Source organism: Scyliorhinus canicula, chromosome 1, assembly GCF_902713615.1.
Source record: "Scyliorhinus canicula chromosome 1, sScyCan1.1, whole genome shotgun sequence".
NCBI lineage: Eukaryota > Metazoa > Chordata > Chondrichthyes > Carcharhiniformes > Scyliorhinidae > Scyliorhinus > Scyliorhinus canicula.
In genome coordinates, this window is record NC_052146.1 from 125,030,878 (window position 1) to 125,319,235 (window position 288,358).

General features: G+C 48.6%; 2 protein-coding genes across 4 annotated transcripts; one reads left to right on the forward strand and one right to left on the reverse strand.

Moving 5' to 3' along the window:
• The first annotated feature begins 8,875 nt into the window (after nt 1-8,875).
• On the forward strand, nt 8,876-167,858 carry fndc5a (fibronectin type III domain containing 5a). Of its 3 annotated transcripts, XM_038799404.1 has the most exons (6): nt 8,876-9,383; nt 95,066-95,181; nt 99,583-99,775; nt 133,204-133,296; nt 141,039-141,172; nt 166,259-167,858. In XM_038799404.1, the coding sequence occupies exons 1-6, from the start codon at nt 9,305-9,307 to the stop codon at nt 166,298-166,300; spliced, it is 657 nt and encodes a 218-aa protein (XP_038655332.1). In that variant the 5' UTR covers nt 8,876-9,304; the 3' UTR covers nt 166,301-167,858. The 3 variants fall into 3 exon arrangements, with proteins under 3 accessions (XP_038655332.1, XP_038655343.1, XP_038655351.1); XM_038799415.1 differs by lacking the exon at nt 166,259-167,858 and having other exon boundaries at nt 141,039-141,181; XM_038799423.1 differs by lacking the exons at nt 133,204-133,296; nt 141,039-141,172; nt 166,259-167,858 and adding an exon at nt 101,193-102,057.
• Nucleotides 167,859-199,942: 32,084 nt separating this feature from the next.
• On the reverse strand, nt 199,943-228,776 carry LOC119967195 (S100P-binding protein-like). The gene is made up of 5 exons (XM_038799391.1): nt 228,033-228,776; nt 219,295-219,455; nt 218,605-218,699; nt 204,120-204,219; nt 199,943-202,336 (listed from the first exon to the last, which is right to left on the reverse strand). The coding sequence occupies exons 1-5, from the start codon at nt 228,774-228,776 to the stop codon at nt 202,210-202,212; spliced, it is 1,227 nt and encodes a 408-aa protein (XP_038655319.1). The 3' UTR covers nt 199,943-202,209.
• Between the last annotated feature and the right edge of the window lie 59,582 nt (nt 228,777-288,358).

The following is a 288,358-nucleotide window of genomic DNA, read 5'->3' on the forward strand; positions in this document are numbered from 1 at the left end:
CGTATACTTTGCATATTGAACCTTTGTGAAACAGTTTTCATACGTGTCAACATTGCTCTCCTATTGGAAAGAAACATTACAGATGCTGTATCAAAAACAGGAAAATCTTGAAAACATGACGCAAATTGGTGAGCGCCCTCGGAGAGACAGGCAGACCGATGTTTCAGATGTGGACCCTTTATCTCCAGAATCAAGACGAACAATATATATTTTTTTAAATCAGGTAGAAACGACCCTCTGAAAGCTGTCTCTTGATGCCAGCAGATAGCTGTTATAAGTGAGAACAAGTGATGGACAGTCTCTCTTACAACAGAGGAAGAGCTATAATGAACTGAATGCAAGAAAGGCTTTTGAGGAGAGTTTTGAATACAAATTTAGATGGAAAACCATTGAACCAGCATACACTGTGAACGATTGTTGCTAAAATAAAAAGGCAGCAGCAATTCTCTTACCTTTGCCAAGTCATTGACCTTGTAGTGTTTATACTATTTTTACTCCTTAGAGAATCAGAGGTGAAGTTAACCAAGATTTCAAAGCTTTTAAACCAATTTGTTTAACATCAAAATACTAGTTTTAGAGCTGGGCATGTATACAACTTGAAACTCAGAATGGCCAACTCTTTGCATGGCAGATTGAGAGGTTAATAATCCATTGATTCTGCTTGATCTTGTGAACTATCTCCTCTTTCATTTCAGAGCAGCCAACATTAAGGGCATTTAAATGGTCATTGGATAAACATATGGATGATAAGGGAATAGTGTAGATGGGCTTTAGAGTGGTTTCACAGGTCGGCGCAACATCAAGGGCCGAAGGGCCTGTACTGCGCTGTAATGTTCTATGTTCTATGTTCTTATCCCATTCGTATGTAGCACGGTAGCATTGTGGATAGCACAATTGCTTCACAGCTCCAGGGTCCCAGGTTCGATTCCGGCTTGATCACTGTCTGTGCGGAGTCTGCACATCCTCCCCATGTGTGAGTGGGTTTACTCCGGTTTCCTCCCACAGTCCAAAGATGTGCAGGTTAGGTGGATTGGCCATGCTAAATTGCCCTTAGTGTCCAAAATTGCCCTTAGTGTTGGGTAGGGTTACTGGGTTGTGGGGATAGGGTGGAGGTGTTGACCTTGGGTAGGATGCTCTTTCCAAGAGCCGGTGCAGACTCGATGGGCCGAATGGCCTCCTTCTGCACTGTAAATTCTATGTATTTTCTATGTACTGAGGGAAAGAAGGTTTTCGCTATCTTCCCATTCCCTTTTCCCCACGGTTACATAGACTAGTGTGACCAAACAACACAAGTGCTCACAGCTCTCTCACAGTCTCTCAAGACTTGCTTATCTGCAGCTTATCCCACATGGTTTGCATAACACGTTTCAAATCTGGTCAATGTTACCAGCGTGTCTTTGTGAACTGTCAGTTTAATTATCTCTTTAACCAAACTTGGCTCCTTTCACAAGTAATTAATCCAAAGTTCCCATCATATCCTGTAGTTTTCTTAAAACTAGTGCTGAAAAGTCCAGAAATTTCAAACCTTTTTTTTCCGCTGCTGATCTTCTATCCTTGGAATGTCATCTATTTCCACATGCTCTGTCAATCATTTTATTTCACTGATTTGCACCTATATGATCCTCGCAACCTTTCTTTGCACATTCTTATTTCTTCAAGGTCAGCATTAGAAAAATGATGACCTTTGACTTTTCCCGTCCCAGGGAACATACTCTTGACATTGCTTCCTGAGCTGGTGAGGGTATTGTGGATGAACTGGACTATTGGAAAACTTTTTAACTGCTCTGAAAATATTCTTGAAGGAGCACCCAAAATACAGGGGTTCGATAGGGAATCATTTAAGCACTGACCCTCCAAGGTGCTGCTATCTTAATTGGCCATGGATTTCCCCAAACAGCCAGATTTATCCCTCCCCCAACCCCCCACCTCCCCAACCCCCAAACTCAGCATTTTAAATAGAAATTTAATTCCTTGTCTACTATCAAGCATGTTGATGAGTTGAGTTATGGAAGATTCACAAAAAGGTCAAAGCCTCACCTATTAATGTTCTAAACACTTCACAGCATATTAGGAAATTCAGGGCCATTTTTAAAACCCAAAAACCAGCCTGGTGGAAACTTAAAACTTTAAAAATTAGAAGCAAGACTCCAAACCAGCTTGAACACACCTACAGAATGAGGGATGATGACCAATCCACTCTAATGAGATGAGCCAGTCATTGTAACCTATTCAGGCCTTCATATTAACAATTTCCTATCTTAGCCACGGTGGGTTTGGTATTCCAGACTTTAGGAAACTCAGCAGCAAAAAGGAAATAATAAGGCTAGATCATTCGAGTAAGTTTATTTACCTACTTGTGCTTTACCTCTTGTGGGCCACGAGTGGAAGGAGTGTTTCCTCCAGATCCAATTGTCTAACCTGCAAATCTCCCACCACCTCCACCATTTCTCCCTGAATGCTTGCATCATTAACCACCAATCTCCATCTCACCCCTTGGGCTGGTTTAGCTCAGTGGGCTAGACAGCTGGTTTGTAATGCAGACAAGGCCAGCAGCGCGGGTTCAATTCCCGTACCAGCTTACCCGAACAGGCGCCGGAATGTGGCGACTAGGGGCTTTTCACAACAACTTAACACTTGTGACAATAAAAGATTATTATTATTATTCTGCTATCATCCCAATCACCAGCCCCCCTTCTGATCTCTTCCTGATTTGTCACAATCACGCTCAACCGTTCCAACAGAGATTCCTCCCCCCCTACCTTTACCCTTCATCTGCAGCTTCAACAATCACAAAACTCACCCACTCTTGAGCCACAACCTTATGCTGCAGGATTTTGGTGTTTGGTTGAGGGTAAATTCTGCTAATCGGGTAGGCTTCCCTGGGGAGTGGAGGGAGGAGAATCTGTTTCAAAACAAGACATGGTGCTCAGGGTAAACCGGGTGTTCGGGTTCCCTGAATATAACTCTTCTTCCTCCCAGGCCCAATCCAAAACCCATCCCAGTAAATATTAATCACTGGATGAGGATCAAGCTCATAAATGCTTAATTTAACAGACCCCTTTCGTGTCATGAAACAAACATTTGAGCAGCTATGCATCGCTCCGATTACTTGTATTCTTAAGTTGTCGGTCCAGAACCGATTAATAGTTGTGAACACTTTCGCATTTTATGGTAGGTTTCTCCTTATGAAATATTAATACACCAATGTTCATCTTTGTCTATGTGTCTGTTCAGGTTGAATTAGTGGAACAAATAATGAAACATAATTTCAAGCAGGTACAGCAAAAGATCACAAATATCCAAATAAGCACAGATAGACGAGGCAAAACAGTGCTGAGCATTGTTCAATTCTGAATAAATTTAGAATCTATTTGCCAAGAGCCTTTTAAAATTTATTTCTCACCTTTGAATGCATTGACAGCTTAAGGATAAAGAACACCATGATTTATACTGCAGTGACCCAGGAAGATGGGAAATGTCATTAAACTGTGATATTCATGATTAAATATCCAATGGTAACTCACCAGCTCCAAGGTATTTGTGAAAAAGATCAATTACTTGCTTTCCATTTTTATTTGCAGAGCAGATTTCCTTCAGACTATTATGGTTGCATTTTAGACAGTGAAGGTAGCTCATTGAATTGACGATTCATTGGAATAGAGCATTTATCATGAGTAGTGAACAACTGTGCTAACAAATATATCTACATAGATATATTGATTTAAAACAATCAACAATTTTTCCATTTATCTCCAAGCAATCCACACTATGGGAATTTGTTTAATTCATTCATGGGATCCGAGCATCATTGCTTAGGTCAGCATTGATTGCCCATCCCTAGTTGCCCTTGAGAAGGTGGTGGTGAGCTGCCTTCTTGAACCACTGCAGTGCATGAGGTTTAGGTACAGATACAGTGCAATTAAGGAGGGAGTTCCAGGGTTATGACCCAATGACTGCAAAGCGACGGTGATATAGATCCAAGTCAGGATGGTGTGTGACTTTGAGGGGAATTTGCAGGTGGTGGTGTTCCCAAGAATCTTCTGCCTTCATTCTTTGAGATGACCATAAGACCATAAGACATAGGAGCAGCATGTGGCCACTCGGCCCATCGAGTCTGCTCTGACATTCAATCATGGCTGATATTTTTCTCATCCCCATTCTCCTGCCTTTTCCCCATAACCCCTTATCCCCTTATTAATCAAAAACCTATCTATCTCTGTCTTAAAGACACTCTGTAATTTGGCCTCCACAGCCTTCTGCGGCACCTCCTTCCCCTAAATACCTCACTCACCAAACTCTCAGCTGCTCATTCAGTCGCACTGAGAGCCCTGTAGTTATACTATCAAAACTTAGCTTGCTCAGCTCTGTTAAGAAACCAGATTAAATTAACTACCTAATTAACAAAACAGCAAACATGTCCTTTGTTAATTGTTAGTTAGAATATATATATTATTGGGTAGTATGGTGGTGCAGTGATTAGCATTGCTGCCTATGACGCTCAGGAGCCAGGTTCGATCCCGGCCCTGGGTCACTGTCCGTGTGGAGTTTGCAAATTCTCCGTGTCTGCGTGGGTTTCGCCCCCACAGCCCAAAGATGTGCATGGTAGGTGGGTTGGCCATGCTAAATTGCCCTTAATTGGCAAAAATAATTGGGTATTCTTAATTTATTTAAAAAAAGAATATATCTATTATTGTTCACTTTTCTTTAATGTGGTCTTATTTGGGACCCAAATAATTGGATGGTAGGATGGATTTTATATTTATTGTCACAGTTACTGATACAGGTTGCTACAAGTCATCCCGATCAGGGTCAACATATTCAAAGAACATGTTCAATATTCCTTGCGGCAAAATGTGACAGTAAATAGATTTCTGTGAAATAAATCATGAATGGTTTAGCCTGAAGGCTGGACCATGAAATCAAACAGGTTTCACCCTAACACAAGAAATATAGCTACTACATTCAACTAAATCAGCTAGCAGCAGCACTCTGAGCATAAAGGCTGTGGGTTCATGTTCAACATTAGGAGCCAACACATAATTGAGTTTCTGGGAGAACTGCATTGTTAGAGGTACATTCCTTCAGACAAGATAGTGAACAGAAGTTCCACCTGGCCATAAATATTTAAGACCGAGAGCACTATTCAAACAATGCCAAGTTTCTTGGGCAACATGCCTTCCTCAAGCAACATTTCTCGAAAGAAATTAATTGACCATCCATCTCATTGTGGTCTTTAGGAATCTTAACATCTCAATGACAAATCTTGCAACTGTGTTTGCTCATGTAACAACAATCAATGTTTTTCAAAGTAATTCATTTGGGGTAAATTTGATCATCTGAAAGGAGCTTGGGTCAGCTGCCTGCTTACAACCGGCCATTGTGGAAAGGAAAATCCTGCAGGGTGTATAATGTAGATGATTCAGTGCCCCACTGTGTTTGAAGCACTGAGACATGTTTGAGAAATGTAACAGGGTAGGATAGAATCTTTTTATATTTCTTTAACTGAGTTCCATTTCTTATTCCAGTATGGAATATACTCAGTTATACACTCCATCCTCACTGAAAATACCTTCTTACAAACGAGCTACCGTAAACACTCAGTGATCTATATTACTATACAATATAATCCAGGTATTCCTGTATCAGTATCAAACCTGAATGATTCTACACTGTAGCCCCACAGAAAAGTATGTAATCTCTCATATAATTGCACTCAGCAATCCTTCCCCTATTCTGGCACATAGTCTGCTTAATACTATCAACCTCATCAAGAAAGTTATGTTTCACTGTGCTCAGCTACTTTCTCACTTCAATTATGTTTTGCTGACTGGAATTTTGCCAGCCCTCTGGTACCAGGATGGGAGGTGGGAAGGTTGTTTAAAATGGTGGCAGAAGGCATTGGGAGGGGAGCCCAACAAAGCCCTTCCTGCCACCATGGGATATTCCCACAGGTTGGGAACAGCAGTGACTCAGCTTCCTGTCAACTGAAGAACAGTCATATTGGACTTGAAATATTAACTCTCTTTCTCTCTCTCCATCGATGCTGACAGATTTGCAGAGTGTTTTTCAGAATTTTCTCTTTTAATTCCATATCGCTAGTATTTTGCTATTATTTAACTGGAGATGGGAAGTCAATTAATTGAAGTAACAAGCCAATTGATTCCCATTTTACAAACCTGCTGGCATTTTACCAGTGCTGATGCCTCCCACCCCTTCACCCCCCCCCCCCCTCCCCCTTTTTGGTGATTCCATCTCCCAGGGAGAGGCCCACCAGGTCCGCTGGCCATCCCCATGGCCCCAATGCCACTGCTGCTGAATTTACTCCATCCATGGGCAGAGCTTACCTGCCTTGCCTTTTGCACAGAAGTAAAAGTTCCTACTTACTTACGATGGCACCTCAGGATGGAGAAGCTTTCTCTTTCCCTTTCCAGCCACAACGGAGACCACCTCTATCAGTGTCGCTGAGGAGCTGCGAACCCTCTGGTTGTAATGGCAACACCGAGATGGAGATGGTAGTCCCAGTGGCAGCCTCTTAACTTGACATCACTGATAAAATAAACTCTGCAGTCCAGTTACCCAGAAGTGCAGGCACAGGACATGTATTTGGTCACTGCATCAGAACCTACAGCGTGCTGGCAAAATTCCAGCTCCTGACTCAGCTGAGTCTATAAACCACATGCTTTAGATTAATTCATCAACAATTTTATTTCAGTTGCCTATTAAATCGATTCCCAATTTGATTCCAATTCAACATCAACATCCTGTGGCAGCACGGTGGCGCAGTGGTTAGCACTGCTGCCTCATGGCGCCGAGGACCGGGGTTCGATCCTGGCCCCAGATGACTCTCTGTGTGGAGTTTGCATATTCGTCCGTGTCTGTGTGGGTCTCACCCCCACAACACAAAAAGATATGTAGTGTAGATGGATTGGCCACGCTAAATTGCCCCTTAATTGGAAAAAAAATAATTGGGTACTCTAAATTTTTAAAAAAACATCAGCATCCTAGTCTGATGCTTGCAGAATTATAATATAAAGATTCAGTTGAGGGCCATATAAAGTTCAATACTTGGATTTTATATATAATGGCCCATTATATATAATGGTCTCGCAGCACGCACATTACCGGGCCCCATCAGCCATTGACAGCGTCTGTGAACAAGTTAGTTTTCATAAGATTTTTCAAAAGTTTTTTAATTAATCACAAAAATGACTAAATGTAATAATAGGTCATGAGTACAATAATCCCATCCAGTTCAGTAAGAAGTCTTACAACACCAGGTTAAAGTCCAACAGGTTTGTTTCAAACATGAACTTTTGGAGCACTGCTCCTTCCTCAGGTGAATGATCCAGTTGAACATCCAGTGGTAGGTGGCTTTTCAAATGTACTAATGTGTTATAACAAGACCAGAAAATGCTGGGAAAACTCAGCACATCTGGCAGCGAGGAATAGTTCATGTTTTGAGCCCAATGTGACATTAGAGACATCTTAGAATCATAGAATTCCTACAGTGCAGAATGAGACCATTTGACCCACCGAGTCTGCACTGACCCTAGGCCCAACCTTACCTAGGCTTAGGCTAAGGCACTGGCCACCTAACCCACACATCTGTGGACACTAAGGGAAAATTTTACATGGACAATCCACCTAACCTGCACATGTTTGGACTGTGGGAAGAAACCAGAGCACCCGGAGGAAACCCACGCAGAGAAAATGCAAATTTGACACAATCACCCAAGGGTTGACGAACCTGGGTCACTGATGCTGTGAGGTAGCAGTGCTAACCACTGTGCCACCCTTAGACTTAGCTCTTAAACTTCAAGCAGTAACTCTATTACTCTCTATCCACAGATCCTGCCAGACTTGCTGAGCTCTTCCAGCGTGTTCTGGTTTTATTTCAGATTTCCAGTGTCCACAGTATTTGTTTATTTTTGTCCTAGTGTGCCAGTTGGTAATAAAGCTGATGGCCCATTTTGAGGTCATTTTTCTTTATACCATCCATTGTGTCTCTCGCCCCCTGGTTGATAGTCCGCTCCACAGTACAATGCATAACAAAAAAGTGAAAATTAAGCTGATTTTTAGGGCTTTTAATACATTGTTTAAACAGCGACTTGTTAGATTATTATTAGTGACACAGCCCTGCAGTTGTGATTTCAGGCTCCAGCGCTCTCTTCTTCCACAAAGACAGAATGATGGATCCGCTCTATTCTTGACGGGCTTGCAAAGGGCAGCATTTCATGATAGATTTCCTGAAACATTCTGCAGCAGGTAGAATACTTCTCCCTGGCCATAGGGTCAGTTTACCGTGCTCAGAATATGACCTCTTTTAATTGAAGCAGGAGGGAGCTCAGAAACTCCCTGCAATGGTTGGCTGCCAAAGTTGGTGAACTGAATTTCTCCTCTGCAGACTCGATCTTTGCAACACCTTTTCAAGGTGATTTACAGTAATTAAGGCTGGACAGTAAGAACTTGGGGGGGGGGGGGCGGTGAGGGGAGAGATTTGTTGAATGAAATCGGGGCCAATGCAACCGAAGGTGCACTTTGAGTACAAGCAGTCCCATTCACAGGAAGACTGAAAATGTTCGCCCTGAACGTTCAACCTGCTGAGCATTTCCAGCATTTTAGTTTTTTTTGTTTCAGGGTTTCAGCATCCGTGATGTTTTGCTATTTTTTGTTACAATAGCGTCTTGATTTTAAGAGGGGGGGGGGGGCACACATGGTTGTGTCGAATGTTTGACTTGTGAGTAGATGCTAACCCCCCCCCCCCCCCCCGTCTGTGAAGGCATTGGTAAAGTTAGAAGCATCGATGAATCAGGGAGGCAGCTGGAAGGCTGCGTAAGTCTCGCTGTTATTTCCTGCATGCCTCGGTAGCTGGCACTCTCCGCTCTCCGTCAATAAAGACTGGAACGCAGCAACACAGCGGAGGATCCGCTGGGGACGGGAGTCTGGACGCTTCTGGGGGGTGAGGAGGGAAGAGCCTGCACCGGCTTTGGGCGATACAATTGGTGCATTTGTCCCGAGGGCTCGCCCACCCCCCTCCAGGGCAAGGAGGAAAAAAACTTTTGTTCGCCAATCCGTCATCTGGAATCAGTACTGGGAGAGGGAGGGAGGGCTGGGTGGGATTATGTGTGGAGCTGTCCAAGGTGCTGAAATGCAGCCTGGCTCCCCGGGGCTGTTTGAAGGTGGATACTATGGGACTCGCTGCTGAGAAGTTGCACCGCCGATCTTAGCGCAATGGGACGTGAAGATTTTCACTTCTAATGTCGAGGGGGCTTTGCTCCAAGTATGCGTGGTGGGATTTGACGGAATGGGCCGTTTCCTGGTATACCTAAGATCAACTGTACTACTGTTTTTCACCTATTTTAACATCTGCCTGATCACAGCAGGTAAGTCAAAACCGGGGGGGGGGGGGTTCTGGTGCTGCTCCTCCGCCCCCGCAGTGACTTTGTCCAGAAATGTTCTGATTCGCCCCTCTTGCCTGGGGGATGCTGTCAATAGATACAATAAGGACAGTCGGTATTGCAATGTTCAGCCTGCATCAGGCATTTGGGGGTCAGCAATCGATGATGCTCAAGTCGCAGAATAAAAGAGCTATTAATCCTATTTCCTAAACCCAGCCATAACCAAGGTATTTTTTGTTGTTACTTGCAAGGAGGGGGCCTAGAAAAGAGTTGGTCCATCCAATGAGCCCTTTTGTATCATATTGTAGATCTTTCGCCAGATTGACGTTTTTTTAAAACCCTCCGAATCTTTGTGAAAATGTCACCCATACCTCGCCAGTTGGATGTGTGGATGTGTACATGTTTCTCTTTAGGAAAGCTGGGGATCTACCTGATCTGGATGTATTTTAACCCTACACGGATTACATCTTCCGATGTTGCACCAAACCAAAAACAAATACTTGATTTAATTTTAAGGCGAGTAGCAGGAACAAACTATGCTTCCTCGTGCTTATGTAAATCGGGTTTATAGCAGCGCAGCGTGGTTCAAACCTACATAACGTTTGTTTAAAATGACAATTTTGAAAGCAGCAAATGATAACCAGGACCGAACGGGTTTATCGACTTGATGCTTATAACTTAAGCACATGTGCACTACGGTCAGCCCTGCACAATTCACTGATGCTTTCAGATAGAAATGCATATCAGACAGCCCAGGCTTTCCGAAATAAGCCGTACTTGCAAAATTAAATTATTTTCTATTGCAAAACCGCCGAACTGTATGCTGTAGGTGAACTGTCTGTTGTATTTTCACATCTAAAATGTGAAGTGCAGCACTGGTGCATTCTGACAACATAATGAAGGGAGCAGTATAACAAGATTAGCCCATTATTGCCAATTGCAGCATGTTGCATAGTTTCAGAGCAACCGAAGGTGCAGCTTGGTGGCAATGACTGGTGGTGGAGGTTGTTGCATTATAATGAAGGATAAATCAATAGAGCAACACCTTCTTCTTATTTCTAGTGCATTGCTGGAGGTTAAGTAGCAAACAGCATGGCTAGTAATTAAAGAAGATCAATTAACATGGGTGGAAATGCAAGTAAAGGGGTTGGGATTAATTTCAAGTACTTATTGTTTTGTCTTATACATATTATAAGAATCCAGTCATTCAATTTGTAACTTCTTTATCATGAAATATAAAGCTTAAATAGTCAAGACATGTGTGGATATTATTATTGCAACAATGCTTGTGTTTTAAGTTACAAGAGGTGCAACGGCATTTATCCCTGAAGTAGTGATATATCCTGATGTTCATAGGCTTATCAGCTCACATCTCTGAGAAGAATATTTAATGGATCAAACAGTTATCACACCACTTTTAATTGGAAACCAAGTATCATATCCCAAAATGGAATGATTATTTACTCTGGCAAATGAAGGCTCATAAATAAAAATAAATTGTTCATAAAAAGTGTACTTTTTAGGACACTACGGGCAATTTAGTATGGCCAATCCACCTAACCCACACATCTTTGGACTGTGGGAGGAAACCGGAGCACCCGGAGGAAACCCACGCACACACGGGGAGGACGTGCAGACTCCGCACAGACAGTGACCCAGCCAGGAATCGAACCTGGGACCCTGGAGCTGTGAAGCATTGTGCTAACCACCATGCTACCGTGCTACATGTTTATCATTGGTTGCAATCTTCATGGCTATATTAGATTATAATTCAATAGTTAAATTCTCTACATCAAAGTTAAGATGCCTTAGATTTAACCTGTAAATATTACTGGTACAGGGCTGATCCAGATGCTTATTTGACAAGCAGCAATAGTGGCCGGGTATGAATACTGATTTGTTACAGGAGGATATACATTACATTTAAAAGGATCAATAAATTGTTAAATGTACCGAGCACTACTAAAATGTCAATCATTTAATATATTTCTTTTATCTGTAAATCTCACAGACTTTCATTATTCAGGGTCTGCATTGCAGCACCAGCATATTTTCAAAATCACCATTTCAGTTTCCAGAATGCACACTTGAATTCCATAACATTTGCAAATTCAGTTTTTCTCAACGGCATTGAAAAATATATCGACTAAATAAACCTTTTTATGACACTTACAACTCCCCAAACTTGATATTGAAAAATAATTTCCACACCAGTTACATGGATTACGATAAACTCCTAACCAAAAACAGATGTGGTGCGTTATCAGTTTTCAGTGATAAACAGTAGGTACAGGATACAATGGTTATATTAATTTGTAAAATTCATGGTCCGGGTTCTCCATTGGCTGACGGCGGCATCGCAAAACGTGATTGGGTAGAGAATAGGCTCTGACAGAAAAATCGCAGCGGGCAGATTCCTGACATGTAGTTCACCTGTGCTTTTAAAAATCATGAAACCAGTGTCATGGCTGCTGAGGGAGAGAGAGGGGGAACGGAAAGTGCCCAACATCGCCATAGTTTGCTGACAGTTGTGCCGTTGGCTGGGGAGCTTCTGCCAGGGCCAGAGGAAGTTATGGGGGATGATCAGGAGGTGGGCTGTGGGGTCGTGGTGGGCGGACATGGAACATCATTGCCACAACCAGCAAGGCAGCTAGACAGTTGCACACACCGCTAACAGCTCACTGTGAACATGGGTGGTATATGTGTGTCCCCAGGCCACCCCCCAAGTGCCCTCTGGCCCCAGCTGACCCATCAGCTTTATGGGCGTGCTCCAACACAACCTGTGCCATCTTGTTGACCGGGGTGTGCGTGTGTGGGGATTGTTTTATATATATATATGCAGTTGCAGCTGGTCAGCCCCCCCCCCCCCCCCCCCCCCCGAGTGTCAATCAAGGACCTGGAGAAACCTGCACCATTTTTCATTGGAATTGATTGTGTTCCATCTGGCGCCTTAACAGTTGCTGAATTGATCCAGATTCAACGCCAATTTTTCTGTCGTGACGAATTTTGAGTTGGTGTCAACACTTAGGGTGGATTCTCCGACCCCCCCGACGGGCCAGAGAATCGGCGGGTGGCGATGCGAATCCCGCCGCACCGCCCCGATGATGGCTGCCAGATTCTCCGTCGCTGGTTTTTCGGCGGGGTCGGGAACCACGCCGCGCCAGTCGGAGGTCGTTTGCAGTGGCCCCTCCGGCGATTATCCACTTCGCGATGGGTTGAGTGGTCGCCCGTTTTCGGCCAGCCCCGCCAGCATAAATCAAACAAGGTCCTTACCGGCGGGACGTGGCTCTGTGGGCGGCCTGCCAAGTGTTCGGGAGGGGCGTAGGGGGATTTGGCCTCGGCGGTGGCCCACACAGTGGCTGGACCCTCGATCGGGGCCCACCGATCTGCGGGCGGGCATGTGCCGTGGGGGCACTCTTTCTTTCCGCGCCGGCCACTGTAAAGGTCCACCATGGCCGACGGAGAAGTACCCCCTGCACATCCGCTGGGATCATGGCAGAACGTGCTGCTGCTCCTGCACATGCGCCAACTCGCGCCAGCCAGTGGAGGCCCTTCGGCGCAGGTTGGCGTGGCGCCAAGCCCTTTCGCGCCGGCTGGCACGGCCCCAACCCCTGCCGGCGCCGGCCTCCACACCTTCCGGGCGGCCCACGCCGGAGTGGTTCACACCACTCCTCGGCGCCGGTACGGCCCGCCCCGCCCGGTAGCGGAGAATCCCGGCCTTAGTCTCAGAAACGGAGAATCCCGCCACATATATTTATTTCTGTTTGGGGAAAATAAAAATATTATACAGGCCAACTTGAGCACTTATCATTGATATGAATGAACTTTGATAATACTTCTCTGAGAGCACATTTATTTGTAAATTATTAATCTGCTATGATATCTTTGATGCCACATGACCTCAGCACACTAGTGGCCTCCTTCTACACTGTAGGAATTCTCTGGTTCTATAATCAAGGAGGTCAACACGAGTTTACAGCACAAGTCAACATATCTATCCAGAATTTGTATTTCCATTTGACAGAAAATAAGTTAACAACTTTAAGTTATTAAAATTCCCCAAGTAGCATCAAAGCTATTAATAAAATGTCAATATTAAATTGAAGCGATTGGTATTCTATTCCTCCTTTATGTCATCTTATTTTATTTCTGTTTCAAGTGTAAATACTTCGAGCGTGATTTTCATAAGGTTAAAACATTACACTCATTTAGAATTTCACTGGTGTGCTTTACCACTGATGTAGGAGGCTGCCATGATGGACAGAAGCAGAAATGCTCCTTCTTTACTGCTGACATGGTAGGGGCAGCACAGTAACATAGTGGTTAGCACAATGGCTTCACAGCACGAGGGTCCCAGGTTCAATTCCCGGCTTGGGTCACTGACTGTGTGGAGTCTGCACGTTCTCCCTGTGTCTCTGTGGGTTTCCTCCGGGTGCTCCAGTTTCCTCCCACAGTCCAAAGATGTGCAGGGGTAGTTGGATTGGCTATGCTAAATTGCCATTAGTGTCCAAAAAAGGTAAGGTAAGGTGGAGTTACGGGGATAGGGTGGAAGTGTGGGGATAGGATGGAGGTGTGGGCTTACGTAGGGTGCTCTGTTCAAGGGCTGGCGCAGACTCGATGAGCCGAGCGGCCTCCTTTTGCACTGTAAATTCTGTGACACATTTTTAGACTAGAGTAAATCAGTATGTAATAGCAGTGGAATATTGCTCAAAAGGATTCTGTAAATGTTATGATTGTTATTATGCAGCATTATTCCATCCAAACAACATTGTATGCATCAAATATCACCATTTTATTTGTGAATGGTTAAGACATTTTCAATTTATTGTTTTAATTGTCTAAAAGTACTCCCCATGCTCAGACAATAAGATTATAACAACAACAGCTACATAGTTTAACTTGCAACATAAATAATTCAGCAGCAAAATTGGTCAAGTTCATTTGAGTCATTTTATTGCAGTTGTTGGCTATTGTACAGTTTTTATGCTCGTGTATTTGCCAAATACATAATCAAGAAGGCAGAACTTTTTTAAATAAGCTGTTATGGAAAAGAGTTTACATTCACTCAACAGTAATGCTGAAACCAGCATTTGAATCCTTACCCTGCTTCTGCTAAACAAATACAGTAGTTAATATGTGGATTTGAGTGGGGTGATCATTGCTCGGCACAACATTGAGGGCCGAAGGGCCTGTTCTGTGCTGTACTGTTCTATGTTCTATGTTCTATGACAAATGATGCAATTGGCAATTTAGCCTATACGGAGTTGAATAAATGGTAACTTCAAAATACTGGGACTAGTGTGTTAACCATTGCCCTGAAGAGTAAACAGGAGCTCCGTCAATGCATGCTTTTGTCTGCGAACTCATTTTATGGAAAAGGACAGTGAGAGTAGAGTTTAAAGGGTGAAGTAAATTCGTATTTCAGGCTGATTCTGAAGTGTGGCCTTTACCTAACCAAAGAGAGTAAAATGAAATATACACATCTTAACTTCAAAACGAGAATAAGTAAGATCAAGAAAGTCATAGGGTTTTAATAAAATAACTACTTCAACGCTGAAAGGGTGCATGGCTGGTTTGTGTAGAGTGTTTCTGAGTGGATTTTTATGGACTTAATTTGAAATTAATTCATTCAACAAAATGTTTAATGATGAATCTCGTTTATTTAACTGGGTGCTTTATGCATAACTTTCAGTTTGGCAATATTCTTTGCTCAATTTCTATTGGTGTGAGATATTAAGTGAATAAATTTAGCAGCTTATTTTCAAAATGTATTATATTGGTGTGATTGTTACAATTTACTCATCTTTGCCTGATGTTTGGTGGAGCCTTTACATGTTTAAAATGTTTATTCTCTATAATACATTGATTTGGTTAGTGGTGTGGAACATGGGGCGAGATTCTCCCAAACCGGGAGAAATCGTGAGGCTAGCGTCAAAAACGGGCGGGTTTGACGCCAGCCTCCGCCCCCCACCGACCGGGAACCGATTCTGGTCCCCAGTCGGGGCTAGCATGCCGCGGCCGTGAACTCCGGCATCGCGGGCTTAACGAATTTCGTTAAGCCCGCTTGCCAGAGTTTGCGACGGCTGACGCGTCACATGACGTCAGCCGCGCATGCGCGGATTGGAAGACTCCAACCCGCGCATGCGCGGATGATGTCTCCGCGAATGGATACAGCGGGGCGGCGGAAGGATAAAGAGTGCGCGGGGTAAGTACCCGCTGCCGTGGTACTGCCGTGGTACTGCCGTGCCAATCGGTGCCATGGTTCCCCAGATCGCGACTTTACGGGCGTTTTTATGAACGGTCAGACCAGGTGTGTTTGACGTTCCTAAAAACGGTCGTAAAGGGCTTGGACTTCGGCCCATCGGCCAGCCGAGAATCGCTGCTCGCCATAAAAAAACGGCGGGCAGCGATTCGTGTCGGGAGGCAGGCGTGGGGGGGGGAGAATAGCGGGAGGGCGTCAGACCAGCGTGGCCGTAAAGATTTACGACCCCCGCTATTCTCCGCACCGTCGTGAGTGCAGAAAATCGCCCCCATAGTTCTTTCCTCTTACTGAACATGCAAATCCATCTTGGACAGATGGGGTGAAAATCCCAACTCTCTGATGATAGTTAGTGATATTGCCCATCCACCTTTTATGGATTGTCAATGCTCAGACCAGAAAGTTTACTTATCGAATAACTATTTAATTAGTGTAATTGACTGCTGTTTGAAATATAATAGGGAATCTGACTACAATGGTGGCACGGTGGCACAGTGGTTAGCGCTGCTGCCTCATAGCATCAGGGACCCAGGTTCAATTACGGCCTTGGGTGACTGTCTGCCGTGTCTGCGTGGGTTTCCTCTGGGTGCTCCAGTTTCCTCCCACAGTCCAAAGATTTGGAGGTTAGGTAAATTGGCTGTGATCAATTGCCCCTTAGAGTCCAAAGATGGGGCTGGGGATATTGCGAGGATAGGTTGGGGACTGGGCCTAGGCAGGGTGCTTTTTCGAAGAGTCAGTGCAGATCAATGGGTCTAATGGCCTCCATGGCTCCATCAGTACTCGAGGGATTCTATGAAATGATCTTGTCAATGTCAGAATGCTGTGGATGAAATGTCATTGAGCCTGATGGAGCGGGCATGAAGGCAGGGGGCTGGAAGAATTGGGCATCAGATTCCTGGCATTGGGAAAACTGTTATAAATTAAGTTGGGGGTGGGAAAGGTCTGATGCTAGAATCCCATCCCCCAGTAATAAGATGTTAGTTATGTTCATTAACAAGCCAACTGACACCAGTTATCTCTGAATCCACCGCAATTTAGTGACTGCTGAGAGTCACACAGCTCTCCTGTGCACATGAACATACTGGTTAGGAGTAGGATTTACATCACTCAGTCCTTTGACCAGCTCCGCTGCCATTCAGTAAGATCATGTCTGACCGAACTGTAACTTCCTGCTACCCCTGATTACCTTTGAGCCCGGTGTTTATGCAGCTGGGGTTTACTGCTGCAGTTGTGATTGATGCCACCTATCTGAAGGCCACAGATGACACGGAGACAACAACCCCCATGCCGTGACCAGGCGCATGATCGCGCGGTGCTTCGGCTTCCTGAAAATGTGGTTCAGGGGCCTGGACCACACTGGATGGGCCCTTCAGTATGACGCTGAGAGGGTCGCCTGCATCGTAGCGGCTTTTTACATCCTCCACAACATTGCACAGCAGAAGGGCGATGTGCTGGAGGAGAAGGATGAATGCCTGGCCTCCTCTGCGATGAGCTCTAATGCTCCGCATCGTATGACAACGTCTGACCCCTGCCCACAGTAGCACCTTCCACCGTCCACCTGGGTGATCCCTGCATTAGAGCTGCTCATTCCATCACACAGTGCCCTGGGGTGGCAGTGGTGGGGACTGTTGTGGAGGAGGGTGGGTAGCTGAGCCCACCCACAACATCCACCCAATTCCCCTCCCGCTGCATCCCCACCCTGGCCAGCCCACCCCTCACACCATCTGACAGAGCACCAACACAGGTTGTAACAGTATTAACAGGTGCTTAATGTGCATCAATATTTACAAATACATGCCCTAGCCCCGAGAACTAAATTTCCCATGCTAACCTAACTGGCGTCTAACGTTCTGGCCTTACGGGCCCTAACTCTACGTCTTGGTGGATCCCCAGAAGGTACATCAAGAGCGGAGGCGGCCTGCTGTGATTCCTGCCCTGCGACCTGCGTCCTCATTGGTGGACGTCTTCTGGGCGACCGGGCCTGGATGGACCTGGCTGCTGCCCGGGTGTCCCAGGTTGCGTGGTGCTGCCCTGTCCTGCCCGCTGCCCAGCAGATGCACCATGGAGAGGAGGGGGGGGGGGGGGGGGGGGGGGGGAGTCCGAGCTGTTGGGGTGTTCTGACACCTCCCCTGCGGGAGTTACCGGCACAGGCTCCATCACCTCCTCCACCCTCGGGGTGCACGATGGCCCCCTGGGCTACTCCATGGGATGGGGGTGCAAGCGGAGTGCATCTGATGGTGAGGCCCCCTGCAACCTGGTGCTCCTGTCCTGGAGGCTCTGGATCAAGGTTCGAATGCTCGCGGCCGTGGATTACAGGGAGTGGACCATCTCCGTCTGGGACTGCACCACATCACGCTGCGACTGTGCCATCACCTGCTGGGGTTGTGTCATATCAGCCAGTGACTGTGCCATCACACTCTGGGACTGGGCCACCTCCCTCTGTGTCTGCGCCATGTTGGCCAGCGCCTGGGCAATGCCACCGACGTTCTCAGCCATGGCCTGCTGTGACTGGGCCATGCTCAGGAGCGCCACTGCGATTTCCAGGTGGCTCTGGCACATGGCTGCCTGTGAGGCGGCAACCCTGTCCTGCGCCTCAGCCAGCGCTTGTACAGAATGACCCAGGCCTTGAACATGCTAATCCATAGCCAATGCCTCCACCACGGATGCCCCCTGTGCAGTGTTGGCCTGGGTAGCACGCATTGTCAGCACCACCTCCTGCTCCTGCACGTGGTTGGACTCCTACAACTGCTCTTGCAGGTGCTGGATGCTCGCCAACAACCCCTCATTTAGTCCCTAGCTCTGTGACTGCATCTCCACAATCGATGGGACTGTCCGTTCCAGAAGCCCGAAACCCATTTGGACGGCAGCTAGACCCTGGGGTCAGCCCCCTTGGGTGCTCCTACCTCTGCCTGATGTACCGGATCAGCTGTGTGGTGCGTACTAGAGGGTGTCCCAGGAGCCTCTTCACTAAAGTGCCCAACCGAGGTGAGTGTCTCTGGGATGGTGGAGGATGGTAGAGACAGCTGTGAGACGGGTAATCTGTGTCATCCCCGGACTTGGGCTCCAGGTGTCTTGGATCTGTCGACGAGGGCAACCATCCGTGCTGCTATCATCATCACTTAGCACATGGGGGGAGGCCTTAGGCTCCGGCTGTGGCACTGGCTGGGGGCGGGGGATACCAGATAGACCTGCCCCATCACCAGCAGGGCACAAGACACAAGACAAGATGCATGATCATACTGCAGGCCGGGGGGGGTGGGAGTGGGTATGGTGGGGGTGAAGGTGGTGTGGGGATGACGGTGAGGGTGAGGGTGGGGATGACGATGGCATAAGAGTGAGGGCAAGGGTGGTGGGGATGGTGTTGGGGGGGTTGAAACATGTGGCATGTGGAACGGCAACTCAGTATGGTCTCACCTCCTCGCCCATAGTCGATCCCACCCCGACAACTTCACTTCCTTTGGGCCACCGCCCATGTCCAGGGCCTCTGCTCTGCATGGTCAGGGCCGCAGGTCAGGCTGTGCCCCTCCAGTTTTCCCCGGCTCGGGTGGTTATGGGCGGGGGGGGAGGAAACAGAAAATGACAGTGTAGACAGTCCGACGCATGCAGCCCAGAGGTTGGCTAGTTGGTGGTCTCAGTGGCCAGGGCACCCGGCCATGGTGGCCGGTATGGGTACTGGCATGTGGTGCAGGTTGGGGGTTCGGTGCTCTGCAGGTGGGTGGGGGCTTGGGGGGGGGGGGGGTGGCATTAGTGCCAGGGGCACAGTGCTGCCTTCTCACCTTGGCCGCCCTGAGGAGGTTGTGCAGTTTCTTCCAGCACTGCAGGCCATTCCGGATGCTGTTGCTCACGGAGCTGACCGCCTCTGCCGCCTGCGCCCAGGCTGCAGCTGGCAGCCTCATTCCTGAGCCGAGGTACACGGTTGTCTGCCTCTCCACCACGACCAGGAAGGCCTCAAGCTCAGCATCAGTGAATCTTGGTGTCGCTCTCCTGGCTGGCATCTTGTTAACTGGGATGGTATGCGTGGGGAGTGAAGTGTGTATTTGCGGCTGCAGCTTGTCAGCTTCCTGAGTGTCAATCCCGAACCTTTTCTCATTGGGATCGATTGTGTTCCACATCATGCTGGTGCTCGCCCCTCAACATTCGCTCAATTCCAATTAAAAACCGTGCGGGATTCGCTGGGTCCGTGATTGAACCTCAGGAGGCTGACAAGCTACAGCCACACATACACATTACACTCTCTGCACACACTTATCCCACCAAAAAAGATGGCATTGGTTGTGCTGGAGCGCACCCATACAGCTGATGGGGTTTGGCTTGGGCCAAAGGGCACCCAGGGGGTTGCCTTGGGGTGACACCTATCCGGCTAATGGCACTAGGTTCAAAGTGGGCTGTTAGCGGTGTGCACAGCTGCACGGCTGCCTTGCCGGCTGCGGCAATGGTGTTTCGTGCCCGACCCCACAGCCCAACTCCTGGCCACCCCCCACTATTCCTCCAACCCTGGCAGAAGCTCCCGTAACCCTCCTCTCTACCTCATCAGCCACCAGGCTGGTTTCATGATTTTTAAAAGCACAAGTGAACCACGCCATTGGGAACTCGCCCATCAGAGGCGGAAAATCGCGGAGGCCCCGGAGAATACCGGGTCAGGCCTGCTGATGATATGAAAATGGTGTCTACCGTATGTGTGTTCCGGAACGCATTGACACTGCTGTCAAGGTGCTGGAACATTGCGATTTGGCGTCAAGTCGGCACCTATGCGATTTCGCCGTCGGAAAACAATTCTCCGCCCAATCACCTTTCCCGATTTTGGCGCGGGCTAACAGAGAATCCTGCCCAAAGTCTCAGGAGCGGAGAATACTGCCACTTATGTTTCAATTAAGTGGCCTCTTGCTCTTCTAAACTGCAACAACTACAAGCCTAGCCTACCAATCTGCCAATTCCAGGAATTAGTCGAGTAAACCTTCGCTGAACTGCTTCTGATGCATTCACATCCTTTCTTAAATGAAGTGACCAATACTGGACACAGAACTCCAGATGTGGTCTCACCAGTATCCTGTGCAACTGATTCATAACCTCCCCAGTTTTATACTTAATTCCCCTCGCAATAAACAATAATATTTTATTAGCTTTCCTAATTATTTGCTCTGTCTGCATACTAACCTTTTGAGATTCATGCACTAGGGCACCAGATCACACTGATTCTCTTTCCAAATGCTGCTCTGCAAATCCTGTTGGGTTTGCTGGTGGCCTACAGGGTGGGTGGGGGAGCTGGTGGAGGTCCCTCATTGTCAGGCACTCAGTATCTGATCAAGGGACCCTGCATCAGGAAGGAAGGCTGGTGAAAGCGACACCCCTGCCCTTGTCTCTGACCCAACCCCCCCTCTCTCCCATGCAACCCCCCCCCCCCCAAACCTTTGATATCCATCTTGCTCTCAATCACCTTTGACCTGGGACCCCTTATTGATACTGGGCTTCTGGTGGGGGCATTTATGACAGCTGCCACTGCTCCCAGTGACACTGGGGGAAACAAGGAGCTGCTGACCTCCAATTTGGCTGGTAGCTCTTTGTGGATGGGATTACCAGCCCCGTCCTCCACCCTGCCACCCCCTGTCTGGGTCCTCGTTCCTGAGGAACGCAAGGCAGCGACCAATTAAAGTGCCTGATAGGAACATCATTCTCTTGGACCTCCCACATGGACCTGACTGGGGCTCCTCACAAGTTTTGGAATCGGCCGGTGAAACCCTTGTCAGGCCATTAAATCTCACTCTCTAAATCAAATAAGTCAGCACTGGTGCGCAAGAGTTCAAATTCACTATAATTGTTATAAATCTGTCCTTTATTCTACTTCATAACCAACATAAATTACAGGTGGCAAGTTGTAACGGAAATGAAGTTAATGAATTTTGTTGATTCACACTTTTGAATTGGTGCTAGATTAAGCAGCATATAGTTTTCCTCCCTAATTAGCTCAGTCAAATAAAGTGGGGATGGGAAGTTCAGGTTAGTGTAAATTCAAAAGCAGGGAGAAAAATATCCAAGATCTAGAGCAGAGCAACAATTTAGGATAAAAGAAATAAGCCGAGTGGGTCAGGAGGGGACGGAGATCTTAACGATGGTAATATGACATTAGAGACTAAAATGTCAGGAACAATAGGAAAAAAAGTGAAAGTTAAGGGCACTATATCTAAGTGCATGAAACACTGACAACTAATAGCACAGATAGAAATAAATGGGTTTTAACTAATGGCCATGGTGGAGCCATGGTTGCCCAGTGTCCAAGGTTGGGAACTAATATTTCAGGGTACTTTGTCTTTTAGAAGAGAAAAAGAAAAATGTAAAAGGAAGAGGAGTACCTGATAATAAAGGATGGGATAAAGGCAATAGAAAAAGGAATCCTGGCTCAGAAACTCAAGAGGCAGTTTGGGTGAGGCTAAGAAACAACAAAAGGCAGAAAACATTGATGGTAATAGTTTATAGAACCTCTACATTGATTGTAGTATCAGGCAGTATAAAAATCAGGAAAGTAGTGGTGCATAGAACAAGTAATCATTGTACAGATAAGGCAAAGCAAATTTGCAGGAATAATATAGAGGATGAGTTCATGAATGCATTGAAAATGGTTTCCAAGATCACTTATCTTGAGGACCAAATTGGGGACTGCCTATTTTATTGTACCGTGAGAAATGATAAATTAATAACGTGTTGAAAAGTGATTATTAAATGATGCATTTTGGGCAGCACAGTGGGTTAGCCCTGCTGTCTCACGGCGCCGAGGTCCCAGGTTGGATCCCGGCTCTGGGTCACTATCTGTGTGGAGTTTGCACATTCTCCCAGTGTTTGCGCAGCTTTCACCCCCACAACCCAAAGATGTGCAGGGTAGATGGATTGGCCACGCTAAATTGCCCTTAATTGGATAAAATGAATTGGGTACTCTAAAATTTTAAAAAATAATAAATAAACGATAGATTTTATATTGAGCTTGAAGAGAAACTTACACCAAAATGATGGTCTTCGATCTGAACAAAGCAAACTATGTACGTATAGAGCACCTGGGCTTAGGTAGATTGAGGAACATGATGGTAGATAATGCAAGAGTCAGTTCTATTTTTTCCTTTGATCCTATTTCTTTTATGTTCATTTGTGGTTTTAGTCCATGGATCAGTAATTGGAAGACTCAAAACATAACACAAACTGTTTGCCAAGATACTGTGTTCTCAGGCTTTATGTCTGGTAGAAGGGGAAGCCAGACGCTTCGGCACCAAGTGGATGGGAGGAAATGGTTTTGGAGGGAATCAGTTTGATTGGTTGGCTGGCGACCAGTGGGTTGGTCAGAGACAGCGTTCTACCTGACAACAGTCAGTGATTGGTTTCTGCTCGGTGATGTTTCTGAGAGAACCTTCCAGAAGTGATCAGACCTCAGAAGTGAAGGGAGCTGTTTTCTCTCTCTGCTGCCTGCTGCCGTTGGTGGAAGCTGAAGATCATAGATCATTGAATCCCTACAGTGCAGAAGCAGGCCATTCAGCCCATTATGTCTGCACCAGTCCTTGTTCCAATAGAACACACAACTTTGGCCCAATCCCCCACTCCTTACCCCATAACCCCACTTAACTTTTTTGGGGCAATATTAGCATGGCTAATTCACCTAACCTGCGCATCTTTGGACTGTGTAGGAAACAAGAGAACCCTGGGCCCTGGCACTGTGAGGCAGCACTGCTGCCTCTTTTAAGTGTATCAAAACCAGCAGTTTGTTGCTGGTCAGGGGCTGTAGTAAAATAATGAATCTATTGCTTAGAAAACAGTGAGAGTCGAGCATATCCTTTGCTGTGAACCAGAAAGGATATTGAGTCTGCAGGGAAGCAGACAACCTTACCTGAGACAGCCTTATCATATCAAGCCTAGAAGAAAGGAAGTACTAAACCGGAAGCCAGAACTTCAGAAAGACATTGACTGGAAATCATTCCTGTGACTCAAAGATCCCTATCCTTTTATTTTATGAATATTTCTTTCCCTTTCCACCATCCTTTTCCCTCTATGTGATTTGTCCGTGCGTGTGTGTAAAGAATGGGGCGAGTTGGAAAAGGAGGGGGGCGGGAAATGGGTAGTAGATAGCCAACTTTTCTGTCTGTTTCATTAAAGATACTGTTCATAGTAAAAGGTTACTCATGTTTTAAAGTTACAAACATGGTGACTGTAGTTTTTTGGACTCAGTCAAAGACTGCGGGTAGCTAAATAAATTAACTTAATTGGTGTTGTAACTCCAGGGCTGGAATCGACCACGCGCTAACCCAGGGTGTCTTAACAAAATAAGAGATGGCATAGCCAGGCAATGGTAAACATTTAAACAATTAATTCACAATGATTATCCATTCCCTTGTTGAATAAAAAACCTACATGAAACGTGAAACATGACAGGCTGTGGCTAACAAGAGAAATTAAAGATAATATTAGATTAAAAGCAGGGGCCTAAAATGTTACCAAAGTGAGTAGCAAGCCTGAGGACTGAGGGGACTTTAAAATTCAGGAAAAGATAACCAAGGGATTGATAAAATAAAATGAGACTAAACTGGTGAGAGGCATGGGCCGGGATTCTCCCCTACCCAGCCGGGCGGTGGAGTGGCGAGAACCACTCCGGCGTCGGACCTCCCCAAAGGTGTGGAATTCTCCGCACCTTTAGGGGCTAGGCCCGCACCGGAGTGGCTCCCGTTCCGTCGACTGGTGCCAATGGCCTTTGGCGCCCCGCCGACCGGCGCCGGGGCTGACCGAAAGGCCTTCGCCGTCGGCTTGAGTCCGTGCATGTGCCAGAGCATCAGCGGCCGCTGACGTCACCACTGGCACATGCGCGGTGGAGGGGGTCTCTTCCGCCTCCGCCATGGTGGAGGCCGTGGCGGCAGCGGAAGAAAAAATGTGCCCCCATGGCACAGGCCCGCCCGCCGATCGGTGGGCCCTGATCGCTGGCCAGGCCACCGTGGGGGCACCCCCCGGGGTCAGATCGCCCCACGCCCCCCCCAGGACCCCGGGGCCCGCTCGTGCCGCCTGCTCCAGCCAGCACCAGAGGTGGTTTAAACCACGTCGGCGGGAGAGGCCTGACAGCAGCGGGACTTCGGCCCATTGTGGGCCAGAAAATCGCCACGGGGGGCCCGCCGACTGGCGGGACGCGATTCCTGCCCCCGCCGATTCCCAGGTGGCGGAGAATTCTGGCCACGGCAGGGGCAGGATTTACGAAGGTCCCGGGCGATTCCCCGACACTGCGGGGGGTCGGAAAATTCCGTCCATGAAACGGATTCTAAGAGAAAGGAAGAGATTACCTTTAGAGGCAGAGACAAGGGGCTGGATTCTCCGTTGGCCTTCGTAACGCGGGTTGCCTGCGAAAAAAATCGGTGCGCATGACTCCGGCGTCCGGGCCTTCTTTTAAGCTGGCAATCTCCGGTCCCGGAAGGGCCAGCAGCTGACTGACGAGATACGCGTCAGTTTCACCAGCTGCGGAAGTGGTGAGACCCGGCGTTTTTTGGAGGAGGAGGAGGAGAGAGACAGACCCGGCATTTTGGGGGGGGGGGGGGTGAGACCCGGCATTTTGGGGGGGGGTGAGACCCGTCATTTTGGGGGGGGGGGGGGTGAGACCCGGCATTTTGGGGGGGGGGGTGTGAGACCCGGCATTTTGGGGGGGGGGGGTGAGACCCGGCATTTTGGGGGGGGGGGGTGAGACCCGGCATTTTGGGGGGGGGGTGAGACCCGGCATTTTGGGGGGGGGGGGTGAGACCCGGCATTTTGGGGGGGGGGTGAGACCCGGCATTTTGGGGGGGGGGGTGAGACCCGGCATTTTGGGGGGGGTGTGAGACCCGGCATTTTGGGGGGGGGTGAGACCCGGCATTTTGGGGGGGGGGGGTGAGACCCGGCATTTGGGGGGGGGGGGTGTGAGACCCGGCATTTTGGGGGGGGGGGGTGTGAGACCCGGCATTTTGGGGCGGGGTGAGACCCGGCATTTTGGGGGGGTGAGACCCGGCATTTGGGGGGGGGGGGTGTGAGACCCGGCATTTGGGGGGGGGGGTGTGAGACCCGGCATTTTGGGGGGGGGGGTGTGAGACCGGCATTGGGGGGGTGTGTTCCGGCATTTGGGGGGGGGGGGGTGTGTTCCGGCATTAGGGGGGGGTGTGTTCCGGCATTGGGGGGGGGGGGTGTGTTCCGGCATTTGGGGGGGGGTGTGTTCCGGCATTTGGGGGGGGGGGTGTTCCGGCATTTGGGGGGGGGGTTTGGGGGCAGCGGCGGGCAGAGAGGGGGGGCGACGGATGCCCGGGGCCAACGCACCGTCGCCCCCCCCCTCTGTATGCCGCTGCCCCCTACCCCAACCCCCCCTCACCACCCCTACCTCAACCCCCCCCTCACCACCCCTACCTCAACCCCCCCCTCACCACCCCTACCTCAACCCCCCCCCTCACCACCCCTACCTCCCTCCCCACCACCCCTACCTCCCTCCCCACCACCCCTACCTCCCTCCCCACCACCCCTACCCCCCTCCAACGCCGCACCCCCCCCCACCCCCCCACCCCCCACTAACGCCGCACCCCCCCCCCCCCCACTAACGGAGGAAGGAAGGGGGGAGGAAGGAAGGGGGGGGACGGAGGAAGGAAGGGGGGGGACGGAGGAAGGAAGGGGGGGGACGGAGGAAGAAAGGGGGGGGACGGAGGATGGAAGGGGGGGGACGGAGGAAGGAAGGGGGGGAGGAGGAAGGAGGGGGGAGGAGGAGGAGAGAGGGGGGGTGTGGGTACCGGCCTTCAGAGGGAGGGGGACGGGGTGTGGGTACCGGCGTTGAGGGGGGGGACCCGGCGTTGAGGGGGGGGACCCGGCGTTGAGGGGGGGGGGACCCGGCGTTGAGGGGGGGGGACCCGGCGTTAAGGGGGGGGGGACCCGGCGTTAAGGGGGGGGGTTGCGGCGTTGCGAGAGATGGGGGGCGGCGTTGGAGGGGGGTAGGGGTGGTGGGGAGGGGGGTAGGGGCGTTGGAGGGAGGTAGGGATGGTGAGGGGGGGGGTTGGGGTAGGGGGCAGCGGCGTACAGAGGGGGGGGGCGACGGTGCGTTGGCCCCGGGCATCCGTCGCCCCCCCCCCTCTCTGCCCGCCGCTGCCCCCAAACCCCCCCCGATGCCGCAACCCACTCCCCCGATGCCGCAACCCACTCCCCCGATGCCGCAACCCACTCCCCCGATGCCGCAACCCACTCCCCCGATGTCCGCAACCCCCCGATGGCCGCAACCCACCCCCCCCCGATGCCCCCCCATGCCGCAACCCACTCCCCCGATGCCCCCCCGATGGCCGCAACCCACTCCCCCGATGCCGCAACCCACTCCCCCGATGCCGCAACCCACTCCCCCGATGCCGCAACCCACTCCCCCGATGTCCGCAACCCCCCGATGGCCGCAACCCACCCCCCCCATGCCGCAACCCACTCCCCCGATGTCCCCCCGATGGCCGCAACCCCCCGCCCCGATGCCGCAACCCCCCGATGCCGCAACCCCCCCCCGATGCCGCAACCCCCCCCGATGCCGCAACCCCCCCCGATGCCGTAACCCCCCCCCAATGCCGCAACCCCCCCCGATGCCGCAACCCCCCCCGATGCCGCAACCCCCCCCATGCCGCAACCCCCCCCCGATGCCGCAACCCCCCCCGATGCCGCAACCCCCCCCGATGCCGCAACCCCCCCCCGATGCCGCAACCCCCCCCATGCCGCAACCCCCCCCCCCCGATGCCGCAACCCCCCCCCCCATGCCGCAACCACCCCCCCATGCCCCCAATGGTTGACGCCGTTTTAAATCAACTGTGATTTTCGCCGACGTGACCCGTGGCCACGTCGGCGGGACTTCGGCCCATCCGGGCCGGAGATTTAAGGTCAGTGCAAAAAAAATGAAATCCCGCCGGCGCCAGCTGTTTTCACAGGCTGCCGGCGGGATTTGCACAACGCCGGTTTTTTACCGGCGGGAGAATTCGAAAACCTGCAGGAGCGGAAATAACGCCGCTTCCCGCCAATTCTCCGACCCTGCGTGGGGTCGGAGAATTTCGCCCCAGAGAAGAGGTAGAGGAGAATCAGGTCATGAATTTGTATATGTCTTCACAATTAAAAAACAGAAAAACCTCCCTGATAAAGTGGACAAACAACGGTGTACTGAGATTCAGGAACTTAGTGAAATTAATATTAGAAAGAAATAGTGCTGGAGAAAATAATGGAACTAAAAGCTGACAAATCCCTTGGACCTGCTGGCCTATATGCGAGTATTTTAAAATAGGTAGCGACAGAGATAGTGAAGCATTGATTTCCATCTTCCACAACTCTGTGGCTTCTGGAATTGTTCCCCGGGATTGGAAGGTTGAAAACATAACTCTGCTGTTTGAGAGAGGAGAGAGAAAACAAACAACCTATCAGTTAGTCCGACTTTAAGATGTAGGGAAAATGCTTCACTCCATTATTAGGGTCATAACAGGGCACTTGGAAAATCGTATTAAAGTTGGGCATAGCCGGGATGGCACGGTGGCGCAGTGGTTAGCAATGCTGCCTCACGGCGCCGAGGACCCGGATTCAATCCCGGCCCCGGGTCTCTGCTCATGTGGAGCTTGCACATTATCCCCCTGTCTGCGGGTATCACACCCATGACCCAAAGATGTGTAGGGCAGGTCGGTTGACCACCCTAAATTGTGCCTTAATTGGGTGCTCTAAATTTCTGAAAAAAAAGATTGGGCAGAGCCAACGTGGATTTATGGAAAGGAAATTAATTTTGATAGATCCGTTATTTTTAAGGATTGGTTATTGAGCAATATGACAGAAAGTAGGAATAAACCAATCATTTTTAGGTTGGCATGCTAAATTGCAGCTTATAAATTGTAAATTGCTCCAAAGGCCAGCATGGTGGCACAGTGGTTAGCACTGCTGCCTCATGGTGACGAGGTCCCAGGTTCGATCCCGGCTCTGGGTCACTGCCTGTGTGGAGTTTGCACATTCTCCCCATGTCTGCATGGGTTTTACCCCACAACCCAAAGGTGTGCAGGGTAGGTGGATTGGCCACGCTGAATTGCCCTTTAATTGGAAAAAATGAATTGGGTATCTAAAATTATTTTTAAAATTAAAAAAATAAAAATCTAGGCCAATATGTGGAGAAATGTGAGGTTTTCCACTTTGATAGGATATATTGCAAAGCAGAACATTTTGAAATGGTGAGAAGGCGGCACGGTAGCACAGTGGTTCGCACAGTTGCTTCACAGCTTCAGGGTCCCAGGTTCGATTCCCGGCTTGGGTGACTGTCTGTGCGCAGTCTGCACGTTCTCCCTGTGTCTGCGTGGGTTTCCCCTGTGTGCTCTGGTTTCCTCCCACAGTCCAAAAATGTACAGATTAGATGGATTGGCCATGCTAAATTGCCCTTAGGCTAGGTGGGGTTACTGGGTTACGGGGATGGGGTGGGGGTGTGGGCTTAAGTGGGGGCTCTTTCCAACAGCTGGTCCAGACTTGATGGGCCGAATGGCCTCCTTCTGCACTGTAAATTCTATGAGCCTGGAAAATGCCGGTATTCAGAAGGACCCTTGTACATGAATCATAGAAAGGTAATATGCAGATACAGCAAGCAATTAGGTGAGCAAATGGTATTTTAGCCTTTATATCAAAGAGCCTAATTTTAAGGGCAGCGCGGTGGCGCAGTGGATAGCACTGGGACTGCAGCGCTGAGGACCTGGGTTCAAATCCCGGCCCTGGGTCACCCCCACAACCCAAAGATGTGCAGGATAGGTGGATTGGCCACACTAAATTGCCCCTTAATTGGAAAAAAATAATTGGGTGCTCTAAATTCATTAAAAAAGGGCCATAATTTTAATTCTATGTGAGTGAGTGTTGAGTAGGTCAAAATCTCCCTCCAGGAGTAAAGAAGTCTTAATTAGATAGGGTTTTGGTTCAAACATCCATGTGTACAGTTTTGGTCCCGTTACTGAAGGAAGGACATACTTGCCTGAGAGGAAGTGCAACAGGTTTACTAAACTGATTCCTGGGATGGAAGGATTATCCTATGAGGTAAGATCAAGTAGACTAGGCCCATATTCCTTGGAGTTTAGGTGATCTGGCTGAAATCGGATGCTGGGATGATGTTTCTCCCTGTCTGGAATTAGGGATTAGAAGTAGGACTCACCCATTTAGAACTGCGACGGGGAGAGATTTCTTCATTCAAAAGATTGCGAATGATCAAAACTTCCTACTGTAGATGTTCAGTTATTCAGTATATTCATGGCAGTGATTGATGGATTTTGGGATCGGTATATTGCTGGATGGTGGAGTTGATAAGGGCTGGTTTAGCACAGTGGGCTAAACAGCTGGCTTATAATGCAGAACAAGGCCAGCAGCGTGGATTCAATTCCCGGACCGGCCTCCCTGAACAGGCACCAGAATGTGGTGACTAGGAGCTTTTCACAGTAACTTCATTGAAGCCTACTTGTGACAATAAGCGATATTGTTGTTATTATTATTGAGATTGAAGATCATCCATGATTTTAGTGAGTGGCAGAGTACTTTCAAAAGGTCATCGGCCCATCATGTTCCTATTTCTTGGGCAGGATTCTCCGGTTCCCCAGCTGCGTGTTTCTCAATGGCGTGCCGTTCGCTGGCGGCAGGATTCTATTCTCCCAGCGCTTGTCAATGGGATTTCCCATTGCACCCAACCCGCACCAGTGCAATACTCGCTGGCAGGGTTGCGATGCCAGCAGGAAAAGTGAATCCCGACAACTGGAGAATTCTGCCCCTTATGTCTCTATTATGTTCTTACACAAGATATCTTTTGTTTTTAATCCATTGCAAAATTTCTAAACCACAGCTTGCATTTATAATAACAACAGTTTGCATTTGTATAGCATCTTAAACATCATAAATCTGTCTGAGCTGGATTTAAATATTCTCAGAAGGAAGAAAAATGCTTTACACCACTAACCAAATCACTGTATTATGCAGAATAAATACTTTCAACATACAAAGGCTTCACCAAACGTCACAGCAAAGATGAGCAAATGATTCAAAATTTTCAGTAGAATTTTGGTTGAGCTCATGTTTCTGGAGGGCGGAGGATGGGACGCTGGCGAGGAAAGTGTTGGAAGTCTGGAGGTAAGAAAGACGTGGGCGAGAGCTTCATCAGGGGTTGATAAACTGAGGCAGGAGTGGCATCAGGAGGTGAAAGTAGGTGGTCTTGGTGAAGGAAAGGGAAATGTGGGCAGAAGCTCAGCTCATTATTAGACATGATCAAAGGTGACATTATAAATCAAAGACAAGATTGTAACTGAATGGTCTAACTTTCATTTCACTCAGTGACAGTTACCTCAGCTAAATAATGAATCATCCAAGCTTTGTTTTCTAAATGCTAATCTGGAACACCATTGTGCCAGCATTCTTGGATATCCTGACATAACTTGGAGAGGGTTTTGCTTTGATCCTGATACGGTAAACACAATGCCTGGAACTGATAGCCTGCTCCTCTCGCATTCAGCCGAGAACAATATTTAATATTGATCACTGAACAGCTAAGAGGGAGACAGAGCTATCACCCTTCCACAAAGGCCTTCCCAGCTTGTCAACACTTGCCAACTGTGGCACATGATGCATGAGTAATCTTCACCCAAAACTTTATGCACTGGCACATGCTGAGGTAAAACGAAACTTACCAAAGAGACCTTGTTATTTTCAGAGTCAAAAAGTGGATTTAAAATACAGCTTAAAAGTAAAAATATGGTCTTAAAAGATTGTTATTTTACCCTGTTTCTAAACTCTGGGAGTTTACCACGTAAAAGCATCGGCTGGATTCTCCGTTTGACGACGCCAAAATCGGAAAATGCGATTGGGCGGAAAATAGCTTCCAACACCAAAATCGCGGTGGACGCCGGTTTAACGCCAAATCGGAATTCTCCGGCCCCCAAAAACAACGTAAACGCGGCGCTCGCCATGCAGCCTGAAAGTACAGTAGGCATTGTGGTAAACCACTGTTGCACCTGTATTAGGTGATGTAAGGTAGGACCTGTATTACAGGTTCGCCCGTTGCCCCTGCCTGCTGGCTCCGCCCAGGAACAGGAGTATAAATATGCGTGTCCTCTATTCAACTGCCATTTCGCCAGCTGCTGTAGGAGGCCACGCATCTTACTGCAATAAAGCCACAGTTGTACCCAATCTAAGTCTTTGTACAATTGATCGTGCATCAATTTATTGCAGTAAGATTTTCTACAAGATGGACCTCCAAATCAAACCAGATCGCCTGCAGCTGGATCCGCAATCAGCCGACGCCAGAAGAGACTTTAATCACTGGCTAGCTTGCTTCGAGGCTTACATAAACTCAGCGACCAAGACACCGACGGAGGCTCAGAAGATACAGATCCTGTACTCAAGATTGAGCTCCAGCGTGTTTCCGCTGATTCAGGACTCCCTGACTTACGCGGACGCAATGGCGCTCCTCAAAGAGAACTACGTGCAGAAAGCGAACTCACTCTTCGGCAGGCACGTACTTGCCACTCGCTCTCAACTCCCTGGTGAGTCCATTGAAGACTTCTGGCGGGCCCTATTCCCACTCGTCCGGGACTGTGACTGTCAGGCCGTCACGGCCACCGAACATTCTAATCTCCTCATGCGCGATGCTTTTGTAATGGGGATTGGGTCGGACCTCATCCGCCAAAGACTGCTCGAAGCGGCCACGCTAGACCTAGCGGAGACTAAAAAGCTAGCGTTCTCCATGACGGTCGCCTCACGTAACGCTCAGGCCTACCCCTCCAGTCATGCGACCCACCCCTCCTATCCCTCATGGACCCCGCAAACGGCCGCCCCAGCCAGGGCCTTACCCAGCCAATACACCTGCGCCACACGCCAATCTGTGCACCCCAGGCGTCCCCGATGTTACTTCTGCGGCCAGCAGAAGCACCTTCACCAACGCTGCCCGGCTCGCACCGCCATTTGCAAGGCTTGCAGCAAAAAGGGGCACTTCGCTGCAGTGTGCCAGGCCCGCGCAGTCGCCGCGATCGCCCCCTCACCCCTGACACACACACAATGGGCGCCACCATCTTCGTCTGGGACCATGCGCGGCCAGTGGGTGCCGCCATCTTCACCACCCCCGGACGAATCGCGGCCAGTGGGCGCCACCATCTTCACCCCCCGGGGCCACGACCGGTCAGTGGGTGCCGCCATCTTCCCCCCCTCTGTCCACGTGCGGCCCATGGGCTCCGCCATCTTGTTCAGCTCCAGCAAAGTGCAGCCCATGGGTGCCGCCATTTTGTCCCCCGCAGGATCTTCAGTCGCCGCCATCTTGTCGTCCCCACGGGGCATGGACGCCGATGACATTCCACGACCGGGGCCCCCCCACGCTCTCCGTCTTCTGACACCATGTGATGATCAACCGCAGCTCGCCTCGAGGACGCTCGACCAGTCCCGGCCTCACAGCCTGGCCACCGCTTCGACTACGGTGAAAATCAACGGCTGCGTGACCTCTTGCCTGCTGGACTCCGGGAGCACCGAAAGCTTCACCCACCTGGATAAGGTAAGGCGCTGCTCCCTCACGGTCCACCCCGCCAACCAAAGAATCTCCCTGGCCTCCGGATCCCATTCCGTCCCGATCCAGGGGTTCTGCATGGTCACTCTCACGGTCCAGGGCATAGAATTCAGCGGCTTCCGTCTCTATGTCCTTCCTAATCTCTACGCTGCACTATTACTAGGCCTGAATTTCCAGTGCGACCTCCAGAGCCTCACCCTCCAATTCGGCAGGCCCCTACCACCCCTCACTGTGTGCAGCCTTGCGACCCTAAAGTTCGACCCCCCCTCTTTCTCTTTGCCAATCTAACTTCGGATTGCACACCGTTGCCACCAGGAGCAGACGGTACAGCACCCAGGACAAGACCTTTATCAGGTCCGAGGTCCAGCGGCTGCTTCGGGAGGGTATCATCGAGGCCAGCAACAGCCCCTGGAGAGCCCAAGTGGTAGTCTTTAAAACTGGGGAGAAGCATAGAATGGTCGTGGACTACAGCCAGACCATCAATCGGTACACGCAGCTCAACGCATACCCCCTCCCACGCATTTCTGATATGGTCAATCAGATTGCGCAGTACTGGGTCTTCTCGACGATTGACCTAACATCCGCCTACCACCAGCTCCCCATTCGTAAATCGGACCGTCCATACACTGCCTTCGAGGCGGACGGTCATCTCTATCACTTCCTCAGGGTTCCCTTCAGCGTCACTAATGGGGTCTCGGTCTTCCAAAGGGAGGTGGACCAAATGGTCAACCGGTACAGTTTGCGGGCCACTTTTCTGTACCTAGACAACGTCACCATCTGTGGCCATGATCAGCAGGACCATGATGCCAACCTTGCTAAATTCCTCCGCACCGCCACTCTCCTCAACCTCACCTACAATAAGGAGAAGTGTATGTTCAGCACGTCACGCTTAGCCATCCTCATCTATTTGGTCCAGAACGGAGTTCTGGGGCCCGATCCCGACCGCATGGCCCCCTCATGGAGTTTCCACTCTCCCACTGCCCCAAGGCCCTCAAACGCTGCCTGGGGTTCTTTTCGTACTCCGCTCAGTGGGTCCCAAACTACACAGACAAGGCCCGCCCACTCATTCAGTCCACCCATTTTCCCCTTACGGCCGAGGCACAACGGGCCTTCGCCCGTATTCGCTCAGACATAGCCAAGGCCGGGATGCATGCAGGAGACGAGACACTGCCCTTCCAAATAGAAAGAACATCAGACGTCGCACTTGCCGCCACCCTCAATCAGGCAGGCAGACCCGTGGCATTCTTTTCCCGCACCCTTCATGCCTCAGAAATTCGGCACTCGTCTGTTGAAAAGGAGGCCCAAGCTATCGTTGAAGCTGTGCGGCAGTGGAGGCGTTACCTGGCCGGCAGGAGATTCACCCTCCTCACTGACCAATGGTTGGTAGCCTTCATGTTCAACAACACGCAGCGGGGCAAGATCAAGAATGATAAAATCTTGCAGTGGAGGATCGAGCTCTCCACCTATAATTAAGAGATTCTGTATCGCCCCGCCAAACTCAACGAGGCCCCTGACGCCCTATCCCGATGTACATGTGACAGTGCACAAGTAGACCGACTCCGGGCCCTACACGACAGCCTTTGTCACCCGGGAGTCACACGGTTGTACCATCTTGTCAAGGCTCGCAATCTGCCCTACTCCGTCGAGGAAGTACGGACAATCACCAGGTCTGCCAGGTCTGTGCGGAGTGCAAACCGCACTTTTACCAGCCGGACCGTGCGCGCCTGGTGAAGGCCTCCCGCCTCTTTGAACACCTCAGCATGGATTTCAAAGGGCTCCTCCCCTCCACCGACCGAAACACGTATATTCTCAGTGTGGTCGATGAATTCTCTAGATTCCCCTTCGCCATCCCATGCCCCGATATGACGTCTGCCACCGTCATCAAGGCCCTCAACACAATCTTCGCTCTGTTCGGTTCCCCGCCTACATCCACAATGACAGGGGATCCTCTTTCATGAGCGATGAGCTGCGTCAGTTCCTGCTCAGCAGGGGTATCGCCTCCAGCAGGACGACCAGCTACAACCCCCGGGGAAACAGGCAGGTAGAGTGGAAGAACGGGATGGTTTGGAGGGCTGTCCAGCTGGCCCTATGGTCAAGGAACCTCCCAGCCTCTCGCTGGCAGGAGGTCCTCCCTGGTGCACTCCACTCCATCCGGTCACTACTGTGCACCGCTACGAATAACACACTCCATGAACGTCTTTCTGCCTTTACCAGGAAGTCCACATCCGGGGAGTCGCTCCCGACTTGGCTCACAGCTCCAGGACCGGTCCTGCTCCGTAGGCACGTCCAACTCCACAAGGCGGACCCGGTGGTGGACATGGTACACTTGCTCCATGCCAACCCCCAGTATGCCTATGTGGCGTACCCCGATGGCCGCCAAGATACTGTCTCCCTCAGGGACCTGGCACCAGCAGGTTCCACCCATCCACACTTCCCCGGCCAGGCGCCATCCTCCCCTTCCCCGGCGCTTCCAACATTAACCCCACCAGGACCACCCCTACTTCCCCTGCCCACGCAAGAGGATGAAGAGGATTTCGGCATGCTCCCGGAGTCACCCGACATCAGGCCGGCACCGACGTCGCCAGCATCGACATCGCCGCCACCGTTACGTCGCTCCCAGCGGAACGTCAAGGCACCAGACCGGTTGCATCTCTAACTGGCACCAGACTTTCAAAAGACATTTTTTTTCTCTCCCTCTTTTTTTTTTCTAATAAAACACTGCACATAATTTTCACTACTGTATATAGTTCTACACCATCCCTGCCAGACTACTGTTGCACCAGTATTAGGTGATGTAAGGTAGGACCTGTATTAAAGGTTTGCCGGTAGCCCCTGCCTGCTGGCTCTGCCTACTTGGAGCTGTATAAATATGCGTGTCCTCTATTCAACTGCCATTTCGCCAGCTGCTGTAGGAGGCCACACATCTTACTGCAATAAAGCCACAGTTGTACCCAATCTGAGTCTTTGTACAATTGATCGTGCATCAGGCATATCATTAGTGGGCCTGATGCCCGATGTTCCGGAGCCTCCGCGATTCAGCGCCTCCGATGTGCCGAGAGCCCGAGGGCGTGTTTCTCTTGTGGTTTTAAAAGTCGTGAACCTGGCGTCCTGGTTTCTGAGCGAGAGAGAGGAGGTAGGGAATGGCGTGGCGTGACAGAGGGCTGCCGGCTTGGACACCGGCCGTGCTGGACGTGGCGAGGGGGGGTGAGGGTCCTGCCAGGGCCGGGTGAGGGGAGGGGAGGCAGGCCAAGAAGCCGGGGTGCCCCTCCACAGGACAGGGGCGGTGCCCCCAGGCATCGACCGCAATTACGGTGGCCATCTTGCTGACCACCCACCCCGGCGCCTGGTTCTACACGGCCGTACGGATCCAGCCCCCCTCCCCGCCTGAACATGCCACCCAACCGGCAGCTACCCACCGAGGGGATCACCCAAGGCCACACCGACGGCAGCCCCAGTGAGGGCAGTGCCAGCCAACAATACCCATTGGCAGCAGAGACAGCTGCCAGGCACAGGGGCACCGATGGGGCCAGGGTTCGGGGATGTGGGGGACATGCGTGGGTGGGGCCACCATGTAGCCCATGGCACCTGGTTGGGCATGGGAGTATGCGACATGCTAACATATGTGCCTTTCACCTCCTGCAGACAATAATGGGTTTTGGACATCAACCTGCGATGCTGGCCGCCGTGGCGATAGCCCCAGCTCTGCATGTTGTCCTCTGGGGCAGCATGAGCCGGGGCCATTCACAGAGGAGGCGGAGGCTGCAGCAGAGGAGCGGGCTGCAGAAGTGCAGGTGGCAGCCGCTCAAGCTGGAGGGCCGCCCGCCCAACCGGCCGAGGAGGCGGTGCCAAGGAGGCACCGGATGAGGCCCCGCATGTACCGCATCCTCATGTCATTTGAGGACCTTCGGGAACGGGCTTGCAGACAGAGAATGCAGATGAGCAGAGAGAAAGTACGACATATCTGTCACATGATGATACACCTGGCACCGCCGGTGTATGGGGGAGGACACCCGGTCCTGGTGACTGTCAAAGTGACGGTCGCCCTCAACATATACGCGACCTGGTTGTTCCAGTCACCGAATGGGGACCTATCTGGGATTTCACAGGCATCGGTGCATCCACGCTGTCACTGACGCCCTGTATGCCCAGGTAGAGCAGTACATCCAGTACCTTGTGGACCACAGCCACCAGGATGCTCGGGCAGTGGGGTTCGCTGCCTTAGCCAGGATGCCCCGGGCCCAGAGGGTAATCGATGGGGTGCATGTCGCCGTACGGCCACTGTTCACGAACAGGAAGGGGTACCACTCTTGAACATTCATCTGATCTGTGACCATCAGATGCACATTATACACGTCTGCGACCGATATCCAGGCAGTGTGCACGACTAATTCATCTTGACACACTTGGTGACCCCGACATGTTCGAGGGGCACCCCCCCACCCCCGGCTGTGGGGATTGTTGCTGGGCGACAGGGGTTACCTGTTGCAGCCATGGCTGATGACGCCTATCCAGAGGTCACAGACCGATGCGAAGAGCCACTACAATGACGATCTTACAGCGACCCAGGGTGTGGTCGAGAGGTGCTTCGGGGTCCTGAAGATGCGCTTCAGGTGCCTGGACTGCTCTGGAGGTATCCTCCAGTACGAGGCTAGGAGGGTTGCCCGCATCATGGTGGCCTGCTGCGTCCTCCACGATATAACCCAGCAGAGGGGCGATGTGCTGGAGGAGGATGAGGAGGAAGGGCAGGCCTCGTGCGGCAAGGAGGATGCGGGGGAGGGGGACAATGAGCGGGACATGGGGCCCGGGTAGGCATGAGATGAAGCACAACGGCATCACCTGGGCAGGTGCACAAGGGACGCACCCGTCGCAACACGCTTCACCGACTTGGGGGGAGGGGGGGTCGCTGGCCAGGGGCACGGACACTACAATCCCAGACCCGCACCTCCTCACCTCCCACACCACCAAACCCTGTCACCTCCCACACCATCAAACCACCCGCATGCACACCCTCTCCGTTATCCATACCTGCGGTGCTACGAGCTGGGGGCACTGGGTTGCCAGCGACAGTGAGCCTGGTCCACGGGATGCATGATGTTGACAGCCTGCTCTGCAATGAGCTCCGTGTTCCACATCGTTAGACAATGTCTGACTCATGCCGACAGTAGCACCTTCCACCTGGGTGATTCCTGCATGCGACCTGGCCAGTCCATCACATGGTCCTGTCGAATCACTGGGGTCGGGGTGCTGGGGACGAACGCGGCACGGTGGGGGAGCATGGTCCACCCACGGGGCCTTCACTCGTCCCCCACCCCCACTCTCAGTGGCCAGCATTGACCGGCCCACCCCCACTCCCATCAGGCAGAGCACAGAGGCAGGTTTCAACGCTGTGAACATGTGTTTATTGTGAACAAATATATACAGTCTGTGCCCTAGCCCCTATAACTAAACTGTGCCCTCCACCCGTGCCAACTTAACTGGTGTCTAACTTTCTGGCCTTACTAGCCCTAATGCTACGCCAAGGTGGCTCCCCAGACGGTACAACAGGAGTGGAGGCAGACAGCTGTGACTCCTCCCCGTTGGCACACGTTTCCTGGGGCGACCCGGCCTGGATGGGCCCGGCTGCTCTTTGGGTGTCCTGGGCGACGTGGTGCCGCCCTGTTCTGCCCGCTGCCCACCAGATGCACCAGGGGCAGGAGGGGTGCTGCGCTGTTCGGTGTTCCGGAACCTCCTCTGTGGGGGTCACCGGCACGGGCCCCAGCTCCTCCTGCTCCCTCTGGGTGCCTGATGGCCCCCGGGCTACTCCATGGAACGGGGGTGTGAGCGGCGCCATCCCCTGCCCCCCCCCCGCCCCCCCCCCCCCCCACCACCCCCACCCCCACCACCTGGTGCTGCCAGTCCTGGAAGCCCACTCGGTCTCGACAAGGATCTGCACGTTCGCGGCCATGGAGCACCGGGAGTGGCCCATCTCCACCTGGGACTGCAGCACATCAACGCTGCGACTGTGCCACCACCCCAAGGGTCTGTGCCACATCAGCCAGTGAGTGGGCCACGTCCCTTTGTGTATGTGGGCCAGCTCCTTCTGAGTGTGTGCCACGCCGGCCAGCGCCTGGGCAATGCCACTGACGCTTTCAGCCTTGGTCTGCTGTGACTGGGCCATGCTGAGGAGCACCACTGCGATGCCCAGGTGGCTCTGGCACATGGCTGTCTGTGAGAGGGCAGCCCTGTCCTGGGCATCGGCCCTCACCTCCACAGAATGCCCCAGGCCTTGCACACTCTGACCCATATTCAAAACCGTCGCCCCCGTTGCCTCCACCGCAGATGCCAACCGTGCGGTTTCGGCCTGGGTGGCACACGTGACCGCCACCGCGCTGCTCCTGCACATGGATGGACTTCTCCACCTGCGCCCGTATCCAGCCGTAATCCCCTCCCGTATTCCCTGGGTCTCTGCCTGCATCTGTACTGTGGGTGGGACAGGATGTTCAAGGAGCCCGGGACTCGCCTGGGTGGCAGCTGGTTCCTGGGGCCAGCCTGCCCTCCAACCGTTCGGCCCCTCGGCTGCTCCTACCTTCACCTGCTGTCCCAGGTGTGATGTGTGGTGTGCACCAGATAGTGTCGCAGGAGCCTCCTCACTCGTGTGTTCAACCAAGGTGATAGTCTCTGAGATGATGGAGGGTGTTGGAGACAGCTGTGACGGAAGGTCCGTATCCTCCCCTGACCCGAATTCCGGGGTCTCCTGAGTCTTGGATGGGGAGCTGGTGTTCAGGACGCTCTCCCAATCAGTGCTCGGCCATCTGGGGGGCACTGGCTCTGGCACTGGCTGGGGGCGGGGGCCCCCGGATGGACCGGGCCCCTTTCTGGCAGGTCCTGTAAGACACAAGACGGCATGTATGGTTAGACAGCCGGACCAGGGTGGAGGGTGAGGGGGGGAGTGTGAGGGGTGTGGGGAGGTGAGGGATGAGGTGGGGTGTGGGGAGGTGAGGGTGAGGAGGCACACATGTGACGTGAGGAGCCGCAACTAGGCAGGGGTGTCTCACTTCCTCATCCGCTGCCGACTTCTGCGTCGGCAACTTCCCTCCTCCGGGCCGCCGACCACGTCCAGTGCCTTCTGCCGGGCAAGATGAGGGGCCTCAGGTCTGGTGGTCCCCCTCCAGTCTTCTCCCGCACTCCCAGCAGTTGTGTGTGGCTTTCTCCTGGGGGGGGGGGGCACACAGTCAATGACACGGGGGGGGGGGGGGGGGGGGAGGTGGTCACACAAACAATGACACTGTTAGACAGTCTGTGCATACAGCCCAGGGGTTGAGTAGATGATGGCATCAGTGGCCAAGTCAACTGGCCATTGCGGTTGGCATGGGTGGAGGCATGAGGGGCAGGGTGGGGTTCAGCCATTCCCCGGGCGGGGTGGTGGGGGTCCACATTACTTGTATTTAGGGGGTAGGTGCCAGGGGCACAGCGCTGCCTAATCACCCTGGCCGCCCTGAGGAGATTGTGCAGTTTCTTCCTGCCCTGGATGCCAGTCCGGACGACTTCGCCAACACGCTGACTGCCTCTGCCACCTGCGCCCAGGCACAGCGAGCGGCGGCGCCTGACCACCTTCCTTCCAGGCCGGGGTCCACCTCTCCTCCACGGTACCCAGGAGGGTCTCCAGCTCATCGCCCCGAAACCGTGGTGCTGCTCTCTTTCCAGCCACGTTGACTGCAACGATGTGTGTGGGGGGATGTGCAGCAATCACGGACCCAGCTTACCCGGAGCTGCTTCGTTTGCAAACGGTTGTGTTTCACATGATGACCATGCTAACCCCTTTAGAGTTGCTGAATCGTTGCACCTGTTGCATCGTTTTTACCGTCGTAAAAGTCCACACTTTTCATACCGGCGTCAGCACTTAGTCTCAAAATCGGAGAATCCAACCGCATATTCTTATAGAAAAACACCATTTGGAATTAATGTAAGGAATGTTTCATGTAAGGAGCATACAGGCAAATAAATTCAACAAGAATGATCCCAAGTGTAACAGGACCAGGTTCTGTAGAAATATTAGAGATATCAGGCTCTACAGAATATAATAAAGATTGTATAAGTAAAGCTCAATTGGCTGGCCAGCTGATGTGTGATGCTCATGCCAAAAACATGAGTTCAATTCCCATACCGATTGAGGTTATTCATGAAGGCCCCGCCTTCTCAACCTCGCCCCTCACCTGAGGTGTGATGATCCTGAGGTTAAATCACCACCAATCAGCTCTCCCCCTCAAAGGGCAAAGCAGCCTATACTCATCCGGAACTATGGTGACTCCACCTTTACCTATTTACTGATAAAAAGTGAAGCTATATAAAATATTTATTACAAAGTACTATGGTTAGTCGGACCATGAGACATGTATTTAAATTTGAGAAACATAAATTGAAATCATATATTCAAAAGATTTTTTTATTCATATGGTGTTAAATGTTGAGAACATTTTAATAGGCAGAGGCAGAGAAACAAGGCCAAATGTAAGGCCAGGAGGGCTAGACTGCTGGTTTGTAATGCAGAACAAGGCCAGCAGCGTGGGTTCAATTCCCGTACCGGCTTACCCGAACAGGCGCCGGAATGTGGCGACTAGGGGCTTTTCACAGTGACTTCATACTTGTGACCATCAAAGATTATTTTTTTCTCTCTAGGGAATCCAGCTTTAATGCGATAGATGACCCTTTCTTGTCCTTGACTGCATTTTTCTTTTTTTATCCATTGTGGAATTCAGCCATTGGGAATTATAGCGTTGAGATAATGATTTTCTGATGGTCTAGTAAAGGCCATCCCACAACCTCATTATGCATTTCAGATTCTAATTTGAATTCACACGTCTGCCTGTTCAGTTTTAAATCAATGGTGTGCTTTTAAACAATACTTTTTCACCAAAATAATACATATTCAACTGAGCTCAACCATGCACATAGTTCAGTTGAGGTGTTAATCTCTGTCACCAGCAGGAATAAATCAGCAACTATAGACAACTTTTCTTGACATACTCCTGCCAGATAATTCACACAAAAAAACCCCAAATCAATCCTACATTACTCTGAATTTCAAAACAACAGTGATCTTTTTTTGCTTACACTTTTTACAATTAATAAACACATGAAAGAGTGCCTCCTTACCAACGGTTGCCAATCTTGACCAACTTGAGCACATTTTCAAGGAAGAAAAATTGTTCTTGTGCGTTGAAGAGTAAATAAAATTGAGCAATTTAGCAGGGGAGTTCTCCCCAATATATTGCCTTCAATATATTGCCTTCAGTCAGCATCACAGAAACAGATGACTGCTAATGTTGCAATCTTGCCATTATGAAGTACATGCCCTGGTTGTAATTGACTGGGGAAAGATTAGGGCTTTATCCTTCAGTAGAAAAAGATCAGTTTCCTGTGCGCCTGCATAGGGGAGAGGGGAGGAAAAGGGAGTCTGCACCTCTGTTCTTCGGTTTATTGACAAAACCCAATTTTAAGGAAAAACTGGTTTAAGATGCTTCCTTTACTCAGTAAATAAGCAGTGCATTATAACAAGGACATGGTCATTATCACATTGCTGACTGGGAACATGCTGTGTGCAAATTAGCTGCTGCATTTTCTGAATTGTCATGTGTGGTCACCGTATTCATAGAAGAGTAGAATCCCTACAGTGCAGAAGGAAGCCATTTGGCCCATCAAATCTGCACCAACCCACTGAGAGAGCATCCTACTTAGACCAATTGCTCAGCCCTGTCTCCATAACCTCACCGAACCTACATATCCCAGGACACTATCGGGCAATTATAGCATGGCCAATCCACCAAACCTGTACATCTTTGGACTGCGGGAGGAAAACGGAGCACCCAGAGAAAACCCATGCAAAAAGTGCAAACTCCATACAGACAATCACCTAAGAATCATAGAATCATAGAATTTACAGTGCAGAAGGAAGCAATTCGTCCCATCGAGTCTGCACCAGCCCTTGGAAATAGCACTCCACCCAAGCCCACATCCCATCCCCGTAAAATAGTAACCCCACCCAACCTTCTTGGACACTAAGGGGAATTTAGCATGGCCAATCCACATAACCTGCACATCTTTGGACTGTGGGAAGAAACCAGAGCACCCGGAGGAAACCCACGCAGACACAGGGAGAACGTGCAGACTCCGCACAGACAGTGACCCAAGCCTGGAATCGAACCTGGGACCTGGGAGCTGTGAAGCAACTGTGCTAGTCACTGTGCTACCGGGATGTCCTATTGAGGCCGGATGTGAACCCTGATTACTGGCACTGTGAGGCAGCAGTGCTAACCACTGTGCCATGCTGTAAATCTTGCTGAGGCCATCGGTGTCCATGAAAAGCACAATATAAATACAAGTCTTTTTTTCTTTCAGTCTTAAATGAGTCTTAATATTTAACTGCAAAGCTGAGACAAATTGCCCAGGGAACATTTACTCACAGACCTATGTGTGACAATCAAAATATCTTAAGGTAGTGAAAATTTAAAAATCTGATAAAAATGGGCATATATACTTCAATTCTCACGTTAGATTGCAGATCCAAATGTGCTATTGATTTTTCCATAACTATTTCAACTGAATCAGCACTCATTGCATTGGGTGATGATGTGTTCCAGAAGTGTGAAAATGACCATTGATAAATATAGCTTATCTTATTTCCTGTGCATAATACTTCTTAATTTATACATGTCAGGTCACATCTTTGATCACTATTTTGGACTTGCATTCTTGTGCAATCTTCTTAATTTCAACCTGGGAGTTCGGGAAACAGGTTAAATTTGTGAAAGTAGAGAACACATTGAAACAATTGTTAATTTTCTTTTGGCGGGAACTCACGCTATTTTGCTGTCTTAGCTCCAGATATTTTGCTGCATCATGCAATATCGGCTTCTTGTATGAAGCAATGCTGAGGCTGCTTTGTTTTATTTAAATTGGTTTTCTACCTTTATAAACTGCTCATCATCCCCCAGCTGGGATAGCAAGATAGCATGAATACAGTAATTCTGGATCACTGCCAGCGCAGTCCAGGATTTGCTACAACGACAACCACAACCTGTATTTATGTAGCTCCTTTAAATATAATAAAACAGAGCTAAGCATTCCCACAAATCAGCACTGAAAGATTGGCAGCCCCACTGACATAACCTGCGATGTAGGTAGGCGAGAATGTGTGGCCTCAAGACCTTTAATAAATTAATACAATACAAAGAGGCCTGAGCTGCCAGCTGTCTTAATGTAGGGGCAACTCCTCCACTAGACAATCAGCAACTGTGGCCCTCTGGCTATGGCGGATGCAGGGCTCTGCGGCCAGGGCGACATGGTGGCACAGTGGTTAGCACTGCTGTCCCACAGCGCCAGGGACCATAGTTCGATTACAGCTTCGGGTGACTGTGTGGTCTTTGCACGTTCTCTCCATGTCTGCGTGGGTTTCCTCCGGGTGCTCCGGTTTGCTCCCACAGTCCAAAGATGTGTGGGTTTGGTATTGGCTATGCTAAATTACCCTTTAGTGCCCAGGGATGTGCAGGTTAGGTTACAGACATAGGACAGAGTGGATGGGGGAGTGGATCTGGATAGAGCGCACTTTCGAAGGGTCGGTGCAGACTCAAAGGGCTGAATGGCCTCCTTCTGCATTGTAGGATTCTATTGCGGATGGTAGAACAGTGGTTAGCACTGTTGCTTCACAGCGTCAAGGACCCAGTTTCAATTCCTGACTTTAGTTACTGTCTGTGCGGAGTTTGTACGTCCTTCCCGTGTCTACGTGTGTTTCCTCCAGGTGCTCAGGTTTCCTCCCACAAGTCCTGAAAGACATGTTTGTTAGGTGAATTGGACATTCTGAATTCTCTCTTAGTGTAACTGAACAGGCGTCAGGAGTGTAGCGAAAAGGGGCTTTTCACAGTAATTTCATTGTAGTGTTGGGCATTCTGTGCAGGCACTGGTCGAGGCCCAGGACAGGGTTGCCACCTCACAGGCAACCATGAGCGAGAGCCACTTGGAAATCACAGCAGCGCTTCTGAGCATGGCCCAGTCACAGCAGGCCATGGCTGGGAACATCGATGGCATTACTCAGATGCTGGCCGGCATGGTGCAGACACAGAAGGAGATGGCCTAGTCCCAGATGGAGATGGCGGTGTCACTGGCTGACGTGACACAGACCCAGCAGGTGATGGCATGTCAATGGGTGATGTGGTGCAGTCCCAGAACGAGATTGTCCACTCCCTATGTTCCATGGCCGCCGGCATGCAGATTCTGGTTGATGTATGCAACCCTCTCAGCAGCATGCTGGAGGGCCCCTCCAGAGTGGTCCAGCCACCTGAACTGCATCTTCAGGAGGCCAAAGCACCGCTCAATCACACTTCTGGTTACTGCATGGGCTTCATTGTAGCGGGTGACGGTGTCAGTCTGTGGCCTCTGGCAGGCATCATTAACCACACCGCAGTGGTTAACCCCTGTCACCCAGGAGCCAAACCCTCCCCCCAGCCAGAGGGGGCATCTCAAACATGTCAGGAATTGTTGGTGTTCCAGGATGAAGGTGTCATGCACACTACCTGGGTATCAGATGCAGATGTGCATGATGCGCAGCTGATGGTCACATATCAGCTGCATGTTCATCGAGCAGAACCCTTCTCGGTTTGTGTCAAGCAGTCTGTCTTTTGCAGGTGCTCGTAGGGGGACTTCATCCCGTCGATCACCCCCCTGGACCGGGGCATGTCAGTGATGGCAGTGAACCCCGCTGCCCAGGCATCCTGGTGGGCTCGGTTCACATTGAAATGAATGTGATGAGCCATCTGGGCATATAGGGCACTGTGACGGCGTGGATGCACCTGTGCACCGAGGCCTGTGAGATCCCGGACAGGTCCCCACTCGGCACCTGGAAGGATCCCTGGGCATAGACGTTCAGGGCAACTGTCACCTTGACGGCCACCGGGAAAGACTGTTCCCCCCACATACTCCCGTGATGTCAGATATGCCACGATCTGGCAGATATGTAGCACTGTCGCCCTGCTCATCCGGAGTATCCAATGGCATGCCCGGTCCAACAGGTCCTTGAATGGCAGGTGCTGCCGGTACACACAAGGCCTCATAAAGCGCCTCCTTGGCACGTCCTTCTATTCAGCCTGTTGGCTGGTGGCTCTCCACTGTGGGTGGCTGCCTACTGTTCCTCTGCAGCACGCTCTGCTGCTGCACAATCCACTGATACAGCTTCCTCCTCCTCCAACAGCTACAGCTCGTACAGACGCAGTGCATCCCCCAGGGCTGCGGCGACTAGCAGGAAGGCCACCATTGCTGATTGAATTCCAATATCCAATGTCTGCAGGGGGTGAATGGCTGACATGTCAGCATGGTGCGTACCCCCGTGCCTAACCAGGTCCAATGGGTTACATGGCACCCCGGCCCTGTCGGTGCCCAGCACTGTGGGAACCTCCGGCCCTGGCGCATGTCCCTGATGCCAGGGGTATTGTCAGCTGGCACTACCTTTGTCAGTGGTACACGCCACAGCACCCGCTCAGCGCCCCCGTAGGGCTACAGAGAGCGATGCCCTGAGTGGACCACCTGATGCCCCACCGGCGGGTGATGGCCAGGTGAGGATGGAGGCACTCCTACAGGGTGCAAGGTGGGTGGTCAGCGGAGTGTGCAGCAACATGGCTGTCTTTCAGGCTGCGGCAATGGCGGTCCATGCCTGGACACCACCCCAGTCCTGTGGGGGGATCACCCCAGCCACTCGGCCCGTTCCCTGTCCCTCCCCCAGCCCTGACAATGCCCCCCACCCCCCCCCCACCCCCACCCGCCCCAGCCAACCCGGTCAGTATCCGCCGTCGTGCCTCTCTGTGTCCTTCCTTCTCTCTCTCCCCCTCATCAGCCTCAAGCCGGTTTCACGATTTTTAAAAGCGCAAGTGAACCGCGCCATCAAAGACTATGCCCATCAGAGGTGGAGAGTCGCGGAGGCCCCGGAGAATACCATCAGGCCCCCTAATGATTTGCAAACGACGTTTACTGTACGTGCGATCTGGAACGCATTAACGTCACTCTCGAAGTTATATAGAATTGCGATTTGGCGCCCGCTGTGATATTGGCATCACAACCTATTCTCCACCCAATCGCATTTCCTGGTTTCAGCGCAGCCAATGGATGATCCGGCCCTATATTTTTCGTTTCCATCCCTCTATTAAGGAGCCCTGTGCTTTGTTTGTTTTTTTAAAAAATAGCCTTATTAACCTGCCGTTAATTTTAGTCATCGTGTTCTTTTTTTTTTATTTTAGAGTACCCAATTCGTTTTTTCCAATTAAGGGGCAATTTAGCATGGCTAATCAACCTACCCTGCACATCTTTGGGTTTTGGGGGCGAAACCCACGCAAACACGGGGAGAATGTGCAAACTCCACACGGACAGTGACCCAGAGCCGGGATCGAACCTGGGACCTCGGCGCCGTGAGGCAGCAGGGCTAACCCAATGCACCACCGTGCTGCCCGTAATCGTGTTCGTATTTTCCCAATGCCAGTGAAAGTCCAATTCTGGGTTCTTCAGTGATGTCTCATTGTATAGTTCCTCCTCAACATTTCTTTCCTTCTCCACCCACAACTATTGGCATTCTTCCAAGACACTGTAATTTGCTACTACATAAATTTCCATTTCTCTGAGGTGCAACATTTTTAGTTAATATTTTACTAATGAGCATTCAGTCCCTCCTCCCTAATTTCCTTACACAACATAACTCTCCTTTCAATATCACTCCTTGAGGGTGATTTTGCATTTAGCATCAGCGAGAACGGTGATGCGGGTGTAAAATATTGCAAGAATTGGGAGATGCGATCCTCGCCTAGAAAGGGCTCGGACCTCATTTAAATATATTTTATTAATAATAATCTTTAATAGTGTCACAAGCAGACTTACATTAAGACTGCATTGAAGTTACTATAAAGAGCCCCTAGTCTCCGCACTCGGGTGCCTGTTCGGGTACATTGAGAGAGAATTCAGAATGTCCAATTCATCTAACAGCACATCTTTTAATACACTTGCATCTGTTGAAAGGTCCTCCCCCGCATTAAACCCCTCCACTGAATATTGAGACCTCGTCGACTTGAGTTCACAACAGGTTTGCGAAAACGGAAACAGTAGAGGGGAGTTCCTCCGAGGCAAGTGTAGTCCCCAGTGGGAGAGGCACGTGCCCGCTGGCACAGGTTGGCAAATCCAGGTTGGCACTGCCAACCTGACAAATGTGCTAACCTGTGATGGAGGCAGTACCAGGAGTGGGCCCTCTGAGCATAAGACCATAAGACCATGAGACATAGTAGCAAAATTAGGCCACTCGACCCATCGAGTCTGCTCCGCCCTTCAATCATGGCTGATATTTTCTCATCCCCATTCTCCTGCCTTCTCCCCATAACCAGGATGCTGCCTGGTTTGCAGGATATGTCTTATGAGGAAAGGTTGAGGGAGCTGGGACTTTTCTCTTTGGAGCGGAGGAGGATGAGAGGCGACTTAATAGAGGTTTATAAGATGATGAGGGGGATAGATAGAGTGGACGTTCAGAGACTATTTCCTCGGGTGGATGTAGCTGTTACAAGGGGGCATAACTATAAGATTCAGGGTGGGAGATATAGGAGGGATTACCGAGGTAGGTTCTTTACTCAGAGTGTGGTTAGGGTGTGGAATGGAATGCCTGATGTGATCGTGGAGTCGGACACTTTAGGAACTTTCAAGCGGTTATTGGATAGGCACATGGAACACACCAGAAGGAAAGGGAGTGGGATAGCTTGATCTTGGTTTCGGACAATGCTCGGCACAACATTGAGGGCCGAAGGGCCTGTTCTGTGCTGTACTATTCTATGTTTTATGTTCTATAACCTCTGATCCCCTTATTAATCAAGAACCTATCTATCTGTCTTAAAGACATTCAGTGATTTGGCCTCCACAGCCTTCTGCGGCAAAGAGTTCCACAGATTTACCACCCTCTGGCAGAAGAAATTCCTCCTCATTTCTGTTTTAAAGGATCGTCCCTTGAGTCTGAGATAGTGTCCTCTGATTCTAGTTTTTCCTACAAGTAGAAACATCGTCTCCACGTCCACTCTATTCAGGCCTCGCAGTATCCTGTAAGTTTCAACAAGACCCCCTCTCATCCTTCTAAACTCCAATGAGTACAGATCCAGAGTCCTCAACCGTTCCTCATATGACAACTTCTTCATTCCAGGGATCATTCTTGTGAACCTCCTCTGGACCCTTTCCAAGGCCAGCGCATCTTTCCTCAGATACGGGGCCCAAAACTGCTCAGAATACTCCAAATGGGGTCTGACCAGAGCCTTATACAGCCTCACAAGTACATCCCTGGTCTTGTATTTTAGCCCTCTTGACATGAATGCTAACATTGCATTTGCCTTCTTAAGTGCCGACTGAAACTGCACATTAATCCCAAGAGAATCGTAAACAAGGACTCCCAAGTCCCTTTGTGCTTCTGATTTCCTGAGCATTTCCCCATTTAGAAAATAGTCTATGCCTAAATTCCTCCTTCCAAAGTGCGTAACTCACACTTTTCCACATTGTATTTCATTTGCCACTTCATTGCCCACTCTCCTAGCTTGTCCAAATCCTTCTGCAGCCCCTTTGCCTCCTCAATACTATTTGTCCCTCTACAGATCTTTGTATCATCGAAAACTTAGCAGCAGTGCCTTCAGTTCCTTCTTCCAGATCATTAATGTATATTGTGAAAAGCTGTGGTCCCAGCACAGACCCCTGAGGCACACCACTAGTCACCGGCTGCCATCCTAAGCAGCTCCATGGGAGGGGTTCCCCTTCTGTGTGTTGGGGAGGGCTGATGCCTGGAGGTGGCAGAGTGCCCCTGAGACTATTGTAGTTGGGGGAAAGGGTGGAGATGTCCCCCGAGACTGGGGTCGTGGGGGTAGAGACCATGGTTGTCGGGGTGGGGGGGGGGGGATTGGGGAGACAGAGGAGAGTGCCCCAAAGCCTGCGGTGGTGGAGTGGAGAAGGGGCAACCCCAATGCCTATGAAAGGGAGGACAAGGGCAACCCCGTTGCCTGAGAAATGGGGAGGAAGAATAGGCAACACCAATGCCTGCGAAGGGGGAGAGGGTGAGGGGCAAGCCCTGATGCCTGCAAAGTGGGTGAGGGGAGAGAGGAGAGGGCCCTGAGGCCTTCAAAAGGGGTGAGCGCTGGATCCTTTATTCCTTTATATTCAACAAACATTGGCCGGGATTCTCCGTGCCCGCGCTGGGTCGGAGAATAGCTGGGGCAGGGGGCGTGAGAATCCCGCCACGCCGACGCCAGCCCGGTGACCGGAGAATCAATCGCAATCGGCCCGCGTGGTCAACACGGCACTGGTTGCTGCGATTCTCTGCCCTTGACGGCCCAAGTGCCCACCGGGTTCCGCTGAGTCCCACTGGCGTGGTTTACATATGGTACTAGCATCCGAAGAAGAGGAGCATTACTGGCCTCGGAGGCCCGTTGACGCCGGCGCCGTTCGTGCTGATTTTGATGTTGGCATCAACACATTTCTGACTTCTGCTCCTTCTGTTAAATGTACAATTTTAGGAATATGGGATATGGTGGGAAACAATGGCCGGGATTCTCCAAAATCCCGGCCATTGTTTCCCACCATTTCCTATATTCCTAAAATTGTACATTTAACAGAAGGAGCAGAAGTCAGAAATAATGCTGTAGCCCTAATTCTCTGGAGAACATGTATGATCCACAATCTCTGTGCACAGTTTGTTGCTAGAATGTGGGATTGTGCAATCATCCGCGTTATCTCCTGAGGATATTGGCGTAGAGAAAACCTGTTTAGGACAAACCAGAAGATTCTGCCACGATCCCTGGCAGGTCACCAAGCAAAGCTTCAGGAAAGAAAGCAGTTGCATTTAAAGCGTCTTTCAAATCCTCAGTTGGTCCAAAAATGCCTCACAGCTGATTAATTATGTGTGGATGTACCACGGTACTTAGGCAAATGAGGCAACAAATCTGCTCACAGCAAGCTCCTACCAAGTGCAGTGATCAGATAATCGGGGCGGGATTTTCTACAACTCCCCATCCCCCCCCCCCCCCCCCTCCCCCCTACACCCCCATCTCCCGGGGGTGTTTAGCAGTGGCGGGGTTGGCACACTATTGTCCGGCTGAGGGACCTTCCAGTCTTACTGCTGTGAACAGAGTTTCCAGATGTTCACACCCTCTGCTGCTGGAAAATCCACAATGGGGGTCACCGTTGGCGGGACCAGAAGATCTGTTTCAGTGTTATTTGCTGATTGATAAATGCTGACCACAACATTAGAAGAAATCCCCCCCTGCTCTTATCTAGTGGAATGGGACCTTTTACCATCTACCTGGACAGGTAGATGGGGCCTTGGTTGATCCTGTCTGAAAGATGCCACCTCTGATAAGGCAACACTCACTCAGTCCTGCACTAAGATGTCAGCCTAGATAATATACTCATGTTTCTGAAGCAGACGTATTGATTCAGAAGGCAAAATGCAACCACTAGACTGATCTGGTACCGTTCACTGCGAGTTTGTTTTCTGACAGGTTTTTTGATTTTATCAAAACAATGAAGTTTATTTTCCTTAGCATCTTAGAATAGTATAAACTGCAAAGAGAAAAATAATTAATTCACTGAACAGCCCAAGTATGTCATCTGAAATCAGTAGACTGCCTCACCATCTGCAGTCTCTCTCATACAACATGCCCATAAATGCATGTCGAGCAGGCTAACACTCTTCCATTTATTATTTATATTAGAAGTGAAACGCCTCCAAGTCAACAAAAACCTGTTCAGATTTTTCCATCTATCAAAAGTCTAACACTTGCGCAAATCCTGTTACAATGAGCCAAGTTCATAATTCCTCGTGTTTGCCAAGCCATTATGCTTTGCCAGGCTATCATATGGTATCCCCATGAGGATCTGATGGGATGCACCCAACTGAGGCAAAGATGTTCAATTCCTGAATGCTGAACTAAGCCTGGACATTGGAGTTATTACTTCTGCCAGTAAACTGTTTAATTCATGAAGGCTACCATCGTGTATTTGACCTTTTATTCTGTTATTCACAAACATTTTAGAGGTGAATTTTACCTAATTATATACCTAATTATATTTTCTGACCTGCAGGTAGATGAATCATACAGGAATGAGTTTACTCCCCTTGGTAAATGTGAAACAGGAGCATAACAAAAATGATAGGAGTAATCGGAAGAGCCAGCCCCACTCCCACCCCCCACCCACCACCACCACCACCACACACCCCTGCTCCAGCAGTACTTTTTTCACCACGGGGTTTTATCCGCCCATACAAATCCTGAGATCTCTGCATTCACTTTGTTGAAGAACGCTTTGGTGATTAAAATTGGGAGGCTCTGAAAAGCAAACAAAAACCTCCGGAGGACTGTTATGTTAACTGTCTGTACCCACCCCACCAATGACAAAGGGAGCACATCCCATCTCCGAAAGTCCCGCCTCATCTGATTTACCAACCGACCCACATTCAGTTTATGCAGCTGCTCCCACTTCCGTGCCACCTGGATACCCAAATATCGAAAGCTCCCTCCCACCACCTTGGAAGGCGTCTCGCGCAATCTCTTCTCCTGCCCCCTCGCCTGGATCGCAAAGACCTAACTCATTCCCATATTCAATTTTGTATCCCGAAAACCGAGCAAATTTCTCTAATATCCCCATAATCCCTGCATTCCTTACCCCCCCCCCAGCGAGTCCGATATGTACAAAATTAGACTGTCCGCGTAGAGCGAGACCCAGTGCTCCACCCCCCCCCCCCCCCCCCCCCCCCCCCCCACCGTTCAATCCCCTGCCAGAACCTCGGCGCTCTCAATGCCAATGCCAACGGCTCTATAGCCAAGGCATTCAACAGTGGGGAAAGTGGACATCCCTGCCTCGTCCCCCAGTGTAAACTGAAGTAATCTGATCTCACCCGATTCATCCGCATGCTCGCCATTGGTGCCTGGTATAGCAACCGGACCCAGTCCACAAATTCCTGCCCAAACCTAAACCACCCCAGGACCTCCCATGAGTATTCCCACTCCACCCAACCAAAGGCCTTCACTGCATCCAAGGCCACCAGCACCTCAACCCCGTGCCCGTCTGGAGGCATAGTAATTACATTAAACAGCCTCCTAATATTGGTCGCCAAATGCCGTCACTTAACAAACCCCGTCTGGTCCTCCCCTACTACTCCTGGCACACAGTTTTCGATTCTTGTGGTCAGGATCTTCGCCAATAGTTTGGCATCCACATTTAACAGGGCGATTGGCCTGTATGACCCACAGTTTACCGTGCCCTTATCCCGCTTTAAAATGAGGGCGATCAAGGTCGAGGGAGCACTCCCAACTTCTTTGCTTCATTGTAGGCCCTTACCAACAGCGGTCCCAAAACCCCCGAGAACCTCTTATAAAATTCTACTGGGTACCCATCCGGTCCCAGGGCCTTACCCGATTGCATCGCCTCCAACCCCTCTACTACCTCTACAAGTCCAATTGGAGCCCCCAGGCTCTCCACCAGCTTCTCATTAACCTTCGGGAACTTTAACTCTCCCAGAAACCGCCTCATACCCTCTTCCCTGGCTGGGGGTTCCGACTTGTACAATTTGCTATAAAGTTCCCGAAACACCCCATTCAGCCCTGTCGGGGCCAAGATCGAATTCCCACCTGTGTATTTCACTTTCCCAATCTCTCTCGCCGCCTCCTCCTTCCTCAACTGGTGCGCTAATAACCTGCTTGTTCAAGAGGCTCACCAGCTGGTCCATTGACCACTGAGCCGGAGGGCAGTTCCCTGCCCCTCCGCCATCTCCACATGCGTCACAGACGCCACACCAGCTCCAACCAACTGATTCCCTCTTTTTCAACCACATCTGGCCCTCAGCTCCAAAGACCAGAGGGTCAATCTCTTCCACTCACTCTCCTGCACCTTATTTCTGCCGCATATCCACCCGTTAACTGGGGAAAAGGTCCGAAAAAACTGCCACGAGCGGGACCCACCAAATGTGCTCTCAATCTGTTGTCTAACCACAGTTTATTTTAAGAGGCTGTCTCTTTGTTCCAAAGTACTTCCCAGAACGAGCGCTAGGGAGTATTTCAGAACAAAGAGATAGCCTCTTTTTAAAAAACTTTGGTTATAAAACCAGCTGCTCACTTAATGGATCCCCGCTGAGCCATATCATTTAAAAAAAAATAAATTTAGTGTACCCAAATCATTTTTAGAACCATATAAATAAACAAGCTGAACCCCATCTTTGAAACTGCCTTGACCAGTTAATCAAAAAGATTTGAAGAGGCAATTGTGTGTAAAATTGAATGTAAACAATGCAGTTCAAAGCTTTTAACCTTCTAGGCATGCCAACAGGCTTCAATGCTTTAAAGGACAGTGAAATCGACTGTAAGAAAACATCTTCAAAAGTTTCCGTCCATTAAAATGATTACTTTACCTTCATTTCCCAGGTCATTAAACCAGGCATTGACGGGGCAGCACGGTGGTTCAGTGGTTAGCGTTGCTGCCTCGATCCTGGCTCTGGGTCACTGTCCATGTGGAGTTTGCACATTCTCCCTGTGTTTGAGTGGGTTTCACCCCCACAGGTTAGGTGGATTGGCCACGCCTAATAAAAAACAAGTACTGACAGACTGTTTAAAGGGTTTAGGCGTGCAGATGGGAACACCTTCACTTTACTATGAGATAACTGTATTTTTGAGATATTGACCAACTGTTTAAAAGATTTAAGTCTGCAAATGGGGAGACTTTCACTTTATTGACAGAGAGCTTGAATTTTTAGATACTGACTGACTGTTTAACAGGTTTAAATGGGAAGAGCAGCCAAATGACCCCCATCCCAGGAAAGACCCCCTCCAGCCCAACTCACCCTGGAGGCATGTGTGGGGAGGCGCTCTTCCACCCCTCGAACTGCAAGCCACCAGGTCTCCATTTCTCAGTACTTGCACCAATTCACAAGAGTGGGACACTCATCTGGGGGGCTGGAGCATCCTAAGAGGCAGGTTGCCCTGCCCATAAATTACAGGCAAAACTTCCCTATGAGCTATTTGCATGTTGAAAACAGGTCTTGGAGGGAAGAGCACTAACTCTTGAACATTACTTAATGACTGTAAGTAATGACATTATGAATTGAGCCCACCTCCAAAACCTTTCCTGGACCTTTATATCACGCAGCTTCTGAGGTCACCAAAATTGGATACAGTAGGGCCAACTTTAACTACAGGTGGTTTTCAAGTGGTGGATGCTTGATAACATCAATCTGAGGCCTCCAGTAGTTTGATAATTAGGCCATAATTACACATTGGCGGGCTGCCCATGTATTACATGAGGTTACAGTGCTTCCAGCTCACACAATTGGAGGGCAGGATTTCTGGTGGGTGCGCTATCCATTTAAAGGGTGAACAGACATTTTAAAGAGTAATGCCTTTCAACTCAATGAAATTCAGTGGTGAAAAGAAAAGGCACGATCGTCCCTGAGGACCAGAGGCAACTCTGCCCTTTCAGAGATAGCTGACTGATGGTAATTTAACCTGAAGGTCCCCACACCTCAGGCGAGGTACAAGGCTAAGCAGGCGGGGCCTTCATGAATAATCTCAGCCGGTACGGGAATTGAACCCGCACTGCCGGTGTCACTCTACATCGTGAACCAGCCAACTGTGCCAAGTAACCCCTGTTGAGCTAACTGATCCCCCAGTCGCATCACCGGGAGGATTCAGCACGTTGGAGGGCTGAGCGGGAACAGCTTGCTTCTCTAATAAGGTGAAGATTCCAGTAGAACAGGTGAGGGCATATGCTGAGATCTTACTTTCCTCAGATGGTGGGACGGCTTGTTGGTAGATCGTGGCCCACAGATGTGTCAACACACATATCTTCATCCCTCAGTCCTGTGTTCAGTCCCCAAAGCACTATAACACCATGACTCAAACAGCAAGAGAGAATCTGTTCTCTTTCTATATCTATAGGCAGGAAATGCCTTAGCGCTGATCCCACCCTGTTGATAATACTTCATGGAAGTGCAATGAAACGCCATTCATGATTGTGTTTCACAGTCATGTTACCTTATATTGCCATATATGTGTCACTGTCAATTAAGATCATCGTCAATAGGATCCAAATATGGCAGCGTCAGACAATCCAGTCCTATTTGTATATGTCAAGGTAAGATAACTGACCTCCATATAACAACAACAAGCTGATTATCAACCAGATCACTGATCGCTTTCACCGCTATGTATAGATTTTCCAAAGGATGTCAGCCATGTTTGTCAGCATGGTTTCCTGAGTACTATTCACCTGAACTTATCCAGTGAAAGGAAACAAACGAAAGGTAACTGATATTTTGGACATATTAAAACAACAATTGCAAGCAGCTCAATGACCACTATCTCTAAAAGGAAGTCTTTGCTGCACATTCCTCTTCAAATTGTTACGATCCCAGACCAGACCCCAACAGTACCTAGGATACTGGATCAAAACCCCAATATTTTTGTTTACTTTGTAAGACTGTGCATAGAAGATACTTCGCTCCAGGAATGAATGCACAAAGAAACAGGGATTTGGTATTTCAAAACAAAAATTCTTAACACAGTATTAAAATCTTTAACCACACACCCTAAAATAGCTTACACTTACTCCTTAAACAATACTACTCATAACGTAAATACAATACCCTTAATTACTATCTCTATTCCCAATTAAATAACAAGAAAGAAAAAAACATACAGCTCTCAATCCATCTGCATCCCAATGGCACAGAGTAATACTTGCTTTCCAGAACAGATTTGGCTCCGTTTCCCCGCAGGCTATAGCTGGATGTCTTCAAAAATCTGTTTCACCTCATTTGTTTTAGCTTCCCCCTTGTCCTCCAACAAGTCTGCACTGCTTTAAGTACTATTGATATATATATTTTTGAACCATCCTACTGTGAGAGCAAAAGACTTGTGGAGTCATGTCAGCCAGATCAGAACTGCGACGGCGGGATCCTCCGTTTCGCCAGCAGGGCACTCACGCCTGTGGATTTCCCACGGCGTGGGGGTGCCCACAGTGGGAGACCCCATTGGCCGGCTGCCGCTACGGAGAATCCCCCTGCCGGCGGGGCTGTGCCACATCAGAAAACGGGTGCGGTGAGATGGAGAGACGCCCATTATCGTTCTCAAAATGTCTTAATACTTTAGCACCACCCAGCAATGACGTAATCTCCCCAGGCTGAAAGCAAATTAACTCCCCAGGCTGCAATCAAATTAACTCCCCAGGGACTCCCCTTAGTAAAACAATAGCGTATTAGTCCAGGCTTTTACGGTGGTCAATTTCACCTCTGGCTCCTAAAAGCTTTCTAGTCTTACAAAACAAGATTCTTTCAAAAACATGACCACTGCAGTCAACAAGCTCTAACCCAGGCTTTTAACCCTTAAATTGCCAAATGTTTATTATTCAATATATCTAAAATCCTGCATTCGTCACAAAACTTCATTCCAGCTTCAACCTATCATGCAACCCTCGGTCAGTGTCACTTTGCATTTCTCTGCCATTTATCTTTTCATCCCTTTCCAAACTTGACTCTTTCATGAAACTAATTCTGTCCTCTGACTCCATCTTGACTCCAAAGCTGGTCAGCAACTACACTTCTTGGCTCCTTTATAGCAACTGACATTTTGAATCAATTTATTTCCAAAGGCCCCAGGCTGGATTCTGCACTGGCGTGATGTCCGTTTTGCCAGCAGCCCAGGGATTTCCCGATGGTATGGGGCTGCCCCACAGCAGGAAACTCCATTGACCATCTGGTGAAACGGAGCATCCCGCCGCGTGCTGAACCAGAAATCTGGCGCTGTGGCACAGAGAATCCAGCCCCCCATCTATAAGACCATACGATATAGGAGCAGAATCAAGCAGTTTGGCCCATCAAACCCACTCCACCATTCGAACATTGCTGATATGTAACTCATCCCCATTCTCCTGCCTTGTCCTCGTAACCCAAGACCCCTTTATTAATCAAGACCCTATTTTTCCCTGTCGTAAAGACACTCAGTGACTTGGCCTCCATAGCCTAATGTGGCAATCAGTTCCACAGATTTGCCATCCTCTGGCTGAAGAAATTAAAATTCACCTCTGTTTTCAAGGATCATATCTTCAGTCTGAGACCATGCCCTTGGGTTCTAGCTTTCCCTACTCATGGAAATATCCTCTCCACGTCCACTCTATCTAGGCCTCTCAGTATTCTGTAAGTAGCAATGAGATCCCCCCTCATCCTTCTAAACTCCATCAAGTAGAGACCCAGAGTCCTCAACCGCTCCTCATATGACAAGTCCTTAATTTCAGGGATCATTCCTGTGAACTTCCTCTGGACACCCTCCAAGTCAAGCACATCCTTTCTCAGATACGGGGCCCAAAACCGCTCACATCATTCCAGATGGGGTCTGACCAGAGCCTTATACAGACTCAGCAGTACATTGCTATCTCCCCACAAATCCTCATAGTTATCGTCAGTCCCAGTTCTAATTATCTATCTGTCCTCTACCTCGTGATCTACTCCTAATTTGCCATGCTCTACTCAGTCCTATGTAAATTGCTTGGGGGCAGACAACACTGTAGACTCCTACCAAATCATTGATAGCATTAAGAAAAGCTGCAGTGACAGCACAGAAAATGCTGTCCCGAGGGAATAGGCATTCTTCCAAATGGCAAATGATTTTTTCACCCACCCCTGTTTCTCAATGACCTGAAGAGTGAATTCTTTAGCCTCATGCCTAAGTAAAATATCAATCGTTCCCAAGATAACAGACACAGGAGGACCTTTTATAGACTACTTCAGCTACTAGCTCTATCCAATAACTTCACTTGATCTTTCATATCTTTGGAAGGTGATCGAATGAAACCATTTTAACTTTTTATCTCCCAAGTTCTTGAGCAGTAATAACAGCAATAACAAAACATCTACTTTATGAAAGTTATAGAACTTTATTCGCTTTCTGTATATTGAAAAAGATACATAGTTCTTCCTAAAATTATGCTATAATTACTTATTTTTACAATTATGTAATTATGTTGTTCCTTGTGTCTTAATAAAGCTCGTAGTCTCAAAGTTGGAGTAGATGCTTTATTGTGAATTCGTTCTGTCTTCAGAGCTTAACTTACACCTACCTCAAATGCTGCCTGCCTTGTCTTGCTCCCTGTGTCTTGCTACCAGTTCTCCCTTCTGTGAAGTGTGCCCTCACTTCCTGTCCCGGTGTATTTATAGCTCTCCCGTGCCCCCTCTAGTGCTTGCTCAGTTGCATTGCATCTACACAGATCTACAATCACCACAACAATGAAACAAATCCTTTCCTCATCAACTACAAAAGTTCCATGACTTGGTTAATGCCCTTCCAGTGAAAGGCTCCAGTCAGACCAAGGTATAATTTGGAAAGGTCAGACTGCTAAATAACATTGCAACACCAATCAAAGCTTCAACTATGTAAATAATTTTTTTAAACTCAAAAGGGGCAATTAAGCAAACATATTTGAGCAATGAAATGTTTGTATTTCAATTAAGTGATTTGCCTGCACCCGCCGTTCCTGTTTATCAGATGAATCAGTAGATTACTATAACAAACGGTAACCATGCTGAATTGGAACATTTTTCTGTGTTTTGAGTTAGTTTTACCTTGCAACTCACCATCACTGCTCACCCACCTGCACAAATACCACCGCCACCCCCCCCCCCCCCCCCCCCCCCCCCCCCCCCCCCCAACACCACCGCATGAGTTGTGACAGAATTAAAGAGACCAATACCACGGTAAATATTATGCAACTATCCTGTTCCATCGACAATTCTCACAGCGCTTCCTGTAATAACACAGGCTGTAAGTTCCTTCCCTAATGTCTCAAACCTCACAGGCAGATCCTAGAGCTGCTTAACTTGTTCCAAGCACTTAATGCTACAATGCCGGTGCTATATTAGTTAAAGGAGTGTTCTTTGACTCACTCCATATATTCTGTCAAGTTCTGCTCGCCTCTTGAACCCTGCTGGTTTCATCCTTTACACTACCTTCAATTGTGTGAAATTAATTCCGCAAAAAATCAAGTAAATCCTGAATATATTTGCACTTTCCCTGTCGGGGCGGGGGGCGTTGGAAACGCAGTCATTGCTGTGTTGTAGTTGAAACCTTCTCCCCCCCTCCTCACCTCCCACCTCCCAAACACTTGATCTGGTGTTCACAGCTTGATGGCAGCTTCTGTAAGCAAATCGAGTTCGCATAAAACATGGGCCTCTATTCATTACCATGTGCAGCTTCACATGTCCAGATTTAACAATGAATGCCGGATAAATAGCAGACTCCGCCATAATCTCATGACTGTTTAAGGTGGTAAAATGATGAGCACATCACAGAGTTTAAAGATTTGGTCTGAACAAAGGTTAGGCTATGATCCACTAATCTAATTTTCTGAGCACTGTTTGTCATTTTCTCATTGGTACTACCAGCTAGAAGTATATTTGCATCATTGCTTCTAGAGGGTTAGAATCAAATACTCTTTCACAAACCAAAAAACAAACACGCTCTTCAGAAGACCAAAATCAATCCCCTTATCCTTTGATGGTATGATTCCAATCCTAGTTGACAACTCTTGGCATTCATCACCCGCCAACAGGAAACTTTATAATTATAGAGTCATAGATGTTTACAGCATGGGAACAGGCCCTTTGACCCAGCTTATCCATGCCGCCCAGTTTCTATCACTAAGCTAGTCCCACTTGCCCGCATTTTGCCCATAGCCCTCTGTGCCCACCCTACCCATATAACTGTCTAATTGCTTTTTAATGGAAAAATTGTACCTGCCTCGACCACTACCAAATTGTTTTGTTGTTTTCTCTTTCCACATCTATTGGTGGACAAGGCAGACTTCCATTTGATTCCATAGCAATTTTTTTAAACCTAGAACAGGTTGCTAACCTGCCACCGGAGACTTATCGCTTGAGGGGGCGCCAATCCATATCGAGCATGACTGACCAGGAGACTCTCCCACTCTTATTACCTGCTGATTGATTGATCTTTTGTCCCATGTACCAAAGTACAATGAAAAGCATTTTTCTGCGGTCAAGGGAACGTACACAGTACGTACATAGTAGACAAAAAGAATACTCAACAGAGTACATTGACAAATGGTACATCGAGAAATAGTGATTGGTTACAGTGCGGAACAATGGCCAGAGAAAGCAAATACATGAGCAAGAACTACTTAGGGCATCGTGAATAGTGTTCTTACAAGGAACAGATCAGTCCAAGGAAGAGTTATTGAGGACTCTAGTAGCTGTTCCAAATCTGGATGTGTGGGTCTTCAGACTTCTGTATCTTCTGCCTGACAGAAGTGTCTGGAAGAGGGCAAAGCCTGGGTGGGAGGGATCTCTGACAATGCTGTCTGCCTTCCAAAAGCAGGAGGTGCAGACAGAATCAATGGGCCAAGGTTGTGTGATGTGTTGGGCTGAGTTAATCACACTCTGCAGTTTCTTGCTATCCTGGGCCGTGCAGTTGCCATAACAAGCTGTGATGCAGCCGGATAGGATGCTCTCTGTGGCACTGTCATGTGAGTGTCCCTTTAAGAAAGGTTTTTTTTGTCTTATCACATAGCTTCAGTGATGTCATTGTGTGGGTGGAGCTGGGCTGTGGCTGTGTGAGGGTTTTGGTTTCTCTTTCATTTTGACTGCTGTGGACTCAAAGTGAAAAGAAGTATTTACTCTGTCTCTTTATTTTCATTTTAAATATCTGTTCCAGTAAAACAAAGAATTGTTCATAGCTACCTGCTTTGGTAACTTAAAATATATAGTTAGCTTTCTGGAAGGGTTTAAACCCGCTGGTGAGATGGGGTCAGAATCTCAGGAAAAGTCAGTCTTATTCAAGTGAGAATGCAGAGTGCTGGGCCACGCCCTTGAAAAGGGGTTTTTGGTTTATGAGATTTTGTTTTGGAATAGGAACAGTTAAGGGAGAATTCATTAAGTGTTATACATATATTACTGTAGCTGTGTGGTGGCTTTAATGTTTGAAATTGATAACAATTCTTGCTGTGTGTTTATATAAATGTTAACTAAATTCTTGGAATAAAACTTATTTTGATTAAAGTGTCTAGGAAGACTGTTGAATTTAAAGTGCAGTGAAGGCTTTTGTACTCAGCCTCGCCAAGTTCAACATAAAGGTTGTAGGTCAGGTGGACTTCATAATATACTTTCGAGTTTCTAAACCTTGGCTCATAACAGGCACATCTGTAGATGTTTGTGAGAGGTGTTGCAGACATGCCGAATTTCTTTAGCTTCTGCAGCAAGTAGAGATGCTGTTGGACTTTCTTGACTGTCGCATGAACATGAGTGGACCAGGACAGACTGTTGATGATAGTGACCCCCAGGAACCTAAAGCTATCAGCCATCTACACTTCAAAGCCATTGATGTAGGTGGGGGGGGGGGGGGGGGGGGGGGGGTAGGGTGTCGTACAATGCTTCCTGAAGTCGATGATCAGTCCCTTGGTCTTTCCAACATTTAGAGAGAGGTTGTTTTCGGTACACCATGCAACCAAGTGATCTATCTCCCTTCTGTCGTCTGATTCATCGTTGTGTGAGATATGACACCACAGTCATATTATCCGCAACTTATAGATTGAATTGGAGTTGAATCTCGTCACACAGACGTGTGTGTGCAGGGAGTATAGTAGAGGACTGAGCACACATCCTTGCGGGGTCCCGATGTTGAGGACTATTGTGGAGGAGGTGCTGTTGCCTATCCTGACAAATTGCGGTCTGTTGGTGAGGAAGTCAAGGATCCAGCTGCACAGGGAGGGGTCAAGTCCAAGATTTGTGTTGCAAGCACGTTGACACTCAAACTACTGGCCGTGTTATTCCTCGGCCATCAAGTCCTGGGGTGGGACTCGAACCTGGAGCTTCTGGCTCAGAGGCAGGGATGCTACCCACTGCGCCACAAGACCTCCTCAAAGACCTCCTTATAATAGCATTGTATTTAAATTCAGATTGTAGTTAAAACAGCTGAATGCAATGATCTCGGATCAATAGCAATGTTCATCCAATTCTCCGAAATGACCTGACACTGATCTTTGTTTGGAAATCACAACCTAAGATGGGTAAATAACTCGGAGAGCACTGCAAAGGTAACTGAACTCAAATATTTTATCAGGGGAATGCAACTTGGCTAAATTATTACATAATAGGAGGCCATGTTTCCAGTGGTGAAAATTGGGGCAAATGTTTGAAGCTTTTTTCAGTTGCCTTACCTTTCCTTTGCTGCTAAAAGTGATCATTCTTGCTGAAGTACAGCAGCCTTTCGCATCCCTATCAGATCACCATCCTTCACATCGGAGCCTGAACAGAGAATATGTGCAGTTTATTTATCCATGGAAGGCTTCACGGATCGCAGTGTAATCTTATGCACATACAAACTTATTCCTACACATATATTAATTTAAAAACAATATCAGCAGGCATCATTTAATTAAGATCAGGAACCGGAAGCCTCCTTCTCCTTTTCCCGCTCCCCAATCAGTTTCATTCCACCCTAGTTGAAATCCACAAAATTAAACTAGAATGGAACGTGGAACCTTGCTGTTGTACAAGGTTCAACGATCAACCGTATGGTGCATTTACTGAGCTCTCAGTACTACGGCAATGAGAATCCATTAGAAATAATATTTTGAACATAGCTATTATCTTATGAAATATGCATTCTAGTTAGGTAGGAGGCTGGATTCTCTGGTCGTCAATGCCGGAGAATCAAAGTTCCCGACCAAATCTGGCACGGCGCCGCTTTCGCGATGCTCAGCCCCCCCCAAAGCAATGTAATCTAGGAGTACGCTGCGTGCCATAGCAAAGGCCTCAGGACATTGCCTGAGGCCCGTCCCACGATGCTCCGCCCCGGTCCAGCCGAGTTCCCGACGGCATCGGTTGCGTGTGGTCTCATCCGTCGGGAACTCAGCGTGGTGGCTGCGGACTCAGTCCAGCGCTGCCACAGTCAGGGGAGGGCCGATTCGCGGGCCTGGGAGCACTTTATTAGCCGCTGGGGGCACTGTGGTGGGGGTGGTCTGGGGCACGCGAGCCGGCCGAAGGGGGGGACGACACTATTTCGCGAGCTGGGTCTGCAAGCGGCCTCTGCCATGTTGCACGGCGCGATCACTGCAGGCCGCCGCTATGCACATGCATGGCCACAGACCCAGCAATTCTCAGGGCCGTATCGGCAGCTAGAACCGGGTGACCTACGCTGCCGGCATGCTAGCCCCCAGCAAAATGGGGAATCATTGGCCCTTTTACACCATTTTTTCTGGCCACCGTTCCCACGTCGGCGTGGGGACATAGCCCCAGAACCAGAGAATCCAGCCCAGGATATTGATTTTTGTAAGATGTTGCGGTTGATTGCTAATACCATGGTGGTAAATGTGGAGTTATATAATATCAAACAAGTCATTTGATAGATAAGAAGGGATTTGTTAATGTAGCATGCTGTTTGAAGACTTGGGGCTAGGTTTTATCCTTGGTGAATGGTTGGGTTTCTCAGACAGTAAATACCAGTACAGTGTGTTCCACTTTCCTTCTGCCTTAAACATTCGTAAGAATACAATGGTGTTAAGTAAAATAGAATAATGGGATGCATCAACCATTTATCTGATGACAAAGATAAGCACAAAAGAATTAAATAAATATCTTGACAAATTGATTATAAGGTGTCCAGAGACATATGCAAGCAGTGTATCGGAAAACCTTAATTGCTGTGAAAGATGTGTGAACGTTTATCATTGTGTTTTCCTCCTTTCCTTCTATAGAATAAAAAATTAAATTTTTGCTCCCTAAAACTCTCTTGTACATCAAAAATGGTTTATTCATGCTGTCAAAAATCAAATCTATTCCCTCCCCGTCTGATAATTTATTGTAAACTTTGAAACTAAGATGGGAGTGATAAGTCCCGATACCAGCAGCAGAGTTTATCATCCAATCTGATGATAAATATTACAAAAATGTTACTGAGCCTCGGTACACGTTACAATAAACAAATCCAACGCCAAATCATCCAAGCTTGTAAATGGGATCTGTGAACATGTCTATTCTTGATTTCTACTCATTGGGTAGAATTTAGTAGAGCTTGATGTGTGGTGATATGCATCACTGTAAATACACAAGGGGTTAATGTAAATACACTAAGACTAAATAAATACTAGAGAGAGCACCAGAGACATCATGACACACAGACATTCAACCAATAGGTCAGTAAGATAGGACACGACCAATGGGCAGTCAAGACACACCCAGAGGTGACACGACCACAAGGGGGCAACCCATATAAAAGGACAGGGTACACATGCTCTCTCTCTTTTCCATAGGCGACACTCAGAGAGACAGGGACAGATCAGGAAGCATCACACCCATTGCATGGATTAGAGCAGACTGGTTAGTTAGATTGAGTTACTATAGTAAGATCAGCAGGAGAGTCGAACTCAAGTAGGAGAATTGTTAACTGTTCAGTAAATGTGTTAAACCTATCTCCAAGTCTGAACTTTCCTTTGTCAGAGTATATTTAAAGGAAGCAGCTTATGCTACATGAAGAAGCATAACACAACATAGTTCTAGGAGTGCCCTGTTGAATCTCTCTAGTTCAACTCAACAAATCCGTGACTACCAGCAACAGCACCCAAGCAAGATGTTCGAGATTCTAGTTCCACAGCAGGTCAGGTACCACGGCAATCACAGCGCAAACTGTCATGTGTTCAGGCAGAGATTCGATATCTGCGTCCGACCTAGATGGCGTGGCAGATGTAGAGAAAATAAAGCTTCTGCTCACCATTGTGGGTACAAGAGCAGCAGAAATCCTCAAGACCTTCAAGCACTCCAAAGGGCAAGACAAGAGAAACTTCCAGACAGTCTTGGAAAAGTTTCAAACATACTGCGAGGAAAACACAAGAGGAATGACACGAAGGTAGGCCTGCAAATGCAGAAAATGGCAGTTTTGATTGGCAGCCATCTTGGGAAAGGAGCTGCACATGCACAGTTCCCCAGAAGACATGAAACGGCAAAACAGTGTTTCTCGCGGATGCGCAGTTGCTCAAAGAACGCAAAGGAAAGGAAAAGCGATTTACGCATGCGCAATCCATTCCTACGCTCTTTGTCATCAATGTCATGACATCAGAGGCCGTGGACCACGCCCACATAAAAGGGAAATGTCCCAAAATAGCAAAAAAAAATTTAAAGCCGCAAAACACAATTCTTTTACCTGGAACGACAACACAATGCCTGAACTTCAACCAGTAGCTGAAAGTAACCTCTGCAGAACCCTGCAACAACCAGTCAGCACCGCCCTAAGAGATGATTTAGTCTTTGAAGACTACGACTCAGACGTTGATTACTTCTTTGGACACCGCGAGCACAATGACAGCTCCGACACAAAAAGTGATGATTATGGTCCTTGAAGACTACAACTCGTAAGATGATTTCATCATTGGACGTGGCGACCTCAGTACCAAATCCAAACTGCAACGAGATGTGTTGTACAGTGAAGAATCCAACACAGACATGGACGAGTTCTTCGGATTTGAGGATCCTCAGCCCAGCACAGACGACATCCTAATCCAGAAGTACAGGATTCTGCTGCCGTCTGACACCAAGAGACAGAGAGAGGTACAAGCCCACAGAGAGCGGCTTAACACCAAGAGACAGAGAGAGGTCCAAGCCCACAGAGAACGGCCTGGCGCCACACCAGTGGTCCACGCACCACGAACAGTGCTCCACGCACCACGAAGAGCCCTGACTCCACACAGAGGGTGGTCCACGCACCACAAAGAGTCCCTGACTCCACACGAAAGGTGGTCTACGCTCACGAAGGTCCCCGACTCCGCACAGAAAGCGATGACAGACACCACAGCGTGACAACTGCACATCTCCACACAGAAAGTGATGAAAGACTCCACAGCGAGACCACTGCACGACTCCGTTGAGAGCGCACAGATCGACTCCACAGCAAGACCACTACACATCTCCACACAGGGAACGATGCCAGATTCCACAGAAAGAGCGATACAAGCCTCCACAGCGAGCTCATTGACAGACTCCACGATGGAAGCAATGCAAGACTCCAGAGGGCAGTCCTTGCATGAACAAGACCATGAAGATCTATCAACCCTATCTGAGCAATCAGCAGCAAACGATGCAAGTCTGCCACAGCAAGACAACTATGACAGTCTACCATGCTCATGTGAACAACAAAAAGACTATGACAGTCTACCCAGATTATTTGAACCACCAGAAGAAGACTCTGACAGTCTACCCAGCTCATCTAACCGACAAGAATACACTGTATAAGGGCAGCACGGTGGCCTAGTGGTTAGCACAACCGCCTCACGGCGCTGAGGTCCCAGGTTCGATCCCGGCTCTGGGTCACTGTCCGTGTGGAGTTTGCACATTCTCCCCGTGTCTGCGTGGGTTTCGCCCCCACAACCCAAAAATGTGCAGAGTAGGTGGATTGGCCATGCTAAATTGCCCCTTAATAGAAAAAATAATTGGGTACTCTAAATTTTAAAAAAAAGAATACACTGTATGTGTGACAAGTGACAAAGGCTTCACAATTCCCATACAAGATGTGCGACATCTCAGCGAGACTGACTGACCATGTACAGAGGCACTCGACAATCAAAGTGAGGCTACTAGTGACTCCAGTGACACCACATTAATTTAAACCTCATCCGCTCGAGCCTCTCCACAAGAAAGTGCATTCCTGAATGTTTTGACTCCGGACGGGGAGCATCAAGACACGTCAAATGATTCAAGTGACACCTCAGATGATTCAAGTGAACCTGAAATGACTTCGGACGGGGAGTGTCAAGAAACCAAAGCTGATTCAGTTGAACCAGAAAGGACTCCAGACGGGGAGCATCGACAAGCCAAAGATCATTCCAGTGAACTGGACATGACTCCAGACGGGGAGCGCCGAGGAATCAGAGACGAAACGCGCAATGAAACAGCAGATGCCACAAAGAACACTGACCCAAGTAACTTTGTGAAGGACTCTAATTCTCCACTCGGTGTGGTCATTGAGCACAACAAAACCTACAAAAAGAACAACAAAGGTAACAACAAGAAGCGTACCAAAGGCACCAACGTCAACAACAAGCATGACAAAACCAACAAGACTGGAACAACGACTGGTACGACATGGTACAACTCTGCAAATTCAGGACAATGTAACAGCACAGCTCCTAACACTGGCAAGAGTACAGCCATGCCATGGCATGACAGCAAATCTCACCAATTCAAGTTTGCTCCACTACAGACAAACAAACCAGCTTTCGAGGCAGATGAGTTTGCTCCACTACAAACAAGCAGACCAGCTTTCAAGGCAGCTGACATACGGCATCAATATCGCAAACACAGACACCAGTCCAGGTCAGACAGGAAAGATGACATACTGCATCGCTACCACAAGCATAAAAATAAAAGAGCCCAAATCTGACAACAAAGTGATTCGACCACTTCTTAGTTCCTTAAGCACAGCAACACTGTCGGCGATCACAGGACATGACAACATCAACATCGACACTTCCATAACAAAATAAGACAGCCACTTGAACATATTAATTCATGAACTTTGGACTCATACATATTATTTGGTATTGTATCATCATCACTGTCATCATGATTTGTACGTCATCGCTTATCTACCTATTTTGTTCAATTTTCTTTAACACTGTACAGAAAATATGTAACATGAAAAAAGGGGGGATGTGGTGATATGCATCACTGTAAATATATAAGGGGTTAATGTAAATACACTAAGACTAAATAAACACTAGAGGGAGCACCAGAGACATCATGACACACAGACATTCAACCAATAGGTCAGTAAGATAGGACATGACCATTGGGCAGTCAAGACACACCCAGAGGTGACACTACCACAAGGGGGCAACCCATATAAAAGGACAGGGCACACATGCTCTCTCTCTTTTCCATAGGCAACACTCAGAGAGACAGGGACAGATCAGGAAGCATCACACCCACCGCATGGATTAGAGCAGACTGGTTAATTAGATTGAGTTACTATAGTAAGATCAGCAGGAGAGTCGAACTCAAGTAGGAGAATTGTTAACTGGTCAATAAATGTGTTAAAGCTATCTCCAAGTCTGAACCTTCCTTTGTCAGAGTATACATCAAGGAAGCAGCTTATGCTACATGAAGAAGCATAACACAACACGATGGATTGGGCAAAATGGCCGGTGGACCCAATGACTCAAACCAAAGGTGGTGAATCCAACTCCTGGCAGTTGGAAAATTGTCCCAAGGTAGTGCGTGACGTAAAGGGGCTGATTGGGAAAGTTGCCCAATATCGTCAGTGTGGTTAAGGTACTTAAATCCAATTATCACTTATCCCACTGGTATTTAATGTGGCTCAGTGGTTAAATGATTAAAATAGGTCTCCCGTGCCTCCAGAACCTCACCGAGTAAACGCAGACATTTTCCAGCGGCCAACCATGGGGATACTCACTGCCCGATCGAAGGGCTGACATCGGGAATGTGGGTGGCCCACTGATGGCCACCTCCTTACTTGCTTCTGACCACTCTTCCCCCATTTTTTTGGTGACCCCCTCTCCCCCACAACTTCCAACCCTTGGCATTTACCTCAATCTCTCGTGAAGGCCACAGTGTATTCCTGGCAGCACCATTGTTCCTGACAATGCTGCCAGTACTGGAGAACTGCCACTTTGTGACTGGCTAGCAGCTCTTGGGGTGGGATTTCCACCTGCCTGGTGGCTTGATATGATAGGAGCCCCAATGCTGTTCAGGTAAGGGTCTGGTTACCAGGCAATTGCAGTGGGCCTCCTGGAAAAGAAGCAATGTGGGGTTTTCAAAGGACCGAATGGCCTCCTCTTGCTCCTAGTTTCTATGTTTCACCGGTTCTACAACCGGTTGACATGGCCCCTATTGCCAACATCAAATTCCGCCCATATTGTCTGTCTGTAAAATTATGTCTGACAAGGGCCAAAATTTTATGCTTCCTACCCCGGCGGGTTCTGAGGCTGGTGGGGTGAGAAGGGGCATGAAATTTTACAGGCCTGGTTTTCTACCTCGCCCCTGAAGGCCCAGTGACTTCCAGACCTTACTCCCACCCCCCGAATATCCACGAGATCCCGACCGTTCCCCTCATGATCACCCTGGTCTTTCCTACCCTCCCTGCAAGACAGTACCAAGGTGACTAGATGCCAGGCTGCCCTGGGCTGCCCTTACTCTTATGAGGTGAGGGAGGAATTGAGGACCCCATAACAGGTAGATTGGGGAGCTGGGGTGTCCGGAGCCTATGGTGGGAGTTCGGGGGGGGGGGGGCAAGAGATTGTGGTGGCATTTAAAAATGGCTGAGCTCATCAGTGCAGGAAATGAGGGAGGTGCAGTCTCGGCGGGGTGTTCCTCACCACAGCCACACAAAAAAACAGAGCCCCGTTTGATAGCAGGGTCATTCTCACCATCTTTTCCCGTTAAACATGGCCCATATATTCGGCCAGCCATTTGTGAGCAATTTGATCCTGGAAAAGAAATCCACTACAGTAATGCCCACAAATAAATAAGGTGCGAATGATTGTCGGACACTTTGAAGTGGAAACTTGCGGACACTTGCAGAGGAGAAGGTAGCTGAACAATTGGAACAATTGTGGGGGGAAGTGTCGAAATGAGATCGAAAGAAGCTCTCCAGATACTTGATATATTTTTGGCATTTGAATTAAGAAAATATCAATCACCAGTCTGTGTTTGCCAAGTACATTGTTCATTTTAATCTTTATTAAATAGCCTCTCACATTGCTATTGTTTTACCATATTTCACTCCTGTAATAATACATTAATTTTCTTGCTTTTAATTTCATATTAAATGTTTCATGCTCTCAGTTTACATCAAGGACCTTCTAAAGTGATGCTCCGAGTACAGACTCCAGACTATTACAGTGAGTAATGATGATGAACAGCACACAATGCAACTTGGCACAGCCTTTGTTGGCACATGTAAGAGTAAGAGGAGGAATCAACCTTTCAAATGTCTGCAGGGAAATTTAAGGATTCGGGAGGAAAAAATTATACATCACCAGAGAGGACATGGGCTGGCATTCCTTAAGAAACCATTGAAGCCGGCAGCACGGTGACGCAGTGGGTTAGCACTGTTGCCTCACAGGGTCCCAGGTTCGATCCCGGCTCTGGGTCACTGTCCGTGTGGAGTTTGCACATTCTCCCTGTGTTTGCGTGGGTTTCACCCCCACAACCCAAAAATGTGCAGGCTAGGTGGATTGGCCATGCCAAATTGCCCCTTAATTGGAAAAAATGAATTGGGTACTCTAAATTTATAAAAAAGAAGAAAAGATTGAAGCCACAGATATTTGAGAATATGGATGTGATTGTGCAGCTGCTGTTCAGTTCAATCTGGCAGGAATTCAGAGTGAACTCTCGGTCTTACCCATGCTGGAATAATTAGTGGTGCTTTCTGATGTGTTGGGCAGGCTGGATCTATGTGGACTGCGTTTGATGCAGTGTAGCGAGAGACAGACTTCCAACACTTGATGAGATGTAACACGATTTTATTTAACATCTAACTATATTACATGTTCAACTGTGGGTTGACACTATACTGACTTGACTGGAGACCTGAGGCTGGCCTGACCAGACTAACTGACTACCACATGGTGTTTGCACTGGCTATGCTCACGAGCTCTGACTGTCTCAGAGGCTGGATCCCAAGAGAGAGGGAAAACTGGTGCCCTCTGGCTTTATAGTGGCCGTGTCCTGTCTGGTGATTGGCTGCTGTGTTCTGTGTGCTTACTGGTCATCCTGTGTGTCAATCACTGCCTGTCTGCACTCCATGAAATACATGGATGTATATTATGACATCTACGCCCCCTTTTATTTAAAGTTTATGTTCAGATAATAAATATTAAGGTGCATGTGCGTGAAGATGTGTATATGTACGTGACTATATACAGAATATGCGAAAATGGACTTATATACATAGGAAGGTGTTGCTAGTGCAGATATAGGGCAGATGAAATGGTAAATAAAATTATATTTACAAATGTCAAAATGATGAGGTAACAAAGTTGCGCAAACGTTCAGTCTATAAGTTTAGTCTCTGTGGCGGGCGACGAATTCTGGTTGACCGCCTCAAGGGTGGAGCAGGGGCCGCCTGCACTTGGATGGGCGGGACTGCCGCCAATGCGGCGGGCGCAGAGGTCGGCAGGATTACTGGTTGATCGGTGACCTCGTGGCAGGGCGTGTCCGGAGGAAGCAGTGTGTGAGGTGGGACATCACGGTTGGGTGGCGGGCGTGGAAGTCTGCGCAGCGCCCGCCTGTTGCGACGTAGGAAAGAGCCATCAGGCATGCGAACGAGGAACGATTTCGAGGCCACTTGCTTGACCACCACAGCTGTGGTGGGCCAGCCTCCGTCAGGCAGCTGTACACGAACTCGATCAGTTGGGAGCAGCTCGGGGAGATCCGTGGCATGAGCGTCGTACGCTGATATCTGTTGGCGTCGAGACTGCTGCATCTCCTGTATGACCGGGAAGTTGTCAAGGTCTGGAATGTGGATGGCTGGAACCGTTGTTCGTAGAGTGCGGTTCATGAGCATCTGCGCTGGAGACAACCCAGTGGACAGTGGGGTCGCTCTGTATGCCAACAGCGCCAGTTTGAAGTCGGAGCCTGAATCTGCAGCCTTACATAGTAATCTTTTGACGATGTGGACCCCTTTTCTGGCCTTCCTGTTTGATTGCGGGTAGTGGGGGCTGGATGTGACGTGACAAAAGTTGTATAGCCAGACAAAATCTGACCACTCCTGGCTGTAAAAACAGGGGTCGTTGTCACTCATCACTGTGAGTGGTATCCCATGTCTGGCAAATGTTTCTTTGCCTGCCTTAATCACCGCCGCCGACGTGAGGTCAGACAGTCTCACCACTTTGGGGTCATTGGAAAAGTAGTCAACCAGGAGGACATAGTCACAGCCCTTGGCGTGGAAAAGGTCGACACCGACTTTGGACCATGGGGAGGTCACTATCTCATGTTGCTGTAGAGTTTCTTTAGGTTGAGCTGGCTGAAAGTTTTGACATGTAGGGCAATTGAGGACCGTATTGGCAACGTCCTGGCTCATGCCCGGCCAGTAGACTGCCTCCCGAGCTCTGCGTCGACATTCCTCGACCCCCAGGTGACCCTCGTGGATTTGGCCGAGCACCATCTCTCGCATGCTCTGCGGGATCACAATTCTGTCAAACTTCATGAGGATGCCGTCTACCACCATCAGATCGTCCTTGGCGTTGTAAAACTGGGGACACTGTCCCTTCTGCCAGCCATTCGCGAGGTGCTGCATCCCCCGCTGGAGCAGAGGATCCCTGGCCATTTTCTCACAAATTTGAATGACCCTCTCATCAGAGGCCGGAAAGTTGGAGGCACAGAATTGCACCTGCGTGTCGATTTGGCATACAATGTCAGTTTGCTCACACGGTGTGATGATAGACCTGGAAAGGGCATCTGCAACAATGAGTCCTTTGCTGGAGTGTAGACCAGTTCAAAATCGTAGCGGCGTAGCTTGAGAAGGATGCGTCGTAACCGTGGCGTCATGTCATTGAGGTCTTTTTGGATGATGTGGACCAATGGCCTGTGGTCCGTCTCAACTGTGAACTTAGGGAGGCCATTCACATAGTCGTGGAGCTTATCGATTCCCGTTAGGAGGCCCAGACATTCCTTCTCAATCTGAACATACCGTTGCTCATTAGGCGTCATGGCTCTGGAGGCATACGCAACTGGGGCCCAGGAGGAGTCATGCCGTTGGAGGAGCACCACCCGAATACCGTCCTAGCTCGCATCAGTAGATATTTTTGTCTCCTTGGCGGGGTCGAAAAACGCCAGCACAGGGGCTGTGGTGAGTTTTGCCCTCAGCTCACGCCATTCTTTCTCATGAGCGGGCAGCCACTGGAATTCCGTCGACTTTCTGTCGAGGTGGCGGAGGGCTGTGGTGTGTGACGCCATGTTGGGAATGAACTTCTCAAGGAAGTTGACCATCCCTAGAAAGCAGAGGACCGCCTTCTTGTCCTCTGGGGTCTTCATGGCGTTGATCGCCGAAACCTTGTCAGCATCTGGCTGCACGCCTTGCTGCAAGATGTGGTCACCAAGGAATTTGATTTCTGATTGACCGAATGAGCACTGCCCTGTTGAATCGGAGGCCATGCTCGTAGATACTGTGCAATACCCGCTTGAGGCGATCAATGTGTTCTTGAGGCATTGTGGACCAGATTATGACATCGTCGACGTACACTCGCACCCCCTCGATGCCCTCCATCATCTGTTCCATTATGCGGTGAAATACCTCTGAGGCAGAGATGATGCCAAAAGGTATTCGGTTGTAGCAGTAGCGACCGAACGGGGTATTGAATGTGCACAGCTTGCGGCTGGATGCGTCCAGCTGTATTTGCCAGAACCCCTTGGAGGCGTCCAGCTTGGTAAAGAATTTGGCATGAGTCATCTCACTGGTTAACTCTTCGCGTTGCGGTTTAAATCTTTGGGGTCGATACAGATTCGAAGCTCCCCTGACGGCTTCTTGATGCAGACCATGGAGCTAACCCAGTCTGTGGGTTCTGTGACCTTTGATATGACGCCCTGACCCTGGAGGTCTTGCAACTGCTGCTTGAGGGGTGCCAGCATCCGACGTGGTGCATGAGCCACAGGTTTGGTTTGAGCAGGAATTTGTATCGGTATGGGAGTGTGCCCATACCTTCGAACAGGCTATGGTACTGCGCTATGATGTCATCAATTTGAGCCTGGAAGTTTTCATCAGGTGAGGCCATCACCTGTGAGGATGACATGGTGTGGACTCGCTGAACCAGGTTCAGGAGTTTGCAGGCCCGAGCACCGAGCAGGGAAGCTCTGTCAGGCCCAAGCACCGAGCAGGGAAGCTCTGTCAGGCCCGAGCACCGAGCAGGGATGCTCTGTCAGGCCCAAGCACCGAGCAGGGATGCTCTGTCAGGCCCGAGCACCGAGCAGGGATGCTCTGTCATGCCCGAGCACCGAGCAGGGAAGCTCTGTCAGGCCCGAGCACCGAGCAGGGAAGCTCTGTCAGGCCCGAGCACCGAGCAGGGAAGCTCTGTCAGGCCCGAGCACCGAGCAGGGAAGCTCTGTCAGGCCCGAGCATCGAGCAGGGATGCTCTGTCAGGTCCTACGATCTCAAATCGCAGCATCGTTCTAAGTGACCTATTGGATGCTCCAAGTTGGCATGAGCCATTGGCAGCAATGGCATAGCCATTGTAGTCAAGGAGCTGGCAGGCTGGTGGAAGAATGCTTGGTCTGATGCGGATGGCGTCGAGATCGGAATTCGAAATGAGGTTCGCTGATGCGCCGTTGTCCAATTTGAAATGGATACGAGCCTTGTTAACTGTGAGGACAGCACACCACTCATCATCAGGATCCACGCTTAGGTTTGGGAGGTATTTCACCATCTTTGAGAAAGACAGGGCATGCTTAGTAATGATGCCCACCTGGAATGGGGATTTGAGGCACTCGGTGTCAGCATCTGTTGAGCTGTCGGGGTCGGAGTCTGGCACGGCCTGCTGTATCGAATGGACGCTTCTGCGCTGTGGCTGGGATCGCTGGATGCTGGGCAGTGGAGCAGATCTGCAAAGGGCTGCGCAGTGGCCAAGCTTGCCACACTGTAGACACCATCGTGATTTTGCCGGACATTGCCGCTTTAAATGGGCGGAGCCACAATTCGGACACGTCATGATGCCAACGTCAGTGCGTCCGTGCACCAACGCGCATGCAAAGTGCGGTCGAATGACGTACGTACCTGCGCAGTCTGGTCGGCGGTCTCGCCGTCCCCTCGGTCATGGCGGCATGCGCTGGAGCCCAGGAAAAGTGCGCAAAATGGCCATTCTCATCAAGACTCAAGCCCTGCATTTGTGTGATGGCCTGCACCCGTTCTGCCTCGTGAGGGGTTAGCTTTGCCGTTTCTGCCGCCCTGATGTGGGAGTACCGGTTGTTAGCGTGCTCGTGGAGAACGCACGTTTCGATGGCGATGGTGAGGGTGAGCTGCTTGACTTTCAGGAGCTGCTGGCGAAGGGAATCGAAGTGGATCCCGAAAACGATCTGATCCCGGATCATGGAATCAGCTGTTGAGTCATAGTTACATGACTGCACGAGGAAGAGGAGATGGGTCAAAAAGGATTGAAAAGGTTCATCCTTACCCTGAAGCCTCTTCTGGAAAACGTACCATTCAAAGCTCTCATTCACCTCAATGTCGCAGTGGCTGTCGAACTTCAGCAGGATTGTTTTAAATTTCGTCTTGTCTTCGCCTTCAGTGAATGTAAGGGAGTTGTAGATGTGGATGGCGTGGTCCCCGGCTGTGTAGAGGAATAGTGCAATCTTCCTGGCATCCGATTCGGCCTCGAGGTTGGTGGCTTTGAGATAGAGTTGGAACCTCTGTTCGAAGGTCTTCCAATTTGCACCGAGGTTGCCGGCGATGCGGAGCTGCGGAGGAGGGCGGATGTTGTCCATGTCACCGGATGGCTGTTTGCTGGTCAACGCTGATTCAATCAAGGTAGGTCCGTTAATTTTCAACATCCAAACCTGGTACCATGATGTGTTGGGCAGGCTGGGTCTATGTGAACTGCATTTGATGCAGTGTAGCGAGAGACAGACTTCCAACACTTGATGAGATGCAACATAATTTTATTTAACATCTAACTATTTTACATGTTCAACTGTGGGTTGACACTATGCTGACTTGACTGGAGACCTGAAGCTAGCCTGACCAGGCTTACTGACTACCACATGGTGTTTGTACTGGCTATGCTCACGAGCTCTGACTGTCTCAGAGGCTGGATCCCGAGAGAGCGGGAAGACTGGTGCCCTCTGGCTTTATAGTGGTCGTGTCCTGTCTGGTGATCGGCTGCTGTGTTCTGTGTGTTCATTAGTCATCCTGTGTGTCAATCACTGCCTATCTTCACTCCATTATATACATGGATGTATATTATGCCACTTTCAAATAATCATGGAACCTGGTTTTAGGTTAAAAGAAAGCAAGTACAAGCTCTGTGATAAGCCTAAAAATGGAGCTCCATATATGTCAACTGCTTGTTAATGTTGCTATTAGACCACCAAATTAAACAGATTCTTGACACTGTTCCATGTACTGCTGTGACTGAGGGCCACACAGTGGGGAAGCCCTTTAATTATGTTAACTTATTGGAGTCGGGGGGGGGGGGGGGGAGTCGGGGGGGGGGGGGGGGGGGGGGGGGGGGAATCAGAAAAGAAGACCTCGCCGTTGAGATTCTCGTTTTCTGAGTATTGTGATATTTTGCACTCACATCGCCGCTTGCGCTCATGGCAAATGCAGAAACAAAATGGCAGCCAGAGAATGCTGAAAAATCTCAGCAGCTCTGCAGCATCTGTAGGGAGAGAAGGTTTCGAGTCTATTTGACTCTTCAGAACTAAAAGAGACTTAACGTGGAAAAAACGGAGTCCCGTTTTGGGAGAGTGGAGCAGGGTATACTGCAGCGGCGAGAATGACCCTGATTCCTAACTGGTTTGTTTTGGCCTCAGTGAGGGATGTCCCATTGAAGCCGCACTCATGCCCGCTCCTGCACTGAAAATCTCGCAGGTGCAGGAAGAATATTCGTGGATCGGGACATCATTTTTAAATGATGCCCTGAACTTTTGACCTTTCTCTGCTGCCCCACCGTGGCCTCCGCACCCCGTCACTGCCACAATTTAGCTTTTAGGGAGTCCTCGAGCACCCCCTCCCCGCACCCCACCTCTTAAGGGTAGGGCACCCCAGGCCCGCGCCCGGTCCCTGGCAAAGACAACCTGGCACCCTGACATTGCCAGCCTGGCATCCTGGCAGTGCCAATTTGCCAGGTTGGCAATGCAAAGATGCCCAGGTGCCAGTGGGAGTGCCAGGGTACCACCCTGTCTTGAACCCAACCACCCGGGGGCCTCCAATGGCCTGGCAGCACCGCCCGCTCCCCAAGTGCTGTTACACCTGGTCCATGATTGTGTCGGCCAATGTTAATTGGCACCATGGTGAGGTATCCCAGGCGATGAGTTTGTTCCCGGGCCTCGGAATAGCGTAGACGAGCCTAATGAGGCCAAGATCCAGATTGTGACGTCTCGTGCGATTTCATTAAATCTCACGAGGCATTCCGAGCGTTGCAAATCTCGCGCGTCTTCTCGAGAGATTAAACAGCCTCGTCACGTCACCAAGTCAGACTCTTCGAGGCTATTAAATTGCGTCCGCGGAAAACATTTTTGTTCCAGATTCCAGCATCTGCAAAATTTTGCTTCTAGAATAATGAATTGTATTCATTTGTTGCTGTCAATATGGAATACAGAATAGAGAAGACAAGTACACAAACAAAACAGCAGAAAAAGACTTCATTGCAGTGTTAATGTAAGCTTGCTTGTGACAATAAAGATTGTTATTATTATTCTTAAATTAACTTTTATTGAACTGCTTTTCTTATTCATCCTACTTTGCCCTTGTCCTTCTTCAGAGTTGAATTGGATGTTCTTCCTGCTGACGTGAATGATTTACATTTTACATTGACTGATCAGTTCTTAGATACTCCATCATGTACAGTTCTTGCTGTTTCACCTCAGAGAACTTTCAATTGCATTGCATCTATTTTAGTTTAAGCAGGATACTCATTAGCATTATAGCCCTCTGAACCTTATCCCACCCACACACAATTTTTATAGCAAGATTTGACAGGACATGGTTTTATTCCATTTTATTGTAAGATCAAGTGTGGCTGGAATAAATTGCCTGTAACTTCTATCACCAGATTGTCATAACTTGTCAACTTGTGTAGCTGACATATCTCTGAAATAGCTGCAATGATGCTACCTTAGACAACAGTGGTTAGTGGGGAGAATATTTCACAGATTCTCTTGGAGGTACGTTGAAAAGTATCAGTTGATCTGTCAAAACAGATAAGGTATATCATCAACATTGTGGGTTTTGATAACTGTGCAAATAGATCTATGTGATTATTTGATGCACCATCAATTGGACATGAGACGAAGATGTGATCCAAACAAAAGGCTTTAATGCACAAGATGTGTGCCCGGCAGCAGACGTACAGAAGGATGGCCGACTGCCGGGGTAACACGGGTTCTTATATCCCGCCTTGTAGGCGGAGCTACCTACCTTTCAGCCAGTCGGCTGAGAGGCACATGACTTAACCGGGCCAATGGGCAGCAAGTCCTCTGCACCAATGGCAGCTCATCTCTGAGGTACCGTAATACCCCTAGTCATACTACCACATTCACCCCTTGTTGAAAAGGAAGACAGTGGGGTGGGGGGGGAGAAAGCGGGCGTGGGGGGGTGGGGGGGGTGGTGTCCCGTGAGTACGTAAAACTGGTAGTATGACTAGAGATGTTTAGGCGGTGACGTTGAATCGATGGCTGCCCACTGACCCGTAACTAATATGCAAGAGGAGAAAAGAACCATAACTATGTACAGTGTGCATAATCGGGGGGGGGGGAGATGGGTGAATAGGTAAAGAACAAAAAATCACAAGAGTCCATCCACAGACAGAAGTCCACCCATAGGTCACATCGATTCAATCAGTCGAGTGGGCGCCTTTGATGTCTTGCTTGACCTGCGTATTGGTGCCGGTGACGTCGGAGCGGTGGTCGTCATTGACTCTGGGAGCGATGATCTTGTTTCTGTGTCCGTACCCCTGGTTGGAGCTAGCTGGGGCCAGGCCGGGGGAGGGGGTCCCTGTCCGCTGAGCTGTGGGTGAGTCGTTGCTGGGGGCAGTGGGTGTCGGGGTGGGGGGGGTGGCTGGTGCTGAGGGGGTGTGGCTGAGATCCGGCGGGTGCCAGGTCCCGGAGGGAGACCATGTCCTGTCGGCCGTCGGGATACTCCACATTCGCATATTGCGGATTCGCGTCGAGTAGCTGGACTCTTTCGACCAACGGGTCCGACTTGTGCACCCGCACGTGTTTCCGGAGCAGAATGGGCCCGGGGGTAGCCAGCCAAGTCGGGAGCGGGGTCCCTGAGGAAGACTTCCTGGGAAAAACAAGAAGACGTTCGTGAGGCGTTTGGTTAGTGGCGGTACAGAGAAGTGACCGGATTCAGTGGAGGGCGTCTGGGAGGACCTCTTGACAGTGGGAAACTGGGAGATTTCTGGACCGTAGGGCCAGCAGGACGGTCTTCCAGACCGTACCGTTCTCCCTCTCAACATGCCCGTTACCCCGGGGGTTGTAACTGGTCGTCCTGCTGGAGGCGATGCCCCTGCTGAGCATGAATTGACGCAGCTCGTCGCTCATAAATGAGGACCCCCGAAAGCTATGAATGTATGCGGGGTAACCGAACAGGGAGAAGATGGTATGCAGGGCTTTGATAATGGTGGTCGTGGTCATGTCAGGGCAGGGGATGGGGAAAGGGAAACGGGAGTACTCGTCAATCACGTTGAAGAAGTACGTGCTGCCGTTGTTGGAGGGGAGGGGACCTTTGAAGTCCATGCTGAGACGCTCAAAGGGGCGGGAAACCTTTATCAGGTGCGCTCGTTCAAGGCGGTAGAAGTGCGGCTTGCACTCCGCGCAGATGTGGCAGTCCATGGTCACTGTCCTGACCTCCTCGATGAAGTAGGGCAGGTTGCGGGTCTTTATGAAATGAAAAAAGTGGGTGACCCCCGGGTGGCAGAGGTACGCGTGGAGAGTTCGAAGGCGGTCCACTTGTGCGTTGGCACAGGTGCCGTAGGACTGAAGTGACCGGTTGTTGGGTGCAGCTGTCATGGTGACCTAGAGGATAAATTACAAAATAGCAATATGGTCAAAACTGTGAAATGAATATACATGAAATGTTTATACACACTGTAGGGGAATGAAAATATAATCCCAATTTACGAATATAAAAACATTCAAAATAGGAGCAGGAGCAGGCCATTCGGCTCCTTGAGTCTGCCCTCCCCGATAACTTTTCATCTTCTTGTTAATGAAGAATATATCTAGCCCTGCCTTAAAAATATCTGAAGATTCTGCTTCCACTGCCTTTTAGAGGAAGAAAGTTCCAGAGACTCATAACCCTCTGAGAGAGAAAAAAAATCTTCAGGCCTAATTTGGATGCAGTTGAAATTTAATTTAATTTGCACTATTGTAAGAACACAGCTGTCAGTGAAGGTGGTAGATTTTTTGCAGCTTATTAAATCCCAGCCACAAACCAGTTAATTATGTTAAAACCCGACAAGTTAAACCCCTGGTGTTTTCCAATCGGCCAAAGTTTGCAGAAGTAACACTGAGGCGTACAGCTATCACAGTTATTGAAGAATAAATCAGTCAGCAACCTTAGGCTTTTTAAAAATTTAGATTACTCAATTCTTTTTTCCAAATTAAGGGTCAATTTAGCGTGGCCAATCCAGCTACCCTGCACATCTTTGGATTGTGGGGGCGAGCACGCACGCAAACATGGGGAGAATGTGTAAACTCCACACGGACAGTGACCCGGGGCCGGGTTTGAATCCGGATCCTTAGTGCTGTGAGCAGCAGTGCTACCCACTGCACCACCCTGCTGCCCCACCTTGTGACAATTGTACATGTGCATTTAAATGCAGACATCAGGAAGATGTGGGGCGGGATTCTCAGAAAATGGGACTATGCCCACGCTGGCAGGAAAACCAGCGGCAATGACTCCGGTGTCAACAGCCCCCCAAGGTGAGGAATTCTCACCTTTCTAGGGGGCTAGGTTGCCGCCGGAGTTGTCCCCGCTGCTTCAGCCAGCACCAAAGGGCCGGCGTGACCTCACACATGTGCGGGCCAGCCGGTGTATTTCCACACATGCGCAGACTGGCCGGCGTTTTCACGCGCATGCGCGGGGGTTCTCTTCTCTACGCCGGCCCCCAGGCTATATGGCAAAGCCCTACAGCGGCCCGGCACGTACGAAAGAAGTCCCCCCTACGGAACAAGCCCACCCGCAGATCAGTAGGCCCCGGTGTTGGGCCAGGCCACCGTGGGGTCGGATCCCCCCACGCCCCTCCAAGGACCGCCCCCGCACACTGCCAAGTCCCGCCGTGCGTGAGGTGAGTAATTCACGTCAGTGGAACGGGCCAAAACTGGATGGCTGCTCGGCCCATCAGGGCCCGGAGAATCGCTGGGGGGGGGGGGCGCTGTCAACAGCCCCCGATCGGCGTGGCAGCAGGAATCCCGCTGCCGCCTGAAAATCGGCGCCGGAGAATAGGGTAGCCGGCACGGTGCGGCGGGGCAGGATTCGCGCCTCCCCCTGGGGATTCTCCGACTCAGCAGGGAATCCCGGCCCACATGGTCCATGTTGTCCTGCTCCACCACAAACCAGATGGAAATTGTTTCCACAGCAAAAGCCCATAGAATGTCAGCAGGTAAGCACAAATATAATGAATAATTAATGTCATATTAAATGTGCCTTGCACTTTGGGAAATTATCAGAATTCTGGGAGGAAAGGCCTGAGGCTCAGCAGCCTTTGACAGGACCTTTTCTCACTTGAGCTAAGGCTCACCTGGGTTAATATACAGATTCAAGGGGCAGAATTAGTTGTATTCTCATTTACATACAATCAATCAACTATATTCGTGTCACACTTCATTACATGCAGTCAATCAATTTTCCTAGCATCCCAGTTATCACATATATGGTTAAAGTGGGTGTTGTCTTACCAGCCCCTAACTTCATACAGAAGTCATTCAAAACTAATGTAATGGTGTCCTGTCTACAGCTGGGGTCCTTAATCTTATCAAGGACACATAGCATTTCTTGTTCTGGGCAAGCACAGGGGCAGTATGGCAGCATTGTGGATAGCACGATTGCTTCACAGCTCCAGGGTCCCTAGTTCGATTCCGGCTTGGGTCACTGTTTGTGCGGAGTCTGCACATCCTCCCCATGGGTTTCCTCCGGGTGCTCCGGTTTCCTCCCACAGTCCAAAGATGTGCAGGTTAGGTGGATTGGCCATGATAAATTGCCCTTAGTGTCCAAAATTGCCCTTAGTGTTGGGTTGGGTTACTGGGTTCTGGAGATAGGATGGAGGTGTTGACCTTGGATAGGGTGCTCTTTCCAAGAGCCGATGCAGACTCAATGGGCCGAATGGCCTCCTTCTGCACTGTAAATTCTGTAAATTCCATAAGCTGTTATCAGCAGCTGTTGAAAGACTCCCTAGGTTCTCATGAGGTAGTTTACACAGTTTGTAACTTACACCTGTGGCTACTTCAGCCATTTTGTGTCTTCAGTATTGCTAAAATAGTTAACAGCCATTTTGTGTCCTTTCTGATATTAACAAGCATTGTGTATACACTATCTATTTCTACAAATTGCCTCTTCTAAACAGGCATCTAAGCCAATGAGTACCTTTTGTCTCATCAGAACTATTCAAAAGTAATATAGGAGCATAAATGTAGTTACAGGGTACAGGGGCACCTATAATTTAAATCACAGTCCAGTATCACAATATGCCCTCCAACACTCTCTCCTTCCGGTCATGGAAGATGTTCACAGAACTCCAACTGACCACCATGAAATGATATGAGGGCTGCAGGGTGTGTAGCAAAGATATACAGCCTTTGGGGTATGTAACCTCCCAGATGTTCCGTATGTACACCGTGCATGTGATTCAAAGATCGCCCCTCAAACGAACCCATGTATGTCACATTTAATATCTTGATATCAATCATTCCTGCCTCCCTGACTAACTCTGCTGTCTGTCATTAAATGATGTTATTCGTAGCAGTTTTCAAGTAAGCCATCTAACAGTCCTACACTCTCTGCCACTAACTTTCACTCTGAAGTAGTTCCTCTGTTTTTTTGTCAAGCATGGATTTTTCATTAACTGGTGGTGATTGACCGATCTTGGGTCTTTGTTCCCTCGGAGTTTCTGCAAGATGTGGGATCATCTCTGGCTCTTTATAATCCTAACTCAAATGATCCTTGCAAGGCCTATAGTGGTGGGCCTAAGGGGTACAAAAGTTATAGCAATAGGAGGTTACAGTGGCGGAGACGCAGTATTTCCTTTTCCCCGTAAACTTAAAATGCATGAGGGCAGGTGTAATCTCTGAGACACAACCATGACTTCTGATTAACCCACATTCATCCAACGCTCCCTATCTCACCGGGTGGGGGCAACGTGAGGGAGATCCCATACATTATCCCTGCGTATAGCAGAGGTCTCAATGAGATAGTACCTGAGGGAGGTGTTAGCCCGTATGATTCCAATGTCCTCCAGTTGGTTGTGAGGGTCTGGCCCTGAGTCCGGTGTGATGATAGGGATCGTCAGGACCATCTCTACCCCCGTTATCTCATCCATTTTACAGTCGGGGATCGCTGAGTATACTCTGGTTACTCCCTTCAGAGTACCCTCCAGCGTCCCTTGTCATTTGGCTAGCTTAGCCAGTTGCGGGCTGTCTATTCAATCAGGCACCTAAATGCAATGTCCCCTTTTTTAAAGTACTTTTATTTGACGGATGTTCACCATTTTCACAATACAAAAACCGCAACCAAACAAACCACCCTGACCTCCCCCAAACCACCCCCCCCCCCCCCCCCCCCACTCAACAACCAACGATAACCAACACCCAAAAGTGCATGATGAACAAACTCCAACAATTGTAGAACCCCTCCTTCACCCTCAAACAGCCGGCTCATCCTTGATTTTGTGAGATGTGCTCTGTACACTACCTTCGGCTGTATCAGCCCTGACCTCGCACATGAAGTTGAGGCATTCACCCTCTGCAGCACCTCATGCCACAGCTCCTCCTCCCACTTCATCTTAATCCACTCCATGGACACCCTATCCTCCTCCAGGATCTTCCATACATTTCTGAAATGACCCCTCCTCTCCAACAACCCAACTGACAGCACCACCTCCAGCACCGAGAAGACCAGTGTTATTGGGAAACTCTTCCTTGCAAAGTCCCGCATCTGCATGTACCTAAGCCCTCCCCCTGAGTGAACCCATATTTCCCTCCCAGCTCCTCTAAGCTCCCAAGTAACCCCCCCCCCCCCCCCCCCCCCCCCCAGGAACAAATCCTTCATTTCCTTAATCCCCCTCTCACCCCATCCCCCAAAATCTTGCATTCATCCTCCCTGGCTCGTACTCATGATTCCCCCTGACCCGGCCCCCAGCTTGCTTTTTAAAAATAAATTTGGAGTACACAATTCTTTTTTTCCAATTAAGGGGAAGTTTACCGTGTCCAATCCACCTACGCTGCACATCTTTGGGTCGTGGGGGTGAGACCCACGCAGACAATGGGAGAATGTGCAAACTTCACACTAACAATGACCCGGGGCCAGGATCGAACCCAGGTCCTCACCGCCATGAGGCAGCAGTGCTAACCACTGCGCCACTGTGCCACCCCGCAGTCCCCAGCTTAAACGCTGCCTAAACTGCCTCCAAATCTTCAATGTGGCCACCACCACCGGACTAACCAGGTACTTTCCTGGGGCCATCGGGAGCTAGCCGTTGCCAGCGCCTACAACCCCAACCCCCTACAAGAGCCTGCCTCCATCTTTACCCACTGAACTTCCCGCTCCTTGCTCCAGCCCCGCAACTTTTCACATTTTCCGCCCAATAATAATACACTAAGTTTGGGAGGCCTACCACCCCCCCCCCCCCCCCCCCCCCCCCCCCCCCCCATGCGGTCCTCTCAGCAATACCACCCACCTAATCCTGGCCACCTCCCCCCCCGCCAAATGAAGAAGATAAAAAGACCGACAGATATTGAAATAAAAACAGGAATCGAGGCAAAACATAAATTTTAATTACCTGCACCCGGCCCGCCAACGACAGAGGGAGATTGTCCCACCTTGCCAAGTCGGCCTTCACCCTCTCCATCAAACTAGTGAAATTAATATTCCCAAACTTTGCCCAATCTCGAGCCACCTGCACAGCCAAATACCTAAAGTGGGTTGCTGCCAAGCGGAATAGCAGCGCCCCCCCCCCCCCCCCCCCCAACCCCCACCTCCACTCCAACTCCCAGCAGGGAGACCATAAAATACTCGCTTTTTCCGAGATTCAGTTTATACCCTGAGCACATCCCGAATCTCTGGAGCAACCCCATTATATTTCCCACCGACATGCTCGCCTCCAAAATATACAACAGCTGATTATCGGTGTATAAGGGCACCCTGTGCTCACCCCCACCCCCCCTTACTATCCCTTTCCACAACCCCGACCTTAGCGCAATGGCCAAAGTCTCTATAACCAATGCAAACAATAGGAGGGACATAAGGCACCCCTGTCTCGTACCCCGATGCAGTGCAAAATACGGCAAATTCATGCTGTTAGTGGGAACATTCGCCATCAGTTCTTTATACAACAGCCTCACACACATCACAAACTTTGGCACAATTCCAAATCATTCCAGTACCATCATCAAATAACCCCACTCTTCCCGATCAAATGCTTTGTCTGCGAACATGCCACCACCTTCACACCACCGGAGAAAGGACCAGTTTCAGCAGCCTCCTCACATTCGAGAACAACGACAATCCCTTCACGAACCCTGTCTGGTCCTCCCAACACGCCTTTGGGAGACAACCTTCCAAATTTGATGCCAACACCTTTGCCAATATCTTGGCATCTACATTCAGCAGAGTTATAGGTTGATACTCCACTGGTTCCTTGTCCTTCTTTAGTGGCAACAAGATGGAAGCCTGCCCCATTCTTTGTGGCAGGAGACCCCTACCTATCACATCCTCAGACATTCCAACCATCATCAATGGCGCCATCCTGTCCTTACATTTCTTATAAAATTCAACTGGGAACCCCTCAGGCCCCTCTTCCCTGCCTGCATCCTCCCAATCACCTCCTTCACCTCCTGCTCCCCCACCGGCTCTTCCAACCCTGCCCTATCCTCCTCTCCCATCCTCAGATATGCCAGCCCATCCAGAAATTCCCTCATTCCCCGCTCCTCCTCCAGTGGCTCTGATCTATACAGGTCGCTATTAAATTTTTCAAATGCTTTCTAATCTGCTCCAAAGCCACCACCACCTTCGCCATCCAATCCTGTATTCAAACTATCTCCCTCACCACTGCCTCCCTTTGGAGCTGGCTGGCCAGCGTACGACCCTCTCCCTACACTCATACACAGCTCCATTCACCCTTCTACAAATATATAAAACAACAAAGAGTGGCAAAAGTAAATATTGGTCCTTTAGAGGATGAGAAGGGAGATTTAATAATGGGAGTTGAGGAAATGGCTGAGGAACTGAACAGGTTTTTTGGGTCAGTCTTCACAGTGGAAGACACAAATAACATGCCAATGACTGATTGAAATTAGACTATGACAGGTGAGGACCTTGAGAGGATTGTTATCACTAAGGAGGTAGTGATGGGCAAGCTAATGGGGCTAAAGGTAGACAAGAATCCTGGCCCTGATGGAATGCATCCTAAAATGAAGAGATGGCTAGGGAAATTGCAAATGCACTAGTGATAATTTACCAAAATTCACTAGCCTCTTGGTGGTCCCGGTGGATTGGAAATTAGCAAACGTGACACCACTGATTAAAAAAGGAGGTAGGCAGAAAGCGGGTAATTAAGGCCTGTGAGCTTAACTTTGGTAGTAAGGAAGATGCTGGAATCTATCATCAGGGAAGAAATAGCAAGGCATCTGGATGAAAATTGTCCCATTGGGCAGACGCAGCATGGGTTCATAAAGGGCAGGTCGTGCCGAAATAATTCAGTGGAATCTTTTGAGGACATTACCAGTGCTATAGATAACGGGGAGCCAATGGATGTGGTATATCTGGATTTCCAGAAAGCCTTTGACAAGGTGCCACACAAAAGGTTGCTGCATAAGATAAAGATGCATGGCATTAAGGGTAAAGTAGTAGCATGGATAGAGGATTGGTCAATTAATAGAAAGCAAAGAGTGGGGATTAATGGGTGTTTCTCTGGTTGGCAATCAGTAGCTAGTGGTGTCCCTCAGGGATCAGTGTTGGGCCCACAATCGTTCACAATTTACATAGATGATTTGGAGTTGGGGACCAAGTGCAATGTATCCAAGTTTGCAGACGACACTAAGATGAGTGATAAAGCAAAAAGTGCAGAAGATACTGGAAGTCTGCAGAGGGATTTGGATTAAGTGAATGGGCTAGGGTCTGGCAGATGGAATAAAATGTTGACAAATGTGAGGTTATCCATTTTGGTAGGAATAACAGCAAAAGGGATTATTATTTAAATGAGAAAATATTAAAACATGCTGCTGTGCAGAGAGACTTGGGTGTGCTAGTGCATGAGTCGCAAAAAGTTAGTTTACAGGTACAACAGGTGATTAAGAAGGCAAATGGAATTTTGTCCTTCATTGCTAGAGGGATGGAGTTTAAGACTCGGGAGGTTATGCTGCAATTGTATAAGGTGTTAGTGAGGCCACACCTGGAGTATTGTGTTCAGTTTTCATCTCCTTACCTGAGAAAGGACGTACTGGCACTGGAGGGTGTGCAGAGGAGATTCACTAGGTTAATCCCAGAGCTGAAGGGGTTGGATTATGAGGAGAGGTTGAGTAGACTGGGACTGTACTCGTTGGAATTTAGAAGGATGCGGGGGGGGTCTTATAGAAACATTTAAAATTATGAAGGGAATATATAGGATAGATACGGGCAGGTTGTTTCCACTGGTGGGTGACAGCAGAACTGGGGGGCATAGCCTCAAAATAAGGGGAAGTAGATTTAGGACTGAGTTTAAGAGGAACTTCTTCACCCAAAGGGTTGTGAATCAAAGGAATTACTTGTCCAGTGAATCAGTTGAGGTTCCTTCATTAAATGTTTTTAAGGTAAAGATAGATAGTTTTTTGAAGAATAAAGGGATGAAGGGTTATGGTGTTCAGGCCCGAAAGTGGAGCTGAGTCCACAAAAGATCAGCCATGATCTCATTGAATGGTGGAGCAGGCTCGAGGGGCCAGATGGCCTACTCCTGCTCCTAGTTCTTATGTTTATTATGTTCTCAACTGACGCGCCGTTTCCACTGTGGGCAACTCGTCGAACCATCTGCAACTACTTCCTCTTGGCCAGGAGACCTGGGTCTGGGTTCCTCGTTCCTCCCATCCACCTCCAGAATCTCTTCCATCAGCTTTTGGCATTCCTCCCTCTCCTCCCTATCCAGCTTAGCCTTGAACAAGATCACATCCCCCCTCACTGCCACCTTCACAGCCTCCTAGACCACCGACTGCGAGACATCCACCGTGCAATTAAGGCCCACATATTCCTCGATCATCTTCCCGATCTTATCAATGACGCTCCGGTCCGCTAACAACCCCACGTCCATTCTCCACCCCAGCCTCTGGGCTATCCCTTTCTCCAAAACCACCTCAATCTATTGCAGAGCATGATCCGAAATCACGATTGCTGAGTACTCCAACCTCCTAACCCTGGCCAATAGCACCTTCCCCACCATGAAAACGTAAATCCTCAAATACATCTTGGGCGGGATGCTCCATTGCCCGACGCCGAAATCGGGAATGGTGATTGGGTGGAGAATGGCTCCCGATGGCGACATCGCGACAGGCGCCGGTTTGACGACAGGTCGCGATGCTCCGCCCTCTCCAAATCAGCATTATCGAAACGTGCGCCGTTTACAGTCGCAACTCTATTGGAATGTCATTCGCCGAACCACCCGCAATGCTTCGCCTCCGATGGGCCGAGTTCCCGACTGCGCGGCTTCAGCGGTTGTGAGCCTGGTGTGGTGGCTGCAGGAAGAGAGAGAGAGGACATGCGGACAGTGTCCAGCACCGCCACACCCGGCCAGGATCCATGCCACTGGTCGTGGGGCTTCTGCTAGGGTGGGCGGAGGGGGAGTGATGGAGGGTGACCAGGAGATGGGCTGTGGGGTCGGGGTGGGCGGTACGCCGTCCAGCACATCTGAAGCCATCTTTTCTGGTACAATCGATGCGGGTGTGGAGTTGTAGGCGTACATGCGGCTGCAGCTTGTCAGACCTCCACATGTCCAGCAAGGACTGGGCGATTGTCCAACTGTTTACCATGCATTACGCGGGTGTTTCACATGGTGGTGGTGCTAGCCCCTCACCGGTCGCGGAATCGGTGTGGGTTTTGTGCCGATTTTCCTGTTGTGAAACACCACAGATCCTCCTTTGGTGTCGGTATTTAACCTCAGGGACGGAGAATATAGCGCCTTGTGCACCGGAGAGAAAAATGAATATTCCCATTCCCTCAGGTGTAAGAACCTTCATGGGTCCACTCCTCCCATCTACCTCATGAGCCCAGCCAATGCCTTCAGCATACCCACCCCCCACCTCCCTCCCGACTGGGCCAGCGAGCACACTGGAAACCTATCCACCTTCGGTTCCTGCACCATGTTCCAGATCCCCCCCCTACTATCAGCTCATGGGTGTCCAGATCCAATGGCACCCAGCAGCTCTTCACAAACACCACATCATCCCAGTTGGGGCCATATTTGCTCGTCAGTGCCACTGACCTCCCTCTAGTGCCCCATCACTATCAGGTACCTTCCCTCCTGACCAGCCATCACCTTCTCCATCTGATACCTTCCCCTCTTGCTCACCAATATCTCCCCGCCCCCCCCTTGAGCCCGACTATCAAACCCCCAAGTGAAACACCCGACTCACCCACCTAAGCCCCACCTGATCCTTCACCCTCAAATGGGTCTCCTACAGCATCACCACGTTGGCCTTTAACCTCTTCAAACGTGTAAAAATCCTCAATCTCTTCACCAGTCCCCCAACCCCCTCACGTTCCAAGTCACTATTCTGACCCCCCCCCCCCCGCCCCTCCTATCCGCCATTATCATAACCCAGGGCCCTTCCCCTCAGAGCTGACCCGCCCCATCTTTTTGTTACCGTCGCCCCTCCCTCCCAGAATCCCCCATCCACTTCTTCGCCCAGTGTCAAACCCCTCCTCTCCACCTTTCACACCTCATGGACCTATCGAAGCCTGTTCGACCAGGTTCCAATGACCGTGGCCCCTTCCCCCACCACACTCTCGTTCACTAGCTAACCTTCACTTGGTAGTGTGGAGGACCCTGCCTAGGCCCACCTGCTCCCAATCCCCTCCCATAACAGTCCCATAAAAACAAATGAAACCAGTGCAATACTGCACCCCAGAAAACCACTATAACCCCAAAGCCCAATATACTCGTAACCAACTGTAAACAAAGGTAAACGACCCTCCCCTGTTCAACTAACCCAAAACCCAGGTGTTTGCCCCAGCAAATACAAAACAAAGCACAGTCCCCGTCATTTCAGTCCAAGTCCCAATCGCAGTCCCATCTCTCATTTCAGTCCCACTCCCTCATCCTTCATGTACGCCTCCGCCGCCTCTACCATCTCGAAGTAGAAATCCCTCGAGTTGTGCACCACTTCAGCTTCGCCGGGTAGACCACTCCAAACCCCACGCCGTTGCTGTACAGTTCCGTCTTTACCGTCCGAAGGCCGCCCGCCTCCTCGCCGGTGCCACCGTCAAATCTTGGTATATTCAAATACCAGCGCATTCCTCTTGCCTTTGCTTCGCTAACTCAGGACCTTCTTCTTGACGTGAAACATATAGAAGCAAATTGTAACTGCCTTTGGTGGCTCTTTTGCTTTCGGCTTCCATCTGAGCGACTGATGTGCTCAGCTCATAATCTCTTTTTTTATTGTCATAAGTAGGCTTACATTAACACTACAATGAAGTTACTGTGAAAAGCTCCAAGTCGCCGCATTCTGGCACCGGTTCGGGTACACGGAGGGAGAATTCAGGATTCTCAGCTGGTACAGGAATTGAACACGCGCTGCTGGCCTTGTTCTGCATCACAAACCAGCTGTCTAGCCCACTGAGCTAAACCAGCCCTGGGGGGGGGGGGTTCTTCCACCCCCCCCCCCCCCCCAAAAGCTCTTCCAGCACCTTTGCAAAGTACTTGGTTGACCTCGGGCACTGCACCCCGCCAATCAGACAGATCCAAAGAACTTACCACCTTGGCTCTGAGCCTTATGTTAGCCTCCACCACACTCCACAACTCTTCATACAATGAGGTGGACAGATCACTGTGCTGCGACAGAGATCCTCCACCCCCTTCAACCTCTCTCCTAGCTCCCTTACCTCTTCGACACTGCCGCCTTCACCGGGGCAATCGCCTCCCCCACCCACTCCTTCATCGCAGCCACCATCTCCTTTCATGTGCTTGGCGACTGCCTCTCAAATTCTCCGGCCATCACCTCAGTCAGAGTTCCCACTGTGAGAAGAGCGGCCCCACCAAGCAATCCAGCCTCCACTATCTTTCTTCCTGCCGGACTCACCAGCTCACTCAACGGCAGACTTTTGCTCGGCCCTTTCTTTCCTGTGCCCTTCTTCTGGGTCTTTGGCCTCTCCTATCTTCCTTATACCTTTGTGATGAATGGTATCAGTAGCTGCTGTAACGGTACCTTACCTTTAATGCATTGGCCATTTAAGACCGGGCTTGGAACCCTGGGGGACTCCGCCTCTGGCTCCGCCCCCAGGAAACGGTATATAAGATGAGGCTCAATCGGCAGCATGTGATGAGCACACTTCTTGGCTGCTGTTCAGTTCTCTGTTGATTAAAGCTTTTGAATTACCTATCTTCTCTCCTGTGTCGTAATTGAGGGTATCTCAACCTTCCTATACCAGCTCATTCAAAAATTGCCCCTGGAACCGGGTATTAAAGTCCCAATACCAGAGCCTCGAGCAGGAGCCACCTAATGTGCGACCTCCACCTAAATGCCATCACCGGAAGTCGATCGTGCAACTTCCCCTTTAAGACAAAAGATGAGACTAAGATAATTCAGGTAATGTGCCCTTAAACTTCTAGGATGTGTTCATGTGAACTAGGTTGTTATGGAGCTGAAGCACAAAGTAAAAAGACAGGCAATTGGATATTGGTCTCAGAACACAAAACAACACATAATTGTGCCTACAGAATCTTCAGTTGAGGGGACAGCAAACCCTTTTCAAGGAGCTCTATGTGTCATACAGTTCAAAAGGACAGAAAGCTAAAAACAAGGCAAACAGGAATTGTGGGTAGGACAAGAACACTGTGGCTGTTTCAGTTTTGCTAGAGCCATTATTTAAAAAAGTAAACTTAGTTGCTTCTTTACTGCCTGTTTAAACGGAGCGCATTGCAAACCTATAGCCCAAAAATGTATTTATATAGGTGTTGACCTGTCTGCTAGTTACTAATAAAGATATATTGGATGTATCATTAAAAGGGGGGGGCAGGATTCTCCAACCCACCGCCGGGTCGGAGAATCGCTGGGGGGCGGCGTGAATCCCGCCCGGCCGCTCCAACGCCAGCTGATGAATTCTCCGGAGCCGTTTTTTTGGCGTGGGCGGGGATCATGTCGCACTGGTCGGGGGCCGTTGGCAGTGGCCCTCTCCGGCAATTCTCCGGGCCCTGATGGGCCGAGCGGCCGCCCGTTTTCGGCCGGTCCCGTCGGCGTGAAATACACAAAGTCCATACCGGCGGGACCTGGATCTGAGGGCGGCCTGCGGAGTCCTCGGGGGGCAAGAGAGAATCCAGCCCCGGGGGGGGGGGGGGGGGGAGGGGGAGGGGAGGGGAGGGGAGGGAGGGAGGGAGGGAGGGGGGGGACAGAGGGGAGGGAGGGAGGGAGGGGGCCCACGGTGACCTGGCCCGCTATCGGGGCCTACTGATCTGCGGGCAGGCTTGTCTGTAGGGGCACTCTTTCCCTCCGTGCCGGCCTCTGTAAAGCTCCGCCATGGCCGGCGCGGAGAAGAAACCCCCTGCGCATGCGCAGGGATCACGGCAGCGGTTCTGCGCGTTTGGCAGAACACGCTGGCGCTCCCGCGCACGCGGCAACCTGCGCTGGCCGGCGGAGGCCCTTTGGCGACGGTTGGCATTGGGCCAATCACTCCAGCGCCGGCCTAGCCCCCGGAAGTGCGGAGGATTCCGCAACTTCCGGGCAGCCTTACGCCCGTGTCGTTCACGCCACTCTTTGGCGCCGGTATGGCCCGCCCGCCGGTTGGGGGAGAATCCCGGCCGGGATGTGTGTTGCAGTGGTGTTGTCACTGAAATAGTAATCTAGAGACCCTGGATAATGCTTCTGGGACCCGGGGTTTGAGTCTGACCATGACAGCTGATGACATTTGAATTCAATTTTTTTTAAATCTGAATTTAAAATGTCTAATGATGACGCTGAAACCATCTGATCCACTAATGTTGTTTTGGGAAGGAAAATATAACTTTATATTTGGACCACAAGAACGTATGTTGTAAATTACCGATTAGGTGGTAATCTATAGGTAGTTTTGATACTGTCAGCAAGAATTCCTCGGGCAGCATGCTGGGCACAGTGGTTAGTACTGCTGCCTCACGGCGCCGAGGTCCAAGGTTCGATCCCGTCTCTGGGTCACTGTCCGTGTGGAGTTTGCACATTCTCCCCGTGTCTGCGTGGATTTCGCCCCCCCACAACCCAAAGATGTGCAGGGTAGGTGGATTGGCCACGCTAAATTGCCCCTTAATTGAAAAAAATTAATTGGGTGTTCTAAAATTTAAAAAAAAGAACCCCAAACATGTATAAGTTTATATATTTATCTCTTGATAAATGAGATGTGCTTAGGAAAGTCAAATAAAAATTGCTGTCTAATAGGATACTGACGTAGCAATTTTACTTTGAGTCTGTCAGTGTGATAAATGGAAATGTCACACTATCACAGCAGAGGTGTTCTTTGAAGAAGAAGAGTAAGTTTAAGGGAAGTGTGTGATGTATTTGTCTTGCGCTGTACCTGACTTTGAAATTATTAATTCTCGAGCAGTGCCATCCTCATTTCGACAAGAATAGACAAAAGAACAATTTCATTTTGATGGAAGTTTTTGCAAATTAAAATTCTGGTGATCAGTGACTGGGAAGCCATTCCTTTAAAAGAGATGTCAAGCATGGACAATTGAAGAGATTTTCTTTAATTTGGTTCTTTTCTCCAATTACAGACATACCAGCAGCTCCCGTCAATGTCACAGTCCGACATCTGCAGGCCAACTCAGCAGTGGTATCATGGGAGGTTGCTGATGGAGATGCTGTTATTGGCTATGCTATATCGCAGCAGGTATTATTGTATTTGTTTCATCAGTATTTTGGATTCTAATTCTTCCATTTGTTTCTCAATATCTTGTTTGCACTGTTTAAAAAAAAAAATCATGAAATGTCAAAGTACCTCAAAAGAACTCTGTTGGAATAAAATCCAGTTAATGTGCACCCTGAAACCTTTGAATGCTAAGAGTGCTGCAGGGCAAAATAACTAAGTACATAGATAGCAATCCCTGAACATTTTTCTAAGAAACCAAAATTGCAACCTGAGTAAAAGTTACAAGCATAAACTATGTCTGAGGATTGATACCAGTATAGATGGCACTGAGTGTGTTCTGCTTCTTGTCCATTCAGAATTGCTCTTTCAGACATTGCCTCACTGTGGTCACTAAACATCCTTATAGTCACACAGTACAGAAGAAGCCCTTCAGCCTGTAACCTGAAAGTTCCATTAATCAACTGACTATTGCCGTGCTTTAGGGCAGAGAACTGCAGCACCAATTATGAACACCAAGTACCCCAAGAACCTGCTAGACTTCAGAATGGTCTCACTTTCAACATTATCAGGGGCGTGGTGCACGGACAAGCCTGGATGCCTATCGACTGGAATAATTAATGTTGAAAAGATGGCTAAATAGTGGGCAGCACGGTAGCACGGTGGTTTACACTGCTGCCGCATGCTGTCAAGGACCTGCGTTCGATCCTGGGTCACTCTCCGTGAATAAATATAATAAAAAGATGCCGAAAACTAAAGGCTTGAGATGTAAAATGACTACCCGATGGGAGGGCATCTTAATAACATTTGATAGCATTTAAGTGGCACAGTGGCACAGGTTTTTTTTTTAAATTTAGAGTACCCAATTCTTTTTTTTTCCAATTAAGGGGCAATTTAGCGTGGCCAATACACCTACCTGTACATCTTTGGATTGTGGGGACAAGACCCACGCAGACACGGGGAGTTTGTGCAAACTCCACACGGACTGTGACCCAGGGCTAGGATCAAACCTGGGTCCTTGGCGGTGTGAGGCAGCAGTACTAATCACTGTGCTACTGTGCTGCCCCTGTGACACTGGTAGTTAGCACTACTGCCTCGCAGCGCCCAGGACCTGGGTTCAATTCCAGCCCTGGGTGACTGTGTGGAGTCTGCACATTCTCCCCGTGTCTGGCGTGGATTTTCTCCAGTTCCTCCCACAGTCCAAAGATGTGCAGATTAGGTGGTGTTGAGGGGATAGGATGGAGGGAGTGGGCCTAGATAGGGTGCTCTTTCAGAGGGTTTGTGCAGACTCGATGGATTGAATGGCTTCCTTCTGTGCCTTAGGCATCCTATGGATAGTCAGTTCAGTCATTGGAGAGACACTCAATATGCCACATTCCCCCTGAGTCATTTGCAGTCCATTAAATAAGCGCGACATATATGATTATGCATTGATCACACAGAAAGAGGTGGCTGTTGGAGGTTTATATGATTCCTGCTGAGAAGTTGAAATGTAATAATGTTTGCCCTTAGGAAATGCTACATACCATGAGAAAATTCACACAGATGATGATTATGAACCTTCTCTGGAAAATTCCTTTAACTTTTCATTTCTTTATTTTATTCTTCTTTCACGAATGTGCTTGTGTGAATAAGTATGCACACTTTTGTCCAAACAATTTTGGCTTTTTTCAAATTAAGCTTAACTTGGCAATATACGGGGGCAGCACAGCGGCACAGTGGTTAGCATTGTTGCCTCATGGCGCAGAGGACCCGGATTCGATCCAGGCCCCGGGTCACTGTCCGTGTGGAGTTTGCACATCCTCCCCATGTCTGCATAGGTCTCACCCCCACAACCCAAAGATGTGCAGGGTAGGTGGATTGGCCGCACTAAATTGCCCCTGAATTGGAAAAAAAAGAATTGAGCACTCTAAATTTTAAAAGAACTTTGCAAAATTTTCTCAACCCTGAAAAGGCTTCACTCTAACAAAAATACAGCTGTTCATTACATTGCTGTGAAAAACAAATCACTTCTTTGTTTTGTCTCCATATTGCTCTTCCTTTTCAATTCCTCCTCTTTAGCTATCCTTTATAGTTCTCGGTCATGATTCTCCTCATGAGGGCACCACCGTCAATGTGACCCATCTCCCTACCTCAGCATTTAATCCAGTTCCCAGCGGGAAACACCGGGAGGGAAATATCAATGGTGCTGAAGGCAGGGCTGCCACTGAAGCAGCACAAGAGGCAGGAATGCATTTGAAAGGCCAAAAGAGAGCAGGATCTACCAGACTAATCCATAATCCATCTGAATCTCTGATGAGATTTTCATTTTCTCCTGCCCCTTTAAGACTGCTCCTGCTTTTAATGCCTCGGCAACATCCAGACGCCCTCCTCCTTGATCTATTAGAGCTGCCCCTATAATCAATGCAAATTCCCTGCAGGAAATTTGGGTGCTGATCATGTCGTCATGGTGATGACCCTCAGACCCCTCCAAACCAATTGCCTCCAAAGATTTCCTGTCTCCCACATCCACCCTCTAGACTACCAGAACATCATGCAGATATATTAATGTATATTGACGTTAATATTGCAATGATATTAATTCAGCTCGGTAACAAGCTAAAGTTTAATGAATTGCATTGAATTTTTTTATTCATTCATGTGACATGGGCATCGCAGGCTGGGCCATCCCTAATTGCCCTTGAGGGGACAGTTAAGAGTCAACCATATTGCTTTGGGTCTACAGTCAGATGTAGGTCAGAGCAGGTAAGGACAGTAGATTTCCTTCCCTAAAGGACATTAGTGAGCCAGATGGATTTTTACGGCAATCGGCTATGGCTTCATGGTCACCATGATTTTTATTGAATTCAAATTTCACCATCTGCAGTGGCAGGATTTGAACCCGGGTCTCCAGAGCATTACTCTGGGTCTCTGGTTAACTAATCCAGTGACAATAACACTATGCCACAGTGTCCCCATTGAAGGCAAGAGGCCTTTTAGTGAAGCGTAAGTGAGGCAGTATCCCTTCCTCAAAGCTAGAAGCTCCTGGTTTTAAGTCCCACTTCAAGACTTGATGACTACAGGAGGAGCATTCACAACGTGGCCAAACAAGTTGATTATCAACCTGCCAATACTTCCAATATACCCATGGCGTTTGGTGAGAATAGGAGTCCCTTGGTCAGCCATCAGCAGAAGGTTGCTGCAAACTACTGCAGTATCTTGCAAAGCATAACCATGGACCAAACACAAGTCCATGGTCACCAATGCCTTTTCAGGGCATGGCATTGAGAGAAAGAGCCAGAGACCGGATGGAATGATTAAATCTGAATGTGGTGATAATCATTATAAGCCAAAATCTACAGCAGTTCCTCCAACTGTTTCTTTTTCAGCTTATTTTATTTATCTATGTTAACAGGCATTATGCAGTCAGGAAACAGATAAAAACAAATAAATCTCAGTCAATTTCTGTATTGTCAGCCCCTCTGGAGTGTGATGATTACAATTATATCCCATGAAACTGAAATTAAGCATAATTCGAAGTTAATGGAATCAAATATTTAAACCGATTATTCATGACGATCTGTCACACTGTAATCTCTGGAGTCTTGTGTTCCCAGTATGCAATACCTGAAAGGTTTTGCAAAGAAACAACATAAACAGCCTCAACCTTTGAAAAACAAAAGTACCTAAATATTTAACAAGGCAGGGAGGGGAGCTATAACTGCAATTCAATGAAGAAGCTGCAGTGACAGCTGTAAATTGCAATCATTCTTTGAGTTGAAATAAGTCACAAGAACTTTGAGTGAATTGTCCTATTGACAAATCCCCATTTTGCATATGGTCTATCTATCTGTGTGATGTACAATTGCTGTGTAACCTTAAATGAACTGTAATGCCTCTGGCTATGTAAATTCTATGTCTTGTTGATTACTATTACTTAACCAGAGTTTGGATTAAAACTGTTTACAGAGAAAAAGTTAAAACTTGGTTCTGCTGTTATGCCCATCGCTAATAGTCTCCCCCATATTACAAGCTGACTTACTTCCGCAGTCTCAATCTGTGAATTAATTGCAGAATTGATAAAGCATTTAGTGGTATTAAGGGAATGTCGCTAAATTCTTGATCTCAAAGTAGTACATCACCCCAGTGATTTTGTTACAAATAGAGGCAGCACGGTGGCACAGCGGTTACTACTGCTGCCTATGGCACTGAGGACCCAGGTTCGAATCCCAACCCTGGGTCACTATCCGTGTGGAGTTTGCACATTCTCCCCGTGTCTGCGTGGGTTTCACTCAGTACAGGGTTGTGTGGATTGGCCATGCTAAATTGCACCTTAATTGGAAAATAAATAATTGAGTAATCTAAATTAAAAAAAAATACTTTGTTATAAATGTTCAAAATGTAAACTTTTCATTCACCTTCAACAAGTATTCTTTTTATTCTCAGAAAAAGGATGTGCGAATGCTACGCCTTATCCAGGAAGTGAATACCACATCTCGTTCCTGTGTATTGTGGGATTTGGAGGAGAACACTGAATATATTGTCCATGTTCAGTCAATCGGCCTGAGCGGCGTGAGCCCAGTGAGTGACCCTATCACCTTCCGGACCCCAAAAGAAGCTGAGAAATCGGCCTCAAAAGGTAACAGTGGCCCAATGTGCTTTAACAGAAAGGCCGAGTGGTTCAAACACAATCTGGCTACTGGCTGCATTTTGGCAACTGAATATTATAATTGAAAATAACCTGCAAAGGTTTTTAATGTGCTTCTGTACTTGTGATTAATGTGGCGGTCTTGTAGTACAGGGGATATCATCCCTGCCTCTGAACCAGAAGCTCTGGTTTTGAGTCCTGCCACAGGACTTGATGGCCAAGGAAGGGCGTTCATAACGTAGTCAACAGATTAAGTGTCAACCTGCAAATCCTTCCAAACACACCACTGGCTAGTGGTCAGAGCAGAAGAGACTCCTGGCCAGTCATGACTGAGGTGGAGTGGTGCTCCTTGACTATAAGCCTCAGGTAACAGTCCAGTGAACTGTTCCAGCAAAATTCTTGCTATGGGAACAGATTAAATTCTGCTTTGTGCACCACTAGGTCTGGGAAGAGAAACAACAATGTGTGATTAATGTAGAGGTCCTGTGGGACAGGGGGTAGAATCCCTGCCTCTGAGACAGAAGCTCTGGGTTCAAGTCCCACTCGAGGACTTGATGACCAAGGAAGGAACAGTTTGAGTATCAACCTGTAAATCCTTCCAGCCAATGGCAGGCAGTAAGCACAGGGAGATTCCTGGTAAGCCATGGGATCATGGAGTTTTTAAGCATGGAAAGAGGCCCTTCGACCCACCGGGTCCACACCGGCCATCAAGCACCTATCTACTCTGACCCCATTATCCAGCACTTGGCCTTGTACGCTGTGGCATTGAGTACTCATCAAAATATTTCTTAAATGTTGAGAGAGTTGGTGCCTCTACCACCCTTTCAGGCAATGAGTTCCAGATTCCAACCCACTATTCATAGCTCTAAACTACAACATACATGTAAAAGTGCAGAAACTCGGACTCCCTGAGAGGTAGGCTGGATGACCTGTGCACCAAGAGCTCAGAGTTCAATTCCTTTTCTGACTCAGGTGCTTTTGAGACCTGCCTACTTGCCCCAACTTTGGTGGAGCCCATGTCGTGTGAGCTGGACTTGCCTTCTGCAGCGAACTAAAGATGTGTGCTTAAAATACTTTATATATTTATTGTTCTCGTTGCTTTACATCACCAGAAGTATTTATTGTAACCCCCATTACTGAAGCACCATCAGAAAATATAAAATTTTTTTCATCAAATTAATACAGGCTTAGTTGCAAAACGTGTTGCAAAACTTTGAGAAGACTGAAAAATTGCTAAAGCAAGGATATATGTAGTTTTCCTTTAATCGGGAAAACATCCTGGAAACTAATGGAGGATAACAGCATTTGTTTTTTCTTAATTAATAAGATAAGTTAGTACTGTTCCCCATTTCAATTTTCTTCCCACACCTAGCAGCGCACTAACACAGACTTTCACCTGTTTTCATAGCTAGTTATTCCTGGAACATGTTGCTAGTATGTCACCAAAGGCGTATAGCTGGAGGAGCGCCACTCCACATCCAACGTGGCGGACCAGGAGTCTCTACCACTCTTCCCACCAACGATTGGTGTGTTTGGAAGGATTTGCAAGTTGACACTCAACCTGTTTGACCGCGTTATGAATACACTTTTCCTTGACCATCAAGTCCTGGGGTGAGGCTTGAATCCAGAGCTTCGGGGTCAGAGGCAAGGACACTCGCCACTGTGCCACAAGAGCTAAGGTAGTAGTGTAACAACATTGAGGGGCGGATAGTGTCATTACCCTTCTCAAAAGTGCAGGGAAATTGAGATACCAAGAGGATGAGTGATGAAGCACCATGGTCACAGTCACAGAGAATGCAAATTTGTTACATTGATTGGGACTATATGGTGCTTTGTCAGTACAGAAACCAAACTGAAGTGATTGGATTTATACCAGAACAAACTTGGGAGGCAAGAATAGATGGACTTTGGAGAGGAACGATAGGTTGGAGAATGGTTGGGAATGTACATGGAGTAAAGGATTGAGGATGCGTTTTTGGTGGTGTGTATTATGACAGTGGTTTTGAAATGTGGGACTGGCAAGGGAACATTTTACAGTTTCAGGTACCATGGAGTAAGGAAGAGAAATTGGGTGTTCCTAAATTTAGTATAAATTGAATAAAAGGTGCAAGAGATTAGTCTTATTGAGGAGATGAACTCAGGTAAAGTTTGACGCGGACGTCTTGTGGTGCAGTGGACAGCATCACCACCTCTGAGGCAGAAACTCCGGGTTCAAGTCCTACTCCAGGACTTGATGGCCAAGGAAGATATTTTCATAATGCAACCAGACTTCCACCAGAAACCAATCCGCAAGCGGTAAGCATGGTAGCACAGTGGTTAATACAGTTGTTTCACAGCTCCAGGGTTCCAGGTTCGATTTCCGGCTTGGGTCACTGTCTGTGCGGAGTCTGTACATTTTCCCCGTGTCTGTGTGGGTTTCGTCCGGGTGCTCCGTTTTCCTCCCACAGTTCCAAGATGAACAGGTTAGGTGGATTGGCCAAGCTAAATTGCCCTTCGTGTCCAAAAAGGTTGGGTGAGGTTACTGGGTTGTGGGGTTAGGATGGAGGTGTGGGCTTGGGTCGGGTGATCTTTCCAAGAGCTGGTACAGACTCGATGGGGTGATTGGTCTCCTTCTGCACTGTAGATTCTATGATAAGAGTGGGAGAGATTCCTTACCAGCCTTGTGTTGGAAAGAATGTTGGTGTCTCTACCATCCCTGTCTATAGCTCCAGGCTACAACAGTCATGTAAAAGTGTATATTTGCTACAACTCTGACTCCTTGCGGGTTGATTCAGTTGGCTAGATAGCCAGTGTGGATCAGATTGGTGCCAACAGCATGGAAGTCGTTGTCCGTTCTGGCTGCAGTGGATTCGGTACTAGTCTCCATGCCATACCCGTAGTCGAGAACGTGTCTGTGGGTTGAACTTGCCTTCAGACAGAGAACTCAGTAAGAAGATGCCTTGAGGTAAAAGCAATAGGAGGTAGGAAGATAGAAACAGACAAAAAAAAATGCATTAAAGTGCCTTCGATAGGTAGATATATAAGATAGATATAAGACTCTTGTAAAAAACTCTTGTAAAAAAGTAAAAAAGGGCAGCACGGTAGCATGGTGGTTAGCATAAATGCTTCACAGCTCCAGGGTCCCAGGTTCGATTCCCGGCTGGGTCACTGCCTGTGCAGAGTCTGCACGTCCTCCTCGTGTGTGCGTGGGTTTCCTCCGGGTACTCCGGTTTCCTCCCACAGTCCAAAGATGTGCGGGTTAGGTGGATTGGCCATGCTAAATTGCCCTTAGTGTCCTTAAAAAGTAAGGTTAAGGGGTGGGGGGTTGTTGGGTTATGGGTATAGGGTGGATACGTGGGTTTGAGTAGGGTGATCATGGCTCGGCACAACATCGAGGGCCAAAGGGCCTGTTCTGTGCTGTACTGTTCTATGTTCTATGTTCTATAGATATATGTATATACATATACCATGGGTATATTTAATGCCATATAAATTGGTAGTGCTGACAAAAATTATATTTCATATTTTATTTATATTTTTAAATAGCAAGTTAACTAATACAACTGTGGACTGCATGCATGTAGTTCACTATAATATCCAAAAATTAGAATTGCATAGATCCAATTGCATAGATCCTGGACAAATTTATTCACAATGAAATCCAAATTAGGTCTGTGAATAAGTTATGAAAATTGATCATATTTTAAACAACTGAGTATAATTTTATACCACACAGTTTTAAACAACTGAGTATAATTTTATACCGCACAGTATATCCTTGATAAGTATTATTAACTACTGTTATATAAAATTACTTTCCTGGTTTAACATTAAATATTGAACTTCATCATCATTGGCTAAGCCAGCCCAGTGATGATTTGCCTATGCCAGGGGATAGTGAGTACTGCTGTACATGTGTTATTGTGGTTGTTTTTCTGTTGACACTATGCTGCAAGGTCCTGTGGATGGACTCATAGCACAGAAAGGGACCATTCAACTTGTCATGTTCATGTTGGCTCTGTGTGAGAGAAATTGAACTCCCCCAACCTTTCCCAGTAGCTCTGCAAACATTTTCTCTTCAGATAATTATTCAATTTATTGTTGAAAGCTACAATTGAATCTGCCTCCACCGCACTAGCAGGCAGCCTGCTCCAGATCCTAACCACTCAGTGCATAACAGTGTTTCCTCAGGGTAGGGCAAATGGTCTTCTTCTGCATCATAACAATTCTTTTTTTGACAGCCATCTTTAAATTGGCATCCTCTAGTTCTCGACCCTTCCCCTTTGGGAATGTTCTCTCCCGACCCACTCTGTCCAAACACCTCATGATTGTGAATAACAGGGACAGCGCGGTGGTGCAGTGGTTAGCACTGCTGTCTCACAGCGGCGAGGACCAGGGTTCGATTCCACCCCGGGTCACTGCACGTGTGGAGTTTGCGCATTCTCCCCCTGTCTGCGTGGGTCTCACCCCCACAACCCAAAAAGATGTGCAGGGTAGGTGGGTTGGCCACGCTAAATTGCCCCTTAATTTAAAAAAAATGATTGTGAATAACTCTAACCTTCTATAATGGTTTACAGAGCAATAGATTTTCTTATCATAGAATCATAGAATTTACAGTGCACGAGAAGGCCATTCGGCCCATCGAGCATGCACCGGCCCTTGGAAAGAACACCTCTCCACCCTATCCCCATAACCCAGTAACCCAACCTAACCGTTTTTGAACACTAAGGGCAATTTAGCTTGGCCAGTCCAACTAACCTGCACATCTTTGGACTGTAGGTGGAAACCGGAGCACCCAGAGAAAACCCACGCAGACGGGGGAGAACATGCAGACTCCGCACAGACAGTGACCAAAGCCGGGAATTGAACCTGGGACCCTGGAGCCATAAAACGTCAATGCTAACCATTGCATTGCCATGCCGCCCCACTGTGCTACCATGCCACCCATTGCGCTACTATAATTCATTCATGGGATTTGGGCATCGCTGGTTGGCCCCACATTTATTGCCCACCCCTAAATGCCCTTGAGAAGGTGTTGGTGAGCTGCCTTCTTTAACCGCTGCAGTCCATGTGGTGTAGGTACACCTACAGTGCTGTTAGGGAGGATTTTGACCCAGCGACAGTGAATGAACGGCGATATAATTCCAAGTCAGGATGGTGAGTGACTTGGAGGGAAACTTGCAGGTGATGGTGTTCCCAGGTATCTGCTGCCCTTGTCCTTCTAGGCTACAGAGGGTAGGGGTTTAGAAGTTGTTGTCGAAGGATGATAGGCTAACTAGGCTGTGTGTAATTTCGAACAAAAGAATCCTCTTAGTGAGGATTGATGTTTCAGAAACAGTTTAAGCGGGGTTCCTCCTTTTGCTGTAACTGTTTTTAACATTTTAATCTATGTTGTATATTTTCTTATGCTCATCAGTAAAACTTTGCGCAAGATCCATTTCATATCTAACTGGATTGCGTAATATAATTCTATCTATGTACCCATGAAAAATCTTGTAAAATAAATAACTGTTATCAAGAGGTGAGTGCGATAATAAAATGCCAGTTTCTCGATGACAAGAAGAGTAAAAGGAAAATGATTCAATTGAATTACGTCTGCTGCTGTTTCGATCTGCTATAAATCATTTCAAAAGAATGACTTGCCTTTATACGATGCTTTTGATGGCTACAGGATGCCCCAAAGCACTTTAACAGCTCTGAAGTTCTTTTGAAGCACTGTTGCTTTTGTAATGTGAGAATTGGTAGTAAATTTGCACACCAAACACCTACAAATAGCAATGTCATAATGAACAGATAATTTGTTTTAGGGATGCATTTTTTGCCAGGCCACAGTTGATAACCCATTGATCGTCTTCAAAATAATACTTTGGAATCTTTTATGTCTACATGAGAGGGAAGGTCAAACTTCAGTTTAATGCCTCATCCAAAAGCTGTGGACCTCCAACCGTGCAACACTCCCTCAGTACTGCACTGGAGGATCTGATGTGACTTTTCTCCATCCTTCAGTGGGCACTCTCTGGACACAGTGCTACAAATAGAGCCATGGCTGACACACACGGAGAGAGGGGATGACCATGGCATAATGGCAATGTTGCTAGTAATCCAGAGACCCAGTTAATGATCTGGGGTCAGATTCCACCATAGCAGCTGGTGGAACTGGAATTAGGTTAATAAATCTGGAATATAAAGCTGGTCTCAGTAATAGTGATCATGAAACAATTGCCTTAAAAACACATCTGGTTCACTAATGCCCCTTCGGGAAGGAAATGTGCCATCCTTACCTGATCTATACCCATGTGCTTGACTCGGGACTGCCCGTCTGAAATGGCCCAGCAAGGGCAATTAGGGAAGGGCAACAAATGACACCCACTTCCCATGAAAGAATAAACCTCGTGAGCTTTCTACACTGCTTCCGATTGATCAAAGAAATACCAACATCAAACAGAACATGGACCACGGATGACAGCTGAATGAATACAGGAATAAATCTGTTGATTGCATTGTAAACTTAAAATGAACAGAATAAGTTACCTTCTGTATCTTTTGAGAATGTGTAAAATTCTTTATTATTTTTGATTCATCTCACATAATCCTTAGTTTCAGTAAATAAATTTAAGTGATCACAATTTAGTATGTTAAATGTGCAATCAGCAATATGCTATGGCTCACCTCTGCCCAGCTACCTGCACTATTATTCCTCTTAATATCTCTGGCCATACTTTCCGAAATGAACGTCTTTCAGATTTCACTGAAGGGCAAGTCCTTGATACAATTGAGTTCTTAATTTGAATTAAATATTGATTAATGAGGAAATAATAAATGTTGATGCAGAGGCAATCTAAAATATGACTTTGCTCCAAACATGAATGGTGCTCAATGCACCTCATTAAAGTCATAAACCTTGAAATTTTGCTGTGGCACATTACAGTACTAATACTTATCGTCTTCGTGCAATTTGACTTGGTGTTCTATCAGCGGAATTCTTCTCAAATTCAGTAAAGTAACAACCGGCAAAATTTCAGACAAATTTATTCATTATTCATACCCTGATAGCCTGTGGCATCACTTCAAAACATTGAAATATAAAAACAAAGCAATTCCTCTATTCTCACCTCAGTTATTCCGCATGCATGTCACCAATACAGGCAACATGTGAGGGGCACCACAACCTATAATCTTGATGAATGTGAATTGATTGCCAATCAGTATAAATCATTATTATCCAAAATGAAACCAAATCCTGATTTGCTTTTAAAGGGTAACCCCAGTGCAAGAATTGTATTACTGATTTCACATTAACAGAATTGTACAAATTAATAGCTGTTCTGATGAAAGACTGAGCAATATTGCATCCCACCATACAGAGCAGGTTCAAAACTTGTGCTGCTTTCCAGGAGTGTAGAAACAGAAGTGGACAATTTAGCCCCTTGAGCCTGTTCTGCCATTCAATGAGATGACTTGTGACCTAACTCCATACCCCTACTTTTGCCCCATACCCTTTAGACATTTAGGCCAGAATTCTCTGGCCGTTCGCTGGCTGCCTGATTCTATGGGCTCGATTCAATCAAATAGGAACAAAGATCCATAGCGAGCGCATTTAGCCACGTGTTACCCAGTGCTCGCAGTGCCGAGAAACTCATGGCTATTCAACTCGACTCGCCGGAATGGGGAATGCACGGTCGAGGTCGCACTTAGCCCCGTTTTGAACACTGGGAAGCTCCGCTCGCCAGAACTCCCCAGTGTAGCGAGAGAACGTGACACCATTTTCAAATGGCACCCAATCACTGAGGCCCCCCGAAGCAGTCCCCAACCACCCCCAGCCCTAATGCACTATGGATGGGTACCTGGCAGGGGTCCTGTGGGGGATCCTCCAATTGGGAGGAAGCTCCGCCACATATTCACCTTGGAAGGTTGTAGTCCTTAGTGTCAGAGGGAAATCTAATAAAATGCAGGTTCAAGCCCCTTTGGGGGTCGTAACAACCCCCCCCCCCCCCCCCCCCCCCCCCACCACCCCCAAGTCAGCAGAAATGTGCACGTTCCGGCGGCAGATCCCTCCATCATTTGGGCAAAGGTCGGGGGGGGGTCCCAGAGGCTCCGGAGCTGGCCCGGGAGGCAAGGCTGTCGGTGCTATCGGCGCCGATAAGTTGTCATCTGGCGGCCCAGTGTCAATGCCCGATTCTGCGTCATTGTTGTCATCGTCGCTGGATGGACCTGCAGGTGTGGCGATCATCTCAGCTTCCTGACTTCCGACAGGTGGGAGGCAGTCCAATCACAGCAGCCCTCAGGGATCCCCCTGGGCAGCATGAGCGACGGCGTCCAGATCCAGAGTGGGGCCTCTGGGTGTTGCCCCGGCGGCATTTGGTCCCGTTAACACATGTGGTCCAGGTGGCGGTGTATTTCATTTCCCTGGGCCCGGACCGTGTAATTCACTGGTCCTGTTGCACAGACAACCAAGCCAGTGATCCATGTGGGTTTCATCCCAAAATTCTGGACGTAGGCCACATTGGCTATTTCGAAGGTGCAGACCCTTGGGCCCCGATCTGAGTCCCTCGTGGACTGGTCCTGGCACTGACGGACCCATGCCCCAACGTTGGCGAGGACTATACTGAGGCAATTCCTGAGCCGTCACCCCATGAGTAATTCTGCTGGCACTATACCGGTGTGGCATGCGGTGTTGTGCGGTAACTAAAAAGGAAACGCGTCAAATGCACCTCCCAGGATCCTGCTGGCATCTTTTTCATTGCCCGTATAAAAGGTTTGGATCACCCGTTCAGCCAACTCATTTGAGACTGGGTGGTGCGTTGAAGAAGGCAGGGTAATGGGAATGAGAAACGTATCAGCCATGATTGAATGGCGGAGCAGGCTCAATTGGGTGAATGGCCTAATTCTGCTCTTATGTCTTATGGTATGGGGCGGTGCATACATACCGGATGCCGTTCGCAAACATGAACGATGCAAACTCCAGTCTGGCGAATGTTGTCAGATACCAGGACTTTGGGCAATACGTGTGCTGAAGATGCCTCGTAGTCTGGCCACGGTGGCTCATGTGGCTGCAGTGAGAACCCGGTGAACCTCCAGGCACTTAGACTGGCCGTTCTCAAGTATGAGGAATGTGCCCCCCTGGAACTGACCGGCAAGGTCTATGTGGACCTGCGACCACAGCTTCCCGGGCCACTCCCAGGGGTGCATCGGGACTGCTGGCATAGAGTACAGTTGTGGGCCACCTTCCCGATTATGGAGTCTAATCCATGCCACCAAATACAACTGGGTGCAGCATTTTCATTTTGGCCACCCCTGGATGTCCGTTACGCAGGTCGACCAAGAAAGACGCACTACCATGCTTGGGCAAGACCACCCGCATTCCCCACTAGAGGACGCTGTCTTCTACGCTCATCTCTGGCAGCTTTGAGGGTAGGTCTTCAGTTCATCCAGCAGTGCCCCGTGCTTGGCCCTGTACTGGATCATGTTCCTGACCCGTGACAATTTTGGATCTGTCTCAGTCCACTCCTTAATTCGGACCTCCATCACCGGCAGGGTGTCCAAGAAGTGGAGGGCGGTTATTACCTCCGCAGCCGGGTCAGGTGCTGGCAGCTTTGTGGCGAGGGTGAGGCGGCTTAACGCACCTGCATGCGGAATCCTTGTGTCTGGACGATGCTCCAGGGTATATTGGGAAATGGCATGCAGCAACCCCCAGGCTGGACCCCCCCCCCCAGGCTGGTCCATGGGCAGAGGCATTGGCAGGATCACTCGGTCCTCTTTAAACAAACCCAACAGGGCTTGTGGTCCATGTACATCGTCAATGTGTGACCCTATACGTATTGGTGGAATTTTCACACCGCGAATACGACGGCCAAACCTTCCTTTTCCACCCAGGCATAGTTCAGTTCAGCGGACGCCACACGGGCATAATTTACGACAGGGGATTGGGTGCCATGACTGCTGAGGGAGAGACAGCGCCGGCCCTAGGGTTGCTGGCGCCCCGGGCAAGCTGAACTTCGGCGCCCATCGGGGGGGGGGGGGGGGGGGCGAGGGGCGAGGGGGGGGGCGAGGCAGGGGGGGCTGAGGGGGGGCGGGGGCGAGGGGGCGGGGGGGGCGAGGGGGGGGGGCGGGCCCGGGCAGAGGCCGAGGGGGGGTGGGCCGAGGAGGGGGGCGGGGCCGAAGAGGGGGGGCGGGGCCGAGGAGGGGGGGGCGAGGAGGGGGGGGGCGAGGAGGGGGGGGCCGAGGAGGGGGGGGGCCGAGGAGGGGGGGGCCGAGGAGAGGGGGGGCCGAGGAGAGGGGAGGGCCGAGGAGAGGGGGGGGCGAGGAGGGGGGGGCGAGGGGGGGGGGGCCGAGGAGGGGGGGGGCCGAGGAGGGGGGGCCGAGGAGGGGGGGGCCGAGGAGGGGGGGGGCGAGGAGAGGGGGGGGCCGAGGAGAGGGGGGGCCGAGGAGGGGGGGGTGCGAGGAGAGGGGGGGCCAAGGAGGGGGGGGCCAAGGGGGTAGGGGCTGGGGGGGGAGCGGACGGAAGGGGGACGGAGGGGGGGTTCGGAGGGGGGCGGAAGGGGCCGCCCTGGGGGAGGGCGGCCACCGCGCATGCGCTGGTTGGCACCGGCCCAACTGCGCATGCGCGGGACCCGAGTCTCTGGCGCCCCCTAGCACATGGCGCCCCGGGCGACTGCCCGAGTTGCCGATACCTTGGGCCGGCCCTGGGGAGAGAGAGAAGATAAGAATTTTTTTTTAAACTGTTTAAAATTGTGCCGCTTGCTGGGGGAAGGCTGCCAGGGCTGAGGGGGAGTAGGGGGAGGGAATTGCTTACAGCTCCATGGATTCAGGGTGTCCCCCTGGGGATCGGAGTGGCCTGGCTCAGGCTGCCATTGACTGCTCACTCTGCTGACTGCTCACTGTGTCCTGTAAATGTTCACAGAGCCTCTGGTCACTTGGGAGAGGCCGCCCCTCTGGAAACCCTCAGACTCCAATTGACCCATCAATGGGATGAGTGTGGCCAAGCTCAATCAGTGGCACACCAGGTGCTGCCCCTCCTCAGTGCATGCATCAGAAGTGCAACCTCACTGCAGGGAAGCAGAGAATAGCACAGTCCACCCCAAACAAAGCATTGTGGCCTTTGGCACCCTCCCAGGCACACTGCCCCTCTCAGGGATGAGGCCTCACGAATGGCGCTATCAGCTAACCTACTCTGCAGGATCACCAGTTGTCTCCATGCCCTGCCTGTCTACTGTGCTCCTGCTCCCATCGATCCATCCTCTCCTCCCCCACTCCCACCCCGGACCCACATCACACTGCAGCTACGATTCCAGCAGGCACACATTTCCCTGTCTCATCCCCATCTATAGGACCTGCCCACACACAAGCCCCTAAGAATGGAGGCGATTGGTGGCACACGGTGAACCTCTCCACTGCACATCCAGGTGCCACCCTGAAGGCAGGATAACACCAAATGAGGACACCCACAATAGACCCCACTGGAGAAACGTGGGCCACAGAGCCTATCGCTGACAAGGGTTGCAGGAACCACCGGTACCCCTGTTGACAGGGATGGCTGATGGGGATAGAGGCTGCCTGGTGCCATTCACTGATGGGGACAGGGGTGCAGTGTGGAAGGCAACATATCGGGGGGAACGGCTAAGGGGTGGGGGTGGGTTTGGGGAGGGGACATGTGGAGGGTGGAGCTGAAGTGCAACTCAGGTTCACCATGTAACCTGTTGGATTTGGATGGACAAAAGAATAATCATCTTGCTACCGCATCTCCTCTTTTCCCGCTGTTGCAGAGAATGAATTTCTGAGTACAACCAGCAATGCTAACTATCTACCTGTCTGCGGCTGCCGTTATGGACACACGGAGGCTGGAGGCACAGGGCCTGCTCGGGAGGACCTTGCACAAGAGGAGCCTGCCCCAGAAGAGCAAGGGCCAGCCAGTGAGTCTCCAGCGGCAGCCATCCAACAGGCTGAGGAGGAGGTGCAAAGGAGGCGCCACATCAGGCCACATTTATACTATCAGCGCCTGTCCTTCGAGGAAATGCTGTGTCTTCAAAGACTTCAGCTAACCAGGAAGACCATGCACCACCTGTGCTAGATGATGATGCAACTGGCACCACAGTGGTTTGGAGGAGGATGCCTGCTCCCGGTGGTTGTTAGTGTGACGGTCGCCCTAAACATTTATGCCTCTGGGTCTTTCCAGGTGCTGTCTGGGATCTCTCAGACGTCTGTGCACAGTATTACGACACCCTGGGATAGTGCACGGTCAATTCCAGTCCCCACTTGACACAGAGTCACAGCACAAGTGAATAATCAATAATTCTTCTAAAAATGCCCAAAGGTCATTTCCTCTTTCAGACATGTGGCTTCATAAATACAGCACTCACAGCCCCTCAGGGGCAGGTTTAGCACAGTGGGCTAAACAGCTGACTTGTAATGCCAAACGAGGCAGCAGCGCAGGTTCAATTTAATTACCGGCCTCCCTGAACAGGCACCGGAATGTGGTGACTCGGGGCTTTTCACAGTAACTTCATTGAAGCCTACTCGTGACAATAAGCGATTATTATTATTGCACAACATCACGCAGCAGAGAGGGAATTGCTGGAGGAGGAAGAAGAATGCCAGGCCTCACCTGGCGAGGAGCATGGCCAGGATGAGCCAAGCATGGAGCCCAGGCTGGCATGGCAAGCCACCCAACGTCTGCTCCAGGGCCGACACACACAGGACAACCCCATCACATCCAAATTTGCCCACTGTGAGGTCTGGCCACCGGCAACTCCGCCACCCTGTGGCACCTCTCCATACTCTTCCTCACCACCCCCATCCCCTTCCAAGTGGTGCCCCTTTCCCCATAACCGCTCACATCCTTCCATCCCACCAACCTTCACGCCATCCCACCACCCCAGCTCTCGCTCCTCCCTCCGAGCGTCTTACCTGCATCATTACAGGGTGTTGGCCCTGGACAGGCAGTATCAGTGGGTCTTGTCCTCGGGATGGAGGATGATGACAACTCGCTGTGAGATGAGCTCTGGTGCTCTTCATCGTTTGCCAAAATCTGACTCTTGCCTTTAGGATCACAGGAGCACTGTGCGCCCGGTGATCACTGTATGTGTGTTGCCCATTCCATCTCACGAGCCCATATATCCTCTGGAGATGGTGAGCGGTGATGGGTCACTCACCGTGTAAGCTGTCCTACAAAGTGGCCTCACACATCTGGCCCCAGTGCATGGGGCCTCCAAGGTTGACCCCAGGTTGAACAATCAATTGTCCTGGCGGCCCTGCCCTGTGCCATCTTTCAACACCTGCACCCCACACCACCAACTTCCCACTACAAACCTGGCACACTCTCTACACCCAGCCCATCTCTCACAACTTTCAGACAGAGGATTGAGGCAGTTTGGAATGTTTGTGAAAAGGTTTTTAATCATGACTATATACAATTGTTGTCACCTGACCCCTACCTCTAACCTATGTGATGCACCATGCCAAGTTAACTGGTTCCAACTTCCTTATTTTACATGGACTATCGCTCCTTCTATGTGTGACCTCAAACAGCAGCTTATACGTGGAAGCGGCCTGCTGTGTATCTCGTCCTCTGACCTGAGATGCCTTTGACGGCTGTCCTCTGGGGGGCCTGGACCTGGATGGGCCTGGCTGACTTTCAGATTCGCCAGTGTCATGTCGGGGGAATTCAGAAGTGCTGAAGTGTTCCAGCAACTTCCTGCAGGAACACCAGCATTGACACCATCACATTCTCCTCCCTCAGGGTGCTCGATGACCTCCGGGCTACTCCGTGAGCTGAGGTGAGGCCGGAATGAGCTCTGGAGGTTCCACCATCATCTGGCACTATCAGTACTGGAGGCCCATTCTCATCTAGATGCCCTCAACCATGGAGAACAGAGACTGGGGCACGTCCCTCAGTAAGTGAGTCATGTCCCTCACTGCCTCAGTCATGTCCCTCTGTGATTGACCCAGGTCAATTAGTGCCCAGCTAATCTTCTCGATGCCATCAGCCATTACCAATGGCCAAGCTCTGGAGCACCGTAGAAATGTCCATGTGGGCCTGGTACGTAGCTACCTGTGACTGGGCTCCACTCTCCTGATCCTCAGCCATTGACCCCACAGTATGCCCCCAGCCTTGTACATCTTGACCCAAGGCTGTGACATTTTCACCCAAGGCTTCCACCCGGATGTCACCTGCTCATTGTTGGCCTGGGTACCATGCAGTGTCGGCACAATCTCCTGCACCTGAAGGTGGTTGAACTCTTCCAACTCAGCTGCAGGTACTGGAACGTTGCTGACACCCCAGGAGTCTCCTCACTAAAATGTGCCACCGAGGTGATAGTCTCTGCGATGGTGGAGGGTGCAGGTGAATGAGATGCCGAGAAGCTGATGTTGCCCCCAGACTGGTCCTAAGGGGTGTGCTGAGGTTGTGCTAACCACCATGCCACCCTTCAAATGGAGAATTTCACCCACTGCATTTAACAATTTTAGTTAACCACGGATGATGGCTCTTCTCCCTGGAATTTTTTTTGTCTCACCAAGATGTATCTACTCTGTGTGTTCTGCAACCACATTTCTACAAACCTATCTGTTAACCTCATTTGCCAGTTCTCCTTAGCTAGCTCAGCTTTCATGCCATCATCAGTGGCCTTATTTAAGTTTAAAGTATTAGTTTTGGACCCACTGTTCCTCAAACTGAATGTAAAATTATTATCACTGGGAGTGCCTTCACTATGAGGTTACCAATTAATTCTGTCTCATTGTAGAATACCAACTTGAGTATAACCTGCTCTCTGGTTGGCTGCAGAATGTGCTGAAACTATTCTGGAAACATTCTAGGAACTGTTCATCTGGGCGACCTTTGTCCATCTGATTTTTGCTATCTATGGGATTGATTATAGAACATAGAACATACAGTGCAGAGGGAGGCCATTCGGCCCATCGAGCCTGCACCAACCCATTTAAGCTCTCACTTCCACCCTATCCCCGTAACACAATAACCCCCCCTAACCTTTTGGACACTAAGGACAATTTATCATGGCCAATCCACCTAACCTTCCCGTCTTTGGACTGTGGGAGGAAACCGGAGCACACGGAGGAAACCCACGCAGGCACGGAGAGAATGTGCAAACTCCACACAGACAGTGATCCAGTGGGGAATCGAACCTGGTACCCTGGCACTGTGAAGCCATAGTGTTAGTCATTTGTGCTACCGTGCTGCTCTGACTACTTGATGGTCTGGCCCTGTCAAGGAGGCAATGCCGGAAAATGCAGCAAGCTGTTCAAAAGTCCATTAACTTTGGCAGGTCTGTAAAGTCTCGTGGGTGCGATGGGCCTTAGAATTCTGCGCTATACATAGGCTAAAATCCCCCCATGATTGTTGTGTACCTTACTGACAAATTCCTATCATCTTTTCATTTATATTCTGTCCTGCCATGTAGTTCAAGTTAGGGAGCCTGTGCACCACTCCTACAAGTGACTGACTGCCATTATCAATTCCCATCTCAACCCACACTGCGTTTACATCTTGGTTTCCTGAACTTGGATCATCCCTCGCTAATATTTGAATGCCATCATTAATTAAAGAGAGCCACATTCCATCTTTTCCTAAACTCCTGTGCTCCCTAAAAGTCACATATCCTTCAATGTTCAGATCCCAGTCCATGTCAACAAAGACCTCTATTGAAACTATGTAAGCAGATGGTAATTTTATTTTAACCTACATCAGATGACTGAGCAATCAAAGGTGTCAGCAGAGGGTTTTACCTCTCCCTCACACTTCAGCCTGCCTTTTTCATGTTTAAAGAGCATTGAATTTTAAAACAAAACCTGAGATTATAACACTTAAATATGCCTCATCCATCCTTGAAGAAAATTAACACCTACTGCATAAATTTGTGCCTCCCAGTTTAAGACCCATAAATCAAACTGAGGTATGTTTGAGTTTAGCACTAAGTTCAAATGGCCCGGGCCCTGACTATGTGATTCACAACTTGCTTCCTCCTCGCAATGGCAAAAATTGGATCTGTAGTTAATTGGGATGGGCGGGGGAAGCAGACTTCTGCATCCAGATCCTGCCCACCCTTCTTATAGTTGTGCAAAGTCTTTCCTGCATTCTGGAATTCTGGCCCTAGAGGTTTCTGTCAATTCCACAGGTGTAATCAAGGCTAATGTTAATAGTTTTGACGTCATTACCAAATCTGACCATTGAAAAATCAACACAACATCATTCTTTGGACGTTGTCTCACATAGATTATCAAAATCCAGGTCAAGCCATTTTTCTCCACTTTTTGGCTGAATGAAAATCTCCCAATGGCCTTCTGATGTTCATTTGCTTTTTCTTCTGGGTGGACATAAGCACTTAACAATATATAGGTATGGCTTCCGGTGGCGGCCATGGACTGAGTGGTTGCACATTTGGTGACTCCCCCTTGTGGTGGTTTTGTTGGACCTCTTCCCCAGACAGGTGGATGTGTGGACGAAAAAAGGTGCAGGAGAGCGAGGGGAAGAGATTGACCCTCTGGTGTATGGAGCCGAGGGCCTGAAGCAGTCAAAAAAGAGGGAATCAGTCAGTTGGAGTTAGTGCAGTGCCTGCAACGCATGTAGAGATGGCGGAGGGGCAGGGAGCGGCCCTGCCGGATCAGTAGACTAGCTGGTGAGCTTCTTAAACGGGAAGTTCACCGAGCAACATAAGGAGAGTCTGGAGGAACTGGCCCGGGTGGTGGATTCGATCAAAGCGGTGGTCGACCGCGTGGAAACAAAGCTGTCAGCCCAGGGTCAGGCGAACCAGAAGGTGGAGGAGGTGGCGGGGAAACACAAGGAGCAATTTGCCTCGATGGCTGCGGAGATGGGGTTGATGCAGCTCCAGCAGAGGCGGCTCCAGGAGAAAGTTGAAGACCTGCAGAACCGGTCATGCAGGCAGAACATAAGGGGAGGGATTCTCCAACCCCCTGGCGGGTCGGAGACTTGCCGGAGGGGGGGGGGGGGCGGCGTGAATTCCGCCCCGCCCCTCTGACACCGGCTGCCGAATTCTCTGCCGCCGGTTTTTTGGCGGGGGCGGGGATCGTGCCGCACCGGTCGGGGACCATTGGCAGTGACCCCCCCCCCCAGCGATTCTCCAGTCCCCGATGGTCCGAGTGGCTGCCCGTTTTCGGCCAGTCCCGCCGGCGTGGATTAGACCATGTCCGTACCGGCGGGACCTGGCTCTGAGGGCAGCCTGCGGAGTTCTCAGGGGGATCCGGTCCGGGGGGGGGGGGGGGGGGCACTGTGGCCTGGCCCGCGATCGGGGCCTATCAATCTGCGGGCGGGCCAGTGCCATGGGGGCATTCTTTCCCTCCGCGCCGGCCTGTGTAGTGTCGCTCCGCCATAGCCAGCACGAAGAAGAAACTCCCTGCGCATGCGCAGGAAACACGCCAGCGGTTCTGGGAACATGCTGGCGCTCCTGCGCATGCGCCAACTCATGCTGGCCGGCAGAGGTCCTTCGGCACCGGTTGGCATGGCGCCAACCGCTCCAGCGCAGGCCTAGTCCCTGAAGGTGCGGAGGATTCCGGCCATGGATCGTAGGCCTGCCGGAAGGGAATGAAGGAGCCGATGCTGGTGTGTATATGGGGAGGATGGTGGAGAAGCTGTTAGGAGAGGGGGCGTTTGCACGGCCTTTGGAGGTGGACCGAACATACAGGGCACTAATGAGGAAACCCCAGGGAACGAGCCACCGAGGGCCATGGCGGTGTGGTTGCACCAGTTCCTGGACAAGGAGCAAATTATGAGGTGGGCCAGGGGGGTAAGTACTGTTGACAGAGGTATGGCTTTTAAAGTGGATGGGGAGGAGGATTGATGACGGTGGAGGCCAGGGGAGGTGCGGGACACAGGCCAGAGGCTGGCCCCAGAGGGACTATGGTTGATCGGCAGGGAGGGGGTGGGGGCAGGATGTCCCCCGACCAGGCTGGGCACGTGGAACGTTCGAGGATTGAATGGGCCAGTCAAGGGGGCCCGTGTGTTCGCACACTTAAAGTGGTTGAAGGCAGATGTGGCCATGCTACAAGAGACTCGCCTGAAGGTGGAGGACCAGGTTAGGCTGAGGAAGGGATGTTTGGGCAAGTATTTCATTTGGGGTTGGACTTTAAATCGAAGGGGGTGGCGATTTTAGTCAATAAGCAGGTGGCGTTTGAGGTGGGAAATATAGTGGCTGACTCTGGGGGAAGGTATCTTATGGTGGGCGGGAAACTGGAGGGGATGCTGGTGATATTGGTGAACATCTATGCCCCGATCTGGGACGATGTGGAATTTTTGAGGCGGGTACTGGGGAGGATTCCTGACCTGGCCACTCATCAGCTGATTATGGGGGGGACTTTTATACGGTCCTGGATCCAGGACTGGACCGGCCGGCCTCGAGTTCGGGGAGTGTTTCGGCTATAGCTAAGGAGCTCTGGGGGTTCATGGAGCACTGGGGGGGGGGGGGGGGGGGGGGGGGTCCGTGGAGATTTGGGAAGCCGAGGGTGAAAGAATTTTCGTTTTACTCTCATGTGCACAAGGTGTACACCCGAATAGATTTCTTTGTATTGAATAAGATGTTGGCAGGGGTGCTGGATGTCAAGTATTCGGCAACAGTGGTGACGGAGCATGCCGCGCACTGGGTGGGTCTACGAGTGAACAAAGGGGGGGAGGGGCAGCACCCGCAATGGAGGCGGGATGTGGGACTGTTAGCGGAGGAAGAGGTGTGTGAGCGGGTGAGGAAGGCCATCCGGGGATATGTAGAGATTAATGATATGGGGGAGGTGTCGGCAAGTACAGTTTGGGAGGCATTGAAGGCAGTGGTCAGGGGGCACCTGCTGCACCGGGGACCGCACGATAAGGTGGTGTCAAGAACAGGAGTAGGAGAGGGGAAGAACTCAGAGATCTATAAAGAACAGATGGAGTGGGAGGAAGGCCCGATAAGGGAGGTGAAGAGAAATGGGAAGAAGAGCTGGGTGGGGAGTTATGGGAGGAGGCCAGGTTATGGGAGGAGGCCCTGAGGAGAGTTAATGCATCATCGTTGTGCACCAGGCTCAGCCTGATACAATTCAAGGTGGTCACACAGGGTGCACATGACTGTGGCCCGGATGTGTAGGTTCTTTGAGGGGGTGGAGGATAAGTATATGTGTTTTGTGTCCATATGTTTTGGGCATGTCCGAGGCTGAGGGGTTTCTGGCAGGGGTTTGCTGACGTCATGTCAGAAGTATTAAAAGTGAGGGTGGTTCCGAGTCCAGAGGTGACGATCTTTGGAGTGTCGGATGACCCGGGAGCCCAGCGGGTGAGAGAGGGCCGATGTCCTGGCCTTTGCCTGCCTGGTGACCCGGAGACGGATCCTACTAGGATGGAGGGACTTGGAATCCCCAAAGTCGGAGGTGTGTTAGCGATATGGTGGGATCTCACAGACCCGAGAAAATTAAATTTGCCTTGAGGGGGTTCATTGCAGGGGTTTGCCCGGAGGTGGCAGCCGTTCATCGACATCTTTGAGAAAAATTAAGCTGTCAGCAGGTGGGCGAGGAGGAGGGGGGAGGCATGGGAAAGACGAATAAGGGCAAGAGAACCAGGTGGCTGGGGAAGGTAGCACTGTTTGCGTAAGCCATGTTGTCTGGGGTTTGTGCCCGAGGAGATTGTTGGTTATATTGTTGTGGTTTTTCTTGTTGTTGAAATTTGATGTTTAAGATTGTTAAAATTATAAATGCCTCAATAAAATATTTTCTAAAAAACAAACAATATATAATGTATTTTTCTCCATTCCTGTCAGTACTTTTACAGTAATTTATTTTGTTGGAGGAAATTCTTACTTTCCTCGTTGGATCATAAGGCACAATGATCAGTGCAGGTAGTTTATAAATTCATTTATGAATTCATTTTTTTTGATTGCTTCGTTTTAGTTTTACAGCTTTCCATTGGAATTCAACAGAACTAATGCATTCAAATATTCATACATAAATCAGATTATCCTGGTTATGCCTCATCACAGAAGAATGCACACACGGACTGGAAGCATGCCCATGAATCTAATAATGTGTCAAAAACCTTGCAGATAGTGGGGGCGGTCTGTGGCGCAGTGGTTAGCACCAGGAGTGTGGTACTGACGACCCAGGTTCAAACCCTGGCCCTGGGGCACTGTCCATGCGGAGTTTGGACATTCTCCCCGTGTCAAATTTAATAAAATACCTTGCAGATAGTTAAAGATGCCTCAAATCTCTGAGTCAAAATGCATCCTAACTCAGCCATGCTGAAGTGGCAAATAGATATCAGGTGCCTCTCCAAAGCGAGGAAGGGGTCACAAGTGAGCAAATCACCATCATCTACTTCTGCATTCATTCCATTTTGGTGCAGTATTTTAGGTAAGTAATGTCTTTTGAGTATCCAACAGCGTATGGGCCACGAGCATTCATTTGGTGAAAGGGATCTCATACTTCACACTATCCCACAATGGGTTGCAAACCAAGGCTATTTCTCAATGGAGGAACAAAGCTAGTGATGCATTGCTGCTTAAGTGTCTATAATATATTATTATTAAGAGTTTTGATCATTTGAACATAAAATATACTTTATCCGACTGAATAAAATTAGACTATATGATTAACCTACACCATTTTAGCTTGATTTCACACAGCTTTGCACATTGTCCCCCAATATGTACAGGGAGCAGATTTTCCCCATCATGAAGACTGGGAGCGCAAGGAGAAATATGATTTTTAATATACTTGTCAGTTAATATACCGATATGCTACATGTCTTTGTACTAGAGTCAACATCAAGGCTAAGAAATTGCACTGAAAGCTCTTTCCAAATTGCACCTCGAACCACATTTCCATAAAAATGGCGGCCGATCAGCTCTCGGCCTTTTGGCTAAAATGAGCGTGGGATCAGGTGTAATGCCTGATCTGGTTTGTCTCTCTTGTGGGGACCATGAACTGGATTCAAATTGAATTGTTTTTTGGAGCAGGCAAGGAGCTGGATTAGGGGTTTGCCCCTCTCCACACTCTGAGCTCTGGCTTTGTAACTCTGTTAAAATAATAAAAGAAAATGTCGGCCGATAACACAATGTAGTTAACTTGTTCAGACCTTCAAAAAATCAGGTGGCACTGTTGCCAAGCCAAATTGTAGGTACGCATCACATCGGCGATACTCACACTTCACCCATTCCCCTCCTCCCAGTGCCACTCCACCCAATGTCGCTCCTCCCACTGCCCCTCCTGCCACTGCCCGTCCTGCCACTGCCCTTCCTGCCACTGCCCTTCCTGCCACTGCCCTTCCTGCCACTGCCACTCCTCCCACTGCCCTCCTCCAATCGCCCTTCCTGCCACTGCCCTTCCTGCCACTGCCCCTCCTCCCACTGCCACTCCTCCCACCGCCCTTCCTCCCCCTGCCACTCCTCCCACTGCCACCCCTCCCACTGCCCTTCCTCCCACTGCCGTTCCTCCCCCTGCCACTCCTCCCACTGCCACTCCTCCCACTGCCCTTCCTCCCACTGCCACTCCACCCACTACCACTCCTCCCACTGCCACTCCTCCCACTGCCACTCCTCCCACTGCCACTCCACCCGCTGCCACTCCTCCCACTGCCACTCCTCCCACTGCCACTCCACCCACTGCCACTCCTCCCACCGCCACTCCACCCACTGCCACTCCTCCTACTGCCACTCCTCCCACTGCCACTCCACCCAATGTCACTCCTCCCACTGCCCTTCCTCCCCCTGCCACTCCTCCCACTGCGACTCCTCCCACTGCCGCTCCTCCCATTGCCCTTCCTCCCACTGCCTTTCCTCCCACTGCCCTTTCTCCCCCTGCCACTCCACCCACTGCCACTCCACCCACTGCCAATCCTCCCACTGCCACTCCTCCCACTGCCACTCCTCCCACTGCCATTCCTCCCACTGCCACTCCTCCCACTGCCACTCCACCCAATGTCGCTCCTCCCACTGCCCTTCCTCCCCCTGCCACTCCTCCCACTGCCACTCCACCCACTGCCAGTCCACCCACTGCCACTCCACCCACTGCCACTCCTCCCACTGCCACTCCTCCCACTGCCACTCCTCCCACTGCCACTCCTCCCACTGCCACTCCTCCCACTGCCACTCCACCCACTGCCACTCCTCCCACTGCCACTCCTCCCACTGCCACTCCTCCCACTGCCACTCCACCCACTGCCACTCCTCCCACTGCCACTCCTCCCACTGCCACTCCCACCCAATGTCGCTCCTCCCACTGCCCTTCCTCCCCCTGCCGCTCCTCCCACTGCCACTCCTCCCACTGCCACTCCTCCCACTGCCACTCCTCCCACTGCCACTCCACCCAATGTCGCTCCTCCCACTGCCCTTCCTCCCCCTGCCACTCCTTCCACTGCTACTACTCCCACCACCCTTCCTCCCACCGCCACTCCTGCCACCGCCCTTCCTCCCACCGCCCTTCCTCCCACCGCCCTTCCTCCCACCGCCCTTCCTGCCACCGACCTTCCTCCCACCGCCCTTCCTGCCACCGCCTTTCCTCCCACCGCCCTTCCTCCCACCGCCCTTCCTCCCACCGCCCTTCCTCCCACCGCCCTTCCTCCCACCGCCCTTCCTCCCACCCCGCCCTTCCTCCCACCGCCCTTCCTCCCACCGCCCTACCTCCCACCGCCCTTCCTCCCACCGCCCTTTCCTGCCACCCGCCCTTCCTGCCACCGCCCTCCTCCCACCGCCCTTCCTCCCACCGCCCTTCCTCCCACCGACCTTCCTCCCACCGCCCTTCCTCCCACCGCCCTTCCTCCCACCACCCTTCCTCCCACCGCCCCTTCCTGCCACCGCCCTTCCTGCCACCGACCTTCCTCCCACCGCCCTTCCTGCCACCGCCCTTCCTTCCACCGCCCTTCCTCCCACCGCCCTTCCTCCCACCACCCTTCCTCCCACCGCCCTACCTGCCACCGCCCTTCCTGCCACCGCCCTTCCTCCCACCGCCCTTCCTCCCACCGCCCTTCCTGCCACCGCTCTTCCTCCCACCGCCCTTCCTCCCACCGCCCTTCCTCCCACTGTCATTCCTCCCACCGCCCTTCCTCCCACCGCCACTCCTCTCACCGCCACTCCTCCCACTGTCATTCCTCCCACTACCGCATCTCCCACTGCCATTGCTCCACTGCCGGTCCTCCCACTGCCATTTTTCCCACGGTCATTGCTCCCCACTGCCGCTCCTCCACTGCTACTCCATCCACTGCCGCTCCTCGCACTGCCACTCCTCCCACTGCTGTTCCTCCCACTGCCACTCCCCCCACTGCCACTCATCCCACTGCCACTCCTCCCACTGCTGTTCCTCCACTGCCACTCCCCCCACTGCCACTCTTCCCACTGCCACTGCCACTCTTCCCACTGCCACTCCTCCCACTGCCGTTCCTCCCACTGTCACTCTTCCCACTGCCACTCCTCCCACTGTCGCTCCTCCCACTGCCATTCCTCCCACTGCTGTTCCTTCCACTGCTGTTCCTCCCACTGTCGCACCTTCCACTGCCACTCCACCCACTGTCACTCCTACCACTGTCACCACTCCCAATGTCACTCCTCCCACTGTCACTTCTCCCACCGCCACTCCTCCCACTGCCACTCCTCCCACTGCCACTCCTCCCACTGCCACTCCTCCCACTGCCACTCCACCCACTGTCACTACTCACAATGTCACTCCTCCCACTGTCACTTCTCCCACCGCCACTGCTCACACCGCCACTCCTCCCACTGCCGATCCTCCCACTGTCACTCCTACCACTGTCACTCCTCCCACTGTCACTCCTCCCACTGCCACTCCTCCCACTGCCACTCCTCCCACTGCCACTCCTCCCACTGCCACTCCTCCCACTGTCGCTCCTCCCACCGCCCTTCCTCCCACTGCACTTCACCCACTGCTGTTCCTCCCACTGTCACTCCTACCACTGTCACTTCTCCCAATGTCACTCCTCCCACTGCCACTCCTCCCACTGCCACTCCTCCCACTGCCACTCCTCCCACTGTCACTCCTACCACTGTCACTCCTCCCACTGCCACTTCTCCCACCGCCACTCCTCCCACTGCCACTCCTCCCACTGCCACTCCTCCCACTGCCACTCCTCCCACTGCCACTCCACCCACTGTCACTCCTACCACTTTCACTTCTCCCAATGTCACTCCTCCCACTGCCACTCTTCCCACTGCCACTCCTCCCACTGCCGTTCCTCCCACTGCCACTTTTCCCACTGCCACTTCTCCCACCGCCACTCCTCCCACTGCCACTCCTCCCACTGCCACTCCTCCCACTGCCGACTCCTCCCACTACCACTCCACCCACTGTCACTCCTACCACTTTCACTCCTCCCACTGTCGCTCCTCCCACTGCACTTCACCCACTGCTGTCCCTTCCACTGCTGTTCCTCCCACTGCCGCACCTTCCACTGCCACTCCACCCACTGTCACTCCTACCACTGTCACCTCTCCCAATGTCACTCCTCCCACTGTCACTTCTCCCACCGCCACTCCTCCCACTGCCACTCCTCCACTGCCACTCCTCCCACTGCCACTGCTCCCAATGCCACTGCTACCATTGCCACTGCTCCCATTTCCACTGTTCCCATTGCCACTGCTCCCATTGCCACTGTTCCCATTGCCACTGCTCCCATTGCCACTGTTCCCATTGCCACTGCTCCCATTGCGACTGTTCCCATTGCCACTATTTCCTTTGCCACTGCTCCCATTGCCACTGTTCCCATTGCCACTGTTCCCATTGCCTCTGCTCCCATTGCCACTATTCCCATTGCCACTGCTCCCACTGCCACTGCTCCCATTGCCACTGTTCCCATTGCCAATGTTCCAATTGCCACTGCTCCCATTGCCACTGCTCCCATTGCCACTATTCCCATTGACACTGCTCCCATTGCCACTGCTCCCATTGCCACTGTTTCCATTGCCACTGTTCCCATTGCCACTATTCCCACTGCCACTGCTCCCATTCCCACTGTCCCCATTGCCACTGCTCCCATTGCCACTGCTCCCATTGCCACTATTCCCATTGCCACTATTCCCATTGCCACTGTTCCAATTGCCACTGCTCCCATTGCCATTCCTTCCATTGCCCCTCCTCCCATTGCCACTGTTCCCATTGCCACTGCTCCCATTGCCACTCTCCCATTCCCACCGCTCCCACTGCCCCACTGTTCCCATTGCTACTGCTCCCATTGCCACTTCTCCCATTGCCACTGCTCCCATTGCCACTGCTCCCTGCTCCCATTGCCGCTGCTCCCATTTCCACTGTTCCCATTGCCACTGTTCCCATTGCCGCTGTTCCCATTGCCGCTGCTCCCATTGCCACTGCTCCCATTGCCACTGCTCCCATTGCCTCTGCTCCCATTGCCGCTGCTCCCATTGCCATTGCTCCAATTGCCACTGCTCACATTGCCACTGCTCCCATTGCCGCTGCTCCATGCCACTGCTCCCATTGGCGCTGCTCCCATTGCCACTGTTCCCATTTCCTCTCCTCCCATTGCCACTGCTCCCATTGCCCCTCCTCCCAGTGCTACGGTTCCCATTGCCACTGCTCACATTGCCACTGCTCCCATTGCCGCTGCTCCCATTGCCGCTGCTCCCATTGCCGCTGCTCCCATTGCCCTCCTCCCAGTGCCACTATTCCCATTGCCACTGCTCCCATTGCCGCTGCTCCCATTGCCACTGTTCCCATTGCCGCTGCTCCCATTGCCGCTGCTCCCATTGCCCCTCCTCCCAGTGCCACTGTTCCCATTGCCACTGCTCACATTGCCACTGCTCCCATTGCCGCTGCTCCCATTGCCACTGCTCCCATTGCCGCTGCTCCAATTGCCACTGCTCCAATTACCACTGCTCCCATTGCTACTGTTCCCATTGCCGCTGTTCCCATTGCCGCTGTTCCCATTGCCGCTGTTCCATTGCCACTGCTCCCATTCCACTGCTCCCTGCTCCTATTGCCACTGTTCCCATTGCCACTGCTCCCGTTGCCACTGTTCCCATTGCCGCTGTTCCCATTGCCGCTGCTCCCATTGCCACTGCTCCCATTTCCACTGTTCCCATTGCCACTGTTCCCATTGCCTCTGCTCCCATTGCCACTATTCCCATTGCCACTGCTCCTACTGCCACTGCTCCCATTGCCACCGTTCCCATTGCCAATATTCCCATTGCCACTGCTCCCATTGCCACTGCTCCAATTGCCACTGCTCCCATTGCCGCTGCTCCCATTGCCGCTGTTCCCATTGCCACTGTTCCCATTGCCACTGCTCCCATTGCCACTGTTCCCATTGCCACTGCTCCCATTGCCACTGCTCCCATTGCCACTATTCCCATTGACACTGCTCGCATTGCCACTGCTCCCATTGCCACTGTTCCCATTGCCACTATTCCCACTGCCACTGCTCCCATTCCCACTGTTCCCATTGCCACTGCTCCCATTGCCACTGCTCCCATTGCCACTATTCCCATTGCCACTTCTCCCATTGCCACTGCTCCCATTGCCATTCCTTCCACTGCCACTGCTCCCATTGTGCTGCTCCCATTGCCACTGCTCCCATTGCCCCTCCTCCCATTGCCACTGCTCCCATTGCCACTGCTCCCATTGCCACTATTCCCATTGCCACTGCTCCCAGTGCCACTGCTCCCATTGCCACTATTCCCATTTCCACTGCTCCCATTGCCACTGCTCCCATTGCCACTGTTCCCATTGCCACTGCACCCATTGCCACTGCTCCCATTGCCACTGCTCCCATTGCCACTGTTCCCATTGCCACTGCTCCCATTGCCACTGCTCCCATTGCCACTGCTCCCATTGCCACTATTCCCATTGCCGCTACTCCCATTGCCTCTGCTCCCATTGCCACTGCTCCCATTGCCGCTGCTCCCATTGCCACTGTTCCCATTGCCACTGCTCCCGTTGCCCCTCCTCCCATTGCCACTCTTCCCATTGCCACTGCTCCCATTGCCACTGCTCCCATTGCCACTGCTCCCATTGCCACTGCTCCCATTGCCACTGCTCCCTGCTCCCATTGCCGCTGCTCCCATTGCCGCTGTTCCCATTGCCGCTGCTCACATTGCCACTGCTCCATTGCCACTGCTCCCATTGCCACTGTTCCCATTGCCCCTGCTACCATTGCCGCTGCTCCCATTGTCGCTGTTCCCATTGCCACTGTTCCCATTACCCCTCCTCCCATTGCCACTGTTCCCATTGCCACTGCTCCCATTGCCGCTACTCTCATTGCCACTGTCCCCATTGCCACTGCTCCAATTGCCACTATTCCCACTGCCACTGCTCCCATTGCCACTGTTCCCATTGCCACTGCTCCATTGCCACTGCTCCCATTGCCACTATTCCCATTGCCACTTCTCCCATTGCCACTGCTCCCATTGCCATTCCTTCCACTGCCACTGCTCCCATTGCCGCTGCTCCCATTGCCACTGCTCCCATTGCCCCTTCTCCCATTGCCACTGCTCCCATTGCCACTACTCCCATTGCCACTATTCCCATTGCCACTGCTCCCATTGCCACTGCTCCCATTGCCACTATTCCCATTGCCACTGCTCCCATTGCCACTGCTCCCATTGCCACTGTTCCCATTGCCACTGCTCCCATTACCACTGTTCCCATTGCCACTGCTCCCATTGCCACTGCTCCCATTGCCACTGCTCCCATTGCCACTGTTCCCATTGCCACTGCTCCCATTGCCACTGCTCCCATTGCTACTGCTCCCATTGCCACTATTCCCATTGCCGCTACTCCCATTGCCACTGCTCCCATTGCCACTGCTCCCATTGCCACTGCTCCCATTGCCGCTGTTCCCATTGCCGCTGCTCCCATTGCCGCTGTTCCCATTGCCACTGCTCCCATTGCCACTGCTCCCATTGCCACTGCTCCCATTGCCACTGTTCCCATTGCCACTGCTCCCATTGCTACTGCTCCCATTGCCACTATTCCCATTGCCGCTACTCCCATTGCCACTATTCCCATTGCCACTGTTCCAATTGCCACTGCTCCCATTGCCATTCCTTCCATTGCCCCTCCTCCCATTGCCACTGTTCCCATTGCCACTGCTCCCATTGCCACTCTCCCATTCCCACCGCTCCCACTGCCCCACTGTTCCCATTGCTACTGCTCCCATTGCCACTGCTCCCATTGCCACTGCTCCCTGCTCCCATTGCCGCTGCTCCCATTTCCACTGTTCCCATTGCCACTGTTCCCATTGCCGCTGTTCCCATTGCCGCTGCTCCCATTGCCACTGCTCCCATTGCCACTGCTCCCATTGCCTCTGCTCCCATTGCCGCTGCTCCCATTGCCATTGCTCCAATTGCCACTGCTCACATTGCCACTGCTCCCATTGCCGCTGCTCCCATTGCCACTGCTCCCATTGGCGCTGCTCCCATTGCCACTGTTCCCATTTCCTCTCCTCCCATTGCCACTGCTCCCATTGCCCCTCCTCCCAGTGCCACGGTTCCCATTGCCACTGCTCACATTGCCACTGCTCCCATTGCCGCTGCTCCCATTGCCGCTGCTCCCATTGCCGCTGCTCCCATTGCCCCTCCTCCCAGTGCCACTATTCCCATTGCCACTGCTCCCATTGCCGCTGCTCCCATTGCCACTGTTCCCATTGCCGCTGCTCCCATTGCCGCTGCTCCCATTGCCCCTCCTCCCAGTGCCACTGTTCCCATTGCCACTGCTCACATTGCCACTGCTCCCATTGCCGCTGCTCCCATTGCCACTGCTCCCATTGCCGCTGCTCCAATTGCCACTGCTCCAATTACCACTGCTCCCATTGCTACTGTTCCCATTGCCGCTGTTCCCATTGCCGCTGTTCCCATTGCCGCTGTTCCCATTGCCACTGCTCCCATTTCCACTGCTCCCTGCTCCCATTGCCACTGTTCCCATTGCCACTGCTCCCGTTGCCACTGTTCCCATTGCCGCTGTTCCCATTGCCGCTGCTCCCATTGCCACTGCTCCCATTTCCACTGTTCCCATTGCCACTGTTCCCATTGCCTCTGCTCCCATTGCCACTATTCCCATTGCCACTGCTCCTACTGCCACTGCTCCCATTGCCACCGTTCCCATTGCCAATATTCCCATTGCCACTGCTCCCATTGCCACTGCTCCAATTGCCACTGCTCCCATTGCCGCTGCTCCCATTGCCGCTGTTCCCATTGCCACTGTTCCCATTGCCACTGCTCCCATTGCCACTGTTCCCATTGCCACTGCTCCCATTGCCACTGCTCCCATTGCCACTATTCCCATTGACACTGCTCCCATTGCCACTGCTCGCATTGCCACTGTTCCCATTGCCACTATTCCCACTGCCACTGCTCCCATTCCCACTGTTCCCATTGCCACTGCTCCCATTGCCACTGCTCCCATTGCCACTATTCCCATTGCCACTTCTCCCATTGCCACTGCTCCCATTGCCATTCCTTCCACTGCCACTGCTCCCATTGCCGCTGCTCCCATTGCCACTGCTCCCATTGCCCCTCCTCCCATTGCCACTGCTCCCATTGCCACTGCTCCCATTGCCACTATTCCCATTGCCACTGCTCCCAGTGCCACTGCTCCCATTGCCACTATTCCCATTTCCACTGCTCCCATTGCCACTGCTCCCATTGCCACTGTTCCCATTGCCACTGCACCCATTGCCACTGCTCCCATTGCCACTGCTCCCATTGCCACTGTTCCCATTGCCACTGCTCCCATTGCCACTGCTCCCATTGCCACTGCTTCCATTGCCACTATTCCCATTGCCGCTACTCCCATTGCCTCTGCTCCCATTGCCACTGCTCCCATTGCCGCTGCTCCCATTGCCACTGTTCCCATTGCCACTGCTCCCGTTGCCCCTCCTCCCATTGCCACTCTTCCCATTGCCACTGCTCCCATTGCCACTGCTCCCATTGCCACTGCTCCCATTGCCACTGCTCCCATTGCCACTGCTCCCTGCTCCCATTGCCGCTGCTCCCATTGCCGCTGTTCCCATTGCCGCTGCTCACATTGCCACTGCTCCCATTGCCACTGCTCCCATTGCCACTGTTCCCATTGCCCCTGCTACCATTGCCGCTGCTCCCATTGTCGCTGTTCCCATTGCCACTGTTCCCATTACCCCTCCTCCCATTGCCACTGTTCCCATTGCCACTGCTCCCATTGCCGCTGCTCTCATTGCCACTGTCCCCATTGCCACTGCTCCAATTGCCACTATTCCCACTGCCACTGCTCCCATTGCCACTGTTCCCATTGCCACTGCTCCATTGCCACTGCTCCCATTGCCACTATTCCCATTGCCACTTCTCCCATTGCCACTGCTCCCATTGCCATTCCTTCCACTGCCACTGCTCCCATTGCCGCTGCTCCCATTGCCACTGCTCCCATTGCCCCCCCTCCCATTGCCACTGCTCCCATTGCCACTACTCCCATTGCCACTATTCCCATTGCCACTGCTCCCATTGCCACTGCTCCCATTGCCACTATTCCCATTGCCACTGCTCCCATTGCCACTGCTCCCATTGCCACTGTTCCCATTGCCACTGCTCCCATTACCACTGTTCCCATTGCCACTGCTCCCATTGCCACTGCTCCCATTGCTACTACTCCCATTGCCACTATTCCCATTGCCGCTACTCCCATTGCCACTGCTCCCATTGCCTCTGCTCCCATTGCCGCTGCTCCCATTGCCGCTGTTCCCATTGCCACTGCTCCCATTGCCACTGCTCCCATTGCCACTGCTCCCATTGCCACTGTTCCCATTGCCACTGCTCCCATTGCCACTGCTCCCATTGCCACTGTTCCCATTGCCACTGTTCCCATTGCCACTGCTCCCATTGCCACTGCTCCCATTGCTACTGCTCCCATTGCCACTATTCCCATTGCCGCTACTCCCATTGCCACTGCTCCCATTGCCACTGCTCCCATTGCCGCTGCTCCCATTGCCGCTGCTCCCATTGCCGCTGCTCCCATTGCCGCTGTTCCCATTGCCACTGTTCCCATTGCCACTATTCCCATTGCCACTGTTCCCATTGCCGCTGCTCCCATTGCCGCTGCTCCCACTGCCCCTCCTCCCATTGCCGCTGCTCCCATTGCCACTGTTCCCATTGCCACTGTTCCCATTGCCACTGCTCCCATTGCCACTGCTCCCATTGCCACTGCTCCCATTTCCACTGTTCCCATTGCCACTGTTCCCATTGCCGCTGCTCCCATTGCCGCTGCTCCCATTGCCGCTGCTCCCATTGCCACTGCTCCCATTGCCGCTGCTCCCATTGCCACTGCTCCCATTGCCGCAGCTCCCATTGCCACTGCTCCCATTGCCACTGCTCCCATTGCCACTGCTCCACGTGAAGTAACAACTAAGAAACTAAGCTCCGATGCCAAGAATGACGGAATCTAAATATTCCCTCTTAAATTCTCTCCCTCCTATTTGGCTCTTATCCAACAACTAATATGATAGCATATGTTTTTATTATCCTTTTCTGAATTTTTTGAACACTTTTATGAAATGGAACAATCTGCATTGCAGCACTAAATAGACTCACAATCTATTGGCAGGCACAGTTATCATTCCGTCCACATTGCTATATTTGCATAAAAATGATGAAACAGAATGAAATATGGCCATAACTTTCCACTCCCTCCCCCTGCTTCATTATACCTTACTGAAATCCGCATCATTTTCCTGCTGTCTCTCCCTAAATTCAGAGTAGGCAAGTTTTGGATCACACGCAACGTGGCCCTCATTATCACTGTGAGATGGATGGAGACAAACCTGGAAGCAAATAATGTTAGAGACAGGGAAGCAATTGGTGAGAGACAAGAACACACAGAGGGGGCAGGAAGAGGAAGAAATTGGGAGAGAACTCTGATGTGGCATTAACCACGGGAAGACTTCCTGCATCTACTAAATATAGCAAAACCATTCACATGTTTACAAAGTACATGACATCAACTGCACAGAAGAAATCCTCCTTATACAAGTAGTAATGTAACTTATGCTCTATAATCCTACAACCTACATCCATGTGCAGCATTAAATATTTCAATCAGGTGGCGGCACGTGGCGCAGTGGTTAGCAATGGGCCTACGGCGCTGAGGATCCAGGTTCGAAACCCGGCCCTGGGTCACTGTCCATGTTGAGTTTTCACATTCTCCCCGTGTCTGTGTGGGTTTCACCCCCACAACCCAAAGATGTGCAGGTTAGGTGGTTAGGCCACACTAAATTGCCCCTTAGTTGGAAAAAAAAATAATTGGATACTCTAAATGTGTTTTTTTTTAAATTCAACCAGTAATTTTCCTGCAATCATTTTGTATTTGCGATTCTTCATGCTCCGTAATATAAAGAGTAACTGAAGTCATTCCAGTAGATCAACATGCTAGGGCTTATCATTGATCAGAAACTGAACTGGACTAGTCATATAAATACTGTGGCGACAAGAACAGGTCAGAGGCTAGGCATCCTGCAGTAAGTAACTTACCTCCTGACTTCCCAAAGCCTGTGCACAATCTACAAGGCACAAGTCAGGAGTGTAATGGAATATTCTCCACTTGCCTGGATGAGTGCAGCTCCAACAACACTCAAGAAGCTTGATATCAATCAAGACAAAGCAGTCGGCTTGGTTAGTCCCCCATTCACAAACATTCACTCCCTCCAGCACCAACACACAGAGATAGGAATGTATGCCATCTACAAGATTTTACATAGAATTTACAGTGCAGAAGGAGGCCATTCGGCCCATCGAGTCTGCACCGGCTCCTGGAAAGAGCACCGTACCCAAAGTTAACACCTCCACCCTATCCCCATAACCCAGTAACCCCACCCAACACTAAAGGCAATTTTGGACACTAAGGGCAATTTAGCACGGCCAATCCACCTAACCTGCACATCTTTGGACTGTGGGAGGAAACTGGAGCACCCGGAGGAAACCCACGCACACAGGGGGAAGATGTGCAGACTCCGCACAGACAGTGACCCAAGCCGGAATCGAACCTGGGACCCTGAAGCTGTGAAGCGTTTGTGCTTCCACAATGCTACCGTGCTGCCCACCTCATCAGGCTCCTTTGACAGCACCTTCCAAACACCTGACCACTATCATCGAGAAGGACAAGGACAGCAGGTACCTGGGAACACCACTACCTGCAAGTTCCCCTCCACGTTACTTCCCATTTTGGCTGGGAAAAGTTGCGGCTGATCCTTCACTGCTGCTGCATCAAACTCCTGGAACACCCTCCCTAACAGCACTGTGGGTGTACCTATGCCACATAAACTGCAGCACTTCAAGGTGATAGCTCACCACCACTTTCTCAAGGGAAATTAATGGGCAATAAATGCTGGCCTAGCCAGCGATTCCCACACTCCTTGAATGAATAAAAAATAATCCCAGGCGCAGTTGGCAGATATTTTGTCAGTAGTTGGTTTTATTAATTGACTCCCAATTTTATCCAATGTCTGTCACTGACTGAATGGTTTGATCTCTGTCTTACAGATGAGGTGACAGCAGAGACGCTGCAGCAACGTAATGCACAACTAAGGATGGGCGAGATGATCATTATTGTGGTTGTTCTAGTTATGTGGGCAGGTGGGTGTTTGCTCTGCATCTGTTTTTTTCTTGTGTTAAGGCACTGATGATGGTAAATGCCGAGCTTCCCAAATCCAAAGTGGAAACTTGAAACAGCTGCCAGAATGGAGTTTTGCAATTTGCAGATTATGAGGAGGTTCGGATCTCCGAAAATGATGTCCCCGATTACTTGTGATGATTTTATAGTCAAGTAAATTTAATTAAGAACGTTTTTTAAAGGCTAGGATTACACTGAAACACAAAAATGGTGTCACACCATAGATAGTACTTAAAAGCAGTTCTAAAAGATTTTTACTTAACTACCTTCAGAGTGAAACTCCCCTTTTTGTGTTCAGTGTTATATTACTTTGTGTAGTATATATATATTACTCTTTTGAACCAGCCTAGTTGTTGAAATGAGCAGTAGTCTTCTTGTAAAGATAGACTAATTAATGTTTTTATTTTTGTTTTCTAACTTTAGAGTATCCAATTAGTTTTTCCAATTAAGGGGCAATTTAGATCATAGAATTTACAGTGCAGAAGGAGGCCATTCGGCCCATCGAGTCTGCACCGGCTCCTGGAAAGAGCACCCTACCCAAGGTTAACACCTCCACCCCATCCCCATAACCCAGTAACCCCACCCAACACTAAGGGCAATTTTGGACACTAAGGGCAATTTAGCATGGCCAATCCACCTAACCTGCACATCTTTGGGTTGTGGAGGGCGAAACCCACACAAACACGGGGAGGGTGTGCAATCTCCACACGGACAGTGACCCAAAGCCAGGATTGAACCTGGGACCTTGGCGCCGTGAGGTTGCAGTGCTACTCACTGCGCCACTGTGCTGCCCACGATAAACTAACTTATTGAGTAATATAAATAAATATTGTGAGTTCTTTTTACTTAATACTCAACTAGTAAAACAAAGAAACAGTTGTAGAGATAACTAATTAAATTATACGATACAATGCTTTAATAACTAATAACTTGTCTCTCTCTAGCTTTCCTATGTCGGTTCTCTCGGCATTCCTGATACACAGTCCTTCAGGAAGAGCGGGAAAGCTATTACTATAGGTCCTGATAGTGAGACATCTAGTGTTCAATTGCCTGTACTAGCATTACATATACTGATCATGTATATTGATATACAGAGAGCACGACATTCAGCATCTATGTTTCTAGATTTTTAAATCTATAGAATTCCAAAATTGTTTTTTACCGCAAAGTGCTTTTGTTTACCCTGGGGTGTCCTGTCTTCTAAGGCTGACAGATGCTGGGTCTTCGGGTCTGGTTTTGTTCTACTGTTTTCTGAGAGTTCTGACCAGCTATCCTGCTGTCTTCTGGCATAGGCTTCAGTATTTTCTTAAATGTATTCTTTCCCTTAGGCGTCTCCATTTTCTCATCCAACCTCTTTAGAAATGCTTCCTTCCCAGAATTGATTAAATTTATTTCTTCACTTTAACCCTCAGGATTTAAACATAAACTCTGGGCAGGATTCTCCATTAGCTGATGCCGAAATTGGGAAATGCGATTGGGTGGAGAATAGGTTCCCACGCCAAAATCGCAGCAGGCGGCAATTTGACGCCAAATCGCAATCCTCCGTCATCTTGTCAGTGGCATCATATAGTGAACACTGTATGCTTATCATTAGCGAGTGAAGGAGTGCTCTGCCAGGGCCGGGGGAGAGGGAGGGTGATTGGGGAACTGGCTGAGTTGCTGGGGTGAACCCCCCACAGGACTGGGGCGGTGTCCAGTCACGGGCCGCCATTACCGTGGTAATGCAAGGCAGCCAACTTGCTGCACACCCACTGACCACCCACCTTGGCCCCAGGTCCAGCAGAGTGACACAGGCCTTTTGGATTCCGCCACCCACCACCACACCCTCTGCCCCCCCCCCCCCCCCCCCCCCTCCCCCCCCTCCGGCATCGTTTGACAACGTCTGACTTCTGCTCACGGTAGCTCTTTCCACCGTCCACCTGGCTGAGCCCTGCATGTGAGCTGGCTATTCCATCTCACGGTCCCATTGAATCCCTGGGGTGATGGTGGTGTGGACAGTTGGGGCCGGGGGGGGGGGGGGGGGGGGCGGCAGCCCCTGCCACCCAAAATGTCCGTCAAATCCCCCCCCCCACCCCTCTCTGGTCAGCCCAGACCAGCCCACCTCTCACACCCATCTGACAGAGCACCGAGGCAGGTTGCAACAGTGTGTGCAGGTGTTTAATATGAACAAATATTTATCGATTTGTTCCCTAGCTCCTGTAACTAAACAGTGCCCTGCACCAGTGCCAACTTAACTGATGTCTACCTTTCTGGCCTTACAGACCCCAACGCTCCGTCTAGGTGGTTCCCCAGATAGTACATCGGGGGAGAGGCGGCCTGCTTTGATTCCCACCCTGCGGCCTGGGTCCCTGTTGACGACCGTCTCCCGGGGCGACCCTGCCTGGATGGGCCCGGCTGCTGTTCGGGTGTCCCAGGTGGTGTGGTGCCACTCTGTTTTGCCCGCTGCACACCAGATGCACCAGGGACAGAAGGAGGGGGAGTCCAAGGAGCTGCGGTGTTCCGGCACCTGCCCCACGGGATTCACCGGCACGGGCCCATCACCTCCTCCTCTCTCGGGATGCCCGATGGCCCCCAGGCTACTCCATGGGGCTAGCTGCCATCCCGAGGCTCCGCTGCCATCTGCTGCTGTCCTGGAGGCCCACTCTGGTCTCGACCAGGGTCCACACACTCGTGGTCATGGAGCACAGGGAGTGAACCATCTCCCTCTGTGTCTGCGTCACGTTGGCCAGACCTGGGCAATGCAGCCATGGCCTGCTGTGACTGGGCCATGCTCAGGAGCACCGCTGTGATGCCCCAGTGGCTCTGGCACATGGCTGCCTGTGAGGCAGCAACCCTGCCCTGGGCCTCGGCCAGCGCCTGCACAGAATGCCCCAGGCCTTGGACATGCTGATCCATAACCAAAGCCCTCACCCTCAATGCCTCCACCGCGGATGCCACCCGTAAGGTGTTGGCCTGGGTGGCAGACATAGTCGGCACCGCCTCCTGCTGCTGAACACGATTGGACTCCTGCCACTGTACCTGCAGGTACTGGGTGCTCGTCAGTAACCCCTCATGTTATCCCTGGCTCTGCGACTAAATCTCCACAATCGATGGGACTGTCCGTTTCAGAAGCCCGAAACCTGTCTGGACGGCAGCCAGTACCTGAAGTCGGCCTGCCCTCCGACTGTCCGCTCCCTCAGGTGTTCCTACCTCCATCCGTTGTACCTAATCAGCTGTGTGGTGCGCACCAGAGAGTGTCCCAGGAACCTCTTCATTAAAGTGCTTGTGGTGAATGTGTAACTACTATAATTCACACTGTACATTACTGTGTCCCTGTGGGCTCCATCTGTGAGCCGTTTTTTTCGGCTCTGCCCACAGGGGGAGATGAGGAGCATGTACAGGGCTCCGCCCTTGGCTCCGCCCCCTTCAAGAAGCATAAGTGCTGCGGTCCTGCGAGTCCGCCCTCAGTTCAGCACAGTCGCAGGCAGGCTCAGTTGTAAGCCGATTAAAGCCACAGTTCACTCCAACTCGTGTCTCTGAGTGAATTGATGGTCGTATCAGTGCTCAACCGAGGTGAGTGTGTCTGGTATGGTGGAGGGTGTTGGAGACATCTGTGACGGGAAAATCTGTGTCGTCCCCAGACTCGAGCTCCAGAGTCTTCAGAGTCAAGGGTGGAGGGCTGGTGTCCAAGCTGCTATCGTCGCTGTTCGGCTCACGGGGGGTCTCCGGCTGTTGCACTGGCTGGTGGCGGGGGACGCCAGATGGACCCACCCCATCAACAGCTGCTGCTGCAAGGCACAAAAAAGACACATGATTAGACTATGGGCAGGGGTGGTGGTGGGGGTGAGGGTGGGGAGTGCTGAGAGTGAGGGTGGTGTGGGTATGGTGTAGGGAGAGTGTGGTGTTGGGGTGAGGGTGGTGTGGGGGTGGTGTTAGGTGGGGGTTGACACACGTGTCATTGGGAACCGCAACTAAGCAGGGACTCACTTCCTTGCCTGCGACCGCGCTCCACCCCGGCAAACTCCCTTTTCCTCCGGGCCACCGGCCACATTCAGGGTCCTCTGCTCGGGCATGGTGAGGGTCCGCAGGTCAGGTGGCCCCTTCCTGTCTTCTTCCGCTCCCGGCGGTTGTCCGCAGCCTTCATCTGATGTGGGGTGGAGGGGGGGGGACAGAAACCGACAGTGTTAGGCAGTCCCACGCATGCAACCCAGGGAGTGGGTATCTGGTGATCTCAATGGCCAGGACACCCGGCCATGGCGGCTGGTATGAGTGTCGGCATGTCGGGGTTTGCCTGGCCTCCAAGATGAGGAGGGGGTTCGGATTATGGGTGTGTGGGACGGGGATTGGTGCCAGTGGCACAGTGCTGCCTACTCACCCTGGCCGCCCTGACGAGGTCCTGCAGTTTTTTTCGGCACTGCTGTCCGGTCCGTACTGTGTTACCCACGGTGTTCACGGCCTTTGTCGTCTTAGCCCAGGCACGGCGAACGGTGGCGGCTGGTAACCTCCTTCCCGGGCTGGGGTACAGTGTCATCCTCCTCTCCTCCATGGCATCCAGGAGGGTCTCCAGCTCGTCACCCATGAGTCTCGGGGCTGCCCTCCTCGCTGCCATCTTGTTGGCTGGGATGGTGTGTGTGGGGAGTGAAGTGTGTATATGCGGCTGCAGCTTCTCAGCCTCCTGAGTGTCAATCATGAATCCTGCATTATTTCTCATTGAATCGATTGTGGCGCCGGTGCTAGGCCCTTGACAGTAGCGGAATCGATCCAGGTGCGGCGGCAGTTTTGCTGTCGGGGAACGCCATGAATTCTGCGTCAGCATCAACTTAGTGTGAGAAACGGAGAATCCCACCTCCTATCTTTGCTTTACTTACTTACACCTTTTTTTACAACACAAACAATGCTACAAAACCACTGTATTCAGTATTTAACAGGCTTTTATCGTCCAATCAAGAAATATTAATACTTTGTGTATTAAATGTATTTCACCATCCCACCACCAAAAACACGCCCGATGGAGAAACGTAAAATCTAGCCCAATGTGATAAAATGAAGGTGGAGTGGCAATTTCCCCACCCTCTCCTGTCATTACATTTGAAATTTAGTAAAGGGAGTGTAGCCTTTAATCTAGCTGTTAAAAAAATTTCTGAGATGCTGCCTTGGACTTTAGGCACGGGGCTTGGTTAGTAGATAGACCAGACACAATCTGTCTAACACATGTTTATTAATACTGCATCTAAGCAGGTTACAGAGTAGGTATGTTGCTCCTAGGCGTTGGGCGGGATTCTCCCTTCTGGGGACTAAATGCCCACGCCCGCCGGAAAGCGGGTGAGAATCGTTCAGGACATTTTCCTCGAAGGTCCGGGGTGATTCTCCGTTTTCCAGGGGGCTAGCAGAGCCCCGGCGTGCGTCCTGCAGCTCTGGCCGCCAGCGGGGCCCTGCTAGCCAGACTGCGCGGCCGTGCATGCGCACAGCGGCCACAGGCGGGTCCGCGCATGCGGGTGGCCCAACTCGACGCGGGCACTGCCGACATGGCGGAGCCACACAGCGGGCCCGTGCAGAGAAAGGTAGGTCCCTCCCAGATCGCAATGGCCTGCCGATCGGTGGCCCCTGATCGTGGGCCTGGCCACCGCTGAGGCCACTCCCGGAGTCAGATACCCCCCGCCCCCCCCCACCAGGACCGCCACCGCAGCTGCGGTCCCAGCTCCCGCTGGGTGGTACCACATGTAAACCACGGGAAATTGGCCGGTCGACCGCGGAGAATCGCCGCGGTGGTCTGTTCCAACTCCCCCCTACCTGCGCCGCGTCGACCGCGTGGGCGGGACTGGCGGGACTTCTGGCATGAACGGCTATTCTCTGCCGCTACGCCAGACGTGATTCCGGCGCGGAGGGTCAGAGAATCCCGTCCATGGTGTTCCAACATCGAGAGAGATACACAGAGTCGAAAACCTGGCTGACTGATGTCAGTAGTACATCACCATCTATGTTGTGAACATGATAAATTAGACATTTTAGTGCTTGTCATCTATATAAAGATGAATTATGTGGACCGAATGATGTAGTTCCTTTATTCTAACATAGTTCCTATATCCTACCTACTGGAGAAAATTAAGTAGAATATCCATGGAACAGATTTCAATGCATAATGGGATGCCACAGAGCACAGGGAGATTCTTCCATCCTGTCTGCCGCGAGAATGCCACAGGCAAGAGGCGGAACTCCATTGACTCGGGCAGGATTCTCTGATCGCCGGGCAGATGCAGCCGGAGAATCCCGCCCTGAGGAAAACCATTTCAGCAATTTTATGAGGAATATACTAATACAATTTTATTTTTGCGTAGCTGTACATAATTCAACAGCTATCTGCTGATCTCTTAATTTAAAAGAGCACCTCACCTCTGTTATACTATAGCGGCCGCAAAGCAAATTTGCCATTTCTACAACAAACAAAATACATTACGTCCAGAAAAATACTTTACATCCAGACATAGGAACAGTTTTTTCCCCATAGCTACAAGACTCCTCAACGACTCCCCCTTGGACTGATCTGTTACCTGTAAGAACACTATTCACGACACCCTGTGCTGCTCTTGCTCATGTATTTGCTTTGTGTGGCCCCCTTGTTCCGCACTGTAACCAATCACTGTTTGTCGATGTACCATTTGTTAATGTATTCTGTCGATTATTCTTTTGTCTACTATGTACGTACTGTAAACGTTCCCTCGGCTGCAGAAAAATACTTTTCACTGTACTTCGGTACATGTGACAATAAATCAAATCAAATCAATAAAATTCAAAAGACATATAGATATTTATCTAAAACATTTTATGACCTCAGGATGCTCCAAGGTACTTTACAGCCAATGAAGTACTTTTAAAATCTTGTCATTGTTATAACATAGGAAAGGTGGCAGCTAATTTACATACAGCAAAGTCCAACGACACAAGATCCAGATAATTCGTTTTTTTTAGTGACGGGGCTGGGATCAATCCTCTGCTCCTCTTTGAAATAGTGCCCTGAGAAGGCAGGCGGGCTGTGGTTAAGCCTCATCTGAAACACGGCACCTCCAGCAGTGCAGCCCTCCGTCAGCACTGCACAGGTGTGTCAGCCGAGATTTTGTGCTCAAGGTTCAAGAGTGAGACTTTTTTTTTTATATAATTTTTATTGGAATTGTTTACAGAAAATATAAAACATAACGACCAACAATGAAATGCAACACAATAACCCATAATAACTGTGACACCCCCAGACCGTATCGGCGCATGTATCACATCCCCCCACCCCCCCAACCCTAATGAACAACAAAAGAACTTTAAAAATATTAAAATTAAATAAACAAACATAGTCATTGTCGGCCCCCCCCCTTTTCCCTCCCCTTTTCCCTCCCCTTTTCCCTCCCCGGGTTGCTGCTGCTGCTGTCCCCGTACCCTATCGTTGAGCCAGAAAGTCGAGAAAAGGCTGCCACCGCCTAAAGAACCCTTGTACCGACCCTCTCAGGGCGAATTTGACCTTCTCTAGCTTAATGAACAAGAGTGAGACTTAAACCCAGAAACCTTTGTGTATTCAAGAATTAGCAAAAGTTGACCAATCAACATGGTAAGTAAATGCTAAAGAATGCTAAAGAATGTAGACTGACATGTAGCTCTGTTGGTTTCTTGGGAGTGCTCCCGGTGTGGTTTTGCTATTCATATGCATTGCTACTTATTGAGCTCGTTTTTGTCTGTTTGCCAGGTGTGATAGCTTTATTTTGTAGGCAATATGATATCATCAAGGACAATGAACCTAACAACAATAAGGACAAAGCCAAGAGTTCTTCAGAGTACAGCACACCAGAGCACCCAACAGGAGGGCTACTACGTAACAAGGTAAGATAAATCATTGGCTGACGTACAAGCAAAATCTATGTCTAAACTCTGTAATACACAATGGCAAAGAAACAATATCAACAACTCAATACACCATTAGCATCAATGTATGTGCCTTGGACAAATGAACTATTTTATTTTGTTACTGTGATGTCAGCTTCTACAACGTCTCTATCTTTAGGCATATGTGTGTGGCTATGTGCCAGCCACTTCTGGCTCCTCACTCTCTTACTCCCCTCCTGTTGAGTCCAACAGTAGACCGATTTCAATGCCTGTCGAGTTAAGGGAACGTTCCTGCTTCTCTGCTTCCACAGGAAGGTGCTTTCTTAAAGGAAACTGGTGGCTCAAGGCAACATCAGGCAGATGGTAGTAATGAAGAACAAAGTACCGGATTCTCCGCCAGCAGGAGTCTCCGTTGTGCCGGCAGCGCACTCACGCCCGTGGGTTTCTGGGCATCATGGCGTGGCCACAATGGGAAATCCCATTGGCAGGTGGCAGGAACAGAGAATCCCACTGCCGACAAGGGCGCGCCGCCCAGAGAAACACGGCCGGCAGACCGGAGAATCCCACCAAAGTGTTTATTGTCAACTAACAAGGGAAACTTACTAACAGGCACAGAGGGCTGCATTCTCTGATTTTGTGGCTACGCTCGGAGGAAGCGTCTGGTCTTACGACCAAAAAGATGGCGGTGCCCCCGCATCAATGCTCCGTCCGGTGGGGGGGCCAGCAGCTGCACTGGCTTCAACTGCAGATACAGACGCAGAATGGCCGGGTCCGTGGCCGCGCATACGTACGGCAGCAGCCTGCGGCGGCCGCGCCGTACAAATGGCGCTGGCAATGCGTGCACACAGGCTGTCAGGTAGTGCCTCCCTGTAGCTCCCCTCGCCACCCCCCCCCCCCCCAGACCACTCCCCACAAGTTCCCCCAGCCCCCGCCAGAGTCCCCCCTGCCAGCGGAATTGTAACCCCCCCCCCCCCCGATCTGTCACGCCACTGGACGCAATCCGCAGCCACCACGCCAGGTTCATGAAAGTTGAGAGGGCACGTGTCCCATGACATCGTGGAACTCCATGAACTCGGGAAGTCGGCCCATTGGGGGCGGGCAACAGGGGAGGGCCTCAGTTGATGCCCTGAGGCCGTCCCAAAGGCATGTGGCTTACTCAGCGGTTACGCCATTTATGTGATGGCGGAGCCTCCAAAATACCGTGCGTTCCAGATATCGGCGTAAAAACAGATTCTCCTGCCGATCGCTGAACACGATTTCAGCGTCGGCAATCGGAGAATCCTGCCCAATTTTGTGGGGCTAGCCACCCGGTGGGGGGCTAGCAGCCGCACCACATAAAGCCTTTACCTGCCAATACGGATGCACAATGGCTGGGTCCGTGGCCGTGTTTGCGCATGGCGGCAACCTGTGGCGGCTACGTCTGAAGTTAAAAACTCACCACGATTAGAACTCCCCCTATACCAAAAAGGGTCGATATTCTAAATGGTGATCAGGGATTCCCACTCCCTGATTCCCATGCAGGCTTAGGTGGGTGCTATTCAGGTCAAACTATGTTTTCAAGTTATACCCCGGTATAACCCATACTTTCACAGAATAATTTTACCTACTTACCACTTAGTAGCATCAATATCCTGGGTCCTGCATTGCTAAGTAAGTAGGCTTTGTAATAACCACTGTTTCAGGTTAAAACTTTAAAGTTATTTTATTATTATATTTTTTCTTTTAAAAGATGCAATCACTGTCTTTACAGAAAATAAAAAGATCTTGCTTCTGAATTCTCCTGGTTGGTTGAAGGGACCTTCAGGCCCACCTTGACAATCACTTTTCTTTAGCTTTTGGTCTACCTCAGATGTATTTGCTGTTCTGCTCGGTTGCTATGCTCGATCTTTCCCATGTACCGAGCTGGGAGAGCTGGCTCTGAGCTGACTCTGCCTCCTCTTTAAAATCTGGTCTTCCTTAGATGTATTAGCTGTTTTAGCTTGGCTGCTTTGCTCTGTCCCTTTCCCATGACCGAGCTATGAGAGCTGACACTGAGCTGACTCTTGTTCCTTCTCTGCTTCTCTGCCTACCGTCCCCTTTCTCAGGGTTTATATATCTTTCTAACAGTTATTCAGTTTTTATGACTTTATCGTAAAGTAACTTTTATTTCACTTGGATTGGAAAAGGTACGTTTAATCTGAATTTTTCTGACATGACTATGTATTCATTTTGAGCATGACCTCAGCTCATAGATCTCTGATTACATTGTTTCCTTTGTGATGTTCAAAAATGCTTTGATTTCTAAGGGGTGTTACTTTTAATTCCTGTCATTTCTATAGTTTTATTATTATCAAATTGTGTCCCCAGCTCATAATTTTGACTTTGGTTTGGGTCTAACGTGTGTTCCCATAGACACGTTCACCTGGTGTCAACAGAACTTCAATGCTATACATGTGTCGCCTAATTCAACTAAAAACCTCATCCATTCTTTTCTAGCTGCTTACTTAACTTCAATGAAGGTGTGAAATATTGCTTTTAGCTTTATATTAAAGATTCAATTGGTGGTGAGTTCAAAAGACTTGTCTCACATTTAGACATTTGTCACCTAATTCAGCTGAACCTCACCCATTCTTTTCCATTTGCTTACCGAACTTCAAAAGGAGGTGCGGAACATTGCTCTTTGCTGTATACTAAAATTCACTGATTGCCTCTTGAAAGACCTGCTTGTTTTGTTTGCTCAGCCTGCTTGACCAAGGCTATCAGCATTTTACAATCCTCTCCTGGCAGCTGCTGTTAACCCTTCGTGGGATTTTTCCCTACATTCTCTCATGTTTCTTAGATCAGGTATTACTATGTTTCAAATGACATATCTTTCCATATTTTCAATTACACATCGTACAACATGGCACGGTCATCTGTGGACCCAGCCTGCCAGATAGTGCCCCCATGTAATCCACTCTCCATCCCTAGATCACTCCCCACCAGTCCCCCCAGCCTCCGCCGAAGCCCCCCTTGCAAGCGGAATGGTTCCTCCCCCTCTGACTGTGGTGGCGCTGGACACAGTCCGCAGCTGCCACGCCCGGTTCACGAAAGTTGAGAGGACACATGTCCCACGCCGTCGGGAAGTCGGCCCATCGGCTGTCCTGAGGCCGTCCCAATGGCGTGCAGAATACACCATTTTTTGAGGGGGGGGGGGGAGGGATGTGGCAGCATGGGTGGTGCTTCCGAAAAACAGCGCCACCCCTGATTTTGGCGTAAAAACGGATTCGCCGGCCAATCGGCAAACGCGATTTCATCATCGGCAATCAGTCTCTAATACAGCTGTTAACACTCTGGCTCCTGGGTTCACTCTGACTCGAGCCCCGCTCCCCGGGACTCGCACTGATCCCTCATTGGTTGTGGTTCCCGTGCTCCCACAGTATAGGCCCCGAGCCAGTCATGTGGGCCACAAAGGCATGCCCCTTCAAGAGACCATGCTGCCACATCCCTTCCTCCCCTTAAGGCCCTCAATTAATATATGTACAAACAGGCTATATACAATAATTATATACAATATAAGATTGAACAATACAAGGGAAGAATGTTCAAACAGTCCATCACAGCGTTAGTCTATCAGGAGATTTCCTGAGTTTCGAGGACCGTCTTAATTCCCCCAACTGACTCCTCCACCTGGGAGATAATGATGTCATCACTCTCAGCAGATTGTTCCTGAGGATCCACCAATCCCACAGAGGTTATTCCCTTCTGAACTTGTTCCTGGATCAACAATGGGGCCTCCTCGAGACATCTGAATCCCCTTTGTTCTGCCTCTACCACAGGATCACTGGTGCTGGCTGCCGGCCACAACTCTTCCGAGATTGGCATTGTGGCCCCCCGGCTTCTCACGTGGTTTGTGTGTTTCCTTACTGTCTTGCTGCCCAAGTCCACTACCTATGAAACTGGCCCGACTTAGACACAATCGGGCCTGGTAATAATAGTGGGCCTGAGGCAAAGTTTCTGACAAGGACCAGGTCCTCTCCTTGGAAAGATCTTTTTGTGAAGTGATTTACTTCCTCTGAGAGCCCTGCGTGCCTCCACCCTCTCCACCAAATTTGGGAAGACCAAATCCAAACGGGTCCTTACACAACAGCAGATCAGTAGTTTTGCTGGTGTGACACCTGTAATAGCATGACGGGGGAAATTGGGGGGGTCGTCTTGTAGGACAAAAGAAAATTGGCCAACCTAAGATGTGGTGGTCGGCTGGATCGCTTCTTTATAGCTGCCTTGAAAGTTTGCACAGCTCTCTCCATTTACCTGTTAGAGGCAGGGTGATAGGGGGCTGCCCTGGTATTCTGAGTGCCATTCATTCTGACAAAATGCTGAAAGGCCTCACCAGTGAAGGGAGTGCCATTTTCTGACACTATTACTTCAGGGAGGCTGTGCATGACAAACACCTGCCTCAAAGCCTCTATATTGCCGCCTAGGTCGATTGTCCCATCTCTTGAACTTCCAACCACTATGAATCGGTGTCAGCCAAAACAAGGAGTATCTTGTCCTTGAAAACATCGTCCACGCATACCCTTGGCCATGGGTGTCCAAGCCACTCCCAAGGATGGAGGTTGGATGCAGGGGGCAGTGTCTGCTGTGTCTGGCAAGGGTCACACTGGCGCACCACGTTTTCAATGTCCTTGTCTATGCCAGGCTACGAGGTAGAGCTACGAGTAAGCATTTTCATCTTTGTCTGGCCCGGATAGGCACTATGTAATTCTTGCAACAGGAGCTCTCAGGCTGGGGGTCTCAATACCACTCGGGAACCCCAAAGCATGACTCCAGCCTCAGAACTGAGTTTGTCCTTATGAGTGAGCTACACAATTAATTGGTCTGATTTGTTGTGGTGCCACCCGGATAAATCATAAGTTTTACTTTGGACAGGACTGGGTCCCAGTGTATCGAATTCTTTGGCCAGCGAAACTGGCATGAAGAAGTTCAATGCTAAGATGATTTCTTGTGGTACCGTGGGACTAATAGGTTCTTTGGAAGAGGGAGCCGGCTCAATGCCTCAGCAATGGAAATCTGCGTACCTAACCCATGCTGGAAGATGTAGTCATAGACCACCAGCAACAGCCCACCATTGTGCTCTGGCAGAGGTGATTGGTGGCATCGGCTTATCCTCACCAAGGAGACCAAGCAGGGGGCTCGTGCCCCTTTATTATTGTAAAACATGGGTCATAAACATGCTGGTGAAATTTCTCGATGCTGTAGATTACAGCAAGGTCTTGCTTCTCAATTTTCGCATATTTACGCTTAGCATTATAAAATGTTCTTGAGGTAAATGCAATTGGCCTCACTGAGCCATCCTCCATTGTTTGGAATAGAACTGCCCCTGTCACATACAGTGAAGCATCGCAGGTCAGAATGATGGCTATTCTCGGGTCAAAATGAACCAGTAGGTTTGAAGATTGCAAAACCTGCTTAACATGTTGGCAAGCTGGTTGCTGTGGTTCATTCCGGTGCCATTGCTGATGTTTCCTAGAGCTCATGCACTGATGCCAATGCAAGATTGGGTATAAAACAGCCATAATTGTTTAACATGCATAAGAAGAATTTTAACTCAGCCACATTCCTATGCACGAGGACACTTTTCTTATGGCTCTTACCTTCTTTTCAAGTGGGTGTGGACCCTTTGAGTCTACTTTGAAACCTAGGTAAGTGACTTGACTGGCATGGAAAGCGCACATTTCACGCTTTAGTCAGATTTCCGCATCTTGGAATCTTCTTAATATCTTCTCTAAACCTACTACATGCTTCTCATTTGATGTTCCTGTGATTAGGCTGTCATCTAGGAATGCCTTGAAGGCGATTCTCCATTGTACGCCAGAATATTACACGGGTCAAGGAGATGCCAAAAGGTAATCTGTGTATTGAAACCAGCCTTTGTGCATGTTAATTGTCGGAAACTTTCAGGAATGTTCATCCAGCTTCAGTTGACTGGTAAACATGACTGAGGTTGAGTTTGGTATTTGTGAGGCCCCCACCAACTTCGCATAATATCTTCAATTCATAGAATTGGATATTTATATTTATCGACTTGGGTGGCCTGGTTGATTGTAAGCTTGTAGTCCCCATATATCTTAACGGAGAGGTTGGCTTTAGTACAGGAACGATGGTGGCTGCCCACTCTGTAAACTGCATGGGTATAATGGTTCCCAATTCTTCCAGATGTTTACGTTTAGCTTCCACGTTTTGGCACAAGGCATAAAGGATCGGTCTTGCTCTAAAACACTTGGGTGTTGAGTCTGGGTTGACTTAAACCTTCGCCTTTACTCCCTTTATTCAACCCAACTTGTTCTGTGACACTTCCTTGTGTCTGTCCAAGGCTTCCTGAAAGATACTGTCAGGATTTAAAAAATTTCCAACTAGTTTCACTTGATTTGGTGCAATTTTAGGGACTCCCCCCCTTATGTATCGCAAACTTGACTGAACGGCTCCTCAAAAATATTTAAACATTTTCTCACCCACAACTGTAGCCGGACCCCCAGTGTTGACCTCCATATTTAGTGGCCTTCCCTTTACTGTGAGGACTATCTCAATTGGGATCATTTTGGTCACTCTCACTACATTCAATTTGTATGTTCCTCATCTAAATTCTTCTCCACTAGGGCAGCATGGTGGTGCAGTGATTAGCACTGCTGCCTCATGGGCCAAGACGCCGGGTTCGATCTCAGCCCCGGGTCACTGTCCATGAAGAGATTGCACATTCTCCCCTTGTCTGCGTGGGTCTCATCCCCACAACCCAAAGATGTGCAGGGTAGGTGGATTGGCCACGCTAAATTGCCCCATAATTGGAAAAAAAAGAACTGGGTACATCAAATTGAAAACATATTCTTCTCCACTTTGTTCACTGGTGCAGTTGTTTGCTCGATACAGCTAGAAGCTTATTTTTTACACCCGTGTTGTTAATACCGATCCTAAACGATCATGTAGCATATCGTCCAGTGCTGCACCAAACTCGCAATGCTTGGTCATTTGCCTGAGTGTAGCAACAAAACCGGAGATGGTCCCTCTTGGGTCCCTGGCAGCCGAATTGATCTTGTATCGTTGTTGCATGATCGAGGGTCTGGGACATAAATGCTCCCTGACCAGCTTCACCAACTAGTCAAATGGTTTTGAGTCAGGAGCTTCTGGGGATACCAAACTTCTTATAACTTCGTAGGTTGTTGGCGCACAAACGGTTAATAGGATAACATTTTATTTATCCTGCCCCATTATTTCATTTGCTATGAAGAAGTAAGCTCAATATACTTTGACCCCTTATCGAGTGGATCTAACTTCCCAATCATGGGCATCTTTCACTCACCTTTCTTTGGTATCCCGACTCTGTGTTCGTCATGGAGGCTTTTCTTCCCCCCTCGAGTTCAATGACTGTGGGCTTGTGATTGATCCGGTTTACTCATCACCAAAGTGATGGCTCGAGGCAATATCAGGTATATGGTACTAACGAAGAACTAAGGGAGGATTCTCTGTCCCGTCAAACGGTCAATGGGGTTTCCCATTGTGGGCAGCCCTATACCACCGGGAAATCCCCGGGCGTGGGTTGGCAATGAACAAGGTAACTTCTGTACAGGCACAGAGTCACTAATGTAGGTGTTAACGCTCTGGGCGGAATTCTCCGTTCCGGCAGCCGGCCAATGAGATTTCCTATTGTGTCCACCCCATGCCGTCGGGAAACTCACTGGCATGGGTGTGCTGCCCGTAGAGGATCCCACTGATGGATAATACCGCAGTCTGTCTCCTGGGTTCACTCTGACTAGAACCCCGCTCTCCAGGACCTGCGCTGATCCCTCATTCGTTGGGCCCCCAGCCAATCACGTGGACCATGAGGGCACAACTTAAAGGGGCCACGTTATACCAGAAACATAATACTTTTTGCTGCAAAGCAGCGGGGCGGCCAAAGGGCTCTGAATGAGGCAAACCCAATGTTTCACATGACTTGTGTAATACTGTAGTAATAATCACTTTACCATCACATCGACATGCAAGTTTAATGAAAATGCCTTGAGGATGACAAAAAGCAATATGATAGTTTGCACTACAGTACAATCAATAAACTCGCTCTGTGGCATTCAATGAATAACTTGAAAGCAGACAAACTTCAATACACCTTTGAATAGAATTATAGGAACAGCTGATCCTATCTAGAGCCACTTGCATCTCTGAATGCACAGAATACTGCCTGCGCTCGATCAGTAGGGGTCAGGAATATTCCATTTTTGGGTTAATACAAAAATTTAAAAAACAAATATTCATGAATTGTTAACACAGTCACTCTGTCCAATTACCACCATGGGGGGTATTGGATTGAACAACCGCTACGGTGAGGAAAATGAAAGTGTAATAGAGGTCAACTCTGTCAGACCTCATTCTTTTTATAAGACCTTATTCTGTTCAGCTGATCAGCGATTTCTTTTTCCGCTGGTTTCTCTATTGCACCATCCGCTGTACACAATACCCCCGTACCCCCTCACCACCTGCACCCTACAAACTGCTCAGTTTCTCCTCATTTCCATGAAGGTTACATTTGATTATTTTCCTCCCTAAATCATGGCACTTGCCCCCTCAACCTACTACCAACCAGCTTCTGAATGGCCAATTTTCCTCATACTTACATTTCCCTTTCCGCAGGCATTACTCCTATTCCTTTTGAAAGCAGCAGCATCATTTACCTCCTCAAAAGCCTATCCTTTAGTCACTATCCTCAAAAATCAACAGACCCGGGACTTCCAGTGACGTCATGTGAGAACAAGTCGCACGAAAGGTGGCTCCCGCCAGGGTCTTTGTTTTTTGATCCCTTATGGCTCTTTTTCTGGGATTTTTGTGTCCAAACCCAGGTAGCTGGTCTATGGAACATTTACTCGATGGAGCTATTTTGAAGGTTTCAACGAAAGAGTCCACTGGGAAGAAAACCCAGACTGGTAGTCCAACGGAGGCATCTGAATCAGAGAAGCGGCGCACCTATCACAGTGGATCTGTTAGCTGTGATGCTGCCAGAGAAACTGGAAAGATTTGGGAAGCAGATGGACAGGCAGTTTGAGCAGCAAGGTAAAAAGATTAAAGCCACTAATGAGAAGGCATTGGGCCCAATTCGAGCTGGGTTAGACCTTGAAGGCTGTGAAAGAGCGAGGCGAGACCCTGAAGGGCAGGGAGGAGGCCTTGTCACAGCATGAGGGGGGGTTTGCCCCGGTAAAAGCGGAGTTGATGCTCATGGCGGAGAGTAACAAGGGCCTGAGGGCAAAAGTGGAAGATCTGGAGAAGAGGTTGAAGCGATTGAACCTCAGGATGGTGAGACTGCCAGAGGGAATGGAAGGTTCAAGGCCAAATGATTTATTTTCAGTGATGTTCTCTCAGCTGGTGGCGGTGGGGGGGTGAGCGTGGGGGGGGGGCTTTGCCTTGAGCACTCCGGCAGAAGCCACGGCTGAATGAGCCACTGTGATTTTCTGCTTACATAGTTTCCAGAGGAATACGTGGGTCCTGGAGTGGGCAAAGAAGAACCGCAATATTGACTGGGATGAGCACATGGTGCGGAGCTACCAAGACATTGGAACCGAGCTGGCGAAGAGGCGTGAGGCCTTCAATAAGGCGAAGGTGGTATTCTACAGCAAAGGAGTGCAATTCTGGCTTGATAACCCGGCACAACTGAGAGTAATGATGGACTCGACAGATAATTTATTTGAGGTGGCGGAGCAGGCAGAGGCCTTCATTAGAGAGAGGAGACTGAGACCACTCTAAGGAGGGCTGATAGGGATTTTGTATATGAGAGTGGTCCGGGGGGGGGGGGGGGGGGGGGGGGGGTAAATGATGCTTTATTACAATGTGTTGATGTTTCTTCTTATTATTCTTTCTTGAATGTTGGGATTGTAAAAAGGGCGTTTGATAGAATACTGATAGGGGAAGAGGAGTGTAGTTGGACGCCAGGATTTAGGCACTTGGGTGCGTAGGGTGGGCTAGGAGGGATTAAGCCATTCTTTTTGTTGGCCTTTTGGAAGGGGGCCCTGGGTTGGGGCTACCTCATGAGCAAGCAAGAGAAGCTAATGAACAGGAGTTGAGTGGGGTGAGGGACTGTGACTCATTGGGGAAGTTTTGGTGAGGCACAATGGGTCTAGTTGTTTGATTGTTTGATGGGTAGGATGGGTTAGCCGAGATGGCAGGTAGTCTGTGGGCCAGGGGGAGGAGGGAGGAGATCCTGGGTGGAAAAGGGGTGGGGGGGAATGGGGCGGGAAGGGAAGAGCTAACACTGACCAGGGAATTTTCTTTGTCTAATCCTTGGGGTGGGGCCAGAGACCACCTTAAGTGGGCCTGGGACACAGGAATTTATAAGGAGGGGATGATTTATCACCGTGGAAATAGCTGGCTTGCAGGTGAAGGAGGGGTAAGAGACCCCTGACAAGGTTAGTCATCTGGAACGAGCGGGGTCTGGAGGGGGTGGTGAAAAGGGCAAAAGTTATTTTCCATTTAAAAGTTTTGGGGGTTGACGTGATGTTCTTACAGGAGACTCCCTCACAGTTGCGGGACCAGACTAGGCTGCTGAAGGCTTGGGGGAGCCAGGTTTTTCATTCAGGCTTTGATTGCCATGCCCGGGGGTGGCAATTCTAATCAACAAAATGGTCTGTTTCCAGCTAGCGGAGGTCTTGGCAGATCAGGGGGGTCAGTACATGATGGTTGCAGGCACATTGGAACGCAAAGGCAGTGGTGCTAATGTACGTATACGCCCCGAATTGGGACGATGTAAAGTTTATAAGGCAGTTGTTGGCCGCAATAATAATAATAATAATCTTTATTAGTGTCACAAGTAGGCTTACATTAACACTACAATGAAGGTACTGTGAAAAACCCCGAGTCACCACACTCCGGCACCTGTTTGGGTACACTGAGGGAGAATTCAGAATGTCCAATTCACCTAACAAGCACATCTTTCGGGATTTGTGGGAGGAAACCGGAGTGCTCAGAGGAATCCCACGCAGACAAGGGAAGAACGTGCAGACTCTGCACAACGGATTAGATACGTACCAAATTATTTTATGGGGATTTCAATTGTGTACTAAACCTGAAGCTGGATCACTCCAGGCCAAAGTTGCTGGCTCCTTCGGGGATAGCGAGGGTGTTAACTGCATTCATTGACAAGAGAGGCGGTACAGACTGGTGGCTTATGCACCCTGTGGGTGAGGAGTTCTCATTTTTTTTCTCCCCGGTGCACTCGAGGATAGATTTCTATTTCATGGGTCGGACTCTCCTCCCCGTGGTGAAAAAGGCAGAATATCCTGTAGTGGTTATTTCTGATCGAGCTTCGCATTTGGTGGTTCTGATGTCGGAGGCAGGCCGGACGCATCGCACGGGATGGAGGTTGGACCTATGGTTTTTATCAGATATTGGGTTGTTTGAAGGTCTCTAGAGCCATAAAGGAATATGTAGAGTTTAATGAGAATGGGACAGTCTCCCCCTCTACTCTGTGGGAGGCGTTGAAGGCAATGATTAGAGGGAACATCATATTGTACAAAGCACGCATGGGTGGGGAGGCAAAGAAGGAAAAACAGACGTTAGTGATGAGATCCTGGGAGCGGACGTTGGCTATGCGAGCAACCCAACTCCAGAACTATTGGCACACAGGAAGAAGCTGCAAATGCAGTTTAACTTGCTGTCTACTGACAGGGCAGTGCGCAAGCTGAGGTAGCTGAAGGGGTTGGCGTATGAGTATGGAAGAAGGCCAGTCGTCTTTTGGCTCACCAGCTGAGGTGGCAGGAGACTGCTCGGGAGATCATTCAGGTTTGGGTTTTGGAGAGTTGGCTGGTCTCCGCTCCAGACAAGGTGAATGGGGCATTTAGGTCGGAGCCGCCAGGGGATGAGCTGGAATGGCAGAGTGTTTAGAGGGTCTGGAGTTTCCAAGGTGGGGAAGGAATTGTGGAAAGAGTTCGAGGCGCTCCTTGAAATGGAGGAATTCCGAACAGTCCTAGCAAAGGTCTGAATGGGGAAGGCGCAGGGAATGGTTTCCTGGTAGAATTTAATAAGAAGTTTGCAGATCATTTGATTCCATTCCTTGTGGCGATAAATAATGATTCCCTGGAGCAGGGTACTCTCCTTGAGACATTGGAGCAGGCATCAATCTCCTTCTCCTGAAAAAGGATAAGGATCCCGCAGAATGGGGGTCATATCATCCAATTTCACTGCTCAATGTTATCACAAAGCTTTTGGTCAAGATCCTGGTGTTGAGGTTGGAACCCTGTCTCCCCGTGGTAGAGAGGAAGGACCAGTCGGGGTTTGTGAAGGGCCGAAAGCTGTCATCCAATGTGATGCATTTGCTCAATGTGGTTCTCATCCCAGTGGCTGGACCGGAACTGAAGATAATCGTGTCACTAGATGCAGAAAAAGCGTTCAATAGGGTTGAGAGGAGGTTCTTCTTTGTGGTGTTGGAGAGGTTTGGGGTGGGCCCTGGGTTTGTGTCATGGGTATGGTTGTTGTACGAGGCTCCCTCCACCAGCGTACATACTACGATGACATTGGGAGGCGAGGGGTGTCCTATGTCTGTCCTCCGTGCTTGAACCACTGAGGGCCTTGAGGGCCTCAAATAAGAGGAGAGGAATTATTAGGAATTGCAGATTACTTTCTGCCAGACACAAGGGACCCGGGGCCAGTGATGGGGGCATAATGGGTATATTGAAGAGATTTGGTTTCTTCTCGGGATCCCAGTTAAATTTAGGGAAGAGTGAGTACTTTGTGGTTAGCACCTCTGGAGGGGACGGTCTTGGGCGCTATCTTACTGCCTGGCAGGGACTACTCTTCAGTATTTGGAGATCCAGGTGGTACAGAACTGGGAGCAGCTACGTAAATTGAATTCTACCAGCTGAGCAGGTAGAGTAATTCTGACCTGCAAAGGTTGGATAGCATTGTCCTTGGTGGGCTGGGTTTAATCCGCCAAAAATATACATCTTACCGAGGTTCTTGTTCTTATTTCAGTGTCTTCCGGTATTTCCTGGTACTTTTTTCAGAGGATTGAGCAGGTTTCATCTAGAGGGGGAAACCCCCAGGAATTTGAAGGGGGTCCTTCAGATGGATAGACAGTCAGGGGGAACTTGATGTTTTATTACTGGGCTGCCAACACGGAGATTTGGGGTGGTGTGGGGACCCGGCATCTATCTGGATGTGGATGAAGTCTGGGTCATGCAGCGGTCCAGTTTGGGGTCGCTAGTTACAGCGTCTCTGCCTTCTGCTCCAGTACTCATCAAACCCAGTAGTTGACTCCACTTTAAAAATATGGAGGCTACTCCGTCAAGCTGGGGCCAGCGTCAAGGTGGGCTCCTATTTGTATGAATCATTTGTTTGAACCAGCAAAGTTGGATGTCACATTTTGGGGGTGGAGGGGGAAGGGGCTAGAGAGTGAGCAATCTATTTCTGGAGGGGTAGTTTGCCAGCCTGGAGGCGCTGAAATAGAAAGTTGAGCTTGTGAGCTCCGTGCGTTTAGGCACCTTCAGGTTCCCAATTTTTTTTTGATGGAAATTTCTGACATTTCCAGTGGTGCAGCCTTCAACTTTATTGGATAGGATATTTTCCTGCTTGGAAGAGGATAGTTCGTCCAGCATTTATGGATGCATTTTGGGGAAAGAGTTGGACTTGGTGGAGGCCAAATGGGAGGAGGAGCTGGGACCCAATACTGGAGGAGGAGATGTGGAGTGAGTCTCTCTGCAGGGTGAACGCCGCGTCATCCCGTGCGAGGCTGAGTCTGATCCAGTTCTAGGTAGCGTTTATGACGCACTTCACCAAGGCCAGAATGAGTCATTCCTTTGAAGGGGTTGAGGAGAGGTGAGGGCGCTGGTCAAGAGGGCCTGCTAACCAGACGCATATGTTCTGGTCCTGTCCCAAGCTTGTGGGTTTCTGGGTCTCAGCACCATATTGGCAATCCTGAATATTGAAATGGAGCACTGTCCTTTAGTGTCCTTTAGTTTCTGTATTCGGGGTATTGGAACTGCCGGAGCTTTCGACAGGTACAAGGGCAGATGCCCAGGCATTTGCCTTGCTGGTTGCTCGGAAGTGAAACCTCCTGAATTGGAGATTGGTGATGCCACCATGACTAGGTGACGTAATAGAGTTTTTGCACCTCGAGAAGGTCAAAAATACCGTGAGGGGGGTCAATTGACAGGTTCTACCATAGATATAAACCATTCATGTTGTATTTTAAGGAATTGGTTGCTGTTAGCTGTTGGGGGGGCGGGGGGGGGGGGGGGGGTGGGGGGGATAGAATGGGAGAGGTAGTGAGGGCGGGTGGGTTTACTTGTTTTTTGTTTTTATTATTTTGTTTATGTTGTTTGTAATTTGTGTACTTTTTGTATTTTTTTGGTGTAAAATGATGAAAGTTTAATATATTTATTTAAAAAAAAATTTTTTAATCGACAGGTCCAAATTTTCCATTCTTCACAGAATCGGGGTTTATTTTCATCGTGGCTGAAGTTCTGTCCTTCACAAACATGAGCCACTGAGTCTGGGGTCAGCTTTGGGGGTCATTTAAATATTTTTGATGGGCTCCTTGGCCTCAACCAAAGTGGCAGTGGAGATTTGCTGTGGTAGTGGAATGTCAGCAACAAACTTATGAATGTTGAGTCGTGCCCCTCATATATTTAACTAAATATATACACAGTGCTTATGTGACACGAGGATGCACTGATTGTTGCCATCATTAAAGGCCTTCACAAAAGGCCTTATACAGCACAGTATCAAACAAATTGAATTGCAGCTGTTTGTTCTACTGGCTGGAGCTTCTAAATTATGTACCTAACTTGCTAACAGGCCAAATTTGCCTAATACAGTTGTTATCCAGTAGTGCAAATGGTACCCTTTCTGGAGGTGTAAAAGCTGCTGCCTTATTACAATCATGATGTGGAGATGAAATGAAATGAAATGAAAATCGCTTATTGTCACGAGTAGGCTTCAAATGAAGTTACTGTGAAAAGCCCCTAGTCGCCACATTCCGGCGCCTGTTCGGGGAGGCTGTTACGGGAATCGAACCGTGCTGCTGGCCTGCTTGGTCTGCTTTCAAAGCCAGCGATTTAGCCCTGTGCTAAACAGCCCCTGCAGCACCGGAGATGCCAGCGTCGGACTGGGGTGAGCACAGTAAGAAGTCTTACAACACCAGGTTAAGGTCCAACAGGTTTGTTTCAAATCACTAGCTTTCGGAGCACGGCTCCTTCATCAAGTAACTCACTCACCTGATGAAGGAGCCGTCCTCCGAAAGCTAGTGACTCCAAACAAACCTGTTGGACTTTAACCTGGTGTTGTGGGACTTCTTACTATTAGAATCAGTTTACCTACTTCTTTAACCAAGGGGGTTTCTGCCTATGACAGTCTTTCTGATAGTTTCAACTTTACATAAAATTACTATAGAATCACACAGAGCATTCAATCTACTCTTTCTGTACTGGCTCTTTGAGAGAACTATCTAAATTATCCCACTCTCCAGCTGTTTCCTCATACCCCTCAAAACCTCACCCTTTCAAGACTTGTTCCAATTCCCTTTCGTAAGTTCGACTTGAATCTGCTTTTTTTAATCCATTCTTGGGATGGGAATGTTGCTGGCCTGATCCATCCCTAATTTACATTCCAGACAGTGCATTACAGATCATAACAATTCATGGCATTAAGCATTTCTCCTGTCCCATCTGGCTCTTTTGTCAATTACCTTAAAATGTTTTTAATATAACCCACAAGTAAATTATATGGATTATAGATGTATTTGCATGCAGCCTGTTCTATACTTTGGGTGAAGCCGAGTTCAAATTACTCACAGTTGTTGCTGACAATTTTCTACTTAGGAACAAAATGCTGACAACGTGCTGGTTTGATTCCCCCCACCCCCACCCCCCAACCCCAACGCAGTTAAGTTTGGATCACTACACACAGGCTAGGTCCCTCTCCACAAGCATTAATGAAAGGGTAATTAGGAGAGAACTATTAATAGCTAGGCCTCATGTACTTCCTAGCAGTCTGTGTCAGAGCAGCATTTAGGAAGACCTTGAAATAAATTTCTCCTGCCCTTTCCACTATAATTGGATCGATGAGGGAGCAAGTGAGTGGATGTAATCCTTAAATAAAGCCTTATGGAAAGCATAACTGCAGTCTGGCTTTCAGGAATGGTGAATGAACTGTACAAGACTGCAAAAGGCCAGCTCCATCTGTTCTGTTCTGTACTTAAGTTAAATAACAGCGCCCCTGACCTTTACTCTGCAGGAGATGAGAGCACCAGTGACCCAAGGATTTCAATAAGCATACTTCAGTGCTTCCAATATATAAAAGCCATGGCTTAGAAATTGGATTGTATCATATCCATTTTCAGGGGGAAATGGCAGCTTGTTCCCAGACCCATATTTTAATGCTGTTGCTTCCATAGATGAACAGAAAACGTTTATGATTGTTGTCCCTTTTGTTTGCCTTCAATTTAGGTGCAAAGAATATCGGGGAGAATTTTACAGCCCCCCCCAATCCCCCACCCCAGGAGCAAACTTGCAAGTGGGGGGAGGATGAAAGCTTTTTACTTTATCATTTACACATATGTTTACCTCAATTCTTCACTTACTGCTATATTTTGTATCAGACGGAATAAATGATGTAAGTGGCAAACCAATCCAAATCTTCAGAAGGCTGTACACAGAAAACTGTATTTACCCTGGATTTGTTTGTGTCTTATGCCTTCAGCAGGTGGCTTGATCTTCAACCTCATCAAGCTCCCCTCAGATCGAAAAGTCAATGGCTATGACAATTCATTGGAATAATGGTCCAAAGTAGAAAATTCTCCAGAATGTTGTTTTTATAACCAGGAATTTATGAAAATTGCTGCCACTGATAAATGTACAGAATCACCATAGGTGACTCATCTTTACCCTGTCCAAAAGTTCCTGGCAAATGTCATGGGGCATCACATTGTGGTGCAGGAGATGATCTTGAAGGAACTCAGAAAAAGAAAGATATTGGGGCATCTAATGAGGATTGTAACAGTGACAGAGGCAACAGCAAACAACAATGGAGAGATACCCCATGGTTAGCTTCTAACAAATTCTGAAATTGTGTCATCATGTCAGGGATAACTGCAATATTTTCAGGGTTGTCTCTGTTGCAACAGCTCATGCTGGAGCTCATTGCAGTCAGCAAAGTGCGAGCGATTACATAGAAAGAGAGAGTTATGGGTAAATGGGTAAAGACTGGGCAGCTTCTGAAAGCTTTCTAACTTCTAGGTTTATGACATTATTTTGCCTGCAGCATTTATGAGTATAAGTGAATGGCAAAAGCAAAAATAAGTATTTTGACTCACAGAGAAACTAATTTTCTTAACTTAATTCTGTTATCATTGACTAACGTGTAACTAGTAACTCTTGGTTCCAAGTTCTGGAATTCTATCTTTAAGCCTCTCTGCTTTTCAAACCGACTTCTCCGACCAAGTCATCTGCCCTAATATTTCTTTATGTGGCTCAATGCCAAGTTTTATTTGGTAATGTTCCTTAGAAGAGCCTTGGCACATTTTACTAATTAAAAATGATTTATAAGTGCAAGTTGTTGTCGCTGTTTGCGATGGCAATGAGGAGTACATCGAGGCTAACCCATGTAGAGCATTGTAAGTCATCTTATGAGACATGTACAGCAGTAAGTTTGCACAGGCCGTTAATACAAACTAGACATATAACCAGCCAAGCAGCTTTCATGTGTGAGCATTGTCATCCACTCAGTATAAACACACTGAGGTAATAGTTGTCTCTGCCATTGTGCGCACTAATTAGTAGTTACAGTGAATTAAAAATAACGATTGTCTGGTTTCTGATTTTTAAGCACACAGGGTTATTTAACGTGTATGTGAAATTTTGTGAAACTGGCGTCAGTACTTTACAGCATCTTATTGTGAATGTCTTGGAAAAGTAAATTCAGTGCACTGTGTTGCTCGTTCTGGGTGAGTGTGCTTTACACTCAAATGGCTCTGTTTTATTCCTTAGCTCTAGAGTCGCCAGGTATCCTTATGATACCGCCACAAGATTCAAGTTCAAGTTCAGATCAATGACTCAATACACCAGTTAGTAAGTTCAAACAAGACATGTTTATTATTACACAGTTATTTACTACTCATGCATATAACACTAAAAGACTAGGCTATTCCTACCACTAACAGGCCAATACTTATCTGGAATAAGGGAAATGCCGGATCAGGGAACAATGGCCTCTTGCTTTGTCCTGGATACGCAGGCTTCCAGTTGGTGTGGACTAAAGGGGTCAGGAATGTCTACTCTCGTAGCGTCCGTTGTATGATACTTACTTGATGGCGGCTGCTGACCAGGCCTCTCCTTCTCAAGGTGTTCTGCTGCAAAGGTGTTCTGCTGGGAGGGCCGGCTGGTCAAGAAGAAAGAATCAGTCCTGGAACCTGACTTTTATAGGTCCCAGGGGCTTTGCGCCCTTCTGAGCGGACCCTCGATAAACCTGCAATCGATTGGGTCTCTTCCCAATCAATTGATTTGAATTTCCCCAATAACGGGGCTGTTCCTCGATCACTGGGCAGTTCTTTCCACCTTATTTGTGTCCTTTGTTTCAGACTCCACTGGCACCGGGATGTCTGACCTTCTATAGAATGTTTCAATCTCTTCTAATTGTTGTGTCCATTGTGCCTGGGAATCACCGGGAATCGCTCACTTAATATGCGCAGCTCGTTAGTTATAATTCTGTCTGGTTTCTTTAGCAGCCAGAATACACAGGGCATTCTGCAAACTGCTTGTCTCTTTGCAACTGTCCATTTTTTCCTGTAACCTTTGCGTTCTTCCATTTTGTGTGAGGAAGTGGCCAGCTTTGGTATCTACAACTGCTTCAGAGTAAATCGTGATGGTAGAACAAGAGGTGCAGGTCCAAATTAGCACAATGCTAATTCAGGATTAATGCCTGGAGCATATGGAACAAATCTCCAAGTAGTGTAATGGAAGGAAAAACTCAAGATTAAGTGAAAGTTGCTTTTATATTGTGTAAGTGTCATGCAAGCCCCATTACCAAAGATTAAACAGCTAAACTTACGGCAGTAGGTAGGTGCTGGTGACATTCATCAACAATAAAAGTGACTAGAGAAACAAGTAGCTGCTGTCATGGGTAATGGTGGCACATTTCTAAGTGGGCAAGCGGGATCAAATGGCCTCCTTCATCCATAGAATTAGAATTCTGGAATAACCTGAACTTGGTCTTTGTTTCTAAAGTGTTATATTCAGTTGTCTTATCCTAAAGGCAAACCTGCACATCCAAAGTAAAAGCAAACATTTGGGGATTTTTTCCCCCATTCCTTCCTGGGATGTAAGCATCACTGACAAGGCCAGCATTTATTGCCCAGCCCTAATTGCCCTTCAAAAGGTGGTGGTGAGCGTGAGCCGCCTTTTTGAGCCCCTACAGTCTGTGTGGTGAATTTAAAAATACTGTGGCAAGCAAAAGTTACAGGATTTTGACCCAGTATCGATGAAGGAATGGCAGTATATTCCCAAGTCAGAATGATGTGTGATTTGGGTCAAATTGCAGATGCTGGTGTTCAAATATGTCTGCAGCCTTGTTCTTTTAGGCTGTAGAGGCCACGGTTTTGGAAAGCTTATTGATGCCTGTCTCTGAAGTGTGAATTTACTAAGGGCGCAATTTTTCCAAAAGGGAACAAAGGCTTGCAGTGCCGAGAAACACATGGCTATTCATCGCAATTCGCTTTGAATAAGGAGTCAGAACGGGAAACACACAGCCGAGGCCGCACATAGCCCCATTTTGTACAGTGGGGGGCTCCGCTCGCCGGAACTCCCCAGTGTACCAAGAGACCCGGGAAACGATCCCCAACCTCTCTCCAAGACCAAACACACTAGATGAGGGTCCCCGCACCTCCCCCTTCACCCACACCGGGTACGGCAGACCCAATCGCACGCAAACATCATCAACTTGGCACCTTGCCAGTGCCAACCTGGCAGTGCCCAAAGCTGGCTGACAGTGCCAACTGAGCACCTTGGCAGTACCAGGCTAGTAACAAGTTGGCACTGTCAGGGTGACCAGGTGGCACCAGCAGTGCCACAGAACCACCCTGCCCAAAGGGCATGCAGATGGGGGGGGGCCTTCGATCCGCTTGGAGAACACCACGAATGCCATTCCATCTGGTCCCCATTTGTGAGGACCAGTGCTGAACAGCACTCACCTGAGGTCTCTGAGGCAAAGGGAATGAATCCCAAAGCCTCAGGTATCTCAGGAATCTGAACATTAGAGTGAGGCTAACTGCCTCGCTCTAATATGCAGATTCGGGATTCACATCGCAACATCTCACGAAATCGCGTTGGATCTCGTGAGGCACGGCGAGCTGGTTAGATCTCGGGAGCAGGGCCACCCAGCTTTTATCGGCCAAGCTGTGCCACGGCTGAGCTGCTTTTCTGGTGCAGCATGGTCACTGGATTGCACCCTAAGAGTTTGTACCTTGTAATCTGGTGAAAAGGTTTTATACTGGAAGCTACTTTGCCTCACTAGCAAAGAGTTCCCAAATTGATTTAATTCATATAATAGTACATTGTCTGCACGGAACATTTATAGATACTGAAAATGGAACCACATGGAACTATCTCCAATTTATACAGTGACTGCTAAGTGTTTCTTTATTGGTGTACTTCTTGTCATAATCTCCAAAATACATCCCGGGAATGTTGCCCAGGGCTTCTCTACTCTGCTGGTGAAATTTCAGCGGAAATTCAATAGAAACCCCTGGATGTATGTTGGTGGCAATCGTCCACACAGTAATAGTGTCAGAGTAGGAGACCCCCTCAGGAACTTCCCAGTGCCAATGGATAATGCGCAAAGGGAAGTAGTAGTATAGCTGTCAATTCTTGTGTCGTACTGCATGAGAATAAAAGCAAACACAGTATTAAGTCAGCAAATGTGAAAGAAATGGAATATCGAACTTGCAATGCATAATATACCTGGCTCCACTGGTACAAAATTTAATAATCTCACAAATCCTCAATTTGACTTCACCTTGAAAACCTAAGAATAAGTATATTTCCATAAATAACATTCCAGACCTCTGAGCATTGCCATAGGATATCTGAGCTAGTACTTTCAAAAGCCTGAAGCTGAAATTTTTTACTTTAAAGTGCAACTTGGAAGTTTGTAAGATAGTCAGAATGGGTGGAACGGTGGCACAGTGGTTAGCACTGCTGCCTACGGCGCTGAGGACCGGGTTTGTACTGGTACCAGGTCAAGGTCACTGTCCGTGTGGAGTTTGCACATTCTCCCAGCGCCTGCTTGCGTTTCACCCTCACAACCCAAAGATGTTGCCTCCCTGGTGCAAGGGTCAAGGATGTCTCGGAGCGGCTGCAGGACATTCTGGGGGGGGGGGGGGGGGGGGGGGGGTGAACAGCCAGCTGTTGTGGTGCACATAGGCACCAACGATATAGGCAAAAAAAACGGGTCGAGGTCCTACAAGCTGAATTCAGGGTTAGGAGTTAAATTAAAAAGTAGGACCTCAAAGTCAGTAATCTCAGGATTGCTACCTGTGCCACAAGCTAGTCAGAGTAGGAATGTCAGGATAGATAGGATGAATGCATGGCTCAAGAGATGGTGCAAGAGGGAGGGATTCAAATTCCTGGGGCATTGGAACCAGTTCTGGGGGACGTGGGACCAGTACAAACCGGAAGGTCTGCATCTGGGCAGGACTGGAACCGATGTCCTGGGGGGTGTTTGCTGGAGCTGTTGGGGAGGGTTTAAACTAATGTGTCAGGAGGATGGGAACCATTGCAGGAATCGGATGGTAGTAAAACAGGGACAGAAACAAAAGGCAGTAAGGGAGTGTAAGGCAGAGAAGCCATAGTCAAAAATCAAAAAGGGCGACAGTACAAGGTACAGTGACTGAGGGGAGCTCAGTGAATAGGCCCAGTAATACTAAAAGGAATAAAGCAGGAAGTAAAAACGTAAATGGTAAGCGATATGGCAGGTTGTTACATGAAGATATGGGTTCAATGACAAGGAAAATTAGGAGAAATGTTAAGAGGAAATTTAACTTAGGAGAGGTTACTCATCGAGGTGTTAAGATTCAAAACAGAGGTATAAAAGCTAACATAAGTTACTCGAAATAAAGTAAATGAGTTGATGGCGCAAATCATCGTGAATGACTATGATTTAGTGGTCATTGCTGAAACATGGTTAAAGGATGGTCACGACTGTGAGTTAAATATCCGAGGGTATCAAACTATTCGGAAGGACAGAGTGGATGGGAAGGGAGGTGGTGTAGCTCTGTTATTTAAGGATGACATCCAGGCAATAGTAAGGGATGACATCGGAGCTATGGAGGATAAGGTTGAATCCATTTAGATGGAAATCAGGAATAGTAAGGCGAAAAAGTCACTGACAGGAGTAGTTTATAGGTCACCAAATAGCAACATTATGGTGGGGCAGGCAGTAAACAAAGAAATAACTGATGCATGTAGAAATGGTACAGCAGTTATCATGGGGGATTTTAATCTACATGTCGATCGGTTTAACCAGGTCGGTCAAGGCAGCCTTGAGGACGAGTCTATAGAATGTATCCGTGATAGTTTCCGAGAACAGTATGTAATGGAACCTACGAGGGAACAAGCGGCCCTAGATCTGGTCCTGTGTAATGAGACAGGATTGATTAATGATCTCATAGTTAGGGATCCTCTCAGAAGGAGCGATCACAATATGGTTGAATTTAGTGCAACGTGTCCAAGTTTGCAGACGACACTAAGGTGAGTGGTAAAGCAAAATGTGCAGAGGATACTGGAAGTCTGTAGAGGGATTTGGATAGGTTAAGTGAATGGGCTAGGGTCTGGCAGATGGAATACAATGTTGACAAATGTGAGGTTATCCATTTTGGTAGGAATAACAGCAAAACGGATTATTATTTTTATGATAAAATATTAAAACATGCTGCTGTGTAGAGAGACCTGGGTGTGCTAGTGCATGAGTCACAAAAAGTTGGTTTACAGGTGCAACAGGTGATTAAGAAGGCAAATAGAATTTTGTCCTTCATTGCTAGAGGGATGGAGTTTAAGACTAGGGAAGGTATGCTGCAATTGTATAAGGTGTTAGTGAGGCCACACCTGGGGTATTGAGTTCAGTTTTCGTCTCCTTACCTGAGAAAGGACCTACTGGCGCTGGAGGGTGTGCAGAGGAGATTCACTAGGTTCATCCCAGAGCTGAAGGGGTTGGATTACGAGGATAGGTTGAGTAAACTGGGACTGTACTCGTTGGAATTTAGAAGGATGTGGGGGGATCTTATAGAAACATATAAAATTATGAAGGGAATAGATAGGATAGATGCGGGCAAGTTGTTTCCATTGGCGGGTGAAAGCAGAAAGCCTCAAAATAAGGGGAAGTAGATTTAGGACTGAGTTTAGGAGGAACATCTTCACCCAAAGGATTGTGAATCTATGGAATTCCTTGCCCCAGTGAAGCAGTTGAGGCTCCTTCATTAAATGTTTTTAAGATAGAGATAGATAGTTTTTTGAAGAATAAAGGGATTAAGGGTTATGGTGTTCGGGCCAGAAAGTGGAGCTGAGTCCACAAAAGATCAGCCATGGTCTCATTGAATGGCGGAGCAGGCCCGAGGGGCCAGATGGCCTACTCCTGCTCCTAGTTCTTATGTTCTTATGTGCAGGTTAGGTGGATTGATCATGCTAATGTGCACCTTAATTGGAAAAAGAAAATTGGGTACTCTTAAGTTTTTTTTAAAAAGTCAATCTATTTTGGAAATATTTCAACAGAACTTAAAGAAAGGATAAATTTACCTGAATGTAAAAAACAATTAAAGTTTAGATGGGGTAACCAAAAGTATTTTTTATTGTTTAGGAACACAATTGGATTGAATAATACAATACAAAGATTGACTGATAAAAAATATCTATTAAACTCCAGTGTTAGTTCCAACTAAAGGCAGATGGGGCTACACCGACGATTCATAGAATATGCAGGTAGTGTAAACGTTGCTAATGTGACAGCCAAAATAGTGCCAGTGATATTCACAGATACAATCTCTTTGTCGCCAAACAGAAGACAGGATTTGTGTAAACATTCAAGATTTTTATTAAGTATGCCTTAGTTGCACTTGAATCATCATTTTATGGCAGGCTTAACATTAGGTGTTGTCTGTTGTGCTCAGTTTAGCTAAGTGTGAAACAAAATGGCTAAGCTGTCGCCTGGTGCGATTGATAGAGAACTAGATAGTTTAAAACAGCTCTCAGAGGCTGCTATTGCAATTTGGAAATTTGATTTTCTCAATGCTTCTGTCCTAGGTCAGAATATGAATCAACAGAATCAACAGATTGTCTTAAATACATGATGGGAGTGTTAGAGGGAAGAGGTGATTGCAGACTCAAAATCCTGGCGATCAGACGTAGATATCTTTTCACCCGATCATTGCATGTAACCTACGTTGTCCGACCCTTCAAGCTAGAGAAGGAGAAAGCATGGCAATTTGTACTTGACCTAAAGGCAGAATAATATAACTTTAAAATGCCTTCTTTTTAATAAAAGGAAAACAATGTTAAATGTAGGGAACCTAAAATAAACAGCAGAGTCAATTAACACCTGTTGAGGGAAGAGATAGGGGGAATGGGCTAAATCTTCAAAAAAGTTTGAATAGATTCAATGGCTGCATATCCTCCTTCTTACCGTTTTAATATTTTTTAAATATAAATTTAGAGTACACAATTCAATTTTTCCAATTAAGGGGCAATTTAGTGTGGCCAATCCACCTACCCTGCACATCTTTGGGTTGTGGGGGCGAAACCCATGCAAACACAGGGAGAATGTGCAAACTCTACACGGACAGTGACCCAGAGCCTGGGACCTCGGCGCCATGAGGCAGCAGGGCTAACCCACTGTGCCACCATGCTGCCCTTTCCTTGTAATATTTTAGGATTCTCTGATAGAATGATGACATTTTGTTGATGAAATATCTCCTGAGAAATGTTTGAGTTCTCCAATGAGCAAGAAACATACAGATCGTCACCATTCATAGAGCCAGACTTGACAATGTGTGGTCTGAAATGCTGATCATAACAATGCTGTTCTAAATAACAATTTCATCCTTTTATTCAGTTTCCAAAGAACAAGCCTTCTGTAAATATCATTGAAGCTTGACTGCTATACGGCTAAGAAGATGGTTTAACCTGGTTTCTCTTGGGAGGGAGCTGTTGGTTTCTGAATAGAAGGACAGACCTGCTTCATAAATAGATTTAAAAGCACACAACTATCAAGACTTATTGAAATGATCATCATCATCAAGGACAGGAGGCTATCTAATTTCTCACCGGTGAAAAAGAAGACCCCTAAGGTTTTGCGCATTTTTATACAATACGAGAAAAGGTAATTTAATAAAGATTTTTATCTTTGTGTTCTTGCAAAGGGACTCACTAGTACAGAAATAACCAATTTAAGAAATGACTACATATATTCAAACTTTCCTCACTGACAGTTCATCAAATGAATTATAAATGGTTGACAGAAGATGTTTCAGAAATCCAAGCTACTGAACACTGTCATGTGGACCTTAAACAACAGGCTATTATGCACATTTTATTATATAAATATTCAATGTCTCTTTATAGAGAGGAGAGTGTGATTTTGGCAAGATTGTCTAAAATGGTACCACTGCAGTGGGGTTTGCTCAGTACAGACAGAGCTAGTTCTTCTGTGAGGACTGGCAAGATGACTTTTGAAGTTCAAGAACATCTTTATTGCAAAGATTATGATGATGTTAGATTTTTTATCAGCACTCACAATGACACTAACTCTCGGTTTTTTGCTTATAAAAATGATTTTTTTTGCACTTACAAGCTGTACGAGAGACATTGACAAAGAGGTAGCAGTTTCTTGAGGAGTTATTTCTTTCTGCCCATGAACCATTAATTCTGAGCAATCTTCTGGAAGTGTTTGTTTACACATTATAGAAGTTGTGTAGTTTCTTTTTAGTTATTATAACCAATACCTTTAACTTTAATATGAAGAAGAACCATACTATTAGTTTCAAAGCTAGACATTTTAAGAGCCTTTTTTAAAATTGTTTCTTATTAACTGAAATGTAGACTCCTGCCAAACTAGAAAGCGTAGAACACTTGGTGAAGACTTTATGATTTGTATTCATTACCCATACATATATGCATTTTAGAACATAATTAATTTAATGCACGGAATGGAATTTTCCAAGGTACGACAACTATTTGGTAATCTTTCCTGATCAGTGGCAAACAGAGATGACAGATAATTTTTTTTAATTTTTCCAATTAAGGGCAATTTAGCGTGGCCAATCAACCTACCCTGCACATCTTTGGGTTGTGGGGGTGAGACCCAAACAGACACGGGGAGAATGTGCAAGCTCCACACGGACAGTGACCCGGGGCCGGGATTGAACCCGGGTCCTCGGTGCTGTTAGGCAGCAGTGCTGACCACTGCACCACATGCCGCTTCCATGTGACAAATAAACAATAGCTGTATGGGGAACATGTACTTGGAGCGACTCTTAGACATTTTCATGGCTATGCATTGAAATTACCATTATGATTGGGATTAAAGCATTGATGTCCTGCTTTAGTCTTTTTTTTTTACCGCTGCTGTGTTTCATATTTTGCAGCAGTTACCAGCACAAAGGCACTGTGGTGATTATTGGGCTGCCTGTCATCTAATTTGCATTAACTGTGGTGCAACTAAGTGTTAATACAAAAAAAATGTACTTTTAAAAAAATCAATACAACTTGCATGCCAAATTATAAAACTACTTTGTATCTAGCAACATGTCTCACAGCTAAATGGTAAAATTGGCGATCCAAATTTATCTTTCAAACGGTCAAATATCACATTTGAAAAATAAAGAATTGAGCATTCCACTAAAGTACAGAAGTCAAAACGGCATTTTTGTACTTTGGTCTTCTCTAGTCCATAGGTTAGAGTCTTCTCTGAGACCCTTCACTGTGTATGCCACAGCAAGGGATATGAAAGAGAGGTACAGATTCACCATGATCTAGTTGAATGGTGGAACAGGTTTAAGGAGTTGAATAGCCTACTCCTGTAAGTATCAGATTGGAGCAACATATTTCAAGTGTGCTACATCAATGGGGGAAGATCCCGGCTATTTCCCTGTTCAAGGCCATTTGTGGTACACCTTTCGCATTGGTATTCCTGTGAACCATGGCACATGGAGAAAAGGCGAGTCGTGGAATTAGAGCCATAATCTGAATGAATGGCAGCACTTGATCAAGGGGGTTAAATAGCCTACCCCTGTTCTTACCCCTGTTCTTGCTCCCTCCCTGGCCTAGTGCTAGAAACCAAACCAGCCCTTTAACTTTAGGCTGTTGACATTGTCACTTTCTAGTGAACATAAAGGACATGGAAATTTTAAAAACACGCTTCTTGGCACTATTCGAAAATACTGCATAAAATAGCCATGTTTAAGGGATTCCTAACAATTTTTTTCAATAAATGAACCAGCTGTGTACAAGTCAATAGGTCCTCTAAACTTAACTTCTGTTAATCAATCACAACTGTTATGAAGTGCCGTAGCAGGGAAACAACAGATGGTTCTATTTGACATAGATATACATATTTTGGGCCAGAATGAGTCAGTTGAGAGTTTAGATGAAGTTTAACATCCTTCCAATTTTTTCCTGAATTCCCACTGAACTGTCTGGCCCAGTCAAATTATTCCTCAAAATTTCCATAAGCAAAATTGTTTTCCACACGGGATTTCTTTTGTTCTGACTTTTTGATCTCTAAGGTTTTATGCTTGCGTAAAAGGCTGATTGATTTGCAGACGTAGCTCTTTTTCCTAACGTGCTTTTTGAAACAACGTTCCTTCTTAAAGAGAAACTTACAATCATCAGATCTCCAAATTTGAGGTAATCCAGACTTCAGGCTCATCCACAGCACGGCAGGAAGCTATGCAACCCAGCCTGCCTACGGCGGTTTGTCGAATGAGCAATGCACCTAGTGCCACTCCCCGCTGCCTTCTCCCTGTAACCCTGCCTACTCTGCCTTTTCATATAATACTCCAATCCCCTCTTGAATGCCTCAGTTGAATCTGCCTCCACCAAACTCTCAGGCAGTGCATTCCTGACCGTTAGACCTTGCTGTATGAAAAAGTTTCTCCTGTCTCCATGGCTTCTTTTGCCAATTACTTTAAAGCTAGGTCCTCTCATTCGCGATCGTTCCACCAGCACAATAGTTTATTATAGTGCTATGTCCAAAATATACTACTTCATATACAAATATTTTCTATGTATGTGGTCATGTTCACTACTGCTGTTACACGCGGAATATTTTAGTGAAAACTAAGTACGTAACGGAGAAATACTCCTCACTTTAATAAGTTGTTTGTGTTTAAGGTGTTATGTTTGGCTGAATAACACTAGTCATTGCACTTTAAAAGTAATTTATTGCGTGAAGCAATTTGTGATGGCTGTACTTTTACAGCATTATATAAATGCAACTATCTTAAATCCCTTTCTAGCACACTCTGTGTATTCAGGTGAACTATGAGAAAATCAGAGGAATAGCTGCCTTTTTTGAGAAAGATCAAGCTGGAACTAAGCTGGCTTCTGTGCCAACTCATTTAAATCAATTCCCTTGTTACAGCATCATATTGCTTTACATAATAATCTTTATTAGTGTCACAAGTAGACTTACATTAACACTGCAATGAAGTTACTGTGAAAATCCCCTAGTTGCCACACTCCGGTGCCTGTTCAGGTACACTGAGGAATAATTCAGAATGTCTAATTCACCTAACAAGCAAGTCTTTCGGGACTTGTGGGAGGAAACCGGAGCACCCGGAGGAAACCCACACAGAAACAGGGAGAATATGCAGACTCCGCAGTGGCCCAAGCCGGGAATTGAACCCGGGTTCCTGGTGCTGTGAAGCAATAGTGCTAACAACTGTGCTAACGTGTCGCCCGAGCAGAGGCCCTTCCACTACACAATACTATTGAGCATTTCACAAAGATTATCATGAAATTCAGAGATTACTTATGTCCCTCACCTCCAGACTCCTTCAATTACAAGAAGTCGGAGCTTGTAATGAAATCAACAACTGTTTCTTTGCAGGCAAAACAAAATCATTTGATATGAGCTTTATATTTAATGATAGCGCTGAATTCTTGAATGCATAAACATTCATTTTTTTGTGACATACACACACATCTACACATTCAGTACTGCAGTTCATGCATTCTTTAAATATCAGGTTATTTTACAGTGCTCTGTTAATGTCGCACATAGATTAGGGGCAGCCTTGAAGTTTCAAATTTTAAAACCCATAAATTAAATGCATTGGAGATCACTTATTCTATTAAGATTATGGATTTTGCTGTGCAGAAGGAGATAGTTTTATTTAACATGGCTTGCCATGACTTTATTGATTGCAGGAGAAAAATATTGAAAAGTTGTGTCTAATGGTTCAGATCTTCGATATTTCAGCTTTCTGGTTTCTTGTACTCTTTCATGGGATATAGGTGTTGTTGCCAAGGCAACTTATTCCCATTCTTAATTGTCCTCATTGCCCTTTAGTGAGCCACCCTCTTAAACTGCCGCAGTCCATGTGGTGCTGAGTATATTTGTTGTCAGAGTCTGATATAACTATGTTGTTTGCTGGACCATTTCAAGGGCAGTTAAGAGTCAACTACATTGCTGTGGGTGTGGTTCAGCAGCTATTTCAAGGCCAGAACAGGGGACGGCAGATTTCCATCCTTAAAGGACATTAGCGAACCAGAAGGATTTTTTTATATCAATCTAGTTGTTTCATGGGCACCATTTTTGATATTAGCTTTTCTAATTCAAAGTTTATTTAGCTAACTGAATATAAATTCCTTGACTTCCACAGTGGGAATTTTAAGTCATGTCTCCAGATCATTATCCAGGTTTTTGGATTACTAGTCTGGTAATATAACCACAAGACTACAGTCCCCACTATCGGAGTAAGCAGCATCACTGGGGTGAAAAATAAAGGGGACAATAGCAGAATATATTCAAATGAAGTCTTCTTTTATGCTACATTGACAAAATAAAGCAGACATGACCCAGAGCAAACATATTTAATCAATGATACCTTAAATAAACATGAGTCATTGCAGTAAAGCAGGGGTGGGCAAACTACGGCCCGCGGGCAAAAAGGTCTTTATGCGGCCCACCAAGATCAAGTCATAAAAAATTTTTTTTTTTTTTTAATGTTTTTTTTATATAAGGTTAATGTGGGGGGCTGTTGGGTTACTGGTATAGGGTGGATACGTTGACTTGAGTAGGGTGATCATTGCTCAGCACAACATCGAGGGCCGAAGGGCCTGTTCTGTGCTGTACTGTTCTACGTTCTATATGAGGCGCCCAGAATCATAACCGGGTGAAGCGCCATTTTTGAAAAGTAGAGATAAAGAGGGCTAAAGGCAGGATGCCGCCGGGGGAAGCGCTGAGGTATATGCTGCACGCTAATTGGTTACAACCGGGACTATTAATACTATGCGGCCCTTTAAAATTGTGAATTTCTGAATGTGGCCCTTGCACGGAAAAGTTTGCCCACCCCTGCAGTAAAGGCTTTAAAAAGCACATTATGTTTGGTTTTAAGATTTTTTAAAATTTACTTTACTGGGCCTACACAAGTTTTCAAAAAGTGGCAGTATTTAATTTAGGCCTGGCATGTAACAAACATTACCAAATACACAATGCACCTTCATAGAATCCTGACAGTAAAGAAGGTGGCCATTCTTCCCATCGAGTGTGCACCAATCCTTTGAATCAGCACTCTGTCCATTTACGAGTGTCACCCTGCTCTATCCCCGTAATCCCATAACCTAATCTGCACATCCCTGGACATTGAGGGGCAATTTAGCATGGCCAATCCACCTAACCCGCACTTTTTTGGACTGTGGGAGGAAACCGGAGCACTCAGAGGAAACCCACACAGACATGGGAAGAACATACAAATTCCACATAGACAGTAACCAGAGGCTGGAATTGAACTCAGGCCGCTGGTGCTGCGAGGAAGCATTGATAACCACGGTGCCACTGTGTTGCCCAATAATTTACCTTGTAACTTATATGGAACAATTCTCAGTGCTGTTATTTTCTTTAAATTTAGAGTACCCAATTATTTTTTTCCAATTAAGGGGAAATTTAGTGTGGCCAATCCACCTACATTTTTGGTTGTGGAGGTGAGACCCACGCAGACACAGGAGAACGTGCAAACTCCACACAGATAGTGACCCAGAGCCAGGATCAAATCTGGGCCCTCGGCGGCGTGAGGCAGCAGTGTTAACCACTGCACCTTAGTGCTGTTGGTTTTAACAATGTTAACTAAATTGACTCTAACTGTATAGAGTCTAACTGTATAATTTATAACACAGGAAGTCTTAATTTACATTTATATAATGCAAAAGTAGACATTCATTGAAATATTCACTCCTCAAAGTGCTGTATGCCATGAATAATTGTTGACCTTTGTTTCCAATCACTGTTTTCCTGGATTTCTAAATCCCAACTAAATGGTATGTCCCTCCATTTAGCAAAGGGAACCTGGCAAGGAGGGACCCCCCTCAGCCCCCAAACTAGGTTTCAGGTTTACCCATCAAGGCATTTCAGGTGGCACTGTGTGGCAACCGAATTGGCCCCCACACAGGAAGGCCATCCTCGAGCCCTCCCACTCGGAGTTAATCATCAAGATCTCTCCACCCCACACTTTCCCATCTGATCACATAACCTCTTGGTGTGGGGGGGGGGGGGGGGGGGGGGGGGGGGGGGGGAGAGAACAGAGAAGGAGAGTGGGGGGGAGCAAGGAGAGTGTGGGGAGATCAGTAAATTCTGCCCATAGTCATAATAGCACATAAAGCAGCCAATCAGTCTATCAAGTACATGCCAGCTTCATATGGAGTAACCCATCCAATCACATTTCCCCACAGGTTTCCCATAGCCCTGCAAGTCCATTTCTCACAAGTCCCAATCTAATCTCCTTTGGAAAATATTCACTATCTCCGCTTCCATTTCTGCATTTGCAGCGAGTGTTGGGTCATTATACACTGTGTGAAGAAAATGTTCTTCCTCACACCCCCGGGATCTCTTGCCCAAAATCTTTATTTTGTGTCCCCTAGTCTTTGTACCGTGAGTTTATATAGTGCCTTTCACGTTCTCAGGAGGTCCTAAAAGCCAATTAAGTACTTTTGAAGTGTAGTCATTGTTGTAATGTAGGGAACACAGCAACCAGTTTGCACACAGCACATTCCCATTACCAGCGGTGTGATAATGGTCACTTCAGTTATTTCAGTGATGTTCGTACAGCATAACTAAAGGTAGAATTCAAAGAGCTCTTCACTGCTGTTGAAATAAACTTTAAAACTGTACATTTCCTCTATTTTACATTTTAGAGTGCAGCGCTATACTCCGAATACTAACTCTATACTCAGGCAGCAAAAAGAACTGATAGAACCATTGCAGTATAAATCTCAGTTGGTTTTGTTAATGTGTCGCTGGCAGGTCCAGCATTTATCACCCTTGAACTAAGTGGCTTTCCTGGGCCATATCAGAGAGTGGGTCTGGAGTCACATACAGACCAGACCAGCTATGGAGAAATGTTGAGTTAATTGTTACGTTGGGGGGGCAGGGGGGGGGGATGTGGGGAGGCATCCTGTCCAACAGCACATACAGCAGCCCTCTTCTTGCTGTGGAAGTGCCGTCAATACGGTTCTTGGATGCTGCAACCTCATACTTCTGTTGGTAAGGTACCACGGGTTGCTGAAGATTTCTTTCTTTAATATAAATTTAAAGTGCCTATTTTTCTTTCCCCAACTAAGGGGCAATTTAGCGTGGCCAATCCACCTACCCTGCATATCTTTGGGTCGTGGGGGTGAGACCCACACAGATATGGGGGGAGTTTGCAAACTCATCACTGACAGTGACCCGGGGCCGGGATCAGCGCCGAGAGGCAGCAGTGCTAACCACTGCGCCGCCATGCCGCCCTGTTGCTGAAGATTTCTGAAGAAGGACGACATGTTCCAGGGCTGCTGGTAGTCCCATCCTGTAATCTCCACATAAACTATTCCTAATTTGAGTGAAACCTATTTCAACAAAATAAATTGGAGAGAACGCAACAAAGTTCACAGCAGTTTAGCTTTAAAGTCTGGCACTATGGCGAACCATGGGAATTGTCAAATTGTCTTGTCTGGGTTTCCAGCTTTAGCAGTGTTGCAATGGGAATTTGTTAAACACAGCCCAAGCACTACTCTCTATGAGAGGTTTAAAAAAAAATCTGATGAGATAATTTTTGCTTGCTCCCTAGCAACTGACTGAAAGAATCACTCACAGTGGCCTAGAAGCAGGCTTTCCTCTCAAACACAGCAAGAACATACCCCTGTGCAACCTGTAAGCAGATAAAATTAGTTGGGAAGGCGGAGATGGGGAGTAGAAGAGAGAGGGTTGCTCTGATGGACGTGCAGCATAGCCTGGAAATAGTCAAATCAAGCCACTGCTGCATTAAAGTAGAAGTCAGTGTAAAACTCTTCTTGACTCTGCAAAAGATTAATAGCATAAGCAACAGGCACAGTAGCCTCAACATATCATGGCCTCAACTTCACTTGCCCCTCCAACAAACTGTACACTTCTCTGAGCCCCTTAACATCCAAAATTACAAAAAAGTATAACCGTACAGTAGAAAATAAGTGTACACAGCACCATTTCCAATGTAACTCCTATCTTTAAAAATAAAATCCTCAGATAATTGAACATGGCTCTAAAGGAGATGCAGGAACAGAGAGACCTAGGTGCATATGTACATAAGTCATTGAAAATGGTAGGACATGTTGAAAGAGCAGTTAGTAAAGCATATAGTACCTATGAGGAAAAAATGTTCTATGCCAGAGATTGATTGGAGTTAGGAACAAACTGCCTGAGAGGGTGGTAAAGGCTGGTTTGCTTGAGGTATTCAAAAGGTTATCAGGTTGTTATTTGAAAAGAAAGAATGTGCAAGGTTACATGGATAAAGCAGTGAAATTAAACTAAATGAAATGCTCTCCCAGTGCAGACTCAATGGGACGAATGGCTTCCTTCTGCACTGTAAAGATTTTGTGATTATATTTACGCATCTTATACCACTGAATAATGCTGATGGAACTAGCTGCCCGATAAAATGTCAAAACCATGACCTCCCGCAACCCTATTTTTGCCACAATCAAGTGTATTTCAAAGCAGGGCATTACAGGGTCATGTTAGGTTCAATGATTTGGACCATTTCTTTCTCATCATGCAGCCAGTTATAATTAAATGTTTAGATAAGTTTAAATATTCTATTTCAGTACTCTATGGGTAAAGAATATCAATGTCTCATTCATTTCCAAGCAAAAATGGGATTGTCATGCTGTCACGTATGTAGGTAGCGGTACTCATTGAGCACCATCTGGATTTGCCAGTCGAGCACAAAAGCAAAAACGAGGAATGATCTTCCAATTCATCCTTCGGTAAAGTCAAGATTAATTGCCAATTTGAGGCAGAATACAAAACACAGCTGAGCAGCTAGTTTTCATTTTGGTCATCTTTTGTGTCAGACAGATCTAACTGAACCTCTAGCTTTGCGACTTCGCCATTCCTGCACTCAGTCCTCCAGAAACTTTAGATATCCAGTGTTCTGCTGCCTTTGTGTCCTCTAACTTGCACCAAGTCCCATTCACCTGTCACACTTGTGCTTTCTGGCCTACATTGGCTCCCAGTTGCAAAGCCTAGATTTTAAAATTTTAATTCTTGTTTTCAAATTCTACCTTACCCCTCCCTATCATCATAATCTCCTCTAGCCCAACAACCCTCTGAAAATGAAAAATGAAATGAAAATCGCTTATTGTCACGAGTAGGCTTCAATGAAGTTACTGTGAAAAGCCCCTAGTCACCACATTCCGGCACCTGTCCGGGGAGGCTGGTACGGGAATCGAACCATGCTGCTGGCCTGCTTGGTCTGCTTTAAAAGCCAGCGATTTAGCCGAGTGAGCTAAACCAACCCCTAACCAGCCCCTGGGATACTTGCACTCAACTAACTCTGTTCTCTTAAGTATTAGCAATTTTAATCACTCCACCATTGGTGACTACACCTTCAGTGGCCTAGCCCCTGAGCTCTGGAATACCCTCCTGACACTCTCCATTTCCCTGCCTCAATTTCCTCATTTACAGCACTCTTTCACTAAGCTTTTGGTCACCTGACCTATTATCTCCTGATGTGGCTCAGTGCCGTACTTATTATGCTCTTCTGTAGCACCTAGGGATGCTTTATCATGTTAAAGGCACTGAATATAAACTGTTTATGCCACATTATACAGGCATTTAAATGAAACCAAGTTAGCATTTATCTTAATAGCAATGAAAATATGTTTCAAAATTAAACTAAACTCTTCAAAGAGATGCAATTAATTATTCTTGGCTATGTTGGAACCTCTACATGTCAGCCACAATTTCAATTGAACTTTTGTTTGAATTAGCCTGTTGTGCTTTCCGGACAAGGTGCTAGCTTTAGAAATGAATAGCAGTCTGCCTTTCATATAGCTGCTGACTGGTACCATCGAATGCTGTAATCACAAATAACTATAGTTTTGGGGGTTTGTCAGGTGTGGTAATATTACTTCACTAATAAAGCAGAGGGCTAGCCTTACAACACGGAGCACACGGGTTCAAATCCCACCACAGAAATTGGCAATTTTCAAGCAGTTTTTCAAAATTTGGAAATAAAAATTTGGCATCAGTATAAGTGGCCACAAAGTTGTTGAGATTGTTGTAAGAAGCCATCTGGTTCGCTGAAGTCCTTTGAGGATAGAAACCTTCCCTCCTTAATCTCTCCAGCCTTTCTGTGACTCCAGTCCCATATCAACATTGCTGACTCTTACTTTTAAGTCATCATATTTCCAGATGACCATAGGCTACTTTCCCCTTTGAAGGGGAGAGCTGACTGGTGGTGATTTTGCCTGAGGATCACCACATCTCAGGCGAGGGGCAAGGTTGAGAACAACCTCAGCCGGTATGTGACCTCTAACGAGCACCTTGGTTATATCAAATGTTGCTGGAAGGAGGCTCACTGCCAACTCATTCTAAAGACAGCTCGAGATGAGCAATAAACACTAATGATGTGCACATTCAAGATTAAAGTTATAATTTTCTTTAAAGCAGTTGGTGGGATGCCAGGGTGCATTTCTTGTTGCAAGCATTTAATGACAAACTAAACCAAAGCTTAAGCAGACAACCTCGATCCACAACATCCATACAACAAAAATAGGAGTGTTTCTCATCTTGAAAATCATAGAATTTACAGTGCAGAAGGAGGCCATTCGGCCCATCGAGTCTGCACCGGCCCTTGGAAAGAGCACCCTGATAAGCCCACACTTCCACCCTATCCCTGTAACCCAGTAACCCCACCTAACCTTTTTGGATACTAAAGGCAATTTAGCATGGCCAATATACCTAAACTGCACATCTTCGGACTGTGGGAGGAAACCGGAGCACCCGGAGGAAACATACACAAACACGGGAAGAATGTGCAGACTCCACCCAGACAGTGACCCAAGCCAGGAATCAAACCTGGGACCCTGGAGCTGTGAAGCAATAGTGCCAACCACTGTGCTACCATGCCGCCCAGAAATAGAACAGGGTTTCATTTTAAAAAATATTTTTATTCTCCTTTTTCACATTTTCTCTCAAATTTACACCCACCAACAACAATAAACAATAACCAGTAACGAATGCAATGTCAATCGCCATATCAACAACAATCCCACTCTCCCGCCAACCCCAAACATTAGAACATAGAACATACAACAGTACAGCACGGAACAGGCCCTTCGGCCCTCGATGTTGTGCCAAGCAATGATCACCCTACTTAAACCCACGAAACCCGTATACCCGTAACCCAACAATCCCCCCATTAACCTTACACTACGGGCAATTTAGCATGGCCAATCCACCTAACCCGCACATCTTTGGACTGTGGGAGGAAACCGGAGCACCCGGAGGAAACCCACGCACACACGGGGAGGACGTGCAGACTCCACACAGACAGTGACCCAGCCGGGAATCAAACCTGGGACCCTGGAGCTGTGAAGCATTGATGCTAACCACCATGCTACCGTGAGGCCCCTATTAGCCCGCATGTTAACATAAACAATAACAAAAAGGAATCATGAATCGCCCACAGTGACCATTAACATATAGTCAGTCATGCCCCCTCCCCCCCAAACCGTTCCAACCCCCCCCTCCCCCCATAATATTCGATGTAATCCAACTCTTGAAAATGCATAATGAATAACACCCATGAATTGTCAAACCTCTCCATCCTTCCTCTCAGTTCAAATTTGACCTTCTCAAGTGTCAGGAATTCCAGCAGGTCCCCTCCGCCATGCTGGAGCCAGGGTGGAGAGGTTGATCTCCATCCCAACAGGATCTGCCTTCGGGCGATCCAACGAGGCAAAGGCTACAACATCTGCCTCCGTACCAGTTCCCAACCACGGCTGGTCCGACACCCTGAATATGGCCTCTTAAGGGCCCGGGTCCAGTTTCACGTGCACCACTTTGGAGATTACCCTAAAAACCTCCTTCCAGTAATCCTCCATCTTTGGACAGGACCAAAACATATGAACATGGTTTGCGTGCCCCCTCCCCCCCCGCAACGTTCACACACATCTTCTACCCCCTCAAAGAGCCGGCTCATCCTCCGCCTTTGTGATGTGCACTCTAAAAACCACCTTGAGCGGTAATCAGCCCCAACCTCGCACACAAGGTGGAGGTGTTCAACTTCCGGAGCACCTCACATCAGAACCCCTCCTCCATTTCCTCTCCCAACTCCTCTTCCCACTTTGCCTTGATCCCATCCAGCGGTGCCTTTTCCTCCTGCTACAACATGTTTGAAATCAATCAGCATGAATTTGATTATCATAAAACAAAATTTGGGTGCCTACCGGGGATATCCAGCTGATTTCTACAAGTTTCTTGGTTTATAGAAAATTAATAAGCCTGCAGGAGCTCTATAATGGTTTTTTTTTAAAAGTCTGGGGTAATAGTCATTATCCAATTTCTGTAACTTAAGCACTTTCTGAAAAAAAAATACTGCATTTCAGCAAAGCTTTTGCAATATCGGAATTAAATTTATATTTGTGGCTGCAGTTTACTAAGTTTAGATTTTGAAAGGGCTCCATAGATTTGTCGGAGTAGCTTGAACATATTAGTGAGGATAGGTTGTAATATTCATCCACCCATTATTAGATTTCCCTCAGCCCACTTGATTGTGATACAAGGAATCACAGTGATCTATTTGTGGACTTATCGGGGAACATTGAGAAAAAAAAAGCTACCTGCATAATTCTCATTAAAAAAAAAATTTACACTACACAATCATAATTTTTTCAATTAAGTGGCAATTTAGCGTCGCCACTCCACCTATCCTGCACATCTTTGGGTTGTGGGGGCGAAAACCCACGCTGACACTGGGAGAATGCAAACTCCACACAGACAGTGACCCAGAGCCGGGATTGAACCTGTCCTCAGCGCTGTAGGCAGCAGTGCTACCCACTGCTAATTCTCATTTTAAAGTTAGCTACTTGTGCTTTCCCTAACTTGATAAATGTTAATGATTGGCATACAGAGTGGTACTTTATTATTGGCACATGGGTATATTAATGATCTACTTGAGTCAACAATGCTGCTATAGAATGATACCAAGCAAAGGTGCAATGGCATGTCTAAAACTACACACACTGCACGTGTCCAGACAATGGCAAAGGCCTGAAAGTAAACCATTATATTCACAGACAAAACATGGCACAGGGAGCAAATACTTAAAAATTAATGCTGCAGAGAGGAAGGATAAAGGGCAAATGACATAAGCAATAAGATGAAACTTATGTTACGTCCCCACTTTTGCATTTGTACAAACATTTCAAAGTATTAAATGATCTTTAAAAATCCAGCACTAATTGAATAAGCCCTAAGCCTTTCAAAATTAATTTTTGTTTTATTCAAATGCTGTTTCCTTTAGGGAACAATAATTTATTAATCTTTACTGGAGGTAATGCTAATAAAAGCATGTATAAGTTTAATGAATGCCTGACACGAATTCATCTTTGCTCATTCTGCATATACATAATAGCTTAAAGATATATTTATTAGATTCTGCCAGGGAGCTAAAAGGAGAGAGTGCCATACTTAAAGATAGTACCAGGCAGATACACAATTCCAAATTTCAAGAATTCAAAACAAAGTGTGACCTTCTGAAAAAACCAGGGGGGCATTCTAGGGGGCAGGCTGTTCCTTGGTTCTCTGTTCCTGCCGCTTGTCAATGGGATTTCCCATTGAAGCCACCCAACACCACCGGGGAACCCGGTGTGCTGCCGGCTGGAACAGAGAATCTCAATGGCCGGAGAATTCAGGCCCTGGATATCACCTGGAAACCAAAATGTCCATTACCCAAGATTAGCAGGACATTAACTATTTTGAGGCGTTATTTAACATTATTTTTGAAGTATAGTCACTGTTGTTACATCTGTAAATGTAGCAGACCAGTTCCCAAAGTTGACCAATGGGAAATTAACATATTTTAGGCAATATTTATGATGATTAAATATTGACGGAGTCATTGGCAAAACGTCCCTGTGCTTTTTCATATACTGTATGCAATCTTTTATTCACGTGAAAGGACATAAAAGGCTTGTTGCAAAGTCTTTTCCCCTGCCAGGAAGGAAAGTCAGCCTCCAAGCGCTCCTCCCCGCCCCACAGCCATACCCACATGCTGTGGGTGGGATAAATTGGCCGGTAGTGGGACCTTTGGCCCCTCGCTGGGGAGAGAATCGGATTGGCCAGCAACTCCAGCTGTCTCGCTAGCGCCAAAATCACATTACTGGATGCTGCAGGGATTGCAACCAATCACAAGAAGGGGGTCCAATAATTCCAGACCAAGACAAGTCTGGAGTGTTGAAAATGAAAATCGCTTACTGTCACAAGTAGGCTTCAAATGATGTTACTGTGAAAAGCCCCGAGTCGCCACATTCCAGCGCCTGTTTAGGGAGGCTGGTACGGGAAGGGTGGGGATGGTTTGGCCAGCCTCGGGGTGGGAGGGGTTTACCTTAGAATATCATACATGGGCTGACCCCCTGAGATACCCTCAATTACGACACAGGAGAGAAGATTGGTAATTCAAAGGTTTTAATCACCAGAGAACCGGACAGAACCCTACGCGATGATAGGGGAAGAAAAGGAATACGACGTGGCATGGATAAGCTAAAAGGACAATTTCTTAAGCCGGTAAACCGAGTGTTCGCCCGACATCTGCTGGCCACAGACAACAGTTCCCGGTGAGTCCTTAGACGATTTTACCGGGCCCTCACTGTCCTGTGGAGGAATTGTGCCTGCCACTGAGCACATGGAACTTTTAATCAGAGATGCTTACGTGGCTGGGATGCAGTCCGCCGCTATCCGCCAGCGGCTGCTGGAAAAAAGACGACCTAAGCCTAACTGAGGCACGGACTCTTCTCCACCTCCCTGGAGGTCGCCGACTTAAACGCCCGCGCCTATGTCCCCAGCCGCGCTGCAGCGCCCTGAGCATCCTGGCATGCTTCCCCCAACCGCCATCCGCCGCTCCCGAACCCCCCTCAGGCCTGCGCCGTGGGACGCCCCGACAAGTCCGCGGGGCCCTGCTGCTATTTCTGTGGGTTTGCAAATCACCCTCGCCCGCGCTGCCCGGCCCGTTCCACCCTTTGTAAGAGCTGCGGGAAGAAGTGCCATTCTCGTTGGTCTGCCAGGCCAAATCGGTCGCTGCTGTGCCGCGCAGCTACCGGGGATCTCCTCCTCCGGGCCCCTCCCAGCGCACCGCATCAATATTACCCCCACCCCCCCCCCAGGCCCCTGCACCCGGCCTGCGCGCCTCTCTGCCCCCGCTCTCAGCCGCTCCGATCGGCCCGCCGGTACCGCTAACCCCACCCCCAGCAACCACGAGGGCCCTGTGGGCGCCGCATCTTGGGCCACAGACGCCATGTGCGGCTCCTGGGTGCTGCCATCTTGGGCCCCGACTCCACGTGCGGGTCCTGGGTGCCGCCATCTTGGGGCCCCGACCCCACGTGCGGGTCCTGGGCGCCGCCATCTTGGGGCCCCGACTCCACGTGGGGGTCCTGGGCGCCGCCATCTTGGGCCACAGACGCTACGTGCGGCTCCTTGGGTGCTGCCATTTTGGGGCCTCCGACTCCCACGCGCGGGTCCTGGGTGCCGCCATCTTGGGGCCCCGACCCACGTGCGGGTCTGGGCGCCGCCATCTTGGGGCCCCGACTCCACGTGCGGGTCCTGGGCGCTGCCATCTTGGGGCCCCGACCCCACGAGTGGGTCCTGGGCACCGCCATCCTGGAGTGGCATACAAGGTCCTGCCAGCACCTACTCGGCCAACGATGACGACGACGATGGATCTTCTCCATGGCTCGCGGCCATTCAGCTCGACCAGTCACGACCACGCACGCTCGCCAAGACGATGACGCAAATCCACCTCAATGGGCACGAGACGGGCTGCCTGCTGGACTCCGGGAGCATGGAAAGCTTCGTACAACCCTGACACGGTAAGACGCTGCGCGCTCCCTGTCCACCCTGTAAAACACAAATCGGGTTAGCCTCAGGTTCGCACTCCGTCCGCATCACCGGGTGCTGCATCGCGGACCTCACGGTCCTGGGGAAGGTTTTTAAAAATTATAACTCCTTATCCTCCCCGACCTTTGCGCACCAGCACTCCTTGGACTGGACTTCCATTGCAACCTGCAGAGCTTGACCTTCCAATTCGACGGCCCTATACCCCCCTCACTGTCTGCAGCCTCGCGTCCCTCAAAGTGGACCCCCCCTCCTTGTTTGCTAATCTCACCCCCAATTGCAAACCCGTCGCGACCCGGAGCAGACGGTACAGCGCCCAGGACCGGACCTTCACCAGGTCCGAGGTCCATAGGTTGCTGAAGGAAGGGGTCATCGAGGCCAGCAACAGTCCCTGGCGAGCCCAAGTGCTGGTGGTCCGGATTGGGGAGAAAAACCGGATGGTCATCGACTACAGCCAGACCATCAACCGGTTTACGCAACTGGACACGTATCCACTCCCCCGTATTTCCGCCATGGTAAACGAGGATTGCGAAATACAAAAGTCTTCTCAACGGTGGACCTCAAGTCCGCTTATCACCAGCTCCCCATCCGCGCGAGTGACCGCAAATACACCCGCGTTTGAGGCAGATGGGCACCTCTACCACTTCCTCAGGGTTCCATTCGGTGTCACAAATGGGGTCTTGGTCTTCCAACAGGAGATGGACCGAATGGTCGACAAGTACGGATTACGGGCTACCTTCCCGTATCTCGATAATGTCACCATCTGCGGCCATGACCAGCAGGACCATGACATCAACCTTCAAAAATTCCTCCGAACCGCGAAACTCCTTAACCTAACTTACAATAAGGATAAGTGCGTGTTTAGCACCGACCGTCTAGGCCATCCTCGGCTACGTAGTGCGTAACGGAGTGATAGGCCCCGACCCCGAACGCATGCGCCCCCTGATGGAACTCCCTCTCCCCAATACCCTCAAATCCCTTAAACGCTGCCTGGGTTTCTTCGCTTACTACGCCCAATGGTTCCCAATTACGCCGACAAGGCCCGTCCCCTCATTCAGTCCACGACCTTCCCGCCGTCGTTCAGAGGCCTGCCAGGCCTTTAGCCGCATCAAAGCGGACATCGCAAAGGCCACGATGCGCGCCATCAATGAGTCCCTCCCCTTCCAGGTCGAGAGCGACGCATCAGAAGTAGCTCTGCCGGCCACCCTGAACCAAGCGGGCAGACCGTGGCCTTCTTCTCCAGAACCCTCCAGGCTTCCTAACTCCGCCATGCCTCAGTGGAAAAGGAAGCCCAGGCCATAGTCGAAGCTGTGCGACATTGGAGGCACTATTTGGCCGGCAGGAAGCTACCCTCCTCACAGACCAACGGTCAGTAGCCTTCATGTTCGATAATGCACAGAGGGGCAAGATTAAGAACGACAAGATCTTGCGGTGGCGGATCGAGTTGTCCACGTACAACTACGATATCTTGTATCGTCCTGAGAAGCTCAATGAGCCTCCTGATGCCCTGTCCCGCGGTACTGCGCCAGCGCGCAGATAGACCGCCTCCGCCCCTCCACGCGGACCTCTGCCATCCAGGGGTGACCCGTTTCTATCATTCATAAAGGCCCGGCAACCTGCCTTTCTCCATCGAGGAAGTCAGGACAGTAACACGTGACTGCCCACATCTGCGCAGAGTGCAAACCGCACTTCTACCGCCCCCGGCTGCGCGCATCTGATCAAAGCATCCCGCCTCCCTTCGAACGTCTTAGCATCGGACTTCAAGGGGCCCCTTCCCTCTAGCAACCGCAACATTTACTTCCTGATGGTGATCGATGAATACTCCCGCTTCCACTTCGCCATTCCCTGCCCCGACATGACCACATCGACCGTCATTAAGGCCCTCATCTCCATGTTCTCTCTGTTCGGCTACCCCGCGTACATACATAGCCATCGGGGGTCCTCATTTATGAGCGACGGGCTGCGTCAATTCCTGCTCAGCAGGGGCATTGCCTCTAGCAGGACGACCAGCTATAACCTCGGGGTAACGGACAGGTCGAGCGGGAGAATGGTACCATCTGGAAGACCATCCTACTGGCCCTCCGGTCCAGAGATCTCGCTATTTCCGATGGCAAGAGGTTATCCCCGATGCCCTACATTCTATCCGCTCCCTCCTCTGTACCACAACTAACCAAACACCTCATGAACATCTTCTGGTTTTCCCCAGGAAGTCGTCCTCCGGATCCCTTCTCCCGATGTGGACTGGGCCGCCCCCGGACCCATCTTGCCTCGGAAGCATGTGCGGGTGCACAAGTCCGACCCGTTGGTGGAACAAGTCCATGTTACTCCACGCTAACCCGCAGTATGCGTATGTGGAGTACCCCGACGGTCGGCAGGACATGGTCTCCCTTCGGGACCTGGCACCCGCCGGCGTGCGGCCTCCCCCCGCCCCTTTTCCCCCAGCGCCTCACCCAGGCCACCCCTTCCTCATCCATGGCGTCTCCACCAGCAGCCCGGGGTACGGAGACAGTTCAAGGACCATCGCTCCCGGAGTCCACGACATCAACTGAACCACCACCATCGGCTGAACCAACGTCACCAACTCCCCTGAGGCGGTCTGCCAGGACGTCACGGGCAACGAAAAGGCTGATCGAGTCCATTTAACTTCAACACCACCATTGACCTTAGAACATAGAACAGTACAGCACAGAACAGGCCCTTCGGCCCTCTATGTTGTGCCGAGCAATGATCACCCTACTCAAACCCACGTATCCACCCTATACCCATAACCCAACAACCCCCCCATTAACCTTACACTACGGGCAATTTAGCATGGCCAATCCACCTAACCCGCACATCTTTGGACTGTGGGAGGAAACCGGAGCACCCGGAGGAAACCCACGCACACACGGGGAGGACGTGCAGACTCCACACAGACAGTGACCCAGCCGGGAATCGAACCTGGGACCCTGGAGCTGTGAAGCATTTATGCTAACCACCATGCTACCCTGCTGCCCCTTATTTGTATGGACACTATGTACTGTTGCGAAATGTCTGGGCCAGTGGGAAGCCAAGGATACATTTTTTTGTTCTCTCCTTACTACTCATACCACCAGTTCTCCACCCCCCCCCCCCCCCCCCCCGGCATCTTTCTCTGCAAGGGGTGAATGTGGTGGTATGATTAGCATAGCTGCCTGCCATTGGTGCAGAACACCGGCTTACCATTGGCCCTGGTCAGTCATGTGCCTCTCGACCAGTTGGTTGAGACCAGTCATGTGACGGCTCCCCGATTGGTCGAGAGGCTGAGTAAACCCCGCCTCCAGGGCGGGGTATAAATACCCAGTATGCCTGGCGGTCATCCTTCTACTGTAATCGACCACAGGGATAACATCTAGTAGATTAAAGAAATACTTTTGTTCAGCAACTCGTCTCGCGTTCAATTGATGGTACATCAAGTGGGAGAACTCATCGATAACGGTGAGGAAATAGATGTTTCAGTTGGTGGACGGGAGTCCTCTGAAGTCCACACTTAGTCGCTCAAAGGGCCCAGCGGCCTTTATCAGGCGAGCCCTGTCTGGTCGATAGAAGTGCGGTTTGCACTCCGCACAGATCTGGCATGCCTTAGTCATGGCCTTGACCTCCTCTGTGGAGTACGGTAGGTTGCGGGACTTGATGAAATGGGCAAGCCGGGTGACCCCCGGGTGGCAGAGGTCATCGTGGATGGCTCTCAGGCGGTCCTTTTGCGCGTTGGCGCACGTGCCGCGGGACAGGATATCTGGGGGCTCGTTGCGCTTCCCCGGGCGATATTTAATATCGTACGTATAGGTGGAGAGCTCTATCCTCCACCTCAGAATTTTGTCATTCTTTATTTTGCCCCGTTGTGCGTTATCGAACATAAAGGCAACTGACCATTGGTCGGTGACGAGGGTGAACCTACCGGCTAGGTAGTGCCTCCAGTGCCGCACGGCCTCCACTATGGCTTGTGCCTCCTTCTCGACTGCAGAGTGCCGGATTTCCGAGGCGTTGAGGGTTCGGGAGAAGAACGCTACTGGTCTTCCCGCCTGGTTGAGGGTAGCAGCCAGGACGACGTCTGATGCGTCGCTTTCTACTTGGAAGGGAATGGCTTCGTCCACCGCGTGCATGGCGGCCTTGATGATGTCGTCCTTGATACGGCTGAAAGCCGACTGGGCCTCAGCCGTCAGGGGAAAAACCGTGGTCTTAATGAGTGGTCAGGCTTTGTCCGCATATCTGGGGACCCACTGGGCGTAATAGGAGAAAAGCCCCAAGCACCGTTTGAGTGCCTTGAGGCTACGGGGGAGGGGGAGTTCCTTAAGGGGACGCATGCGGTCGGGGTCTGGGCCTGGGACCCCATTTTACACGACGTAGCCGAGGATGGCCAGCCGGGTTGTGTGGAACACGCATTTCTCTTTGTTATATGTGAGGTTGAGGGCCCAGGCAGTCTGGAGGAACTTCCTCAGGTTTGTGTCGTGGTCCTGCTGGTCATGGCCGCAGATGGTGACGTTGTCCAAGTACGGGAAGGTAGCCCGTAAGCCGTACTGGTCCACCATCCATCGCCCTCTGGAAAATGTAGACTCCGTTTGTGACACCAAAGGGACCCTGAGAAAGTGAAACAGCCGACCGGCTGCTTCGAAAGCCGTGTAGGGGCGGTCCTCTGGGCGGATAGGGAGTTGATGATAGGCCGATTTTAGGTCGACCGTGGAGAATACCCGATACTGGGCGACTTGAGTCACCATTTCCGCTATGCTGGGAAGTGGGTAAGCATCGAGTTGTGTAAAGCGGTTTATGGTCTGGCTATAATCCACTACCATTCGTTGCTTTTCCCCGGAGCGGACTCCCAATACTTGAGCCCTCCAAGGGCTGTTGCTGGCCTCTATGACCCCCTCTTTTAGTAGCCGCTGAACCTCTGACTTGATAAAAGTCATGTCTTGGGTACTGTACCGCCGACTCCTAGTGGCGACGGGCTTACAGTCGGGAGTGAGGTTCGCGAAGAGGGGGGTGGCGCAACTTTGAGTGTCGCCAGGCTGCATACCGTGAGTGGGGGTAGGGGTCCGCCGAACCTCAGTGTCAGGCTCCGGTGGCTGCACTGAAAGTCCAGACTGAGCAGCAGGGGGGCGCAGATGTGAGGGAGGATGTAGAGTTTAAAAACGGGTGTATTCAGCGCCTTGAATAGCGAGGTCCGCAACACAATAGCCCGTGATTTGTACCAAATGGGACTCTGAAGCAAGGGCGATAGTTTGGGAGGCGGGGGTGGGTGCGCAAGGGAGCAGCGCCTTACCGTGTCTGGATAAATAAAGCTCTCCGTGCTCCCGGAGTCGAATAGGCAGGAGTGTCGTGGCCGTTGATTTGTACCCCGCATCATTGAGTTCCACAGGAGCATTGGCCGCGATTGATCGATCGTGATCGCTCCTAGTTGCGGGTAGTCAGAGTCCTCGGTTAAGTCGGACTCACAAAATGGCCGCCTGGCATCACAAAATGGCCGCCGCCATCGGTCGTACGTGTCGGGATTCGGAAGAGATGGCTGCCGCCAAGAGGCCACCCCCCTGATTCGCACAAGGTCGATGGCCGCGTCGGAAGTAGGCGTGTCCGGGCCGCCACGCGGCCGCATTGCGGGCCTGTGAGGCCAGGAGCTTGATTTCTGGGCCTGGTGAGGCTTTTGTTTGCGGCCTTTGGGCCCAGCCAGGCAGACTTAGCAAGTGCCCCCTTCTTCCACAGTCGTTGCAGATCGCGGAGCGGGCCGGGCAACGCTGACGTGGGTTGCTGGCCTTGCCCACAGAAATAGCATGGGGAACCCCCAGAGTGAGTGGATCGCCGCAGGCCTGTAGCGTGGCTGAGTTCTGGAGGGGATCGAGAGGGGTTCGCAAGGTCCGCGGAGTATGTACGGAGGTTACAGTGGGCCGTTTTTTAGAGAAGAGGCGAGCGTTTACCGTGCCTTGGAAGATCCTTTGCCCCGTCTTCTAGGAGCCGCTGCCGGATGTACGAGGAACCTGATACCGGACACGAAGGCATCACGAATATGTAAGTTCATGTGGATTTCTGCCATCACTTCTTTATGATTGCAGTTCCTCTCGAGCGCAGCGAGTCTCTCCACGTATTTCCGGAGCGCTGGCTGCAGGTCGAGAGCAAATGTCTGGCATGTACCTCATTAATTGGTTTTATGAAGCGTTTCTTTAGTATATCGACCGCAGTTTCGTATGTCGTAGCGTTCTCGATCACGGAGGAGAGTCGGTGGCCCACCCAGGCATGTAGTAAGCTCAGCTTGCGACCGCCGTCGACTTCAGTCTCTGAGTTTAGATAGGCTTCAAACACCGGAGCCAATATAAAAAAATTTCTGGGGCCTCCGGCGACCGAGCTTCTAGGTTGAGTTTCTCCGGCTTTAGAGCGCTGTCCATCTTGATGTGTCTGGTAATTAAATTGAGATACCCTCAATTACGACACAGGAGAGAAGATTGGTAATTCAAAGGCTTAAATTACCAGAGAACCGGACAGCTGCCGAGAAGTGTGGTCACACCATGCTGCCCAGTGAGCATCATCTTATATACCGTTTCCTGGGGGCGGAGACAGAGGCAGAGTCCCCCAGGGTTCCAAGCCCAGTCTTAAAGGGCCAATGTATTAAAGGCAAGCTACAGTTACAGCAGTTACCGATACCATTCATCACACCCCCCTCCCCCGATGGACAAAGGGTAGCCCCAAAATATAGTACCTCCCGTCCTACATTCTCTTTCAAAAACTTATAAACAAAATTACCTGCCAACACCAGCCATAACATGACAGGGAGTTTTTACTGAGGGTCAATTAGTTTGTGATTTTGGCACCTACCGTGTTATGGAGGTGAGCTCAGGGGTGAGTGGGAATGTGGAGTATTGGGCACCTGCCTTATTTTACATGCCTGCCTACCGAAGGTGCACCTGTCAGCATGCAAAATAGGGCAGATGCCCATAGTAACCAATAGTATGGTACTCCTAAAGGGTTTCATCTTAAGTATCAACCTACAGTATAATGTGCACTCTCGTCCTCCTGAGTCAGAGGCAAATATGATCGTTGAGCCAAGCTGATGCTGAAAGCAGTATACTGTTCCCCATATGGCTTGGTCCTCGATACATACTTTTGTTTAATGGCAACACAATTGTACATATGATTAAAAAGGATTGGAGTACAAAATAAAATAACAATTTACTTATTAGAAGTTTAAGTAATCCACTTTAATTTGTCCACACGTGGTAACTATTGCTACTGTTGTAAATCAGTCTTATTTGTCGTATTTGTGTGTTAGTTGCGGCTCAGATGTCAGCACTTGCCTCTGAACTCTAAAGTTGCTGTTTCATGCCTCACTCCAGAATCTTGAGAATAAAAGGGCCAGCATTCAAATGCAGCACTGAGGAAATGCTGCATTATTGGGTGAGATATTAAACCAAGTGCACACAAAAGATTCCATGGGCTGGGTTTTATGTTTCCTTACTGATGGGCTTGAAGATGGGGAATTCAGCAGGGTGGCCTTCCTGCTGCACAACTACCACCCCTGACTGTTTTGAAATTTTATGGGAGTTTGGGGAGGCATCAGACCCCCACCCTTGGATCTATTGAGACCCGTAAATGACCCATTAATGGCTAAGGAACTCAACCTCCTGCATTGAGAGAGACACACACACACACACACACACACACACACACACACAGAGTGGAGGCTCATTACAATTTTATTGAATTATATACATTCAAGAAGCCAATGCCACCGTTCATGGTTGGCATTGCCTGAACTACAGAGCTGCCAGCAAACCAATTGTCACCAGCTCCTCTTCTAAAGGGAGGATGGCTCCCTTTAAAGTCATTAATGCTGTTCCACTGTTAAATATGGGGCATCACAATGGACCTGAAAGCCCAGCATAAGTGAGAAACTTCCTCATGACTGCACATGCTGAACTGCCATACCTTTACTCAGTAAACTCAAACTCAAGCAGCAGTCAAAGCAACTCGGAGGAAATCCCCAAGAATATTGGAGCTTTTTTTTTTTAAAAAAGCTAATTTATTCATTTGCGGATGTCGCTAGCAAATCTAGCATTTATTGCCCGTCGCTAATTGCTGTTGAAGGTGGTAGTGAACTGCCTTCTTGAGCTGCTGCCATCCCAGCGCTGTCAGGGAGGGAGTTCTAAGGTTTTGGACATGGTGATAGCAAAGGAATAGCGATATAGTTCCAAGTCAGGATGGTGTATGACATTGCTCCAATAGCAAAATGGCACTAAATTAAGGTCTCGATTATACCTGTTATACCAAGCATTTATACTTATATGGCTCAGATGCCAGCATTCTAAAAGTTCCAATACAAACATATTTGGATCAAGAAATCAGATTATTTTTCCTTAATAATTGAATTCATCCTATGTTGTAAACAGCCGTGAAAAATATTTTAATTTGAAACGAATTGGGTACAAACTAACACAATTGGAACATTTGCAAAGGGGTTGCATGGATGTCAAGATTTCCTTGAATCATTAAAGATGAAATCAAGGCTATTACAGATAAGAACTAACACTAGTTTTTATAAAAAAAACCTTAGAGACATAAAGATAGATTTAGGAGGACTGAGTTCATGAAAGAAAGCCAGAAGTAAATATAAATGTAAAGGCTTTTGTAAGCACAAGGCATAACCAAAATATGGGATCTCTAAAGAATGAAGATGCCTATCTTGTACAATAAAAGATACTGGGCAGGATTCGCTGTCCAGCAACGTCGGAATCCCAAAATGTGATTGGGTGGAAAACCGCACGAGCCAAAAATCATGCGCCATGCCAGGCCACCGACGGAATGCCATGCTCTGGTGCCTTGACAGTGGCGTCAATGCATTCTGCTCTCACACATACAGCAAACATTAATGGGCTTAGAAATGGTATTCTCCGGGGCCTCCACAATGCTCATCTCTGCCAGGAGGAATTACCGACGGCAAGCTTAACTTGTGGTTTTAAAAATAGGGAAACAGGCACATGGCTTCTGAGGGAGAGGAGGTTTAGAACACGTTCCCAGAGACGCAACCGTGGGTTGCCAGTCCAGCCGCTGGCAGGGCTGGCTTTTGGAGAGGGGGGGGGGGGGGGGGGAGTAGCAGAGGGGAGACCATGGGATCAGGCCAAGGCGTTAGAGTGACCCCCCAGGACCAGTGTGTCCAGGCACAGACCATCATTGCTGCGGTATGCAATGTAGCCATCTTGCTGCGCACTCCCACTGACCGCCCCACGTAGCTAGTGGTTGGGCTGACTGACACCAGTCCGTATGGTGTCCCCACCACATCAGACCCGAATTCCATCTCTCCCCACCCCCCACAACCGGGCACCACCACCAGCAGGCCATCACCGACGGCCCCACTCAAGGGGGATGCCCACAGTAGACCCGACAGGAGGGTGCCAAACTGGGGCCAGCAGAGCATACATCTGGCACGGGTAGAACCAGTCACCCTGCTCCCTGCCGACATCAGGGAGTTCCAGGACCCCCTCGCTGTATCACCACCGCCATCACCTGCCTCACTATGGGGTGCGGGCCCTGGGTTGGCAGTAACTGTTCTAGTCCATGGATGGAGGATGATGATGACCCACTCTGCAATGAGCTCTGGTGCCCTACATTGCTTGACTGCAGCACTTTCCATCGTGCACCTCGGTGATCCCTGCATATGAACTTGTCATTCCATCACACGGTCCCAGCGAACCGTTGGGTTGTCTTTGTTAACATGCCCAACTGAGGCAAGTGTCTTTGGATGGTGGGGGGTGTTGGTGACTGCCGTGAAAGAAAATCGGTGTCATCCCCAGACTGGTGTTCCAAGTTGCCATTTGGAGGCTTCCCTTTCACTATCCATTGCTACCCTCGTCGCTGGAATTTGCTTGGGGTTGTGGACGGGGTGCCCGCATCGTTGCCAGGTGATCCAGCAAGACACAAGACATGACGCATAATTGGATCACGGGTTGGGCTGGTGGGTGTTGTGGGGGAGGTGGAGCAGTGTGGGGATGTGGCAAATGCTTTCCTCTTCTAAAAAAAGGGGGGGGAAGGGTCTGCTAACTTTTGACATAATTGGTTTTGGGGGAGGTGGGTGACAATATGAGAATAAACATTAGTTTTGAACCAAGAAAAAGTCAACATGGACAAAACAATAGATTTAATGGCTTAAAATTTAAAAATGCGCTTCAGAAATGCCAAATAAGTACTTACGAAGATTAAGGCTATAGTATTAAAATGAAAACAGTGCATGAATCAAGCCATTGGACAGAAGGGCAGAATCAGGTAGGAATAGATGGGCAGTATGGTAGAACAGTGGTTAGCACTGTGGCTTCACAGCTCCAGGGTCCCAGGTTCAATTCCCGGCTTGGGTTACTGTCTGTGCGGAGAGTCTGCAGTTTCTCCATTGTGTTTGCGTGGGTTTCCCCACCACAGTCCAAGATGTGCAGATTAGGTTGACCTGCCATGCTAAATTGCACTTAGGTGTCCAAAAAAGATTGGGTGGGGTTACTGGGATAGGGTGGAAGATGTGGGCTGAAGTAGGGTGCTCTTTCCAAGGGTCAGTGGTGCAGATTCGATAGGCCGAATGCCCCCCTTCTGCACTGTAAATTCTATGATAATTCTATAAATTAATATTTTTTTTGAGACTGAAGAATTAGCTGGTTCTGCACCCCACACATTTCCAATGGATCTCCCAGGACAAAAATATCTGGATATGGGCAGAGGGAATATTAAGAATTACTCATGAGCAGGTTAATCAGGGTTATGGTACACTAAGGAAAATGAAAAAGACTATATGGACTGATTGACCTATCTATTTGTAGCCTCATCAATGAAGGTCCTCCAGAGCCACAAACCAGCTCCAAACGCAAAAGTAAAAACTCTCAGAGCCACAGCCCAGCTCCACCACACAATGGACATCACTGAAGTCATGTGATAAGACAAAACCATTTCTTAAAGGGACACTCACGTGACAATGTGTGGAATTTTGAGCCCACGCCCGCTATTTACACTCGTGGCAAATACAGCCGGGAAATTAGATTATTTTCCCCTGCTCCTCACCAATGATGTAACAAGAATCTAATTTACAAATTTAAATATTAACAGGCCTCCCCACCACATGATCCCCCCCCTCACTGAATGCGCCTTGCCGCTTTGACAAAAGCTTTACAAGAACAGGATCACGGGGATCTCATCAGGAACGCCACGGTAAGTATAGCTCCTGGGGGCATTCAGGGAACTGCCACCCCTAGCATTGATTGGCACTACCAACCTTGTGCCTGGGGACAGCACCAGGAGCAGTCCCCTCTAGGGAGCAGTGCTGGGAGTTCTCCTTCTAAATGTGGTTGGGGTCGTGTGAGGGTGGACGCCTGTGGAAGGAGGTGGGGGAGATGCCTGTTAGAGGGGGGGGGGGGGGGGGGAAGAGAGAGACCGAGAGAAATAGAAATTGTCAGGTGGTGGGGGAAGGGGGTGATGACAGCTGTATGAGGGGAGTGAGAAAAAAAGTGAACGTGACACTGCCACAGTGGTGGTGGCGGTGGGGTGGGTGGGAAGAGAAAGTGAGCCCCAATACCACCATAGTGGTGGGGGTCCTCGTCCTGATTGTCTGTTGGGAGGGGAGTTTAATTACAGCATTAATCAGGGAGCCCTTTGAAGGTGATGTCTCTATCTCTGTGGAGCTGGCCATGCCAGCTCAATCAGGCCGTGCCCCACTAGAGTGATGGCGTAAACCACACTACCCAGAGTTTTTGTTTTGCACTAAGTGCCAGAAAATCAGATCTGAAGTCTCGCCTGTGCATCTGGAGATACACACTCCTGTTTTCAGTCAGAGCCTGTCACTTAATAAATTATGGTCAAATTCCATCCCTGTACACAGGTTTATAAAAAGAACAAATGGAATTCTGGATTTTATATCAAGGAGTACTGAATACAAAAGCAAGGTAGCAATGATGAATCCATTGAAAGGCATTGTTTGGCCTACATTTGGAGTATTGTGCGCATTTTGGGCACTGAATTATTGCAAAGCACTGAAGCCATGGAAAAGGGGTAACTTACATTAACTAGAAAGAGAGAATAGATATAGAACGTGAAAAAACTAGGCTTGTAACTGAAGTTAAGGGGAGAGCTAATATGAGTGCTCACAATCTTGAAATAGGTTGAAGAAATTAGTGAGAGGGTGATCCATTGGAAATTGTTACAATTACATGGAGTACAAATTTAGAATTAGTACACGAAGCAGAATAGAATCGAACGTGGGGTTAAATACATAGTCACAAATGGATAATGGTGCCAATTCAAATTATTTTGAGTGTTAACTAAAAACATTATGGATCAAAGTGTATGGCGAACAAAGTAAATGGTGATAGTTTGAAGCTCAGCAGTGTCAGAAATAACCTCCTACTGCCTTACATTTCTATGATTATTCCCGTCTTAGGAACTGTTGAACAATGTACCCAACTGATGTATATTTAATTTACTGCTGTATTATATGCTTTCATTTAAATATGCATTGATATCGTGATTTTGGAAAACAGAAAAAATAGTGGCATGGAGGTTAAGCAAATCAAAACATTAATTTCACTAAGAAAAACTGAGCAATTTGCGAACATTAAAAATTGAACTCTTAAGAGGGCTAGCATGATTACTTATTTCTGTACATGAATGAAAAGATTTTTACATTTTACCAAGGACTGTACATAATGTAAAATTCTACAAATGTACAAATATTTTGAAAAATAAAATTACTATGGTATTATAGTACTATAGTATCAAACACTGGAATCTATGCATTTATTAGATATCATACATACACACTGGTGAGAATCCATCAGTTTTAGTTATTATCTAATAATGCATTTTAACTGAAGTATTTGTACACTCAAATGATACAAGCTGCTGTTTCTTTAATAGATTTGGATTATATTATCAAGGCAACTTGAGAACAACGTGGGAAATACGGGAGGATACTAAGCAGTGAGACAGTGCTACACAGCTCTCTTCAGAAGTGTGGCAGGTTTACAACTCAACACTTTGAATTCTAACACGTTTGAGATTAGCAGGTTAATGATATGTTGTTACTAATGTGATATTTCAGAAGAGATTTATTTTATGCCGTCACCAATCTGCTTGGTAATGATTTGCTGCACAGAATTATAATTAAATTTAAGATGGAGCGAATATATAATCTGCATTAAGTGCTAAAATGCATCAAACAACTTGCATATAATTTGCAAATCTCTGATTAATTATAATACAAAAGGAGAAAAGCAGCAAAGTCCCATAAATAAAGAGATAAAATGACCACATTGTTTGTTTTAGTTGCCCGTTGAGGAAATTAATTATCTTTGTGACTAAAGGGGTGCCGAATAATTGCATTAACATTATTAGGGCAATACATTCCATCTGGTAAAAATAGGAATAAAAACAAAAATTTGCATTAAGAACATTGTGGTCATTTCTTACATTCCTGATCTCATGAAAAAAAATGTCCATCATAGTTTTGCTTTAAAGTTTCAGTATTACTCCCGCTCAATCAACTGGATACATAACGAATCACAGAAAACTGCAGAGGAATTTCCAGTATTTCAATGCAATGCACCCTGCAATACAGCAGTTCCTAGGACTGCCTTGGGAAGAATTATAAATGGGATATGATCATTCTTTTTACAACCTAACACATATGCACTTACTCCCCCTTTATTGTATTAAGAACACCAACAGGCTATCCTTCATATTTTGTAGTACAGTTAAAGAACTCTACCAAACAGTTTCTAATAAACATTGCTACGACTAGGGGAAGAAGTGCAATAACTCCTTTTCTTTTACCACTTCTTGTTTGGTTGTAGCCAGACGTTAAAGGCTGCTGTATTGCCAATTCGGTAGGATACTTGACCGTGTGCCATTTGTAAGAACTTAGCCAGACGGGTAATCTGTAGTAAAACATGTAATTTGCTTTATTAAAATCTGCCCGGGTAAAAATAATTAAAGATGTACAAATACGTTCTACTTCCCACTAACGTCCACAACAATCAAATCCCAAGAATGCAGAACAAAATACAACTTTACACAGTATCAAATGTTAAACGTAACTAAGATGCAGATAACAAGATAATGCTATTAAAGAGTCACTGATTGTGTCCTGGAACTCCGGGAGTCTTCATGTTAGCAGCAACCAGTTGTACCTGGTGGACCCCACCCCCCACCCTTTCCTCCTGGAATCACAGTTATATAAAATTCAATGGATTTTTCGTAGAGTCTCTGTTTCGCTAGAAATATAGACACTTTTCTCAGTAAACAGGATGCAGATTAGAGGAAATGTAGAGAGAGACATCCCTGCTCCCTGTACAGCCTGTGTGCTTCTGCTCAGATCCCAAGTTTAGCATCCACACAAGGTTGTATTGCATGACCTCACTCCATGTCAGTTGTGTAAAGGGTTAACATCAGAAGCATACATGGTGCTGATGTAACAATGCTGTTGCATCACATGATTGAAAAGTAACCGAGATCTGGAAGTAAAAAACCACAATCTCATGTAGGGATTGAAATGTGTAAATACCAGCTGTAAGTATAAACTAATGGTTTTAAGAAACTACAGACTCGAGCTGGGAGAAGATAATCCCCCAAACCCCTCATTAAGCCCTACGACACAACACACCAGGTTGTACATTCCAAAGAATATAATATTTTACAGCTGAGGTGATTAATGCTCCAACCTTTAACTCCTGAAAGAGCAATCCTCCATCTTGATGTAATAGGAAGTAGTTCTTCATAGTTCTAGGGTGCCTTGTCTCTCTGTTGGGTCCCCATAGACTTTGGAGTGCCATGGAATGGAATGTGACTTTATAGGTGCAAATCAGCAGCTCAGTCAAGTCAGTATCCTTTGTTTAACAAAAGTGTCCCATAAAAGGTTTAAAATAGATGTATGATCAGCTGATGAAATTCCAAATTAATATCCCATATAGAATATCTTTGTAAGAACATATTGTTTCATCCCAATAAATAGGTTCCGGAGTGAATACAATCCAGCCAGCTTCAAAGAGAGGATCATAAAAAATAGCTGTGTTTGGGCAGCACGGTGGCTCAGTGGGTTAGCCCTGCAGCCTCACATCGAGATCCCAGGTTCGGATCCCGGCTCTGGGTCACTGTCCGTGTGGAGTTTGCACATTCTCCCCGTATTTGCATGGGTTTCGCCCCCACAACCCAAAGATGTGCAGGTTAGATGGAATGGCCATGCTAAATTGCCCCTGAATTGGAAAAAATTAATTGGGTACTCTAAAATTTTTTTTTAAATAGCTGTGTAAGACCAGGAAAGAGCTGAAGAGAAAGAAAGGGCGAGAAACAGCCCGTGATACAGAACAGCCTGTGGAAAAAACATAAAATAGTTACAGGGAGATACAATTGCACTTCAATTTTCATTAGAAGCAAATGCCATGGTGGCACAGTGGTTAGCACTGCTGCCTCATAGTGGCAGGGACCCAGGTTTAATTACAGCCTTGGGTAACTCTGTGCAGAGTTTTTTTAAATTTAGAGTACCCAATTATTTTTTTTCCAATTAAGGGGCAATTTAACATGGCCAATCCACCTAATCTGCACATCTTTGTGCTGTGGGGGTGAAACCCACACAGACATGGGGAGAATGTGCAAACTCCACACGGACAGTGACCCAGGGCCGGGATTCGAACCCAGGCCCGCAGCGCCGCAGTCCCAGTGCTAACCACTGTGCCGCAATGTCTGTGTGGAGTTTGTACTTTCACCCAGTGTCTGCGTGGCTTTCCTCCGGGTGCTCCGGTTTCCTCCCACAGTCCAAAGCTGCGCAGGTTAACTGGGTTATGGGATAGGGCGGGATGTAGACCTAGGTAGGGTGCTCTTTCGGAGGGTTGGTGCAGACGTGTGGGCTGAGTGGCTTCCTTCTGCACTGTGCGGGGTCTATGGTTCTAAGATCACTGTACATTAACACTGGTGTCATTTGAAGTTCTAATATTGAGCATAGAATCAAAGAATTCCTACACTGCAGAAGGAGGCCATTTGGCCCATTATAACTGCACCAACCCTTTGAAAGAGCATTTTACCCATGTCCACTTCCCCATCCATCCCACCCTCTCCCCGTTATTCCATAACCTAATCTGCATATCCCAGGACACCAAGGGGCAATTTATCATGGTCATTCCACCTAATCTGGCCATTTTTGGACTGTGGGAGGAAACCGGAGCACCCAGAGGAAACCCACACAGATATGGGAAAAACGTATAAACTCCACAGACAGTGACCCAAGGTAGGAATTGAACCCGGGTCCCTGGGGCTGTGAAGTAGCTGTGCTGCCACTGTGCCGCCCATATTCCAAGCATCTTCCAAGTTGGTCACCAGCACCATAGGGAATCCACTAATCATTTAGAAATTATGCACGCATGGCTACATCACTGCTTTCACAGGGCAGAGGGACCATCTTTGGATTATGTATTTTCAGAGGGTTGTATGAATTGTATATCAGAAGGACCCAGATGGATGTTATGTCAGAGCTATCTCATGTCAGAATGTACTGAGAATCAGCCTTAAAATGTTTGATAAACTAAATTAATATTTAAAAAAAGACAACTAGTAAACATTAGAAAAAACTTTAATGGAACATTTGAGGCACGCGCCTAAAATTGAGACAAATAAAAATAACAAAAAAGACTTTACAGCAATGAAGGACCACAGTAACACAATTTCCTATCATCTAATATTGTCTTGGACTGTTCTCAATAAATTGCAGTTTCTTTGTCAATAGCCTTAAGGATTCTGCCAACAAGTATATTTTTGGAAACCAATTTCGGATTTCCAGTCAGAAAAATAAATCACTAGTTGCTAACTAATGTACTTCATCGCCCTGTAGTTTTTGTGGTCATCGCCCAAAGCAAGTAATTGTTGCAAAACTGCATTTCAGATTAGTCTCCTCAACTGGCTTGAAAGTAAAATATGCATGACCAGATTTTCAAATTATCTTAAATTCTGTTGGCTATAACACTTGAAACGTTGTTCAGCACTTCCCTTTCCTGTGTTATGAAGTTCTACTCAGTTGATAGAAATTTGAACAATAAATTGAGGGCAGGCTGTTTAGATGCAAAATGTCTGTTTCTAATTACTGCAGGTCCAATCCATAAAACAAAATGTTAGATGGACGCAAGCACCTTCAGTAAGCATATTAGTTACTCATTATTCTATCTTATTTATATGCAATTGAGCAGAACAATGGTTTTCAACCATTTTAAGCTTGGAATATCAGACCTTTATGCAAAATCAGAAAGTCTCCCTGTACCTTTCTTTTATCACAACCACTCTGCATCTGTGAATCAAAGGTCCTCCCCATACAGAGGGCCCCACAGTTCGCAAAGGATCCACTGCAAGTGGCAAATTCCTCATCCTGAAAAAATTATCATCAAGATTGTGAATTCCTGCACTCTACTGATCGGGAATGTTGAGAACCAACATATTGCTCCAGCTTTCATGAAATAATCACAAGTGGAAAACCGTGACAATAATAAATGTAACTCTTCCTTCCTACAGAGCTTGAGTGATGTATCATTATTACTACATAATTAAAAATATGTTACACCAATGCATCGTAAGCACCACTTGGTTACTATGGCACAATTTGTGATTGCTGTAATATTAAGGCTACATAATCATCACTGGTACAATCAACTTGATTGCATTTAAAATATTTTAATGCTAATATGCATCAATTGAATCCCGTTTGATTCACAGTAGCACCAACTGAATTATGCCTGAATAAATGCACATCATCATAGCTCCATATCACTTGACACTGAAAGAGGTTGAGCCTGACCCAGGAATTACACTACAACCTTAGTGTTAGCATGAAGCAAAACTACTTCACATCAATGTTACCATTGTGGTCTGAATATGCACTCAAGTGACTAAAACCAGATAGACAACTCAGAAAAGATCAATCAAATGAGAAATGCAAGTAAACTATTAAATGAATATGAGGCACTGTTCACATAAATGACATGCCATTTGGACTGTGCGAACAAGTCAGTTCATCGATTAGTTGTAGTTAGCTCAAATCCTTAGTAAATCATTTTATATTTCTATAATAGAACTATAAAACGATTTAATAAGCTATTATAACAAATGCAACACGTTTGACATTTCAAAGTTAAAAAAAGCATAATTCCTTGCCTAATAGGATATTAAATGGAGCAAGTTTGCTTTACTGCACATCCAGTTCTCATAAAGGGACTTGGGTATAAATTGATCATGTTTGCAAGGTTTGTTTTCTGCAAAATAAATTTGTGTCGCAGTACAACAATCCTACCTCACTACCAGGCTCCACAATGTCTTCAAAATCATAATGTGGAGTTTTTTCACTGCGAGTCTGTTACCTGTATCATTATTATTCACTGATGTTTGAGATTGACAGCAATATACAGAGGTAAGGCCTGAGCTACATGGGGGTTTCGACTAATTTCACTTCAACTACTATTGTGTGGAATTTAAAAGGTCGCCAAGTGCAACTTGTACTTAAAAGTACTTGAGCTCAAATGAAATACATGATGCAAAGTTGAAGGCGACACAACATTTGTTGTCTCCCTCATTCTATGTCCTGGAAGTGTCAAAGGCAGACAGAAAATAGCATTGCAATTATTTTCTTCCATCAAATGCCATCTATTTAATACTACCAAAATTGCTATGCCTCCAAAATGGTCACTGAATTAATCACGCTTGCTGCTGGTCACATATTCCAAACTAGTGAAAAATGGAAAATAAATTTCAAGTCTGTAGAATAAAACAAATCAAAACAGAAGTATGCTTTTATATAGTTTGGCAAGTTTTCTTAAATTTCTAAAATCAGAAACGTTCAGTTGGAAACATTAATAATTGATCTTTCAGACTCTGTGCAATTTTAAGGGTATAATTAAGGGTATAATTTCAGAGTATATTTACTTATTATGGTCCAGTATTAAGAGTCATAACTGGTGAAAGTATAACACCTCTCACTGGCCACTTAACTACTGAATTACTTGCAATTAAATCCACACAGTCAAGCTAATTCTCAATTTTATGATTGCACGGTCTATCTCAAGAATAAAATTCTAACCAGTCATATTTACAATTTCCTGTGTTTTCTTGATCTCAACCAAACTATTTGACAAAGGCCAAGGTGATTCTTTAAAGTGAGCATGTTCTGCTAAGGGTTTGCCACTTTCTCATTTCCAACTCCTATAGAAGACCTTCCCCCCGACATGCTGACATTCAACAGTATCTTCCTACAAGACAAAAAATTCCCACTAAGACTAAATAAGAAATGTATCTTACCAGCAGTGCAACGCATTACATTGTAATGCACTGTCAATATACCCAAATATTCCACCAGGAACCTGGAAACTAACTCCAGACAAAATGAACCTGCCACTCTGGTGACACAGAAGAAGAATGTAACTGAGTCCAGCCAGCATGTTCTGCAACTAAAGTATGGGGCTACGCTGAAAACCATCTGGCATTCCACTGAAACGGTAAAATTGTCCATTGCTGTTTGCCCATTGGTAGAGATTGGGCTTGTTGAATGAGTTCATGTTCTGCCTGGAATAATTTCTGAGAAAACAAGTATTGCAGCATTAAAACAGATTCTCAAAATATTCTTCTGTAATAAATTATTTAGGCAACATGCAACAAAAATGATAAGATAATTTTCCTAGGCCAAGTCAATTTTTGAATTTTTCTTTGAAGAGGAGCATTTTTTTTTCTATTCATTTGCTGGAGGTGGGCGTCACTGGCTGGGCCAGCAGTTATTGCCCATCTCTTATTGCCTTTGAGAAGGTGGTGGCAAGCTGCCTTCTTGAACCGCTGCAATCCCTGTGGTATGGGTACATCCACAATGCCTAGGGAGGGAGTTTCAGGACTTCGACCTAGTGACAGTGAAGGATATATTTCCAAGTCAAGAGGGTGAGTGACTTGCCCAAGATTTCTAGAAAATGAAAAGTTAACGCTTCTAATTTTAAGACCTTTGGACCTTAAAGTATGAAGAATATGAAATTTTCAAGTCGTTATCCAAATTAATGATGGTCTCAGCTTTTTCTCTCCTTTGAGATTGCCAGGCTCTTTTGCCTCTTCCATTTTCTTGACTTTCATTCAGCACTGGTCATTACATTGCCATTTAATGGCAAACAATATGTAGAATACAAGATTTTTTTTAAAGTGACCCGAAATTTGAAAAATATTCAGATGTTTAGGACTGGGTAATAGAAAGTCAATAAAGCTGCTCAAAAAGCATATGGGATCCTCAGGTTTTTTTTCTTAAATACAGGAATGGAGAAAACTCCAATACCTTTTCAGTAATATGGAAACCAATAATGCACACTACCCCACCGGAGATGCTCAAGTTTAATATAGGCACTCATCACCTCTCAGCTTTTATTTCTCTCCCTAGTCATAAAATCTACAATTTCACTAGCTTTTCTTACAGCTCCAGGATTGTGCCTTTAATATCCTGAGAATCTGTAGCCCCAATCTTTCTGCTCTTGCACACCACCGACCCACTCGCATTCAGAATAAGAGTATTTCTTGAAAATGCATAATGTATCAACTCATAGATTACTGAAATTGAATCCCATTTGTCACACACTTTGGACAATTCTCCCAATTTATCATTATCCTTTTGGTCTTTGGAATAATTAAATACATCTTCCATTTTGGCATAACCTGCAAATTTTGACACCAGTTCCTCCAGGTAAATATCCAAATTATTGACATACACTGAAGAAAAACACCACCAATCCAATATTATATCCTTAATGGAACTATTTTCACTTATTTGTCCAGTTTGCTGCCAGGTTTCCATGAATGCTATAAAGTCTAGACTTTCAAAATATTTGCTCTCAGTTCTCCCAGTTTATCTGTCACACTCTACACATTGTAATACATGAATGGAGAGAAGAGGAATGGCAAATGCACCTTGGCCCAGTTGTTAATAGTATATTATATGGTTTATAGTATCTTAATTACATTTCTTATACTGGTAAGCTATTCAGGTGAAGGACTTTGCTTAGTTCAGCACTTTGATCGCATATAAACACAGGATAGCTGGGTCACTGGGTGTTGGAGGAGAGATACAAGACTTAACAAAGTCAATAAACTCTCAGTAAAGAAAAGTTCTGTGTTTGATTTGGATTCTATTAAAGTTAGTAACCCATAACAGAGGATCAATCAGAGCTCTGCCACGTTCCAACTCATCCACTGGTCTAGTAAAGCCATCATGGAATGGAAACACACAAATTCAGGGGATGGGCAAGGGGGAAAAAAAGGGTAAAAAGAATAAAAATGGATTTTGGTAGCAAGTCATTCCGTTTAACAGTATTGTTCATATTTTCGTGTTTACCTCGTTGTGAGATCTGAAGGGTGCTGCCAAGAGCTAGAATGATTTCTGCATTCTCTTTCAGCCACCTGGTCCATTAGGCAGAGCAATTCTTGCATTGGTCCTGCAAAATAAGTTGTTACGTTATGCTCATTTTATAAAGCATGTTTTATCCAGTTTCTAGAATTGCAAGATACAACACACCTACATGAAATCTTCAAAACTCGCTTTAAAGAAGCATTCAGAAGAAGTTAATTACCGTTGACAGTCACCGATTAGACGAGGGGTGTATGAATTGTAGCCTGTGAATCACATGTCACTTAAAATCCAGTTGACTCAGTCATGTTGTATATTTTGTGCAGAGTTATGCTGCTTGAATTTTGCTACATATACAATCCTTCCCCAGGTCACCATGCTACATAACAATGGGTAGGATTTTCCAGCCCTTCCCACCAGCATGATCTACTGGTCCTGCCGAAGGCGACCTGTGGCAGGGACAAGTGAGCCACGCAAAACACCGTAAAGAGTTATGGGACTGGACTTCCGGTGGCGACCATGGTGTGAGTGGTCGCACATTTGGTGGCTCCAGCTCGTGGAGGACTTTTTGGACCTTTTCACTGGCCAACAGCAGAGCTGAGTGTTTGTAAAAGGTGCAGGAGGGGTGGAAGAAGAGAGTATCCCACTGGTGTATGGATTGGTGGACCAGAAGTGGTCGAGAAAGGAGAGTACAACGGTCGAAAGTTGGGTGTGGAACCTGCGACACGGGGGACGGAGGGTCAGGGTCCAAGCTTTCCAGCCCAGTGGTCGACGGATCAGTTAGTGAGATTCCTCCACGAGGAGTTTGTCCAGCAAAGGAAGGAGAACTTGGAGGACCTGGCCAGGGTGGTGGATCTGATAAAGGTGGGGATTGACTGCATGGAAATGAGGTTAGAGGCCCAGGGCCAGGCGATTCAGAAGGTAGAGGCGGTGGTGGAGCATGAGGAGCAACTTGCCTCAATGGCTGCGGAGATGGGGTTGATGAGAGATCAATAGAGGAGGCTGCAGGACAAGGTGGAGGATTTGAAGAATAGATCACGCAGGCAGAAGTTGAGGATCGTGGGTCTGCCGTGGGCAGATCATGGGCAGTGAGGGAACGGACGGTGGTGCGTATGTGGCACGTATATTTCAGAAGCTACTGGGTGAAGGAGCGTTTGCTTGGCCCTTAGAGGTGGACTGAATGCACAAGGTACTTATGAGGAGGCCACAAGGAAATGAGCCGCCGAGGGCCATGGTGGTGAGACTGCACCGGTTCCTGGATAAGGTTTGGGTTTGTTTGTTTCTGATGGAGGAATGGCAGGTTTTTCTTTCTTATGTGTTGTTGGGTGGGGATTGTAAAGTTTGCACTGGGAGACTGGTTGAGCGGGGGGGGGGGGGGGGGGGAATTCAGGGGTAGGATGCTAGGTGCCATGAGCGGGGGCTACCAGGCTAGCTGGGCAGGAAAACTCACAGAAGTGCAGTGGGGGGTGAGTAGGTAGTAAGTGTGTGGATGGGGGTTGGGATTGTTATTTTGTTTTGGGGTTGGGGGTAGATGTCTGCTGACAGGGGAGGGACTGTTGAAGGGTGACATGGTGAGGGTCAATGATGGTGGACGTCCAAGGGGGGCCTGATAAGAGTGGACTGGACTGAAGGCTGGTCCAGGAAGGTCTATGGTTGACCGGCAGGAAGGCTAATCACATGGAATGTGAGAAGGTTAAATGGGCCAGTCAAGAAGGCTTGTGTGTTCGCACATCTGAAAAGTTTAACGGCGGACGTGGCAATGATACGGGAGACACAACTGAGGGTGGTGAATCAGACTCGGCCGAGGAAGGGGTGGGTAGGGCAGGTATTCCATTCTGGGCTAGATTCCAAAACAAGGGAGTGGCAATTTTGATTAATAAGCAGGTAGCGTTTGAAGTGGGTAGTATAGTGACAGACTCGGGGGGCAGATATGTTACGGTGAGCTGGAAGCTGGAGGGGATGCCGGTGGTGATGATGAGCATTTATGTACCGAACTGGGATGGTGCAGAGTTCATGAGGCGGGTGTTCGGGAAGATTCCTGATCTGGACTCGCTTCGATTGATTATGGGGGGGGGAGAAACTTTAATACGGTTAAGGACCCAAGACTGGACCGGTCGAGTTTGAGGACAGGGAGCGTGTCGAAGGTTGCAAAGGAGCTAAAGGGGTTTATGGGACTTTTAGAGGGGTGGGGGTGGGGGACTAGAGATATCCGTGGAGGTTTTGGCGGCCGAGAACAAAAGAGTATTCATTCTTTTCCCATGTACACAAAGTGTACTCCTGAATTTACTTTTTCGTTTATGGATAGGACATTGTTGGTGGATGTTGAGTACTCGGCGATAGTAGTGACGGATCATGCCCCACACTGGGTGGACCTACGGGTGCGTAAGGATGGAGGGGCAGTGCGCACACTGGAGGTTAGATGTAGGACTATTAGCAGAGGAGGAGGTGTGTGTGCAGGTGAGTGAGGCCATTCGGAGGTATGTGGAGATAAATGATAAGGGGGAGCTCTCGGCAGCTACGGTATGGGAGGTATTGAAGGCAGTGGTGAGAGGGGAATTTATCTCCATACGGGCACACAGGGAGAAGGCACAGCAGGCGGAGATGGATAGATTAGTGAGGGAGATTCTCCTGGTGGGCAGAAGGAACGTGGAAGCCCCGGAGGCAGGGTTGTTGAAGGAGCGGCAGAAGCTGCAGATGGAGTTTGGGTTGCTATCCAAAGGAAAGGCGGTGTTGCAGTTGAGGAAGGTGAGAGGGGTGGTGTATGAATACGGGGAGATGGCTAGCAGGATGCTAGCACACCAGTTAAGGAAATGGGAGGGAGATTGGAAAAGAAGGACAGAGGGGAGAATACGATTTTGGATCCGGTGGGGGTGAACGGGGTGTTTAGAGACCTTTACAGTAGGCAATACGAGACGGAGCCCCCAGCCGGAGTGATGAGGCGGTTTTTGGAGGAACTGGAGTTTCCGAGGGTCGAGGAAGAGCTGGTGGAGAGCCTAGGCACCAACTGGGCTGTTTGAAGTGGTGAGCAGGAGGCGATGCAGTCGGGCAAGGCCCCAGGGCTGTTGGGTACCCAATGGAGTTTTATAAAAAGTTTTCAGGAGTGCTGGGGCCCTTGCTGGTAAGGATGTTTAATGAGGCTAAGGAGCAAGGGGTACTCCCTCCGACGATGTCACAGGCCTCGATCTCTCTCATCCTGAAGTGGGATAATGACCCGGAATAATGTGGGTCGTACAGGCCAATCTCCCTGCTAAATGTAGACACCAAGCTGCTGGCCAAGATCTTGGCTTCGAGAATGGAGGATTGCGCTAGGGGAGGACCAGACAGGGTTTGTAAAGGGGAGGCAATTAACGTCGAACATTAGAAGGCTGCTAAATGTGATTATGATGCCCTCCGAGGGAAGGAAGGTGGAGGTGGTGGTCACCATGGATGCGGAGAAGGCCTTGATCGGGTGGAATGGGAGCATTTGTTGGAGGTACTGGGACGGTTTGGGTTTGGGCAAGGTTTTGTGGACTGGGTCCGGTTGCTGTACCAGGCACTGGTGGAGAGTGTGCAGACGAACCGAGTGAGCTTGGATTATTTTAGGCTGCACCGGGGGACGAGGCAGGGATGTCCACTCTCCCCACTGTTTTGCCATAGAGCCATTGGCGATGGCACTGAGAGCGTCAAAGAACTGGCAGGGGATTATACCGGGAGGGGGGGGGGGGGGGGGGGGGGGGGCGGAGAGTGGTAGAGCACAGGGTCTCTCTATATGCGGACAACCTACTTTTGTCTTTTCTGTCCCATTAGGGGGAATTTGAGAGATTGAGGATCCTAGGGGAATTTGGCTATATATTAAATATGGGTAAAAGTGAGGTCTTTGCGATTCATGCGAGGGGGTGAAAGAGAGGTGGCTGGGGGAGTGGGGGGGATGCCGTGCAAGCTGGTGTGAGGGAGCTTTCGGTATTTGGGCGTCCAGCTGACATGGGAGTGGGAGCAGCTACACAAGCTGAATTTGGCTCGGTTAATGGAGCAGATGAAGGAGGACTCACAAGGTGGGATATGCTCCCATTGTCACTGGCGGGGAGGGTGCAGACGGTAAAGATGACGGTTCTCCCGAGGTTTTTGTTCATATTTCAGTGCCTGCCTATTTTTATCCATAAGCTTTCTTTAAGAGAGTGATTGCGGTGATCTCAGTGTTTGCGTGAGCAGGTAACCTCCTGTGGTGAATGTACTTCATGTAATTCACACTGTATAGCATTGTGTCCTTGTGGGCTCTGTGAGCCGTTGCACGGCTCTGCCCACAGGGGGAGATGAGGAGCTTGTACAGGGCTCCACCCTCGGCTCCGCCCATGGCCCCTCCCACTACCGGAAGCATAAAGTGCTGCAGCCTTGCGAGCAGGCAGGCTCAGTTGTAAGTCTATTAAAACCACAGTTTACTTCCAATCGTGTCTCGAGTGAATTGATGGTCACATCAGTTTAATAGACTTAAGAAAACTACTATGGAATCAGCCCTCAAACCTGATCGACTAGAACTCGACCCGCAGGCTGCAGAGGAGAAAGAGATCTTTCTACGCTGGCTTTCGTGTTTCAAGGCCTACCTGGCTGCATCGACCACCTCTGAGACTAGAGGAGCAGAAACTCAGCCTACTGCACGCATGGGTGAGCCATCGCATCTCTACGCAACTCAACTGTACCGAATCGTATACCGAGGCCCTCGCCATGCTCGACCAATTGTACGTGTGGCCGGTGAATGAGGTCTACGCACGGCACATTTTCGCTACCCGCCGCCAGCGCCCCGCAGAGTCGCTAGAGGACTTCCTGCGCGACTTAAAAGCCCTTGCTCGGGACTGCAACTTTCAGGCTTTAAACGCCTCCCAGCATATGGAACTCGCTGTCCGTCATGTGTACGTTGCGGGGGTCCGGTCTAACTATATGCACCAGCGACTACTCGAAAAGGGGGCCCAGAACTTGGAGGACACGGTAGCGCTAGCAACCACTATGGAGGTCGCGTTTCAAAGTCTTAACTCATTGTCCGCAGACCAAGCGACCCCATCGTGGACCCCCGACCAGCAACTGCCCCAGGCCTGCGCCGCGCGGCCACCCACCCACTATGGAGCGCCAGCGTGCCATTTTTGTGGCCAGCCCCAACGCCCACGGCAGCACTGCCTGGCCCGCAGCGCAATCTGCAGCAGCTGCGGTCGAAAAGGACATTATGCCAAAGTATGTCTGGCGAAATCAAAACCCTCTAACTCCCCTGCAGTCCAGAACAATCGCTCCCCCAACTCGCAGGCCCCGCAACGTTGCAGCGTGTCTGCCGACTCCACCTCCGCCCGACATGTGCGACTCATAGGGCCGCCATCTTGGCAATCCTCCCCCACGCGGCCGGCCATGTGCGAGTCATGGGGGCCGCCATCTTGGGCGCCATCTTCCTTGCCGCCGTCACGTGCGATCCATGGGGGCGGCCACCTTGGACGCCATCTTCTTCATCGCCCACCACGTGCAATCAATGGGGGCCGCCATCTTGGCCATCACCCGATGTTCACCTCGACGACTACGACCTCCGCGGACAGTCATCACGGGGCCACTCCAGCACTGCTGATTGAGCCACCGACTACCCGCAACTCAACGCAGTCACGTTGGACCAGTCGCGTCCGAAACACCTCAGGAGCTCGATGATGTCCGTTCAAATCAACGGATACAAGACACCATGCCTCTTCGACACCGGGAACACCGAGAGCTTCGTACATCCTGACCTGGTAAGACGCTGTTCGCTCCCTATCTTCCCGGCACGGCAAACTATCTCCCTCGCCTCGGGCTCGCACTCGGTCCACATACAAGGGTGCACCGTTGCGACCCTAACGATTCAGGGCACCAGCTACTCTAATTTCCAGCTGTACGTACTCCCCGACCTCTGCGCCTCACTCTTACTCGGGCTCGACTTTCAATGCAACCTCAAGAGCCTCACACTCAGCTTCGGCGGACCCCTACCTCCCCTTGCTATCTGCAGCTTAGCGACTCTAAAAATCGACCCCCCTCCACTCTTCGCTAACCTAATAGCTAACTGTAAACCAGTAGCCACTCGCAGCAGGCGGTACAGCCTGCAGGACAAAGTATTCATTTGGGCCGAAGTCCAGCGGCTCCTACGTGAGGGAGGAATAGAGGCCAGTAACAGCCCCTGGAGAGCTCAGGTGGTGGTTGTCAAGACCGGGGAAAAGTTCCGGATGGTGGTTGATTACAGCCAAACCATTAACCAGTTCACACACCTCGATGCGTACCCCCTCCCCAGAATTACAGACACGGTCAACCAGATCGCCCAGTACCGCATATTCTCCACAGTGGATCTGAAGTATGCATACCACCAGCACCCAATCAGCCCGGAGGACCTCCACTACACGGCGTTCGAGGCAGATGGCCGCCCCTTCCATTTCCTCCGGGTCCCTTTGGCGTCACGAATAGGGTCTCGGTGTTCCAACGAGCAATGGACCGAATGGTGGACCAGTACGGGCTGCAGGCCACGTTTCCGTACTTGGACAACGTCACCATCTGCGGCCATGATCAGCAGGACCACGACGCCAAACTCCACGATTTCTCCAAACCGCCCAGAAACTCAATCTCACCTACAATAAGGAGAAATGCGTTTTCCGCACTACCAGACTAGCCATCCTCGGCTATGTCGTGGAAAACAGAGACCTGGGCCCCGACCCGCACCCCCTCTTACAACTCCCTCTCCCTCCTTGTCCCAGGGCCTTCAAGAGGTGCCTGGGATTCTTCTTCTATTACGCCCAGTGGGTCCCCCAGTATGTGGACAAAGCCCGCCCACTATTTAAGACCACACTCTTCCCACTGTCAGCAGAGGCCCGCCAGGCCTTCAACTGCATCAAGGAGGACATCGGCAATGCCGCCATGCGGGCGGTGGATGAATCCGTCCCCTTTCAGGTGGAGAGCGACGCCTCAGAGTTCGCTCTCGCCGCTACTCTGAATCAGGCAGGGAGACCAGTAGCCTTCTTCTCCCGAACCCTCTCCGCTTCGGAACTTCGACACTCCTCAGTCGAAAAGCCATTGCGGAAGCCGTATGGCACTGGAGGCACTACCTCGCAGGTAGGAGGTTTACCCTCATCACCGACCAAAGATCGGTTGCTTTCATGTTCGACAACTCGCTAAGGGGCAAAATAAAAAACAATAAAATCTTGCAGTGGAGGATCGAACTCTCCATCTATAATTACGATATCATATATCGACCGGGAAGCTCAACGGGCCCCCAGATGCCCTGTCACGCGACGGCACATGCACCAGCACGCAAGACGAACGCCTAAAGGCTATCCACAATGACCTCTGCCACCCGGGGGTCACCCGGCTCGCCCACTACGTCAAAGCCCGAAATCTGCCTTCCTCCACCCAGGAGGTAAAAGCCGTCACCAGGGACTGCCCGATCTGCGCGGAGTGCAAACCGCACTTCTTTTTAAAAAAAATAAATTTAGATTACCCAATTATTTTTTCCAATTAAGGGGCAATTTAGCATGGCCAATCCACCTACTCTGCACATTTTTGGGTTGTGGGGGCGAAACCCACGCAGACACGGGGAGAATGTGCAAACTCCACACGGACAGTGACCCAGAGCCGGGATCGAACCTGGGACCTCAGCGCCGTGAGGCGGTTGTGCTAACCACTAGGCCACCGTGCTGCCCTTCAAACCGCACTTCTATAGACCAGACAGGGCCCACCTGGTAAAGGCATCCCGGACCTTTGAACGCCTGAGCATCGATTTCAAAGGGCCCCCCCCTCGACCAATCGAAATGTGTTTCCTTAACATCATAGATGAATTCTCTCGCTTCCCCTTTGCTATCCCGTGCCCCGATATGACCTCCCACACAGTCATCAGAGCCCTGCACAGTGTCTTCACCCTGTTCGGTTTCCCCAGCTACGTACACAGCGACAGGGATTCGTCCTTCATGAGCGACGAGCTGCGTCAGTACCTGCTCGAAAAGGGCATTGCCTCGAGCAGGTCCACCAGCTATAACCCCAGGGGGAATGGGCAGGTGGAGAGGGAGAACGCGATGGTCTGGAAGACCATCCTACTGACCCTCCGGTCCAGGAATCTCCCGACCTCCCACTGGCAGGAGGTCCTCCCCGACGCGCTCCATGCAATTAGGTCCCTCCTGTGCACTGCCACCAACCAGACCCCTCACGAGCGATTATTTGATTTCCGTAGGGGCACTACCACGGGGGCTTCGCTCCCATCTTGGTTGAGGACACCGGGCCCGGTTCTCCTCTGGAAGCATGTCCTGACACACAAAACGGACCCACTAGATGAGAGGGTACTACTGCTACACACGAACCCACACTACGCCTTCATTGAATACCCCGACGGCCGTCAGGACACCGTTTCCCTCCGGGACCTGGCGCCTGCAGGATCCACCACTACCACCACCACCGCTGAGGTACCCCTCACACTACACCCCACCCAACCCCCCACGGCCTGCGCCCCCACGCCTATAGGTTTCCTGCGCCCCCCTTCGCCCGTCGCACCGGTCAGGAACGGAGCTAGGACCGAAACACCCCGGGAGTCCACCCTCGTATCAACACCGACCGTCACCACCCAGCCACCCGAAGAGGCTGCAAACCTGGTGCTCCGTCGATCCCAAAGGACGACTCGGCCACTGGACCGGATCAACCTGTAGTCCAGTCACCCCCACCGCTCCGCCCATGGCCCCTCCCACTACCGGATGTATAAAGTGCTGGAGCCTTGCGAGCCTGCCCTCAGTTCTTCTGGTCGCAGGCAGGCTCAGTTGTAAGTCTATTAAAACCACAGTTTACTTCCAATCGTGTCTCGAGTGAATTGATGGTCACATCACCTCCCCGCCCCCCCCCTCCCCCCCCCCGGGTACAGGTGCTGCTGGAGGGGGGGGGGGGGTGTGTGTGTGTGTCGAGGCTACCTGCAGGTAAGGGACTTTGTGCAGAGGCAGGTCTCGACCATTCCCATACCTTTTTTAAAATAAATTTAGAGTACCCAATTCATTTTTCCAATTAAGGCCAATTTAACGTGGCCAATCCATCAATCCTGCACATGTTTGGTTTGTGGGGGCGAAACCCACACAAACACGGGAAGAATGTGCAAACTCCACACGGACAGTGACCCAGAGCCGGGATCGAACCAGGGGCCTCGGCGCCGTGAGGCAGCAGGGCTAACCCACTGCGGAACATTCTCATACCTACTGCCCTAGGGGATACAGGACAAGGTAGTGTCGAAAACAGGAGTAGGAGAGTGGAAGATCTCGGAAATTTATAACAAACTCATGGAATGGGAAGCAATCTCAATAGGGGAGGTGAAGTGAAAATGGGAGGTAAAATTGGCAAAGAATTAGAGGGGGGATTGTGGGAGGAGGGCCTGTGGGGAGTTAACGCATCCGCGTCGTGTGCCAGGCTTAGCCTGATGCAGTTCACAGTGGTTAACAAGGCACATATAGGACTTCCGGTGGCGGTGATGCAGAGCTAAGCCGCACGTTCGGCAGCTCCCGCTATCAAAGGACTTTCGGGCCTGTTTTAGGGCCCCAAACGGCGCTGTTTCGACAATTCCCGGTGGGGGAAGGTGTTTGGAGGAACATTCCCCGAAATTTATGGTGCTCACCTGGAGTGGGGCAAAGGAAAAGGCTGCAGCAGCTCCCCAGAAAAAGCGGGGGAAGGAGGACAAAATGGCGGCCAGCGGAGCACCCGAGGATTGGTGGAAGTGGGCGCAGGAGCAGCAAGCTGCTCTTCTGCGCTGTTTTGCGGAGCTGAAGGCAGAATTGCTGGACTCCCTGAATGCGACTATCAACAAGCTGCTTGAGACTCAGACAGCCCAGGGGGCGGCCATTCAGGAGTTGCAGCGGCAGGCCGCTCCAGGGTATGGATCAATGACATGGCCGGGATTCTCAGGCTTGAGAAGATCACGTTCACCCTGAGGGGAGCGATGTTAGGGTTTGCCCGGAGGTGGCAGCCGTTTATCGACTTTTTGGGGGGAAATTAAGCTGTCAGCTGATGTAAAAAGGGGGGGGGGGAGATAAAGGGAAAGAGGGAGGCATGAGGGATTGGGTGAGGTGCGAAATAATTAGTGGGGAAAAGGGACTGGGGAGCTGTGCATGTGCGCCACGTTGGCTCGGTTTGGTTGACGGTCGGGTGAGTGTTATTTGTTCTGTTGTTTGTTCCTCTTGAAAACTGCTTTAAAATTATATATGCCTTAATGAAAATACTTTCGAAAAAAAAACAGTTGTGGGACTGGAAGGTCCCGTTAGCGGTCGATGGCAAGCTGCCTCTGCTGGCATAAAACAAGCCACTGCGGGGTGGGAATACTGTTTCCCCAAGATGCCGTGCTACATATACAATTACTAGGTGTGAGGATGCGGCAGTCACAACCTTAGCCTCCCCCAAACATTTGTGAAATAAAAGTCTATGATAGTCAGAGATTAGCTCATTAATGCCTGAACATTTTAATAATTGGACACAAGGAAGTATTTTCAAAACATATAGCATTAAAAAAAAGCCTTCTACTCATAAAAAAGAAAAAAGTTGGGGAATATTACAGTCTATAATTAAGAGTAATGCTACATCCTTAGCTATTCAATGCATCATTAAACGAGCCAACTCCTGTGTCATTTATTTAATTTACAGAAGTGTTCAAGAATGCCTACAGTCAAAATAATCTTTGTTCAATTCCAGAGTTCATTCGGAATTCTGTTGATCATTTATTCAGCTCTTTCAGACATGCCAATAATTTAAACGAGCAGAGCCCCACAAAACATTTAGTTATAGTGAAATTAATACCTTTATTGTAGCAGTATTTTTTAAATCCCCATCACCGGCCATTCCATCTTTCCCAAGCCTTCCCTCGCATGCTCTTCAATTTTGCTCATATCATCCTCCATTCCACCTATATTGTTCATTTAACCACCCCCACCCCACCCCAATACTACAGCCCAACAAGCCACCTCCCCCATCAATTGATAAAATTAAGAAATTAAATTTATGCTGCACCACGAAGGAAACTATCTAATTTGCACAACCTAATTATGCCAAGACACAGGTCTTTCAACAACATAATGACAGTCACACAGTTACAGAGCAGCAAGCCCATCAAGGAACACAGACTGATAAAATTAACTACGTGACTAGGAACCTCTCCGCACTGATGTTGAAATCCCATCCACGCCCAGTCTGGTCCAGAGTTATATAGATCAATTTTTCCTTCCTACCCACACATTAGCCAAGATGAATAAATTGACATGTTTGAATTGGAGAGTTGGATTACGAAATCTAACTCCCTTGTTCCACAGCAGAATTGTCCACATTTTTCTTCTGCTTCCAAATTGAAAAGTTTGATAATGCAGCAGCAGATGTGCGACAGCAAGGCTGAGAAGCAAGTGAGACGAGCTAAGGCGACAAAGTAGCAGCTATTTCAGTCTAAAGAGAGAATAGTGGGGCGGCACGGTGCTAACCACTGTACCTCACGGCACCGAGGACCCGGGTTCGATCCCGGCCCTGGGTCACTGCCGTGTGGAGTTTGCACATTCTCACCGTGTCTGCGTTTCACACCCACAACCCAAAGATGTGCAGGCATTAATTATCTGGAAGAAGAAACTGAAGGCACTGTTGCTAAGTTTGCAGATGATAAAAAATCTGTAGAGGGACAGGTAGTATTGAGGAAGCAAGGGGGCTGCAGAAGGATTTGGACAGGCTAGGAGAGTGGGCAATGAAGTGGCAGAATGTGAGAAAGTGTGAGGTTATGTAATTTGGAAGGAGGCATTTAGGCATAGACTATTTTTTAAATGAGGAAATGCTTAAGAAATCAGAAGCACAAAGGGACTTGGTAGTCCTTGTTCACAATTCTCTTAAGGCTAACGTGCTGGTTCAGTCTGCAGTTAGGAAGGCAAATGCAATGTTAGTATTCATGTCAGGAGGGCTATAATGCAAAACCAGGGATGTACTTCTGAGGCTGTATAAGGCTCTGGTCAGACCCCATTTGGAATATTGTGAGCAGTTTTGGATCCCGTATTTAAGGAAGGAAGTGCTGGCTTTGGAAAGGGTCTGGAGGAGGTTCACAAGAATGATTCCTGGAATGAAGAACTTGTATGAGAAACAGTTGATGACTCTGGGTCTGTACTCATTGGAGTTTAGAAGGACGAGGGGGTATCTCATTGAAACTTACAGGATACTGCGAGACCTGGACAGAGAGGACATGGAAAGGATGTTTCCACTTGTAGGAAAAACTAGAACCAGAGGACACAATCTCAGACTAAAGGGACAATTCTTTAAAATAGTGATGAGGAGGAATTTCATCAGCCAGAGGGTGGTGAATCTGTGGAATTCTTTGCCGCAGAAGGCTGTGGAGGCCAAATCACTGAGTATCTTTAAGGCAGAGATAGACAGGTTCTTGATTAATAAGGGGATCAGAAGTTATGGGAAGGCGGCAGGAGAATGGGGATGAGAAAATATCAGCCATGATTGAATGGCGGAGCAGACTTGATGGACCGAGTAGCCTAATTCTACTTCTATATCTTATGGCTAGGTGGATTGGCTACACTAAATTGCCCCTTAATTGAAAAAAATAATTGGGTGCTTTAAATTTAAATAAATAAATCGATAAAATAAAGAGAGAATAGTGGAGAATTTCTGACTGCAGTCCATATCCGAGAGCAACGTTTTAAATGATAACTGCTAATTATCAGGAAAGAAAAACATAATTAAGATTATCAGGCTTTGGCAAATCAACTCAATCGATTATGTTCCTGAACGTATGCGCCAACTAATTCTGCACCAGTGAGTATCCCAATGGGCAGCATGGTAGCACAGTGGTTAGCACTGTTGCTTCACAGCACCAGGGTCCCAGATTCGATTCCTGGCTTGAGTCACTGTGTGGAGTCTGCACGTTCTCCCCGTGTCTGCGTGGGCTTCCTCCAGGTGCTCCGGTTTCCTCCCACAAGTCCCGAAAGACGTCTGTTAGGTAAATTGGGTATTCTCAATTCTTCCTCTGTGTACCCGAACAGTCGCCGGGGTGTGGCTACTAGAGGCTATCCACAGTGACTTTGTTGCAGTCTTGGCGGAAGCCTACTTGTGACAATAAAGACTATTATTATTAAAGATCAAATTCTGATAAAGGTGGAGAGGTCGTTCAAACAGCATTACCCACGCTGTACACCATTGTTCAAACTATCGCTCATAAAAGGTATTGTGCAGGAAGATACTGACATTTACTCAAAAGCTGTAAGGTAACCTTTACTGTTGTCAGCTTGATTCCGTCATGGCACACTCAGAATATAATTTAGGTAGCAAGTATTGCATTGCTGCAGCTTCCACATGATCCGATAATTCAGTCTTTCAGGTGAAATGTAAACCTGTGCCCCTATTTATTAGCTGTTCTCTCCACCTGTCCTGCTACCTTCAATGATCTATGCACATATACACCCAGGTCTCTCTGCTCCTGCTCCCCCTTAAAAATTGTGCCTTTTATTTTCTATTGTCTGTATATGTTCTTCCTACCAACTGCCACCTATCTGCCCACTCCACCAACTTGTCTATGTCCTTCTGAAGTTCTACACTGTCCCTCACAGTTTACAAAGCTTCCAAGTTTCGTATCATCCGCAAACTGTGAAATTGCCCCCTGCACACCAAGATCTAGATCATTAATATACATCAGGAAAAGAAAGGGTCCTTATACTGACTCTTGAGGGATCTCCACTACAAACCTTCCTCCAGCTCTGAAAATATACACCAACCATTACTCTGTTTCCAATTACTCAGATAATTTTGTACCACATTCCTATTGTCCCTTTTATTCCACGAGCTATAAAGTCCATTGCGCAGCACATATTGAACATCTTTTGCAAGTCCATGTACATCACATCAATAGCATCAATCTGTTATCCCTTCTTTTAGCCAAGATTTAATATTAAATTTTAAAGGGCCAGAAAGTGCAACATTGCTGACAGGGAAGGTGTTATGTTTTTGGTCCTGGTACCATTCCAGGTCAATCAGTACACGAATAGACAGACTAAGATTGTCACTGTTCTTTATTGCTGTCTCAGTTGAACTAATGAGAAAAACATGGAATCTATAATCCTGCAATGCACTGGTTTGCAAAGTATGGTAAACCAGACAAAACATCGAATACATAACAGAAAGGAAACGGAACATGAAAAAAACAGGGAAGGAAAATATTTTTAAAGGGATGGGATTTTGTAATGAAACTAAGTCCATTTACACAAACTGCATTTGATTTCACTATCTATAGTGTAAAGAAAACTTCTCTTACTATGGTTTCATCAAAATGATTACAAACCAAGATTTTACAAATGGAAGTAAATATCTATGTACTCTAGTTTCAGGAGCTCAAATCCTTTTCTCCTTCTACAATTAAGAAAAGGATCATTCAAAACTCCAAACCACTTCACATTTCATGAACTGATGAGACTTTAATTCTAATTTTTGACAATCTATTTCTGTTACTTCATGGATCATGGGTTACCTTGACTCTCATGCCCATTGTTCAAATGGTTTGAAACAAACTGTAGATATAAATGCTTTCTCCGTTCTATTTCCACTTCTGACACAAAATTCAACCTGAAAGGCAGAAAATAAAACTTAAGACAGCTAATAATCTCAGGCTTCCCGCGTCTCAATTAACTTGCAACATCTCTTTGTTGCATAGGAACAAGACTATGCGGTTCAGAAACATTCGAAACAAATATTCCAGGCAATGTGTGTGCAAGGCATGCTGGAGAAATCATATGTCCTATTGTTATAGCACATCAATGCCTAAAGAGACATCATAAATGCTGAGCTGGCATAATGCAATGCTCCCATCTACAGGCTACACCAAATAATGAAGTTAATAGATTAAGACACAGTAACTAAATCAAACGCAGACTGATGTATAGAAATGGGTAATCAGTACAACAGTAAAATAGTATTTTCTAAGTAAGTAAGCTCCAGACATTGCACTGTGAATGCTCATTAGGAAAAACAATTAATTGAGACCGTGCTGAAAGTTTCTACTGACAACATAACTGTTGTGTCTCTCCAAGATGGACTGGGATCATACATGTGGAAGGTTAGTATGGTAGACAAATTATTTCATGTTATTTGTGGCTTAGATGCAAACTATAGCAATTATGCAACTAGAATATTTTTGCACAGTTCATATGTCACTGCTTACCATGTTCTCTGCCTTCTTTTATACTCTGGTGCTTTTTTGACTGGTGCTTGTTTGGCTGGTGCTTGTTTGGCTGGATTACATTGCTGAATATTTTTCTTTTTTACAGCTTCTACAATTCTCTTCTTGAGCTTGCTGGCATCTTGTTTGCAAGATGGTGAGGTCTTTTCCAGAAAGGAAAAAAAGCAAATTCACATATATTTATGCATAAGTACACAATACTATCTTGTTTCCAGAAGGAGAGCTGTTATCAGTGCCCAACATAAATCCGGAACATGGATGATTCCGCCAACCTACATTTGAAAAGGAAAAGGGAATTGGGGGGGGGGGGGGGGGGGGGGGGGGAGAGGAGAGATGGACTGCCCTAGACCTGAAGGCAGCATCTGACGGAGTGTGGCATTATGGAGTCCGAGCAAAACTGGAGTCAATGGAAATGGGGAAACCCCCCCGCTGCATCTATGATCTGCTTTCTATCATAAGATCGAAAGTGGGATGTTTACTGCTGACAGTGGTCAGTAGCATATGCGACTCCTCAGAAACTTAAGCAGTTCATGTCCAAATGCAGCAATACCGAATGATATCCAGGCTTGGGCTGACAAGTGACAAATAACATTTGTGCCACATAAGTGCCAGACAATGGCCATCCCCAATAAGAGGGGATCTAACCATCATCCCTTGACATTCAATAGTATTATCATCGCTGAAGCCCCCATTATCAACATCCTGGGGGGTTACTGTTGACCATAAACGGAACTGAACTACCATATAAATACTGTGGCTACCAAAGCAGACCAGGGGCTAGGAATCCTGTGGAGTAACTCATTTCCTGACTCCCCAAAGCCTACTAACCACCTAAAAGTCACAAGTCAGGAGTGTGATGGAGTACTCCCCACTTGCCTGGATGAGAGACACTCCAACAACACTCAAGAAACTCACCATCATCCAGGACCAAGCAACCCACTTAATTGCTATCCCTTCCACAAGCATTCACTCCCTCCACCACAGACGAACAGTGGCAGCAATGTATCCCTTCTACAAGATGCACTGCAGGAACTCACCAGGTAGCACCTTCCAAACTGGCAACCACTACAACAAAGAAGGGCAAGAGTAGTAGATATCTGGGAACACCACTACCGGGAGGTTCCCCTCTGAGACACTCACCATCCTGACTTGGAAATATACCATTGTTCCTTCACTGTAGCTGCGTCAAAATCCTGGAATTCCCTCTCTCACAGCACTGTATCTGTACCTATACCTCAAGGACTGCAGCAATTCAAGGAGGCAGCTGATCACCACCTACTGAAGGTCAACTGGGGATGTGCAATAAATGCTGGCCTGTAACTGTAACTGTAAATTAATTTTTTAAAGTGGAAAAAGTTTTCAAAATATATTTTAATCGCCGCATTATAATAAGGACATAGATCAGCTAGCAGCGCAGATGGATAGGTGGCAGCTGCAGTGCAGTAAAGAAAAATGTAAAATAATACATTTAGAGACAGGTAGCAGAACTGTGTACAGTAATTTCACCCCATTATCGAAACAAGCCAACGGAAAAGCCACGGTGCAGCTTTACTAGGGCTGAAGTTATTTCAGGGGGAAAGAAAACATTTGTTTGAATTTTGTGCCAAGCATAACGGTGAGAAAAACGGTACTGACCAAGGTCACAAAGTCAATTGAACAGCAAATTCTGGTGCCTGCCCACACAGGCAAATGCGCAAATCAGCAAGTTGCTGTCAGATACCCCACTCCTCTTTTGCAGTCCACGCCGTTAGACTCGGCACTGAAATTACTGCAAAGGTATACACTTTGGGTATTTGCTCACTAGTTCTGCACTAAAATAATTGGCTGAAAAGATTAGGGCAAGTACATCAAGAGTGACAGCAAGTATATAACATTTAAAAAATATATATTTTTACTCTCCTTTTTCACATGTTCTCCCAAATTTACAATCACCAACAATAAATAATAATCGGTAACGAATGCAATGTCAATCCCCACATCAATAACAACAATCCCATCCTCCCACCAAACCCCCAAACAGCATCCTGCATGTTAACATAAACAAATAACTAAAAGGAATCAGGTATCACCGCCAGTCACCATTAACACAGTCAGTCAGTCCCCCTCCCCCCAAACCTTCCAACCTCCTCATCCTAATGTTCGATGTAATCCAATTCTCTAAAGCAGTGTTCTTCAAACTTGAAGGACCCAACCCGGCCAACCCTCGCAACCCACGCCGGCCGACCCATGCCGGCCGACCTTCGCGACCCACCATTTTCTCTTACTGTTAATGCGAGAGGCGAGCCTGCTTGGTCCTCACGATCTCACTCCAATCAGGTTCACAGGAAGAGAGGGCTATGCGCATATCGGGTGAAGGATTCAGCCGGTTCCTTTGTGGCGTCTTCATCTTTGTGAGGACGGAAAATCCAACCTCGCACACGTAGGTCGTTGTGAAGGGCAAGAGCAACAAAATTCTTGTTTTACTCAGCTCCGGATACTCTTCAGATATGTTACTCTTGAATGATGACAGCCTCATTGACTTGTGCCGTGTTTTTAATATGCTGTCACAGCTGAGATGCACAAGCTCAATTTCTTCTTTTGGAGTCAGCTGCAAGTTAAGAACTGATTCTGGGGTCTCAAACTCAAAGGGATTTTTCACCCACCTCCTGTCTCTCAGAATCTTAAACTTCTCCTCTGAAAAGTAGCGACCAAAATTGTTGATCAGGGCAGCCAGATGCAACTCAATAAGGCTTGCCAATCCATTCACAGTTTCCTTACTAATGCTGTTTTCTTCAATGTGTCGTAGCAGTGTGAGAAACATGTAGTAGTTTTGGCTTCACACTCGCAATTGCCAAACTTTCAATATCTTTTGGAAAGCTTTGATTTCTTCAGAGTGCCGAAAGCAATCATCATCCTTCCCTTGCAATTTGAGGTTCAGTTCATTTAGAATTGAAAAGATGTCTGCAAGGTATGACATCGCTAGCATCCAAGTTTCATCAGCAAACGAATCAGCAGAGGGTACAATTTCTCGAGGAGGAAAGAATGGATTTTGTACCTCAGTTCGTAAACTCTGAGTAGCACCCGACCCTTTGACAGCCAACTTACTTCTGTGTGGAACAATAAAAGTGTGTGCTCAGCCCCCATATCGGAACACAGTGTCAAAAAGTCTGGTATTGAGCGGGCTGCGTTTAATGAAATTCACAACTTTCACTATTCCTTTCAACACCACTTCAAGATTGGATGGAATTCCTTTCGATGCCAGTACCTCACGGTGAATAAAACAATGATTCCAAACAATGTCCTGACCAGCTACCTCCTTAATCCTTACTATAACTCCGCTGTTTTTCCCAGTCATGTTGGCTGCTCCATCACTTGTGATTCCTCTGCAATTACCCCAGTCGAGCCCGCACTTTCCAACCACAAAACTATCCAAAACTTCAAAAATTTCTGTGCCAGTCGTGTGGGTTGCTAAAGTTAGGTAGCACAGCAAATCTTCAACAAATTTATTGTGCCAAACATACCTAACGTATACTAGCAAGGTTGCACAATCTGAAATGTCTGTACTTTCATCCAGTTGTATTGAGAATGCCTGCGCTGATTTTAAACGAGAAATAAGCTGGACTTCTAAATTCTCAGCAATATCACAAATTTGGCGAGCCACTGTGCTACCACTCAGTGGGATGCATTTCACTTTTTCAACAAACCTCTCACCTATGACCGTACGAACGATATCTAATGCTGCAGGGAGAATTAATCTCTCTGCTATAGTGTGGGACATTTTCTCTTTAGCTACATGGTAAGCTATCATGTAAGAGGCTAATTGTACTTTGTCGTTCAATGTAACATTTCTGTTGAGGACTTCAGCTGAGGATTTAAGTTCTCGCTGCATCCTTAGAAGAAAATCAAGAGGTTTGTCCTCGAACTCGCCATGCTTAGTCTTCAAATGCCTTTGAAGTTTTGAGGGTTTTAAACTTTCATTTGCCAGCATGTAACGCACATGGGCCTTGCAGCCTGATTTGCATTGGCACAATTAATAAATCCATACCTTAAAAAATCGTCTTCAACTGCTTTGTGCCCGATTTCAGTTTCTTCTTAGTGGGCTGTTCACCAGAGGCCCTGGAGATCACACAGGCCCTGCTTTGGCCTGGTGTGGACCGTCCTGAACAGCTCACACCAACACTGCTTTGTCCTGGTGTGGACCGTCCTGAACAGCTCACACCAACACTGCTTTGTCCTGCTGTGGATTCTCCTGAGCCACTCTCCAGCAGGTTTAGTTGTGAGATCCTGGCCTGTTTGTGTCTCTGGTCCTCTCTTCCATATAACAAAATGATCCATTTTAAATTTTACTGTCCTGTTGCTTGTTTGCTGCTAACAAAATGGAGGAATCTCAATCGCACCCAAAGCACGTGACGTCGACGCTCGGGGGGCGTGACCAGCCCTCTGCCTCCCTTTAGGCAGGAAGATTAGATAGATGAGGTAAAAAAAAATCTACTGTGTCTCTGCAGCAGCCGGCTTATAATAACACCAGCTGCAAGCAGCCTTCAAAATGGTCGCGAACATATAAAAAAATAAATTAAAACATTTTTTTTTTTACATTTTTTAAATTAAAAATTTTTTTTTTTTTTTTCTTTTTTTAAATCGGCCGCATTGTACATGCGCGCCCGATCATTGGTGCACATGCGCAATGAGGCCGATTTTTAAAAAATATGTTTGTGGCATTTTGAAGGCCGCTTGCAGCTGGCGTTATTAAAAGCCGGCTGTTGCAGCTGATTCACGCGATCGGGAGCCCCGCGAAGGACGGCTCCGCGACTCTCCGACAGCCGCCCGCGACCCACCCGCGCCCCCGAATTTGAAGAACACTGCTCTAAAGTGCATAATGAATAACGCCCATGAATTGTCAACCCCAAATCCTTCCCCTCAGTTCAAATTTGACCTTCTCAGGAGTTAAGAATTCCAGCAGGACCCCCTGCCAAGCCAAGGCATGGGGTGGAGAGGTTGATCTCCACCCCAACAGGATCTGCCTTCGGGCGATCAACGAGGCGAAGGCTGCAACATCTGCCTCCGCACCAGTTTCTAACCCCGGCTGATTCGACCCAGAATATGGCCTCCCGAGGGCCCAGGTCCAGTTTCAGATGCACCATTTTAGAGATTACCCTAAAACCCTCCTTCCAGTAATCCTCCTGTTTTGGACAAGATTAAAACATATGAGTGTGGTTTGCGGAGGACCACCCCGCAACGCTCACACACATCTTCTACCCCCTCAAAGAGCCGGCTCATCCTCGTCCTTGTGAGGTGCACTCTACATACCACCTTCAGCTGTATCAGCCCCGACCTTGCGCACAAAGTGGAGGCGTTCACCCTCCAGAGCACCTCACACTAGAACCTCTCCTCCATACCCTCGCCCAACTCTTCCTTCCACTTTGTCTTGATCCCATACAGCAGTGCCTTCTCCTCTTGCAAAATAGCCCCGCAAACTGCCGATATTACCCCCTTCTCCAGTCCCCCTGTCATCAGCACCTCCTCCCCCAACCCGAAGTGCTAGCGAAACTGCCTCCAATTTCTCAACAAAGCTATTACTACCGGATTCCCTGAGTTTTTCCCCAGGGCCGTCGGGGGTGGCGCTGCTGCTGGTGCCTTCAATCCCAACCCACTACGCAAATTCTCCTCCATTCTGACCCAGAGTGTGAACCCTTTTGACCCAACTCTGTACCTTCTCCACATTTGCCGCCCAGTAATAATACATCAGGTTCAGAAGATCCAAACCCACTGCCTGCCTTCCTCTCTGTAGTAGAACCTTTCTAATTCCGGCCATATGAACGAGGTAATCATTCCTTTAATCTCTCTAAAACATGCCTTTGGCAGGAAAATCGGCAGACATTGGAAAATAAATAGAAATCGCGGCAATACGTACATTTTAACCGCCTGTACCTGATCCGCCAGTGACAGAGGGAGATCATCCCACCTTGCCAATGAACTTTCACCCTCCCCACCAAACTAGAAATGTTGTACCTACGGAGCCCCCCACCCCACCCCCTTACCAGTCCCGAGCAACCTGCACCCCAGGTATCTAAAGTGAGTTCTTGCCCTATGGAATGGCAGCCCCCCCCTCCCCCCCCTCTCCCCCTTCCCTCCCCCCCTTCCCTCCCCCCTCCCCTCCCCCCTCCCCTCCCCCCTCCCCCCCTTCCCCTCCCCCCCTCTCCCCCTTCCCTCCCCCCCTTCCCTCCCCCCTTCCCTCCCCCCTCCTTCCCCCCCCCTCCCCCCTCCTTCCCCCCCTCCCCCTCCCCCCTCTCCCCCTCCCCCCTCCTTTCCCCCTCCCCTCCCCTCCCACCTCCTTTCCCCCTCCCCTCCCCTCCCCCCTCTCCTCCCCCCCTCCCCTTTCCCCCCCCCTCCCCTTTCCCCCCCCCTCTCCCTCCTCCCCTCTCCCCCCCCTCCTCCCCCCCTCCTCCCCCCCTCCTCCCCTCTCCCCCCCCCTCCTCCCCCCCTCCTCCCCCCCTCCTCCCCCCCCTCCTCCCCCCCTCCCCTTCCCCCCCCTCCCCCCCTCCCCTTCCCCCCCTCCCCTCCCCCCTCCCCTCCCCTCCCCCCTCCCCCCCCCTTCCCCTCCCCCCTCCCCCCCCTTCCCCTCCCCCCTCCCCCCCCCTTCCCCTCCCCCCCCTTCCCCCCCCCTCCCCCCCCCTTCCCCCCCTCTCCCCCCCTCCCCTTCCCCCCCCTCCTCCCCCTCCCCCCCCCTTCCCCTCCCCCTTCCCCCCCCTCTCCCCCCCTCCCCTTCCCCCCCCTCCTCCCCCTCCTCCCCCTCCCCCCCCCCTTCCCCTCCCCCCCCCTTCCCCCCCCCCTCCCCCCCCTTCCCCCCCTCTCCCCCCCTCCCCTTCCCCCCCCTCCTCCCCCTCCCCCTCCCCCCCCTCCCCCCCCTTCCCCCCCCTCCTCCCCTCCCCTTCCCCCCCTCCCTCCCTCTCCCCCCCCTCCTCTCCCCCCCTCCCCTCCCCCCCCTCCCCCTTCCCCCCCTCCCCCCCTCCCCTCCCCCCTTCCCCTCCCCCCTCCCCCCCTTCCCCTCCCCCCCTCCCCTTCCCCCCTTCCCCTCCCCCCCCTCCCCCCTTCCTCTCCCCCCCCTCCCTCCCCCCCCCTCCCCTCCCCCCCCTCCCCTCCCTCCCCCCTCCCTCCTCCCTCCCCCCTTCCCCCTCCCCCCCTCCCCCTCTCCCCCCCCTCCCAAGTTTTTGGTAACACCCCTTTCCCTATCACCTCCTCAAACATCCCCATCATCAGCTTATCTTAGAATTTCTTATAATATTCCATCCGGCCCTGCCACCTTCCCCGACTGCATCTCCCAATCACATCTTTTACCTTCTGCTTCACTATTGTCCCTTCTAATGTAGCAATGTCTCCCTCCCTTAACCTCAGGTACTCCAGCCCATCTAGAAATTCCTGCATCTCCCAGCCTCCCTTAGGTGGCTCTGACCTGTACAACCTCTCATAGAATTCCTTCAAGACCTTGCTAATGTGATCTGGAGCTACCACCAACATCCCTGCCCAGTCCCGATCCTGGACAATTTCCCTTGCCGCAGCCTCCCTCCGGAGCTGGCCCGCCTTCTCTCCATGCTCATAAACTGCACCCCTTGCTCGCCTCAATTGGCATACCACGAATATTACATTACGATAAATACCGAATCAGGGCAGCACAGTGGCACAGTGGTTAGCATGGACCGGGGTTCGATCCCAGTCCCGGGTCACTGTCCATGTGGGGTTTGCACATTCTCTCCATATCTGTGTGGGTCTCACCCCCACAACCCAAAAGAGGTGCAGGGTAGGTGAATTGGCCATACTAAATTGCCCCTTAATTGGAAAATAAAATTGGGTACACTAAATTTAAATAAAAAGATAAACACTGAACAACCTCTTATCATTGAAAATTTACTTTCACAAACATGAAACCTTAGTTCCTCTGAAGAAAATTAACATTGGAGATTTTAAAACCTTTTCTGTGGATCCTCTCAGCCTCAATTCCACCTATATTTCTTAACAATTGTTTTGCTTTCTGTGCATCAGTTAAATCTAATTTACATTTCCTGTTTCATACTTGCTGGTTTGGACTCTGCGTAGCTCAAATGAGCATTCTTGAGTAGGATTGGTTGAAGTGTCATGATGCTCCTTGCTCTAGTCAAAGACATTTCACTGGCACAGATGCCAGATTAGAGCAACTCTTGTGTTCAAAAAACATCCGAATCCTAGTGGCAGCTGCCAGCAAGATGAATGGCAAACAATATTCCTTTGCCGCTGTCCAAAGAATCCTGGACATTAGAATGTGTATGAGAGCAAGGGTGCGCGTGGGATTCAAATACTTGGGTCAAGTGGAAAAAAATGCCAGCAATCTTAATAAGCCAGGTTGACTGCTCTGCAACATTTCTAAGATTTAATAAACATCCATTAACAATATAAATGACTTGAAATTGTATTTAACATATTAAGATGGACTACCTTAGTTTAGGATCCAATTAATATGGACCTAAAGCATAAAACCAATCAAGACAAATTCATTCATCATGTTTATTTAAGCCAGCGACTGACTGTGTGTTCTAACAGAACCACGTTTATACAGTGCCAGTTTAATATTCTCAGGCTGCAGACTGACACACATGATTAATGGCATCTACAAATTCCTTAATTTATTTCAGCTGTGCTACACAAACTTCCTGAATAACTCATGGGAAATCTGCACAGAAAGCATAAAAAAGCATTTGTGGCTAGCTTACCTTTTGTTTCTTTGCCTTATGTTCAGTCTGTACAGGAGAGCGGAAGTTTTTTTTAACCTCAGCATCACTGGCTTTTTCTTCAATAAATGATACCACTCTTTCAGAAGTCATTTGCTCCCAGAATTTTAATTTACGATCTTTGAGCGAGTCTGGTGAGCAGGTCGCTGGATTAGCTGCGAGGGTCTCACTCGGTTTTCTGGAATCTGCTTCACTGCTGCTTCCTGCATGGCTCCTTTCATCAACTGCTTCACCTGCACAAACTGGTGGTAGGCCGAGCAAAGCAACTTCCTCAGCTGATAGATAATACGGCCGATTTGATTCTTTTATGTCGCCACCTTCATGAAGAGAATTGGGATTATGCTGTACAGAATTGAGGCTTTGATTAACTTCTTGCTCCACCTTCAGCACAGTGACATCCGTTGAGACATCACACAAATTGCTTGCCGGAGCATCAATAACAAGGTAGTTCCCAGGCAAATTTGATGCATTTGGGGGAGACAAACACAGCTGACTGTCACTGACATATTTACACTCACAGACTGTCTCATCTATTATTCTACTTATGTCACCACATTTGAGTACAAGTGAAATAGTGTTATCGAAATGGTCATCATTGGATTCCTGACGAATCACGCCTATTTCCTCAGATGCAAGGTTTAATGGACCCACAGCGTCAACTTCCGTTTCCTCCACTTCCAATAGTATGTCATCAAGATCGTCAATGTCATTTAATGCAGTCTTCATCTTCGAATGAAAAAGCGATGCCTCCTTTAAAGGAGTGGATCTTTTAATTGTGGTTAGTTCTTTAAACTGATCAAACTGCACATCTGCTGGTGAATTGGCAGGTGGGCTGAAACATCCTGTATGTGCGCACACCAGCGTATCTGCACCTTCTCGTATCAAGCTATTTGACTGGAAGTGTACATGAGAGGTAATGGGTGAACGTTGTCTCCGGAATTGAGAACTAAGCAACTCATTTGCAAGAGCACAATCAATTTTCATTGTCTGAACATCCATATTGCCTTCAATCTTCAACTTTAGTTTGCAAAAGACAGAGTTAATCTTCATCCATTATTTCCTTTGTGATGGATTTGGTTCCTGTCCCTAAAAAACAAATCTTGTTGGTAAATGTACCAAAATTTTGCCTAGAAAATGTGATAGGTAAGGCATTTAAAAAAAAAATGAAAACAGGACATCTTTAGTTGCTAACTTAAAATAATCAGTTGAAGTTACTGAGCTTGGAAAGGGACAAGTATTGGATTAATGCTTGCAGTGTTGTCATAACAACAATGCAGTTACAAAGCACATTTAACACAGTAAAATTCCCTAAGGCAATTCAGAGGAACACCATTAAATAAAATCTGACACAGAGCTCAAAAGGGGATGAGAGAGGCAAGTTTTGGTTCTGAGGAATGTCTTAAAGCATGAAGAAAAGTAGAGAGGGAATTCCAGAGCTTGGCACCTGAAAGCAGGACAAAGGGGAGCTGATCTCGCAGAGCAAACACCTGTATGCTGCCATACCACCATGAAGACCAGCTCCACGATTCGGAAATGCCGAGCTGTCCAGACTGATGCGGTGGAGTCCAGGTGGGACACCGTGTTCCCCCGGGGCTCAGAGGTTCAGCCACAGGGCAGCCAGTGTCGCCTGGGAGGCAGTGGCAGCAGCCGCCAGCTCAGAGTGTAACTAGGTGGACCGCCACCAAGTGCCGCAAGAAGCTATATGACCTTCGCCGGGCTGCACATTGAGTTGGTTTTGGCCCCATGGCATCGGCTCCGCCTGCCATCCCTGCTCCCTGCCACCGCCTCCCACCCTCCCCCCCCCCCCCCCCCCACCCCGCCTTGGCACCTTCGACCCCCATCTCCCCAGGACAATATGGCAACCACCAGCACGCCGCACTCATGCCCAGCAATGATGGCCACACCTGTGCCTTTGCACATCCCCTCCGCCGCCAACAACCCCCTCCCCCCCCCCCTCCCCAAATGAAGCATGCAACTTGTGGCTCACGATGCCCCGTGCCCCTGAAGGAGAGGTTGACCAACAACGGACGGGAGAGGGTGGGCAGCGAGGTGCCGGAGATCAGACATCAGAGTCCTCACCCCCTCTGAGGAACAGGCCCGAGAGGTCATGGTGGTGGATGATGTCAGCTGATTGGAGAAGTCCAAAAGGCTAGAGGCAAAGGAGATTGCATCGGAAATGCTTGGCACCGAGGCCAACACTGCTAGGATGGCGACCACAGTGGACAGCCTGGAGCATGATGTCAGTACCAAGAGTGGTGGTGCCAAGACGTGGTCAGTTAATGACGGCCATGGCTGGCACCTCGACTGTCTGTCCCAATCACTGGGGGTTGTGTCTTAGTCTCAGATGGGCCTTGCCGGGACACTGGGCGGGGCCAGCCTGAGGGGGGGGGGGGCAGCCCGAGAAGGGGGGGGGGGGCCGGGCGGGGCGAGCCGAGGGGGAGGGTGGGGAGGGCTGGGCGGGGCCAGCCTGGGGGGGGGGGGGGGGGAGGGCCGGGCGGGGCCAACCCGAGGGTGGGGGGGCCAGGCAGGGCCAGCCCGAGGGTGGGGGGGGGGGGGCCAGGCGGGGCCAGCCCGAGGGTGGGGGGGGGGGGGCCAGGCGGGGCCAGCCCGAGGGTGGGGGGCCAGGTGGGGTCAGCCCGAGGTGGGGCGAGGGGGGGGGGGAGAGAAGGGGGAGAGGGGGGCTGGGCGGGGACCGCCCGAGGAGGGGGGGGGCAGGGCCGGCCCGAGGGGGAGTGGTGGGCAGGGACAGGTCAAGGGGGAGCGTGGGCGGGGACACCCTGAGGGGGAGGAGGGCCCTAGGGGGAGGAGCATGTGTTTCAGGGTGGGGGGGGGGGGGGGGGGGGGTGGTAGAGCGCACCAGGCGAGGGCTAGGGGCGGTGTGGTCAAAAACCCACACACCGATATAAAGATGGTTCCCAAATAAAGTAGAGCAGATTTCACACATAACTCTGAGTTGGGGCACTAGTTGTTATCAGGGAGCATCCTAGGGATAAGTTAGGCCATTCATCTCGTCCTGCAGAACCTGGGACCCCGGAGCTGTGAAGCAAGTGTGCTAATCACTGTGCTACCGTGCTGCCCTTAGTTGAACTGTGGACCTACTTTCAGTGACTACATTACTTAACAACCTCCTATGGATCTTCAAGATAACAATCAAACACGTGATCTAACTTTCAATGTCTCATTTTGTGTTATCATGCACAGAATCCTTACAGTGCAGATGGAGGCCATTTGGCCCATCGAGTCTGAACCGACCCTCCGAAAGAGCACTCTACCCAGGCCCACGACCTCACCCTATCCTCGTAACCCCACCTAACCTTTTGGACACTAAAAGGTCATTTTAGCAAGGCCAATCCACCTAATCTGCACATCTTTGGACTGTGGGTGGACACCGAAGCACCTGGAGGAACTGCACGCATACATGGGAAGATCATGCAAAAACCTCCACACAATCACCCGGGGTCCCAATCGAACCCAGGTCCCTTCTGCTGAGCGGCAGCACTGCTCACCACTGCACCTCCAGAGTTGTTTAATTCAATTGCCAAAACATTTAAAAGCTTGACATCCCAATTACTATCAAATAGGATTTAAATTATACAAGATCGGCAAATAAACGTCCTAGAATACATTTTATTTTTTTATAAATTTAGATTACCCAATTATTTTTTCCAATTAAGGGTCAATTTAGCGTGGCCAATCCACCTACTCTGCACATTTTTTTGGGTTGTGGAGGTGAAACCCACGCAGACACGGGCAGAATGTGCAAACTCCACACGGACAGTGACCCAGAGCCGGGATCGAACCTGGGACCTCAGCGCCGTGAGGCTGCTGTGCTGGCCACCGTGCTGCCCACATCCTACAATACATAGAATATACAGCACAGAGTCAGGCAATTCGGCCCAACTGGTCTATGCCAGCATTTATGCTCTCGCTGCGCCTCTTCTCACTCATGTTTGTGAATCTACAGCTCTAACGATGGGGAAAACTCAGTACCAAGGCAGTCTCCAATACAAAGAGTTGAGAACAATACAACGGATGCAGCATGGAGCAAACCTTAAGCATAAAAGGTGCCCAACATTAAATATTGACATAAACATTAAACATGCAGCATATCTGGTTGAACATAGAACATAGAACAGTACAGCACAGAACAGGCCCTTCGGCCCTCAATGTTGTGCCGAGCCATGATCACCCTACTCAAACCCACGTATCCACCCTATACCCGTAACCCAACAACACCCCCCTTAACCTTACTTTCATTAGGACACTACGGGCAATTTAGCATGGCCAATCCACCTAACCCGCACATCTTTGGACTGTGGGAGGAAACCGGAGCACCCGGAGGAAACCCACGCACACAGGGGGAGGACGTGCAGACTCCACACAGACAGTGACCCAGCCGGGAATCGAACCTGGGACCCTGGAGCTGTGAAGCATTTATGCTAACCACCATGCTACCCTGCTGCCCTAAATCCCAATGGTGCAGCCTCTGAAACATTCACAGCCCTAATATAAAAAAAAATCTCAGCCCTAGCGTTTTGAATCGTACAGCTGCTTTGCTGCACTCATTACACTTTTTTTTTTTTTTAATTTTTTATTCTCCTCCTTTCTCCTATTTTCTTCAAAATTTACACCCACCAACAAACAATAAACGGCAACGAATAAATAATGTCAATCCCCTTGTCAACAACCACAATCCCATCCTCCTACCAACCCCCAAACAACAGTCCACATGTCAACACAAACATGAACTAAAGGAATCAGGAATCACCCATGGTCGCCTCCAACATATAGTACCCCTCCCCCTCCCCAAATGTTCAATGTCATCCAATTCTTGAAAGTGCAGAATGAATAACGGCCATGAATTGTAGAACCCCTTCCCCTCAGTTCAAATTTGCCCTCCACCCCCTAGAAACAAATCATGTTTCATGGGCACCAATTTAGAGATTACCCTAAAAACCTCCTTCCAGTAATCCTCCAGCTTTGGACAGGACCAAAACACATGAACGTGGTTTGCACCCCCACCCCCGGCAACATTCACACACATCTTCTACCTCCTTAATGAGCCGGCTCATCCTCACCCTTGTAAGATGTGCTCTATACACCACCTTCAGCTGTATCAGCCCCAACCTCGCGCACGAGTGCGCACACCTCACACCAGAACCCCTCATCCATACCCTCTCCCAACTCTTCCTCCCACTTTGCTTTGATACCTTCCAGGGGTGCCTTCTCCTCTTCCAAAATAGCCCCGTAAATCACCAACACTACCCTTCTCCAGTCCCCCTGTCGTCAGCACCTCCTCCAGCAACGTGGAGGCCAGCTCCACCGGGAAGCTCTGTATCTCCTTTTTGGCAAAGTCTCGAACTTGCACATATCTAAACGTTTCCCCATGCTCCAGCCCATACTTAGCTTCGTCATTCCTGTAAATCGATCCCCTAGAAACAAATATCTTTTAGTGTCCTAACTCCCTTCTCCTCCGCCCATCTCCGAAAATTCCCATCACACTTCCCTGGCTCAAATCTATAATTCCTCCGAATCGGCATTTCCATGACCCTGCCCCCAACCTGAAGTGCTGCCGAAATTGCCTCCAAATTCTCAACAATGCTATTACCAGCAGACTTGCTGAATATTTCCCCGGGGCCATCGGGAGTGCCGCTGTTGCTCGCACCTTCAATCCCAACCCCCAACACTAATTCGCCTCCATTCTGACCCACTGAAAATCAACCCCTCTGACCCAGCTCCGCACCTTCTCCACGTTTGCCGCCCAGTAATAATACATCAGGTTCGGAAGACCCAAACCCCCTGCCTGCCTGCCTTCCCCTCTGTAGTAGCACCTTTCTAACTCTAGCCACCTTCCCTCCTCATATGAACAAGGCAATTATTCCTTCAATTTCTTGAAAGAAAGCCTTTGGCAGGAAGATCGGCAGGCATTGAAAAATAAACAAAAATTGCAGCAACACATTCACTTTAATCGCCTGTACCCGACCCGCCAGTGACAGAGGGAGACCATCCCACCTTGCCAGATCAGCTTTCATTCTCCCCACCAAACTAGAAATGTTGTACCTACGGAACCACCCCACTCCCGAGTAACCTGCACCCCCAGGTATCTAAAGCGAGTCCGTGCCCTACGGAATGGCAGCCCCCCCATCCCTGGCCCAGACACCACGAAATACTCACTCGTGTCTAGATTTAATTTGTACCCAAGAATGACCCAAACACCCGAAGCAGCTCCAATATTCCCCCCTCATTATCCTTTTCCATACCCCCAAACTTAACAGGATGGCCAACGGCTGGTCAAATGCTTTCTCAGTGTCCAATGCCAAAACCACCTGTTTCCTTCCCCTCCGCCGGTGCCATAACCATGTTCAATGCCCTCCTAATGTTTGAAAAGAGCTGCCTCCCTCTCACAAACCCCGTCTGATCCTCACTTATCATCTTCAGGAGGCACTCCTCCAGCCAAGTCGGGAATGGCCCCACACACCTTCTTCACGAATCCTACATCCTCCCAATTGGGACCATACACACTTACCAGCGCCACAAACCTCCCCTCCAGGGCCCCTATCAAAATCACATACCTACCCCCCTGATCTGCAACCACCTTCTCCATCTGGAACTGTAACCTTTTGCTGACTATTACCACTACCCCTCGAGCCCTTCCGTCAAATCCAGAATGAAACATGAAACACGTGACTAACCCAGCCCTTAAGTTTCACCTGGTCCTTCATCCTCAAGCAAGTCTCCTGCAGCATTGCTACATCGGCCATCAAGCTTTAAAGATGCACAAGAACCCTTGACCTCTTGACTGGACCTCCTAACCCCCTCACAGTCCACGTGACTATCCTAACCGGGGTCTCTCACCGTCCCCCCCTTCTTATCCATCACCATACCACCGGGCCCTGCCCCAAGAGCCTGACCTGCTCCTATCCATTGTTAACATCGAACTCCTCCCCCCCACCCCCCACCCCCAGAAACCCCCCTGTAATTTCCTTGAAAACACCTCACCCAGTATCGATCAATCCCACCCCCCCCCCCCTTTCTCACCTCTTAGGCCCATAACCCCCCCCCCCCCCCCCCAGCGACTTCCCCTCTACGTGCCACTCACCATACAGGGGCTAGTTTAGCTCACTGGGCTAAATTGCTGGCTTTTAAAGCAGACCAAGCAGCACGGTTCGATTCCCGTACCAGCCTCCCCGGACAGGCGCCGGAATGTGGTGACTAGGGGCTTTTCACAGTAACTTCATTGAAGCCTACTCGTGACAATAAGCGATTTTCATTTCATTTCATACAGCGTGTGCAGAAATTCTTCCCGAATACTTTTTTTTAATATTAGCTGTTGCCCTAATTTACACTTCCTTATTCTGGACTCGCCCACATGTGAAGAGTCTGACAACACTCTTAAATCTCTGTTGCATTCTGTAATGCCCCAGTATATTCTGAAATTTAAATTATTTCTTATATTTTAAAACTGGACACAAGGAGGCTATTAAAATAGCTGCTGCAAATCGTGCGGCCTCTGAAATTTAGGATTCAGACAGTCCCAAGTTCAATGCGAATACCTAATCAAAAGTGAACAGCAGAGCCAGGCAATTTACATAACCCTTTAAGAAAGGATCAACACAAAAGAGTAGAATTCCAGTCGACCTAACTCTGTTTCACCCTGGGCAAAGGCAAACATCAAAATTGACTGCAAGACGTAGATCAACCTTCCATTGTATCATGAATGTTTTCCTGATCCAAACTAGATCAGGATGTCACAAGGTGTCACACGACAACACAGAATAATAGGAATCAACATACACGCTACATTTTGATTGGAAAAGGAACTTTGAACTTGCAGAAGACACATGATGAGGGAACCATTTTTGTTATCTGCTTTTAAATCAGCAAGCTGCTTGCAAACAAGAGTTCCACTGAAAGTCCTGGAACTAACTGCTCATCCATGCAGCCATGGTAATAAATAGTAATACATGAAAGGAAAGATATTCTGATTGAAAGAGAGATGGACTTTCCAACGTGCTCCATATTCGAGTGCATCTGTGATACAAGCTCCAGGAATTTCAACTAGAAGAAACCTCAGAGCTTAATGAGAAAACTTCACTTTACCAGACCTCTACTTAGACTAGAGCATCAACTTCATCCAAGAAACTACAGACCCACCATGAAAGAGACTGAGATACATGTAAGCTGTAACAGTATATTGCCTGCTTTGGTGTGCGTGTGAGAGAGAGAGTGAGAAAGAGAAAGGCAGACAAGTAAAATTTTACAATTTCAGGTCAAGCGTGTGACAATAAATTACCTTTATTATTAAACCCACAAAAAGCTTGCTGCTGAAATTATTTAATTGAGGCCAAGAACATACATACCTCTTACATACAAACATACTGATCTCAGGCAGTAAAAGGAAATATGAATTCTGTCCGTGACAATTCCCTTCAACGTTTAACATCCTTTTTGTAATATGAAGACTGTAACAGCATTCCAAGTGTGAGCATGAACTTTCCACAGCTCTTATATTTCTTACTACTAAGAAAATATTCTGATTTGTCTTTCTTGGATCCAAGGCTTTTCAACCTTCCTATCTTTATTCGATATGGAAGTGATGCCAGAGAATTGCAAATGTTGCATCTATTCAAAAAAGGGGAGGGGGATAAACTTGGCAACCTAATATTTTTGTTAGGTAACTTTGAGAGGCAACAGTTGGGAGTCAAAATTAATTGTAGTTTGGAAAATATAGACTAAGGAATGACAGCCAGTAAATCTTTGAAGTTCTCTACCACAGAGGGCTTTGGAAGCTCAGTCATTGAGGACATTTAAAGTAGAGATTGACAGATTTCTAAATACCAATCACGTAAAAGGAAATGGGGATAATGTGGGGGGAAAAGTATTGAAATGTATGATCAGCCATGATTGCTTTGAATGTTCGAGCTGGCTTGACAGGCTAACTGGCCTACTTGTGTCCCAGCCAGCCAACAAGGAATCTTGAAAATAAAAATCAGTTCAACGGAAAGACTGGATTGATGGGTTCTTCTCCTAATGGGCAGAAAATGTGAAGAGGTTAATGGTGTTCTTCAAAATCACCAAGGGTCTTGATTGAGCAAAGCTAAATGAATGGCCCACCTCTGCCTCATGCCCCAAGTTGATCAAGGGATATGGCTCAAAAATGGCTAAATTGAGTTAAGATACCAAGTTTGCTCGCTTCAGCTGCAATGCCCCAAGAAAGTATTGGTGACCATGAATTGCACGTTCACGATTATGCTCAGCAAGGTACCTCAATGGTTTGCCATTGACTCCTGCAGGTCCAGGTTGACCTGAACACTATTACCTTCAGCCAGAGGCATATTGGAAGGCTTTGCAGATTGATACTCAACCTATTTGGTCATATTATAAATGCATCTTCCTTGGCCATCAAATCCCAGAATGGGCTCAAACCCAGAACCTCTGGCTCAGAGGTAAGGACATTACCACTCTTCCCCAAGACCTCCTAAGATACATATCTGCCATGATCAAGTTAAACAGTGGAACAAGTTTGAATGGTTGATTCATCCCACCCCCGATCATATGATTCCAATCATAGAGCAGAAATCCATTGGAGGCCATTTGGCCCATCAAGTGTGCACCAGCTCTAAGAACGGTCGAGTTGTCATAATAGATTGTTGCATGAGTGCATCAAGTCATTGTACACTAAATAAAGTTCAATGGCTTTTCCCCAAGACAAAGGTGATGTCACTTTCTCTGGACAAATCGAACCGTGACATCACAGGACAAGACCACATAGAGTTTTGAACATCGACAGGTTTGTCTTGACCTGCTTACCACTGATCGTTTGTAAAATTCATAATGAGGAATATTAACAGTTTAACTGATGCAGTATTAATAATATGCACAGTAGGTGGAATAGTTCATTTTATAACTGGAAGATCTTCCATGGGCATTACTCACTGGAAATTTGGGGCTAGATACTGATGATTTTGGAGGCCCAATCTCAGGTTCTTTTGTTCATCGCCAGCCAGCTGCTATCAGCCCTCCAGATTAGCGCCCACTCCCTGCTCTGAAAGTACGTACATCTGAGGATTGTACTGACTAGTCTGGAGGGTGGTCAACAGTCACAATTGTTTATGTACCACAATAAGCAGAAGGGGCATGCAGAAGGAAGCAACCCCCTATGCAATAGGTGGTAGTCACGCACAAACTAGATATTGGGTGGGATTCTCTATTGCCCAATACCAAAATTGTAAACGGCGACCGATCGGAGAATGGCTCCCGACGCCGAATTTGGGGCAGGCGGGTCGCGATGCTGCGCCCCATCCAAATCAGCATAATCGGCCGCGCGCAGTTGCAACCCCGTTGTTACGTCGTCAGCCGGCCCACTGGAGATGCTCCTCCTCTGAGGGGCCATGTTCCCGTCAGCGTGGGCCATGTGTGGTCCCAGCATGCAGGAGTCGGGCGTACCAGCTGCGGAGGGAGAGGGTGGGCGTGTGGACAGTGTCCAGCGTTGCCACACTCGGCCGAGATCCGTGCCTCTGGCTTGGGGCGGGGGGGGGGGGGGGAGACTCCAGGAGGTGGGTTGTGCGTCTGGGATGGGCAGGTACGTGGCCCTGCACGACTGGCACCAATTTTGCCTGCACAATCGGTTCATGTGTGGGGAGTATGGGGTACGCGCAGCTTGTCAGCCCTGCGCATGTGCAGCACGTGACCCGGCAATTCTCCAAACGTTTTCCGTGTGTTCCGCGGGCATGTCACGAGGCGCCAGTGCTAGCCCCTTATCGGTAGCGGAATTGGTGAGGGTATCGCGCCGATTTTCCAGTCATGAAACGCCACTGATCCTCCGTTGGCGTTGGCACTTAGTCTGAGGAACGGAGAATCCAGCCCACTGTGTTTTAGTCTAAAACAAGAAAAGGCAGCTGCTAGTGCTGTCTAGGGACAAATGTGGCAGAGTGCAAGATCTGAATGGCTTTTCATCATGAAGGGAGCCTGAACACTGGAAATATCCCTAAGCAACTGACAGTTGAAAGAGTGTTTGCTATAAGTTTACTTAGTGCTGCAGGTGAAACGTGCATCACTTCCTGAAACAGTCAGAGTAACAGTTAAATACACTGCAGAGACAGCGCAGGCATAAAGGATCAACTGCAGAAACTAAAACAACATTGGTTGTTCTAATCAGTTTGCCCTGGATTCTGTGTCATACTTAGGACTACTCGGCTGAACTATCAATTTAGACAAGGGGCCGCACGGGGGCGCAGTGGGTTAGCCTCACGGCACCACGGTCCCAGGTTCGATCCCGGCTCTGGGTCACTCTCCGTGCAGAGTTTGCACATTCTCCCCGTGTCTGCGTGGGTTTCGCCCCCACAACCCAAAGATGTGCAGGCTAGGTGGATTGGCCACGCTAAATTACCTCTTCATTGGAAAAAATTAATTGGGTACTCTAAATTTTTTTTTTAAATTTAGACAAGGAGTGAGCCCCAACCAACAATTTAAACAGTTGTGAGACTCCCTATTTAAACCTCCAAGTGATGTTGTGCAGTGCTCCAACAAGAGTGAATCGGGCTAACTAATCACTGCTCAGCATCATTCAACACAGAGATCTCAGGGATGTAAACTCGAAGATTGAAGTTGTGCAAAGTGCGGGGAGCAGAGTTGAAAATAAATGCACACAAATAAGTTAATAGGCCAAATGGCTACTGAGATTAAACTGTAAAATCATTCAATTAGGGAATGGATACGGTGGTATTTGGAAAGGAAAAATGTAACAGGTTAGAAATAAGGAATTGAGGAGCTTGCATTTGTGGACAATCCAAATGGTCCCCTGCTGTGCTAAAGTGGAGGAGCAGGAGATGGGGATTCTGCTGAAATGGTCAGCAGGCATTCATATACTTGTTTCCGATGGCAAATTCAGCAGATTCTACCCTCTAAACATTGCACAGTAAGGCCGAGAACCAGAGGGATCAAAAGCTTCATTTGTTGTCACTATGAGGAGATGTTGTGACTTCCCCACATGTAGATGGAGACCCAATATTCACTGGACACCCTAGTGGGCACTGCATGTTGTTCCTTGGCAGTAGTTCCACTGCATTGACAAATCTCAGCATCCCACATAGACCAACACTAGCTACATCAGAAACAGAAAACGCTGAATTCTGGGGGAGGCATGGGTGGGGGTGGGATTGGATATTAGTGTTTGCTTTAAACAGAAAATGGAAATACTTCTCTTTCATTCTGTAAAAGTATTCAGTTAAATCTGATGAACTGCCTCTCCATTAACTAAATATATTGAAACGTTGGAGCTAGGGTTTGACCTCAGACAATGAGGCTATAAGGAGCCAGAGGCAAACTCTTGGCCCACATGTCGTGTGGCCCTGGCCCTGATAATCCCTGTGTGATGAATGTTATCAGTAGCTGATATAATGGTACCTTACCTTTAATACATTGGCCCTTTAAGACCAGGCTTGGAACCCTGGGGGACTCCGCCTCTGGCTCCGCCTCCAGGAAATGGTATATAAGATAAGGCTCTCTCAGGCAACATGTGATGAGCACACTTCTCGGCTGCTGCACAGTTCTCAGATGATTAAAGCCTTTGAATCATCTATCTTCTCTCCTGTGTCGTGATTGAGGTTATCTCACCCTGGGTTCTTGTCAAGGAGTCCTCAGGGCAGCTGGCTCAGGTACTGCCACCTAAAGCAATCCGAAAGCATCAAGACAGCTCCTCTTGTGTCAGTGATCCTGGAACACCTGATGGCACTCTGGACTATCCCACTAATTTTGAAGAATGTGTCATTAGCCCAATTCCTGACCCCGGTAGAATATGTGCCCAGCAATATCTCAAGAAAAGAAACAGGTCAATAGGTTTTTCACCCAGAATCTGCATTAGACATAACTACAGTGGTTAGCACTGATGCTTCACAAAACCAGGGACACGGCTGGGGTCACTCAACACGCGGAGTCTGCATGTTCTCCCCGTGTCTGCATGGGATTTCCTCTGGATGATCCGGTTTCCTCCCACAAGTCCCGAAAGATGTGCTTGTTAGGTAAATTGGACATTCTGAATTCTCCCTCAGTGTACCCGAACAGGCAGCGCAATGTGGCGACTGGGGGATTTTCCCAGTAACTTCATTGCAGTGTTAATGTAAGCCTACTTGTAACACTAATAAAGAATTATAAAATGCCTCTAGCTGTCCTTGTTGCAATCCAGTGATTCCTATGTGTTGTTCCCTCTTCACAGCAGAACATGGTTGGTGCAGGGTGAAGAGGAAATGAGCTTTTTGATAAAAGTGCCCACAAAACCAGAAAGAATTAAATAATATACTAGAGAGTGTACATCCTGGCCAAACACAAATCAGTAGAGAACCTCAAACAAATGGAGTAATGAAACTTAAATTCTGCTCACATAATCCCTGTGTCCCGTTACGTTTTCAGCACTGAGTCTGCATCTCTTGGTTTGTTTTTGTCTCAGCAGCCAATAAGCAAACCCCACAGATCAATCTAAACATGCAGCTAATGGCCCCTGACCAGAGATTTTCAAAGTATTTTATTAAATAAATTTATAGTACCCAATTAATTTTTTTTCAAATAAACGGTAGTTTTAGTGTGGCCAATCCACCTACCTTGCACATCGTTGGGTTGTGGGGGTGAGACCCACGCAGACACAGGGAGAATGTACAAACTCCACATGGACAGTGACCTGGGGCCGGGATCGAACCTGGACACCTGTGCCGTGAGGCAACAGTGCTAACCACTGTGCCACCTTGTCGCCCTAGGATTTTCAAAGTCAGGGTTACGTGTGGTTGTTGGGAGGGTCATGGAGTGATCGGTTCCACCGTTCCCGCGGTGGTCCCGATGTTGGAAAAAGCGCCCAACAGCCGCTGCCGACTTTTACATCCAGAATTGCGGCTGCTGCTACCTTTAAAATGGAGATACACGATTAGGCTGTTGGTGCCTTTCAGACAGAATCGGCAGCAGAGAGCAGGTCACATACCCTGCGCGTAGAATTGACATGATGTCCAGGTACATGCTTCTGGCACCAAAGCAGAGAGCAGAGATGCTTTGACTTTGCAGCTGCTGGCAAGCAACGCAAGTGAACTGTGAAGATCAATGCTTTCTTTAAAAGTAAGAGACAGCCAGAGGCTCAAATAGGCAGTTTATCTATTGAAACAGGATTGCATAACAGAATCTGCGGGAGAGAGCTGAGCAGGAGAGTCCAGGGCAGGACAGAGCAGTGGTGGTGTTAAGAGCTCCAAGGCCTCTGGTTAACAGCTCTGAAAAAAGAAACTGAACTCGGAACAAAGTTGTATAAAGATGATTTCTTGAGATATGGTTTCGTCATTTGTGACAATGCAAATGACGAGGTAAAACCTCCATTCCACCACAGCCAAATTGAATAACGTTTAATAGCGAAGAATGCTCAGTTGGTTATGGCAGTATTTCACAACACACCAAGGCAATAACAAAAGTGATCAAGCACACACAGCTCATTGTTAACAAAACATGTCTCACTTTATAATCCACACAGCAACTACTAGTAATTGTGTAAAGTGCTTTACAATCGTTCAACAACAAACTATGAGCTTCATTAATTACCAGTGTTGGGCAGCACGGTGGCGCAGTGGTAGCACTGCAGTCTCACGGCGCCGAGGTCCCAGGTTCGATCCCGGCTCTGGGTCACTGTCCGTGTGGAGTTTGCACATTCTGCCCGTGTTTGCGTGGGTTTCGCCCCCACAACCCAAAGATGTGCAAGGTAGGTGGATTGAACACGCTAAATTGCGCCTTAATTGGAAAAAATGAATTGGGTACTCTAAAAAATTTTTAAAGTTAATTACCAGTGTTTGCTTCTTGCTTCGATGGATTAAAATGCTATGTATCTAGGACAAGAAAAGATCAGGTTTGCATGCACTCATCTCACTGGATGCTAAAACTCCTCTCCTGGGGAGAGAGGAAATCAAAAGTGGCTCAATAGTCACAAAATCAAAAGTGGCTCATCAAATGTTTCTCATAAACCTCTCAAAGGCAATCCCCAAGCTCTCTTGAACAACATTAGTTATTTCAAAGAAAATGAATGTTACCTTTCCTTTGCATTGTAATTTTTTTGAAACTACGTCTAACACTTTAAAGGACTAGCTATCATGAGCCAGTTCCCTTCAGCATGTGTACTGCCAGCTGACAAAAAGAAATCCTGTAAAAGTATAGAAATCAAATCCAATCACTTAATTCCCCAAGACTCCAAATGTCTATCCCAGCCTTAAATATATTCAATAATGGAGTATCCACAACCCTCTGGATTCTGGAAGGGTTCCAGTGGGTTGGAAACATGCTAATGTGACACCCCTATTCAAAAAGGGAGAGATGCAAAAAGTAGGAAACTATAGACCAGTTAGTTGACCTCTACGGTGGGGAGGTTGCTGGAATTAATCATGAAGGAGATGATTGAACATTTGGAAAGACAAGCTCAATCCACCATTGTCAGCAAGGTTTTATATGGGGTAGGTCATGTTGACAAACTTGCTTGAGTTCTTTGAGGACGTAACCAGCAAGGTGGATAATGGGGAACCTGTGGATGTGGTATATCTAGACTTCCAGAAAACCTTTGATAAGGTACTGCATAAAAGACGATCCAGAAGGCGAGATCGCAGGATTGGCTGATTGACAGAAAGCAAAGAGTCAGGATAAATGGGTCCTTCATTGGCTGGAGAACTGTAACTAGTGGGGTGCCACAGGAGTCAGTCCTCAGACCTCGACTTTTGCAATTTATATAAATGATCTGCAAGCAAGGACAGAGTGTACCATAGCAAAATTTGCAGATGATTCTAAAATAGGTGGGAAAGCAGGCAGTGAAGAGAAAATAAATATTTTACAAATGGATATAGATAGGCTAGGAGATTGGGTCAAAATTTGGTAGATGGAGTTTAACGTAGATAAGTGAGGTTATCCATTTTGGCCAAAAATTAGAAAGGCAAATTATCTAAATGGAAGCAGATTCAAGATGCTTCTGGGTAGAGGGATTTGGTGTCTTTGTTCATGAATCGCAGAAAGTCGGTATGCAGGGACAGCAGGTAATTAAAGAGGCAAATGGAATGTTAGCGTTTATTGCTAAAGGACTGGAGAATAAAAGTATTGTTGCAATTGTGTAGGGTGCTGGTCAGACCACATCTGGAGTATTGTGTCCAGTTTTGGTCTCCTTATTTGAGGAAGGATGTGGTGGTATTGAAGGCAGTTCAGAGAGTTTCACCAGACTGATTCCAGGGATGAAAGGGAGAGATTTAACAGTTTGGGCTTATACTCGCTGGAGTTTAGAAGGACGAGAGGGGATCTGATAGAGGTATATAAAATACTAAATGGGATTGATAAAGTAAACATAGACCAAATGTTCCCCCTTGCGGCGAAATCTAGAATAAGAGGTCACAGATATAGGTTGAGAGGCGGTAGATTTAGAACTGAGATGAGGAGGAACTACTTCTCGCAGAGGGTGGTGAATGTATGGAACTCGCTGCGCCATAGTGCGGTGAAATCAGAGTAATTTAATGGTTTCAAGAAAGAGATGCATATTTTTGATAAAAAACTGGTTCAAGGGACAGGCAACAGGCGGAAAGGTGAATTTGAGACCAAGAAGAAATCAGCAATGATCTGATTGAATGGGGGAGCAGGCTTGAAGGGCTGAATTGCCTATTTCTGCTCCGAGTTCCTATGTTGAGGATTCCAAAAATTCAAAACCCTTTGAGTGAAGTCATTTTTCCTCGTCTCAGTCCTAAATGATCAGCCTACCTGTCCTGAGTCTGTGCACCACACCACCCGTGCTTTAGATTCCAGCAGAGATAACCTCTCAGCATCTACACTATCAAGCCCTTTCAGAAGTTTGTAGCTTTCAATGAGATCACCTCTCATACTTCTCAACTCAAGAGAATATAACCCCAATTTACTCAGCCTCTCACTGTCGCACAACCCCCTCATCCCAGGGACCAATTTAGTGAGCATTCAGTCCCACCTCCAATGCAAGTATCCTTTGTTAAATGTGAACAGCAAAACTTCAAACAGCAATCTAGACGTGGTCTCAACAAAAACCTGCACAATTGTAGCAAAACTGATTCATTCTTGCACTTCAATCCTCTTGCAATGAAAGCAAACATGGCTTTCTAATTGCTTGCAATACTTGGATGCTAATTTGCTGTGTTCCTTGCAGGAGCACATCTAAGTTTCTCTGAATATCAACACCTAAAAAGTTTCACACATTTTAATTAATATTTTGTTTTTTGATTCTTACAACCAAAGCGAATCATTTCACACTTCCCTACATTTTACTTCATCTGCCATTTTGTTGCACACTCACTTAACCTCTTTACAACCGGTGTTCTCCCGATGACTCACTTTTCCACCTAGCTTTGTATCGTCAGAAAATTCTTTGTCTTTTCATCTCAGTTATTTGTATAGATTGTAAATAACTGAGGCACTGATTCTTGAGGCTCTCCATCATTCACTGCCCGCCAACTTGAAAAAGTCCTGTTTATAGATCATAGAATTTACAGTGAAGAAGGAGGCCATTCGGCCCATCGAGTCTGCACCGGCTCTTGGAAAGAGCACCCTACCCAAGTTCAACACCTCCACCCTATCCCAATAACCCCACCCAACACTAAGGGCAATTTTGGACACTAAGGGCAATTTATCATGGCCAATCCACCTAACCTGCACATCTTTGGTCTGTGGGAGGAAACCGGAGCACCCGGAGAAAACCCACGCACACACGGGGAGGATGTGCACACTCCGCACAGACAGTGACCCAAGCCGGAATCGAACCTGGGACACTGGAGCTGTGAAGCCATTGTGCTATCCACAATGCTACCGTGCTGCCCATCCACATTCTGTTTCCTATCCCTTATCCAATCCTCTATTCATGCTAATATATTACCCCCAACTCCATAGGGCCTTATTTTGCCTATTAGCCTTTTGTATGGAGCCTTATCAAGTGCCTTTTGGAAATCCAGGTGGATGGAAATCCAATGAATTTGCAAACCCCTTATGGCAACAGTTTGAAAATCTATCATCTAAAACTGTCAATGTAGGGCACCAACATTAACAAACTTGGTGACAAGTAGTTTCTCAAATTATTTGTAAACCAGTTACATTCATGTTCTAAAGTGGACACAGTTTACAATCAGCCAGGGCACACACATTTTGGAAAAAGCATTAGCTACTTTCATCCTTCAAGAATTAGAGCTGGTCATCTGGCCGAGTTGTGTTTAACATGTTAAACTGGCATCCTTCCATTCCAGTTCTAAAACTCTGCCCTCTAATCTGGCATTTCCTAGGTGGGTTCTCACTGCCAAGTCTATAGGATATACTCAGTTGAATTCCCAGGTCACAATGTAAGCTAGGGTACTGCCACCAACATAGACAATAATAACGTCAACTTTGTAACACACGAAATGTACTGAGCTGCCTACTTTCAGATAGGTGCCTACGGCTGGACATTTTACCTTTCTACAAACCATACAACATTTTGATTCACATTGGATGGCAACAATCCCCGCGCAAGTACTGAATCACCGGCGGACCGAGTTCCAGGGTGGCTACGTTTCCATCGGCACAAACGACGCCAAGTCTGGCGAAGCATGCAAGGACCAGCCTTTTCTTTCACCAATAGATATATGCACTAGAAACTCTCGACGTTCTTTTTTCCCCCGTCTCAATTGGAAAAACGGTTAGTAACCCTCTCTCTCCCTCTCCAACACAACTTCCCCCCGCTCCTTGCAAACTCACTCAGCTGTTTCCACCTCCTCCCGCTCAAAGTGGCTGCATGCTGCGCGCGCAACCAAGCCCACACTCGGCGTGAGTGAGGCTGCGCACGAGGCTGTGCCTGCAACAGGTGGCGTGGAGCCAGCACTCTGAGTTGGAGTGAAAGGTGTTCCTTCTAGTTTTTAATTTAATAATCTTTATTGTCACAAGTCAGCTTACATTAACACAGCAATGACATTTCTGTGAAAAGCCCCTAGTTGCCACATTCGGGCGCCTGTTCGGGTGCACAGAGGGAAAATTCAGAATGTCCAAATGACCTAACAGCGCGTTTTTCAGGATTTGCGGGAGGAAACCGGAGCACCCGGAGGAAACCCACACAGACACAGGGAGAACATGCAGACTGGTCCGCACAGACAGTGACCTAAGCCAGGAATCGAACCTGGGACCCTGGCAACTGTGCTACTGTGCTACCGTGCTGCCGTGGTAATTTGCAAATCTCATCCATTTTGATGATTTGATGCTATTGGAAAAGTGATTATCATTCATCGTGCAATAGTTGTAGATGGTAAACTCAGGAAACCTGGTGCGGACAAGATGGGCCAAAAGGCCTCCTTCTGCACCATAACAGTTCTGTGATGCTGGCTGATGTTTGTGATCATAAACACATTTGAATTTATTGAGCGTTGTTGGTTGAGATCTATTAAAAAGGGTTCACAGCTTACACCAATATCAGTGAGACTCACTTGGCAGTTTTTCTTGCATTACAATGGTGACTAGATTTCAGAAGTATTTTGTTGACTATAAAGCACTTTGATATCCCAAGGTTATGAAAGGTGCTATAGAAATCCTATTTTTTAAGGTACGAAATGATAGAAAAAGTTTTATCAGTAGTGGAGACTTTGCTTGGGTCTATAACCAATAAATTGCCCCAAGATGCTTCATAGGCGCTTTATAAAACAAAATATGACACTAAACTATATAAAGAGATATTAAGTCAAATAGTCAAAAGCTTGGCCAAAGAGATGTTTTAAGGAGTGTCCTAAAGGAGGAAAAAAATGTAGAAAGGTAGAGAGGTACAGCGACGGTACTGCAGAACTGAAGGCACAGTCACCAATTTAGAATGACTAAATTCAGCGATGCTGAAGAGGCCAGAGGGTTGTGGTGTTGGAGGAGATTACAGAGATGAGGGGCAGGATTCTCCGAAGCCACGCCGGTTGGGAGAATCGCCGGTCGCGCCATTATATCGCGTGACGCGGTCCCAACCGGCGAGAATTGCTCCGTCGAGGGCCGCGCCGCGCCTGCCGGAGAATCGCTCGAGACACTCAGAACAGAGATTCTCCGGTCCCCCCGCTATTCAGCGGTCCGGATGGGCCGTCGCCGTTCACACCTGGTAAATAAATTCGTCTGCCAGTCGTGCTGGCTGACGATGAGGAACGAGGAGGTGAGCGGCCCTTGTCCCGGAGTTTTTGCGGACACCGCTGGTGCTGGGGGGTGGGGAAGGCTTCTCCAAGAACGCTGCCACCACTTGCGTGGGGGAGTGTGGGGGCAAAGGGTTGGGAGCGATTTGTTCTCTCTGCAGTGGAGCTAGAAACTGGGGCCCTTTTCGCGAGGCACACTCTGGCATAGTGGCCTTTCTTCCCGCAGCTGCTGCAGGTCGCGGATCAGGCTGGGCAGTGCTGCCGCGGGTGCTGGCTTTGGCCACAGAAATGGCAGGCTGGGGCAGCTGAGAAGCTGGCTGGAGCCGCTGAGTAGCTGGCTGGGGCAGCAGAGTAACTGGCTTTGGCAGTGCGGTAGCTGGGGGGCCATGTGGCACAGGCCTGGGGGGGGACTGTTGGTTGGGGGTCCACGATGAGGTCGCGGGGTCCGCGGGAAACGACGTGAGGTTGCGGAAGGAAACTTCCATAGTGGTAGCAGCCTCCACAGTAGTGTCTAAGTCCTGGGCCCCCTTTTCTAGCAGTCTTTGGCGCACATAGTTAGATCTAAGGCCCGCTACGAAAACGTCCCGCAGAGCAAGCTCCCTATGTTCAGCCGCGGTAACGGTTTGATAATTACAGTCATTGGAAAGGTTGTTCAATTCCCTTACAAATTCGGCAAGCGTTTCTGTAGGCCGCTGACGGCGAGTCGTAAACACGCGGCGTGCATAAACCACGGGCCCCGAAACGCTGCGGCCTACGCCCCGACTCCGCCCCCTCCCGCCATGTGCGATCCATGGGGGCCGCCATCTTGGCAAACCCCCACCATGCGGCCGGCCACGTGTGACTCATGGGGGCCGCCATCTTCCTCGCCGCTCACCACGTGCGATCCACGGGCCCCATCTGCATCGGCATGCTCAGAAAGCTCATCTGAAGAATACGACTTCCTCGGGCACTCACCACGCGGCCCGCAACTCAACACGGTCACCCTGGATCAATCCCGCCCCAAGCTCCTATGAAGTTCGATGGCGGAAGTCCAGATCAACGGGTACAGCACGCCATGCCTCTTTGACTCCGGGAGCACCGACAGCTTTATACATCCAGAACTGGTAAGATGCTGTTCGCTTTCTATTTTTCCGGTGAGCCAAACTATCGCCCTCGCTTCGGGCTCCCACTCAGTCCAAATCCAAGGACGCACCGTTGCTACGCTCACAATTCGAGGCGCTAGTTATTCTAAATTTAACATTTATGTCCTGCCCGACCTCTGCGCGCCACTCTTATTAGGCCTGGATTTCCAGTGCAACCTCAAGAGCCTCACCCTCAGCTTCGGCGGGCCCCTGCCCCCACTCACTATCTGCAGCCTAGCCACGCTGCACATCTCCCCCCTCCTCTCTTCGCCAATCTCACTCCAGATTGCAAGCCAGTAGCTACTCGCAGCAGGTGATACAGCCTACAGGATAGGGTCTTTATCCGATTGGAGGTCCGACGGCTGCTCAGTGAGGGGATCATAGAGGCCAGTAATAGTCCCTGGAGAGCTCAGGTGGTGGTCGTCAAGACTGGGGAAAAATGTTGCATGGTCGTCGACTATAGCCAGACCATAAATCGCTTTACGCTCCTAGACGCGTACCCCTCCCCAGAATTGCAGACATGGTTAATCAGATCGCCCAATATCGGCTATTTTCCACGGTAGATCTGAAGTCTGCATACCACCATTTCCCAATCCGCCCGGAGGACCGCCACTACACGACGTTCGAGGCCGATGGCCGCCTCTTCCACTTCCTCAGGGTTCCCTTCGGCGTCACCAATGGGGTTTCGGTGTTCCAACGAGCAATGGACCGAATGGTAGACCAGTACGGGCTGCGGGCCACGTTTCCGTATCTGGACAATGTTACCATCTGCGGCTATGACCAGCAGGACCACGACGCCAACCTCCACCGTTTTCTCCAAACGGCACAGAAATTAAATCTCACTTGTAACAAAGAGAAAAGCGTTTTCCGCACAAACAGATTGGCCATCCTCGGCTACGTCGTGGAGAACGGAGTCCTGGGCCCAGACCCGGACCTCATGCGCCCCCTCTTAGAATTCCCCCTCCCTCATTGCCCCAAGGCCCTCAAACGGTGCTTGGGGTTCTTTTCATACTACGCCCAGTGGGTCCCTCAATATGCGGACAAAGCCCGCCCACTCTTTAAGGCCACACGATTTCCCCTGCTGAGGCGCGCCAGGCCTTCAGCTGCATCAAGGAGGACATCGCCAAAGCAGCCATGCGGGCGGTGGATGAATCCACTCCCTTTCAGGTTGAGAGCGACGCCTCAGAGGTAGCTCTAGCAGCCACTTTAAATCAGGCAGGGAGGCCCGTTGCATTTTTCTCCCGTACCCTATCCGCTTCAGAACTCCGACACTCCTCAGTCGAGAAGGAAGCGCAAGCCATCGTGGAGGCTGTTCATCACTGGAGGCACTACCTCACAGGTTGGAGGTTCACCCTCATCACCGACCAACAATCGTTTGCCTTTATGTTTGACAACTCGTAAAGGGGCAAAATAAAAAATGAGAAAATCCTTCGGTGGAGGATCGAACTCTCCACCTATAGTTACGATATTAAATATCGACCGGGGAAGCTCAACGAGTCCTCGGATGCCCTATCCCGCGGGACATGCGCCAGCGGGCAGATCAGCCGTCTGTAAGCCATCCACGTGGACCTCTGCCATCCAGGGGTCACCCGGCTCGCCCACTACATCAGAGCCCGAAACCTGCCTTTCTCCAACGAGGAGGTAAAAGCGGTCACCAGGGACTGCCCGATCTGTGCGGAGTGCAACCCGCACTTCTATAGACCAGACAGGGCCCACCTGGTCAAGGCTTCTAGGCCCTTTGAACGCCTTGCGATCGATTTCAAAGGGCCACTCCCCTCCACTAACAAGAATATCTATTTCCTCAACATCATCGACGAGTTCTCCCGATTCCCTTTTGCCATTCCATGCCCTGATATGACCTCCCACACAGTCATTAGGGCCCTGCATAGTGTCTTCACCCTGTTCGGTTTCCCCAGCTACGTGCACAGCGACCGGGGTTCGTCCTTTATGAGTGACGAGCTGCATCAGTACCTACTCGACAAGGGCATTGCCTCGAGCAGAGGAACGGGCAGGTGGAGAGCGAGAACGCGACGGTCTGGAAGACCGTCCTGCTGACCCTCCGGTCTAGAAAACTCCAAGTCTCCCAATGGCAAGAAGTCCTCCCAGACGCGCTCCACGCTATCAGATCCCTCCTCTGTACAGCTACAAATCAAACCCCTCACGAGCGACTCTTCATTTTTCCTAGGGGCACTACCACGGGAGTCTCACTTCCGGCGTGGCTGAGGACACCAGGCCCGGTCCTCCTGAGGAAGCACGTCAGGGGGCACAAAACTGACCCCCTTGTTGAAAAGGTGCGCCTCCTCCATTCCAACCCCCAGTACGCATTCGTGGAGTTCCCGGACGGTTGCCAGGACACAGTATCCCTTCGGGACCTGGCACCCGCTGGATCCAGCCCCCCCCCTGCCCCCACTGAGGAACCCCTTACCCTGTTCCCTATGCTGCTGCCCCCTCGCGCCCCCGATTCCGCAAGCTCACCCCACCAGTTCCACACGCCAGAACCAGCCTGCCCCCAGCGCCCCCAGTCTCCGGTCGAGCCAGAGGTGTATAAAGTTCGGACGAGACCCGCCCCGGAGTCTGCCATCGTACCCCAGCTCTCAACACCCACCCAGCCACCGCAAGAGGCTGCAACCCCGGTGCTCCGCAGATCGAAAAGAACAATTCGTCCACTGGACAGACTAACTCTGTGAACCACCACCCCCGCTGAACTCGATTTTTTTCACAGGGGGTGAATGTGGTGAATGTGATTCACACCGGATGATAACCTGTATATACATGTGCCGATTGTAAGTGCAGTTGCACTACCTGTCCTCCTGGGGGAGTAGCTCTGGGAATGCTCGTGAGTTGTACGGGACTTATCCCTTGGCTCCGCCCAGGACTCCTCCCCCCGGGAGCTGCTGTATAAAGATAAGTGCCACAGGGTCAGCCGGCCAGTTCACCAAAAGTTCAACGGCTAACAGGCTGGCTCTGTTGTAAGTATATTAAAACCGCTATTCTAATCCTACAAGCACGTGTCCGTAGAATTGTTGGTTCCAACAGTCTCGCTGATGGATAGAGGCCTCTGGCGCACCAGTGAGGAGGGACGGTGTGAATCGGCCGGTGGACGGAGACAGTGGCCAGGAGTTAGGCTGGCTGCGTGTGTGCAGAAAGACCAGGCCACCAGGGCACACAAGTATCCCATGCCACCTAGCTGTCGAGGTGTCCAAGCACCTCCGTGTAACATGTTGTTTCTCTTTCCTCCCCCCCACCCAGCTCTTGCAGATTACCATGTATGCTAACCAGACAGCAATGTTCACCGCAGTGGTTGAAGCCGCTGCACTGCAGGTGGCCATCCGGCAGCGTAGACTGAGATGGCTCAGAGTGGCTGCGGCAGCAGCGGCTGCTGCTGCTGAGCGGGTGGCCGCAGAGGGCCCCGTCGTAGCCGCACAGTCTGCAGGCTCACACATCCGGAATGTGCAGGAGGATGCTGAGGGGAACAATCACCACCAGACCGTCGGGGATGCACAGGATGCGGGCATTATTCTCGATGGGGCGCGGGGGGGGAAGAGGAGGAGGAGCAGGTGCTGGTGGTGCCAGGGCACCACAGGCGCCCAGTGAGCCCTAGGGTTTACCGTAACCGCATGTCCTTCGAGGACCTACCGGACAGGAGGAGACTACAGTTCAGCAGGGAGACAGTCGCACATATATACCACCTCATGGCGCACCTTGCACCACGTGGAACGGGAGGAAAGCATGCTATCCCATTGACCGTCAAGATGACGGTGGACCTAAACTTTTATGCTACCGGTTCTTTCCAGGCGCCGAGCGGGACCTATCCGGGATCTCACAGGCATCGGTTCACAGGTGCATCCGGACCCTGACCGACGTCCTGTACATCATCGCTGACAGGTACATTCAATTTCCCGAGGACCACGCAGAGCAGGAAGCACGGGCATGTAGATTCGCCAACGTGGCCGCATACCGATGGTCCAGGGTGTCATCGATGGTGTGTACGTCGCCATGCGCCCACCTTCAAGTAACAGGGAACTTGTTCTTGAACAGGAAGGGCACATAATCGATGAACATTCAGGTGGTCTGCGACCCTCACATGAGGACATGCACGTGTGCGCACAGTACCCCGGGTGTGTGCTTGACGCCTACATTCTGGCACAGTCGTTCATCCCAGCAATGTTCGAGGGTCGCCCTCCCCCCCCCCCCCCCCCCCCCCCCCCCCCCCGCCCCGCCCCGACTGAGAGGCTGGTTGCTGGGCAACAAGGGTTACCCGTTGAGGTCGTGCCTGATGACGCCAATACGGAGGCCACAGACCAACGGGAAGACCCTATAAAACGAGGCCCATTCAGCAACCAGGAGAGGGGTGGAGAGGTGCTTTGGACTGCTGAAGATGCGATTCAGGTGCCTGGACCTCTCCGGAGGGGCCTTGCAGTACCACCCCGACAGTGTCGGTCGCATAGTTGTGGTCTGCTGTGCGCTGCACAACATAGCCATGCAGAGGGGTGATGACCTGGTGGAGGAGGCACAGGGAGAACCCAATGGCAGCGGAGATTCCGCAAACGGGGAGGAGGAGGAAGAAGAGGAGGAGGAGGAGGATGACGTGCATCAGGGTGGGGGGGGCCGCACGACGGCTGCACGACGGCTCCGTCGAGGACAGCGGGCACGTGAGGCGTTGGTCGCCGCATGGTTCACAAACTGCGAGGGAGGGATTTGCTGAACACTGGCACTTGCACTGCCATTTACGCACACGGGCACCACCCAAGCACCCACCATCTCCCCCGCACCACTGCACTTCTGCACCGCGCACACTCCACCACTTTCACATCACTTTGCGACTGCGGCACTACAGGATTGCATTACATTGACAATTGTGTAAGCAGGTGTGGTCAGTGCCATGTTGAATGATGACAACCCGCTCTGCGATGAGCTGTGAGCTCAGAATCGTTAGACAATGTCTGATTCATGGCAATAGCTGAACCCTCCACCTCGGTGGTCACTGTATGCGTCACGGACACTCCATCACGTCTAGCCGGGAGATCACGCCATGCCAGGTTGGAGGCGCAGTAGCAATTGAGGCACTCCTGCATGGCTACCCCCCTCAGCCCGTCACCTCCCCCTCACACTCCACCCCTCACACTGCCTCCCTTACACTGCCCCCTCCACCCCCTGCACATCGTTTGGGTTGTGGGGGTAAAACCCACGCAGACACGGGGAGAACGTGCAAATTCCACAGTCAGTGACCCAGGGTCGGGATCCGAACCCGGATCCTCAGCGCCGTAGACAGCAGTGCTAACCACTGTGCTGCATGCCACCCCCCCTAAAACACTTCATAACAGGACCTACATAACACAAAAGGGCATTGTGCGAGCACACTTAAAATTGACAAACTTTTCAACCCAGTAAGTTCATGGATGGGGGTTTTGTTTGTCAGATTTGTGCTGTTCAGTGACATATGTTTTATTCCTTAGATCATTTTTGCATGTTGCCTACAATATCAGAAAACATATTTGCTCTCCATTGCTCAGAATTATGGATTCAAAATCACACACAATCCTGACTTGGAACCATATCGCTGTTCCTTCACTTTCGGTAGGTCAAAATCTTGGAACTCCTTTCTAACGCTGTGGGTGTTCCTAAAACACCAAAAACTGCAGAGATCCAAGAAAGTGTCCCACCACCTTATCAAGGACAATTAGAGATAGGAAATAAATGCTGGTCTACCTAGATCCCATGAACGAATAAAACAAGTTCACATAAATTGTTTCATATGACCCATATTGTAGGAAAACACTCCTGTGAAGTGCCTTGCAATGTTTTGCTGCATTAACGGTGCCACATGAATGCAAGTTGTTGTTGTTGACACAGCTTTGTGTAGAGGGGGCACACGGTGGCGCAGTGGGTTAGCCCTGTTGCCTCACGGCGCCGAGGTCCCAGGTTCGATCCCGGCTCTGAGTCACTGTCCATGTGGAGTTTGCACATTCTCCCCGTGTTTGCATGGGTTTCGCCCCCCACAACCCAAAGATGTGCAGGTTAGGTGGATTGGCCACGCTAAATTGCCCCTTAATTGGAAAAATTAATTGGATACTCTAAAAAAAATTTTTAAAGCTTTGTGTAGAGTGCCATTGCCCTATCTCTGACTCATGCTGTTTTTGTGCATGGTTCCATGTGGTAGCTATGGAACTATTCAATTTTCCCTGCATGTTCATCTCCCAGCCTGCGCCGATCCAGATCCTTTATCTAAACCTGTCTCCTATTTTCCAAGTCTACTTCCCTCTGTTCCCCTCCCGTTCATATATCTGTCTAGATGCATCTTAAATGATGCTATCGTGCCCGCCTCTACCACCTCTGCTGGCAAAGCGTTCCAGGCACCCACCACCCTCTGTGTAAAAAACTTTCCACGCACATCTCCCTTAAACTTTCCCTCTCTCACCTTGAAATCGTGACCCCTTGTAATTGACACCCCCAATCTTGGAAAAAGCTTGTTGCTATCCACCCTGTCCATACCTCTCATAATTTTGTAGACCTCAATCAGTCCCCCCTCAACCTCCGTCTTTCCAACGAAAACAATCCTAATCTACTCAACCTTTCTTCATAGCTAGCACCCTCCATACCAGGCAACATCCTGGTGAACCTCCTCTGCACCCTCTCTAAAGCATCCACATCCTTCTGGTAATGTGGCGACCAGAACTGCACGCAGTATTCCAAATGTGGCCTAACCAAAGTCCTATACAACTGTAACATGACCTGCCGACTCTTGTACTCAATACCCCGTCCGATGAAGGCAAGCAGAATAGTGTCAACACTATTCTGTGAACAAAACTCTTGCCTGTATATAGCATTTTTCGCAACTAAATGAAATCCAAAAGCACTTTGTAACCAGCGAAGTGGTCTTGAACTACAGTCACTATTGGACTGTGGGAAAGAGAGAGCCAATTTGTGCTGCACAACAAGCTCCCACAAACAGCAATATAATAATGACCAGATAATCTGTTTTTTTTAGTGATGTTGTTTGAAATATAATCAGCAAAGAGAGAAATGACCAGCATGCTAGTACAGTGGTTAGCATTGTGGCGACTAGGGGCTTTTCACAATAATTTCATTGCAGTGTTAATGTAAGACTACTTGTGACAATAAAGATTAATCAAAACAAATTATATCTTGGGCTTTACTTTTAAGTAGTGTTTAGGAGTAGTGATGGTGGTCAGGAGTAGACACTAGGAGAAGTAACTTGCTCCTTTTACGTACGCTCGAGATTGCGGACAGAGTCTCAGTTTAACATTTCATCTGAAAAACACCATCTCTGACTGTACTTCACTAAAGTGCCACGTTAGATTATATGCTCAGCTGGGGCTTAGAATCCACAACCTCCTAACTGAATGGGAAGAGTGCGAAACGACACAAACATTTACCTGTCTGATCATATTCAGCAAGTGACATGTCATGGTGCACTGAATTAGGATGTCAATCTTTTACAGGGTAGTGATCTTGAGGAAGAGGCATCTTTTATCCTTTCATGTGACAAGGTCATCACTGGCAAGGCCAGCATTTATTGCCCATCCATAAATGCCTTTGTGAAAGTTATGGTGAGACTACTTCTTGAACCGCTGCAGTCCATCTGGTGCAAATACACCCACAGTGTTCTTGGAAAGGGAGTTCCAGGGTTTTGACACCGCGACAGAGAAGGAACAGCAATGTAGTTCCAAGTCAGCATGGAGGGGAACTTCCAGGTGGTGTGTTCTCAAGCCTTCATGCCATTGTCCTTCGAGGTGGTAGGGTCGCAGGTTTTGAGGCTGCTGTTGAAGGAGCTTTAGTGAATTGCTGTAGTATTATATCTTGTATATGGTACACGCTGCTGCCACTGTGCATCAGTGGGGAGGGAGTGTAGATGGAGTGTCAAACAAGCAGACTGCTTTTTCCTGTTGTTGGAGTTGCATTCATCCAGGTAAGTGTTTCATCACATTCCTGACTTATGCCTTGTGGATGGTAGACAGGCTTTTGGGAATTAGATGAGGTACTTGTCACAGAATTCCCAGCCTCTGACCTGCTCTTGTCGCCACGGTATCTATATGCCTAGTAAGGTTTGGTTTCTGTCAATGGTGATTCCAAGGATATTGATAGTGGGCATTGAGAGATGACAATGCATTGAATGTCAAGAGGAGATGGTTGGATTCCTTGTTGGAGCTGGTCATCGCCTGGAACTTATGTTGCATAAATATCGCTTGCCACTTGTCAGCACCAACCTGAATGTTATCCAAGTCTTGCTGCATATTGGCACAGTGCCTGCTTCAGTATCTGAGGAGTTGTGAATTTATTGTCCAATTATTAGTGAATATTCAACAGCTGAAGATGAATGAACCTAGGACACCGACCTGAGGATCTCCTGCAGCAATGTCCTGGATTGAGCTGAATGGCCTCCAATAACACAACCATCTTCCTTTGTGCAAGGTATGATTCCAACGGTTGGAGAATTTTCCACCATTGTCCATTGACTTCAATTTTGCCAGGTGTTGAACTTAAGCATGTGCTGCCTCAATAATAATAATAACCTTTATCATTGTCATAAGTAGGCTCACATTAACACTGCAATGAAGTTACTGTGAAAAGCCCCGAATCGCCACATTCTGGCTCCTGTTCGGGTACACTGAGGGAGAATTCAGAATGTCCAAATTACCTAACAGCACGCCTTTTGGGACTTGTGGGAGGAAACCAGAGCCATCGGAGGAGACCCACACAGATACAGGAAGAACGTGCAGACTCCACACAAACAGTGACCCAAGCAGTGACCCTGGAACCCTGGTGCTGTGAAGCAGCATTGCTAACCACTGTACTACTGCGCCGCCCATATTAAGGCAGTCACTCTCAGAAGCAGGTGTAAGCCATTTCGCTCCTCTGGCCTGTTCTGCCATTAAGTATGATCATGGCTGATCCTCTATCTCAACGCCATACTCCCACTCTCTCCCCATATCCCGAGATGCCTTTAGTGTCAATAAATCTATCTATTTCCTTTTTAAATCTATTGAGTGATTTAGCCTCTGATCTTTGTAGTAGAGAATTCTACAGCTTCATGACCCTCTGAGTGAAGAAATTTCTACCACCAGCCAGAGGAAACATCCTCACTGCATTCAGTCTGTCCAACCCGGTCAGAATTTTATATATTTCAATGAGATCCTCTCTCGTTTTTCTAAACTCCAATGAATAGAAGCCTAGCCAGCCCTATCTCTCCTCATTGCACAATCCTGCCATCTCAAGAATTAATCTGGTGAACATCCGCTGCACTCACAAATCATAGAATTGTCTTAGAATTTATAGTGCAAAAGGAGGCCATTCAGCCCATTGAGACTGCACCGACCCTTGAAAAGAGCACCCTACTTAAGCCCGCCTGCACCCTATCCTCTTTCAATGAAGGCCAATGGATCATTCACTCGGAACTTACAGCTGAAAATATTACAAATGCTTCAGCCTTGCATTGACATGGTGGGCTCCCCCATCATTGAGGAGGGGATGTCTCTGCAGGAGGCTAGTTTTGTTGTTTAATTGTCCACCACCATTCATGACTGGATATGGCTTGGCTTCAGAGCTTAAATGTAATCCTTTGGTTGTGGGATGTCTTAGCTCTGTCTTTCACATGCTGCATCCACTGTTTTACAAGCAAGTAATCCTGTGTTGTAACTTCACCAGATTGACACTTCATTTTTAGGTATTCCTGATCAGTGTTGATCCGTTAGCTTAATGCTAAATCTAGACTGGGGACTATGTGGTTACAGATTGTCGTCAAATATAATTCTGTTGAGCTGATGGCCTAGTGCCTCATGGATGCTCAGTTTCGAGTTGCAAAATCTGTTTGAAATCTGTTCTATTTAGCATGATGATAGTGCCACATAATATGATGGAGGGTAGACCCAGTGTGAAGTCAGGACTTTGTCTCCACAAGGACTGTGCAATGACCTGACCTACCTCTACTGTCACGGACAGATGCATCTGTGAAAGCTAGACTGGTGAGGATAAGGTCTAGTAGACTTCTCCATCTTGTTGCTTTCCTCACCACCTGCTGTATATGGAATCTGGCATATAGTCCTTCAGGACTCAGCAAGCTCAGTCAGTAATGGTCAGTAGTATGCAGCTTCCAGTTGGCGTGGGAGGCCTGTTGTCATTCAGTTACTATAACTACCCCTTGAACCGCGAACAGTGTGTAGCACAGCAAAAGAGAAAAGGAAAAAAATAGAAATACTACATTGATTTAGCACCTTTGGTGACCTCAGGATGTGCTAAAGTGCTTTGCAGCAAATGAAGAACTTCTCGTAATGTTGTACTACATTACTGTTGTTATGTAGGTAACATGGCAACCAATTTGCACACAACATACTTCTCCAAACAACTGTGTGATAATGAAATGAAATGAAAATCGCTTATTGTCACGAGTAGGCTTCAATGAAGTTACTGTGAAAAGCCCCTAGTCGCCACATTCCGGCGCCTGTCCGGGGAGGCTGGTACGAGGCTGATAAGGACCAGATAGTCTGCTTTTGGGATTTTGATTAAGGGATAAATTTTGGACAGAACACCAGGGAACACCCTGCTCTTCTTCAAAAGAAAGAGGCCACTCAACCCATAAAGTCTGCACCGACCCTCCACACTATCCCCATAACTCCATCTCACCTTTTCGACACTAAGGATAACTTAGCTTGGCTAATCCGCATAACCTGCACATCTTTGGACTGTGAGAGGAAACTGGAGCACCCAGAGGAAAGCTGTGCAGACACAGGGAGAACGTGCAAGCACCACACAGTCTTCCAAGGCTAGAATTGAACCCGTTCCCTGGTGCTGTGAGGCAGCGGTGCTAGTCACTGTGCCACCGTGCCGGCCCAAAGTCAAATGCAATGGCCTCCTGGAAATTAACCGGCTCCCCAGCAAGAAATGATGTGGCCGCCGTTTAGCACTCCTTTTTAAAAATGTGAAGCTGGTGTAATGGCTGCTGAGGGGAACTGAGGAGGTGATTAACCATTTCCATTTTCGGGCATTGCAGTTCAAGGGCATTGGAGCTGATGTCCCAATGCTCAGTGTTGGGGGGGGGGTTGGACTTGGTCAGGGGCTGAAACGTTCCAGGTCAGCGGTCACCCCTGGGCCAGCGGAGGGATAGCCGTGAGAGGCCTTTCGTCTGTGGGGCCTTCAAGTCTTTTTTTTTTAATAAACATTTTATTGATACTTTTGGTATTATAACAACAACAAAATAAACAATGTACATGAAACTATGAACATAATACAAAAGCCGTCTCCCTCCCTTAAAAGTCCCACCTTTATTAACCCCCTACTCTAAGCTAAACTACAGTTAGATTAGCAGAGAGTCGAACTCATTTGAGAACTGTGTTCTCCCCCCCCCCCCGCCTTCTGCTGACGATTAATTTTTGTTGACGAACGGTTGCCACCTCCGGGTGAACCCTAACAATTACCCTCTCAAGGAGAATTTGATTTTCTCCAAACAGAGAAAGCTACCCATGTCCGATAGCCAGATTTCTGACTTCGGGGGCTTTGAGTCCCTCCAAGCTAATAGTATCCGTCTCCGGGCTACCAGGGAAGCAAAGGCCAGAACGTCTGCCTCTTTCTCCTCCTGGATTCCCGGGTCTTCCGACACCCCGTAAATCGCCACCTCTCTGTTGTATTATGCTGCTTCGATTAACACAGGCTGCTATTTGATGCAGTCTTAACTAAAGGATGCTCCAGACTCTGAAATGAGATCAACATGTTTATTGAACTATTAACACAGTTCTCAAATGAGTTTGACTCTCTGCTAATCTAACTGTAGTAACTCAGTCTAACTGTACCATCTTGCTCTAAGCCACGTGCTGGGGTGTGATGCTGCTGATCAACGCTGTCTAACTCTCTAGATGTCTGACTGGAAAGAGGCAGGGTGCGAGTGCCTCATTTGTTTTATCGTGTTTATGTCATGTCCCTTTGTGGTGATGCCACCTCTGAGTGTCCTGACTGCCCATTGGTTGTGTCCTATTCTGAGTATTCATTGGTTGCATGTTTGCATATCATGACACTCTGGACTCAGTGCCACCCTTGTTTTTAACACATGACATCTGCAAACCTCTGCCAAAATCCCCTAAGCTTCGGGCATGTCCAGAACATGTGGACATGGTTCGCTGGTCCTCCCGCACATTTTGCACACCTGTCTTCCACCCCAAAGAATCTGCTCATCCGGGCCACTGTCATGTGAGCCCGATGAATTGAATTGTATCAGGCTCAGCCTCACACATGTTGCGGACGCGTTGACTCTACTCAATGCGTCTGCCCATAGACCATCCTCTATCTCTCCTCCCAGCTCCTTCTCCCACTTGCGCTTCAGCCCCTCGGTCTGCGTCTCCTCTGAGCCCATAAGTTCCTTGTAAATGTCAGAGATGCTCCCTTCTCCTACCCACCCTCTGGAAACTACCCTGTCCTGAATCCCCCTTAGCGGTAGGAGCGGGAAGGTTGACACCTGTCTACGTAGGAAGTCCCGCACCTGCAAATACCTGAATTCATTTCCCCTCGCCAACCCAAACTACTCCTCCAGCGCCCTCATACTCGGAAAGCTCCCCTCTATAAACATATCCCCCATCCTCTCAATCCCTGCTCTCCACCATATGCGGAACACCCCCATCCATACTTCCCGGGCAAACCGGTGATTATTACAGATTGGGGACCAGACCGATGCTCCCTCTGCTCCCAAATGTCTCCTTCATTGCCCCCAGACTCTCAGGGCCACCACCACCACGGGGCTGGCGGATTACCGTGCTGGCAGGAACGGAGAAGGCGCAGTTACCAACGCCCCCAGACTGGTGCCTTTGCATGAAGCCACCTCCATATGCTCCAATGCCGACCCCTCCCCCCAACCCACTTCCTGATCATGGCTATATTCACAGTCCAGTAATAGTTACTAAAATTTGGCAGTGCCAGCCCGCTCTCTCCCCGACTCCGCTCAAGCATTACCTTCCTTACTCGCGGGGTCTTGCCCGCCCAAACAAAGCCAGTGATCACTTTATTAACCCGTTTAAAAAAGGACCATGGAATAAAGATGGGTCGACATTGAAACATGAACAGGAATCTCGGGACGACCGTCATCTTCACCGTCTGCACCCTCCCAGCTAGTGACAACGGACGCGCGTCCCACCTCCGAAAATCGTCCTTCATTTGGTCTACTAGCCGGGCCAGATTTAATTGATGCACCCGGTCCCATTCCCGCGCCACTTGAATGCCTAGGTACCTAAAGCTTCCCCCTACTAATCTAAACGGTAGCTCCCTCAATCGCCTCGCCTGTCCCCTCACCTGGATCGCAAACATCTCACTTTTCCCCATATTTAGCTTATACCCCGAAAACCGGCCACATTCCCCAGAATCCTTATGATTTCTTCCATCCCCGCTATTTGTTCCGATACATACAGAAGCAGGTCGTCTGCATAGAGCGAGACTCTGTGCTCCACCCCCCCCCCCCCCCCCCCCCCCCCCCACTCCGGACAAGCCCCTTCCAGCCTCTTGAGGCTCTCAGAGCAATTGCCAATGACTCTATAGCTAGCGCGAACAACAGTGGGGAGAGGGGGCATCCCTGCCCTGTCCCATCCCCTGGTGCAGTCTGAAATAATCTGATGTTGTCCTATTCATCTGTACGCTTGCCACAGGAGCCTGAAACAGCAAGCTGACACAGCCAATAAAGCCCTACCCAAATCCGAACCGTCCCAGTACCTCACACAAATAATCCTATTCTACCCGATCAAAAGCCTTTTCTGCATCCATTGCGATCACTACCTCCGCCTCCCTACCTTCCGGGGGCACCATGATCACTTTTAACAACCTTCTTACATTGGCTACCAACTGCCTACCCTTCACAAACCCCGTCTGGTTCCTCCCTAATAATGTCTGGAACACAATCCTCAATCCTGGAGGACACAATTTTGGCCACAAATTGGCATCCACATTAAACAGGGATATTGGCCTGTAGGACTCACACAGCTCCGGGTTCTTGTCCTGCTTCAGAATCAGTGAAATCATGGCCTGTGACATCGTTGGGGGCAGCACCCTTCTTTCCCTTGTCCCATTGAACATCCTCATCAACACCGGCCCCAGTATCCCAGAGAACATTTTATAAAACTCCATTGGGTACCCGTCCGGCCCCGGGGCTTTACCCGACTGCATGGCCTTCAGACCCTCCACTATCTCTTCCAACCCGATCGGGGCCCCCAGCCCTTCTACCAGCTCCCCTTCAAGCCATTTTTAAACATTGTGGATACCCATAACAGGGGAAACTACTGCTGCTGCCTGTCCATCCTACCAAACACTTCCAGAACAGAGCCCTGCTCTTGGTTTTATGCTGAAGATCACTTTAACTCCCATTGACTGTGAGCAGCCTCTAGCTTCATAGCTGAAGGCTATTGCTAATAAGGAATTGGCCTTGTTAGTTGTGAGAGCACTTTGCAGCTCTCAAGTTGTGCTGAAGGTTGCGTTTGCAGATTGCTGCCGCAAATGCCTGGACGCTGCTGTTGCTGTTTCCTTCTTGTGTAGCCTGGAGTAAGGAAAGGGAGGATGGAAGCTGACCTGCTGCCTAGGCTGGGGAACGAGAAATGGGAGCTCTTTTTCTCTTCTGGTGTACTCTGGGTCGGTGTGTGATTTTCCACTGCTGAGGAGTTTACTGCTGGGAGCTGCAAGAGAGGGAGGAAGAGGTGATCGATCTAAAAGAGCGGTGCTGCTTGCAGCTGCAGCTGACTGGAGGCTGTGTGTTTGTTTTCTGCCGCCTCTTTTCTTTTTTACTACTGCAGTGATATCAGAGAGTGGGTAGAGCTGGGCTGTCTGTCAGCTTTTTACTTTCGCTTTAGGCTTTTGCTGCAGGATGGGTTTGGTTTCATTTTAGTTTTGGAGTGAGGAATGGGAGGATGGGAAGATGACCTGCTGCCTGGACTGGAGAAGGAGAATGGGAGCTCTTCCTCTGATTTGGCGTGCTCTGGGTCAGTGCAATTTTCCACTGTTGAGGAGTCTGCTGCTGGGAACTGCGGGAGGGAGAGAGAGAGAGAGAGAGGCAGATTGATCTGAATTAGCAATTTGATGAAATTGTTGAAGAAATGTTTTTGCAGATTGCTGGTGATTTTATTGTAAGTGTGGAGATTAGCACGTCACCACAAGTCAACATCCTGGGCACCGAGGCTGTTTTACTGCACCTTAAACACCAGTGCAACATGTGGATACCGAGCTTTGGTTCAGATGACATGAGGCCGTATAAGAAGGTTGGTACAATGGAGGTTCATGACAGAGACTGATATGTAAAACGACTGAATGGCAAGGATCCTCCATTTTTTAAATAAATTTAGAATACCCAATTACTTTTTTCAATTAAGGGGCAATTTAACGCGGCCAATCCACCTACCCTGCACATCTTTTTGGGTTGTGGGGTGAGACCCACGCAGACATGGTGTCATGTGAGAGTACATTTAAGAAATGGATGTTTATAAATGGGTGTGTTAATAAGTATCTGTAGTGAGAGTATCTTTAAGAAATGGGTGTTTACTACTGCAGTGATATCAGAGAGTGGGTGGAGCTGGGCTGTCTGTCAGCTTTTTACTTTCGCTTTAGGCTTTTGCTGCAGGATGGGTTTGGTTTCATTTTAGTTTTGGAGAAGTTGCAATCACAACAGATGTGTGTGAATCTGCAAGCTTATGAATGTCCATTTGCTGGTTTCAACGTGATAACTGTTCTCAGTAGTGAAGTTAAGCCTGATGTCTTTATGTTTCAAAGTTTTTTTTAAAAGTCTTATGGATGATAAAAGGACAGCTTCAGCATTATTTAGTGTTGTATTCTTTGGGGGTTGTATTTGAATTGATGGTTGCTAAGATATTCACTCCATGTTTTAAAAAGATTAACTTGAGTTCATAGAATAAACATTGTTTTGCTTTTAAAAAATACTTTTCCATTTCTGCTGTACCACACCTGTAGAGTGGGCTATGTGCTCCCCATAACCACAATCTATTAAAAGTTGTGGGTCAGGTGAACTCCATGATACACTTTGGGGTTCTCTAAACCCTGGCCCATAACAAATTGGGGGCTTGAGGGAGATAAAAGTCTATCTATTGGATTGGCTTAGTGAACTTAAAGACAGTGAGGGGTGAGCATATTGTGGTTGCTTTTCAGGTGTGGTATTCTAGTTTAAGTAGGGAGCGTGTTGTGGACAATGGCTCTTTCAGAGGCTCAGAGGTTTTTGGGGGTGGAGACGGTCACACGCAGTACCTTACGGACAGAGACTAAAAGCAGACTGTTAGATTTGGCAAAAACATTGCAGTTAATATTACCTGCCAAAATGTGAAAAAATGAGGTAATTATGGCGGTGGCTAAGCATTTAAAGTTGCCTGAGATACAGTTTGACTCATTGGAAATGGCAAAAATTCAGTTACAAATTAAACAAATGGAACAGGAGAAAGAAATAAAGCAGCTTGAATACGAAAGAGAGGAAACATAAAGGGAGAGAGTGGCAAAAGAAAGAGAAAGATATAGAGAGGAAAAAGAAAAGGAGAGAGAAGAAAGGAGAAAAGAAAGAATAGCCCTAGAAGAACAAAAAGAAAGAGAAAGGAGATACAGATCAGGGGAAAAGATAAAGAGAGAGAGTTTGAACTTCAGAAAATGGCCATGAAACATGACAGTCAGTTAAAATTGGCAGACATAAATGGAAATGTACAGTTGGATGATAGTGATGAGGATAGTGAGAAAGGGAATCAAAGTCAAAGGCTTGGTGGGGATCTATTTAAATATGTCCAAGCATTGCCAAGGTTTGAGGAGAAGGAGGTGGAAGCTTTTTTCATATCATTTGAGAAGGTAGCTAAACAAATGAAATGGCCACAGGACATGTGGGTATTACTGATTCAAACAAAGTCGGTAGGTAGGGCTAGTGAAGTGTTCACATCACTACCAGAGGAGGTATCTGGGACGTATGAGGAGGTGAAAAAATCCATCTTAGGTGCACATGAACTGGTGCCTGAAGCCTACGGACAAAGGTTTAGAAATTTATGGAAAGAATTTGGTCAAACATACATAGAGTTTGAAAGGCTCAAACAGAGTAATTTTGATAGGTGGCTCAGAGCTTTGATAATAGACCAAACATATGAAGCTCTCAACCAGTAGGGTATAGAAAGGAGGTGTTGCGAGTTGCACCCAAGGTACCAGTGGGAGGTCATTTGGGAATAAGGAAAACTCAAGCTAAAATCCAGAAACATTTTTATTGGCCTGGACTACATAAAGATATAGTTACATTTTGTCAATCATGTCACACATGTCAAGTGATAGGGAAACCTCAAGCAGTGATAAAACCAGCGCCATTCCAGTGTTTGAAGAACCACTTTACAAGGGTTCTAATTGATTGCATAGGACCGCTTCCTAAAACAAAAAGTGGGAATCAATATCTTTTGACTATAATGGATGTGTCTATTAGGTTTCCAGAGGCCCTTCCAGTATGTAATATTACAGCTAAAAAGATTGTGGAGGAGTTACTTAAATTCTTTACTAGATATGGACTACCCACAGAAATACAATCGGATCAAGGATTAAATTTTACCTCAAGGTTATTCAAAGAAGTTATGGATAGTTTAGGAATAAAACAATTTAAATCAACCGTGTACCATCCAGAATCGCAGGGAGCGTTAGGAAGGTGGCATCAGACATTAAAGACAATGTTGAGGGCTTATTGTCAAGATTATCCAGAGGATTGGGATAAAGAAATTCCATTTGTACTGTTTGCAATTAGGGATGCACCTAATGAGTCAAACAAATTCTGTCCTTTTCAACTAATTTTTGGTCATGAGGTAAGAGGACCACGTAAATTGATTAAGGAAAAATTGGTGAGTGAGAAATCAGAACTTACATTATTGGATTACGTGTCAAATTTTAGGGAACGATTAAATAGAGCAGGTGAATTGGCTAAACAACATTTAAAAGTTGCACAAAATGTGATGAAATAGTGGTAGGTGAACCTTTAAAAAGCAAGGTTTTGTGGACCTTCTCAGATTGAAAGGAATTTAAGTGAGGTGAATTATGTGGTAAAAATGCCAGATGGAAGGAACACTCACCGAGTGTGACATGTGCATATGCTTAAAAGGTAATTTGAAAGGGAAGGAGAGAAAAAGGAGGAGGTTTTAATGATTCTAACTCAAAGTGACGAATCAAATCCAGATGACTTGGAATTTGACATACCTCAAATTAAATTCGAAAACGAGGATGATCTTAAAAATTGGGCTAAATTGTTGTTACCTTCCAGAGGAAAAACGAACTGACCAGAAAGAGTTATTGATATCAATGGGCAAGTTTGTAGAGATAAATTGGGAAGTTCTAAAATGGCTATACATGATGTAGATGTGGGAAATGCTGTTCCAATCAAACAACATCCAAAAAGACTTAACACTTTAAAATTGGCAGGGGTTAACAAGGACATTGAAAGTATGCTTAAAAATGGCATAATTGAAGTGGGTTGCAGCCAATGGAGCTCACCCATAGTGATGGTACCTAAACCAGACGGTACCCAACGGTTGTGTGTGGACTATAGAAAGGTTAATGCAGTTACAAGAACGGACTCTTATCCTATTCCACGTTTGGAGGATTGCATTGAGAAAGTGGGACAATCAGCTTTTATTTCCAAATTGGATTTACTTAAAGGTTACTGGCAGGTACCTTTATCCGAAAGGGCGAAGGAGATTTCAGCTTTTGTGACTCCAGATGGTATATACCAATTCAAAGTTATGCCATTTGGCATGAAGAATGCCCCAGCCACATTTCAACGGTAACTAACAAAGTTATTTCAGGATTACCCAATTGTGCGGTATACATCGATGATCTGGTAATTTTCAGCCAGACATGGAAAGAACATTTAAAACGTCTGTGGAGTTATTTGATCAACTTCAGGAGGTGGTGATAAACCTAGCCAAAAGTGAATATGGAAAAGCCCAAGTCACTTTCCTTGGCCATACAATCGGACAGGGTCAAATGGTCACACAGGATGTGAAACCAACAGTTATTGAGGAGTTTTTAATACCCTCAAGATGAAGGCAAATCATGCGATTACTTGGCATGAGTGGATTTGATCGAACATTTGTGAAAACTTTTGTAGCGTGGTTGCTCCACAGATAGACTTGCTGAAGAAATGTCAAAAATTTCAGTGGACAGCGGACTTTCAACATTTGACTGCCTGAAAGCTGTGATAACCAATGCTTGTGTTGGAGAATTACAAGGGACTCTGTAATCAGATTGAACTAAAGTATCTGACTTTAAAGAGAAATGCCGAGGCACGGAGAAATGGATGGATCGTGCAAGGACCTTCTTTTTCAAAGAGACTATCAATCAAGAAGGATTTCTGTTGGAGGAAGAAGAACAAAAATGAACTATATTATTATATCTGTTTGTGTCTGTTGTTTTTTTGAAACAGGAAAGTATATTTACTGTGTGCATTTCTTAAAGGATCGTGAAAAGGTGAAAAATGAAACCATCTTGAAGTTTTTTTTTTTTCTTTTTTTTTTAAAATTTAGAATATCCAATTCATTTTTTCCAATTAAGGGGCAATTTAACGTGGCCAATCCACCTAACCTGCACATCTTTGGGTTGTGGGGGTGAAACCCACGCAGACACGGGGAGAATGTGCAAACTCCTCACAGACAGTGACCCAGGGCCGGGATTCGAACCCGGGTCCTCAGCGCCGTAGGCAGCAATGCTAACCACTGTGCCACCGTGCCGCCCAAAACCATCTTGAAGTTGATGGGTTTTTTTTTCTTGGGGGGAGGTGTCATGTGAGAGTACCTTTAAGAAATGGATGTTTATAAATGGGTGTGTATATAAATATCTGTAGTGAGAGTACTTTTAAGAAATGGACGTTTACTACTGCAGTGATATCAGAGAGTGGGTGGAGCTGGGCTGTCTGTCAGCTTTTTACTTTCGCTTTAGGCTTTTGCTGCAGGATGGATTTGGTTTCATTTTAGTTTTGGAGAAGCTGCAATCACAGTAGGATGTGTGTGTGAATCTCTGCAAGCTAATGTACATTTTCTGATTTCAACGAGGTAACTGTTCTCAGTAGTGAAGTTAAGCCTGATGTCTTTCTGTTTTAAAGGGTTTTTGTATTTGTATTTGAATTGATGGTTGCTAAGATGTTCACTGTATGTTTCAAAAAGGTTAACTTGAGTTCATAGAATAAACATTGTTTTGCATTTAAAATATACTTTTCCATTTCTGCTGTACCACACCTGTAGAGTGGGCTATGTGCTCCCCATACCACATATTAAAAGTTGTGGGTCAGGTGAACTCCATGATACACTTTGGGGTTCTCTAAACCCTGGCCCATAACAGCCTGTTCCTTCTTGAATGATGGGTAGTGTGATATATGGACTGTTAAGTAGTTGGTTTTCATCTCTTTGCATAAAGGTACTGTGGAAGTGGTGCTTCAGGCTGTGTTTGCTACTTGCTGCTGATTGTAGCAGTAAATGCCTGGAGGATGTTGCTGCTATTTCCTTATTTTCCGGTAGCCTGAAAGAAGGATATTTTTTTCTTAGATACCTGGAACACCGGGCTCAGGGGGATGTATGAGTCCAGAAGGCAATCGGATTTGAAACAAGAATCTGCTGCGGAACCTGGCGCATGACACTGATCCAAATGAGCATCCTGATGAAGATGTTGAAGAAATGCTTCCGCAGATTGCTGATGATTTTGTTGCTGGTGTGCTGAGTGCTGCATGTAACGAGAATGTCAAACACATTTGAAGTCAAGGATGTTCAACAGCACCTTGAGCACCGGTGGAATATGTGGATGCCAAGATTTGTTTACAATCAGATTGGGCCGTGTGGGAGGGCCTGTATAAGAGGGCCTGCATAGCTGCGGCTCATTGATGGAGAATGGTGCTGATATGTGGAATAACCAACAAGTAATGCTTTGATGAACTGATCATTTCTACGACAAAGTTCTGGACATGATAAAACATTCTCGAATGCATTCTCATGGGTACACGTGCCATGCCTCAGACGATGATTATTGCATCACACTTCAGTCAAACGTTGAAGCCTGAACAGTTTCCTGAACTCTAGAAGCATCAGCACCATAGAGGCAGAAGCCAACAATCAAACACTCAAGAGCTGGGCTTCAGCACTCGGGATATTGTTGTGACCAAATGGATCGGGGAGGCCACGTGAGCACCGTCTCCCTAATGTTCCCAGCAAGGGTCCGGGGTCTAGGGGTTCCTGCTGTGGCCGGGTGTGAGGGTGCAGAGTGAGGTTTTGCAGCACAACTGGCTCGTTGGGTGGTTCTCATGACCGGTTCTGGCTTGGAGTGTCAACGGGCCTGTTCCTGTGCTGTGTTGTTCTTTGTTCATTGTTCTTTGTTCTGCGAGAAGGCGGAGCACATAAGGGTGGTGGAGAATTGGGGATTTGAGGTTCTTGGTGTGGAACTCCTAACTGATTGTTGGACATACTCCTTCTCCAATTCCTTACATATGTACAAAATATGGCTCGTTATGTCAGCCCCTTACAGGTGCCCTCGCAGTGCTGGTGGCAACCCAGGCGGCCAGACACCGGAAAGGCGGCAGCAGCATCAACGCATGCTGGAGGAAGCACCCCATGTGCAGGGCCGCAGCACACCCTGATGACCCGGCCGCCCATCAGGCTGAGGAGGAACCTAGAGGGGAACACAAGTGACAGCCCAAGGTGTACAAGTGTTGTTAGTCTTTCGGTGACATTGCGGACAGCTTGTGCTGCAGGAGACTCCGTCTTAACAAGGAGACAGTGCGGCACCTGTGCCACGTCTTCGTGGACTTGGCATCCCAATGGAGGAGGAGGACACCTGTTCCTGGTGGTCATGAAGTTCACAACAGCCCTGCTACCTCTATGCTACCAGCTCATTCCAGAGCCTGAGCAGGGGCTTGTGCAGCATTCCCAAGCAACAAACCACAAATGCATTTGTGAGGTCATGGATGTCTGTTATGCCCAGGCAGCAGGCTATATCAACTTTGAGCTGGACCAAGCCCAAGATGCCCAGGCTGTAGGATTCTCCGCCATCACCAGGATGCCCCAGGTTCAGCAGATACTTGATAGCATGCGTGGCACCAGGGCATCAGGAAATACCCTTCATGAATAGGAAGGGGTTCCACTCCATGAATGTTTAATTCATGTGCGAGCACCACCTCCAAATTATGCAAGTGTGTAAACGCACCCAGGGAGTGTGCCTGACAGCTACATCTTGAGACAGTCAGAGATTCCTGGCATCTTTGAGGTTCACCCCAGGATGACGGGTTCACTCTTGGGGAATAAGGGGTACCCGCTGAGGTCCTGGCTGGTGACGTCAGTGCGGAGGCTGGAGTAGAAACCAGATATAACGAGTCCCAAACTGCCACCCGTGCTGTCATTGAGCGGGGCATCGGACTGCTCAAAATACGGATCCGATGACTGTACTGCGCTAGTGGTGCCCTTCAGTACATCCCCCAGAGAGTCTCGCACTTTGTGGTTGTCTGCTGCACCCTCCACAACCTGGCACAGCAGCAGAGCGACATGCTAGGGAAGGATGAGGGACATGCAGCCTTGTCTGATGAGGAACTGGATCAGGAGGGGATGGAGGATGAGTCCGGAGAGGAGCTGAAGGAGGTGCCTGAGGATGGAGGGCAGGCGACGTCAAGCCTGGAGAAACAGATGCCCTCATCTTCGCCCGATTCTCATAGGATAAGTCTTTGTCCACCAGCTCCCCCTCCCCCTCCTGCCAAACCATCCTTCCCCAATTCCCTCTTCCCCCAATCCCTCTTTACCTCAATCACCCCCTCCCTCCCATTCCCCGCCATCCCAACAATTTCACTAATTTCCTCCCCAATTTCCCAAACCTCCCATTTGTCTCTAGGATGCATATCAGAGGTGGAGGCAGCTTCCTGCTTTCCATGTTCTGTGAAACTTAATGTCCTTGGCAGATGTCCTCTGGTGGGTCTGGAGCCAGAGGGCTCCATCCGACTTACCAGCCTTACAAGCATCGCTGTGCCATCCTGTTCTAACTGCTGACCTTGAGGTGTGCTGGTGTCAGGAGGGGTGGATTTGGAAGAACTGGAGACCATCCTCGTCTCCTTGGACATCAGACCTCAGGTTGGCCTCCAGCGCTTCCTCCTCCCTGAGGGATCTCCATGGGACAGAGTAGCAGCTGGAGTGAGCTCCAGAAGCCTCTGCGCCATCTGGCTCTGCCAGTCCTGGTGGCTCCCCATTGTCTGCACCGTGGTGTTGACACCCTCAGCGATGCTCCTGAGTGACTGGGCTATGCTCTGCAGTGCCTCGGCAATGCCCAACTGCATCTGGCCCTCAGCCATGGTCATCACAGTCTGAATCTTGGGCACCACCACTCAAGATGTGGAATTGGGGGATTTGAGTTCTCGTTTTCCACTATAGTCACCACACTAGCAGTATTGGCCTCAATGCCACACATTGTCAGCATCATCTCCTGCGCCTGTCGCCTTTGGGAGTCCTCCAATCGGCTATGCACTTGCTAGAATGTCGCTGACATCCCCTCATGAATCTCACGGTCATGTCCTCTCATCTGCATCATCTCTGAGATAACCTTGTCCAGATGCTCAGCATCAGACTGGGACTCAACTGAGTTCTGGGATCCAGCAGACCTCCGACTACTGACTTGCTTTGCTGTTCCTGCCTCCACCTGATGTGCATCAGCAACAGTGTAGTGTTCACCAAATTATGCCCCAGAAGCCTGTCCACCAATGTCACCCACTGAGGTTTGTGTCTCTGTGCTAATGGAAGGTATGGGTGATAGTTGTGACGCATTGCCGGTGTTATGGATGGCACGGTACCACAGTTGTTAGCACTATTGCTTCACAGTGGCAGGGATCCAGGTTCGATTCCCGGTTTGGTTCACTGTCTGTGCGGAGTCTACACGTTCTTACCATGTCTGCGTGAGTTTCCTTGAGGTGCTCCGGTTTCTTCTCACAAGTCCCAAAAGACGTGCTTGTTAGGTGAATTGGACATTCTGAATTCTCCCTCTGTGTACCCGAACAGGCGCCGGAGTGTAGCGACTCGGGGATTTTCACAGTAACTTCATCGCAGTGTTGATGTAAGCCGACTTGTGACATTAAAGATTATTATTATTCTCCTCGGAACACTCCTCTGAGGTGGCGGTGGGAGTGAGGGAGAATGGCTTCAGATGGCCTGGCCATATCAGATGGAGATCCTGCGAGACAATGGACATATGGTCATTGAGAGGGAAGGATTGTTTTGTTTGACATGAATAACTGACAGGTCATCTGGGGGAAGGAGCAATGGATCCTCACCTCTGCAGCGCAGGCAAACCTCACTGTCGGTGACCGCTCTCACCTCGGACAACCCATGATTTCCTGGGTTCCTCATAGGGGGTGTGAGCTTGCATCTCTGGTACTCCACCTCTTCGTCTTGGTCCTTTTCCGCTTATTATGGGCTATCTTCTCTGGCGGTGACAAACAGAGGGCTATGTGAGGCGCATGCTTGATGTCGGAGCAACGGAGGGCCGCCCCAAGGTTCGGTGAAACGGACCTCGAGACCCTCCTCGATGAGGTGGAGCAGCACAGGGGCATCATCCGCCCAAGACGACGCGCATGCATGTGGGTTCTATAGCAGGAGGCATGTGTGGGCACCACACCTGGATATGCAGGGGCTGTGCTGGTGAGTGCCAGGGGGTGCTGAGGAACATACACAAAGATCGGATCTAAGGAGGATGCAAGGTGTAACCAGTGATTTGGGGGGAAGGGGGTTAGCGGAATTTGAGGGGTGGCAGGTGGCACTGATGCCAGGAGACAAGTGGTAACCTACCCTTGCAGCTCAGTGGAGGTCATTGGTCTTTTCCTGCTTTGCACAGTGGTCCTACTTGTCATGCTGCCCATACTGACAGCCGCTGCCACTGCCTCTCAAGTAGTATTGATAATCTTGCCGCTTGTCCTCGAACCCTGTTGAGGAAAGAGAATGCCCCGTCTTGCGTCCACAGTGTCGCGAAGCCTAGCCAGGTCAGCATCTCCAAAGTGAGGAGCAGATCTGTGTGCTGCCATGCTTGTCTGTTGAATGGGAGTGAGTGGCGAGGGAGCGTTTAAAAACAACTGGGGAATGCCACGTTGGGGGGGGGGGCGGAGTTCCAGAGATTCACGACCTCACCCCCTAATAAGAACGGACCCTGGAAATTGCGGGGTTATCCCAGCAGTCACCAACAGCGCGGTTGGCCCGCAGAGGTGAGGATGCACTGCCCCTTCACCCAGGTGACCTGTCTCAAGTGACTTGTTCATGTCAGACAAAATGATCTTTCCCTCTCACTGACCCCATTGTTTCGCAGGAGTTCCATCTAATGGGGTCAGGCCATCCTGAGGCATTTTTCCAAGAGGCCACCTCGGAGGAGAGCTCTGAGGAGACTACCATCGCCACAACTATCACCCCCACCTCCTATCAGCACAGAGATACACACCTCGGTGGATGACATCAGTGGACAGGCTTTTGGGGCACAATCTGGTGAGCACACACAGTTGCTGATGTGCGTCAGACAGTTAGACAACGAATAATGGCGAGAATCTTGTGGGGGCTCATTTCCAACACTAAGTGCCGTTAAATATGGACTGCGATCTCGCCAATGTGGCCATCCAGGAACACCCTACCAATCACGTCCAAAATGACAATTTGAAATTTTTCCATTAAATCGCACCCAACATCTTGTACCTGAGTCAGAAGGTTACAGGCATTATCCCGGACAGGACATCTCGGAAACAAAATTATAACCAAAGCCCGATCTGCCTGTTTTTTCAGGTGGTTGTAAAACAGCCAATGGCACGCTCTGCAATGGGGTTCTCCCTTGTACATTAGACATACCAAACAGCCCATTCCCCACCCCTCCCTCCACCAGTCCATGACAGCACTCTGTTTCATTTGCACCTCCTCCCAACTTTCCTTTTCTTAACTCCATCTATTCCTTCTCATGGAATCATAGAATCATAGAATTTACAGTGCAGAAGGAGGCCATTCGGACCATCGAGTCTGCACCGGCCCTTGGAAAGAGCACCCTACCTAAGCCCCACGCCTCCACCCCTTCTCCGAAACCCAGTAACCCCACTTAACCTTTTTCAACACTAAGGGCAATTTTGGACACTAAGGGCAATTTAGAATGGCCAATCCACCTAACCTGCACATCTTTGGACTGTGGGAGGAAACCGGAGCACCCAAAGGAAACCCACGTAGACACGGGGAGAACGTGCAGACTCCGCACAGACAGCGGCCCAGCAGGGAATCGAACCTGGGACCCTGGAGCTGTGAAGGCACTGTGCTATCCACTTGTGCTACTCAGTTACTTGTCGAGCCTTCGCTTATGATTCACTTCAACCACTCCCTTTTTAAATACCACTTCCATCTCTCAACCAAAATCCTCAGAAACAGATTAATTCGACACAACTTATTTTTTGTCTGTGAGATCTTGCGATGAGCTGTCTCATTTACCAACAAAACAACAAATGACTGCAGTTCAAAAGGTTATTCAGCTTTGAAATGCTTTTTTATTTCTATGTAGGAAAAAACATTACTAATTTCAATGATTTGTGAGCTCAGATTAAAATTTGAAAAATAATTATGTCTCTACCCCATTATTATAATATGGCCAGTGTGCTAGATGGCAGAGAAATAAAGGACAATTTGTTACATAAGCAATGCTTCACGTCGGTATGTTACAGTATCAGGCAATGTGCGTGCTCCCAAAATCTAAACCATCACAGAAATTTTAAGTGGAGCATTTTTAATGCAGACCATGCACCTCAGATTAATTTAACAAAACATTATCACCAACCAAGCACAAAACAGATTTTGTTGGAAGAAAGACATGTCACAAGTTTCAAATGTTTGAGGTGATTAAACAGTGAGACACAGAGGTAAAATACGGTACATCTGTGGAAAAATAAAGTGTTAATGGAAAGTCAGGCTTGAAAGTCAGGGGTAGCATGCTGGCACAGTAGTTAGCACTGCTGCTTGACAGCACCAGGGACCCGGATTCGATTCTGGCCTCGGGTGACTGTCTTGTGGAGTTTGCAATTTCTCCCAGTGTCTGTGTGGGTTTCCTCCAGGTGCTACGCGGAGTTTCCCCCCACTGTTCAACGATGTGCAGGTTAGTTGGAGTTAGAGGGATGGGAGTGAGCCCAGGTAGGGTGCTCTTTCGGCTGGTCAGTGCAGACCCGATGGAGTGAATGGCCTCCTTCTGCACCTTTTATGGATTGTAAAGCAGTAAAGTCTATTTCTCGGAAATAGTAAATCTAACGTCAACCAGCCCAGTGTGGTTTCTTCATAAATGAGGAAGCAAATTTAATGTTAATAGAATAAATTGCACAATTTTCTTATAATGAAACATGTTGCTTAATGAGGTGTAACGAGCATGCATCCTTATAATTTTTTCTTTTTTGAAATAAATTTAAAGTACCCAATTCATTTTTTTTCCAATTAAGGGACAGTTTAACCAGTTTACCTACCCTGCACATCTTTGGGTTGTAGGGGTGAGACTCATGCAGTCATGCAGACACGGGGAGAATGTGTAAACTCCTCACGGACAGTGAGCCGGGGTTGGGATCAAGCCCGGGTCCTCGGCGCTGTGAGGCACCAGTGCTAACGACTGTTCCATTATGTCGCCCTTCCTTAGTCTTTTTAAAGCCAGCACTTTTGTCAGTGACGCTGGCGGCACATGAACTGTGTGCCATTTGGGCACTCTTGCTTTTTTGCATTTCCCACTTGATTGTAATGACAATGCATGGGAAACTAGTGTAATTCAGTGACTGAGGATGCTTTTCATTACTGAAACCTGCCATCAACTGACAATTCAGCAGCGATGGGCAGACTGGGAATGAGCCATCTGGTCAAATAGGGAGGCTCTGCATTGTGGCCACAACCTTCCTGCCCAACTCCATTGCTATCAACAAAAGAATTCTGAGCACAAAGGGTATTTCTCAAAATAACACTTCATTTGTAAATGTTTAACCTTACAATGGTTTCACCTTATTTATGCCAAGTTTTGCTGAGATTAGTTTAGTCAGAGAGTGAAATGTATTATCACGACTCATGGTTGGCACAGATTGATGGTAACAGAGGAGCTGGTTCACATCCTGTCGGCAGCGCACGCAGGAATGGGAAGTGCACCCGCCAACAATTAAAGTTTCAATTAAACCAAATAAAGCCCCAATCAACTGGGATGTTTTTTGTTTTATTTTAGCATCCAATCAAGTAAATAGAATAACAAAAATTAACTGATGGATAAATTGAAAGGGGCTGTTCCTAGTAGGGCCACTGCCCAAAAATGACAAATCACAAAGGAAACTTAGCAAAGATCAAATGATAATGTGAAGAGAGGCGTTGTGGCATTTTTGTGTGCAAATATCCTTTGAACAATACTGCAGCTCCACAATCTTTGTCAGTCTTCAGGGAGCCTCTTCATGCATCCCCCAACAGCACTGAGCCTCTCTCAGTGCGCAGTTCACGCTGGTCGCCAGTTATTTGGCTGCCAGCAGGAAATCGCTGTCAGGAGCTAATGGTGGGTGGGAGAGGATTTCACATCATACCTTATATAGCAACCGGTCCCAATCGACGAATCCCTGCCCAAACCCAAACCGCCTCAACACCTCCAGCGGGTACTCCCACTCCACCCAATAATATTCCTTCCTCGTGTCCATCGGCACCACTACTTCCACCTCCTGCCCCTCCGATGGCATCATGATGACATTAAGCAGCCTCCTCACGTTCACTGCCAACTGCCTCCCCTTCACAAAACCCGTTTGATCCTCGCTTATCATCCTGGGTCCCAGTCCTCGATTCGCAAGGCCAGGACCTTCTCCAGCAGCTTGGCATCTACATTCAGTAATGATATTGGGCGGTATGACCCATGCTGCCCCGGATCCTTATCCTTCTTTAATATCAGGGAGATGGAAGCCTGCGACAATGTAGGAGGAGCTTCTCTCCCCCCCCCCCCCGCTTTATTATACGCACTCGCCAGCAGTGGCCCCAGGTCTGCCCCAAACCTTCACTGGGAACCCTCTGCCTCTCTTTCAACAGCCCTGCCTCTGGCGCCTCCGAATATCTCCTGTCCACATTCAAATCTCTTCCACCAGTCTTGCCATCTCCGCCCGCTCTGCTTTCTCCCTATGTGCCGGAATTGAAATGAGCTGCCACCTAACCACCGCCTTGAGCGCCTCCCACAGTGTGGTGGCCATGACCTCTTCTGTATCATTTAGCTGCATGGAGCCCTGAATGGCAGCCCTCACCCGCTCACACACCTCCTCATCCACCAACAAATCCACATCCAGCCTCCGCCTGGGCGCTGGGCGCTGATCCCCTCCCCACGGGCCAAACGCAAATCCATCCAGTGCAGCGCTTGGTCAGATAACACGATCGGACAATACTCCATGTCGATCACCCCTGCCAGCAAGCTTTGAGTCGAAATCAGGAATCTTCCCCAACACCCGTCTCATAAAATCTACATCATCCCAGTTTGGGGAACAGTGATTACTGCAATGTTTACTGCAGCGGCATCCCCTCCAACTTTCCACTAACCATCACATACCTGCCCCCCAGATCATTCACAATTCTCCCCACCTCAAACCCCACCTGCTTATTAACCAACACTGCCAACCCTCTCCCTCGTCTTCATATCCAACCCCAAATGGAACACCTGCCCCACCCATCCCCTTCCTCAACCTTGTCTGGTCCCCTGTCTTTAAGTGTGTCTTCTGCGAAAAAGGCCACGTCTGCTTTCAGACTCCTTTGGTGAGCAAACACACATGACCGTTCGACCAGCCCATTCAGCCTTCTCACATTTCACGTGACCAGCCTGGTCGCGGGGGGGGGGGGGGGGGGGAGGGGGGCACCCTGTTCCCCCCGTCCACCCCCGCTCCCATCTCCTTCTCCTGCCGATCAGCCATATCCCTTTTTGAGCCAGCCCCCGGCCCACTTCACATGACCCTTGAGGTTCGCCCTCGGATGTCCACCATCATCTATCTCCAACTGCGCCACAGCAACCGCACCCTTGTCTGCAGCCCCCCCCCCCCCCCCCCCCCCTGCAACCCCTCACTTCACTTCCATTAACCAGCTTGGGGAGCTAGTATGGTGCCTCCTGCCCAAGGCCTCCAACCTTCCAACCTCCCCCAGTTCCCCTCCTTCCAATCATACATCCCTAACGAGTACCAAAAGGGCCACTCACCATCCTTGTTTCCCCCATGGAAAAAACACAGGCCCTCCAAACAACCCACTTTCAAAAACTTTAGAGAACAGACATACTCCTCCAAAGTTCAATGTCCTCACTCTCCTTCCAGTCCATTGTCCCTCGTAAACTCTATCATCAGCCCCTTTTTAAGAGAAGCCACCTTAACCCGGCCCTCGTCTTTGCCAGCTCGGCTCCTAGATCCTGGTACACACGCTCGTTCCCGTCCCAGGTACATTTCCTGGTCTGCTTTGCCCATTGAAGAATCTTCTCCTTTTCCAGAAAGCGGTGCAACCCCACCAGCATCGCCCTTGGTGGCTGCCCTGCCTGCGGCCTCCTCCTCAGCATCCTGTACGCCTGTTCCACCTCCAGGGGCCGGTCAAAGGCACCCCCCCCCCCAACAATTTTTCCAGCATGTTTGACACGTACACACCGGCCTCTGCACCTTCAATGCCGTTAGGCATCCCAACAATCCTGAGCTTTTGCCTTATGGAGCGATTCTCCAGATCTTCCACCTCTCCCTCGGCTTCTTTTGGATCTCCCGCATCACTCCCACCTCTGCCACCGAGGCCAACTGCTCCTTGTGCTCCCCCACCGCCGCCTCCACTTTCTGGACCACCTGGCCTGGGACTTCAGCCTCTGCTCCAACCGCTCGATCCCCAACTTAATTGGTTTCACCACCTTGACTAGGTTTTTCAAGGCCTCTTCCCTCTGCTGCCGAAACCTTTCATTGAGGAACTCTATTAGCTGCTCCGGCAACCACTGGGCAGGCAGAGCAGCCCACTTGCCTCTGCCATCTTCTCCTGTGGGGCACCACGCAAACCCTTCTGCTCCAGCAACTCTTTCCTTCTTGCCCTACTCCTAGATCTATTCACCAGCTACCCAAAAGGAGCAAAGCCTTCCCCATGTACTCTTGCCTCTTGCTCTCAAATACTTTGCCCTTCAGGCTGGGAAAAGACCAAATAAAATACACCTTACGCAGGAGCCACCAAATGTGTGATCGCTCACTCCATGGCCGCCACAGGAAGTCCCCCACTCCACACTATTGACTCACCCTCGCTGATCACGTGTCTCCATGCAAGCTGCCAGTTCACTGCTCTCCTCCCTCATGTTGCAGAGTTAAATTAGGAAAACATCTGGTATTACACCCAACTTCACAAAGCCACTGCTGCACACAACCCTTATCGGGTACCACGAGATTCTCACATGTTGCTAACTTTATCCTGAGAGGAGGACATGATTGAAAACTAACCATGGAGTCACAGGGCTTTACAGCACAGGGAGAGGCCCTTAAGCCCATCATGTCTGCACCAACCATCAAGCACCTATCTGCTCTAATCCCATTTTCCAGCCCTTGGTCCGTAGCCTTCTGAGAATGAAAATCATGGCATTCAAACTGTGATGCTTGACACACTGCAAACACACCACTTACTTTATCTGTACGTCTCAACCCACCATTGGGAAATCAAGTTACCACATTTTCCGCTCTTGTGAGCTCACCCCCTTAGTGTCATAATATGGGATAGTTATGCTGCTGGTATGGTGGCTTATTGATGAGATCCTGAGACTTGTATGTTTAAATATAAACTCTTTCATTGGCAGGCTTTAACTATTTACAATACAAAGTATGGTCTTGCACGGTGTTGGTGTTCCATCATGTAGGCTAGCTGCTTATAGAATGTATTTCAAGACTGTTCTCTGGCTATTTGACAACATACATTATACAGTGGGTGGGGTCACTCCCCAGTCCCACATTAACCCTTGTTCTGCTGAGCACCTTTACATTATAATGCATGCAGGCACATGTCATACTTAGATTTTCTCACCATACGGTCTCAAAAGAAAGCTGAAGAGGTGAATAATGCGAACAGAAAGCTGCACACAGCAATCATGCCATCTTTGAATCTAACAGTTTCCTGGTGATGGAAGAACACCACTTCACATTAAAATTACTTTTGGAGAGCTTCTGGTGTGATTGTCATAGGAAAAGATTTTAGTGCGGCTTCTTGGCAGTTTTTAATTAAATGGGCAGGTTTCTCCACTTCCCCAGCCTAGTGTTTCTTGGCGTTCATGCCGTTCACTGGTGGCGGACTTCTGTCTTCCCGCTCCTTGTGAGTAGGTTTTTCCATTGTAACCACCCCACGCCGTGGGGAAACCCGCAGGCGGGTGTGCACTGCCAGCGGGAAATGAGAATCGCAACAGCCGAGGAATTCTGGCCAATATATCTGTTCAAAGCCTTGTATCTTGTATTTCCTATTTGCAAAGTACATTGTGCCAACCCAGACTGGGCCTCATTTTAACTCTGTGTAAGTAAATGGGTTTTGAGCAAGTTAAAATATCTGCCTGAATACCAAATATAAATCTATGGTTAGTGGCAGTATTTAATTTTTTACAGCATAAGTCTATGTGAGAAACTATTTCTGCCATAAACTGGATGCTACCAACAAGTGAAAAATATCAACATACTTTTCTCAAGGATTCAGTGGGCAAGCGTAAAGCACTTGTGGTACAGAATTCCAATAAACAAGAAACACACTGATGCTGTGTCAGTGGTTGCAGGTGGAAATATGCATTGGCCAATGACACCACACATGCCACAAGTTTTCTGAACTGCCGCCAATGCAAAAGCAAAATGGTGCACTGAGAATATAGACGGGGACAAACTTCATCCTGCTTCACCCCCCCACCCCCCAAACTAACCACTGCAAAGTAAAAATACTCAAAGACCGTAAGAAATTCTTGCAGTTTAATCCAGGTCTGTGGCCAACTCAATTTAATCACTGAACGACAGTCATAACTCCATGTCAGAAATGCCAATGGAGTTGATTACAGTCTGATTACACAGTAATGGTGCCATTTACTACATTAACGGTGCTGCAGGAATTGTTGCTGTTAAGTGTGGGCTGTGAGTTACCTGCAATTCTCAGCAGGATGGGCACAGCATTTTTGATAATTTAAGTTAAATTATTCTTTGTTCAGAAATGGGAGAACTTTAGAGAAGCCACAATTAATGTTCAGTTGCTTTGAAAAAAACAAATGTATAATTAAATTGGCAAAGCACGGGGTGAGGGTCTTATATTTAAAAACAAAACTCACATCAAAGCTCGTTGATTGCATTGAATTATGTTTAAGTGCTGTATTACACGGCAAAGAAACCGCTACTTTTCACAAAGTTAGGGGAACTGAGTGATGCCAATTGAGGATGAGGGCAGGGCAGGAAGCTGGAAAAAAAGTATGTAAAGGAAAAGAAAAAGACAAAGGGCGTAATTTAACAGAAATGAAACTGAGTCCCATGTCGGGCATGTCGAGCCATGTGTTTTTTTTCGACGTTGACAGCGCCATGTTAAATGGGACTCTGCTTCATTTCTGCACCTCGGCGAGGAATGCCCCCCCCCCCCCCCCCCCCCCCCCCCCCACAAGGCTGCACTTAGTCCCATTTCCTGCACTACCAAACTCTGCTCACCAGTGCAGGAAGAGATAGGGGCGTCAATTTAAAAATGCCCCCCCCCCAACTACTGCCTCAGGCCCCTTCAATTCCCCAACTCACCAATGAGAGGTCCTCGAGCCCCTTCCGTACCCCACCTCATAAGGGAAGGGCACCCCTGGGCATGATCGCCGGCATATGCCAGGACCACTTGGGCACCCCGTCAGTACCTGGATGACACTCTCAGGTTGACACTGCTCGGGTGTCAGTCTTGTACCCTGGCAGTGCCACCACCTAGGCATACTGGCAGTTGTTGCTATATTTATTTGGTTATAAATGGCAGTCAATATGGTCGCCTTCCTTAATCCTAATTATGTTTACACTTAGAGTCGCCAGGCGATACCGCCACAAAACCCAAATACTGATCAAAGAGCCAATACACCAGTTAGTTAGTTCAAAGTCAATACTATTTATTTACACACACAGTAAGATCTACTCATGCACAAAGTACTACAATCTAAACTATCTCTAACGCTAACGCTAACGCCTATATTTAACTTCGGGTGCCCACTCAGTCAGAGGAACTGGTGCTGGGATGTCTGAAACAGTATCGGTTGCTTGAGTATCTTTCCTTTGTTCCCGGAGATGGGCCATTAATATGTTAATTGACCTATAGTTTCAGTCTCGTCTGGGAACTGCCTTCTCCATATGCATGCAGGCTCTGTGCCTGCTTGCTTTCCTAACATTGTCCACAATTCCCTACATTCTTTGCGATCATCCATTTTGAATTCTGGAAGTGACCATCCCAGATGGCTACACTCCCTCCTTGTGATCCTCAATGCGAAGCGTGAAGGATCAAATTACTGCATCTTCTTCATTCTCCTCCTAAGTCGGGCACCCACAGGCAAGGACAGGCACTACACTACTCTGTCCTATGGATTGAAACTTTTACCTAAATTACTTTATATACACACATTGTCAAATTCTATGTGGCGCTATGGCATTCAGGCATGCATTACAAAATTTAAAAAACTGGAACCTCTAACTGTCCTTATTTAAACTATCCTTAATCAATCAAAAGAATTTACAACATTTTAAATTCTTTTAAATAGCAGCAACACAGGTCTCTCCGGCTTGGCAGTCAAGCACAGAGTTTTACATTTCTTTTATTAGAACGAACAAACACACAAAAAAAAGGATGCACTTCAATTCAGTTAAAGGGGTTGGGGGTTTTTTGAAGTCCAAAAATAGGGGATCTGAATGTGTATACCGGAGTGCGGGAGGCTTTCCTCCGCCATTTCCTGAGTCTTAGGGTCTGAACAACACTGCAGAGTATCACAAGTACTAATAGTGCTTCTGCAACGTAGGACAGGGAATACCAAGTTATGAACTTGTCACATCAGGTTGGCGTATCAGTTGCTGTCTCTGGGTGTGGTGTCTTGCATGGATGGGAAACATTCAGGGCCTATGGGGTAGGGGTCGGGGGGATCGCATCTGCGTGCAACTGTAGGGATCCCGCTAAGATCCAACTGTAGAGCATGATGGTTGTCTTCATCTTCACTTCTTCTTTCGTCTTCTTGAGGCTTCTGTGGTTCCGGAGTTCTATGGACACGAGCATAATTTCTGTTATTATCTTGTTTAAGATCTCGTATGTCTGTCTGTCCTTTTATTGCCAATTACCTGTTATAATTGGTCACCAAGTGTGACTGCCTCATTTTTTTTTAAACCAAATATTTGGGACAAGACATCAGAGAAAAAATATTCTACACAGCACAAGCCGTCTCGCAGCCTGTACGATGTACCATCCCAGTGTTTGAAGATGTAAATAACATTTGGAAGCAACCTAAGGGTCACCATAAACAAACAGAAGAGTTTTGAAATAAAAGTGCCAAAATGGGGTGCACATGGGCTGCGGCGGGTAAGAATGGGTGGAATCCCCAGGTAGGACGGCGACCAGTGCCGTATGTGCTCTACCCGAGCGTAGCTGACCAGGCCGTCCTGAGGCAGGGTGGGGACCAGTGCCATTACTCCACTGCCTGAGTGACCGGACAAGAACGGTAAGAATTTGTGGTCGTTGTGGGGGTTGCATTTGTTGCTATCTTCTACCTTCAAAGCAGAAGAGTAGCAATGAACGGTTTTCTGCGGACAAACGTGTTTCTTTAACTGCCACTGGGCGTTAAAAGAGTGGTGGCGTGGGACCATGAAAACTTTAAGTGAACAAACAACATTCAACATGGACAGTAACAAATTTTTAAAACAACAAACTAACATAACAAAATTGTGCAGGTTCCATCAGAAAGGACACCATAAATCTCCATCGGTTCCTTTTTACCATCATCTGGACACCTCATTGCTCCATAGTGAACAGAGTCGCAAAGGGATTCGTTTGGTGGGAGTCATGTCATCATCTTCTCCTGGTTGCCATAGTCCCGACTGGAGCAGTCGTGCAAAAGCTGCTGAAGGCGAATTGAGGTCCATCAATTCATTCCGGATGAGCCTGAATGAATCGTCTCGGTGCCAGAATTTTGTATCGAGGTTGGAGATGCTAGGGGTTAATCCATATTCGTCGGGCGGTGGGTCTGGATCAAGGGCTTTAATGTACGTTATTTCAAAGGGGTCACTGGAATCATGTTCAGAGTCACTGGGAGTGGGGCCTGGTGCAGGGGTGTAATCGTAGTGTGGTGTGCTGGGGCTGTCGCTATCGCTGTCGCTATCGCTGTCGCTATCGCTGTCGCTATCGCTGTCAGTTGGGGGAAGGGAGAGGCGGAGCCATGCCTCTCGGGGTGGAGTCAAAGTCGTGTCTGAGGATGGGCTGGGCAGGTTAGGGGAGGGTAGGAAAAGGTCGTTCATGGGCGGGGCGTGTTCATCTGCTGCTGCGAGCGAGATGTGGTGTGAATGGTTGTTCTGCAAGCCATAAGCCTTAAGCTGGTTTATGTGGAACCACGCAGACTTGCCGTTGGGATAGGTGATTTTACATACAGAGGGGCTGACTTTATCAGAAATGGAATACGGTCCTGCACATTTGGGGGAAAGGAATGAACTGGGGTTGTATAGTGCTAGCATGACCTGCTGCCCTACTACAAATTCTGTGGCATGTACTGTCTTGTCAAAGCAAACTTTGCTTTGCTTCTTGCGTGTCCCAAGTCTAACGGCTGCTGCGAGCTGGGCTGCTTTCACATTCTCTAAAATCTGTTAAACTGCTTTCTCATGGGTGAGGGCGGTGACTGCAGGGCTGCCCAAATCCAGTCCTAACAACTATTCTGTCCCTTTCATGGGGTGTCCGGTCATGAGGGTGTGGGGGCTGTACCCTGTTGACATGGATACCGTGTTCCTTATGAACATCAATGCAAAGGGGAGAACTGTGTCCCAGGTGCCATTGTGCTGTTGCACCATTTTCCTTATGGTTGCTTTTAAAGTTCTGTTCATTCTTTCTACTATGCCACTTGATTGGGGGTGGTGTGCAATGTGGAATTTTGTTTTATGCCGAAAATTGTAAGGACTTTTTTCATCACTCGCCCTGTAAAATGGGAGCCTTGGTCGGACTCTATGCTGTGGGGAAGTCCCCATCTTATAAAAATGTGCTGGGTGAGAATCTTGGTTGTCACTTTAGCCATGTTTGTTCTGGATGGAAAGGCTTCCACCCATTTTGTGAAGATGTCGATGACCACCAACACATACTTCAAACCATTCCTGCAGGGGGGTAGGGGTCCTCTGTATTCAATCTGCAAATTCGTCAAGGGGCCATTAATGGGGCAGGTGTGACTAAGCTGACCTTTCCTTACGTATCAGTCCAGATTGTTCTGGGCGCAGATTAAACAGTTTTCAATGTAGTGCGTTACATTGGCTTTTAAATTGGGCCACCAGCAGAGAGGTCTGAGGTGGGCTGGGGTGGCTTCTATGCCTTGGTGTCCATGGTTGTCATGGAACTGACAAATAATTTGATTCCTGTCCTGGCTGGGGACCTAAATTCCGTCTTTTAAAATCACACCGTCATGTGTTGTCAAGGTGTTTTTGTATTTATCGTAGGCGGCTGGGGAGTTGCCTTTTAAAACTTCCCTGAGCTGTGCGTCTTCTTTTTGGGCCTGTGCTAAAAGCTGAATGTTGGTCTGTGAGACCTGGACCACGTGTACTGGGGCACTCTCGGGAGGATTCCAAAAGTGACCGTGTCTGGAACCTGCCTTTTCTAGGGCGTCTGCCTTAACGTTACCGGGGGGGGGGGGGGGGGGGGGGGGGGGGGATGAACGATGATGGCTACGGACTTTACTAATCCCATATTTCTGATCTTTGGCTGTCTTTAGGATATGCTGGAGTAATGGGGCTGAGGGTAGGGGTTTTCCGTCTGTGGAAACAAATCCTCTAGATTCCCACAGGGGTAGGAATTCTGTTAAATTATTACAGACATATAGACTGTCGGAATATATGTCAGCTGGGGCTGAGAACGAGTCGGGGTGTTCTACAATATACGCTACGGCTGCCAGTTCTGCTGCCTGTGAGCCTAAATGTCCTGGCAATTTCAAGGATATCTCCTCTAATGCGCGTCCTCTACATATATACCGACACCGTTTATCCTTTTTCTGTTCAAAACTGTGGAAGAGCCATCCACATAGATTCTAAGGGGTGCCCATGTGTCTGTGGGCTGGGGTGCAGTACCTGGTTTTGGGGGAGCTGACTTTGGTACAAAGGGTCCTGTATTGTGCCGAGTGGTTATTATTTCACACTCATGTGGGGTGCCTGCATATTGTAAATTATCAGTGAGGAAATTGTGGGTCTTTGTCCTCTTAACTGTTATGTCCCGTCCCTATAAGAGAAGGGTCCAACGGGCTGCGCCGATTTGGCTGACTGTGCCATCCTTAAGTCTACCATCAAGTAGGAGTTGTGTTGGTGTGTGTTCAGTTAGAATGGTGATGGGGTCGAGTCCTGTCATGTAGGCAAAGTATTGAACTGCCCAAAAAACTGCGAGCAGGTGCCTTTCGCAGGCAGAAAATCCTTGCTCGACTGGATCGAATACACGTGAGGCATATGCCATGGGGCTAACCGAACATGTCGTTCTTGGAGGAGCACGGCAGAAAGGGTTCGGTCGATGCTTACAACTTCAATTGCGTACGGGGAGAGTGGATCTGGGACCTATAATGCGGGGGCTGTGCTGAGGGCTCTTTTTAATGCATCCACGGCATCCTTGTGCTGTGGAAGCCATTCCCAAGGTGCTTGCTTCTTGAGAAGATCGGACAGGGGCGCTGCCTTTGTGGTGAAACCGTCGATGTGATTCCGACAGTAGCCAACCAGTCCTAGAAATGACCGGAGGGCTGTGATGTTATGGGGCAGGGGTAATTTGACGATCGAGTCACTGTGTTTCTGCTCGATTTCGCGTTTGCCATGTATGATTACTGTTCCTAAGTAAATCACCTTTTCCTATAAAATCTGGGCCAGTTTGTTGTAGGAGTCCTAATAGTTCGTCAA

Bases quoted from the DNA above. Each gene is read 5' to 3' on its own strand.
- LOC119967195 (XM_038799391.1), bottom strand. From the start codon at position 228,776: ATGAAGACTGCATTAAATGACATTGACGATCTTGATGACATACTATTG. The intron at 218,700-219,294 runs GTAAGCAGTGAC...TCTGCCTTTCAG, and splicing joins AAAAGAAGGCAGAGAACATG to GTTGAATTTTGTGTCAGAAG. The intron at 202,337-204,119 runs GTAAACACGAAA...TTGTTTTCTCAG, and splicing joins CCTTCAGATCTCACAACGAG to AAATTATTCCAGGCAGAACA.
- fndc5a (XM_038799404.1), top strand. From the start codon at position 9,305: ATGGGCCGTTTCCTGGTATACCTAAGATCAACTGTACTACTGTTTTTC. The intron at 99,776-133,203 runs GTAACAGTGGCC...TCTGTCTTACAG, and splicing joins TGAGAAATCGGCCTCAAAAG to ATGAGGTGACAGCAGAGACG. The intron at 141,173-166,258 runs GTAAGATAAATC...CCTTTTATTCAG, and splicing joins GAGGGCTACTACGTAACAAG to TTTCCAAAGAACAAGCCTTC.